Source organism: Pristiophorus japonicus, chromosome 12 (assembly GCF_044704955.1).
Source record: "Pristiophorus japonicus isolate sPriJap1 chromosome 12, sPriJap1.hap1, whole genome shotgun sequence".
Taxonomy (NCBI): domain Eukaryota; kingdom Metazoa; phylum Chordata; class Chondrichthyes; family Pristiophoridae; genus Pristiophorus; species Pristiophorus japonicus.
In genome coordinates, this window is record NC_091988.1 from 180,400,932 (window position 1) to 180,687,835 (window position 286,904).

General features: G+C 45.1%; 2 protein-coding genes, 1 long non-coding RNA gene and 1 pseudogene across 10 annotated transcripts in view; 2 read left to right on the forward strand and 2 right to left on the reverse strand.

The window, feature by feature from the left end:
• Positions 1-9,570: 9,570 nt before the first annotated feature.
• LOC139277891 (U2 spliceosomal RNA) lies at positions 9,571-9,740 on the forward strand (annotated as a pseudogene).
• A 25,029-nt stretch (positions 9,741-34,769) lies between these two features.
• On the forward strand, positions 34,770-48,885 carry LOC139277575 (uncharacterized). The gene is made up of 3 exons (XR_011596111.1): positions 34,770-42,996; positions 43,255-43,412; positions 44,471-48,885. It is a non-coding gene; the product is annotated as an uncharacterized lncRNA (long non-coding RNA).
• A 19,545-nt stretch (positions 48,886-68,430) lies between these two features.
• On the reverse strand, positions 68,431-243,326 carry LOC139277576 (rho GTPase-activating protein 18-like). 8 transcript variants are annotated; one of them, XM_070896223.1, is made up of 16 exons: positions 243,259-243,326; positions 208,339-208,406; positions 106,444-106,637; positions 100,875-101,080; positions 98,262-98,343; positions 95,083-95,246; positions 94,266-94,431; positions 93,626-93,717; positions 88,158-88,235; positions 87,874-88,033; positions 85,614-85,696; positions 81,769-81,975; positions 80,895-81,020; positions 79,813-79,976; positions 76,847-76,905; positions 68,431-69,530 (listed from the first exon to the last, which is right to left on the reverse strand). In XM_070896223.1, the coding sequence occupies exons 3-16, from the start codon at positions 106,613-106,615 to the stop codon at positions 69,424-69,426; spliced, it is 1,866 nt and encodes a 621-aa protein (XP_070752324.1). In that variant the 5' UTR covers positions 106,616-106,637; positions 208,339-208,406; positions 243,259-243,326; the 3' UTR covers positions 68,431-69,423. The 8 variants fall into 8 exon arrangements, with proteins under 8 accessions (XP_070752324.1, XP_070752320.1, XP_070752323.1 ...); XM_070896219.1 differs by lacking the exon at positions 243,259-243,326 and adding an exon at positions 230,816-230,977; XM_070896222.1 differs by lacking the exons at positions 208,339-208,406; positions 243,259-243,326 and adding an exon at positions 230,816-230,901.
• An 18,678-nt stretch (positions 243,327-262,004) lies between these two features.
• The window catches only part of LOC139276893 (lethal(3)malignant brain tumor-like protein 1), a 77,768-nt gene continuing 52,868 nt past the window's right edge, over positions 262,005-286,904 (reverse strand). Inside the window, exons 10-16 of the mRNA XM_070894888.1 lie at positions 285,787-285,901; positions 280,960-281,062; positions 275,038-275,235; positions 273,415-273,476; positions 267,661-267,830; positions 262,475-262,537; positions 262,005-262,139 (exon numbers count right to left, since the gene is read on the reverse strand). Coding sequence (XP_070750989.1) covers positions 262,005-262,139; positions 262,475-262,537; positions 267,661-267,830; positions 273,415-273,476; positions 275,038-275,235; positions 280,960-281,062; positions 285,787-285,901 — 846 coding nt within the window. The remainder of the gene's footprint in view (positions 262,140-262,474; positions 262,538-267,660; positions 267,831-273,414; positions 273,477-275,037; positions 275,236-280,959; positions 281,063-285,786; positions 285,902-286,904) is intronic.

Consider the following 286,904-nt stretch of genomic DNA (forward strand, 5'->3'; position numbering starts at 1 on the left):
GCAGAGAGGCAGTGAGGTTTAGTGAGGAAATGCCAGAGCTTAGGGCCTAGACAGCTGAAAGCACAGCCACCAAAGGTTGAGCGATTAAAATCAGGAATGAGCAAGAGACCAGAATTAGAGAAGCGCAGATATCTCGGGGGGTGGGTGGTGGAGGAGGGGTGGCCATTGTGGGGCTGGAGGAGATTATAGAGATAGGGAGGGGCGAGGCCATGGAGCATTTTGAAAACAAGGATGAGACTTTTAAAGTTGCATCACCAGGAGCCAATGTTGGTCAGCAAGCACAGGGGTGATGGGTGAGCGGGACTTGGTGCAAGTTAGGACATGGGCAGCCGAGTTTTGGATTACCTCAAGTTTACGTAGGGTGGAGCGTGCGAGGCCAGCCAAGAGTGCGTTGGAATAGCCAAGTCTAGAGGTAACAAAGATTAAACAATCTAATTCACACAGTCCGGAAAAACAGCTAATGACACTTAATCTGCTTCCCTGGGACATAACTATTATTTTTCTTCAGCAATAAACTAGCGTGATTTGCACAATTTGTGACTATCTTCAGTGATTAAGCCCATCGGAAACTGTTCCTTCTAACATTGTTACTGTAAAACTGAGTAAGGCAGTCTAAATCAAATGATGCTTCCTTTGAACTTACTGGTAAGTATTCCTACAAAGACACACTTCTATTTTGCCCCACACGTACAGAAGGATATTTAGAGGGTGTGTAGTATAGCCTGCATTTTACTAAGTTATCTAGTCAGCCTCATGTGCAACCATTTCTTTCCCCATTGCCTCAGTTCCCAAAGTCGTTGCAATAGAGAACAAAGGCCATTCTTCATTTGAGTGCCTTAGAAGATATCTCATTTGAGCTTAATTTTTCCGATATCAACGCATTCACATGCAGGCTTTGCTCAATAACCATCAAGAGCAGGAACCAAGACTGATTTTTGCTCCCTTAGAGGCACTGAAGCCAATTGCAGAGTCATTGCTGCCACCCAGCTGAGGTCAACTAACTCAATACGGACCAGGGATTGAACCAGGAATCTCTTTTTATCTCTATGGCTCAGCTACTCACTTGACTCACTGAACCCTCAGGGAAATTTAGAAATAGATCTTTAATTGGCTCTTGCTTTGTCTGTGTATCCTGCTAAATGAGCATTTAACATTTTATTCTACATCAGTTCCTCATCCATAAAAGGACAGCTGAAAGAATTTGCAGTCTCCTAGGAGATGATGCTCATTCTTTTTCTCAGAGGCTAGTCTCAACATTTGTCTGCATTTTAAAATGCTTTATTTCTCACCATCAATTAAACACCAGCTGTGGCTCAGTGGATAGCACTCTCACCTCTGAGTCAGAGGTTGTGGGTTCAAAAGCACAAAGATCTAGGTTAACACTCCAGTGCAGTGCTGAGGCAGTGCTGCACTGCTGGAGATGTCGTCTTTCGATGAGATATTAAACCGAGACCCTGCCTGCTCTCTCAGGTGGACATAAAAGATCTCATGGCACTATTTTGAAGAAGAGCAGGCAGAGTTATCCTTGGTGTCCTGGCCAATTTTTATCTGTCAATCAACATCACCAAAACAGATAATCTGGTATTATCACATTGCTGTTTGTGGGAACTTGCTGTGTGCGAATTGGTTGCCACGTTTCCGACATAAAACAGCGACTACACTTCAAAAATTACTTCATTGACATCCTGAGGTTGTGAAAGGCACTATATAAATGTAAGTCTTTCTTCTTTCTTTCTCCCCCTTCAACAACTAACTAACTTAACTTCATATTAAGCAGGTTCATTGCTGCTAATAATTTTCAATATTGAAAACCTTGGGTGATCTGAATGCAGTAGTGACATTAACTGGGCAGGTAGGCCAGAATTTGAGGTGCATGGGGTCTCTGCCCTTTACTTGTCGGTTTGTCAGAAGTTGGAGTGAGCATTTTTATATCTGACCACTTCTATCACAGAAAGATGTGGCACTGACAGGATGATGTCATCCAGTAGAATTTCACCACTGCGATGTACACCTGCATGCAGGAGGTGTTCTATCTTGGGTGCTGTGATCACTAAAATGAACAAGGACTAGTTTCTCTTTGACAATCATCATTGGGAAAGTGACCAATTCAAAATGGATGTATTTAAATGTTTTTCTTTGATCTTTGACTAGCAGAGCAGCCCCACATACTCTGCGATAAGGTGGCTCATGACATCTCTCCCCCACATAAGGCACATGCCCCAGTTGTGCTGAAAACTGACATGGGAGTTCACTCAAAATGCACGAATACTCCTTGTTGTGTATCTGTAAAGCATGCACTCCCATGTTACGCCACCAGGGAACGCATCTCCTGAAGTCCCAAGGGATCCCAGCATCCCTTGGGAGCACTGTATATAAGCCGGCCCCTAAGGCCTGTTCCGCACTCTGGAGTGCCTTAATAAAGACTGAGGTCACTGTTACTTTAACCTCCCTGTGTGCAGTTTCATCTGTGTTAGGAACACAATAACTGGCGACGAGTATACGAATCCAACACAGCAACCTGTGGGCATCCTGGAGAAGTTCTCGGAGGGTGAGGACTGGGAAGCCTATGTTGAACGGCTAGGCCAGTACTTTGGAGCCAACGAGCTGGATGGAGAAGGAAGCGCTGCAAAAAGGAGAGCGGTCCTCCTCACCGTCTGCGGGTCACCGACCTGCAGCCTCATGAAGAATCTTCTGGCTCCAGTGAAACCCACAGATAAGTCGTATGAGGAGCTGTGTACACTGGTTCGGGAGCATCTTAACCCGAGGGAGAGCGTACTGATGGCGAGGTATCGGTTCTACACGCGCCAGCGATCTGAAGGTCAGGAAGTAGCGAGCTACGTCGCCGAGCTAAGGCGACTTGCAGGACAATGTGAGTTTGATGGCTACCTGGAGCAGATGCTCAGAGACTTTTTTGTACTGGGCATTGGCCATGAGACCATTCTACGAAAACTTTTGTCTGTAGAGACACCGACTCTCAGTAAGGCCATTGCGATAGCACAGGCGTTTATGTCCACCAGTGATAACACCAAACAAATCTCTCAGCACCCAAGTGCTAGCAATGTTCATATATTAACTGGAACTGTGTTTGGGAGCAGAAATGTACAAGGCAGAACCCACGAGTCTCCAATTGCCAGCAGGCCTCAGGTGACTCAGATGACTCAGAGTCCCCAACAAAGGATGAATGCAAGGTAATTCACACCTTGCTGGCGTTGTGGAGGCTTCCATTCAGCGTATTCATGCCGCTTCAAAGGGTATGTTTGCAAGAGCTGTGGAACAATGGGGCACCTCCAACGAACTTGCAGATGAGCTGCAAGCTCTGCAAAACCTGCTAACCACCACGTGGCAGAGGAAGATCGGTCCATGGTGGATCAAAGCAATTTCGAGCCTCAGAGAGTGGAGGCAGATGCTGAAGTACATGGGGTGCACACATTTTCAATGAAATGTCCACCTATAATGCTAAATGTAAAATTGAATGGCTTACCCGTAGCCATGGAACTGGACACTGGTGCTAGCCAATCTATCAGGAGTAAAAAGATGTTTGAGAGACTGTGGTGCAACAAGGCATTCAGACCAGCCCTGAGCCCCATCCACACGAAACTGAGAACGTACACCAAAGAGCTCATCACTGTCCTGGGCAGCGCCATGGTCAAGGTCACCTACGAGGGCACGGTGCATGAACTGCCACTCTAGATTGTCCCGGGCGATGGCCCCACACTGCTTGGAAGGAGCTGGCTGGGCAAAATCCGCTGGAACTGGGATGACATCCGAGCGCTATCACATGTCGATGAGGCCTCATGTACCCAGGTTCTTAACAAATTTCCTTCCCTTTTTGAGCCAGGCATTGGAAACTTTTCCAGGGCGAAGGTGCGGATCCACTTGGTCCCGGAGGTACGACCCATTCACCACAAGGCGCGAGCGGTACCTCACATGATGAGGGAGAGAGTGGAAATCGAGCTGGACAGACTGCAATGCAAGGGCATCATCTCCCCAGTGGAATTCAGCGAGCGGGCCAACCCGATTGTTCCAGTACTCAAAAGTGATTGCATGGTCAGGATTGTAAAGTAACTATTAATCATTTCTCGCTACAGGACCAATACCCGCGACCTAAGGCAGACGACCTATTTGCGACGCTGGCAGGAGGCAAGACAAGCTTGACATGACGCAGGAGCTGGAGGAGTCTTTGAAGGGCCTCACCTGCATCAACACGCACAAGGGACTGTTCATCTATAACAGATTCCCGTTTGGAATTCGGTCAGCTGCAGCGATCTTCCAGAGAAACATGGAGAGCCTACTCAAGTCGGTACTATGCACGATGGTTTTTCAGGATGACATATTGGTCACGGGTCGGGACACCGTCGAGCACCTACAAAACCTGGAGGAGGTCCTCCAGCGACTGGATCGCGTAGGGCTGCGACTGAAGAGGTCGAAATGCGTCTTCATGGCAACAGAAGTGGCGTTTTTGGGGCGAAAGATCACAGCGGACGGCATTCGGCCCACAGACACCAAGCCATTCGCCCAAGCCACAGAATGTCACGGAGCTGCAGTCGTTCCTGGGACTCCTCAACTATTTTGGTAACTTCCTACCGGGGTTAAGCATTCTCTTAGAGCCCCTACATGTGTTATTGCATAAAGGTGAGAACTGGGTATGGGGAAAAAAAACAAGTAATTGCTTTTCAGAAAGCCAGAAACATTTTATGCTCCAACAAGCTACTTGTTTTGTATAACCCGTGTAAAAGACTTGTGTTAGCATGTGATGCGTCGTCGTACGGCATCGGTTGTGTATTACAACAAGTCAACATTGCGGGGAAGTTGCAACCTGTCGCCTATGCCTCCAGGAGCTTGTCTAAGGCCGCGAGGGCCTACAGCATGATTGAGAAAGAGGCATTAGCGTGTGTGTTCAGGGTAAAGAAAATGCATCAGTACCTGTTTGGCCTCAAATTTGAGCTGCAAACCGATCACAAGCCCCTCGCTGAAAACAAGGGGATAAATACTAATGCCTCAGCCCGCATACAAAGATGGGCACTCGCACTATCAGCGTATAACTATACCATCCGCCACAGGCCAGGCACCGAGAACTATGCGGATGCTCTCAGTCGGCTACCATTGCCCACTACGGGGGTGGAAATGGTGCAGCCTGCAAACTTGTTGATGGTGGCGCAGCCCACAGACTTGTTGATGGTCATGGAAGTGTTTGAAAATGATAAATCACCTGTCATGGCCCGCCAGATTAAGACTTGGATCGGCCAAGATCCTCTGCTGTCCCAAGTAAAAAACTGTATACTGCATGGGAGCTAGGCCAGCATCCCCGTTGAAATGCAAGAGCTAGTTAAGCCATTCCAGCGGCGAAAGGACGAGCTGTCCATTCAGGCAGACTGCCTGTTGTGGTGTAACTATGTAGTGCTACCAAAAAAGGGCAGGGAGACGTTCATCTCGGATCTCCACAGCACACACCCGGGTATAGTAATGATGAAAGCGATAGCCAGATCCCATGTGTGGTGGCCCGGTATCGACTCTGACTTAGAGTCCTGAATACGGCAATGCAGCGTGTTTGCTCAGTTGAGCAACGTGCCCAGAGAGGCACCACTAAGTTTGTGGTCCTGGCCCTCCAGACCATAGTCGAGGATCCATGTTGACTATGTGGGTCCGTTTCTCGGTAAAATGTTCCTGGTGGTGATGGATGCTTTTTCAAAATGGATTGAATGCGAAATAATGTCGGGAAGCACCGCCACCGCCACCATTGAAAGCCTGAGGACCATGTTTGCCACCCACGGCCTGCCTGACATACTGGTCAGTGACAACAGGCCATGTTTCACCAGTGCCGAATTTAAAGAATTCATGACCTGCAATGGGATCAAACATGTCACCTAGACCCCGTTTAAACCAGCCTCCAATGGGCTGGCAGAGCGGGCAGTACAAACAATCAAACAGAGCCTTAAATGAGTCACAGAAGGCTCACTCCAAACCCGCCTGTCCCGAGTACTGCTCAGCTACCGCACGAGACCCCACCGCTCACAAGGGTGCCCCCGGCTGAGCTACTCATGAAAAGGGCACTTAAAACCAGACTCTCGTTGGTTCACCACAACCTGCATGATCAGGTAGAGAGCAGGCGGCAGTAACAAAATGTAAACCATGGTCGCGCCACTGTGTCACGGGAAATTGATCTGAATGACCCTGTGTATGTGCTAAACTATGGACATGGTCCCAAGTGGATTGCGGGCACAGTGATAGCTAAAGAAGGGAGTAGAGTGTTTGTAGTCAAACTAGACAATGGACAAATTTGCTGAAAGCACCTGGACCAAACGAGGCTGCAGTTCACAGACTGCCCTGAACAACCCACAGCAGACCCCACCTTTTTCGAGCCCACAACATGCACCCAAAGGATCAATGACACCACCCCGGACCAGGAAAACAAACCCATCACGCCCAACAGCTCAGCAAGGCCAGGGCTCACCCAGCAGCCCTGCAGGGCCAACAACACGCTAGCCCAGTGAGGGCACAGCCAACACACCAGAACAGACATTTGTACCGAGGCGGTCCACCAGGGAAAGAAAGGCTCCCGACCGCCTCACCTTGTAAATAGTTTTCACTCTGACTTTGGTGGGGAGTGATGTTGTGTATCTGTAAAGCATACACTCCCATGTTCCGCCACCAGGGAACGCATCTCCTGAAGTCCCAAGGGATCCCAGCATCCCTTGGGAGCACCGTATATAAGCCGGCCCCTAAGGCCTGTTCTTCACTTTGGAGTGTCTTAATAAAGACTGAGGTCACTGTTACTTTAACCTCCCTGTGTGCAGTCTCATCTGTGTTAGGAACACAATACTCCTGATCCCAGGAATTAGAATGGGTCAGGGGGCAGGTAGAAGTACCATCCCCTCTCAGATCCAGCTCTATAATCCCTCCAAAGGTATCTCAAGACCCCAATGTTTACTTCCTTGTTTGCAAGTTAATAGACAATAGCAACTAAAGGTAAATATAAAAGATCTATGATTAGTAGGAGGAGCAATAATCCATCGCCAATGGTCTGAATTACACAAAATTTGAACTTTAAGAACAATGAGTGATGTGATCCAATTTGGACCAGTTCTAATTCATAACCAAACTGAATCATCTCTCTGATCTCAAACTAAAGATGCCATAAAGCAGAGCAAAGAAAAATATCTTCTGGATTTGTCCCAAAAAGTTTTTGCAGTCATAGGCATGACAAGAGAAATAATATCCCTTTCAGATTATAATCTCACCGTGAGGTGCAGTGGGCAATCTGCATATCCCCAGGAGATGTGTTGTAGTCTTGTCTGATCAGTTTGCTGCCATTCCTTGAGGGTGTAATCATCACCTGTATCTACAGCCAGGCTGCACTGTGCTGTGGGGAGGGGATGGGTGGTGTGCACTAAAGTCCCCTTCGTGCAGAATTCTCCAGGTGATTAGTGGAGACTGTAGACTTTCGCTGATTGTTTTCTTTTGTGCCTCCTGAATCTGAAGTTATGTTCATTATTAAAGTTAAGCAATTCTCGATGACTGCAGTGAAAAGTGATAAATATATACCCTTCCTTGTACAATCAAATAGCAGGATCTGAAGATGCTTCGCTGGGCAGGCCACATAGCTCGCATGCCAGATACGAGACTCCCCAAGCAAATGCTTTATGTGGAGCTCCTTCATGGTAAACGAGCCAAAGGAGGACAGCGGAAACATTATAAGGACACCCTAAAAGCCTCCCTGGTAAAGTGCAACATCACCACTGACACCTGGGAGACCCTGGCCGCAGACCACCCGAGGTGGAGAAAGTGCATCAGGGAGGGCGTTGAGCTCTTCGAGTCTCATCGCGAAGAGCATGAAGAGGCCAAGCGCAGGCAGCGGATGGAGCACACGGCAAACCAGTCCCACCGACCCTTTCCCTCGCCGAATGTCTGTCCCACCTGTAACAGGGTCTGTGGCTCTCGTATCGGACTGTTCAGCCATCAAAGAACTCACTTTGGGAGTGGAAGCAAGTCTTCCTCGATTCCGAGGGACTGCCTATGATGATGATGACTTAAGGCAATAAATGCTTATTGCAAATTCATGCCACATCAGAATTTATTACAAACGTATACTGCCGTATACGTATGCAGGATCTTAATCTTCACTGTGATTTTTCATTTGAAGGTAGAATATTCATGTCAATGACGCAGGATAGGATTTAATGCATAGCAACAACTCTCGTTTTGAATAGGCGGATACTTGTATTCCTAGTTCTTCCGACTACAGCTTCTGATCCAATCTGTCAAAGCTAGCTGTTGTGTTCTGTAAAGTTTTGCTGTAAGTGATTCGCTAAGGCGAAAACTCTGCATTACTGAAATTGCATTTGACAGCAAATGGAAATGTGTGCAAAATGCTTGGAAAGATTTGAATTCCTATTAGCTTATGCTTCAGTAATGTAGAAAATGTTATTGCAGGGAATGCATGTTAATGCTGAACAGAAATACTTTGGAACGTTTAACAATAAAATTAATAATACTACAAACAATAATTTACAGCATAATTATTTAAATCATAGAAATCTGAAAAAAGCAGGGTGGATTTTATTTTAAAGATTCTGCTCTCGATTTTATTTCTGGATGAGTTATCATGCCCTTAAGGGTCAAGAAAGCATGCCAATATTTAAAGGTCTATGGCAATGGGAGTCAAGGATTAGTATAGTCAAAAAAAGATTGAAATGTGGTCAGGTGTCATTATAAAATTTTGCACATCTTTAATGCATCAATAACAATCTTGCATCTCGCATCTTCCTGTCACATATCGAAGAATCAAAGGCATTTTAAAAATAGAAAGATGTGTAAGGAGGTGATCGACAGAAACTTCCCACAACAATTAGGCACTAATTACTTTCTGGGTGTGCCCACTTAGATCGCTTTTCCACAGGGAGCATCTGAACAATGGCCTCGGAATTTGATCAGGTTAAATAGCTGCCTCTAAGTTGCTGAACAGCATTGTGCTCCAGACTACAGCAGATAAACGAATGAAACAAAAAGATTTTCAAGAGCCAATTTAAAATAGTGGAAAATTCAGTTTTAAAATACACACCCTATAATGTCTGCCATTAAAATTCAAATGTATACAAGACATGTATTTATTCTGAAAATATGAAGAAAAGATTAACCCAGTCTTCCCCACACCCCCCCCTCCCCCCAAAAAAAATATACCATACCTAATTATGTTACTCTGTAGATTGAGCAGACAAAAAAGACAAACAAAGAGAAAACCGAGTAGTGCCGATTTCAGTTAATAAATGGTACCATGATCGTGCCGCTGGGCAAAGACCTCAACCTGAGACCCAATTGAAATTCGGCCTCGACCTCATCTGCATGAAACTAACGAACTGCGTTTGCCAATCGGGTGTCTCGATGCAGCTCACCAGTCAGGGCTTAGAGATTTTATCTGTTCGAACGCCGAGCCAGCAGAGAGATGGGGAAGTCACATAGAGGAGTAGTGAGCCTGGGCCATCAGCGGTCTGCAGTATTTTTGTACTCTCCAGAACTGAAACCATTTAAAAAAGGTTTCGATACCTTTTTGTGGGAGGCCACTGGAAACCTAGAACAAGTTCTAGCTAAGATCAAGTGTAGTATCTGTTCTTATCAGTTTAATATCCCCTATAGGGACATGATATTGAATTGATTTTTGGACAGGGAGCTGGATCAGGGGCATGCCCCGTCCACTCCATGCACCGACCTGGTATTGCAATATTTCCAGGAACGGTGCAACTTCGCCTCTCGGCCTTTTGGCCTAAGATCAAACACATTGGCGCAAAGTGATCTTTGGCGTTAGGGTTGATCTGGATCGAAATTGGATAAAAAAATAAAAAAAAGAGTGGAGCACCATCCAATTGACGCTAAAATCAGTGTTAGAAGCCAAATTTGCATATTCAAGGCGTCTGTTTCAGGCGGGCACCCTGGTTTTGGCAGCCGGCGCATGCTGTCCAACTTTAAAAAATATATTAAATGCCAGAATTTCATCCTTAAAAGGACATTAGTGAACCAGTTGGGTTTTTACGACAATCTGAAAGCTTCAGGGTCACTTTTACTGATACCATGCTGGGATTTGAACATGTGTTCTCTGGATTATTAGTCTCGGCCTTTGGATGGTCAAGTAACATAAACAATACACCATCACCTTCTCAGGACAACTAGGAATGGACCATTAATGTGGTCTTGTCACTGTCACCCTCATCTAATGAACACAGTTTTGAAATTCTGTCAAGCTGCAGAAAATATCAGCCATGACAAGCTGAAATCATTAGCACAAAGATCAGGGATATTCAGAATTATCTAGTTCCTGGAAATGTTCATCATCTAGAAACTAGAAGATTATTTGATGTGACCCATGAGTACCTGTGCCATCATTTCACTCTAAAATTGGCTTTGTTTGGCTCAATTTAGGTTTTCTGCACAGAACCAAATATTCCTGAAACCATGGTGTAGAAATTGCCCCTCGCCCAAAACGAGATGCACGCACCCCATTTAGATGCTTTTTTTAAAGACAGCTGCAGTTCAGGTCGACTCTTTCTGCTCTTTGTTTTTTTTTGTTTTCATCCGGAAGTCGGTCATAATGGGGGCGGTAACTACACCTGAGGGGCAAAACGCAGCGGTGACAGCAACTGAGGGGCGGAAGTTGGGGGCGGTGCGTATTCACCGATGTGATCATCGCGGAGCCGCGTCACACGGCTTTCCACTCCACTTGAAGGGGAGAGCCTCTGCACTTTTTCAACTCCGGCCCACTGGGCCACCAGGGAGTGTTCTGGCCGGGCCTTTCAGAGAATCATAGCTTCAGTTCAAATCTTTACTAATAATTCTGAAGAGAAACCACATTTCCCACAAGATAGAAAAGCTTACTATTTGCACAATGACAAAAATAGCACTTTGACAGTAATAATAAATCAGAGGGAGATTTATTATTAACAGAGCAGAATTGGCACACAAATGTTGATCAAGATAGAATCAGATTAATATATATCTTTGATAGATATTACACAAATAATAAGTCAAAATAAAAACAATTAACTGCAGCACTTTTCATCCTCCTCCACACCATTTTGCTGGTAGATGGTAGCGCCTGTTTATGGAATTGTCGCTACAGTTTTTACGATTAGAGGGTAAGGCAAAACACTCAGATGCCAGAGTTTTCTGTGGTCGGTGCGGATGCGATTGGAGGTGGGTCGGGTGGGCAATTTGAAATAAGTTGGAGTGGGTCAGGAACCCGCCATCATCCCGCCCCCACGAGCCTTTCCCCCGGGCACGTTTGTCGGGGCGACAGCAACCCTAACGGCAGGGGAGGGCGACCTAATATAAATAATTAGCAGCTTGTTGTTAGACCCTTAAGCTCCTTTTTTTAGCCTACCTTTCAAATTACCCTGCATGACCATGGGATTCACACAGCTCGGGAACCACGCCTGTCAATCTGAGGCAGGAGTTGAGTGTCCATTGATCTAGCTGATTAGTTGACAGCATGAAATGTATTATAAAAGCTGCCATCTCACAGTGGATCACTTTCCTCAGGCAGAAGCTGTTGCTGACTGTATTCCCAGCACAGATTTAGCTTTCGAGAGGTTGCAAGTGTTTCCAGCAAAGTCCCCATCCAGTCTCACGTCATTTGTAGAACTTATCACACTACTGACAGATCGCTTCTCTCATCTTTACTTGACCTGCTATCTATTCCATCAGCATGGGTGCCATTTATAGCGTCTCACCTTGGTCCTCAGATTCAGACCATGATGAGCCCCAATGCCAGCAGCAGCAGGCACACCAGCAGCACCAACAACACCACCAACCTTCTCCTCAAACACCTGATGCTCCACAGGATGGAGAGCATCAGCACAGGGCTGCATCATGCCGGAGGCAATACCCACAACAACCGCCAGCACAGATGCGAGTCAGGAGGAAGAACTTCCTTCTGGCTCGGAAGTCGTTTCCTCAGAAACATCTTCCCCTCCACCACCCCCTGAGCCGATCCTGCCACCATCAGCCCCTCCCACCCCCCCCCCCCCACAGCAAGAAGTCTTGACGTCGCCCGCTGCACATCCGCCTCGTCCCGCTACCCGGGGATTCAAATGGGGGGCTATGACACGGGAGGGGGGGGGTGGAGGACCTGGAGGGAAATGTGGCTGCAGGTAGGGAGGGGGCTGTTTTATTATTGTTATTGTTGTCTTTTCTTATTGTTGTTGCTGTTTTATAAATTATTTGTTGGGTGATTGTTGGGGGTGGGGAGGATTGTTACAGTTGAAAAATATAGTTACATTGTTAACTTATTATAATTTTTAATTGAATTTTACAATTGTTGTGCAGTGTCTTCTAATAACGTAAGTTAAGGTAAAACGTGAATACAATTGTTGGAAAACAATGGCCAGACCAGGTAAGAATGAAACGTTACTCAACAACAAGTGTTGTCTTTCAATAACTGTAACTGTAACTGTCAGCAATGTAAGCTCATGCAAAGCATTCATTTATGAGCTGCTGACAAGAGTTTTGCAGCTGCGTAACTCCCACGGGGTTTTTCCAGTCTTACAGGCATGGGGGCATGGGTTCATCGCCAGGCTGATTGTCCTCCCCAAGGTCCTGATCATCCTCCTCCTCCTCCTCGTCTGCTTCTTCCGCCTCCGCGCTCTCCTGAGGTGGACCGGCAGCCCCATCTGGCAATTGTTGTCCTCTCCTTGAGCCCAAGTTTCCACATGATTTGCGCCTGATTTTTAGGAGCAACTGGTGGAGAACGGACTATCTTAGAAATCGCAATTCTCCACATTTTTTTTTCTGCAGTTCTAGTCAGGTAGAACAGTTCTACTTTGGAACAGAATTTTTTCTTCAAAAGGGGGCGTGTCCGGCCACTGACGCCTGATTTGAAAGTTTCCACAGTGAAAACGTACTCCAAACTAAAGTAGAATGGAGCAAGTGAAGATTTTTGTAGAACTGAAAAAACCTGTTCTACACATTAAAAAATCAGGCGCAGGTTACAAATTAGGCGTCCAGAACGAGGTGGGGGGGGGTGGGGAAGTCATTAAATTCTATAATAAATCCTTATTTATACTTATACAAATATTATACAAATAAATCCAACCTGAATAAACATTTATAAGCAAAGAAAAGATTAAATAAACCATCTTTCTACCTGTGTGAAAGTGCTTCAGGCAGGCCTTTCGGGATCGAAGGCTGAACGGGCTGGCCCGAGACTTCGGGCAGGGCCCGTCCCCAGCACCAGATTTACAGGTAGGTGGCGTCGGGTTGGGTCGGGTCGGGTCGGTTCGGGTCAGGTCGGGAGGGGGAGAGAGAGAGAGAGAGGGGGAGGGAGAGAGAGAGAGAGAGGGGGGGGAGGGAGAGAGAGAGAGAGAGGGGGAGGAGGTCAGGTCGGATCCAGTCCGGGAGCGGGAGTCGGGTCGGGTTGGGTCGGGTCCAGTGGGGGGGGGGGTCGGGTCGGGGGTCGGGAACGCAGGTCGGGTTGGGTCCAGTCGGGGGGGCGGGGATCGAGAACAGGAGCGCGGGTCGGGTCGGGTCCAGTCGAGGAGCAGAAACAGGAGCGCGGGTCGGGTCGGGTCCAGTCGGGGAGCGGGAACAGGAGCGCGGGTCGGGTCGGGTCCAGTCAGAGAGCGGGAACAGGAGCGCGGGTCGGGTCGGGTCCAGTCGGGGGGGGCGGAGCGGGAACAGGAGCGCGGGTCGGGTCAGGTCGGGTCCAGTGGGGGGGGGGGTCGGGTCGGGGGTCGGGAGCACGGGTCGGGTTGGGTCCAGTCGGGGGGGCGGGGAGCGGGAACAGGAGCGCGGGTCGGGTCAGGTCGGGTCCAGTGGGGTGGGGGGGGTCGGGTCGGGGGTCGGGAGCGCGGGTCGGGTTGGGTCCAGTCGGGGGGGCGGGGAGCGGGAACAGGAGCGCGGGTCGGGTCGGGTCCAGTCGGGGAGCGGGAACAGGAGCGCGGGTCGGGTCAGTCGGGGGGGGGGGGGGGGGGGGGGCGGGTGTCGGGTCGGGTCAGTCGGGGGGGGAGCGGGTGTCGGGTCTGGTCCAGAGGCAGGGGGGAGCGGGTGTCGGGTCTGGTCGGGGGGGGGGGGGGGGCGGGGAAGCAGGAGCTGGGCGTGGGAGGAGCCTTATTCACGCAGCCCCAGTGAGGCCATTCGGCCAGGGCTAGGGGCTGCGTGCTTCGGGCCCCTCCCACACAGTTCGGCGCCTGGAGCTACTGCACTTGCGTGCCCACTGTAGCGTGCATGTGCAGAGGTCCCGGCACTGTTTTCAGCGCAGGGACCTGGCTCCACCCCCCCCACAGCTAGTGCTGGCTGCGCCGAGGACCAGAGGACCTGCAGGTAGGTGGAGAATACCGAGGATTTTTTTAAACGCACTTTGTGGCGCGAAAAACGGGCGTCCAGGTCGGGACTGCGCCGTTCTAGGCGCGTGTGGAAACTTGGGCCCCTTATAGCTAGTTTATGCAACATGCAGCACACCACAGTAAACTCAGCGACCTGGTCAGTGCGGTATTGCAGGCTGCCTCCAGAGTGGTCCAGGCATCTGAAGCACTGCTTCAGCACTCCAATTGTCTTTTTGACGATATTGCGTGTAGCTATATGGCTTTCATTGTAACACTTCTCGACTTCCATCTGTGGATTACGCAGGGGAGTCATGAGCCAGCTGGCAAGGCCATATCCTTTATCCCCAGCATCCAACCGTGACCTTGTGGCTGACTGTTAAACAGGTCAGAGACAGTGCTCTCATGCAAGATGTGCGCATCATGGATGCTGCCTGGAAAATTAGCATTAACTGCCATCATTATTTGGTTGTCGTCAATAACGAGCTGCACATTCAGGGAGTGGAATCCCTTTTGGTTACGAAACACCTCCGCATCCTGTAAAGGTGCTCTCAGGGCGATGTGCATACAATCTATTGCTCCCTGCACCTTGGGGAAGTTTGCTATTCTCGAGAAACCCAAAGCTCTCTCAGTCTGTGCCTCCCTAATCATAGGGAAGCTTATAAAGTCCATCCTGAATATGTAAAGGACTTCAGTCACCTGTCGAATGGAGCAGTGTGTGGCATGCTGAGAGATACCACAGATGTCGCCAGCTGAAGCCTGAAAGGAGCCCGATGCGTAGAGGGAAAGTGCCGCAGTAACCTTTACCTCAACAGGCAGTGCAGTCCTGATGGTGCTGGTAGGCTGCAGATCTTCCTTAATTAGCTGGCATATCTCAGCGATGACCTCCTTTCGGAAGCGCAGCCCCCTAAGGCACATGTTATCAGACAAGTTCAGATATGATTGCTTTTCCCTGTAAGTTCGTCGAGTGTCGGGTCTCCTCCTCCGCATCAGTCTGTCACCTCATTGATTGGGCTCTTCACTAAACCCAACTTCAGTCTCCAGCATGTATTTACAAATAATGGTAGAGAAGTTGCAGACCCCATCACGAATGCTATAAATGCCCTTTATGGTCCTCAATAAATATAAATGTAAGCAGATCAGTCAGTAAGGCCCTTAAATAACTCACAAATTAAAATTATCCTGATAAGCCCCTTCTTCAAGCAGCCTCTCACTTTCTCCGATGTTCAAAATGGTGTCCATAGTACGGAGTCCTGTGAACAGTGCTAGGTAGGAGCAGCTTTTCTCCAGCGATCTTCTCGATGAACGATCAGCCCGGCAATGTGTGGGCGATGTGTCGAAAGTTGCGGTGGGCGATCATCTCGGCGATGTGAAATTCTTGTGCACCGAAAGTTGGGCCAGCGATCTTTGGATGATGTTCCGGCCCAACTTTCCATTTTTTTTTTTAAGTAAAATGGGCAACAGCCAGCCTATTTGGGTGATAGATGGGTGATAGTCTAACCCTAAAAGATTTACAACTCTCTGAGTGAAGAAATTCCTCATCATCTCTGTGTTAAATGGCCTACCCCTTATCCTGAGACTATGGCCCCTCGTTCTAGACACTCCAGCCTGGAAAAACAACCTCTCAGCATTTACCCTGTCAATTTCCTTCAGACTCTTGTATGTTTCAATGAGATCACCTCTCATTCTTCTAAACTCCAGAGAGTAGATGTCCATTCTTCATAATCTCTCCTCATAGGACAACCCTCTCATCCAGGGAACCAATCTAGTACCATTGGATCTCTATTTCAACTGGATGCCTCTGATAAAAGTTCCACTGGTGGCAAAACCAAAAAGGTTCTGCTGTTGGGTCCGCCAGTTTAGTTTTGACCAATGTTAAGGAAGGTCTAGCCAAAATCAGTAACATATATTCAATGTAAGCAGAGCAGACAACAACATAATTAGTTTAATTAGGCCAGTGATACAAAAACAGCAATAAATATTTTTGCTAGAAATTTGATGATGCACGCACTTCTTGTCATATAAGCATAAACATCAAAAGATGCGTCCAGAGCCCACTCCTGAGGCAGGCAATAATCTTTTACATATGCAAATAAGGGGTCTAAAGCCAGTTTGAGGTCCCTCCTGTAACATTTGTAAAAAACCGGGTCAGCTGCATTCAAGGGGCCCAATTTTGGCTATGACTTGCATCAATTTTTTTGGAGTAAGTTGTTTTTTTGGCATAAGTTAAAAAATGCTATTTTCCCCCCAAAATTTGCTCCAGAGTAAGTCAGTTAGGTACGATGTTTTTTTAGTTCCTTTTTTTTCCAAAAGGGGGCGTTCCCAGACACTTACACCAGTTTTGGCCATTTATGCCACTTTGGCCAGCTAAAACTTACTCCAAATCAACTTAGGTCAGTGTATGTAGCCAGCTCTGAAAAACATTGCGGGCAGTTAAGAATGCGGCGCAGGTTAGTATATTTAAAGCACCAAGACTTACAAAGCACTAAACAAAGCACAAAAATAAGCATTCAATAACAAATAAAAAATACAAGGAAGCTGAGAAGACCTGCACCAAGACTTACAAAGCATAAACAAACCACAAAAAGTAATAAGCAATCAATCAATAACAAATAAAAGTGCTACTTTTATGCCAGAATCAAGATTTTTTTTTTAAAAAGTCCCCCCCCACCCCCAATCAAAACACTCCTCCTCCACCCCCGCCCAAACCCGCCATCAAAACTCTCAAGCACAACCATCAATAAATAAAAAATAAAACTGAAGTCCTACCTCGGCCTGGGAACTCAGCAGGCCGGCCGGCCGGTGCGGGAGGCCACTTTGCCGGGGATAGGGTGCGGCGAAGATCGGGGCGTCCCTTCAGCCGGGGATAGGGGCTGCGAGCATCGGGTCATGCTCACAGTCCGCAGGAGCATGCACGCAGACTTCACTGCACATGCGCGCAGCTGCCGGCACTGCTTTCTGCACTGGTCTGTTGCTCCGCCCCCCCACTTCACAAGTTTACGCCACGCTGGGACATCGGAGAGTCGGCAGGGCGCCATTTCCAACGTGTAAAGTCGCCGCATTTAAGGTAAGTGCGCTGAAAAAAGGGGTTGGGGAAAATTGGGCCCAAGAAATCTTGGTCTACATGCGGCCTAATCAGCGGTCCTTAAAGGGTTTGCTTAAAGTGCTCCTCTCGGCTCTATATTAAATTCACGGGTGGCTGCCTGTCACCATTCGTTCCCCTTCCTGATTGTTGTTTCCTTCCCTCTCCTGGTTGCTGCCTCCACCTTCTCTTGTAGTCACTGCCTCCTCCCTCTCCTGATCGCCCCCCTCCCTCCCAGCCAATTCGCCCCTACTTCCAGTCACGCCCCCTCCCTCCCAGCCAATTTTCCCCTACTCCCAGACACGTCCCCTCCCTGCGCCTAATTCACGCCAGCCTGCTCATTTCTATAACAGGCTGTTGATCCACAAACTCTTTCCAATTGCCCTTTCCAATTCTGACTACCCTCACCTCTGGCCTGCCACTTGTGTAAATATTATTAATTTATTGACTTTTTCCATAACTGTCTCACTGCTTCATGGCCTTCTCAGATCCCGTAGGATCTGCCACATTCATTGCTCTCCACAGACCTCCGCAGACCCAAAGCAGCATGCCATAAAAGTACTTGGGGCTAGAAATTCCGTTGCGTCCCGTTTGGGGCGATTACTTTTGAAAACTGTGGAAAGTATCACCAGGCGATAATCCATTTTTACTCCTGGGAACTTCAGCTTTTGCGCTCCAAGAGGTAAGTGGAGTGCTAAATCAAGCGCTAACCACTTCTCTTAGGGCACTAAAGTATGTGAGACGGGCAGTGTCGGCAGAGAGCTAAAGTATGTGCAGTGCTGTGCTGCTAGCATCAGAGTCTCCTTCCCTCGCTAAAAGGGAAGGGCCAATGATGGCTTGCAACAATCTTGTGGTCAGTTCTGTGCTGCCAGGGGACCTGAGCGACTGCCATTACAGCCCCAGTCACTCTCAGAGAGTGGAGGGCTTGGACATCGCACAGCAGTGAGGTTTCAAGAACTTTCAGGAGGCACCAGACTGGTGCAGAGAATAAAGTTTGGCCTACCTGAACAACACTGACCAATTGGCAAGCCAAGGTGACAATGCCTCTTCTTGCTGTCGTTGTTAACGCCCAGCGATGCAGCTGGGGACACAAGTGAATAACACTTCCAGGGCGATAACGGGCCACTGTGCACTTGATGACATCATGATCTACGGGGCGCTAGAGACTGAGGTGGTGAGCACCAGCGCAATACCGGCAGGGAAGTTCACAGGCGTCACTGAATTCACCGTGCCCCGTTCCTGCCACGCACAGGCGCTAACAGGAGGTGCAAAGCAGCCGAATTTCTCCTCTTGGTGTTCATTCACCCTGTCTGACAACTGACAGCTCTGGCTAGACTACCTCAAGTTATGATCGTCACTTTCTCTCTCCATGGCTGACACTATTAACTATTGTTTGCAACTCCATGATCATCCCAGAGAATAGTTAACTCCAAACTTCCATCTCGATTCCTAACCTGGACTTCAGACCTCGACTACGTTCACCCAATATGCAAAGAAGCCCTGGACTTTTTGGGGTCGTAAATTCAAGAGGCCAACATCTTTGCATAAATGCTCCATTGGGGACACACGCACTATTAGGGGCACATCTTGGGTTCCTGTCTGTTGTAGGAGGCCAACAATCTTAGCAGCCAGTCTTGTCTTTATAAATCCCGCTTTATAAATAATGCTTGAAAATTGATTTAAAATTCTGCTGCTCTTCAGAGTGATCCCCAGTCCATATCATTCCTGACATGGAAGTGTTAAATACAGTTCTAACGCTCAGCATTGAGACATCGGATTTACTGCATTTCATCTTATTTTGAAGTAATTCTCCATTGAGGAGCAGACATTTCAGGCGCTGCTATATTGCCACAATGTTGATGGAACTTAAGGTCAAATCTAAAGGTCTAGAGATTGGGTAGCCCCCCTTTTGGGGGCTGTAACACTCGCGGAGCACGAGACTTTGCGCCAGGTGCAGAAGTCTCACATCTCCCGAGAAATTGGGGTTGCCGCCCCCGAAAGGAAGTGGAGCACGAAATCAAGCGCTCCACTTCCTTCCTAGGTCGGGAGTAGGGCACAGGGGTCAGCAGCACGGCGCACTGGGCCACGTAGCACCACCGATTACAAGGGTCTCTTCCCTGAATTAAAGGGAAGGGCCCAAGCTTTTTTTTAAATTTCAAAATATACTTTATTCATATAAAAATTTGTACAATACATTCAAAAGCAGTTCAGTACGTTTAGCTGTGGTCAGCAATCCCATACACTACATTTGGGTGCTGACGGCAGTTCCGTTCGATACATTTCCTTGCTTTTCAGTTCAAGTACAATTCGGTACAATACGGGATACATTGTAGTACATTCAACAAATTACATTACATGTCACTATACAGTACACGGTACATTTACATTTTTCTTTTCAACGTACATTACGAAACAGACCTTACATTGTACATGGCACTACAGATCATGGTGCTCCATGTACACAAAAAAGAAGTTGCAAGTACAGCCCGAGGGGAGTTTTTTTTACTGATTCCTGCCCCCGGGTTTACCGTGGCAGAAGGGCTTTAAACTGTGGCCCTTCCCCACCGTGCCTTTGCGGCGAATGCACCAATTTTAAGTGCATCCCTCAGCACGTAATCCTGGATCTTGGATTGCGCCAGTCTGCAACACGCAGACGTGGACATCTCCTTGCTCTGGAAGACCAGCAAGTTTCGGCAAGACCAAAGAGCGTCTTTGACCGAGTTGATGTTCCCCCAGCAGCAGATGATGTCTGTCTCGGTGTGTGTCCCTGGGAACAGCCCGTAGAGCACAGAGTCCTGTGTTACGGAGCTGCTCAGGATGAACCTCGACAGCAACCACTGCGTCTCTTTCCAAACCTGCCTTGCAAAGTCGCAATCCTGAAGGAGATGGGTGACAGTCTCGTCCACCCGGCAGCTGACTCGGGGGCACCGTGCCGTGCTGCTGAGATGTCGGCTGTGCATGAGCGCTCTGACAGGTAAGTCCCTCCTCACCGCCAACCAAGTTACGTCTTGGTGCTTGTGTGACAGCTCTGGCGATGAGACGTTCTGCCAAACGAGTTCGACAGTCCGCTCAGGGAACCACCCGACAAGGTCCAACCTCTCCTTTCGTAGGGCGTCCAGGACGTTACGTGCTGACCACTGTTTTATGGCCTTGTGGTCAAAGGGGTTTTTTGTGAAAAACTTTTCCACGAAGGACAGGTGGGCAGGCATGGTCCAGCTGGTGGGGGCATTTCGCGACAGCGTGGCCAGGCCCATCCTTCGCAAAAAAGGGGACAGGTAGAACCTCAGCACGTAGTGACACTTGGTGTTTGCGTACCGGGGGTCTGTGCACAGCTTGATGCAGCTGCACACAAAGGTGGCCATCAGGATGAGGGCCACATTCGGAACATCCTTTCCTCCACTGTCCAGAGATTTGTACATTGTGTCTCTGCGGACACGTTCCATTTTGGACCTCCAGACAAAGTGGAAGACGGTCCGGGTAACTGCCGCGGCACAGGAGCGAGAGATGGGCCAGATCTGTGCCACGTGTAGCAACCCCAAGAGCACCTCACTCCTGATGACCAGGTTCTTTCCTGCCATGGAGAGGAAGTGCAGCTTCCACCATCCCAGTTTTTGCTTCACTTTGGTGATAAGCTCTTCCCAGTTTTTGGCGCACCCCCCGTCCGCTCCGAACCATATTCCCAACACCTTCAGGAAATCTGGCTTGTCGGTGAAGGGAATGGAGGCTCGGTCGGTCCAGTTGCCAAAGAGCATGGCCTCGCTCTTGCTGCGATTGACCTTTGCTCCCGAGGCCAGTTCAAACTGGTCGCAGATTGCGAGCAATCTGTGGACTGACTGCATAATCTGCAGATACGCACCTACTTGGACACTCGGGAACGGGGGTGCCATGCAATCAAGCAGAGTGCCGGCTGAGTGATGGCGGCACCGACCCCGTGACCAAAGCGGCATCGGAACGGAAAGGAAAACAGGAGATTTTTTTCAGGAGCAGCCGGCAACCTCCCCTTTAAATTTTGCCCCGGTTGCAGCTGGCCTCCGGGTACGCGCCCCCTGAACCTGTCACTGTTGTCGGCCGGCACAGCTTCAGGGGGCGAAATCTAATTTAGGTGCCGGAGCACTAACGGGGTGATGCGCACGTTGATAACGTCACGATCTCTGGGCGCAGGAGATCAGGGCGCACGCCATAGCGCCACCGCTAAACTCTTGCCGAATTTAGCGGAAGTCATTAGCGGCGCCACGCCTGGTCGCAAAGTGATCCCCGGGAGTGCTAATGGGAGGCGTAAATGACCCCAATTTCTCCCCCAAAATCTCTGTTGCTTCACTTCCTTAAGCAATAACAAGTATATTGTAAACAGACATGGCTATGCTGACTGACTGAAGAGATTGAAACCTTCAGTCAATCTGATAAACCTCCATTTAATGCGACAGTACATTATTGGTATTTATTCACACCATCAAAATATTTGAAGAAAATGAGTCATCTGATGATGAAAGTGAATGCCTTTTTCCATTTAAAAAATAATGCTGTTTTCACCTCGGGCTAAGGACAATACAGTAGGAGGTCATTCTATCTCAGAAGTGCATCTTTAATCATGTTGAGATATTCTCAATCAGATATGACTGGATGGTCTGAAGTCAAATCAGGAGATGTGATTATGGGCAAGTACAGATGAATGTTAAATATTGGATTTTTACTACGAGGGATCCTAAGCGACAATGAGCCAAATGTAGCACAGCCTTCCGTCTCACCAATAGCTTTGCCAGAAGATGTTTGTTATACTATGTAGATTAAATTGTTTTATAGTAATAACTTGTAGAAAGGTAAACATAAAATATACATTTTCCATTTAAAAACCTGTCAGTAGCTGTTAAAAAGATATATTCAAATCCATAGCCCTCTAAGTTTTCTTAAAAGTATACATACAAGATAAAAATTAGACACTTTTCTGAAGAAGGACAGCATCTGATTTTCTCAAATTAAATATAACATATAATAAATAAAGTTCAAGGTCAAATCATGTGATTTTCCCATTGATGCATGATTTTGCTGAAATTACTACAAAATGGTTACTGTGGAAACCACAGTCTCTGCAGCCAACCGTTCAACATTATGAATCCAATAGAAATAAAATTACTGCTACGAGGGCTTGACCTGATAATGGTAGAGTGCAGGTGACAAGCTACAAATGTAGATAGTTGCTGTGGAAACAGAATGATTACTGAAAACCATAAATGTTAAAAGCCCAATCACCCATCAATTAGGGCACAAGTAGCCAAGATCAGTATGTGCAAAAGGATGATTGAAATGCAGAACGTTGTAGTGGCCTATAACAAAACAATTTCATTGTGTGTCTCTATGTGTCTTTGTATGTCTTCGAAAACCACATATGCAGGAAGTGCCACCAACTGTCTCGAGCTAGAGTTCAGAGCTTCAGAGCTTTGAGGGGCAGCTAGCATCAACAACAACTTGCATTTATATAGCGCCTTTAATTGAGTAAATTGTCCCAAGGCATTTCACAGGAGTGTTATCAGTCAAAATTTGACACCGAGCCAGATAAGGAGATGTTAGGGCAGATGACCAAAAGCTTGGTCAAAGAAGTAGGTTTTAAGGGGTGTCTAAAAGGAGAGAGAGGCAGAGAGGCTTAGGGAGGCAATTACACAGCGTAGGGCCTAGGCAGCTGAAGGCATGACCACAATGGTGGAGCGATGAAATTCAGGAATGAGCAAGTGGCCAGAATTGGAGGAGCACAGAGATCTCGGAGGGTTGTAAGACTTGAGAAGGTTACAGAGATAGGAAGGGGTGAAGTCATGGAGGGATTTGAAAACAAGGAAGATAATTTTTAAATCGAGGTGTTACCGGATCGGGAGCCAATGTAGGTTAGTGAGCACAGGGGAAATGGGTGAATGCAACTTAGTGCGAGTTAGGGTACGGGTAGTAGAGTTTTAGATGAGTTCAAGTTTATGGAGAGTGGAAGCTGGGAGGTCGGCAGGAGAGCATTGTCACAACAGTGCATATGGGAAGCTGAGAGTTTTGTGGATAGCACATTTCACGAGGTGGGACTGGGGAAAAAACAGTATTGAGGGCAAGGAAGATGAAGAATTTCTAAAATGTGTACAAGAGAACTTTCTTAATCAGCATGTTTCTTGCCCAACGAGGAAGGAAGCAGTGCTGGATCTAGTTTAGGGGAATGAAGTAGGTTGAGTGGAGTATGTTTCATTGTGAGAACATCTGGGTAACAGTGAACAGAATATACTTAGGTTTAAAATAGTTACAGAAGGGGACGAAGAAAAACCAAAGTTCAAAATACATAAAAGAAGAGGATGGTCAATGTTGCAGGAGAGGAGGAGGGAGTAGACAGGATAAAAATAGATAGAAAGTAGGTACTAAATAGGATGGTATTATTCAAAATTAACAAGTCACCCGGTCCAGATGTGATGCATCCAAGGTTGCTGAAGGAAACAAGTGTGGAGATAGAAAATGCTCTGACCACAATCTTAAAATCCTCCTTAGATATGAGAGTGGTGCCAGAGGACTAGAGGATTGCAAATGTTACACCCTGTTCAAAAAAAACAAGAGTGGGTTAAACTTGGTAACTACAGATCAGTCAGTATAAATTTAGTAGTGAGATAACTACCAGAGACCATCGACAAGAACAAAATTAATTCTCACTTGGAGAAGCATGTGTTAATACGGAACAGCCAGCACAAATTTTTTAAAGGCAAATCATGTCTGACCAACTTGATTGAGTTCTTTGATGAAGTAACAGAGGGTTGATGAAGGTAGTGTAGTAAATGTTGTATACATGAACTTTCGAAAGACATTTGATAAAATACCACATAGCAGACATTCAGAAAATAGAAGGAAATGGGATTAAAAAGATATTAGTAACTTGGGTACATAATTGGCTAAGGGATAGGAGGCAGAGAGTAGTGGTAAACAGATGTTTTTTTCTGAATGGAGAGAAGTATGCAGTGGTGTCCCCAGGGGTGGGTATTAGGACTATTGATCTTGTTATAGATATAAATGACCTGATACTTGGATATATGGAATACAATTTTGAAGCTTTGAAGTACAAAACTTGGCAACATAGTAAACAATGAGGAGGATAATAGTGGACTTCAGGGCTTAAATAGGTTGCTGAAATGGGCAGACAGATGGCAGATGCAATTTAATGCAGATATGTGTGAAGTGATGCACTTTGGGAAGAACAACATGGAAAGTCAGTATAATCTAAATGTACTATTTTGAGGGGGGGTGCAAGAGCAGAAGGACCTGGGAGCTACATATTCATAATTTTTTGGAGGTGCCAGAGCAATTTAATAAAGTGGTTAAGAAAGCATATGGGATACTTGGATTTGTAAATGGGGCAATAACAAGTAAATCATGCTAAAGCTTTACTAATCACTGGTTCAGCCTCAGCTGGAATACAATTTAGGCACCACATTGTAGGAAGTATGTCAAGCTCTTGGAGAAGGTGCAAAGGAGGTTTACCAGGATGATACCATGCATGAGGGACTTCAGTTATGTGGTGAGATTGGAGAAGCTGTGATTGTTTTCTTTGAGCAGAGGTAATGGGGAGATACAATAGGGTATGTAGGGCAGAGGAAACGTTACAAGGACATCCTCAAAGCCTTCCTGATAAAGTGCAACATCTCCACTGACACCTGGGAGTCCCTGGCCAAAGATCGCCCTAAGTGGAGGAAGTGCATCCGGGAGGGCGCTGAGCACCTCGGGTCTCATCAACGAGAGCATGCAGAAATCAAGCACAGGCAGCAGAAAGAGCATGCGGCAAACCAGTCCCACCCACCCTTTCCCTCAATGACTATCTGTCCCACCTGTGACAGAGACTGTGGATCTTGTATTGGAATGTTCAGCCACCCAAGGACTCATAGAAACATAGAAAATAGGTGCAGGAGTAGGCCATTCAGCCCTTCTAGCCTGCACCGCCATTCAATGAGTTCATGGCTGAACATGCAACTTCAGTACCCCATTCCTGCTTTCTCGCCATACCCCTTGATTCCCCGAGTAGTAAGGACTTCATCTAACTCCCTTTTGAATATATTTAGTGAATTGGCCTCAACTACTTTCTGTGGTAGAGAATTCCACAGGTTCACCACTCTCTGGGTGAAGAAGTTTCTCCTCATCTCTGTCCTAAATGGCTTACCCCTTATCCTTAGACTGTGACCCCTGGTTCTGGACTTCCCCAACATTGGGAACATTCTTCCTGCATCTAACCTGTCTAAACCCGTCAGAATTTTAAATGTTTCTATGAGGTCCCCTCTCATTCTTCTGAACTCCAGTGAATACAAGCCCAGTTGATCCAGTCTTTCTTGATAGGTCAGTCCCGCCATCCCGGGAATCAGTCTGGTGAATCTTCGCTGCACTCCCTCAATAGCAAGAATGTCCTTACTCAAGTTAGGAGACCAAAACTGTACACAATACTCCAGGTGTGGCCTCACCAAGGCCCTGTACAACTGTAGCAACACCTCCCTGCCCCTGTACTCAAATCCCCTCACTATGAAGGCTAACATGCCATTTGCTTTCTTAACCGCCTGCTGTACCTGCATGCCAACCTTCAATGACTGATGTACCATGACACCCAGGTCTCATTGCACCTCCCCTTTTCCTAATCTGTCACCATTCAGATAATAGTCTGTCTCTCTGTTTTTACCACCAAAGTGGATAACCTCACATTTATCCACATTATACTTCATCTGCCATGCATTTGCCCACTCACCTAACCTATCCAAGTCACTCTGCAGCCTCATAGCATCCTCCTCGCAGCTCACACTGCCACCCAACTTAGTGTCATCCGCAAATTTGGAGATACTACATTTAATCCCCTCGTCTAAATCATTAATGTACAATGTAAACAGCTGGGGCCCCAGCACAGAACCTTGCGGTACCCCACTAGTCACTGCATGCCATTCTGAAAAGTACCCATTTACTCCTACTCTTTGCTTCCTGTCTGACAACCAGTTCTCAATCCACGTCAGCACACTACCCCCAATCCCATGTGCTTTAACTTTGCACGTTAATCTCTTGTGTGAGACCTTGTCGAAAGCCTTCTGAAAGTCCAAATATACCACATCAACTGGTTCTCCCTTGTCCACTTTACTGGAAACATCCTCAAAAAATTCCAGAAGATTTGTCAAGCATGATTTCCCTTTCACAAATCCATGCTGACTTGGACCTATCATGTCACCATTTTCCAAATGCGCTGCTATGACATCCTTAATAATTGATTCCATCATTTTACCCACTACTGAGGTCAGGCTGACCGGTCTATAATTCCCTGTTTTCTCTCTCCCTCCTTTTTTAAAAAGTGGGGTTACATTGGCTACCCTCCACTCCATAGGAACTGATCCAGAGTCAATGGAATGTTGGAAAATGACTGTCAATGCATCCGCTATTTCCAAGGCCACCTCCTTAAGTACTCTGGGATGCAGTCCATCAGGCCCTGGAGATTTATCGGCCTTCAATCCCATCAATTTCCCCAACACAATTTCCCGACTAATAAAGATTTCCCTCAGTTCCTCCTCCTTACTAGACCCTCTGACCCCTTTTATATCCGGAAGGTTGTTGGTGTCCTCCTTAGTGAATACCGAACCAAAGTACTTGTTCAATTGGTCTGCCATTTCTTTGTTCCCCGTTATGACTTCCCCTGATTCTGACTGCAGGGGACCTACATTTGTCTATAGAAACTTTTGCAATCCGCCTTAAGAGTGGAAGCAAGTCCTCCTTGATTCCTCGATTCCGAGGGACTGTCTATGATAATGATGATGATTCAAAATTATGATTGGTTTTGAATGAGTACATATGAAGAAACTGTTTCTCTGGCAAATGGGTTGGTAACCAGAGGTCATCGATTGAAAATAATTGGCATAAGTGGAGGCGAATTGAGGAGACGTTTTTCCACATCATCATCATCATATCATCATAGGCAGTCCCTCGGAATCGATGAGGAATTGCTTTCACTCCCAATGTGAGTTACTTGATGGCTGAACAGTCTGATTCGAGAGCCACAGACCCTGTTACAGGTGGGACAGACATTCATCGGTGGAAGGGGTCGGTAGGGCTGGTTTGCCGCACGCTCCTTCCGCTACCTGCGCTTGGCCTCTTCATGCTCCTTGCGTCGAGACTCAAAGAGCTCAACGCCATCCCGGATAGACTTTCTCCACCTCGGGCGGTCAGTGGTGTTGTCGCACTTTATCAGGGAGGCTTTGAGAGTGTCCTTATAACGTTTCCGCTGTCCTCCTTTGGCTCGTTTACCATGAAGGAGCTCCACATAAAGCATTTGCTCAAGGAGTCTTGTATCTGGCATGTATACTATGTGGCCTGCCCAGTGAAGCTGATCGAGATGTTTTTCCAGAGAGAGGGTTGTTAAGATCTGGAACACACTGCCTGAAAGAGTGGTGGGAGCAGATTCCATAGGAACTTTCAAAGGGCAATTGGACATGTACTCGAAGAGGACTAATTTGCAAGGTTATGGGGAAAAAGCTATAGTGTGGGACTAAATTGGACAACTCTTTCAAAGAGCCAGCACAGGCACGACAGACTGAATGGCCTCCTTCTGTGTTGTGAGATTATATGATGCTATGAAATATTGAAATTTTATAAATATAAATCAGTTACAGGGTATTATTAAAATTGAATGAGAGTTAAGGAACAATATTGGCTGGCTGATCTGCCCTGCAAAACAAGCCTTTTGTCCAGCTGATATAATGCAGTTATGACAAAGGTTAGAAAAAGTTTGAAATATTGCAATGAAAATAGTTTTATTATCAGAGCATGCCTATATTGAGAATTGTTCAGATTTGAAGTCGCACGGGCAGTATAGAAACATAACATACTGGAATACCAATGCACCATGCAACAGAGCAAGGAGATGCAGGTTAAAAAACTTTAATCTCCAAATACCAAATTCTCAATCTCTACTCTGTGGGGAGATGCTGAGCAGACACACAGGACTTCTGCCTGAGGAGGAAGAGATAAGCAGATGGAGCTTCAGACCAGTAGGTGAGGGGCCATACATAAAAGATTAAATGCAAGAAACGTCTTTACCAGAGAGCTGTGAGTCTGTAGAATACACTTCTAGGGTTAATGGTTGAGGCATAAAGTTTGTCAATAGTCAAGATTAGATTAGATAGAAGGCTAAAGGAAAAGAGTTTGAAGGGATATGGGAACAGGGTGGGTAAATGTGATTAAAACTATTTGGTCATATGGAGTGTAAACACCGACACGGATTAGTTGGGGTTAATGTGCTGTTTCCATGTTGTAATTTCTATGTTTCTCTATTGTGAAGGAAGATTGTTGAAAAGAGATATGAAGAAAATAGAAAAGTACTTAAAATACACACACATACACAGTATTAGAAAATGAAGCTCACCGCCAAAGGTCTTATCCTTGCATCTATGATGCAATTATCTTCGAAGTAGTTGTTGGGGGATTTTGTATACATTTTAGATACAGAATGCAATCAATGCTCCAGATGATCTGCTTTTCAAGTAATTATGACTTCAGTTTTGTTCACATGCAATCATATTTTTGATCACTTCAATTCTAAGCTTATTGAGCGATTCAATTGGGTAAACATTTTTTTTTTAAATCAAGCTTGAAGATTTATGGATGAGAATGCTACCCAGTCTCTTGATGTTGAAGGAATATGCATTCCTTAATGATTGGGAAATGACTCAATTTCCACAGTAATATCCAATTTGACTAGGCTCTTAGGCAGTGAGATGAATTTGGGCAGTTGGGTCATAATCCAAAAATTGATTTAGCAGCTCATCGTGTGAGCACCCTTCTCAACCAAGAGAGAAATTATCCACAGGATACATCATACACACTCTTGCAGTCTCATTTTGTGGACTTTCATACCAACACTGATTGCTGAGGATGCCTTGACCGTCCAGACATCGTGTATCATATGCTGCGCTACAGTCCAAAGATCGCATCTTTGCTCACCATGGGCCCAAATTTGGCCAGTACAGATTTCTGGCGCACTCACCAGAGGTGCGCCGCGTTTGTAGAACTCCAAGAGCGGCAAAAATCTTCGGGCCGAGTTTGGCCGCTCCCCAGCCTCTCCTCCATGGTGGCGTAGCGTGGCAACCGGACTCGGGGGCAATCCTGGGACCTCTGCACTTGCGCGCGAGAGTATGCGCGCATTCACAGTAGCTCGTCGCCCCCAGCAGCTGAGAGGCTTTGTGGGAGGGGCTGACGCTCAGCGTCCCTATCCTGGGCCGAGTGGCCTGCCTCACAGGCCAGCCGCTGCCTTCCCGCGCTGAGGGCTACAAAAGACAGGTTGGTGGGAGGAAGAGTTTTGATCGGGGGGGGGGGGGTGGTAGAGAGGGGAAGAGTTTTGATCCAGGGGGATGGGATGGGATGGGTGGGGCTCACGCACCGGCCGGGCAGGCCCGCTGTGGATCTCTTCCCACCGCCCCCATTAAATTGCCGCGTTCACCACCCATCATCTCCAGCCTGCCGCATTGAGCCTTCTCCCTCTTTCCCCGCCCCGCTTCAGATGCCGCGTTCTCCCTCCCCTATCCCAGGCCGAAGGGACTCCCACCTGGCCAGCCACTGCCGAGTTTAGTTGAAGGTAGGATTTACTTCAGTTCTTTATTTTTTAATTTAATTATTTACTTCAGTTTTTTTTATTGAATGCTTATTACTTTTATGCTTTGTTTGGTGCTTTAAATGTAGTTACTTGCACCGATTCCTTAAATCTAGGTAAGCTTTTTCTGTGCGGACAGAATTGGCAATATACGCTGGCCTAAGTTAGTTTGGAGCAACTATTTACTGGCCAAATTCGCTTAAATGGCCAAAACAGTATAAGTGGCTGGGAATGGCATCTTTTGAAAAGAAATGAAACAAAAAAAAACCTAACTAACTCACTTACAATGGCACAAATTAAATGGCCAGAATTGCAACTAAAAAGATACTCCAGAAAAATCAAGTTGTTCGAAAAAAAAACGGAGCAACTCCTGGGGAAATTTGGGCCCCATATTTCTGCATATTTATTTTGCAACTCGATCAATTCATCACTAATCTACACTATTCTGTAATAATTGAAGCAATAATGGTAGCTTGTAGAGAACAAACTTTTGTTTATTTGTTAGGTATGCTTTTCAAATGAAGTGGCGAATGTTTGGGGGTGATGTATTGATGTGGATAGAGAACTGGTTGGCAGACAGGAAGCAGAGAGTCGGGATAAACGGGTCTTTTTCAGAATGGCAGGCAGTAACTAGTGGGGTACCGCAAGGTTCAGTGCTGGGCCCCCAGCTATTTACAATATACATTAATGATTTGGACGAAGGAATTGAATGTAATATCTCTAAGTTTGCTAAGCTGTGTGAGCTGTGAGGAGGATGCTAAGAGGCTGCAGGGTGACTTGGACAGGTAAGGTGAGTGGGAAAATGCATGGCAGATGCAGTATAATGGAGATAAATGTGAGGTTATCCACTTTGGTGGCAAAAACAGGAAGGCAGAATATTATCTGAATGGTGACAGATTAGGAAAAGAGGAGGTGCAATGAGACCTGGGTGTCAAGGTGCATCAGTCATTGAAAGTTGGCATGCAGGTACAGCAGGCGGTGAAGGAGGCAAATGGCATGTTGGGCTTCATAGCAAGAGGATTTGAATAGAGGAGCAGGGAGGTCTTACTGCAGTTGTACAGGGCCTTGGTGAGGCCACACCTTGAATATTGTGTACAGTTTTGGTCTCCTAATCTGAGGAAGGACATTTTTGCTATTGAGGGAGTGCAGCGAAGGTTCATCAGACTGATTCCCAGGATGGCAGGACTGACATATGAAGAAAGACTGGATCGACGAGGCATATATTCAATGGAATTTAGAAGAATGAGAGGGGATCTCATAGAAGCATATAAAATTCTGATGGGATTGGACAGGTTAAATGCAGGAAGAATGTTCCCGATGTTGGGGAAGTCCAGAAGCAGGGGGTCACAATCTAAGGATAAGAGGTAAGCCATATAGGACCGAAATGAGGAGAAACTTTTTCACCAGAGAATTGTGAACCTATGGAATTCTCTACCACAGAAAATTGTTGAGTCCAGTTCGTTGGATATATTCAAAAGGGAATGAGATGTGGCTCTTATGGCTAAAGGGATCAGGGGGTATGGAGAGAAAGCAGGAATGGGGTACTGAAGTTGCATGATCAGCCATGATCATATTGAATGGTGGCGCAGGCTCAAAGGGCCAAATGGTCTGCTCCTGCACCTATTTTCTATGTTTCTATGTTTCACCACCCACCATCCCCAGCCCCCCGCAACCTGCCGTGTTGAGCCTTCTCCCTCCCCCCCACCCCCCCATTCAGATGCCGCGTTCTCTCGCACCTATCTCTGGCCGAATGGCCAGCCGCTGCCGAGTTAGTTGAAGGTAGGATTTACTTCAGTTCTTTATTTGTTAATTTAACTTTTTACTTCAGTTCTTTATTTTTTATTGAATGCTTATTACTTTTTGTGCTTTGTTTGATGCTTGGTGGTGCTTTAAATGTAGTTACTTGCGCCGATTTCTTAACTCTAGGTAAGGTTTTTCTGTGCGGACAGAAGTGGCAACATACATTGGCCTAAGTTAGTTTGGAGAACTATTTGCTGGCCAAACTCGCATAAATGGCCAAAACAGGCCCCGTTTTTGAAAAAAAAACGAAACTAAAAAAAAAACTAACTATCTCACTTACACTGGTGCAAATTAAATGGCCAGAATTGCAACTAAAGATACTCCAGAAAAATCAAGTTGCTCCAAAAAAAATGGAGCAACTCCTGGGGAAATTTGGGTTTTTCGGCAAAAACGGTAGCAAAACATGAAACTTACCGTTTTCGCTGTGCTACCGTTTTTAGTCTGAACTTTCAGCCTTTATGTCTGTGCCACGGGCGCATCGGTAAGGGAGGCGTTACACAAGCATTCGCAGCGCAAACCGCGAGTTTCGGCAACTTTAATCTGAGGCCGGGAGTGCTGCGAGAGAGGCCTTGGGAGGGGGCAAAAAAGAAAAAAAAAACACTCCAAAAACATTTACAAGACCCTTAACTATGTAATCGCTGCAAAAAACTCAAAAAATTAAAACTTTAACTTTTTTTTGCAAGTTTTCGTACTTGCCGCTGCTGGCAGGGCTGCACCAATAGATTTGACCTGTTGCTATTCTGGGCACAGCGTATGGGTCGGAAGAGAGCTGAAACTCGGACGCAAATGCAATTGGCGTTGTTGCACGTCAGTGTACCTCTCCCCAGCGGCACTTGGAAGCGCCGCCACAAACGGGTAGCCGCGGAGGACCAAATCACGGCGAAAACCCGGTAATAGCAAGTCTGCAGCCTGTTTTACATCTCTCCCAAATTTTATTTTGATTGGCAATAAAAATTAGTAGAGATGTAAACCGGACTGCTGACTCACTATGGCCCATTTTACACTGTTGCACAATGTCAAAATCTACCCCAGTCACTTTCAACCTAGTGCAGGAAAATGTGTTATAAAGGATGTTGTGAACAGATACTTCACCAAGTTTTATTACCTGATGAGAGCAAATTATTAAATGTAATGGTATCATCCAATCTACAATTGTATAGGAAGAGGAGCAGTCCATCCAGCCCCTTAAACACTTGTTTTTGGTTAATAATGAACTTTTTTCCTTCCAACTATAAAGTTTTGAAATGACATGACGTCATTTCTGGAATCTCTCTGCAAGTACACAACATGATATGTTGCAAACAAATTGATTAAAAATCACCACATAAGCTGATTGCTCGTCAAAACATAACTGTGCAGCTCACAATCATTCAGTATGGGTAACAGAAGCACTTCCATGCTGCAAAGTTGCTGATCTCCAGTTGGGCTAAATAAGGTTTAAGCAGCTCAAGTCATTTCCAGTAGACTATGGGCTAAACTTTCCTTTAATTTTTGGCGGGTTCTCGGCGATTTTCTCGGCAGTACAGTTGTTTTTCCACCCGGCAAAAGTTTCCCCTTTTGTTTTTCAATAGTATCACCCAAATCTAAAAACACCCGCCGAGAAAATCGCCAGGGCGTAACTTTTGTCTCAACGGAAGCCCGTCCAGATCGCTGAGGGAACCGCCCACAGGAAGCAGCTTAAACAGGACGGTAGGTGAGTACTCTGCAAAGAAAGGTAAGTTAATGGTTCCTTATTTATTTATTAATTTTAAAATGCCGATTAGGTATAAAAGTGTCTTGGGAATGTTTTTTTTAACTTTTTATTTATTTTCAGTGAACATTTTTTTAAAAGTTTTCCCCCAGCCCATGCCCAACCGCAGCTTCGGACTAAAATTTTTTTTAAAACGCCCGTTTTACTTAGATTCCCCTTAACTGCCAAGAAAACCGCCGAGAATAATGATGCAAGACCCTTTTTCTCGCCAGATGATTAGTTTTAACTTAAAAGTAGACATTTTCGCCAGCATTACTTACCAAACGCTAGCGGTTTTTCTAGGCAGGCAATCGGGCGTTGAGGGGCTCTTGGGAAAGCCTAGCCCTTAGATTAATAATTTATAACTTACTTTTCCAGGTTTACTTTTGGCACAAGGGTCAATTGAACGTGGAATCTCCAAGCACAATCCTATTTTTCTCCTCTAACTGTATTGCATTGCGTGCTGAATTAAAGTACTGTATTTAAGGATGTTATCTCTATTAAAAAAAAATATATATATATATATATATTTATTCAACTGGAATGGCCAGCTGACTACAGTGAAAGGTCATTGGGTGCAAGCGGCTCTTGTCTGTTCAGGATTAAATGAAATTAAGGGTGGTGTTTCTGCTTTGGGTGCAATCGAGAAATTGGACCCAAAATGCACTAGTTAGGTTAGCATTGAAGTTTCCATTAAAATTCATTTACATAATCACAGATATAAAATCTTCCATGAACCAGCGCCATCGAGCAGCAAAGTAGAAGGTAACTGTTTCTTTTTAGTTTCTTTCCATTAAAAAGTACTCCTTGATATATTCAAGAGTGGTAATTTGGTGCAGTTTTATAAATACTGCTGAAAATGGGTATATCAGCAAAAATAAACAATTTTAATCAGAAAAAGATAGAAAGAGAGAACTTGCACTTATATAGCAACTTTTGTGACCTCAGGATGTCCCAAAGCGCTTTACAGTCAATGAAATACTTTTTGTTGCAATGTAGGAAACACAGCAGCCAATTTGTGCACAGCAAGTTCCACAAACAGCAATGTGATAATGAGCAAATAATCTGTTTTAGTGACGTTGATTGAGGGATAAATAGTCGCCAGGACACTGGGGATAGCTCCCCTGCTCTTCTCGAAAGAGTGTGATGGGAACTTTTATGTCCACCTGAAGGGACAGACCTTGGTTTAACGTCTCATCCGAAAGACGTCAACTCCGACAGTGCAGCACTCCCTCAGTACTGCACTGGAGTGCCAGCCTAGATTTTTGTGCTCAAGTCTCTGGACTGGGACTTGAACCCACAACCTTCTGACTCAGAGGCGAGAGTGCTACTCACTGAACCACGGTTGACGCAGTTGACAGGTGTCCAGTTGTCCACTTGCGAGTAACCTGATTTAAAATCACTGAAAATTAATTTTAAAAACTATACTGAACCATTTAATAGTTTCATTGGTGTACACTAGTTAGGTTCTTTGTAAATTAAATGTTTCATGTGAAAAAAACTATTAAAATGTGTCTACTAGTGCCTGTGCACCTACGAAAATGAGCGCAATTTGAAGAGCCTTCCTGAACCAGCGCTATTGTCGGAATCCTGCAATTTTGCCCTGTGGGTATGGCCAGTTCTGCGGGTGGGGCCTGATTCGGGTGAATTGAATCTTGAAAAATGGTGGAAAACACGAACGCAAGTGGTTTTCGCCGTAACTCACATGTTTAAAATTCTCCGATCTTTTGCGCTGGTTTGGCCAATTCCAACATGATTGCGCTGATATAACTAGAGGAAACAAGTGGGAACCCGACCCCCAGATGTGAATGCAATGATGTAAAACAAAATGATCCAATCACTACAATTACGTTACATGTTGTATTCTATCCTAATTGTGCCTTTGCATCGGTAATCTCAATTCAGTCATTTTAAGCCGCAAGTATAATTCCATCCATTAGGATCGCTCTGTGTCCTGAAAGTCAACAACATTTTACCATTTTGAGTTGTGCATTTGTCATCAGGTTTACATACATTAGCTGCAGAAAACAGTTCATCCGTCAGAGGAATCTCTGTCCTCTTTGAAACCAAGCATCATTTGATGCATTCGTCAACTCTATAAAAACATTTTTTAAGTATGTCTGCGACTGCTGTTGAAATTCCTTATATCTATTAATACAATTAATCATCTTTCTCAGTTTTGTAGGCATCTGTGCACATTTTCAATGTTGTAACCAGTACAGGAATAGCAATTCTGAAACGAGACCATTTGCAGCTTTCTATTTTCAAAACAATGATTTATACATCATAATTTATTACTTCTATAAGTTGATACATAACAACAACTCATTGCCAGCTTATACCATGTTGGAAACCGAGCATGGAGCTGAATAATGAGCAGTTTCCTGTCTATATGGGATTAATCACTATGTTGAATAGAATAGGTTTCCAACTGATTTTCTCTAAAATCAAAGATAATGTTAATACTTTTGCTAAAAAGTATTCCACTGAGGAAGATCAATTGTAAGGAGGAAGATCTGCACATTTGCACTGCTACAAAATTGAAAAGGCTGATTTTTTGGAGGCCTGTGATGTGGATTAATCTGCGTTGCTAGGTAACATAGGGACCTGCATGCTGCTGATAACACTTAAGGCATCATTTGCCCACCCGACTGCACTGAATCAGAACAAAGCTGAGTTAATGAAGCTTTCAGCCACTGCAGGCTCTTCCTTTGACAGCAAACCAAGGTTTTCACCATGTGTGACAGCCACAGCATTAATACCACAGCACTGAGTATCCCCTGCAACGATTGTACCTCAGGTTTATGCCCAGAATATTGCAATGAAATTTGACAGTCACACAGAATGTGACAGGCTGACGTTAGAGTCTTACAATTACAGCAAATAAAAATCAAAAAACAGGAACTGTAATCAGTTGTTAAATTCAAACCTAAACATGAGTTTTTCATTTAAGTAACAATATAAACACTTCAGATCGTCATTCTGCAGGAATGCACATTTATATTATAAATCTTTTGAAATTAAAAATATACAGGTTATTTTTACTTTACTGGTCAGAAAATATGAGCATCACTTGGCTGCAATAATCAACTAATTATACTCTATCTCTTAACATGATCATTATAGATGGAATACAGTGTAATTCATGAAATTCAACGTGGGATATATGTCAGCTCTAATGTGCAGGAAACCATTTACTTTTGAGACAACACTTACAAATTTGTATTGATATGCAAAGGATGAACATCTATTTACTTGTACATTTGCAAGAATCAGAATACTGTTTCACAAATATCTGAACTCTCACCCAAACAGGGCGTTACCAAATTTCGGCCCCCTGGTTTCTATGGAGAATAGATCACTGTCTATGGAGAATAGATGGCATAGGCCCATATATGTCCTCTCTAGGAGGGATGTCAATGTAGAAGTGGGTCCTCATTGCCTCACTGCTGTGCAGCAAGGTGCTCTCCAGATCCTTGCTCGCAGGGAAGTGCGGGTGGCCCATGACAGGAATGATGGTGAGAGGGGACGTGCAATTGTGGGCTCCTCTCAAAGCTTCTCCCCCATTGCCACCCCCCCACCATCCCCCTCAGTCAGACCCCAGGTGCCTCCTCGGATCACGATGGCCGTGTCTATCCCTGCACAGTCGCAGGAGGAGCAGACTTTGGGGGCCCATCACAGGCTCCAAAACCCACAGCACGTCCCCCAAAAGGGTCTTTGCAGTTGCAGCAGGGAAGTGAGCAGGCTGTCTCTACCTCTGCTGAAGCTACAGGGGTAGCAACTCACAGAAGCACACATTAAAAAAAATGAAACACAATTAGATTCACAAGGGCAGCTACAAGGGGGTTTTATTCAATGCTTCTGTAAAGTGTCCGTTACTGTGATGTCACAGATAAAAAATCTTTATTTTCACCACTTTGTGATCATGGTCAAATTTGTGTACACCTTTGTGAATGGCTTAGTGAGTTGGAATGAATGGTGAGACATAATGTTATCTCCAGCAATGGTGGTCAGTGTGAAAGGAATGGCTTGGTTATTGTAGTGTGCTTTATGGTGTTGCTGTGGGGTGGTGCCAACCTAGTGCATCATGTGGGTGTACAACGTAAAGTTAAGTAAATCTAGCCATGATGAGCCCATCCCTGGCCCCCCGGGCAGCAATGTGCTCGAGTGCTGGTGGGATCTGGACCGCAGGTTCCTCCAGCTCCTGCTCCGCCTCGTCTTCCAGCTGATGCTCATCTTCTTGCTCTTCCTCCTCCTCTGAAGAGGCTGTCCACTCAGTGTTTTGCTCCTCATGCAGCGCTAATCCTCGCTGCTGTGCTATGTTGTGCAGGGCACAGCAGACCACAATGATTCTGGAGACCCTGGCTGGTGCGTACTGAAGGGCTCCTCCAGATCTGTCAAGGCATCTGAAGCACATTTTCAGCATGCTTATTGCCTGCTCTATGACACATCTGGTGGAAATGTGTCTTTCATTATATCTCTCCTGGGCCTCAGTACTTGGCCTCCTCAAGGGTGTCAGGAGCCACGTCTTCAGTGGATAGGCCTTGTCTCCAAGCAACCAGCTAGAATGTCTGTTTGGAGGAGTGAAGAGCTGAGTGAGGGTGGACTGGCGCAGGACCAAAGAATCATGGCAGCTGCCAGGAAATTCTGCGCACACTTCATGATGATCTTCCTATGGTTGCAGACGAGCTGCACAGTGAGTGAGTGATGGCCTTTGCAGTTAACACAGACTCCTGGGTGATGATGAGGTGCCCTGATGGCCACATGTGTGCATCCGATAAAGCCCTGCACCTGTAGGAAGCCAGCCAGAGCGGCAAAGCCAAGCGCCCGCTCAGTAACACTGGCTTCATCAGTGGCAAAGTTGATATAATTGGCTGACTTGTTGGTGTGATGCATCTGTGAGCAACAGACTGCAAGAGGCCACAAATGTCTGTTGCAGATCCCTGGAAGGAGCCTGAAGCGAAGAGGTTGAGGGCGCTGGTGGCTTTGACGGGCACTGGTGGCTTTGACGGGCACTAGTGGCTTTGACAGCCACTCCTCTTGGCTGCAGATCTTCCTCCAGCAGTGTGCAAATGTCTGAGCCTCCTTTGGCATTGCTGCTCCATCATGTTGAGGAAGCTCATCCTCTGCCTGTATACCTTTGTTGCGGGTATCGCATCCGGCACTGTGCAGCCCTGCGCTAATGCCCTCTGTCCTGTGCAGCGTCATGTGGTTGAGGGGAATGATGGTGGTGGTGATGTTGGTCCTGCTGGTGTGCCTGGTGCTGCTGGTGTTGGAGCTCATCCTGGTCTGATTCTGAGGACCAAGGTGAGACACTATAAACGGCACCCATGCTGATGGAATACTTGACAGAGATTAGAGAAGCAATCTGTCAATGGTATGAACCTCTGGAAAGCTAAATCTGTGCTGACAATGCAGTCAGCAACAGCATCTGCCTTATAAAAGTGATTAGCTGTGAGGTGGGAGCTTTTATTGTACTTTTCATGCTGTGCACTAATGAGCTGGATCAATGGCCACTCAACTCCCACCTCAGGCTCACAGATGTGGTTCCAGAGCTGCATGATTCCCGTGCTCAGCATAAGGGTCTGACAAGTACCTCATGATTTAAATTCGCTTGCCCGCCTCTGCCATTCGGATTGCTGACATGCCAGCAAACGGGCCTGAGGAAAGGCGCATGGGGACGGGATGATGGCAGGTTCCTGACCTGCTGCAAGATATTTCAAATTTCCCAATGGGCCCACCTCCAATCGTGCCCACACGGACCCCAGAAAATTCCATCCGTTAACTCTGTTTCTCTCCACAGATACTGCCTGACCTGCTGAGTATTACCAGCAATTTTTAGTGTAAAGAAATGTTATTATAAAATGTGGTTTCAATTTCAGTATGTTAATCTATGACATGCTTGAGTCACGGGGTGAAATTGGTCTTGAGCATCAGCGCAAACTGGGTACTAATGAATCGTCTATCTGTTTCACACCATGCCCGATTTGCTTTTCCATCGACTTCAATTATGCGCCCAGAAGGTTGTAGTTTAAGCCCCACAATTGCGCACAATCTAAGCTGACACCTCAGTGCAGTACTGAGGAAGTGCTGCACTGTCTGATGTGCCATCTTTCAGATGATACATTTAACCAAACCCTGTTTGCCATCTCAGATGGGTGGAAAAGATCACATGGCTTCTCGAAGAACAGCAGGAGAGTTCTCCCAGTGTCCTGACCAATACTTATCCCTCAAACAATACCACCAAAAAGAAAATCAGGTCATTTATCTCATTGCTGTTTGTGGGAGCTTGCTGCACAGATTGGCTGCTGCATTTCCCTGGCTGTGAAGCTTAAGGTACTAAAGAAATTTTTCTACATGAAGAGCCAATAACTAAATGTTTTATGTCATTACATCTACACCCACAAGTTTTCAATCTGTCATCGCAGTACTTCTGTATCACATATTGAAATCAAAAGCACAGGGCTATAGTTATTGCAAAAGTAAAAGTTAATGGCAGATTGAATAGAAGTGTTCAAAATCATGAAAGCGTTTGAGAGGATAAATAATGAAAGATTATTTCCACTGGCTGGTGAATTGGTAACAAGGGGAGGTTAGAAGAATGATTTTTCTTTCAAGGTTTATTCGAATATAGAATGCATTACCACAAGTGGCTATTGAAACTGATTCAATCACGTTCAACTTCAATGGAAAGGAATATTGTGTGGCAAGTATGACAAGAAGGCTAATCCCCACCACCCACTTTATGCCCCAAAGTAGTTCTGCCCAATGTTTATCTAACTCCATCTTAAATACATTAAGAAAAATATTAAGACGGTTCTAGGAAAGAGTAGGAAAATGAGACTAGGAACTGGCCTTGTTTGGTGCTTTCTACAATTCTATGAATCTCTAGATGGTATAGATAAACACTGAATTCTGAAGACTGTGGTATATACAATATTGGACAAAACAGATTAGTTGGGCCGAATGGCCTGTTTCTGTGCTGTACATTCCATGTAATATTACCTGGCTGCAATGAAATTCTCAGAACAGGAGCACTGTGTATAGGCATACTAACACTGATTCACTGAGCCTTAAACCCAGTATTGGCCAGAGCATCCACATTCTCAAACTTATTTCAGTGCCAATCTGCGCAAGAATCCATGTGGAAGATAGTCTCAAGCCATTTGAACTTGCCAATCCGTCCAGTGTGAAGCTGGCATTTTAAACTGCTCAGCCAGTTAATATTCTTTGGCATTTTCTCACTTAGTATCGAGCCTTTTTATGATTATGAGAAAGCAGACTTAGCCACCTGTTCTCTCTAAATATTAAAAATATTTTTAAAGTAGTCTGCAGGGAAATGGACTCTGGATGTACAGTGCAAGTTACAGCTCATTCCCAACTCCCAACTTTGCAAACTGTGCATCACGATCCACAATCAACAGCCTCAGAGCAGTAGTGTAGTATTTTCTTTTCACTGCAGCCTCAAACAGCATTAAGAGACATAAAATGGTGCAGAATAACTGAAATGGGAAAAATCTATCTGTACTCGCATGTACCAGAGCAATTGTCTAAACAAGACTTGTCAAGCCCGAAATTGGTCGATTCATGAGGTCCGCCCATTTCTCGGCGGTATGCCGGCAGTGCATTGTTTCAAACCGCCGCCATACCACCGAGACCGAAGAGGACAAAATTGGTCGATTTTTTGGGGGGCGTTCTGTCGGAGATATGTCAGCGATATGTCAGCAGTCTGCAGCGGGGGTTATGTAACCTAGTAGTCGATCCAGATCGACTTTCTCTTCGATGGATGGTGCGACGAAGATAAAGGTATGCGGAGTCGGAGGAGATGTATTAGCATGGATAGAGAATTGGCTGGCTAACTGAAAGCAGAAAGTCGGGATAAATGGGTCCTTTTCGGGTTGGAAATCGGTGGTTAGTGGTGTGCCACAGGGATCGGTGCTGGGACCACAACTGTTTACAATATACATAAATGACCTGGAAGAGGGGACAGAGTATAGTGTAACAAAATTTGCAGATGACACAAAGGTTAGTGGGAAAGCGGGTTGTGTAGAGGACACAGAGGCTGCAAAGAGATTTAGATAGGTTAAGCGAATGGGCTAAGGTTTGGCAGATAGAATACAATGTTGGAAAGTGTGAGGTCATCCACCTTGGGGAAAAAACAACAGTAAAAGGGAATATTATTTGAATGGGGAGAAATTACAACATGCTGCGGTGCAGAGACCTGGGGGTCCTTGTGCATGAATCCCAAAAAGTTAGTTTGCAGGTGCAGCAGGTAATCAGGAAGGCGAATGGAATGTTGGCCTTCATTGCGAGAGGGATGGAGTACAAAAGTAGGGAGGTCCTGCTGCAACTGTACAAGGTATTGGTGAGGCCGCACCTGGAGTACTGCGTGCAGTTTTGGTCACCTTTCTTAAGGAAGGATATACTAGCTTTGGAGGGGGTACAGAGACGATTCACTAGGCTGATTCCGGAGATGAGGGGGTTACCTTATGATGATAGATTGAGTAGACTGGGTCTTTAATCGTTGGAGTTCAGAAGGATGAGAGGTGATCTTATAGAAACATTTAAAATAATGAAAGGGATAGACAAGATAGAGGCAGAGAGGTTGTTTCCACTGGTCGGGGAGACTAGAACTAACGGGCACAGCCTTTTTAAAACCGAGTTGAGAAGGAATTTCTTCTCCCAGAGGGTTGTGAAAGTGTGGAATTCTCTGCCCAAGGAAGCAGTTGAGGCTAGCTCATTGAATGCATTCAAATCACAGATAGATAGATTTTTAACTAATAAGGGAATTAAGGGTTACGGGGAGCGGGCGGGTAAGTGGAGCTGAGTCCACGGCCAGATCAGCCATGATCTTGTTGAATGGCGGAGCAGGCTCAAGGGGCTAGATGGCCTACTCCTGTTCCTAATTCTTATGTTCTTATGACACTGAACTGCGCATGCACGATATTTTTTCCCCCGATTCTTTTACAGAAGCGTTTTACCCACGATTTCGGGGGTCAGGGGTCACCCGCGCATACGCAGTGAGTTGAAGAGGAGGGAGAGAGAGTGAGAAGGAGCAGCAAGCTAGTCGATGGGCAACTACTTTAAAAACACATTGCAGAGTTAAAAAATATTCATAACAACTAAGAATTCTGCAATTTGAAGAATAAGAAGGCATATTTTACAAAGCAAAAATAATAACAACAAAACTATTATGGAAATATTTTTTTAAAAATCCTAGTGCAGGAACATCGAAAAGGACGGGAAGTTGAGGACGCTCGCCTTCGGCGAGACGGAGTTACCTGCCCTTCTTGAGAATATCACAGAGAAGTACTCCGAGCTAACGAAGGATGGTCGTGGAAAGCCCACCTCACCAAAGGAGTACACCAGGATACGGGACGAGATCAGGGAGGTTGTGTCCTCCACAAGTACCATGGTACACACCGGGGAACGGTGCCGTTAGAGCTGGAACGACCCGGTGAGGGTCGCAAGAGTAAGTTATGATTTTATTTATGCACCCCCTACGTGCCATGTACCATGTAAGTGTAGGTTCAGTGTCACACGGATGATATTTATCTTAAGGTTACGACGATGCATTCGTGCTTTCAGGCAATGACAAGAGGATCAACGCAGTGTTTTTAATTGTGTGTGTGTGTGTGAGACCCTGTGTGTGTGTGTGTGTGAGACCCTGTGTGTGTCTGATGTTAAATGGATTGAAGATTTTTATTTTCATTTACTTTACTTTCTGCAGAAGAAGACATCTGCAATAGCAGCGGATCAGCGGCGTATGAGGGGGAGGACCCACAACCCAAGAGCCTCTGACTGACATCGAGATCCGTGCCCTGTCCCTAGTTGGGGATAGCCACCGTGCCACCACCGGCATTGGAGCTGACCCACCCACACAAGATGGTAAGTTGAATACAATCCAGTCTGTGTTGCGGTCCTGTCATGTCATGTAATGTAACTAACTGTAATATTGGCCTGATGTTATGTAATGTAAGTGTAAGGGGATAAAAAATGGTCACTAGAGTGGAGACAGACTGATGGTCATGCTGATTGTAATATTGACCGGTTATGTATAACCAACTTATGTATGTAAAGCATGCTTATACACTTACTTGCATTGGGCTAGTAGGAAGGGAATAGCGAAGCCTGATGAGTAATGAACCATTTGTTATTAACCTTAGAACAGATTCATGGAAGCGTACATATTCAGGTCAGAACAAGGACACAAATGTTTGCGAACATAGATTATAGCAGCAGGGGAATTGGTATTGCTGGTAGTTTTGACTAGAGTTCTTGGAAGAGGATAAGGAGGCACCACCCTGGAAAACAAAGTTAATCAACACGTCATGAGAAACTGAGGCAAAGTTGACACCACTCAATAACACATTCCAGAAGGTGACATGTGACGGGAGATGGACAGGTGGGGGAGAACCACTCAGAGTTAGTCTGATAAGAGTCAACAAATCAATGTAACTTCGCTGAGAGCAGTAGGCCAATCGGTGGTTTTGTAGGAGTGTTGCACAAATCGTAAAATCATATATCTGTGCTTGTAGAACTCTTGTACTTGGAAGTGGTCGTCTGGAACACTGCCCGAGCATGTTCGAATAATAAACCGGTGAACTGAACGTTTTGTTGGTTTAATTCTGTGGTCGTTAAACTGAGGGCGAGGGCAGGTGTCGACCCCTTATATCAGGGAGTCCACCTCAAGGAAGAGAAGTCTTCCTTTTACCCCAACAGTAAGTTTATTGCACTGTAGTGTTGGCCTCATGTGATGTACTGCAATGGTGGGGGCATGTGACGCAATGCATAGATGTATTGTCTGTCTGCGATATTTAAAGCAGTACTGCAGCAGTTGGTGGACATTTAAGTAAGACTGCGATAAGTCACTGTACTATGTATTCATGTAACCCTGACCCCTCTCCTGGTGTCGAGCATTTTTAAATGTTGTTTTGTACTTCCAGGCTCAGGCGATTCAGACCACATCGACACAGACGACAGACGTGCTGCCTCCACCTCTGGCACCACCCAGCCCTCTCCCGACTTCACCACTGGCAGACATGATGAAGACGAAGAGAAGAGGAAGAGGAAGAGCCTCTGATCCTGGAGCCAGTGGGGGTGGAGATGAAGGACGATACACCAGCTCCATGTGGGCCAGCTGGAACATTCTCCACCACGGAGTATGTATTCAGGGAATTCCCCCATGGCTCCTCTGATTCTGTGGGACCAAGTGGTGTGCAGCAACACACCCCCAGCACTGCAGCGCCTTTGCCGCAGCGACGGAGGTTGCTGCAGAAAGGTTTACTAGGACATGGTGCGTCTGTCGCAGGCCAGCTTCGACATAGGGCGAGAGCTGCTCAAGTTGTCGTGGTGCATATAGGTACCAACGATATAGGTAAAAAGCGGGATGAAGTCCGACAAGCTGAATTTAGGGAGCTAGGAGTTAAATTTAAAAAGTAGGACCTCAAAGGTAGTCATCTTAGGATTTCTACCAGTGCCATGTGCTAGTCAGAGTAAGAATTGCAGGATAGCTAAGATGAATACGTGGCTTGAGGAGTGGTGCAAGACGGAGGGATTCAAATTCCTGGGACATTGGAACCGGTTCTGGGGGAGGTGGGACCAGTACAAACCAGACGGTCTCCACCTGGGCAGGACCGGAACCAATGTCTTAGGGGGAGTGTTTGCTAGTGCTGTTGGGGAGGGGTTAAACTAATATGGCAGGGGGATGGGAACCTATTCAGGGAGACAGAGGGAAATAAAATGGGGGCAGAAGCAAAAGATAGAAAGGAGAATAGTAAAAGTGAAGTGCAGAGAAACCCAAGGCAAAAATCAAAAAGGGCCACGTTACAGTAAAATTCTAAAGGGACAAAGAGTGCTAAAAAGACTAGCCTGAAGGCTCTGTGCCTCAATGAGAGGAGTATTCATAATAAGGTGGATGAATTAACTGCGCAGGCAGCTATTAATGATTATGATATAATTGGGATTACAGAGCCATGGCTCCAGGGTGACCAAGGCTGGGAACTCAACATCCAGGGGTATTCAACATTCAGGAAGGATAGACAGAAAGGAAAAGGAGGTGGGTTAGCGTTGCTGGTTAAAGAGGAAATTAACACAATAGTAAGAAAGGACATTAGCTTGGATGATGTGGAATCTGTATGGGTAGAGCTGCGGAATACCAAAGGGCAGAAAACACTAGTGGGAGTTGTGTCCAGATCACCAAACTAGTAGTGAGGTTGGGGATGGCATCAAACAGGAAATTAGGGATGCGTGCAATAAAGGTACAGCAGTTATCATGGGAGACTTTAATCTATATATAAATTGGGCTAACCAAGCTGGTAGCAATGCAGTGGAAGAGGATTTCCTGGAGTGTATTAGGGATGGCTTTCGAGACCAATATGTCGAGGAACCAACTAGAGAGCTGGCCATCCTAAAATGGGTGTTGTGTAATGAGAGAGGACTAATTGGCAATCTTATTGTGCGAGGCCCCCTGGGGAAGAGTGACCACAATGTGGTAGAATTCTTTATTAAGATGGAGAGTGGCAGTGTTAATTCAGAGACTAGGATCCTGAACTTAAGGAAACATAACTTCGATGGTATGAGACGTGAATTGGCTAGGATAGACTGGCAAATGATACTTAAAGGGTTGACAGTGGATAGGCAATGGCAGATATTTATCGATTTCATGGATGAACTTCAACAATTGCATCCCTGCCTGGCGTAAAAATAAAATGGGGAAGCTAGCTCAACCGTGGCTAACAACGGATATTAGGGATAGTATTAAATCCAAGGAAGAGGCATATAAATTGGCCAGAAAAATTAGCAAACCTGAGGACTGGGAGAAATTTAGAATTCAGCAGAGGAGGACAAAGGGTTTAATTAGGAGGGGGAAAATAGAATATGAGAGGAAGCTGCAGGGAACATAAAAACTGACTGCAAAAGCTTCTATAGATATGTGAAGAGAAAAAGATTAGTGAAGAGCAACGTAGGTCCTATGCAGTCAGAATCAGGTGAATTTATAATGGGGAACAAAGAAATGGCAGACCAATTGAACAATTACTTTGGATCTGTCTTCACTAAGGAAGACACAAATAACCTTCCAGAAATACTAGGGGTTCGAGGGTCTAGAGAAAAGGAGGAACTGAAGGAAATCTTTATTAGTCAGGAAATGGTGTTAGAGAAATTGATAAGATTGAAGGCCGATAAATCCCCAGGGCCTGATAGGCTGCATCCCAGAGTACTTAAGGAAGTGGCCCTAGAAATAGTGGATGCATTGGTGATCATTTTCCAACAGTCTATCGACTCTGGATCAGTTCCTATGGACTGGAGGGTAGCTGATGTAACACCATTTTTTTTAAAAGGAGTGAGAGAAAACAGGGAATTACAGACCAGTTAGCCTGACATCGGTAGTGGGGAAAATGTTGGAATCAATTATTAAAGATGAAATAGCAGCGCATTTGGAAAGCAGTGACAGGATCGGTCCTAGTCAGCATGGATTTATGAAAGGGAAATTATGCTTGACAAATCTAGAATTTTTTGAGTATGTAACTAGTAGAGTGGACAAGGGAGAACCAGTGGATGAGGTGTATTTGGACTTTAAAAAGGCTTTTGACAAGGTCCCACACAAGAGATTGGTGTGCAAAATTAAATCACATGGTATTGATGGTAATGTACTGATGTGGATAGAGAACTGGTTGGCAGAAAGGAAGCAGAGAGTCTGAATAAATGGGTCCTTTTCAGAATGGCAGGCAGTGACCAGTGGGGTGCCGCAGGGCTCTGCGCTGGGACCCCAGCTTCTTATAATATACATCAATGATTTAGATGAAGGAATTGAATGTAATATCTCCAAGTTTGCAGATGACACTAAGCTGGGTGACGGTGTGAGCTGTGAAGAGGATGGTAAGAGACTGCAGAGTGACTTGGACAGGTTAGGTGAGTGGGCAAATGCATGGCAGATGCAGTATAATGTGGATAAATGTGAGGTTATCCACTTTGGTGGCAAAAACAGGAAGACAGAATATTATCTGAATGGTGACAGATTAGGAAAAGGGGAGGTGCAATGGTACATCAGTCATTGAAGTTTGGCATACAGGTACAGCAGGCGGTGAAGAAGGCAAATGGTATGTTGGCCTTCATAGCTAGGGGATTTGAGTATAGAAGCAGGAAGGTCTTACTGCAGTTGTACAGGGCCTTGATGAGGCCACACCTGGAATATTATGATCAGTTTTGGACTCCTAGTTTGAGGAAGGACGTTCTTGCTATTGAGGGAGTACATTGAAGGTTCACCAGATTGATTCCCGGGATTGCAGGACCGACATATGAGGAGAGGCTGGATCAACTGGTCTTATATCCACTGGAGTTTAGAAGAATGAGAGGGGATCTCATAGAAACATATAAAATTCTGACGGGATTGGACAGGTTAGAGGCAGGAAGAATGTTCCCGTTGCTGGGGAGTTCCAGAACCAGGGATCATAGTCTAAGGATAAGAGGTAAGCAATTTAGGACCGCGATGAGGAGAAACTTCTTCACTCAGAGAGTGGTTAACCTGTGGAATTCTCTACCACAGAGAGTTGTTGAGGCCAGTTCATTAGATATATTCAAAAGGGAGTTAGATATGGCCCTTACGGCCAAAGGGATCAAGGGGTATGGAGAGAAAGCAGGAAAAGGGTACTGAGGTTGAATGATGAGCCGGTGCAGGCTCGAAGGGCCAAATGGCCTGCTCCTGCACCTAATTTCTACGTTTTTATGTTTCTAAGGCCATGGCTACGATAGCCGCAAACATCGCGGCTCTATCAGAGTGGCAGTCGGAGGACATGTCGCGTATGATCATCGCGATGGAGCGGACCGCCGATGCCGTCGAAGCCATGTGGCAATCGACTGGATTGGGACATGGTGCGGAACCCCCCCCCGGTGCCATAGTAGTCAGGTCGACAGCACCTGAGGGTAGGGAGCTGACATCATCCTCCACATCATGAACTTCGCCTGAGGCCCATTTATTGCGCCTGCAATGTCTGACCCCCCATGACAGCAACAGCACTCGGGGTGTGGTCCTGCACGCCGGCTTGGTGCCACCACAGTGAGGTTCAGGCTTAGCAGTAGTGGGAAAGGGAAGGGTGGGAGTAAGAAAGGTTGGAATATTCCCAAGAGTGTTGTAGCACGCGGTCGAGGACAGGGTTGAGGTCCTGGTCGAGGACAGTAAAGGGTCTTTTGTTGCGCTTGTTCATTGAATAATTGAAGTTTGCTTTGTAAAAGTTTATTAAAGTTGTTAAAGTTTTGTTAAAGTTGTTATTAAAGTTGTTATATTTGTTTTATAGTTATAAGTTTTACAAAGTTTTTAAATTGTTGTATATTTTTGGCATTTTTACATAAACGTTTGAATTGAATTTAAGCACTCTTGTACAGTGTCAAATTTTTGGAGTAACAGTCATCAGGGTCCCAAAATGCAGCTCTCCACATTCAAGCAAAGCATTCATTTATAAACCTTCTCACATCTGGTTCCTCCATTAGACAGGTCAGCAATACAGGCTGAGATAGTACAGGCCCCATTCTTTTTAAATCTCCACAATATTTTTCAATGAAAAAAATATAACTAAAATGCCTTTTACCTTAATAAGTTAGTCAGTACCAATAAAAATACATTTCCACTCTAAATCGCACTGTAAAGTCACTGCTCACCTCTGAAATACAGAGGTGCTGATTTAGCTGACAGTTCCCGATTTCCAAAATGGCGACTCCGTGTACTCCGCCCATTCCCACCCACTTAACATCACGTAAAACCACCTTTTCCAGGACGGTATGCAGCTCCGGTGGTGTATCGGCAGTATGCGATCAAAATCGGACTTTTTGGGCGGTATGCGGGCGGTCCTGCATGGTGGACAGTGCATACCGCTCGGCGGTATGTCAATGATGAATATTCCGCCGAGCAGTATGTTGGCGGTATGTAGGTGGTTTTTTTAACAAAATCACATTTTTGGGTGGTACGCGGGCGGTAGTGGGCAGTATGCCAACCAATTTCGGGCTCAAGAGTTTTTTGCTTTTTGCCTCCAGGCTTTATATTTTTCCACTGAGGCCTTCAAGTCACCTTCAGTGCCGGCTCACTTAATCCAAACAGTATATTACGCCTTTGGTGTTCATCTAACACAGTCTATGTCAAGGGTGCCTGATTCGGCTGCACATCTGAAAAAATTTCTCATTTCAAGAAAACCAGGTCATGTTCAGCCAAAGTCTCAATCCACAAACACATGTCATCACAAATTATTTTTGTCTCCTTCCTATGGTAACAAAACCAAAAATAAACATGGTACATCTTTTATTTTCAGGTTCACGCCTATTATTATCCCTTGCATTATATAAGGCACACAAATATTTAATCGAATGTGATGGCAGGCATTTTTGTTACTATTTCAAAAATCACAAAGTTAGAATTTTTCAGAAAAAAATTATAACACTAAGCTGATTTCATCATTTTTCTAATACTGAAGATCATATACTGAATCAGAACATCGATGTCATGAATAAATCATGTTACCATGTGTCAATTGGGAGAAAAATGTTCCACTCTAATTATTGGCTTTGCACTGTACTTAAACATCAAAGACAATGAGGGTAATTTTGTCTTTGACTTCGATGGGAATGAAAATTGTGAGAGACGTAAACTGGGTTTGCGATTCGCTAGCATGCCTTTTACAATATCGCACAAAGTCAAAATTGCCCCCAATGCCTGTTGGTAACTTCAAAATAAGTGTGACTTTGAGGAAATATGACAATAAGGAGGATAGCAATGTCACCACTAACTGCTCTATAGCCTTAAATAATTACAATCAATAAACCTCTGCCAATTGTAAATTCCTCATTTTGTTGCACAAGTTAACCTGCACTGACTGTTCATATGAGATTGTAGTCCTGCTCTTTAATATGTTAAATTCAACTTTGGATTATTGAGTTATTAACATGTGTATTTACATATACCAATATTGCTGATTCTTTGTTTGAAGCAGTCAGTGAACTAGGCTGTATTAAGCCGCCAGATAATTATTCACAATTACTCTCTCTGTTAACACCATGGTTACTAACAGGATACTACAAGTTTAGAAGCAAGGAGTGCGGAAGTATCCAGGTAAACAAAAACCTGGTCCAAGTCTCAAATTCCAGGTCGCAGATCCCTTGCCATTCCTTCCTATTACACAGAATTTCCGGTTCAAACATGACATTTAAACACAGAACTCTTAATCCAAGCATAAAATGTTAGCCAATTATCTGGCTTTGAATGTTCAGCACTCTAAATATAGTTAATCCACTGCTAAATTTTACCTAGAGATAGCAAACAGTACATTTTAGAAATCTAATTGTTCTTTGTTTAGACTGTATTGCTGAGCAATTAAATAGCATGTGTTATGAAAATTGGGAAATTGGTCAGCTCTATCCCCGTTTTGTAGAAATCCTGCCCAGCATAACATCTCATGACAAACTACTCATGCATATTAGTTTATAGCTGTATGAATATCCCTGACCTGTAATGAAGGCACGACAGAATGAACATTTACAAGTGTAGAAACTCTTTTACTGCAGAAAACTTGCCAATCAAACACACATGAAAAACTGCCCCATTAATAAGCACCCCCACTCCCCTCTTCAAGCTACACAATTATACAAGTGGAAGAGGAAGCATCTACACCATTGATTAAACAAAGAGAGAGTGCTGTGCACGTCAATATGATTAGCCATACTCTTTGAGTTAAGCTTATTTGGCCATAATTTGCTGTCAAAATAATGGTACAGCAACTTTAGGTGAGGGGCAGATGCACAGCTAAACTCTAATACCCTAAAGTTGCTGTCCGAGTTGTGCCACTCCGCCATTAGCTTTGCAAAATCGGCATCTCTCTGTCTGCCTCACCATTAAATTACTTTGAATGGTGTGACGTTCCTGTATTTATGTGATGGATACGAATTAAACTCGCCACAGAAAGCTAAGTCTTTTCTTTTTCAGTTTAAGTACACTTTTAACAATGTGATAAGTGTTTATCTTTAATTTCTCTTTCTGTCTCTTTTTCTCTGTCTCTTCATCCAATCTTTCCTTCCCTCTCTTTATTTCTCTTTCTGTACCTGATTTGACATTGAATTCACCCACTCTAATTTACACTTCTCAGTCCTGGCACTATTAATTTCACAAACCTTCAATCTGATTGGTTAAGGAGATACACAGTTGCTTTCCCTGTTCACTCAGGTCCCAAATGCCCAGCTTCCCTCGCTTCGCACTTTCAGCAACTTGGCACACAAAAAGTGTAAAAACCTAAATGTGCAAGTGCGAGTCTGACTATAATGGCAGACACTGTTCAATAACCTTAGAATTATGGCCTATTATGTAACCTCAAGAGGAAATCATTGATCATTGTTATTCAGTCATCCAGTTCTTGCAATATGTCAAGTGAGGGTTCATGCTTTAATTTTCTTCTCACATTCCTCCTCTCCCAAAAGATAGCAATTTGCACACAGTTGGCAGTCACCATCCACTACCTCACCCAAGTGTGCATCCTTCACATGAGAACCTGCACAGATTATTGCTAAATCAACTTGACTGTGGGACCGAAGCACAATTCTGTCACAACCTGATGTTAATACATGGGCACCTCCATAGAAATCAGAAGGAATTGACCCAATTTATCCTCTTTAAGCCTGGAGCATTCAAGGCTGTTATCGGTTAACCTCCTAATTGACTGAATTGAATTGCATATATTTCTAAACAAGAATTCTGTCAGACTTTATCATGTTTTTATTTCGACCACTTTAAAATCCCAAGCAATCATATTAAAATTACAAATGAGGTGGGCCATTCAGCCCATCTTAGTTCATACATCCAGAAAGACCATGAAGTTCCTCCATTGCAGCATGCAAGTGGTTCTTAATTGATTCCAGGGTTTTTAATTCCACCACTCTATCTGCGAGTTCATTCCATGTATTTATCACTCTGTGTGAAGAAGAGCTTCTGACAGTCAGTTTGATAGTTTGAATCTGTGTCCCACTTGTCCTACTATCACACATTAATTTAATCTTCCAGATTTGCCTTTTCCATACCATTTACTAGCTTATATACCTCTATAAATCATCATCATCATAGGCATTACCTTTGAGTCGAGGATGACTTGCTTCCACTCTAAAAGTGAGTTCTCAGGTGACTGAGGAGTCTAATGCGGGACCTACAATCTCTGTCGCAGGTGGGGCAGACAGTGGTTAAAGCAACAGATGGTCGGGGAGCCTGGGTTGTCTCATGCTCCTTCCGTTGTTGACGCTTGGTTTCTGCTTGCTCTCGGCGATGAGACTCGAGGTGCTCAGCGCCCTTCCAGATGCTCTTCCTCCACTTTGGGCGGTCATGGGCCAGGGATTCCCAGGTGTCGGTGGGGATGTTGCACTTTATCAAAGAGGCTTTGAGGATATCCTTGAAATGTTTCCTCTGCCCACCTGGGGCTCGCTTGCCATGTCAAAGCTCCGCATAAAGCGCTTGCTTGCTATATCATCATCATAGGCAGTCCCTCGGAATCGAGGAAGACTTGCTTCTACTCTAAAAATGAGTCCTTAGGTGGCTGAACAGTCCAATACGAGAACCACAGTCCCTCTCACAGGTGGAACAGATAGTCGTTGAGGGAAAGGGTGGGTGGGACTGGTTTGCCGCACGCTCTTTCCGCTGCCTGCGCTTGTTTTCTGCATGCTCTCGGCAATGTGACTCGAGGTGCTTAGCGCCCTCCCGGATGCACTTCCTCAACCTAGGGCGATCTTTGGTCAGGGACTCCCAGGTGTCAGTGGGGATGTTGCACTTTATCAGGGAGGCTTTGATGATGTCCTTGTAACGATTCCTCTGCCTACCTTTGGCTCATTTACCTCTTTGATATCCCCTTTCAAGGCCAAAAAGCTCAAGTTTCTCCAGAATTTCCTCATAACTCAGACAGAAAACATTGGGGATTATCCTCATGGCTTTGCTCTGCACCGCTTTAAATACTTGAATGTCTTTCCTGTGTCTCAGTAACTAGAAATGAACACAGTACTCGGGGTGTGGCCTGAATATAGTACTTTACGAATGACTTCTTGACCTTCATTCTCCACTTCCAACCTTTTACTCAATTACTTCTAATCTCATCCGACAAATAATACTACTCCATCTCTTTTCCTGCCCTCTCTTTTTCCGAGAGCTGCTTCTATATTGCACGCGATCTCCAGCTACAAATAAATGCATATGTGAAACTACAACAATCCAGGAGTCAAAAATTATTCTGTTTATTTAAATCGGTAGTCTTGGATAAAAATGAAGGCAACTATCTATTCCTTTGGCTGCACATGGTTCATATGGAGGCTTTCAGTTTTAATTTTTAAATTGAACGGTTGGGATAAACAAATTGCTGTTGGAACCTGGAAGAACACTGATAGCAGCCATGACAATTGATCACTTCTACATCAATTTGTATGGGACCAGTGACACAGTGGTTGTAACTGACAATAGCACACTAATTATCAGTGCTGGCATGGAAGATAGACTCCAAAGAAAAGCAGCACAATCTACAGTCAATGTTTCAAATAGCAATATACAAGCCAGAAATAACAGTACAATTGTAAAACATGTCTAGTTACTGAATATCCAATATCTATAGAATGCGGTAATTTTCTGGGAACTAAAATCTCAGTTTAGCATTCAAGTGTACCCCTATTTATAATAGCTTTAAAATGAAATTGTACGATTTTAACTTTCAAACACTTGTTTAATTATTCTTCAGTCTAGTCTCATGCCATCACTTTTGCTCAGCTTTTAGCTGTTGTCAAAATGATAACTAGTAATTGCTTGAATCAGCTTGCCTGGTCTCAGTGTAGTTATTCCTTACATGCACAGAATCAAATTGTACATGTGCAGAGCTCCTAGGAAAGTCAGTTAAAGTTTCAGCCAGACAGCAACCCGAACTACAGCCACCAGCAGTGTAAAAGCACCTCTAAATGTTTTGGTTTAAGATTTATTTGTGACTGAGGCACTAGCACTAAGAACAGCCTCTTCCTATCCCCCAGGACTACAAACTTTGAACTGGACAAATTAGCAATTAAGTAATACAAGCACAAATAGAACAGAGTTTCCTGAGCTTCATATGCCATGTGTCCAGGGCTTGAGGGTTGGAAACAGATCATGGGCTGTGGCTTGGGTTCTGTTGGTCTAGACCACCCAGTAAAATATAGGTCCACCTGTCCTTTATGGGTCCAATTTGTCCATACTGTAGTGGTTCAAATCTTTGTAAAGGATTGATTTTAATTTGGGAACTCAGGTGTAGGAGGTCAAGCCTGTTTAAGGTGATAACCCTGGTTATTCCATGCTTTCCACATATAACCGAATCAAATTTACAACATGGAGCAAGAAAGGTAGAGGAAGGTACAGTACGCTTTGGACTTATAAGGGTCAGAAATTGATTCTGTTGATACTAACCTGGGAAACAGGCTTTGAAATAAAGCAAACAGTTTGCAATAATTTTTGCAAAAAATCACTAATACCCATGTAATACTATTATAGTGTATAGTTCATTTCCTGATAATGCACTACCAAAACCCTTCACAATACCATATTCTGAAACATATAAGATTATAAGGGGGATTGACAGAGTAGGTGCTAAGTGGTTGTTTCCCCTACCTGGAGTGTCTATAACCAGGGGTCATTGGGCTAGAATTTCCATAAAATCCGCCACTGCCGGATTGCCGCCCAAAAGATCGCTAAGCTTCTTAAATTAACGCTGGCGAAAAATTGCACAACCAAAGGAAAATATATCGCCCGGCGAGAAAAATGGGTTTTATATGAAGATTCCTGGTGGAAAACGTGATCCTGGGCACATTCGACGGTTTTTAATCAAAATGGGTGGTAATTACTCAAATTTAGATCAAAGCTACGGGTTGGGCCTTGGAGGGGTGAAAATACAAAAAATATTTTTTCCAAAAAACATAAAATAAAAAATCAGAAAACATTCTCAGGATCCTTTTCAACTTAATCGCTGTAAAAGAATTAAAAAATAACTATAAAAAACACTTTAACTTAAATTTTTTTGCAGGGCTGCTTACCTACCGCTGATTTTCGTCGGTGTTTTTGTTCATTCTTACCTACGGGTCACCGCTGAGCCCAAACTTGGGCGGCAGCGCTTCTTTCGGCGGTGCACCCCGTTCCCCAGAGGTATTTCGAAACCGCCGGCGGAACTCTTTGTGAAATGGAGTGGAAATTTTCACCAGGTGGTTTTCTGCCGAAAACGAGCAGTACTGCCGAGAAAACCGGCGGAAATGGAGTGGAAATTCTAGCCCTATAGTCTCAGGATAAGGGGTCGGCCATTTAAGACTGAAATGAGGAGGAATTTCTTCAAGCAGAGAGTTGTGAATCTTTGGAATTCTCTGCCCCAAAGAACTGTCAATGCTGAATCGTTGCATGTATTCAAGGCTGAGGTAGTTAGATTTTTGGACTCAAGGGTAATCAACGGATATGAGGATTGGGTGCTAAAGTGGAGTTGAGATTGAAGATCAGCCATGATCTTATTGAATGGTGGAGCAGGCTCGATGGGCTGTATGGCCTACTCCTGCTCCTAATTCTTATTTTCTTACAAGAGCTGAAGGTGTTGGTTATCAAATTATGTTACATACATTCAACCCCTACATCACGAAGATCTTCATTACTTTTCATATACATCACACTAGCTCAGACTACCAAAGTAATTTAGAAAAAAATCTCAAACCAATATAAACAGAACTGATATTAATTACAGTGCAGTAACAGAATCTAATATAAAAACAGAAAACGCTGGAAATCTCAGCGGGTCAGGCAGCATCTGTGGAGAGAAAAACAGAGTTAATGTTTCAGCTCGATGACCGTCAGAACTGGCAAATGTTTGAAAAGAACACATTCTTAAGAAACACTGAAAGGGGAGGGGAAGGACAAAAGGGAAGGTCTGTGATAGGTTGGAAGGCAGGAGAGATTAGAGAGACAAAAGGCTGAATTGAAGTGGTAATGGCTAGAGTTAGAAAAAGTTAGTCTAGATAGGGTGTGAATGGCGGTATAATGACCAGCTGCCATTAGACACAAAGAGAAAAAAAACATAAGATCGCGGGGTGGGTGGAGTCAGCCAAAAATAGGCAGATGTTGAGGCCAGAAGGCTGTAAAGTGCCTAAACTAAAGATGAGGGTGCTGTTCCTCGAGCTTGCGTTCAGCTTCATTGGAACAATGTAGGAGGCTGAGGACAGAGATGTCGGCGTGGGAGTGGAGTGGGGAATTAAAGTGACAGGTGACCGGATGCTCAGGGTCATGCTTACAGACAGAACGGAGGTGCTCCGCAAAACAGTCACTCAATCTATGTTTGGTCTCTCCAATGTAGAGGAGACCACATCGTGAGCGGCGAATACAGTATACTAAATTGAAAGAAGTACAAGTAAATCACTGTTTCACCTGGAAGTAGCATTTGGGGCCCTGGATTGTGAGAAGGGAGGAGGTAAAAGGGCAGGTGTTGCATCTCCTACGCTTACACAGAACGGTGTCGTGGGAAAGGGAGGGGGTGTTAGGGGTGACTGCGGAATGGACCAGGGTGTCACGGAGTCAATTCAGTTACAAATATGAAAATTAAAAATGGCAAATGAAATGCTTATCTTCTTGCTTTTACATTATGGTTTTGAGTTTCCAAGAGCCAAACATTTTCAGCGAGAAATTGCTTTTGCTTCAGGAATACAGCTGAACTCATCTTTGCGACCTACTTGTGCAGTGTGTACCCTATCTCTGTGTAATTTTATTGCCTTTTGTCCTGAAACTTTTAAGTTCAATGCTGTCCTTACCCATAGGCAGAGACCACTGGATAGTAGCGATCAGGAGCTTGAATCCGAGCTAATTTGTCTCTCACCCCAGACTAGGAGAAGTTATGGTCAATTGTCATCATCATAGGTGGTCCCTCGAACGAGGATGACTTGCTTCCACAGGTATTTCGATGAAGGACCCGATGTTCCAGTCCTGATCTCCAAATGAGGGGGTGGAAGATGCCTGTGCATGAATTTATTTAACGTGTGGCGACCGTTGCACATCAGCCACCACACGGCCTTGGTCCAGTGGTAAGGGTTAACCAGGACGACTGGAGACCAGCTCTGTTGCACAGTCACATATCGCCGTGTGGGCTGGCCCGTGCTGCACCTGGGTCCTCAGCTCTTCTGGGCCCCGTACCCTCATTCGCTGAATCTCTGCCACGATCTCTCGCCGCTTTTCCGCCACAAACTCTCGTCACTCATCCACCCCGACCTTCCCACTCCCACAAGCATGATCTTATTGAATAGTGGAGCAGGCTCGAGGGGCCAAATCGCTACGCTCGCTATGACTATCCTCCCCCACCATCAGGAGAGAGTGAGAGACCCCTGGGGAGAGAGTGAGAGACCCTTGGAGAGAGAGAGAGAGAGAGAGAGAGAGAGAGAGATGGTGATGGCTTGGGAAGTGTCAATGTACAGAGGGACCTGGGTGTCCTTGTACACTAGTCATTGAAACTAAACATGCAGGTGCAGCAAGCAGTCAGGAAGGCAAATGGTATGTTGGCCTTCATTGCGAGAGGGTTTGAGCACAGGAGCAAAGATGTCCTACTACAGCTATACAGGGCCTTGGTGAGACCACACCTGGAGCATTGCGTGCAGTCTTGGTCACCCTACCCAAGAAAGGATATACTTGCCATAGAGGGAGTGCAGTGAAGGTTCACCAGACTGATTCCTGAGATGACAGGACTGTCATATGAGGAGAGATTGGGTCGACTAGGCCTGTGCTCACTAGAGTTCAGAAGAACGAGAGGGGATCTCATTGAAACGTATAAAATCCTGACGGGGTTGGACAAACTGGATACGGGGAGAATGTCTCCCCTGGCCAGGAAGTCTAGAACAAGAGGTCATACAGTCTCAGAATATGGGGTAGGAAATTTAGGATCGCGATGAGGAGAAACTTCTTCACTCAGATGGTGGTGAATCTGTGGAATTCTCGACACAGAAGGCTGTGGAGGCCAAGTCACTAAATATATTTAAGAGGGAGATAGACAGATTTTAGACACAAAAGTCATCAAGAGGTATGGGGAGAAAGCGGGAATATGGTGTTGAGATAGAAGATCAGCCATGATCCTATTGAATGGCGGTGCAGACTCGAGGGGCCGAATGGCCTACTACTGCTCCTATTTTCTATGTTTCCATGACCCCGAAAGAGAGAGGAGGACCCCTGGAGAGAGTGAGAGACCACTGGAACATAAGAATATAAGAAATAGGAGCAGCCATACGTGTACTATTGTTTCAACTGAGATTAGCTTAGTCAATACAGATGGGAGATAAAGCCTGGAACTATTCTAGTGTGTACACCGCAATACCACAATTACCATCAGGATGCTTCAGATAGTCCCTGTTATATAACGTAAAAATATTGCATCTTTCATAAATCACTTTAAATACAGATTCAAATATCACTATTTTGTGGTTATAACATATTCAAATTAAAATCAAGCACAATTAATAACATTAGTGTATACATACAAATTTTCTCAAACTGATAGATAATTTAATTGATTCTGGATTATTTTTTGTAGTTTCGGCACATTCTGAGCTGATTGATCATTTATGTGACGTGCTTGTGTTTGTACATTCTACCACAGGAGGGAGTCAGCAGTCCAGTGAATGGAGGTGATCATTCCAAGAAACTGCTCCTTTGCAGTTAATATTGAAGTATATCCACTGGATGCTGCCAGCCGGCGTTCTAGTGCGTTCCAGCACATCGAAGTAGAATATTCTCTCTGTTAGCGTTGGTTGTTGGCAGTGATTTGTCAATAAATCAGATGATTTTCAATCCAAATATGTATGCATTGTTTCATATTTTGTTATCGCAGTGATATCATTGGGAATACTTTTACCAGATTAATTACTTGTTCATCGTTTGGAATTTTTGATTATTTCCTTCAAAAAATGTTGGTATTGGGTTATGTTTAAGGGTTGTATTTGAAAACAAAGTGAATTCACAGTTTTAAAGAGCAAGGACACGGGCTGAAGACATCTAAGATATATATTAAAGTCAGACAAGCTAGTTTTTGGGATATCACAATTCAGTCTATTTGAAATTGATGCAATAAGGGTCTATTGTCACAATCCAGGCCCGTTAGCTGGGACAACCAGGAATTTTAAATAATTCATTATTTTATCTCTGATGGCCAAAAAATATTCACATGCATTGCTTCTAGGAGTCAGAATAATCAAAATGGAGGGAAAGATTGGGGGTGATGGGGGGGATTTTAACCCAAAAAATGGTTGAGCTGGGGGGGCTTGTGGGTAGTTAAAGGGTTTTAAAAATCTGAATCCCGACCTGAACCTGCCTCCAACCTGCCCACTTCTGGTTTTAACGGCGGAGGGAAGGACTGCAGGCAGCCAATCCTCTGCCAGGAGGCAGTTCGTCTATTTAAATATTATAATGAGGCTGGAACCTTCTTTATTAATCTCCATTTCGTATTTAACTTTAGCTGGTCGGGTTTTGCAGGCCTAATGAAACCCGGCAACTAATGCAGGGCGAGAACTGTTGGATCCATGAGGTAAATGCTTTTACACTAACCTCCTGGATCCAGAGTCCCTGCCTAACCCACCCCCCGCAATTGGACAACCCTCTACGAGGCCTCCAGTCCCCTCCCCACGGCAACCAATTCCACCTCCCCCTCCCGCCGCCCAAGGCCCTGATCCCCACCATGAGGCCTTCCACCCTGCCGCTTCTCCGGCCGCCGATCTTTCCTGACAGCCCCACCCCGTGTTCCTCTCTGCCCGCGATCTCTACACCCATATCCCTCATGCTCCTTCCGGCCAGTGATTTCTAATGGACCACCGCCACCAGCCCCCCACCTCCCGGCCCGCAATCTCTACACGAGCCCCCCACCCTTGTGCTCCTACCGGCCGACGATCACTACACCCCTTACTCCTGTTCTCCTCAGCTCGTGATGCTCCCCCCCATTGCCCCAGGCCACTCCCCAATCCCTTACCTTCTTCTGAACCCGTCCCCCCATCCCGTGCACCTCCGGCCACCCACCCCGCCTTCCGGTCCCCAAGTGATCCCTCCCTCCCTCCTCTGTGCGGCCTAGTGCTGCAGGCCTACCTGCCCGAAGCCAGCCAGCCTCTCAATTTGGCTGGCTGCAGGTGGGAAACAGATGCAAATCAGGCTCTTCCATTAAATTCAGCAGGGCCTATGGGAAACCTGTTCTCCCAACTGCTTTGGAGCTCCCCTGTCCTCAGCCCGCCTTCCCCATTAAATTCAGCCCCTACATTCAGGGGTTAGAATGATATTTTAGGATTAACACATGTAAGTGTGTATGCAGTAGTTAACAACACAGTACAAGAACCGAATTACCCATTTCTGTGCTGGGTAGAGGGCATGATCGCCATGCTTTATTCCTCTGATTCGCAGTATTGCCAATCCCACCGCCTCATAAATCAGAAGACAAACTCTTACAAATCATGAGATTTGGTATAAAATAATGAGTTGCTATTTTATTCCTGACCCGATACCTCGCTGACCATTACTCCCCGACAGGAAGCTTGTCCCGTCACCTTTGCTCCCGGACAGGAAGCACATTCGGCCGTCACTAACCGATTACTGACATAAGAACATAAAGAATAAGAGCAGGAGTAGGTGGATCGTTGGCTTCGCTGTCACGTAACTCGCAGGCTGGCCCCGCTCTGCTTTTAACCTTACTCTTTCTGGAATATAACCTTCTCCAGCCCGACGACCCTCTGTGATCTCTGCGCTCCCCCAATTCAGGCCTCTTGCTTATTTCCGATTTTAATGGCTCCAACATTGATGGCCGTACCTTCAGCTGCAACGGCTCTAAGCTCTGGAATTCCTTCCCCAAACCTCTCCATCTCTCTTTCCTTCTTTAAGACGCTCCTTAAAACCTGCCTCTTTGACTAAACTTATGCTAAAAGTTGTTGTTTTTGTTGTTATGCTGCCCACTGATTGAAGCACATGGCTAGCCTACTCTCAGATATCACCAGTTATAAACTAGTTGCTACACTCCTGGTTCCTCTCATTCCTTGAAAATATCAGTCAATGGTAAAGTTTCCACCAGACAGCTTTAATGTATGAGCCTTAAAAATCTCAGTTATATTGTTAACTTTTTTTTTTTAATACCAATCGCCGTATTTTTTCTCTCATGTGCAAATCACGTATTTTTTCGTGCATGTTCAATTCGACTTATTTTTTTTCCCAAATAAAAATGCTGGGTTTTAGGTGTTCCATCGCAAGATCGCAAGTGATGTTTTATTTCCCTCCAAAATCGTGTCGAGTTGGCAATACTGGATTCAGCTCCACTACCGGTCCTTGGCCATGCGTCTCCTATCCAGATTTCCTCTCTGCAACCGGTCCGCTCAATCTCGTCTTTTTTTACACAGACGTTTGCAATACACACAACAGCAGTTCCTGCCAAATATACACAAGTTTCGCCACTCCTCTAATCTGCCCAATCAATGTGTGTCGCTGGTACTCAGCACAGTGCCTGGGTTCCAAGTCACAGACTTTAGCCTCGGCTGGTTTCACAAATGACTGAGTCAGTCAATCATCCCAAAAAGCAAAAATACTTTGCGGATAATACAAAGGCAAAAAGACAGGTTTCGCCACCTCCCTGTTCCACAATGTTTGGTTACAACTCTTGCTCAGTAGCAACTGTCAGTACAACAGAATTAACCCTTTCACCCTTGTGTGTCAACACAGACACTACATACAGTAAAAAGAAAAGCAGTGCAGGATGTAAGACTGCACCGGACTACTTGCGGGAGTGACCAGCACTGCTGTACCCAAGAGAATATCTAAGGTAGACCTGAAACTTGTAACACCACGCCAAATATTTGTGAATACTTTGGGCCAGAATTTACTGTAGCCGGTGAACGAATAGCACTCACCCTTCATTGGACTTACCTTTGCCCAGTTAATGTCTGTGACCTGTTGCACTGGAAGTTGCAGTAAATTAGGGATCCAAATGGCACCCTCTACAGGGCTTCTGGGACCTGTGTGACCAGGTCAAGCAACTGTGTGTCTACTTAACCAATCAGGCTGTAGAATCATAAATGAACAGTGCAGAGTCTGAACCATGAAGTGTAAGTCTAGAATAATGAATTCAATGGCCCAGAAATTGCAGTCGGAGGCTTCCCGCGAGCGGATGCCTCCGACCTGAAAAATATCTACGAACATACCTGATGGTCCTGGAGGTTCGGAGACCAATGCTCTGTCCTGGGAATCCCTAGTGCAATAGTGCTGTCATGTCAACAAGCAGTCTAGCAGTCAATAACATCGCAGAATACTCACAGACAGATAACCAGGAAATGAGAAGTTGCTTTTATCCGGGCTTTTAAAAAATGTTACAGCGAGCAAAATAAAGATTGGGACTTTCACATTGGGTATAAGGTCGAAGCTTAAATATCATGAACAAACATTAAGGGCTAGAAAGTCAACTAAGTTGTGCCTCCCATTAGCACTAATGGAGCGCAAATGAGTTAGTGACTGGGCACGGCATTGTTAACGACTCGCTCCATATTGGGCAGGCTACAGCGGTGGAGCTACGGCTTTGAGCCCCGATCTCCTGCGCCCGGAGATCATGACATCATCCAGCCCGAATTTGACTTTCGCACACGGGCGAAAACACCAGCAGCTGCAGGAGGCACATCTCGGGCGGCCGGCAGCTGCCGGGGCAAAAATTAAAGGGGAGGTGATCAAGCCAAAAAAAAGCTTAGCTGCATTTTCCCACTCCTGATCCAGTTTCTCCGCGGGGTCCTGGCCATGATCACTCAGCCCGGCACTGCTTGAGTGCTGGGCTGATTGCATGGCACCCCCGCTCACTGGTGATCCAGGCAGGACCCTTTTTCTTGAGTCGGCAGCGTGGGCTCTCCCCTTTAAGTAAGGGAAAAGCTCCTCAACGCGGCAACGCTTTGTGGCCCAGTGCACAGCGCTGCTGAGGCGTCCGTCCCGTTAGCACCCCGGGAATTCTCGAGCCTCCTGCCTGTTACCGCCCCCAAATAGGCCGACACTGAATATTTTCCCTTAAGTTTTTATTAATTTGTAATTTTTATCATAATGGAGAAATTTGATATTCCACAAATATATAAATTAGTTTTTCAGAGCCAGAATGTTTGTTTATGCTGTTAAAAACCGGTTACAGCTATTGACTCTGTATGTGCGCAGATGCAGGCGTCGTCCGTGTACTGTAGCTCGATGACAGAGATTGGGGTGGACAACAGAGGACGACACTTGCATCTCCAGGACATAACTGACGAAAGCATGGGCCTTACATCCGAAAACATCCGTAAGACAAAGGTCGTCCACCAGCCTGCCCTTGCCACACAGCACTGCACCCCCAGTCATCAAGATCCACGGCGTGGCCCTGGACACTGTGGACCACTTCCCCTATCTCGGGAGCCTCCTATCAACAAGAGCAGGTATTGATGACGAGATCCAACACCGCCTCCAGTGCGCCAGTGCAGCCTTCGGCCGCCTGAGGAACAGAGTATTTGAAGACCATGCCCTCAAAACTGCCACCAAGCTTATGGTCTACAGGGCTGTCGTAATACCTGCCCTCCTGTATGGCTCAGAGACATGGACTATGTGCAGTAGACACCTCAAGTCACTGGAACAATATCACCAACGATGTCTCTGCAAGATCCTACAAATCCCCTGGAAGGACAGACGCACCAACATCAGCGTCCTCGTCCAGGCCAACATCCCCAGCATTGAAGCACTGACCACACTCGATCAGCTCCGCTGGGCAGGCCACATAGTTCGCATGTCAGACACGAGACTCCCAAAGCAAGTGCTCTACTCGGAGCTCCTTCATGGCAAACGAGCCAAAGGTGGGCAGCAGAAACGTTAGAAGGACACCCTCAAAGTCTCCCTGATAAAGAGCGACATTCCCACTGACACCTGGGAGACCCTGGCCAAAGACTGCCCTAAGTGGAGGAAGTGCATCCGGGGGGGCGCTGAGCATCTCGAGTCTCAACGCCGAGAGCATGCAGAAACCAAGCGCAGACAGCGGAAAGAGCGTGCTGCAAACCAGTCCCACCCACCCTTTCCCTCAATGACTATCTGAACCACCTGTGACGAAGTCTGTGGCTCTCTTATTGGACTGTTCAGCCACCAAAGAACTCACTTCAGGAGTGGAAGCAAGTCTTCCTCGATTATGAGGGACTGCCTATGATGATGATGACAGCTATTGCAACAAGGCCTAACATTTAATGGGGTATTTAACAATGATATTACCGCAGCAAAGCCCTAGTTTTGTCAGTTTCACTGATTGACGGCGAAGAGCGAGACATGGGGACATGCTGGGGGGGGTGCTGGCCACAGCGCAGCAGTGAATAATGGACCGCAACCACGATTTCCGTGTTTAGATGTACGAGCTAAATCCAGAGATTGCAGTCAGTTTCAGAGGGGTAATGAGATGAATGGTGTTAGTTTGCCGTTATTACCCTCCGCAAATTCCAGGCCGATCTATTTCAGAGTGGTAACCTGCTGCAAGTTTTGTTAAAAACAGCTGTAAATGGGTTTATCACAAAAAATAAATATTTTTAATAAGAGTGTCTAGTGCTCCACCTGTCAGTTACCTCATTTTAAAATCATTTAAAATTACTTAAAAAAAAACTCACTGAGCCATTTACTAGTTTCATTGGTGTACACAAATATTTTTTAGTATATAAAAACTTTTAAAACATGCCCCCTAGATACCGTGTGATTAAAAACAGCTCAATTTGAAGTTTACAGCACAGAAGGATGCCATTTTGGCCCCTTGTGTCCATGCCAGCCAACAAGAGGCTGCCCAGCCTAATCCCACTTTCCAGTTCTAGGTCCGTAACCCTGCAGGTTACGACACTTCAGGTACACATCCAAGTACTTTTTAAATGTGGTTGAGGGTTTCTGCCTCTTTCACTCTTTCAGGCAGTGAGTTCCAGACCCCCACAACCCTTGCATGAAGAAATTTCACCTCAAATCCCTGCTAAACCTTCTACCAATGGCCGCAACATGCAGAAACGCTATGTTCGTTATGTCGATTTGGGGGTGTGGACAGTTTTGTGGGCGGGGCCAGCTTACAGTGCAATATTTTTTAAACTAGCATTAAAGATAGCTGACATTCAATTTATGCTTAACATAACTTGCAGTTCATTTCCACGATCTTTTGCATTGTTTTGGCTGATTTCTGCTGGATTGCGCTGATAAAACTAGTGCAAACTAGTGGAAACTTCAGGCCATGACAGGGGTACAGTATTTTCATTGTTCTTTACTTGCTGTGCAATGACATTCAGTGCAACTTTAAATATTGTTTGTAGTTTCATCTCTAGTGTTATGTAAAAAAAAAACTTCCTCTTGTTTCAGAATTTACAATCTGTACCTTCAATTGTTTGTAGCTCTTCAATTCAATAGTGTTGGGCAAACTTGAGTAATAGGCATTCTTGGAACTCAATTTTGTGACCATCTCTTAAAATTAAAAAAAGTTTACAGCACAGGAGGATGCCATTTTGGCCCATCATGTCCATGCCAGCCAACAAGAGGCTATCCAGCCGAATCCCACTTTCCAGTTCTAGGTCCGTAACCCTGCAGGATACGGCATTTCAGGTACACATCCAAGTACTTTTTAAATGTGGTTGAGGGTTTCTACCTCTATCACTCTTTCAGGCAGTGAGTTCCAGACCCCCACAACCCTTGCATGAAGAAATTTAACCTCAAATCCCCGCTAACCTTCTGCCAATTATTTTAAATATATGCCCCCTGGTTGTTGAACCCTCTGCTAAGGGAAATAGATCTTTTCTATCCACTATATCTAGGCCCCTCATAATTTTATACACCTCAATGAGATCTCCCCTCAGCCTCCTCTGTTCCAATGAAAGCGAATCCAGCCTATCCAATCTGTCCTCATAGCTTATATTCTCCACGCCCGGCAACATCCTCGTAAATTTCCTCTGTACCCTCTCCAGTGCAATCACATCCTTCCTGTAATGCGGTGACCAGAACTGCATGCAGTACTCCAGTTGTAGCCTAACCAGTGTTTTATACAGTTCAAGCATAACCTCTCTGCTCTTGTATTCTATGCCTCGGCTAATAAAGGCAAGCATTCCGTATGCCTTCTTAACCACCTTATCTACCTGGCCTGCTACTTTCAGAGATCTGTGGACATGCACTCCAACGTCCCTTTGTTCCTCTACACTTCTCAGTTTCCTACCATTTAATGTGTATTCCCTTTCCTTGTTAACCCTCCCGAAATGCATTACCTGACACTTCTCTGGATTAAATTCCATTTACCACTGTTCTGCCCCCTGACCAGTTGATTGATATCTTCCTGCAGTCCGCAGCTTTCTTCTTCATTATCAACCACACAGCCGATTTTAGTGTCATTTGCAAACTTCTTAATCATAACACATATATTCAAGTCTAGATCATTGATGAATATCACAAAAAGCAAGGGACCCAGTACTGAGCCCTACGGAACCCCAATCGAAATCTCCTTCCAGTCGCAAAAACACCCATCAACCATTACCCTTTGCTTCCTGCCTCTGAGCCAATTTTGGATGCAACTTGCCACTTTGCCCTGGATCCCACGGGCTTTTATTTTTGTGACCAGTCTGCCATGTGGGACCTTATCAAAAGCTTTGCTAAATCCATAAACACTACATTATACGCTTTGCCTTCATCGACCCTCCTGGTTATGTCCTTGAAAAATTCAATCAAGTTTGTCAGACATGACCTTCCCTTGACAAATCTGTACTGACTTTCCTTCATTAATCCGTGTCTTTCTAAGCGAAGATTTATCCTGTCCTTCAGGATTTTTTCCAATAATTTTCCCACCACTGGGGTTAGGCTGACTGGCCTGTAATTACTCGGTCGATCACTTTCTCCCTTCTTAAACAAAGGTACCATAATAGCAGTTCTCCAGTCCTCTGGCATCACACCTGAAGTTAGAGAGGATTGGAAAATGATCGTCAAAGCCTCTGCTATTTCCTCTTTTGCTTTGCTTAACAGCCTGGGATACATTTCATCTGGGCCTGGGGACTTATCCACTTTCAAAGCTGCTAAACCCCTTAATACCTCCTCTCTCACTATGTTTATTTCATACTTCTCCTCGAGAGTAGTGTCTACATCGCCTCTCTCTTTTGTAAAAACAGACGCAAAGTATTCATTAAGAACCATACCCACATCTTCCGCCTCCACACACAGATTACCCTCATGGTCTCTAATAGGCCCTTTCTTTAGTTATCCTCTTGCTCTCAATATATTTATAAAACATCTTTGGGTTTTCCTTGATTTTACTTGCCAAGAATTTTTCATGTTCTCTTTGCTTTCCCAATATCCTTTTTAATTTCACCCCTGGACTTTCTATACTCCTCTCGAGATTCTGCAGTATTTAGCCCTCGGTATCTGTCATAAGCCTCCATTTTTTTCTTTAAACTACCCTGTATGTCCTTCGACATCCAGGGGGCTCTAGATTTGTTAGACACACCCTTTTTCTTTAAGGCCACATATTTGGCCTGAATCATCCGGATCTCCTTCTTGAATGCCTCCCACTGCTCTGACACTGATTTACCTTCAAGTAGCTGTTTCCAGTCCACTATGGCCAAATCACCTCTCAGCTTAGCAAATTTGACTTTTCCCCAATTTAGAAATGTTATTCCTGGTCTATCCTTGTCCTCTTCTATAACTACCTTAAATCTAACTGAATTATGGTCACTAACACCGAAATGCATTCCCACTGATACCCCTTCCACCTGCCCAGCTTCATTCCCTAGATCCGAAAGTGCCCTAATCTGAACAGTACAAAACTGGTACAGTGCAGTAATTTCTCAATATTTGTAAATAAATTGTTGCAATTAGAAACATCAGGAATAATGTAAAGATCACATTCTTTAATCTTCTTAAAAATAACCACCAATTCACAGAGACACAAACAACAGATTGAGATGGTTGTTTAAACAAACTGTTAGAATATTAAAAAATTCTAATTGTAACCATATGTAGAAAAAAAATTCCAAATGTAAATCTATTAACATTATACAACAGTAAAAGCTAATCAGGAACTACAAGGAGGCTGATGCCTCAAAGAAAATAGAATACACAGCACGCAGGTTTCGAATAATATTGTCTACAATAATTCCTGTGAGCTACTGCATTTTTACACTACTTGTATTTTTGCTTTGGGTTATGCCTCATTCTCTGTACCCAAGCCCTAAAGTGCTAGGCACAATCATGGTTCTTCGCCCTTGCTGAAGATCCAGTTACTCTTGGGGAGTTTGATATATGCAATCGAATATGGCTTCATGACAAATAAACTGGAGACACAGATTCATACTCATTCTTTCTTCTGCTGTGGTCCTTCAATAAATAATTGACTGTGTGTACGTTTTGGCACAAGCCAAGACTTTCCCACTCCATTTTGTTGCATTTTCTTAACTTTACACATTGCTTTTCTCCAAACAGTTCCAAGGTGGTATGCAAAAGAAGTTAAAAAATATTCCAAGAAAATATATTATATACATTGATAAAAGAGACTTGTGTCTCTCTTCCATAACATTACCTTTTCTTTGCAATATTTGGCAGTGCTTACTGAACATGTCTCAATAAAATAATCACGGTTAAATATAAATGTTGTATAAAATTCAAGTTCTCAAATTCACATGCCAATAGACCAGCAGATTAAAGCTAATCTGATTTTATCTTCAATTAGTGGTAAATGTCCCTTGTTTAATGAAAGTGCTGTACTTAGCTGGACAAATTGCTTCTTGTATGTGCCTTGAAAAAGTACTTTAGCTGCTTACTCTTCTTCTTCACTTTCGTGAGGTCACAAACTTTTAACAATAATCCAAAGTACAGATATTATTCAACCTGCAAATTCTGAGCATTCAGGTGATGAATATTCACAAAAAGTTAGCTTTCTTTTGACAATGTTCCACTTTGTTTTATAACCCACTCAGCCTGAGGGTTAATCCTGTACAACTCCAAAATACGTGTGTCTGGATCAAGACAGTGTTCACCTAGTAAAATAAAGCAAAAGTTAAATGATTTCAAAATGATGAAAGAGGCACAGGATTATTTTTTAAATATAGAAATTTTAAGGTTCCCAAAATGGCTCAGTGCACTTTTACAGTATTGAACACAGAAACATAGAAAATAGGAGCAGTAGTAGGCCATTCGGCCCTTTGAGCCTGCACCGTCATTCATGGCTGAACTCCAGAGACATGGAAGATTCCAGCTATACTCTGTACATCTCAGCCAGGCCACTGGTGAGGGTGTAATAATTGGCTTCAGTCTTTCAAGATGCGAGAAACAATTCGCATTCCTGATCACTAACTAGTCATACCCAATTTCAGATAAGGACAGCATTAGCTTAAGTGTGATGCGTTCTCACAGACAGATCAATAGTGATACGCCAACTCACACAAACACAGACATGAAGAATAGGCCAAAAAACTAACAATTAAAGAATTACTAATCCAAAAGTTATTAAAATCATTATTAGACTGATCCTATATATTACTGGCCAAAGTGCACATCCTGGAGTTTTTAAAGAGGTAGCTAACATAAAAATAATTGATAAGGTGACCACATCAGAGTGTGGAATTACATTTTAGTAGGATCACTAGAGCAAAAATGTCAGAGGCAATGACATTTCTAGGATTTGTGTAATCAGATTAAAGTACAAAATTAAATTGACCGTAAGATTTGTACTGAAACCACTGGATATCCTGAATTTTTTAAATAAGTAATCAATTGTATGAACTGCTTTGATATGGTTCATTGACAAGTTATGGTATTATGTAAATACACATATTTATTTCTATAATGAAGGATTTTGGTGCAGAATCTTCATTTCAGCACTGCAGCCATAGTTGTTGTATTACATCGGCATTAGTTTATTAGTTGTGTTTTGTCTTGTATACCAATACAGTCAAGAGGAGATTTACGAGGATGCTGCCTTGAATGGAGAATCTTAGCTATGAGGATAGATTGGATATGCTGGGTTTGTTCTCCTTGGAACAGAGGAGGCTAAGGGGAGACCTCATTGAGGTGTATAACATTTTGAGGGGCCTGGTTATAGTGGATAGCAAGGGCCAATTTCCCTTGGTGGAAGGGTCAATTATGAGGGGGCATAGGTTTAAGGTGGTTGGTGGAAGGTTTAGAGGGGATTTGAGGGGAACTTCTTCACTCAGAGGGTTGTGGGGGTCTGGAACTCACTGCCTGGAAGGGTGGTGGAGGCAGAAAACCTCACCACATTTAAAAGGTGCTTGGATGGGCACTTAGAGTGCCGTAAGTGTCATGTTTGTAACTACAATGTAACACCACTGTATTACTGTATACACTCAATTTAGATGCACACCGTGACCACAGGGGGTGAACTTGTGGGAGACACTCCTTACCTGATCACACAGGTATATAAAGGGAGGTCCCACACAGGGTCATCACTTCTGGAGTCCTGTAATAAAGAGTTAAGGTCACAGAGTGGCCTTGTCCCTGGAATGTGCCTCGTCCCTGGAATGTGCCTCGTGTGGTTTCAAGCTGTCGAGTAAGGACTTTACATTGGCGACGAGAAACGGGAATTCACGACCCACGAGAATGGCCACCGGTAGCACAGAGGAACGGTACTGTGTTGTGGAAGACTGGGACGATTTTGTCGAGAGGCTTCAGCAAAGCTTCGTTACGAAAGACTGGCTGGGGGTTGCAGCGGCCGACAAGCAAAGGGCTCATCTCCTGACCAGCTGCGGGCCAAAGACTTACGCGCTCATGAAGGACTTACTGGCACCCGAAAAGCCGTCGGACAAAACGTTTGAAGAGCTTAGCAAATTAATCGGGGAGCACCTCAAACCGGCGAGCAGCATACACATGGCTCGACACAGATTCTACACCCACCGACGTCGTGAAGGACAGGGCATATCGGACTTTGAAATGGACTTCCGGCGTTTGGCCAGCCTCTGTAAGTTCACAGATGCCTGCAGTGGGGAGATGCTAAGGGACTTCTTTATCGAGGGTATCGGTCAAGCGGGAATTTTTCGCAAGTTAATTGAGACCAAGGACTTGACCTTGGAAGCGGCGGCGTTGTTAGCTCAAACTTTCATGGCAGGGGAGGAAGAGATGAAAATGATTTACGCGCGCAATTCTGCCTCTAACGCGGCGATGGATCAGGGAGTCAACATCATTAATGCTACTCAGAGCCCCACAGGCAGGCAGGGACAGTCCGACATTTACCAGGCAGCAATAGACCCCAGAGCAGGACCTCAACAGAGACAATGGCAGGCTGAACGGACGTACACGCCATTACAGTGGACAATGCGGCCCGGGATGGGGCCATTGACACCCACTAATAGGGTCCTTAAAAGCAGTCAAAGGGACAGTCAGCGTGGAATTCCTGGCCATAGTCCCTTTGTCCCCAACAATGGGAACTTTACTCCTGCTGGAGGTGTGGGGGAAAACACTCAGCCAGATCTTGCAGATTCCAGCAGTTTGTCTGCAGAAACTGCAATCTCAGTGGCCATTTGGCTCGAATGTGCAGAAAACCTGCAATCAGACTAATATATGAGGCAGATGGACCAGAAGAGGGTTCTGTGAGGCAGGATGACTTTTGGGGCAAATCGATGGAAGCCGAGGTTCAGCGGGTCCATGTGGCGAATATTCACAGTTCATACACCAAAACGCCACCAATGATGATGAAGGTTTTGTTAAACAGTATCCCAGTACTGCAATGATGGCTGTTACACACAATGGGTTAGTGAACTGGCTGCCACTCTGGATTGTCCCAGGCAATGGTCCCGCACTGCTGGGGAGGAGCTGGTTAGCCGAGATGAACTGGAAATGGGGGGGATGTTCACGCAATGTCCTCGGCGGAGCGAAGTTCGTGCTCACAAGTCCTACAACAATTCGAGTCACTATTCCAACCGAGCGTCAGGGCGTTCAAAGGCACCAAAGTAGTGATACACATCACCCCGAACGCCAGGCCAGTGCACCACAAAGCCAGAGTGGTGCCGTATGTGATGCGGGAAAAGATCGAGAGCGAACTGGACCGGCTGTTGTGAGAGGGCATCATCTCGCCTGTAGAATTCAGCGACTGGGCGAGCCCCATCGTTTCCGTTCTAAAAGCGGATGGCTCTATCAGGATCTGTGGCGACTACAAGGCCACCATCAATCGGGTGTCCCTACAAGATCAATACTCGCTCCCAAGAGCGGAGGACCTCTTCGCCACGCTAGCAGGCGGCAAGCTGTTCACCAAGTTGGACCTCACTTCAGCCTATATGACCCAGGAACTGGCCGACGAATCTAAACTACTGACCACCATCACCACGTACAAGGGACTGTTTGCGTATAACAGGTGCCCGTTTGGCATTCAATCAACGGCCGCGATTTTTCAACGTAACATGGAAAGCCTGCTTAAATTCATTCCGGGAACGATCGTATTCTAGGACGACATCCTCATCACGGGTCGAGACACCGAGGAACACCTCCACAACCTGGAGGAGGTGCTACGCTGCCTGGACCGGGTAGGCCTGCGACTCAAGAAGTCTAAATGTATGTTCTTAGCTCCTGAGGTTGAGTTTCTGGGTAGGAGGGTTGCTGCAGATGGGATTCGGCCCACCGAATCCAAAACAGAGGCAATTTGACGAGCACCCAGACCCTGTAACACATCGGAGTTGCGTTCATTCCTGGAACTGTTGAACTATTTCGGGAACTTTCTGCCGAACTTGAGCACGTTGTTGGAGCCGCTAGACGTGCCCCTGCATAAGGGTTGTGATTGGTTTTGGGGGGACTGTCAGGAACGGGCTTTTGATCGGGCGCGAAACCTACTTTGTTCAAACAAGTTATTGACCCTGTACGACCCCAGTAAACGTTTAGTTCTGACATGTGATGCATCGTCCTATGGGGTTGGGTGCATGTTGCAGCAGGGTAATGCTGAGGGTCAGCTACAACCTGTGGCTTATGCCTCCAGGTCACTCTCTCAAGCAGAACGGGGCTATGGGATGTTCGAGAAAGAAGCGCTTGCATGTGACTATGGTGTAAAAAAAATGCATCAGTACCTCTTCGGTAGGAAGTTTGAATTAGAGACAGACCACAAGCCACTCACATCCCTGTTGTCAGACAGCAAGGCTATCAATGCCAACGAATCAGCTCGCAAACAGCGGTGGGCTCTCACGCTAGCTGCTTATGACTACTCCATCCGGCACCGGCCCGGCACTGAAAACTGCGCTGACGCACTCAGCAGGCTCCCACTGGCCACCACCGAGGGGGCAGCTGAGCAAAGCGCTGAGATGGTCATGGCTGTCAATGCCTTTGACAGTGCAGGCTCCCCCATCACAGCACGCCAGATCAAAATCTGGACAAACAGAGATCCCTCCTATCCCTGATTAAGAAATGTGTCCTGACTGGGGATTGGGCGCCCGCACATGGAGCATGCCCTGAGGAGGTCAGACCATTCCACAGGCGGATGGATGAGCTCTCCATCCAAGCCAACTGTCTACTATGGGGCAGCCGGGTAGTCATGCCCCAGAAGGGCAGGGAGGCTTTCATCAGGGAACAACACAGCGAGCACCCAGGCATTGTGATGATGAAGGCCATTGCCCGGTCTCACGTTTGGTGGCCTGGAATTGATTCAGACCTGGAACACTGTGTTCGCAGGTGCACGACCTGTGCCCAGCTAGGTAATGCTTCCAGGGAGGCCCCGCTCAGCCCGTGGCCCTGGCCCACAAGCCATGGTCACGCATTCACGTTGATTACGCGGGCCCATTCATGGGGAAGATGTTCCTCATTGTAGTAGATGCGTACTCGAAATGGATCGAGTGCATCATCCTGAATTCATGCACGTCATCCACCACCATGGAAAGCCTACGTGCGATCTTTGCAACCCTTGGCTTGCCAGACATCCTGGTTAGTGATAATGGCCCGTGTTTTACGAGCTATGAATTCCGGGAGTTTATGTCGGGCAATGGCATCAAACACGTTATCAAGCCGGCCTCCAATGGCCAGGCAGAACCGGCAGTCCAAATCATTAAGCAAGGGATGCTCAGGATTCAAGGACCCTCCCTACAATGCCGTCTATCGCGCCTCCTGCTGGCCTATAGATCCCGACTGCACTCACTCACGGGGGTCCCGCCCGCAGAGCTACTCATGAAACGGACACTCAAAACTCGGTTGTCCCTCATCCACCCAGTCCTGACCGACATAGTTGAGGGCAATCGCAAGTCAAAAAACGAGTACCATGACCGTAATTCAAGGGGGAGATGTATAGAAATAAATGATCCTGTATTCATCCTCAATCACGCCATGGGGCTTGAGGATACTGTAATTGACAAAGTGGGGAATAGGGTCATTGTGGTAAAATTCAACAATGGCCAGATATGCCGTAAGCATCTGGACCAAGTTAAAAAAAGGTTCAACATGGACACGGAGGAACCTGAAGAAGACCATGAGATGGAGCTCACATTACCGCCAGCGAACGTGCAACAAGAGCAATCAGAAGAATGCACAGTCCCTGAGGTCAGCCCAGACAGGCCGGAATCACCACAGGTAACAGACACTCACGTCAGTGTCCAACAGCCAGAGCCCCAACTGCGGCGCTCCACGAGGGAGCGTAGACCATCTGAAAGACTGAACCTATGATCCCAGTAAGACTTTGGCGGGGGGGCGGGGAAGGTGATGTCATGTTTGTAACTACAATGTAACACCACTGTGTTACTGTATACACTCAACTTAGATGCACACCGTGACCACAGGGGGTGAACTTGTGGGAGACACTCCTTACCTGATCACACAGGTATATAAAGGGAGATCCCACGCAGGGTCATCACTTCTAGAATCCTGTAATAAAGAGCTAAGGTCACAGAGTGGCCTTGTCCCTGGAATGTGCCTCGTGTGGTTTCATGCTGTAGAGTAAGGACTTTACAGTAACCTGCAGGGTTACGGACCTAGAGCTGGTAAGTAGGATTAGATTGGATAACCTCTTGTTGGCTGGCACAGAAAAGATGGTAAGTACTTCAGGGAATCTAATACGGGCAGAATGATTTCCTGGACTAGTTTCGATCACCTGGATGGGTTGGAGAGGAATTTTCCAAGATTTTTTTCCCCAATTGGCCTGGGTTTTTATCTGTTTTTTTGCCTCTCCCAGGAGATCGCATGGCTCGGGGTGGGGTGGAGAGTAAAATATTGCGATACATAGGGTATCACAGTTGTGTGGGGCGGACAGGTTGGGCCGGATGCTCTTTACCTGTCCGCCATTGTTCATTGCTCATAGGTTTATATGAAACCTTCAAGGCTGCTGACCGAGGGCCGTGTGGCTCTTTGTCGGCCAGCACGGACACGATGGGCCGAAATGGCCTCCTTCTGCGCTGTAAATTTCTATGTTTCTATATTACCAAAAATCCTCATCTAAAAAAGAATCCCACAGTGCTAACTGCAATGTTGTAGCATTTTCTGAAATCAATTTGTTAGTTTCCACTAGACTACATTTATATTTGTATTGAGCAAAACTAAAAGCAAACTGACAAGTCAGAAGAACAACAGGCAGGTGAAAGAAAACAAAAAAGTTTTCATTTTATTGCAGAACTTCACTAAATAGGTGAAAATAATACAGGGAGTTGTTGAACCCAAAACTGTACAACTTGGAAATTATGCTGTGATATTAATATTGTGCACACATTTTGCATATTTGTACCAAATGCTTTTTTTAACAGGAGGTGGAGAGTGTAACCTATTCGAAATAGATCAGTTAATGCCTCTGTTAAAATAGTGGCCATAGGAATATGATTATTGTATTTAGCATTTGCATGATAGAAATATAGAACCATAGAAAATAGGTGAAGCAGTGCGCTATTCGGCCCTTCGAGCCTGCACCACCATTCAATAAGATCATGGCCAATGATATTGTTCGTCATAATTACCAGGATTTTAATTTTGTTTTTAAATTATCTGTGACGTGCATAATAAAACATTTTCCTACGGAAATAATTCCACATTTAGAATGTCACAAAATCTCTATGATCACTCACGAAACATTTTTTAAAACGATGTTTGGGTAATGGATTACACATGTAAACCAATTTTTTTTCCAAGATATAAACCCCAGCATTTATCTCTCTCTCTACTGTGGTTGTCGTTAGAAATAATTTGCATTGTTGGCAACAGAAATAGAGCAGAATTGCCATACAAAACATGTTTCTGTTGCTTGGGTTGCCTACACCATAGTAATTCTAAATATTATGGTAGAATCAAATTTGTCCATCACCACTTAATTATAGTGACTTCATACATTTGGACCCAAGAATGCCATAAAAATGTTGATGTTTAAAATAACATTTGGTGCATTACCCACCTATATTACCACCCACTTCATACAAGCAGAACTCTGGACAATCTGTGGAACCATTGCTTCTGAAAAGAAAAAATAGAATGTTCAGTAATGTTGGATTATCATCTCAAAAATAATGATTAATGATTTAAAATAAAATCTACTTCTGACTATACAATGATTTCTATGCTGAAGTTACATTCCTGGCAGTATGAATATAGAATGAAAGTCGGTATATTGAGCTGCTGGATCACACTTCTATGCCACTGTGCCACCTTTACTGAGTAATAGCCCATGCGATGGTCCAACAAATGCTGTTTTGGTTCTTGTAGAATGGCTAAAAATGACAGTGACCGAAAGCTCGTTGCCAGTCATGACATCTCAATGGCTTGACTTTTACTGAAACTGCCTCATAGCTACCCTGTACTTACTGGCACAAGTCTAACCTCTGGGGCTGGTTGATTCAGACTGGATATTTATGTAGCCATGTTATGCTCTTGTATACATCTGCTGCTCTGGTTCCCTCTTAAATTCAAAGCACCATCAACCCTATGTGATGGCAAGCATATAAAAAATAATTAAACAGTGGTGCTCTAATTTGCAGAGGAAGCTGGAACACATATTGAGTACTAATCGTTGACCGTGCCAATATGAGTGCGGCTGTGTTATTGCAATTAGCATCATTTGTGCTGACCAGGTGGGTAGAGCAGCAACATGTGTTAGCCTTTGACTAGATTGATATCATCATCATAGGCAGTCCCTCGGAATCGAGGAAGACTTGCTTCCACTCTTAGAATGAGTCCTTAGGTGGCTGAACAGTCCAATTCGAGAGCCGCAGTCCCTGCCACAGGTGGGACAGACAGCCGTTGAGGGTAAGGGAGGGTGGGACAGATTTGCCGCACGTTCTTTCCGTTGCCTGCGTTTGTCTTCTGCATGCAGTCGGCGATGAGACTCGAGGCGATCAGCGCCCTCCCAGATGCACTTCCTCCACTTAGGGCGGTCTTTGGCCAGGGACTCCCAGGTGTCGGTGGGGATGTTGCACTTTATCGGGGAAGCTTTGAGGGTGTCCTTGTAACGTTTCCTCTGTCCACCTTTGGCTCATTTGCCATGAAGGAGTTCCAAGTAGAGCACTTGCTCTGGGAGTCTCGTGTCTGGCATGCAGACAATGTGGCCTGCTCAGCAGAGCTGATCAAGTGTGGTCAGTGCTTCAATGCTGGGGATGTTAGCCTGGACGAGTACACTGATGTTGGTGCGCCTGTCCTCCCAGGGGATTTGTAGGATCTTGCTGAGGCATCGTTGGTGGTATTTCTCCAGTGACTTTGAGGTGTCTACTGTACATGGTCCATGTCTCTGAGCCATACAGGAGGGTGGGTATTACTATAGCCCTGTAGACCATGAGCTTGGTGGCAGTTTTGAGGGCCTGGTCTTCAAACACTCTTTTCCTCAGGCGGCCGAAGGCTGCGCTGGTGCACTGGAGGCGGTGTTGAATCTCCTCATCAATGTCTGCTTTTGTTGATAAAAGGCTCCCGAGGTATGGGAAATGGTCCACGTTGTCCACGGCTGTGCCGTGGATCTTGATGCGCGGGGGGCAGTGCTGTGCAGCGAGGACAGGTTGGTGGAGGACCTTTGTCTTACGGATGTTTAGCGTAAGGCCCACGCTTTCGTACGCCTCAGTAAATACGTCGACTATGTCTGGAATTCAGCCTCTGAATGTGCGCAGACGCAGGCAGAGGTTGGGGTGGTCTTGGACCTGGCCCGGAGGTGGCGAAGGCTGAACAGCTTCCCACTGGTTCTGTAGTTTAGTTCCACTCCAGTGGGGAGCTTGTTGACTGTGAGGTGGAGCATGGCAGCGAGGAAGATTGAGAAGAGGGTTGGGGTGTTGAGGCAGCCCTGTTTGACTCCAGTCCGGACATGAATTGGGTCTGTAATGGATCCGTTCGTAAGCATCAATGCCTGCATATCGCCGTGGAGCAGGCGGAGGATGTTGTTGAACTTTTGGGGGCATCCGAATTGGAGGAGGATGCTCCATAGACCCTCGTGGTTGACAGTGTCAAAGACCTTTGTAAGGTTGCAGAAGGCCATGTATAAGGGCTGGTGCTGCTCCCTGCAGCTGTCGCGCTGCAAAGATCATGTCCGTTGTGCCCCGTAGGGGACGAAATCCGCACTGTGACTCCAGGAGGAGCTCCTCGGCCATGGGGAGAAGACGGTTGAGGAGGACTCTAGCGATAACCTTCCCTGTGGCAGATAACAGGGAGATTCCTCTGCAGTTGCGCAGTCGGATTTGTCCCCTTTTTTTTTTTAAAGAGATGGTCATGATCACTGCCTCTCTGAGATCTCCTGGCATGCTCTCCTCCCTCCAGATGAGGGAGATGAGGTCATGTATCCGTGCCAACAGCGCCTCGCCGCCATATGTTAGTGCCTTAGCAGGGATTCCTTTCTCTCCCGTAGCCTTGTTTCTGAGATGTCTTATGACTAGATTGATAAGAGGTGTGATAACTACCATATAGATTACACGGTATTTCAAAAGATTAGTTAACTTACAACAGACCCATCTATTTATCAAACGTATCCCCCCACCGCCAGCCGCTCCCAACTCCCTCCCCCACCTCCCCCCCCCCCGCGTGCACCCCCCCGCCCGATTTTCAATAGCTGACTGCTCATTTTCAGGTGAGAAGCATGGCTAGCAGTCGAAAATTGCTACCAAGAAGTTTGGACACTTTATATAGCTGGACGAATCGATCTAAATTGCTCCTCTGTTGCCATGGTAATTGTTTAGTTGTACTATATATAAATAAATTGGATTTTTTAAGGTTCTTTGGTCATGTAACATAGCAGTGACTACATTATTTTTGCTCAGATTTTGCATTGATAACAACGGTGAGGCTAACAGTGCACACTATTATGTAGTAAATCAGACAGCTGTCAATATTACATTCCACTTCAACTCAACACAATGCAGAAAACTAATGCAATGAGGAAAAGCTAATTACCTTTTTGTAAAGTCATCACTTGTGGCATCCCAATTACTGCACTTTAATTGCTTCTGAAACTGAGCCACAAGATCCCGAACTGTAATCTTAGAATTCAGTTGAATATCCATTGTATCCTTCAATAACTGGGGGGCTTGGATTTTTATCGTCTTGCTGAATTGATGCTAAGGTAAAAAGATGATTCATTTCATTTAATTGTCTAAGAAAATGTAGTGACTATTTTGTTGTTGCTGGTGACTTCTTCATTACACAAACATACAAGCAAAAAAAAAAAAAATTAATGTATAAATATATATAAAAAGTGATAATACCCAGTACAAACACAGTTTACAAATGTAACCAGGAACTTTACTGAGCCATCAAAACACTACAATACTTTGAGACTGCAATACAGGATTGAGAAATGCATCAATCCATATTCTCACAATGCCAGTTGCCCAAGAATCGATTTGTTAATCATATCAAGAGTTGATCTCTTCCAACTGAGAAACCCAAGTCAACATGGCCAAAAACCATTGGTCTTTCTACCACACACTTGCAATAACTGGAAGAAGGGCTGCAAATTAAGCCGTTTCCTTAATTTGTCAAGTTCAAGCCTTCCCCAGCAATTTCCATAGGTTTTTGTTGAGGCCAGAGCCTTCACTCACACCGAACAGAGGCAGTAGTGCAAGAGTGTGTGTGGCCATAGATGTAGGCACTCCTAGCTTTAGTGTTTCCTTGGTTCCAGCCAGAGATGTGCTGGGCGGTGCATGAGTGATCAGGAAAAATAAGAAATTTGGATAAACTATGAAGGAGCACACTCAGCGGGAAGCATTTCTTCTTCAGTGCTGTTTCCTTGTTAACTACTATTTTGCTCAAAAAGCAACAGTTGTTTTATTGCACATTTTTCATGCAGAAAATGAGTAATTTTGGCAGCGATGGGGTATTAAATGGGATTAGACATAGACACGCTAGTCTCAGTATTTAATAACCTCATACACTTGAAAATATGAACAATCTAATTGTATTGGCTCCACTACATTCAAGTAATTGTTGGGAAGAAAATGTAACCTGGAATGCAAATTTGAGCTGGAATTACGCACTTCTACATGTTGCTTGTCATGCTTGTCCGTGTGAATCTTCTTCAGCAGATTTTTTAGACGCTTATCATACTTCTTAGTGCTGTTTTCGTTCAGTTTTCTCACCTGTGCCACAAGGAAACACGGAATCTACAGCACAAAGAAAATTGGGGAAAAAACTTTTCTCAGTCTTTGATTTAACACTGGGGGTATAGGCAAAAATATATTGAGAACACCCATAACAAAGTTGATTCATTCTTTTGTTCAATCACAAGTTTTAATCTGAATGTATTTAATTCTGAAAATAATCAGTTCACAACAAATTAAATTTGCAGTGTTTCCATTTATCTAGAAAATAATGTTGATCTGTGGTCTTTAAGCTGCACTTATACTTGTAGCTAATCATCTGAGATTGATTTGCAGCCAGCAATACTTTATTTGTACTGCCTAGTTCAGGAGAGAGCTGTATGCGTGTGCCCTAACACTCCTGTGCAGAGGTCAGCGGTTGGGTGGTAAGTTTCAAATATATATGCAGGTTATGCTTCAATTTATGTAGAGTTCAGGGGATTCTATGAAATTCCAAACTATTATTTGAGCTAGGTTTGACACAGCACTGAAGTTGTTCCCCATGCAGTGTCAAGGTGACATGGAACGAGACAGCTTGCTCCAGAGAGGCTTGAGCACTTTGAAACCACTGTGTAGTGACACAAAAGTAGCAGCGTGAATATGGTCTTGTATGCATAATCACAGTTTTACTTTTTTTTACAACTTTAAACAGAAATCATTCTTACCAAAATAGAACATTGTCAAAATAAGCAAACAAATAGCAATTCTTTTGGAATTAATATGTTAGAAGTTACATTCTTTTTTCATTTTAGTGTCAAAAAAGTTAACATACAGTCCAGAGAAGGTCCTGGTAGTGGATGAGCATCCGAACAACATTTGCAGCTTTTTCTGCCTGCTGCTTCTCATTCCCATCAGGAATTTTGTTTGGAATTCCTTTGTGCAAGAATAGGTTAGGAGCAATTATAGTGGAAACGTTCCAGAGATTCATCTTGTTTTTCTTCTCTTTATCAATCACTTTGCGAAGAAACTCCAATAGAAACTGCAGAAAGCAGAAAATTTGGTTATATATAGAACACTAATCATCAGTTCAGTAACTGTTGCAGATAAACACCATAAATAGACATGATGGTGTAGATATTACAACCAGCACTTTTCTTATGCAAGTCAACAGCTGTGTTAAATCAGAGAGGAATTTGATGTGAGCATTTGTAGGACACATCAGCTTATAATTTTGACCCTGCAATCTTTGCATAGTAAAAATTAAACACTCAAAAAAGGCACTATTTAACCATGTTGATATTTAATATAATTAAGTTTGCTCAGTGACCAATATGAATATCTGAGCTGTTGTGCTCAACTCTTGAGAAGAATTTGAAAAGTTGAAAGTCAAACTCAGCAATTCAAATAACGTCAGCCTCACTGAAAGTGCAGCCAAAGGGCCAAAAGATGAAAAGATAGCAGCATTTGCAGATTTGAGAACAGCTAGCACAAAATATTAGAAAGGTCAATTATAAAGGGATATTTGTGGATAATAGCCTTCTGTAGTACAGACAGATTTCAGCTCAATCACCTGGACATTCCTGCCAGGTACCTCCCTCCTGTCTCCCTTCGTCCATCATTGGTGATGAGTCTTCACCATGGAAGAGTTCCTAATCCCTACATTTGCTGCTTCTCTCCGCAACTTCAAATGCCTCGTCAAAACCCATCCATTTCAACAAGCCTTTGGTCATTGCTATAAATTCTTCTACTACTGCTTGCCATTTAGTTCTCCTCTGTGAAGCACTTTGGGACATTTACTATGTTCAAGGTGATACATAAATGCAAGTAGTTATTGTTGATGATGATACGACTGCTAATGATGCTCATTGTCACTCCAAACTGACCTTAGTATTGGAACGTAAACCGTTAAAACACAAATTAAGCCAATTTTTAAGGCTGGATTTATTTAAAACGAAACTTTAAAGTAGGATTTATTGAATTACATACATAGAAAATTTAGATTAAGTGTATAATTTCAGTCCACCTGTGATTCAATATCTGATGAAGTTAACATTGCTACATTAGCTTTTTCATATCAAATAATGTGCAAGAAAAAAATTCCAAATTATGAATGGGTGATGCAGTGGGTTTTAACCTGAGCCCATTTGAGGTTTATGAAAATCTCTTCTGCTAGCTGTAAATGTTCTATGTAAAATGAGTTAGAGCACTTCAATCCAGTTTCTAGTTGGCATCTTATAGAAAAGCGTAAATCTGACCATAATTGGCACTAACTTTGACAATTTCCATCAGAGAAGTTATGTGAAAATGGAAAATGTGTGACATTTATCCTAGTGCAGTAAGGGGCACTCTTCTGAGGTTCTGGCTGAGATATTTTGTGCGGGCAGAGTAAACGGAGGTTTATTCTGCATCTAACTATAATGTACTGGGTGTTCTTGATGCTGACACTGTGCCCTCGGCTTTTCAACCTGCCCCCACTAAGGTGGAGACAGAAAGCTATTTGGGTCACACTCCACTCCATTCCATCCTCTGTTTCCTGTGAATCTACCCCATCATTTTAAGGTAGCTAAGGGAAACATGACCTTTACTATGGTTCCTGTATTTACCCAGTAACGAATGCTGGATGCAGCGGCTGCCTTTTAGGCCCCAGCACTCAAGGTTCAAGAGAAAGACTTTGAAGCATCAAAATAAAAAGGGCCTGTCAAGTGTTCTTAGAGTCCAACACCAGAATTAAAGATGATCAAAAAGAAAAATTCAGGCAGTGCTTCCTCCCACTGTGACAGGCCCTCGAGGCCTAGCACAACAACTCTCTATACCCAGACTGGTGCGACTCCCTGGTGAAGGCCTGGAAAACGAGATAAAGATCAGAAAATTTGTTGTGATGGTGTTGGTTAGGGGATAAATAAACCTAAAGAGTTCCCTGCTCTACTTTGAACAGTGCCATGGGATCTTTAATGTCCATCTGAACAGGCAGCTCAGGCCTCAGTTTAATACTTCATCTGAAAGATGGCACCTCCAACAATACAGCATTCCCTCGGTGTTAGACTGAAAGGTCAGCCTAGATTATGTGCTGGGATAGTAGAGTGGGGCTTGAACCCAAAACCTTCTCTCGCAGAGGCGAGTGCTACCACTGAGCCACGATGACATTATATAGCAAATAAAACTCTGATTTGCCCCAGAGTTTAAGCAAATAAAATTGATTCATGAAAGCAAAGAATCTATTATTAAAAATCTTGATGGAAGATTTCCTCTGGTCGTTATAAGTTAACAAAATCACAAAATTAACAAGGAGATTCTTGTCACCATTTACATCTGTTTGACATTGTGCTGCAATATTGTATACTCTTGGGTCTTGCTGATTAATACTCCTAGCCCAACTTTAGGGCCAGACTTCCCCTTCCTTCAGTTCCCTGGTGCCCGCTCGTAACCAAACCCCTGTGCCCACACTGAACCCAGCTTCAGATACAGTTTTCCAGCTTGGCCTCCTGCTCGATCTCTGCCTCCAGCATTTCCCTCCAATGCTTTGGCTCTGTTTCTGGTCTAGTTGTCTCTCCTCCTCCACCCAGAGGGCCTGCAGCAGTGAAGTGGTGGGGAGTTCAGACTGAGTAAGCCAGAGGCTGAAGCTCGATCTGGAGTGGGCACTGACTGGGCTGGAGGTTGATCAATGAGTGAGTAGGCCTGTTGGAGAAGGGGATGAGTGAGCCTGAAAACCCATGAGTAGTACCACAGGAAATGCACTAGAATTAAAATTCCAGGATCTAAACTACGAATGGACATTATCAAATTCCTAATGGAGTTCGTAGAACTTTCTGTTCTTGAAGGTAGCAGATGAGAGAGGACAGGATGTGCCCAATCTGTAAAATGGTCTTGGAGGATACAGATGACCACTCTTAGAATATTTACTTTAAGCAAAACTTAGATGAAAATGGCTTGATGCTATTCTGGCTTTGATCCAGGAAATCTCATTAAAGATTAACATTCCTGCCCTGTAGGTTCGGAGAATTACAAACAGCCGTTACCAGTGTTGCATTCCTGGCTGCCAATTTAATTCAAAGCTTATGAAAGTAGAAAAGAAACTGAAATGGAATAAGGAACATTTGAAATAAAGATATATTACTCATCACCTCCCCTATTATGCTTCAAATTTGTTGATGATGCAGAGTGCTCAGGAATATTATGTATAAATATAAATATTATTATTTGAATGATTTGTTTTCACAAAATAAACCCAGATGGTATGCATCTGGGAAACCATTTGGCAAATCTTCGGTTTCCATGTAGAATGATCCTGCAGTCTCTATATCTTAAATGATATGGAGACTGCAGAATCAGTTTCTTAAATGATTCTCGGGTCTTTGCCTCTACTACCAAGCCAAGAAATCAATTCCACATGTTGATCCATATTTGAGTGAAGAACTTCCTGACCATAGTCCTAAGTTGCCTCATCCGACTGATCTGGTTGTGTTTAAAGTAAAGTTCTGAATTTACTTTTCTTGCACCATTTACTATCTATTAGATGTCCATAAAGTCACCTCTCAGTCACTTCCTTTCAAGCTTGGAAAGTGTAGATTTTATTAGTTTTTTCTCGTATGTTTTCAAATTATACCGAATACTAAATTGTAGAGGCCAAATAGGTGATTTTGTGGTATGGGAAACTTTCATTTATTTAATAAATCCTACCTTTAGTGTAGCTCTATATGCCTCTGGAAGGATCACCACAAGAAGATTCAGGGCATGTATCATCTGTGTTTGATCAGAGATATCTGAAATAAATGGAAAAGTTATTGCAATGTAAATAAGAAGTCATTTTTATTAATTAAAGGTTTGGAACAATATACGAGACCATGCAATACAGATAAAACAAACCACTGCGGTGCTCTTTTATTTAATAACAATGTAAATATAAATGTAAATCATACAGCACAGAAGAAGGCCATTCAGCCTATCGTGCCTGTGCTGGCTCTTTGTTAGAGCTATCCAATTAGTCCCACTCCCCTACCCTTCTCCCATAGCCCTGTAAATGTTTTCCCTTCAAGTATTTATCCAATTCCCAATTGAAAGTTACGATTGAATCTGCTTCCATCTGGACTAGTGTGTTCAATTCTGGGCACCATACTTTATAAGGATGTCAAGGCCTTAGAGAGGGTGCATTCCAGATGGTAAGTAATCACTGCATAATTATTTTTCCTCATGTCGCCTCTGGTTCTTTTGACAATCATCTTAAATCTGTGTCCTCTGGTTATTCTGCCACTGGAAACAGTTTCTCATTATTTACTCTATCAGCACCTATATTCCTCTATCAAATCTTCCCTTAATCTTCTCTGCTCTAAGGAGAACAACCCCAGCATCTCCAGTCCCTCATCCCTGGTCATCATCATCATAGGCGGTCCCTCGAATGAGGATGACTTGCTTCCACATGAGTTCACCAATGTTTCAATAAAGAACCCGATATTCCAATTCTGAACTTCAGTTGAAAGGGTGGAAGATGCCTGTGCGTGGATTTCTTTTTTACGTCTGGTGACCGTTGCACATCAGCCATCACACGGGCTTGACAGAGCTAAGCCTTTACCCAGTGGCAAGGGTTAACCAGGACGACTGGAGACCTGCTCTGCTGCACGGACCTGGTGTGCACACATATCACAGTGTGGACTGGCCCGTGTTGCTCGTGGACCCTCGGCTCTTCTGGGCCCCGTACCCTCATTTTCCGCATCTCCGCCACGATTTCTTGCCACTCCTCCGCCACAAACATTCGCCGCCCCTCCGCCATGATCTCTCACCGCTCCTCCGCCACAACACACTCACCGCACCTCCGCCACGATCGCCCACCGCACCAAACATTCGCTGAACCTCCGCCACGGTCACCCACCGAATCTCAGCCATGATCCCTCAATGCTCCTCCGTCTCGATCGCTCACCGCACCTATGCCAAGACCTTCCCACTCCTCTGCTTTACCAGGGCCCCGCCAATTCTCCTGCCCACACTCCAAACAGCGACCTGGGTCCTGATGATGTCACCTAGTCGCCCACCTTGAAGCCACCGCACAGCTGGAGCAGCTCGCGCTGGAAGTTGTTGTGGTATGCCGCTCCAGCTCTTTTGTAGCCGACACGTGGAGCTGTTCTCTCACAGGACGAGGGGCCACTTCTAAAGTATGGTGCCCAGAATTGAACACAATAGTCCAGATGAGGCTTAACCACTGTTTTGTAAATGTTTAGCATAACTTCCTTGTTTTTGTACTCTTTGCCTCTATTAATAAAGCCAAGTATTATATATGCTTTTTTTAATAACCTTCTCAACTTGTATTGCCACCCTTCAGAGATTTGTGTACATACAGCCCCAGGTCCCTCTGTTCCTGCACCTCCTTTAAAATTGTATCATTTAGTTTATATTGCCTCTCCTGATTCCTCCTACCAAAAGATATCACTTCACAGTTCTCTGTGTTAAATTTGTTCTGACCATTTCACATGTCTATCTACATCCTCCTGAAGTCTATTGCTATCCTACTCGTTGTTTACTACATTTCTGAGTCATCTGCAAATTTTGAAATTATGCCCTGTTTACCCAAGTCCAGATCACTAATATACATCAAAAAGAGCAGTGGTCCTAACATGAAACGCTGACGAACACAGCTGTATATTTCCCTCCAATCTGAAAAACAACTCTGCTTTCTGTCCCTAAGCCAATTTTGTATCCACGCTGAAAATGCCCCCTTAATCCCATGGATTTTAATTTTGCTAACAACTCTATTATATGGGACTTTTATCAAACACTTTTTTAAAATCTATATACACACAGCATCATTTGCACTACCATCAACCTTCTCCGTTATTTCATCAAAGTTAGTCAAACACAATTTGCCTTTAACAAATCCGTGCTGACTTTCATTTATTAGCCCATATGAATAAACTATTTAAGTAGGGTGAGAACAACAAAAAGGACATACGTTTGACTGCAGCAAAAGCAGTCACATATTCTGTTGTTAACAAGGGACATGGCAATTCACGGATAAACATCTTTAATAAGCCTGCTACATCATTTTGGTGCACTTTCTCCCAGTCAAAATTCTTTTGGTAAAAATTTGCATCAAGCTCCTGCTGCAAATTCTGTAGGCAAGACAAAAAATACATTTATTTCAAAATAAAGTGCTGAATGTTACAATTGCAAAAGAATCAGTTAATAAATGTAAGTTTGCTTTACTTCATTTTCTGTTTATTTAGTTAGCAGTACCTTTATTCTAGCAACAGAACCTGAAATGCGGAGAATCCCTTCTGTTTCCAAACCCTTATCTTCGAGACAGCAGAGCAACTGTGGGGACAATGGAATTAGCTTTGCATTGTAACAAGCTACATGTATGCATAACGTACTTATTTAAAATTCCTTTCTCACTATTTTGACTGAAGAAGTAACCTACCTATTTTAAGCAGCTTAATGTTCTGCTAATTTTGCACAGAGAAAATTCAGACAAATGTGTTAACCTTTTGTAATCTAGTATTACACAGCATATCATCATCATCATAGGCAGTCCCTCAGAATCGAGGAAGACTTGCTTCCACTCCCAAAGTGAGTTCTTTGATGGCTGAACAGTCCAATACGAGAGCCACAGACCCTGTTACAGGGGGACAGACATTCGTCGAGGGAAGGGGTCTGTGGGGCTGGTTTGCCGTGTGCTCCTTCCACTGCCTGCGCTTGGTCTCTTCATGCTCTTTGCGTTAAGACTCGAAGAGCTCAACGCGCTCCCTGATGTACTTTCTCCACCTCGGGCGGTCTGCGGCCAGGGTCTCCCAGGTGTCAGTGGTGATGTCGCACTTTACCAGGGAGGCTTTGAGGGTGCCCTTATAATGTTTCCGCTGTCCTCCTTTGGCTCGTTTACCATGAAGGAGCTCCACATAAAGCATTTGCTCAGGGAGTCTCGTATCTGGCATGCGAACTCTGTGGCCTGCCCAACGAAGCTGATCGAGTGTGGTCAGTGCTTCAATACTGGGGATGTTAGCCTGGTCGAGGACACTGATGTTGGTGCACCTGTCCTCCCAGGGGATTTGCAGGATCCTGCGGAGATATCATTGGTGATATATCTCCAGCGACACAGCATAAGTGGAGCGGGAGCAGGAGATCGAGGCCCAGATAAAAGGGCCCAAGAGTCGGAAGGAGCACAGGAGCGGGAGATCGCGGCCCAGATAAAATGGCCCGAAAGTCGGGAGGAGCCACAGGAGCGGGAGCGGTATTTCCAGGCTCAGATAAAAGGGCTCGAGAGTCGGGAGGAGCCAGCTGGTGCAGGGACAAAAAGTTAAAAAAATCAAAATCGAAGTGTGACGTCACAGCCACTTGGGTAAGTGATTGGCTGGTGGATTGGTAAGTATTTTTCTTTTTCTTTTCAGTAGGAAACCTTTGGCATTGTTGTAAGTAGGATCTACAAGTAAATATATGTGATCTTTATCATCTAAGGAAAGCCAGTTAATTAAATCGGCTGTTTGCTGAGTAGCGGTTGGGTGTGTTGTGCTAAGGTTTAGAGTTTAGTTCTACTTGATAGTTGCGAGTGTAACTAGAGGGATAACAGGGCAGCTCAGTCCCGTGGATTGCGCATCCTGGGGCATGTGGGACGTCCCGGATGCTTCGCGCAACCGGGTCGACCATGTGTGCAGGAGGGTCTCCAACTGCACCAACTCGAGCTCCGTGTTTTGGAGCTTGAGCGGCAGCTGGCCGGTGCATCCATGAGACTGAGAGCTAGGTGGGTAGCACGTTTCTAGAGGCTGTCACACCACAGCTTAAGAGTGTGCAGGCAGATAGGGTTTGGGTGACCCCTGGACAGAAGAGGAGGACTAGGCAGGTAGTGCAGCAGTCCCCTGGGTCCATCTCGCTCTCCAACCGGGACTCTGTTCTGAGTACCAGTGAGGGTGATGGTGGCTCTGGAGAGTGCAGCCAGAGCCAAGTTCACGGCACCACGGGTGGCTCAGCTGTACAGGGGGGGTGGGGAAGGAAAAAGAGTGGAAGAGCTTTAGTGGTAGGGGATTCGTTAGTCAGGGGAGCAGACAGGCATTTCTGTGGCCACAGACGTGACTCCAGGATGGTATGTTGCCTCCCTAGTGCCAGAGTCAAGGATGTCACTGAGCGGCTGCAGGGTATTCTGGGGGGGAGAGGGTGAACAACCAGAGGTCATGGTCCACATCGATACCAATCACATAGGTAGGAAGAGGGATGAGGTCCTGCAGGCAGAGTTTAGGGAGCTAGGAGAGAGATTAAAAAGCAGGACCTCAAAAGTAGTAATCTCCTGATTACCCCCAGTGCCACGAGCTAGTGAGTACAGAAACAGGAGGATAGAGCAGATGAATAGGTGGCTGGAGAGATGGTGGAGGCAGGAGGGCTTTAGTTTTCTGAGGCATTGGGACCGCTTCTGGGGGAGGTGGGACCTGTACAAGCCGGACGGGTTGCACCTCAACAGAGCTGGGACCAATATCCTCGCGGGGGATTTGCTAGTGCTATTGGGGAGGGTTTAAACTAGCTTGGCAGGGGGATGGGAACCTGAAAATAGATTCAGTAGGGAGGGGAGTAAAGCTGGAATTAGAAAGCAAAAATAAAGAAAGTGAGTTTGAAGGAGAGAGGAAACAAGCAGAAAAAAAGGATAAAAAAACAAACTGAAAGGCACTTTGTCTAAATGCACGTAGCATTTGTAACAAAAATAGATGAGCTGACGGCCAAATTGAGACAAATGGGGATGATCTGATAGCCATTACAGAGACGTGGTTGCAGGACTGGGAATTAAATATTCAGAGGTACTTGACAATCCGGAAGGAGAGACAGAAAGGAAAAGGAGGTGGGGTAGTTCTATTGATAAAGTATGGAATCACTGCATTAGTAAGAAACGATATTGGCTCAAATGATAAAGATGTTGAAACAGTTTGGGTGGAGATAAGGAACACTAAGGGGAAAAAGTCACTGGTGGGCATAGTCTATAGGCCCCCTAACAGTAGCAACTCTGTTGGTCGGAGCATAAACCAGGAAATAGTGGGGGCGTGTAAAAAGAGAACAATAATCATGGGTGATTTTAACCTCCATATTGATTGGACAAATCAAATTGGTCAGGGTAGCCTTGAGGAGGAGTTCATAGAGTGCATAAGGGAAGGATTCCTTGAGCAGTATATAACGGAAACAACCAGGGGGCAGGCTATCTTAGATCTGGTCCTGTGTGATGCGACAGGATTAATAAACAATCTCCTAATAAAGGATCCCCTCGGAATGAGAGAACATAGTATGATTGAATTTCAAATTCAGATAGAGGGTGAGAAAGTTGGATCTCTAACCAGCATACTAAGCTTAAATAAAGGAGACTAAGGTATGAGGGCAGAGTTGGCTAAAGTGGACTGAGAAAATAGATTAAAGTGTAGGACGGTTGATGAATAGTGGTGTACATTTAAGGAGATATTTCACAGCTCTCAAGAAAAATATATTCCAGTGAGGAGAAAGTATGTAAGAGAAAAGATAGCCATCCGTGGCTAAGTAAAGAAATAAAGGACAGTATCCCATTAAAAACAAGGGCATACAAAGTGGCCAAAACTAGTGGGAGGACAGAAGACTGGGAAGCTTTTAAAAGCCAACAAAGAATGACTAAAAAAATGATTAAGAAAGGGAAGATAGACTATGAAAGTAAACTAGCACAAAATACAAAAACAGATAGCAAGAGTTTCTGTAGGTAAGTAAAAAGGAAAAGAGTGGCGAAAGTAAATGTTGGTCTCTTAGAGGACGAGACCGGGAAATTAGTAATGGAGAATATGGAGATGGCAGAAATCCTGAACAAATATTTTGTATCAGTCTTTACGGTAGAGGACACTATCAATATTCCAACAGTGGATAGTCAAGGGGCTATGGGGGGGTGGGGGGGGAGAGGAACTTAACACAATCACAATCACTCAGTAAGATAATGGGACTAAAGGCAGATAAATCCCATGGATCTAATGGCTTGCATCCTAGGATCTTATGAGAAGTAGCGGCAGGGATTGTGGATGCATTGGTTGTAATTTATCAAAATTCCCTGGATTCTGGGGAGGTCCCAGCAGATTGGAAAACTGCAAATGTAACACCCCTATTTAAAAAAGGAGGCAGACAAAAAGCAGGAAACTATAGACCAGTTAGCTTAACATCTGTGGTTGGGAAAATGTTGGAGTCCATTATTAAAGAAGCAGCAGCAGGACATTTGGTAAAGCAAAATTTGGTCAGACAGAGTCAGCATGGATTTAAGGGGAAGTCATATTTGCCAAATTTGCTGAAATTCTTTGAGGATGTATTGAACAGGGTGGATAAAGGGGAACCAGTGGATGTGCTGTATTTGGACTTCCAGAAGGCACTTGACAAGGTGCCACATAAAAGGTTACCGCACAAGATAAAAGTTCACAGGGTTGAGGGTAATATATTAGCATGGATCGAGGATTGGCTCACTAACAGAAATCAGAGAGTCAGGATAAATGGTTCATTCTCTGGTTGGCAACCAGTAACTATGGGGGGGTTGGGGGGGAGGAGCAGCCACAGGGATCAGTGCTGGGACCCTAACTATTTACAATCTATATTAACGACTTGGAAGATGGGACTGAGTGTAACGTAGCCAAGTTTGCTGACGATACAAAGATGGGAGGAAAAGGAATGTGTGAGGAGGACACAAAAAATCTGCAAAAGGATAAAGACAGGCTAAGTGAGTGGGCAAAAATTTGGCAGATGGAGTATAATGTTGGAAAGTGTGAGGTCATGTACTTTGGCAGAAAAAGTCAAAGAGCAAGTTATTATTTAAATGGAGAAAGATTGCAAAGTGCCGCAGTACAGCGGGACCTCGGGGTACTTGTGCATGAATCACAAAAGGATAGTATGCAGGTACAGCAAGTGATCAGGAAGGCCAGTGGAATCTTGGCGTTTATTGCAAAGTGGATGGAGTATAAAAGCAGGGAAGTCTTGCTACAGCTATACAAGGTATTGGTGAGGCCACACCTGGAATACTGCATGCAGTTTTGGTTTCCATATTTACGAAAGGATATACTTGCTTTGGAGGCAATTCAGAGAAGGTTCACTAGGTTGAATCCAAGGATGAGGGGATTGACTAATGAGGAAAGGTTGAGTAGGTTGGGTCTCTACTCATTGGAATTCAGAAGAATGAGAGGTGATCTTATCGAAACGTATAAGATTATGAGGGGGCTTGACAAGGTGGATGCAGAGAGGATGTTCCACTGATGGGGGAATCTAGAACTAGAGGGCATGATCTTAGATTAAGTGGCTGCCGATTTAAAACAGAGATGAAGAGAAATTTCTTCTCTCAGAGGGTTGTAAATCTGTGGAATTCACTGCCTCAGAGAGCTGTGGAAGCTGGGACATTGAATAAGTTTAAGACAGAAATAGACAGTTTCTTAAACGATATGGGGATAAGGGGTTATGGGGAGTGGGCAGGGAAGTGGAGCTGAGACCATGATCAGATCAGCCATGATTTTATTGAATGGCGGAGCAGGCTCGAGGGGCCATATGGCCTACTCCTGTTCCTATTTTTTATGTTCTTCTAATCTTAGGGCCTTGCAGTTCCTTGTACGTCTGGATGCAATCTTTAATATGTCAAGTATTGCACTTAAGCTTGTCTGAGGCATTTTTAAATGCTTGGAACTTTTATATTCTATACTTACACGTGTCTATTTTTTCCTGAAATGTATATTACAATAAAAAGGACTCACCTGTTTAAGAAACAGTGGAACTTTGGTGTTGGGCACTATCTTCTGATCATTTTCAATCAGGTGTGTGAGTGGGACGCCAAAAAGTTTGTTGTCTGCACAGAAACAAAAGTTGCATAGGTACCATGAGTAATCGTGCCGTGACGATTAGAATTTGTGATGATTCTACCATTCCACATGTTGTAAATGTTTATCTACATTGTTATGTTGGGATGTAATTTTTTTTTTTGAGTGTCAGGCACTAGTTGTACCTGCAATCCTTCATACAGTGAGCTCTAATCTCTACCGAGCAGAAGGTCAGGGGGAAGGAAGAACCTCAAGAAGACTCACCCTGGACTGCTCTTTGTGGCCGGCTTCACAGCAGCACTGGAAAAGGTTGCTTACCCACTCAACCGCAGACTGCAAAGAGAAGCAACTTCAGAACAAACATCACACCCTCCCAAGTATTAAACAGGGCTCTTGTTCAGGAAGGATAAAAATAATTTGCCAAACTTTTTTCTAACCAGCCCAATTTCTGCCTGATGAACTCCACATCACAGTTGACTGTTCACATGATAAGCAGTTTTGTTGTAAACATACATCTTAACACCCTTACTTTTACTTCAGTTTAGTAATGTTGAAGGAGTGTGCATTCAACACGTACCTTGTATTTTCACTTTTATTGCTTTGGGTCTCTTCACCTCCAAATCCAAGACATCAAAAAGAGCTGTAAGCTCAATTACTGCCAAAGTGTGAACTTTTTTCATGTCCTGTGCTGAGAGATCACCTATTCTGGTTGTTCCTAGTTTATTCTTGCGCATTCCGTATCGCTATTAAATTAAGCAAAATAGAGTACTTTGATTAACCTGAGAGGCAGGGCTTTTTTTATTTGTTCATGGGATGTGGGCATGGCTAGTAAGGCCAGCATTTATTGCCCATCCCTAATTGCCCTGGAGTAGGTAGTGGTGAGCTGCCTTCTTGAACAGCTGCAGTCCATGATAGTTCTTTGTAGCGGTTTGTTACAACTAAATGGCTTGCTAGGCCATTTCAGAAGGCAGTTAAGAGTCCACCACATTGCTGTGGGTGTGGAGTTACATATCGACCAGACCAGTTAAGGATATTAGTGAACCAGATGGGTTTTTGCAACAATCTAATCGTTTTGGGAAGAAAATGTTTTAATAAATATTCTTTCTTGGCTCCTAACTATAAATGAGAAAATGTTGATTATCTCCAGAGCATGGCAATTTTAAATTAATAAAATGTATTTGAAACATGGTATGATTATGAAAAATAAACTAACAATAATTAATCTTACCTGACCAGTCAAAAGTGTCCACAATATAGTGACAATACAGTGTGACTGGTGCAAAGTGGAAGCATTTATTTTGTCTGATTATTCCCTTATCTAAGCTTTAGGTCATAAAGTCCATGTTCTGGCTGATTTCAGCAGGACAAAAAGATAAATAACAAAGATTACTTACAGGAAACGTCATATCATCCTTCCTTTTTCTAGTCTCATTTTTACATTGTATTCTGTTTCGCAAAATTGATGCTTGTTCAGAATAAGAAACATCAAAAGATATAATTTCTTTCTCCGAAAGGCCACATTGTGTTGGTGATGAAGTCTCGTCTTCACCAGAACAGGCTACAGGAAAAGTAAACATTCACTCAGAAATGTGTGTGAAAGCAGCAGTTTATTTACTGTAAAGTAATTCTGTAAGCAAAGTCAGATGTGTAGTAGCAAAAATGCTGGATGCGATCGAGTATATTTTCCAACCAGAATTTACTTGTTTAAGGTACAGGGGTTCACACCAGCATTAAACTGATGATACAGGTACAGTGTCGCGAACCCGGAAGCCTCGGGACCAACGCCACTCCGGATTCTGTGTATTTCCGGACTTCAGAACGTCTTTCCGACGTCCCAAGTCCGGAAACACCTGGGAAAAGGTAGGAGAGGGGAGGGGGGCCTCGGGCGGCAGGGGTCGGACCGAGGCGGGGGCGAGGTCGGCGGCGGCCTGGGGCGAGGGAGAGGTCAGCGGCAGCACGAGGCGGGTAAGAGATTGGCGGGTGAGAGGTTGGCAGCAGTCCGAGGCAGGGGTCCAAATACTGGAACATTTTCCAGATTCCGGATGACTTCGCCACAGATCGTCCCAATGTTGGGATTCTGGAACAGTACGGATTCCGGAACTCCGGATTCTCGACGCTGTACCTTTATACCCTAAATCTCTTATAACCGGAATCTCAATTTCTAATATATTTAATGCATTCTCATTTCAGAAAATATTTAGTTTTATGTTTACTTTTAATATTGGCGATCCATTCACCATTAGAAGTTTTTAACAAAGTTGGTTTTGCAGTTACACGGAAAAAAGGAAGTTCACCACAACTCTCATTTTAAATCAGGGATTCCAACACTATACGATGCCACAGCTGTGCACAAGACTCCAAATTTAGCAAAAGCAGCCAATGTGCTCTCTCCCACCTCAAACAGCAATCTAAAATTCCACCCTTTTAAGATATTGTAGCCTGAGACTTAAGGGGCCGAATTTTCGGCTTTCAGGGTTCTTCGGCGAAAACGGTAGCGTTACGTGAAACTTACCATTTTCACTGTGCTACTGTATTTAGCCCGAACTTTCGGCCTTTACCTCTGTGCCAGGAGTGCATCGGTAAGGGGGGCGTTGCACAAGCATTCGCAGCGCAAAAACGCGAGTTTGGCCAAATTTAGTCCGGGGCCGGGAGCGCTGCGAGAGAGGCCTTGGGAGGAGGGGGGAAAAAAATTTAAATTCCAAAAAACATTCCAAAAACATTACAAGACCCTTACCTATCGAATCACTGAAAAAAAAGTAAAAAATAAAAAATGTAACTTACCTTTTTTGCAGGTTTTCCTCCTGGCAGGGCTGCACCGACAGGCGGCTGTTGGAATTCTGGGTGCGGTGTACGGGTTGGGAGAAAGCCGAACATCTGGCGCTGTGAATGCTTGTGCAACGTCCCCCTTACCGATGCGCTCCTGGCACAGACGTAAAGGCCGAAAGTCCGTCGTTGCACGTCGGCACACCTCTCCCATGCGGTACTTGGAAGCGCCGCCACAAAGAGGAACCCAAGAATCCCGCCCAGGCTTTGCAACCGGAGTTTCGCCGCGGAGGGTCAAATTGGGGCGAAAACCCGGCTGCATACTTCTTGAAAATCCGGCCCATAATGTATACATTTTCAGACCTGAGGATTTTCAGCACTCCAAGGGTTAACCAAGTGGAAGATGAATTGGAATATATTTCATTCTCTACATCCGTAATAACATCTCGAATAATTCTGCCGCACCAACAGTTAGCAGAGCTACAAAGGATAGGAGTGTATTTCAGGAATTAATTTTCACAGCAAAAAATTATGTCGAGTGTTCTGGCTTCCGTGTTTGAATTTCCAATATGCATTCCTGTTGTGTAAATGTGAAAAGTCGTAAAATCTATTCTTACATTTAAATGAAAGAAGAAAATATACAATCACCAACAAAAATAGAAACGCATAAGACAAGGTAAGCTTGGAACAGAACACTCACCATGAATTAAAAATAAATATATACATAATAATGGACTGAATCCAGCCAAACACCAATATCTAGATGCAGAAATAATCAGTATACAGCAGACCAGACAAATGGGAAAACAGATTAGTGCAGCCAGCTTTTCAACTACTCAAAGGCCACACAAAATCTTGTGAACATCATGCTGACAGAAACAGAAATCAAATAGATCCTCTTTTGATAGACTGAATTATTCTGAGCAACATAATGTCATGCCAAAGATGCACCAAAGGTTTCTCCCCAGATGTTAATCAAAATGACGAAAAAGAAAGTGTAAAATAAAAAGCCAAAGGAATGATAATTTGTAACAGTTCAAATTTCAGCCCTAAATCACTCAAAAAAGCCTTAAATTTCATGGGCAGTCAACACACGAATGAGAGCACACTGCACAAATAATGCCATGTGCTTTTTACAACATACAGTTCCAGCTGAATAGTATGACCACTGAAGCATTTGAAATGACACAAGATCAAATCCGTTAATCAATAGTCCCAGTTAGCATTAGCGATCGCCTTTTATACAAAAATAACCACCACCCCACCTTCTTTAGAGGGTATGGATAGTAAAAGTCAAACAGAGACTGCGAGCAAATGTTTTAGTGATTGGAAAGTATAGATTACTAGCTTGTAGCGAAGTGGATTAGAAGAACATAATTTCAATTCCCCACTCTGCTTAATTCCTGATTCCACTACCCTATGCAGAGTGAAAGCATTTGTATATTTTCCCCCCACTCTTCTTGAATGGAGAGATGGGAATAAAAGCAGAGAAACCGATGAGGGATCTCGAGCAGGTTTCTGTTAGCCATCTTTTATTGGCCAAGCAATACTCACATTGGTGACAGCCTGGGATCGCAGAAATTACAACATCTGTTCAGCTGCAGTGAGGCCCGAATGTGTCCAAAGGTAGAAGCTGGGGTAAACTACAATGCACCTCGCATAAAAGTGTACTTTCCTTCACAATAACTTGTTTTCATTGGCCAATGTGGAAGAAAAATGCTATGCAATTTTAAAGTTAATCAAAATTTTTCTTGCTTACAACATCCCTCCCATAAAGTCAAACCTCTGATTAAATGAAGATGAGATGTACCTTCTCTTTTATCTTCTTCTGGTTGCAGTACGTCAATAACTGAACATTGGGTATCTTGCTGCTTTGTGTGCCTGTTCTGTGCCTGTAATTCCAGAAAGATATTGGAGTTTTTGATGTAAATGGACAGAACTGCTAATGCATTGAGTATTGTGTTTTATACATGAACTGTACTGCCATTAAAGTATGCACCAAATATTTAAACAGCTGTAAAAGTGCATATGAGTCTACCTATCATTGAACAACATTTATAAGGCAGGAACTTCATCTGCTGATTTTCTTGGAATTTATTCTGTTCAAAAGTTTTCTTACAGTAAATACAGCCCCTTGCCATCTTTCTTACACAAACTAGTTTTGCAGTATTAGCGTACAATAACTATCAACCACAATGACATGGCTATTTAACACACCAGTTGACACAATAGGGAAACAGGTATCGGATCCAACTTCCTATTCAGGATAACCACAAATGATTCTGCTGCCAGAAATGAAGTTTATGGGTCACCAATCACTATAAACATTGTCAACTATAGCAGCAAATTCCCTTTTAAAATAATTTAAAGCCAATGGCTCAGTTCGTTAAGGCAATCAGCAGCTGAGCTATACAGAATGGTATGACCTCCAGGTTTCATACCCAGTCTGTGCAAAGTTCACTATCACAGCCAGGGTGCTGCTGGAATGCTAAAATTTGTCTAAGCGTCTCTTGTTTAGGGATTTCTGTATCTGATTATCATCCAGGGACCACAGATTGAGTGTGTGTGTGGATATCAGGTGAGAAGCAGGCTCAATTGATGTGCCTGCCCTTCCGTGAGAGGTGGGCACCGGAGGGACTGGAGTGCATCATCACCCCTGGCAACCAAATTTAAATTTAATTTAAGTTCCCGTTAAAGTTTTATTTCAAAGTTTGTGGGTTCTAGTGCCCTTGCCAAAAGGGGGCACTTGATTTAAATGTTCTACTTAAAATAGTTGTGTCTGACCAATAACCTGTTGGCACTGATTCTCTTGGCTCACATGTGAAGCATGCACACTTGGATAAGGTCTTCGAGGACCACAAGTGGATATAAAACAATAGTCCAGTATGGAGTCAATGAACAGTAAAAGGAGGAGGGGAGGCTAGAACATCTGCAGGAAGATAAACTAATGTCAAATTATGCTTCAACCCCTGGCAGGTACCAATAGTCAGGTATATCTACAGAGACAATAGCTTTTTTTTCTACTTCCCTTCAAACATAGACATAGGTATATGTAATTGTTGCTTCCTACAGATTCCTATAAATCTATTTCAGTCAATTGTCTTCCTCCTTTGCTGAAGGCAATACTTGGGATACTGTTACAGAGCTAGCAGTCCACAAGCAGCTCCCCAAATAACCATTCTTCATCTGATAACCTAGATAGTAAAGGGCAAATTTTGCGAGGTTTCATTTTTGCTGCAGAACCTCACTAAATAGCAGCATAGTACCTGCCTCATCTTCGACCCAAACTCCTGTCTTGTGATGGTCTGTGACAGGAGCTGAACTTTGCAAAATCTAACCATTAGTGTTACCCATATGTGACCTTGAAGAGCATCAGAGCCAAGTTTGTCCTATCCTCACCCACAGTCAACTCACTTTTTAACAGAGATCAACGATACGGAGCAGGAGCATGAGGTAACCTTTTACACTCCAGCCTGGAAGCAGCGATTGTAATTGTAATTTTCCAATTATAGTTCCAGTTCAGATCAGCTAACAGAGTGTAAACTGGGAATCAAACCATTACGGACCATTATTGACTGATCCACAGGTGGTGCTTGTACTGTAGAAACAGTGCAGCAATTGTGTCAAATTTGTCCTATTTATACTGGAATGCATATTCTGCAACAATGAAGAATTGTACATGTAACAGTGTTGCTGTGGCTTCTGGTTCTGAAAATCTGCTGGGGTTCTCCTGATCTTCTTTTGTAACTCCAGCAGAACCACTCCCCACCCCCGCCCCGCCACCCACCATCAAGAAAAAATGGTGGAAACCTGTTGTTACTGGGTTATGTGAGAGAGACCACAATTAACTCTAAACGCCCCGGCAAACTCTCAACTCTAAAAGCCCCGATTTTAACTTGGGATGATAGTTCATTGTGAGGACGGCAGGCTCACTCTGACTCGCCTACAGTCAGGTAATTGGGAGGGTGGGGTCTGCAGGTGAGTGCCGTCAGGAGAGTGAGGAAAAGCCCAGGGCAGGGAAGTCTCAAAGTTTCCTTGTGGGTCCCAGAGGAGACAATTAAAATGTAATTTACTGACTGTCTCGGACAGTACCTGCAAGACACCAGGTTTCCGAGGAGAGGCCAGCGCCAGACATCAAACATGCAAACATGCATTAAACTTGTGTAGGGTCCAAACAACGTCAATGGCTCCCAACTTATGCATTTTAGTGAGGTTCTCGGCTGCCTGGGGAGAAGGCCTCCGATGCTGCCCAAAACAAGCCTTTTAAAGTGTGCGTGCGTCATTGCCGATATTTTAACCCCCCCATACGCCCTGCCCTCATGGGGCACAGGGGGTTACAATCAGGCGTTGAAAGCTTTTAAAACAGGTTTGCAGACCAATTAAGATTCATATTCTTTAGTAATAACAAACTGTTTACACTTACTGAAAAAACATCCCTGACATCTCGTACAGGTTGCTTACTCTTCACTCGCATAGATAGAGTATAGTTGTCCACTCTGCGCTGAACAGCTGCAGACTGAGTGCGGGTTAGAGTAGAGAGCAAGACCATATCATCATCATCTCGACTGCCTTCATTGATAAGAGTGGAGAGCCCAGCATCCTGAAGCCAGTCAGCCTCCACTTCTCCATCTACAAACAAAAAACAAAGTAACATTTAGCTTTAACATTTGAGCGCACTTTTCTTGACTACATTGGTTACTTCCAGTATTAAGTCATGGGAATCTACCATTTCCTACACAATTTTATGGCCATTGTGTTGATTATCATCAAAGTCAACCACTTGATTAGCCTTCAACGAAACCCTAGAATAATCACTTTGAAACTGGTCACATTATTCAAAATGTAGCTTCTGTATTGTTAAAATTGGAACATAGGAATAGGAGTAAGCCCTCCAGCCTGTTCCACAATTCTATTAGATCATTGCTGATCTGTTCCTCAACTCCCGTTTACCTGCAATTGTTCCACATCCCTTGACACATGTACCAAACAAATTCTATCAATCTCAATCTTGAAAATGTCACCACCCTCAAGCCATCTGGGGAAGCGAGTTCCAGATTTCCACTACTCTTTCTGTGAAAAAATGTGTCCTGGTTTCACATCTATATAGCCAAGCTCTAAAGTTAAGATAATGTCCACTTGTTCTAGATTCCCTCATCAAAGGGAATTGTTTATCTATCTATCCCATTGAATCCCTTTATCATTCTAGATCACCCTTATAGCAACAAAGCAACTAGAGGGTGGAAAATATGATCCACAATCTAACATGGACAGGCCAATCTTAAACTTGATAAAATTAGTTCCATTTTCAGAAATCATTGTCTCATATAAGGCTATGTAAGGCCTGCAGCATAAAGGATTTATCATTGCTATTCCCAGCAATCAATATCACTGCTGCACGTCACTAAATTCAGATCTGTATCACAAGCAATTTTGATTACAATTTGTTTATATACATCATCATCATCATAGGCAGTCCCTCAGAATCAAGGAAGACTTGCTTCCACTCTTAAAATGAGTACTTAGGTGGCTGAACAGTCCAATATGGGAATTACGGTCTCTGTCACGGGTGGGACAGATAGTTGTTGAGGGAAAGGGAAGGTGGGACAGGTTTGCCGCACGCTCTTTCCGCTGCCTATGCTTGATTTCTGAATGCTCTCGGCGATGAGACTTGAGGTGCTCAGTGCCCTCCCGGATGCACTTCCTCCACTTAGGGCGGTCTTTGGCCAGGGACTCCCAGGTGTCAGTGGTGAAGTTGCACTTTATCAGGGAGGCTTTGAGGATGTCCTTGCAACATTTCCTCTGCCCGCCTTTGGCTCGTTTGCCGTGAAGGAGTTCCAAGTAGAGCACTTGCTTTGGGAGTCTCATGTCTGGCATGCGAACAATGTGGCCTGCCAAGCGGAGCTGATCAAGTGTGGTCAGTGTTTCAATGCTGGGGATGTTGGCCTGGTCGAGGACACTAATGTTGGTGCATCTGTCCTCCCAGGGGATTTGTAGGATCTTGCGGAGATATCGCTGGTGGTATTTCTCCAGCGACTTGAGGTGTTTACTGTACATGGTCCATGTCTGTGAGCCATTAGGAGGGTGGGTATTACTACAGCCCTGTAGACCATGAGCTTGGTGGCAGATTTGAGGGCCTCGTCTTCGAACACTCTTTTCCTCAAGCGGCCAAAGGCTGCACTTACACACTGAAGGCGGTGTTGAATCTCGTCATTAATGTCTGCTCTTGTTGATAAGAGGCTCCTGAGGTATGGGAAATGGTCCATGTTATCCAGGGCCGTGCCGTGGATCTTGATGACATAAGATGAATATTTTAACATAAGATTTGACTTGAATATATTATGTCACAGATCCTAAGGATACATTTAAACCATGAGTTTAGCTTTGGTACAAAGTGATTTGCACCAATCATAAGCTTGTGTGTATAAACTTGAAGTTAAGGCCTGACCAGAGCAAAACAAGGTAAGACTCACTTCTTGCTCTGCTTCATCTCAGTGTCAGGTTGGCCCCTGACTCTGATGTTAACTTGCATTTACATTATAATCGTAGCCCGGAGCAAAGTGAAACCACTTCACACTGACACTACAACAGCAGTGTAAATATCACGGTTTAGGACATTATCACATTTGCTTTGAGATAGTTTGTGCAGCACAACCTAAAATTTCAGAAACCCAGGCCGATATTATCAAGGCAGATAAATAGATTATTTTTGCACCTGTAAAACATTACAAATTTCCATTAGTGATATATTTTCAGTGGTGACAGCACATTAGCCTGTACGCTGCGCTACGGATCAGACGTGATCCAAAAATCAAGCACTCTCACAACCAGGGGCGTTGCACACCGGCTCGCCTCTCATGGGCGGTACTGGTCCACACCCCGTCAATACTGTCACCCAATGTCCTTGCGGGGCCCTGGAAGCTGGCCGGCCGTGCACAACTGCTTTCCACTGCCATTGCTGCCCCTCCGGGGTGCCTAAAGCGGTGGCAGAAAACAGAATTTCCACCCCCTTATCTTTAAATGAAGCCTCCCCGCCTGGCTATACCTTCCGTCACCCAGACCGCCGTGGTGGCGGTTTGGCTCTCATCACCAAATCACAACTTGGTCTGTCCCCCTACTCCACCGGCACTTTCTCCTCCTTTGAACATCTCACCTTATTCCACCCTCTCACCTCTCATTTAAAATTCTCCTTCTCTACCGCCCACGCAAGTACAATAAAAAATTTATCACCGAGATATCTTCACTGCTTTCCTCCCTCAGCCTCTCCACCGAGCGACTTCTCATCCTCTGCGATTTCAACTCCATCTCAATTCATCATGCTCTCTCTCCTCTGAGTTCACTACCCTACTTTCCTCCGTTAATCTCTACCTCCATATGACCTCCCAACCCATGTTCACATCCACCCCCTTGATCTTGCCATCTTTCGTGGCCTCGCTATTCCAACCGTATCAATTGCAAATAAGGCCATCTCTGACCAATTCCTTGTATCGCTATCCACCCACATCCCCCTTCCCTCACCCAACCCTACTTCCTTCTGCATCCGCCCCTCTCCCAACTCTCTTACAACTGCACTTATCAACTCCAAACTGTCCAGCCTTTGACCCTCCATTCACTATGACATTTCTGTAGCCAGCGATCTGCTCAATCACACCCTCACCACCACCTTTGATGCCCTAGTTCCTATTAAAACAATTACTCTCTCTCACCCTCGCTGTTCCCCCCGGTACGACCCTCATCATCACTCCCTCAAGTGGCGCAGACTTGAACGGATGTGGCGGACAACTGGTTTAGCCATTCAATGCCAGGTCTGGCTGGACCACATAAAGCATAATCAGGTGCTACTCTTGTCTGCCAAAACTGCTCACTATTCCGGGATCATTCTGGAATGCAAAGAGAACCCCGGCCACTATTTTCTACTGCTAACTGTCTTCTTAAACCCCTCTCTCCTGTCTCTACAACATTCATCTCTAACAACATCCGATCAGCTGCCTCTGTCAGTTCCCTTCCTTCCCCTAGCCCACCGGGCCAAACTTCCTCTGAGGTTTGCCCTTGCCCTAAACTCGCATCTTTCTCCAGTTTCTCTCTGATCTCCCCTCTTGACCACTCCACGCTCATATTGTCCATAAGACTCACTTGACCTTATTCCCACTAAACTGCTGACCGCCTAACTTCCTTCTCTGACTCATAAATTAGCTAACATTGTTAACGGTCCTCTCTCCTCAGGTACGGTCTCCCTCTCCTTCAAATCTGCCGTCATTACCCCTCTCCTCAAAAAAAATCCCTTGACCCCACTGTGATTGCAAGCTACCGCCCCATCTCCAACCTCCCTTTCCTCTCCAAAGTCCTTGAACATGTTGTCGCCTCCAAAATCCTTGCCCATCTTTCCCAGAACTCCATGTTTGAATCCCTCCAATCTGGTTTCCGTGCCTGCCACAGTACCGAAACGGCTCTCATCAAGTCACAAATTATATCCTTTGTGAGTGTGACAAAGGTAAACTATCCTTCTCGACCTCTCTGCAGCCTTTGACATGGTTGACCACTCCACCCTCCTCCAATGCCTCTCCACTATCGTCCAGCTGGGTGGGACTGCACTTGCCTGGTTCCATTCTTATCTATCTAATCATAGCCAGAGAATCACCTGCAATGGCTTTTCTTCCCACTCCCACATTGTTATCTCTGGTGTCTCCCAAGAATCTATCCTTGGCCCCTCCTATTTCTCATCTATATGTTGCCCCTTGGCGACATCATCCGAAAACACGGTGTCAGTTTCCACATGTACGCTGATGACACTCCGCTCTACCTCAATACCACTTCTCTCAACCCCTCCACGGTCTCTAAATTGTCAGACTGCTTGTCCGACATCCAGTTCTGGATGAGAAGAAATTTTCTCCAATTAAATATTGGGAAGACCGAAGCCATTGTCTTTGGTCCCCGCCACAAACTGCGTTCCCTAGACACTGACTCCATCCCTCTCCCTTGCATTTGTCTGAGGCTGAACCAGACTGTTCGCAACCTAGGTGTCATATTTGACCCTGAAATGGCTTCCGGCCACATATTCGCAGCATAACTAAACCGCCTATTTCCACCTCCACAATTTTGCCCATCTCTGCCCCTGCCTCAGCTCATTGGCTGCTGAAACCCTCATTCATGCCTTTGTTACCTCTAGACTTGACTACTCCAACGCACTCCTGGCTGGCCTCCCACATTCTACCCTACGTAAATTTGAGGTCATCCAAAATTCGGCAGCCCTAACTCGCAGCAAGACCCGCTCACCCATCACCCCTGTGCTCGCTGACCTACACTGGCTCCTGGTTAAACAGGGCCTCAATTTCAAAATGATCATCCTGGTTTACAAATCCCTCATGGCCTCGCCCCTCTCTATCTCTGTAATCTCCTTCAACCTCACAACACCCCAAGATATCTGCGCTCCTGAAATTCTGCCCTCTTAAGCATCCCTGCTTATAACTGCTCAACCATCAGTGGCCGTGCCTTCAGCTGCCTGAGCCCTAAGTTCTGGACCTCCCTCCCTAAACCTCTCTGCCTCTCTACTTTTTTTTCCTCCTTCAAGATGCTCCTTAAAACCTACCTCTTTGACCAAGCTTTTGTTTATCTGTCATTATTTCTTCTTATCTGGCTCGCTGTCAAATATTTTTTTTATCTTATAACTCCTGTGAAGCACCTTGGGATGTTGTATTACGTTAAAGGCGCTATATAAATACAAGTTGTAGTTGTTGTTGTTGAATCACACTTTCTGCAAGTATGTCACAGACATCAAGTGTAAAAAGGGGTGTTATTGGATGGATTTGTGACACTTGGCTATTGGACAAGTCAATGCCAGTTTGTCCATGCCATGTTGCAAGTAACATTCCCATTACACATAGAATTGCACTGCAACAGTTTGAACTTAGCCATATATTTCATTTGTAAAACAGTATGTCTTATCTGCTTCACTCTACAGTATGTATCTTTTGTTGCCTAACTTTCCTATGGCTCACCATCTGGTGCTTTCACATCCATGTTTTCATCTGTCTCAGTCCCTCGGCTCTCCTTGATGTTCTCGACTTCAGTCCAGAAGTCGTCCATTGACATGTTGTCCAGTGAATCCTGAGAGCTGGAGCAATCAGAAGACAGCTGCTCCTGGAAAAGCGGTGACTGCATCCGGCTCATGATTGAAGGAATTGACTCACTCCTGGTGTGCACATAAAAATAAAAACTTGCCTTAGACAACAGTAAAGTACTTACATTGACATAATGTGGACCCTTCTTTTCATACTGAGGCACAAATAGTAAATCACTTATCCATGCTTCTGATTCTATTTGTATGAAATAGAATTCTAATTACCATTATCGCCATTTAAATTTGGGCTCAATTTTCCCCAGTGATTTGAGTAGCTTTTTTGGAGCAGGCTGCTTTTTTTGGCCTTAGTTAAAAAGCCACAGTTTCCCCGATCAATTTGTTCCAGTGTAACTCAGTTAGTTACAAATTTTTTAGGTTACTTTTTTTTCAGTCAAAGGGGGCGGAACATGCCACCCGCGCTAATTCTGGCCATTTAGGCAAGTTTGACCAGCTGAGAGTTATTCCAGTTCTGCTTCAGCCAGCGTATGTGGTCTCTGCAGAAAAACCTTCTGGAGAGTTAAAGAAATTGGTGCAGGTAAGGAAATCGGTGCAGATAAGTGCCGCAGATGCCCAGAGAGAGAGAGAGTGAGAGAGAGAGAGAGAGAGAGTGAGAGAGAGAGAGAGACCGGGACCGGGACACCATTTTTTGGGATGGTGGGTGGGGGAGCGGACCAGCAGGTAAGTTGCTGCAATATATTTTAATGTGTTTTTAAATTGTTGCAATGTGTTGCGAGCTGGCTGTATGTTTCATTTTGCAGCCTCAACCCGCATTATGTCCCTAGTTACCATGGCAGCCCAATCTTTTTGGCGCAGATCAAGGCTCCACCCCCAAAACTAAAGGACAGGTTAGGCCACGCCAAAATGAAGAAATCCAATGGGGAAACTTAGAACTTTTGTTTGGCGTACTTAGGCCCCCCAAAAATGAGCGTAACTCTTCAAGTACGCCAAAAAAAAAGCTTTGGGGAAAATTGAGCCCAAAGAGTGGCCAACCATATCTAAAAGCAATGGATTGTTTTGGAAATAAATGTGTCTAATGAAACATAATGTTAACATGCACTGACCAAGATGTTAAGGTGAACTGAATTTTGGCTAATTTATGTGATTCAACTTAGTTTACTTTGTGCATGATTCTGTACAGTTACCCCTTCCATTTACATTTGTTCTATTGGATCAGATAAGGAAATTACAGATCATTTAATCCTCAAATTCTTCATCAGCTAATGTATCCCAACATGCCAACATTCTGTTATTGTTAGTCTCTCCTACCACCACAGAATAACAGTTCCCTTCTCATTCTTTATTCTAATCGAATATTGTTCGACAGCAACCTTGGTGTCACACTTAACCCTGAAATGAGCTTTCGGCCACATATCCGCAGAATAACGAAGACTGCCTATTTCCACCTCCGTAACATCGCCTGTCTCTGCCTTGCCTCAGCTCATCCACTGCTGAAGCCCTCATCCTTGCCTTTGTTACCTCTAGACTTGACTATTCCGACGCACTCCTGGCTGCCCCCCCACATTCTACCCTACGTAAACTAGAAGTGATCCAAAACTCGGCTGCCCGTGTCCTAGCTCGCAACAAGTCCAGACACAAAAGTTACAAAATCAAAATCGAAGTTTGACATCACAGCCAAGCAGGTAAATGACTGGCTGGTGGATTGGTGAGTATTTTTCTTTTTCTTTTTCTTTTCAGTAGGAAACCTTTGGCATTGTTGTAAGTAGGAACAACCAGTAAATATATATGATCTTTATTATCTAAGGAGAGCCGGTTAATTAAATCGGCTGTTTGCTGAGTAGCGGTTGGTGTGTTGTGCTAAGGTTTAGAGTTTAGTTCTATTCGATAGTTGCGAGTGTAACCAGAGGGACGGCAGGGCAGCTCAGTCCTGTGGATTGCGCATCCTGTGGCATGTGGGAAATCCTGGATGCTTCGCGCAGCCGGGTCGACCATGTGTGCAGGAGGTGTCTCCAACTGCACCAACTCGAGCTCCGTGATTTGGAGCTTGAGCGGCAGCTGGGGTCACTGCGGTGCATCTGCGAGATGGAGAGCTATGTGGATAGCACATTTCTAGAGGCGGTCACACCACAGCTTAAGAGTGTGCAGGCCGATAGGGTTTGGGTGACCCCTGGACAGAAGAGGAGGACTAGGCAGGTAGTGCAGCAGTCCCCTGGGTCCATCTCGCTCTCCAACCGGGACTCTGTTCTGAGTACCGGTGGGGGCGATGGTGGCTCTGGAGAGTGCAGCCAGAGCCAAGTTCACGCCACGGGTGGCTCAGCTGCACGGGGGGGGGGGGGGGAGGAAAAAGAATGGAAGAGCTATAGTGGTAGGGATTCTCTAGTCAGGGGAGCAGACAGGCGTTTCTGCAGCCGCAGACGTGACTCCAGGATGATATGTTGCCTCCCTGGTGCCAGGGTCAAGGATGTCACTGAGCGGCTGCAGGGTATTCTGGGGGGAGAGGGTGAATAGCCAGAGGTCAAGGTCCACATCGATACCAATGACATAGGTAGGAAGAGGAATGAGGTCTTGCAGGCAGAGTTTCGGGAACTAGGAGAGAGATTAAAAAGCAGGATCTCAAAGGTTGTAATCTCCAGATTAATCTCAGTGCCATGAGCTAGTGAGTACAGAAATAAGAGGATAGAGCAGATGAGTATGTGGCTGGAGAGATGGTACAGGCAGGAGGGCTTTAGTTTCCTGAGGCATTGGGACCACTTCTGGGGGAGGTGGGACCTGTACAAGCCGGACGGGTTGCACCGCAACAGAGCTGGGACCAATATCCTCAAGGGGGGGGTTGCTCGTGATGTTGGGGAGGGTTTAAACTAGCTTGGCAGGGGGATGGGAACCTGAAAATAGATTCAGTAGGGAGGGGAGTAAAGCTGGAATTAGATAGCAAAAATAAAGAAAGTGAATTTGAAGGAGGAAACAAGCAGGAAAAAAAGGTTAAATAAAACAAACTTAAAGGCTAAATGCACGTTGCATTTGTAGCAAAATAAATGAATTCACGGCACAAATTGAGACAAATGGGTATGATCTGATAGCCATTACAGAGACGTGGTTGCAAGGTGACCAGGACTGGGAATTAAATATTCAGGGGTATTTGACAATCCGGAAGGACAGACAGAAAGGAAAAGGAGGTGGGGTAGCTCTATTGATAAAGGATGGAATCACTGCAATAGTAAGAATCAATATTGGTTCAAATGATAAAGATGTTGGGGCCAAGTTTCGGCCTGAGTTGCTCCTGTTTTTTTGGAGCAACTGGTTTAAAATGGAGTATCTTAGAAATTTGAATTCTCGGTATTTAGTTTGCTCCAGTTCTGGTCAGTTAGAACAGTTTCAATTTGGAACAGAATTTTTTTTTCAAAAGGGGGCGTGTCTGGCCACTTACGCCTGTTTTGAAAGTTTAGGCAGTGAAAACTTACTCCAAACTAACTTAGAATGGAGTAAGTGAAGATTTTTGTACGTTCGAAAAAACCTTGTCTACACTTTAGAAAATCAGGCGTAGGTTACAAATTAGGCTTAGAGAATGTGGGGGGGGGGGGTTAAAGGGAAGTTTACAAACATTAAACACTTCAGTTTTACAAATAAAGAGCCATCATCAATAATAAATGATAAATACATCAATAAATCAACCAATAAATCAATCAAAAAAAATTAATTAAACATTTTTTTTTAAAACAATAAATAAAACATTTTCTACTTACCGACTGCAGCACCGGGAGTCCTCCAACAGCGTGCTGGGACAACCCCCCCCCCCCAGTGTGTCTCTGTCAGTGTCTCTATCGCTCTGTCTGTCTGCATGTGTGTCTCTCACTCTCTGTCTGTCAGTGTCTGTGTTTCTGACAGCGAGGGGAGGGGGAGAAGGGGGGTGGGAAGGGGAGGGGGAGAAGGGGAGGGGGAGAAGGGAAGGAAGGAGGAGGGAGGTAGAGGGAGGTGGGGGTGGCGGGGGGGAGGAGGAGGTGGTGGGGAGGAGGAGGAGGAGGAGGTGGGGGGTAGGAGGAGGAGAGGAGGGGTGAGGAGAAGGGGGGGGAGGAGAAGGGGGGAGGAGGAGAGGGGGAGAAGGGAGCGAGGATGGAGGGAGGGAAGGAGAGAGGAGGGAGAGAAGGAGAGAGGAGGGAGGGTAGGGAGGAGAGAGGACGGAGGGAGAGAAGGAGGGAGGGAGGGAAGTAGAGAGGAGGAGTGGGGGAGGGGGGGTAAGGCCCAAGACTTCGGGCTGGATTTACAGGTAGGTGGCGCGGGTCTCGGGGGGGAGTCGCGGAGGTCCGGGGGCGAGGGGTGGGAGCGGGGGTCGGGTCGCCAGGGTGGGGTGCGGGGGTCGGGTCGCCGAAGGGGGGGGGGTGCGGAGGGAAGCAGAGGTCGAGTCGCGGCGGTCCGGGGGGGGGGGGGGGGGGGGGGGAAAGAGAGCGGGGGTTGGGTCGGGTCCTGTCGGGTGGGAGGAGCCTCATCGACGCAACCCCAGTGAGGCCATTCGGTCAGGGCTAGGGGCTGCGTGCTTCGGGCCCCTCCCACAGTTTTGGGCGCCTGGAGCTACTGCACATGTGCACCCACTGGAGCGCGCATGTGCAGAGGTCCCGGCACTGTTTTCAGCGCAGGGATCTGGCTCCGCCCCCCACAGCTCGTGCTGCGCCGCGCCCAGCTCCAGAGGACCTGCAGGGAGCCGGAGAATAGGTACCTTTTTTTTAGGCGCACTTTCTGGCGCGAAAAACGTGTTCAGGTCAGGGCTGCGCCGGTTTAGGCGCGGCCCGAAACTTGGGCCCGTTGAAACAGTTTGGGTGGAGATAAGGAACAATAAAGGGAAAACGTCACTGGTGGGCATAGTCTATAGGCCCCCTAACAGTAGCAACTCTGTTGGTCGGAGCCCCCAGGAAATAATGGGAGCATGTAAAAAGGGAACAGCAATAATCATGGGTGATTTTAATCTCCATATTGATTGGACAAATCAAATTGGTCTGGGTAGCCTTGAGGAGGAGTTCATAGAGTGCATAAGGGACGGGTTCCTTGAGCAGTATGTAACGGAACCAACCAGGAGCAGGCTATCTTAGATCTGGTCATGTGTAATGAGACAGGATTAATAAACAATCTCCTAGTAAAGGATCCCCTTGGAATGAGTGATCATAGCATGGTTGAATTTCAAATTCAGATGGAGGGTGAGAAAGTTGGATCTCTAACCAGCGTTCTAAACTTAAATAAAGGAGACTATGAAGGTATGAGGGCAGAGATGGGTAAAGTGGTCTCGGAAAATAGATTAAAGTGTAAGACGGTTGATGAACAGTGGTGTACATTTAAGGAAATATTTCACAACTCTCAAGAAAAATATATTCCAGTGAGGAGGAAAGGGTCTAAGAGAAAAGACAGCCATCCGTGACTAACTAAAGAAATAAAGAACGGTATCCAATTAAAAACAAGGGCATACAAAGTGGCCAAAACTAACGGGAGGACAGAACATTAGAACATAACAACATAAGAAATAGGAACAGGAGTAGGCCATACGGCCACTCGAGCCTGCTCCGCCATTCAATAAGATCATGGCTGATCTGATCATGGACTCAGCTCCACTTCCCCGCCTGCTCCCCATAACCCCTTATTCCCTTATCGTTTAAGAAACTGTCTATTTCTGTCTTAAATTTATTCAATGTCCCAGCTTCCACAGCTCTCCGAGGCAGTGAATTCCACAGATTTACAACCCTCTGTTTTAAATGGGCGGCCCCTTATTCTAAGATCATGCCCTCTAGTTCCAGTCTCCCCTATCAGTGGAAACATTCGCTCTGTATCCACTTTGTCAAGCCCCCTCATAATCTTATACGTTTTGATAAGATCATCTCTCATTCTTCTGAATTCCAATGAGTAGCGGCACAACCTACTCAACCTTTCCTCATAAGTCAACCCCCTCATCCTCGGAATCAACCTAGTGAACCTTCTCTGAATTGCCTCCAAAACAAATATATCCTTTCGTAAATATGGAAACCAAAACTGCACGCAGTATTCCAGGTGTGGCATCACCAATACCCTATATAGCTGTAGCAAGACTTCCCTACTTTTATACTCCATCCCCTTTGCAATAAAGGCCAAGGTACCATTGGCCTTCCTGATCACTTGCTGTACCTGCATACTATTCTTTTGTGTTTCATGCTCAAATATATCCAGGTCCCGCTGTACTGCGGCACTTTGTAATCTTTCACCATTTAAATAATAACTTGCTCTTTGATTTTTTTCTGCCAAAGTGCATGATCTCACACTTTCTGACATTATACTCCATCTGCCAAATAGACACTCACTTAGCCTGTCTATGTCCTTTTGCAGATTTTTTATGTCCTCCTCACACATTGCTTTTCCTCCCACCTTTGTATCGTCAGCAAACTTGGCTACGTAACACTCAGTCCCTTCTTCCAAGTCGTTAATATAGATTGTAAATAATTGGGGTCCCAGCACTGATCCCTGCAGCACCCCACTAGTTACTGGTTGCCAACCAGAGAATTAACCATTTATCCCGACTCTCTGTTCTCTGTTAGTTAGCCAATTCTCTATCCATGCTAATATATTACCCCCAACCCCGTGAACTTTTATCTTGTGCAGTAACCTTTTATGTGGCATATGCCTTCTGGAAGTCCAAATACACCACATCCACTGGTTCCCCTTTATCCACCCTGTTCATTACATCCTCAAAGAATTCCAGCAAATTTATCAAACATGACTTCCCCTTCATACATCCATGTTGACTCTGCCTGACCGAATTTTGCTTTTCCAAATGTCCTGCTACTGCTTCTTTAATATTGGACTCCAACATTTTCCCAATCACAGATATTTCTCCAGTGACTTGAGGTGTCTACTGTAAATGGTCCATGTCTCTGAGCCATACAGGAGGGCAAGTATTACTAGAGCCCTGTCCTTATCCACTCTGCTCGTTACATCCTCAAAGAACTCCAGCAAATTTGTCAAACATGATTTCGCTTTCATAAAACCATGCTGACTCTGCTTGACTGCATTATGATTTTCTAAATATCCTGCTCTTACTTCCTTAATGATGGACTCCAGCATTTTCCCAATGACAGATGTTAGGCTGACTGGTCTATAGTTTCCTACTTTCTGTCTCCCTCCTTTCATAAATAGGGGTGTTACATTTGCAGTTACATTAGGTCAAACATGTTATTAGTTCACAACATTTCACAACACCTCATCACAACAGGCTACAAGAAAAAAAATGGCAATTTATTGTCATTTAAATTTGCAAGAGAACAACAAGAGAAGAGGACAAAGCAAAATACTACAAATGCTGGAAATTTGAAATAAAAACAGGAAATGCTGGAAATTCTCAGCAGGTCAGGCAACACCTGTAGAGGGAGAAGTAGAGTTAACATTTCAGATCGATTACCTTTCATCAGAGGTAAGAGGAAGTAGTCTTCCAACTCACATAGCAATCATTGTACACAATGAAGTTTGGCCTCAGGGATAGGCGTAGGTACTGTTTGGCAATAGTCTGTTTAAGCTGTATTTACTGCATTGAAACAAAGACGGAAATGCTGTCAACATTTCAATAAAGGAAGGCCTTGATACCATTCCGGGCAGGGTTCTTGCTTCAGTACAGTAAATAATGCTTTCTTCTTCTTCTTCATAAGCAGTCCCCCGGAATTGATGATGATTTGCTTCCACACTAAAATTAGTTCTAATGTGATTGATGAGACCAATACGGGAGGGATCTACAGTCTGTCACAGGTGGGGCAGAGGGTGGTTGGAGGGACGGGTGGGTGGGGTGCTTGGGTTGTTGTATGCTCCTTCCGCTGTTTGTACTTGGCTTCTGTGTGCTCCCGGCAAAGAGACTCGAAGTGTTCGGTGACTTCTCAGATGCTTCTCCTCCACTTTGAGCAGTCTTGGGCCAGGCATTGCCAAGAGTCGGTGGGGATGTTGTATTTTTTTAAGGAGGCTTTCAGGATGTCCTTGAAGCATTTTCTCTGCCCTCCTGGGACTCGCATGCCATGACGTAGCTCGGTGTAGAGAGCTTGTTTCAGGAGTCTAGTATCGGGCATGCGGACAATTTGGCACGTTCATCGGAGCTGGTCAAGCATGGTCAATGCCTTGATGTTGTCCCGAGAGAGAACGCTGACAATGAATTTGCAGGATTTTGTGGAGGTAGTGTTGGTGATACTTCTCCAGTGCTTCGAGGTGCCTATGGTACATAGTCCATATCTCTGAAGCATATAGGAGGGCGGTTATCACTACTGCTCTGTACACCATGAGCTTGGTTCCAGGTTTGAGATCCTGGTCTTCGAACACTCTTTCCCTCAGGTGGCCGAAGGCTACACTGGTACACTGAAGGCGGTGTTGGACTTTGTCATCGATGTCTGTCCTTGCTGATGGTAGGCTTCCAAGGTATTGGAAGTTGTCCAAATTGTCCAAAGTCTTATCGTGGATCTTGATAATTGGGGAGCAGTACTCTGTGGCGAGGACATGTTGTTAGAGAACCTTTGTCTTACTGATGTTTAATGGAAGGCCCAGACTCTCGTACGTTTCAGTGAAGGTGTCAACGATGGTTTGGTGTTCGGACTCCGAGTGTGCACAACTGCAAGCGTCATCTGTATATTGTAATTCAATGACAAAGGTTGGAACAACCTTGGATCTGGACTGGAAGCGTCGGAGGTTGAACAATTTCCCACTTGTCCTGTAGATTAACTTCACTCCAGTGGGGAGCTTGTTAAAGGTGAGGTGAAGCATTGCAGCTAGGAAGATTGAGAAGAGCGTTGGTGCGATGACACAATGTTGCTTGATCCCAGTCTGCATTTGTATTGGGTCTATGGTGGATCCGTTGGTAAGAATCACGGCTTGCATGTCATCGTGAAGCAGGCGAAGGATGGTGACAAATTTTTGAGGGCAGCCAAATTTGAGAAGAACACTCCATAATCCCTCATGGTTAACAGAGTCGAAGGCCTTTGTGTGGTCAAAGAAAGCCATGTACAGAGGTTGATGCTGCTCCCTACATTTTTCTTGGATTGTCGTGCGGTGAACATCATGTCCGTTGTGGGCAGAATCCGCATTGCGACTCTGGGAGGAGCTCTTCAGCCACTGGGAGGAGACGACTGAGGAGCATTCTTGCGATGATTTACCCTATGGCAAACAATAGGGAAACTCCTCTGTAATTACCGCAATCGGTCTTGTCACCTTTCTTGAAGATGGTCACGATTACAAAATAATCTTTAACAAAGTAATGTCAACCACTATTTTCATTGTCTTTACTACTTTCCTGAGGCAAAATTCATTTGATGTGTGTGTAAAGCCTACTTACTTTCACTGCCGGCTTGTTGTCTACTAATTTTTGTTTTGTTGGCTCGTAAATTTAAATGACAATAGAGATACAACATCCTGGATCCAGCAACCTCGAGGCCGAGGCCGTGTCGGTTTTCATATTTTTCCGGATTTTGGGTCGGACATTAAAACAGCGCGTGAGTCAGGTCGGGTCGTGTCAGGTCAGGTTGCACGTGGGTCGGGATCGAGGTCATTTGGCAAGGCTCGGACTGATCGCACGCTGGACTACTTAATCTGAAATGCGCTTTTGTAAAATATGTCTGGTTTTCAGACAATGATTCCGGATTCCGGACTGCTCGATCTAAAATGCGCTTTTGCAAAACATGTCCGGTTTTCAGACAATTCCGGTTTCCGGAATTCCAGATTCGGGCATTGTACCTGTATTGCCATTCCTAAATATATAAATTATATAACTGACATGATTGTATTTTACTTCCTCCTTCCTCTTCCTGTTACCTCTGTCACCTGGTACAGTATAATGAAATATTTGATCCAAAATGGTAACCTGCCTTTTCTCTTTATAGATGCTCATTGACCTGTTGCGTATTGCCAGTGTTTTCGGTTTTTGTTTCAAATTTCCAACATTTGTAGTTTCTAGCTTTTTATTTGCTAAATTGGTCTAAGATGCATTGAGCTCAATAATAAATGATATGCAAGATGCATATACACACAGAAAACAGAACTAATGAGGAAACGGCGAAAAGCTACAGTGATGTCAATTGTTCTGTTATAATAACTGGATAGTAAAAGGGGATTATCATTACAATGGCACAAAAGAGGCTGGGTATGGTAGCCTCGTGATTATGGTACTGGACTAGTAAATATTTTAATTGGTGGCCCAGCATAACTGGATTGCCGGATTGTTATAAAAGTCTAACTGGTTCTTTAATGTACTTTAGGGAAGGGAACTGCCATCCCTACCTGGTTTGGCCTACATGTGACTCTAATCCCATACTATGTGGTTGATATTTAATGCCCTCATGACAACTAGTGATAACACAACAAATCTTCTGTGCAACACCTGAACTGTAGTTTGCCTACAAATAACAAAAGAACATGCACCTGACAGTTATGTTATAAATATTATTCTAATAAATGTCTATGCTAAAATAGCAATGAGAAGAATTTGATAAAAACATGTTAACATCTCTCGCAGAAATATCCAGGCTTGGAAAAATTTTAGGAATGCAGTTAATAAGAGATATTATTAAATATAGTCATCATCACCATCACAGGCAGTCCCTCGGAGTCGAGGATGACTTGCTTCCACACTAGAAATTAGTTCTCAGGTGACTGAAGAGTTCAATGCAGGACCTACAGTCTATGTCACAGATGGGACAAACGGTGGTTGAAGGAACGGGTGGGTGGGGAGCCTGGGTTGCCATGCGCTCCTTCCGCTGTCGACGCTTGGCTTCAGCTTGCTCTCGTCGAAGAGACTTGAGGTGTTCAGCACCTTCCTGGATGCTTTTCCTCCTTGTTGGGCGGTCTTGGGCCAGGGATTCCCAGGTGTCAGTGGGGATGTTACATTTTTTCCAGGAGGCTTTGAGGGTGTCCTTGAAGCATTTCCTCTGTTCACCTGGGACTCGCTTGCCATGTTGGAGCTCTGAGTAGAGCGCTTGTTTTGGGGGTCTTGTGTCAGGCATGTGGACGATGTGGCCCGTCCATCGGAGATGATCAAGCATAGTCAGTGCTTCGATGCTGGGGATGTTGGACTGAGCTAGGACATTTACGTTGGTGCCCCTATCCTGCCAATGTATTTGCAGGATCTTGCAGAGGCAGCATTGGTGGTACTTCTCCAGTGTTTTGAGGTGCCTGCTGTACATAGTCCATGTCTCTGAGCCATATAGGAGGGCGGGTATCACTACTGCTCTGTAGACCATGAGCTTGGTGCCGGGTTTGAGGTTCTGGTCTTCAAACACTCTTTTCCTCAGGCGACTGAAGGCTGCACTGGCACACTGAAGGCGGTGCTGGACCTCGTTGAACAGGAGCGGAGCAGGAGCATAAAGAGAGGAGAGTCCCAGGTCCCAGTGTGGCATCGGCAAGAGCTGACCTGAGGGGAAACAGCAGCAGAACAGGAGCGGAGCAGGAGCCAGCCACCGCAACGAGCAGCGCAAGCCAGCTCGATTAAATATAATAACACACACTTAAGTATAATCATGAAATAAAAAATTGTTGTATCATGTTCAGGGAATCTATTGCGTGATGAGAACCAAAATTATCTCACATTCTTGATCAAATCAATAATCTTCCATCTAAAGCGAAAACATGTGTTCAAAAAATGAGCTGGAGGTAGCTTACAAATCAAGCTTCAATTTTAAAAAGTTATATTAAAAAGATAGCCAACTTCCATTTTAATTTTTTTTTTAAAACTACAACGCTCAGATGAGGTGACTCAACATTACCCCAAGACAGCCACTCTAACAAGGTGCAATCATGGGTGGGAAAGGTGGGTATGCCTCTCCAATAGCTGGAGACGAATAACTTGCAAATCGCTTTTAATTTACAGAGCTACGACACCATATAGTCTAATCCATTCACATTGAAGAGATGCATACCTATACGAAAAGCATTCTACAAAAATGGTAAAGATTTTGTTTTATAACCTTCCAGTTATTTCTCCCCAGCTCAAATCCCAGTGCTTCGAACTAATTATCTGAACTGGCTGAATACAGTCTGCATAATAAGTACTAATACCTGTATTTGAAATAACAACAGAAAGTGCTGGGAATGCACAGCAAATCAGCAAGCATCTGAAAGAGAAAGGCGGGTTAACAAACTGGACGGAACTAATTTCTCAATGGGGTCCTTCAACAGGACCTTATTTACATATTTATGGGATGTAATATCTGTTGTCGGCACCTGCCTCTGACAAATAAAAAAGGGCCAATGAATTTAGAAGTGGGAACAACAATTGCACAGATTGGATGCAGACTGTCCCACTGCTAAATCGGTATGCTTTGTGCCTCATTTATGCCCAAAAATGGGCGCAACGCATCCCAAATTCCACCCCCTTGTGGCTACAAAACCTCAGAATTGCAAGGGCTCAGCACATCAATTTTAAAATACTCAATAATAATACACTGGTTTACTCCAATAGAAATGTTATAATATTGCTATAAAACATAGAAACATGTTTCAACCAACTTGACAACTACAAGGGCCACACTGATATTATGGGCTGAGACACTCCCCGAGAATCTCTTAAAACAAAATTAGAAAAAAATTATATATATAGATATACCTGTATTTAAAAGACTGTAGTCGGCTCACAAAATTCCATGCGGTGTCCCTTATGCCTGTTGGTTGATGCTGTGACAAGTAACATCTGGGACATATACCAAAAAATATGTAGCTGATGTACCATTTCCCATGGAGATTGAATCTTTAAGGTGATTTCTAAGTCTTTAGTGAATTTACTAATTTTTTTCTCCAGAAATAAGTGGTAATAAGGTATGTGTAATGTAAGCACAGTTTCTTTGCTCCTTGACTGTTTCTTAAACCCGTGGACCTTTTTGACGCTCCAGTGTAATGTATCCAGACTGGGCTGAGTTGAACCCAGTGGTGTTGTGGAAGGTCCACAGACCTAGCTCTGTCAAGCCCGTGTGGTGGCTGGTGTGCAACGGCCACTGCACGTTAAAAAAATCCAAGCATAGGCATCTTCCACCCTCCAAGATGTAGTTTGGGATCTGGAATATTAGGTCCTTCATTGAAACACCTGTGAACTTATTCCTTTTTGGCATGGAAACAGGTCATCCTCGCTTCGAGAGACTGCCTATGATGATGATGACATAGATGAAATAGCCCTTGCTGCCACATTGCTATTTGCATGCCCCTCCCCCTGGAACCTCTCCTTCCCCTCAAGCCAGGGACATCAGCGTGGCTCATCCCTCATGGTGGTATGTCAGACTTGACTCTCAACACTCTTTCAGAAGCTCGTGGGTTCAAGCCCCACTCCAGGCCTTGAATACACAATATAGGTTGCACTTCAGTGCAGTACTATGGGGATGTATTGCACTATTGGATTTGCCTTCTTTTGGATGAGACTTTAACCGAGGTCCCGGCTGCTCACTGAGGTGGATGGAAAAGTCCCATGGGACTATTCAAAGAAGAGCTGGAAGTTCTGCCAGCGTATTGGCCAATATCCCTCAACCAACATCATCAAAACAGATTATCTGCTCATTAGTCAAACTGACATTTGTGCGACACTGTTGTGTGCAAATTTGCTACCACATTTTCCCTGTGTTATAACAGTGACTACACTTCAAAGAGACTTAATTGGCTGTAAAGCACTTTGAGACATCCTGAGGTCATGAAAGGTGCTGTATAATAAACCAGCAATTCCACAAATGCCACTCTGGGATTTCCTCATGGGGCAGGTAAAAAAAAGCTAGCAACCCCCCAATTAGCTCAATTTGCCAGTAGCGACTGAGGTGGATATGTGGCTCTGACAAAGGAATTAGGACCCTCTACACTGAGAAGAAAAGCAAGGATACAGAGAGGGAGAAGTGTAGCTCACCTCAACACCCAACACCTTCCCTCACCATCTCGAGATTTAACTTAAAGGTCTGCAGAAGAATCAGTAGTTCAATACAAAACCCAATGAAATGAAAATGCATAAATATATCCTTCCTCCCCCTAGCTTGCCAGCCAGCTGCACCACTCTGTGATTGTTTTCTGGATTTCCAACTGCCCCCTCACTGAGGTAGTTTTTCTGCCTCCGTTTCTCTTCCTACAGTTTCCCCTCTCCATGCCCCATTGCCATCCACATTCTCCTCTCTTCATTCCTCCACCTCTCTCCCCTCTATCCTTCCTGCTCCTATCTGCCTCCTCAACCTTGCTTAAGTCCAATGTATGCCCTCATTCTCTAACCCTATTTTAGAAACATAGAAACATAGAAAAGGAGCAGGAGTAGACCATTCAACTCTTCGAGTCTGCACCGCTATTCAATATGCTCATGGCTGATCCTCTATCTCAACACCATGTTCCTGCTTTTTCCCCATACCCCTTGATGTCTTTTGTGTCTAGAAATCTATCTATCTCCCTCTTAAATATATTCAGTTACTTGACCTCCACAGCCTTCGAAGGTAGAGAATTCCACAGGTTCATCACCCGCTGAGTGAAAAAATTTCTCCTCATCTCGGTCCTAACTTTCCTACCTAGTACCCTAAGACTGTGACCCCTTGTTCTAGACTTCCCAGCCAAATGTAGAATTTACCAATATCTCGCAAAGATTCTAGGTACTTTTCCCCTGCAGAGGAGAAGAATCCCTTTCTGGGCTTTTAAAATGAGTTTAAAGGGGCAGACAAAGTCTGCGGGGGATAAAAGGGGATGCATTCATGGAGACCACCCCCCCCCCCCACCCCGCAATGTTTGGACTCATAGGAAAGGGAATTCAAAATGGACCTAAATTACAGAAGCTTGAGATCCCCTAAACATCTATGGGAAGGAGCATATCAATTTTAAGATTCTACAACATTTTGGCTGCGAAAAAGAGTTACCAAATACAGGATGTGGAGCCAACGTCTGAAGCAAATTCGTGTATTAAGGATCCCAGGCTGTCTGGGGGAACTATTCACCCCCTAAGAGATAATCGAATTACCCAATCAAGCACAATGGAAATCATGGTCAGAAAAACTGGACAATCCTAAAACAATGCAAAACCAGTGATAGCACATTCTCACACCCTAATCGAGTTACTGCTGACAAAGGAGACATTTGAAAATCAATGGACAGAACAGTTTAAACAGAGCCCAAGAGATTTGATTGAAGATAACAGAGCCCTTTTTTGGGGGAATATATCTATCCCCAGTTTTACAAGGAAAGACTAGCAGAACACAGGAAAACTAGCAGAACTCAAAGCTAGCAGAACACAGAGACTGGAACTCGCACAGACTCGAAAGGAACACAGACAGACACAAGCAGCCTGCTTGCTCTACAGTGAAGAAATGGAATAGTGAAGGAAACTACCAGAAACTATCAGGAATCGACTGAGCACGAGGCCCACGAAACGGAAGGTTTTCAGCAACCAAATTGACAACCTGGGCCACCACAACCAGCGAAACGACCAACTGAAACCAACTCAGCAAAAACCAAAGAATCGACCTTTATTTCCACTCTACAATCTACTTCTGAATGACCCAACGGGTGAGAAATTACCAAAAGGGACTAGCTAAAACTATTCCTAACCAAAGAAAGTGGTTACTTACCCCAAACATCTAAAACGCAACTTAGCGCATCAACGGACGCACCCCAACCGAAGACTACGCAGTCCAAAGTCCTCTCCTCCGTCCGGGGTGCGACTCGCCTAGAAGGCCAAGTGCAGTGAACCCCGAAACTGTGATTCACCAGCAACTGTCTAAAGGGATTGGTGAGCATAGTCCCTGAACCCCCAGAGCTATAACTTAGTTAGTTAGGGGAATTGGGAGGGGGGAGGCTGGGATAACTTGTGTAAATGTATCTGCATTCTCCTCTTTACCCCATTTAGAGCTTAAGCTGTATTCTTTTCCCCACAGGCTGTAATTTGACATTTTATTCAATGCGTTGTACCCTTCAGTGTGTATTGGTCTGTGTGTGTTATTAAAGGTGTGCCTTTTACTTATTTTTAAACACAATAAAGCCATACCTGCTTCCTACCTTGAAACCGATTGTCTGTCCAAGTCTGTCACAGTCCCTTCATAATTCCCGTGTCTAGAACCAAGAGTGTGGGAGCGATTCGGAACCGCTCATATAAGGTCAGAAGGGAAAGCTGACCCCCTGCAAACCACCCCTTACACTCTTGATGTCTTTTGTGTCTAGAAATCTATCTATCTCCCTCTTAAATATATTCAGTGACTTGACCTCCACAGCCTTCGAAGGTAGAGAATTCCACAGGTTCATTACCCTCTGAGTGAAAGAATTTCTCCTCATCTCGGTCCTAAATTACCTACCTAGTACCCTAAGACTGTGACCCCTTGTTCTAGACTTCCCAGCCAGGGGAAACATCCTCCTCGCATCCAGTCTATCCAACCCAGTCAGAATTTCATACATTTCAATGAGATCCCCTCTCATTCTTCTAAACTCTAGTGAATACAGGCCTAGTCGACCCAATCTCTCCTCATACGACAGTACTGCCATCCCAGGAATTAGTCTGATGAACCTTCGCTGCACTCCTTCTAAGGCAAGTATATCCTTTCTTAGGTAAGGCGACCAAAACTGCACACAATACTCCAAGTGCGGTCTCACCAAGACCCTGTATAACTGTAGTAAGACATCCTTGCTCCTGTACTCAAAACCTCTTGCAATGAAGGCCAACATACCATTTGCCTTCCTAACTGCTTGCTGCACCTGCATGTTTGCTTTCAATGACTGGTATACAAGGACACCGAGGTCCCTCTGCACATCGACATTTCCCAAGCCGTCACCATTTAAATAATACTTTGTCCTTATATTTTTACTTCACTTTTATCCACGTTAAACTGAACTGCCATGTGTTTGCCCACTCACTCAACCTATCTAAATCGCCTTGCAACTCACAATCCCACCTAGGTTTGTGTCGTCAGCAAACTTGGAAATATTACATTTGGTTCCCTCATCCAAATCATTTATATATATTGTGAATAGCTGGGGCCCAAGCACTGATCCCTGTGGTACCCCACTAGTCATTACCCCGAGAAAAACTCATTTATTCCTACTCTCTGTTTCCTGTCAATTAACCAATTTTCAATCCATGCCAGTACATTACCCCCAATCCTATGTGCTTTAATTTTGCACACTGCACTTGGTTCTAACTCTTCCTGTGCAATGCTGTGAGAGATTGATTAGCTATTAATAGTGTCATAAATTTGAAGAATTCATCTAATTGAAAAGGTCTTCCCAGCCATGTGAGGTTGTAATGACAATGCCCGTTAATTATATCTGCAAGTCTTAAATCTCGCATAGTAGCGGGTGGATTAAAAATAATTAATATCAAACCAGATTTATTTAAAGAATAAGTTCCTGAATATACTTTGTCCCACCATGCCCACATGTTTGTGCAAATATACTAACTTCTGTCCTGTTAGATACCTGAGTGGTTTGTGATTCCAATAGTGGGGGGTTAAATATCTTATTAAAAAGGTACTGGGAAGATAGGTGGAAACTTGATCTTAACCATTATAATATCCACCATCTGACTATGATTGAGATTTACAACTTACAACATGGAATACCCACTGCAGTGAATAGTACAGTAATACATATGTGTGCACAAGATATATTTTAGGACCCATTTGAATATTATGATAAATAAATAACAAAACACAATTAACAATTTGATCAGCAAAGATGGAAGAAGTCAGGGCACTCATAGGCTCTGAATATCTTTGTCCACCCAATAATGAATTCAAGTTTAGTTTGGTTTGGTCCAAACATCCACTGATTCAGATATGTGGATCAATTTACTTTTGTCTGCCTGCTTTGGGTTGAAACTGACAGACTGGCTTCTTCCAGAAGTAATAAGAAGGCAGGATTAGGGGACAGAATGCAAGGAGAAGGGCCAATAGATTACTGGCAGTTTGGGTTAAAATGGGTTTAATAACAAGTTAAAATTTTCCCCCCAAAATTAATGAGTTCACTACAGTTTAATATCAAAATTCCCTTTATAGTTGGCAAAAGCTTCAATTTATAGTCTTGTTTAAATCTCTAAGATGATCAAGAAGTTTGGAGGTCACGTCACCAACTTAAAACAGATGGGAGCCCCTGAAATTAGCATGGGAAAATATCTGTTTGACAACGACACACTGGGAGAGAGTGATTGACTGACTAAAAGACTATTCTAAATTGCAACCAACCTGTATATTGAGTGATTATTTAAACAATATGGCATACGAGAATTTGGGTGGGTTCTACAATGCATTACTATCAAGAACTGAGATCCAAGGTGATTGACTTGTATTTATAAAGCATAGTGGTAGCTTTCACTGCAGCTCAAAATGACTGAAGAACCCTGCCTCTCTTGGCTCATTCCTATTCTCACCCACTATCTGTAGTAGCATAGTGAGCAAATGCACTGCGGGGAATTGTACCGAGCCAAACAGACCAGGAAGGTCCCAGGTTAAACCTTAGTCTACACTGAGTTAACAAGTTTCTGACAGGATCATCATCAGCAGGTTACTTTAGTTGGGGAGGGAAGGAAAAAACTGTGAGAGGAATAAAAAAACTTTAATCATTAAAAAATCTCTTGTCAATTAATGCTGACACCATTGTAAAAGACAGTGTCGGAAACTGATTCTATACCAAAAACATACATATCAGGATAGATATTTCTGATTGCCACTCAACAGGCATTAGGCATGCAGTACATTATCACCTGCCCAGTCATTTACTTAATGTGAACAAGCACCCGGCCCCAATTAGACCTGACACTGACAGCTCACTAGAAGGGACTGGGAAATCGCTTGTAAGCAGCTCTTAAACTCACTCACAACTGTCCTGGCTAAGATCATAGTTCAAACATGGGGCCTTCCTTAAAGGTCTGCTTACAAGAGATGAAGGGTACATTTAATGGGAATGCTTTTTTTATTGTTCTCAGAGTGTGGTGGGACTGGCAAAACTGCATTAATTGCCCATCCTTAATTTCCCTCAGAAGGCGGTGGACCTTCCTTTTGAACTGCTGCAGGACCTGTGATGATGATGGCTACTTGATGGTGTTTGTAGAGTGATGATGAAGAGATTTGACCACCTAAAGGTAAATGATTGCAAATGGAAGTTAAAGTGTAGCCTTCCTTAATGTACCCAGTGACTGGCACAAGAAATATCGAGATAGGATACCAAGGCTGTGGCCAAATGGTGAGGCAGCATAACACTCAACACTCCTGTCTGATGGCCAGTAAAGTGGAGGTGATGCAGAATACTACTCCCGGGTACTCTCCTCATAGAGCAGTACAGCATTGCAGAATTCCTGGAAGGAGGCAAAGAAACATAGAAACATAGAAAATAGGTGCAGGAGTAGGCCATTCGGCCCTTCGAGCCTGCACCGCCATTGAATGCATTCATGGCTGAACATGCAACCTCAGTACCCCATTCCTGCTTTCTCGCCATACCCCTTGATCCCCCTAGTAGTAAGGACTATATCTAACTCCTTTTTGAATATATTTAGTGAATTGGCCTCAACAACTTTTTGTGGTAGAGAATTCCACAAGTTCACCACTCTCTAGGTGAAGAAGTTTCTCCTCATCTCAGTCCTAAATGGCTTAACACCTTATCCTTAGACTGTGACCCCTGGTTCTGGAAGTAGACTTGAGGACAGAACAGCTGCAATGCCAGCCTTAAGGTATGTGTTAGCTTCAGCTGTCCTTGAACGAGATGACAAGAGCTCTGCAGCTGATGGCTGTCTACTGATCTGATGCTTATGCATTTTACGCCATGATCGGAAAATATATCTCAATTACTTGCAAATTTGGCAAAATATGTGAACCCTAGAGTACATCTGAATTAAGATACAAGATCTAGAGAATTCTGATGTGGTGGGAATAACATAAACATTGCTACATTGAAGGGAAGGAAATTAATGCCCCATACAAGGGTCTTCTTCTGAGGCAGTCCCTCGGAGTCGATGACTTGCCTGCACACTATATGAGTTCTCAGGTGACTGATGAGACCAAAGCGGGACCTACAGAGACTGTCAGAGGTGGGGCAGATGGTGGTTGGAGGGACGGGTGGGTGGGGTGCTTGGGTTGTTGTGCGCTCCTTCCGCTGCTGCGCTTGGCTTCACGTGCTCCTGGCTACAAGGGTAAAGAATGCTTAGAAACTACATAGTGGACAAAAAAGGAGGTGGTGTAGCCCTGTATCTTGGCAACAAATGGGAGGGTTGCAATTGTGGATGCTTCATCAACATTTAAAGGTCTGTAACAGCTTAAAGGGGAAGTGGCAGCAGAAAGAGCACAGGAGACGAAGTGCAAAGTGATGGCAGCGTGAAGACCAGCAGGAAAGGCAACTTCAAAGTTCAGCATCACTGAGATGGAGGTCCTGTTGCAAGTAATGAGGACAAGGCAGGAGTTATTTACAAAATAACCATGTCGTGGCACAGTAAAGGGATGTGGTTGAACAGTTAGTAACAATTCCACAACTCAGTGCCAGAAAAAAATAACTTAACCAGAATGGACAAGGTAAATGCATCACCCACCCGATTAAAGTTCAGCATCATCTTATATGTTGGCACCTTCTCGCGATCAATATATTTTTGTGTTTAATGTGATGCCAGTATGGACATTGTAGAACCTGCCTAATTTTCATCCCATGCGAAAAAAACAAGATAGTTTTGCATAGACACACCTAGTGACTGGAAACAATGGCTGTTTTACAGCTTTGCATATCAAAATAAAATTAAAACCTCGTATTAAACACCTACAAAAATAAAAATACATTGCACGAGGAGTTTTGCATTCACAAAACAGGAAGCAGGAGACAAAGGTGTTTCTCTTACATTCTCAGAATAATTTTGCATTTTAGAATTCAAGATCAGTAATCTCATGCAACTTCATACACACTGTTCAGCGAGACACTGCTCAGATACAGGAAATGCTGAACGTGACTTAAAATAACTTGGTATATATAAATCCACTCAGTAGCATGTGCAGTCCAGCATAAATGGTAACTTTTTTGACGGCATCGCATTCACTTATTAAGATGACATTGAGTGAAGTATCGGCAATTTGTTTTGAGGACCAAATACTCAATAATCAACAGCAAGGGTTTAAAATTCACTCTTCTGCCTGGAAAAGGGCTTCTTGTCACAAAACATATTCTAAGAATAATCATTTTAAGTCGAAGGTTGCAGCAAGACAAGAAAAAGAGGCCTATTCTGTTTGACTGGAAAAGATTCACGACGCCATGACTCATCAAATTAGTCTAAGCTCTGTTTCCCGATTTTGTGATGCCCTCTGGATGTCCTAGGACTCTTCCCCAGCAGCCAAAGCAGCATCCCTAATGGCACTGTCAAGCAGACGTGGACAGATGGGCAGATAGGATCAGTGCATCCAAGACCTGGGTTCAATGCAGAAAGACCTCCAATGACCTCACAAGAGTAGTAAGGATGAGTATAATACCTCTTTACCTCCCTACTTGTCTGAACAGCACCTCACAACATTCCTTTCATTCTCTCCCCCACCACTCAACTATTCCCATCAATGTCCTTCAACATATAATCACAAGGGTAACTACAACAGCTCTCTTTTTCATTCCAAGTACACGTACTTCTTCCTTTGCTCTATTCATACGACACACTAACGCCATTCTCTTTTCACATCCTAGCATTTGCACAACCATCAACTCCTCCCAGCACTCCTTGTTCAGTTGGCATTACACAGACTTATTCTTACATTCAGCATCTCGTCATCCTCTTTCCATGTTGCTTTTTCTGCACCTTGCAACACATGCACTATAGGCACAAGCCCCATATATTTTCACTTACCTTTTTAATAGAGACACACTAACTTTCATACTCTTTTTCTGCAGGACAAGATATTACATCATATCTGGGAGAGGCAAGAAGCCCCGTGCTGGGAGAGGCAAGAAGATCAGTGGCTCAGGCAGAGGTATGCGTATCAGAGGCGAGGCTGGCGGCTTATCTCAACAGGGTGCCTGTGTATTACCTGTATCGCTTTATTCAGCTCAGCAATTTGCAGCAAGCTTCACAACTTCAAGTTACATTCTCAAGGCTGTCATCCTAAAATTTCAACTTCTATCTGCCATCCTTACTCCAAGACGCCATGGCAGAAGAAACCTCGGAGGAGGACAATGTTCCTGAGGATACAAGGTCCTCTCCTAGTTCTGCTGAGTGATAAGGACTTCAAGGGCCCAGCCATGAAAAGAAAGGTACTGGAAGGCCTGCCAAGAAAGTGTGAAGCTGCCATTTTAGTCTGTGTGGTGTCATCTCACATGGCATCAGCACTCTGCAGTCTACCTTGGACCTCCAGGAACACTTCAACCAGGAATAATGTTCACATGCTTTGCAGCTTTGGTGGAAGCTAAAATTGTTGCCATGCGGGCTCTGGGCTCCAACTTGGAGAGATAGGTAGACCGAATACATAGGGGCTATCAAGTTGCAATCTACTCTCGCACAGATCAGTGGAAGTGCTGACCCCCAGGCGCACAGTAGTGGCATTGGCACAAATGGAGCCATATGGATTTCCCTCTATCAGACTGTCATCACATCTGCATCTTCTCCACCCAGAAGAAACCAGTAATAATAGCGCCCGTGCAAAGCTTTCTGAGGGTGATAACGCAAAAAAACGTAAGAATTGATCTGGAAACTCTCCTGGAAAACCAAATAGCAAAAAGATCCTATGATCTGAATGCCTTTTTAAATATAGCTTCAGTAGCTCTGGCACACCAATCCAGCAAGGTTTTACTGTCTGGTTGACCACTGGGTGCCGCGATTATAAGTTAAAAATAGCATCTGGGTCCAAATGACTTCAGCAGTGCGGCTTTTACATTGTAATGAGATCCATGCCTGCCTTGGAGGGCACCATTCCCACAAACAAAAACAGCGCAGCTAAAATGGTAGGAGGCAGAAGTGCATTGCGAACACAATGGGTAACGCTTAACCGCCATTTCAACCACCCGCTGCCCCATTCCGCTGGGCAGACAGAGTTAGGATCACCTGAGTTTTCCCCCATACTTCCAGAAAAGTAATGCTAGTGGAGCAGGAGCAGCTCCTATGAATTTCTCAGTCTTTGTCCCCATGAATGCCAAATATTAAAAGAATATTTTACAAAGTTAAACTCCTGGCACAGAGCCTCACTGCTGGGACTCCGAGTTGGGACTTTGGGTATGGGCATAATTAATTGGACATAAAATTTTCAATAATCACACCTGGCAGGACTCTGTGATGGGAACATTATTTTGTAACATTACCCCTTAGAGTTTTCTCCAAAAATCATCAACGAGAGAGCAGGAGCACTGTATTTATCCTGATATACGAGTACGAGTGTGATAAATTGTAGGGACAGAGCACAGATTCTCAGACTCCAAATTCCTAGGCTCCGGGAAGCCAGAAAGGATTTTTATCTGGACCGTCAGGAATTCAGGGCAGCACCTAGTTACGTCTGGATTCTGCCCCGCTTACACTGGCTCTTTAAATGTAAATGAGGGAGAGGCCATGGGTGGATTTTCTGTGAATACCCACCCACCCATGCCAAATGTGCATATTTGGGTGGAGTTACTGTGCACCCCAAGAAATTCAGCTCCTTTATAAAGCCTTAAGGATATGCTGTTGAGAGCTGGCATAAGTCCCACTGAAGCACCATGTGCATCTCTCCCGAAAATTCCCCTCCAATCTAGCTTTCACCCTTCTCACAGCACTGAAATGACCCTAGCTAAAGTCAGAAACAACATCCTATTTCACCGTGGTGTATTATTCCACCTCAACCTTTCCACAATGATCGACATTGTTGGCCACACGATCGTCCTCAAACAACTATCCTCCTTCATCCAGCTCTACTCTTAATTTTCTCTTTGCTAACCCACTAGCTTCCCCCTTCATAATCTCGAATTTGTCCAAAGCTCTGCTGTCTACATTAAACTCCACTCGCCCAGCTTCCTGTTTTCACTGAATATCAAATCCCTGGATGGTTAAAAAGAATAAACCTACTGAGGACCTTCTGCTGGAGTATTCCTTTAAGGAATGCAAAGTTGCAAGACAGTTGCAGAAGCAGTATCACTAGAATCATTACCCAGACACCACAAGAAAATCCTTACTACAACAGACTCTTTGCATAAAAACATAAGAAATAGGAGCAGGAGTAGGCCATTCGGCCCCTTGAGCCTGCTCCGCCATTCAATACGATCGTGGCTGATCCTCTACGTCAACTCCACTTTCCTGCACTATCCCCATATCCCTTGATTCCCTTAATATCCAAAAATCTATTGATCTTTGTCTTGAATATACTCAACGATTGAAGCTCCACAGCCCTCTGGGATAGAGAATTCCAAAGATTCACCACATTCTGAGTGGATAAATTTCTCCTCATCTCAGTCCTTATTCTGAGACTGTGACTCCTGGTTCTAGACTCCCCAGCCAGGGGAAACATCCTCCCTGCATCTAATCTGTCAAGCCCTGTAACAATTTTATATGTTTCAATGAGATCACCGCTCATTCTTCTAAACTCTAGAGAATATAGGCCTAGTATATTTATAATATAATATAGCCTAATATATATATATAGGGAACTGTATGGTAGTAGCCCAAGAACTGATCACATTTTCCTCACATAAGTTTAGAAACTATGGGGCTGAAATTCAGGCCCGCCAGAAATCTGGTGCACCTATGATTTTTTAACTGATCTTACCGCCGTATGGGTAGAGGTCGACTCTTGATCAATATTCAGGTCTTTGTCATTTTTTTCGACCAGATCGGAAGTCGGTTATAATAGGGGGAAAGTGCGGCGGTAAGTGCTTGTGAGGGGCGGAAGTTGGGGCAGGCCCGAGTCTCCGCCACTGTCACTCAGCGATGGAGCGGTGGTGACGTCAGTACGCGTGTGCATCATTTAAAGGAGAGAGAAGCAGTGGTTTTGTAGGTTCGGCTACTGGGCCACCAGGGAGGGTTTTGGCCGGGTCAGAAGCCTAGCACCCAAGAGAGGGTGGACAATTATGGCCATGGGTTCGGCTGATCGGGAAATCGGCCGGCAAAAAAAAACATGGCGGCCACGGCAGTGCACCCACCCCTTGAAGGGCCGCCATGATGCCGTGGCTCACACACACAAAACAAGGTGCACAGACAGAAAAAGTTGTCAGGAGCAGCACACGGCAGATCAAGGATTTTGACAGGTAAATTTCACGTGGATTGGGATGTAGGTGCGGGAGATCGGCGGTGTGCATTTTGATGACGCGCTTGTGGCGGTTGGCAGCAGCGGAGCGGAAGTGGGGACAGGCCGAAAAATCCCCACGGTGAATTTGGGTCGTGGCAGCCAATTTGACTGCAAAGCGGCAGCCACTCAATTCCGCCGCATGGCCGCCGCAAAATGGCAGTAATGGGCCTTATCCGGACCCTGAATTTCGGCCCCTGCATCACTGAGATTCATGATTTCAAATCACAATGATATGCAAGTAATCTATATCATATAGAAAGTTTTGTATCTAGAGAATTTTATATGTCCTGATGCATCAGCATCACCCGGGTAACTCATGGACATTTCTATGCCACACTGCTTTTCCAGATTTGTTTTTTTTTTAAAACAGAGTTCAAATGCTCAAACTGCCATGGTAGGGTTGCTAACCCTCCAGGACTACCCTGGAGTTTCCATGAATTAAAGATTAATCTCCGAACAACCCTGGAGAAAAATCATTGGGCATTAAAAAAGTGTTTTTTTCCATGTTCTTTTTACACTTCTGTTTATTAGTTAGAGTTGGGGGAAAAGACTGTTTGACTGACAGCTCCAATCAGGTAACAAACTTTCCAAAGTTGTGGGTTCAAGTCCCACGCCTAATAAATCTCGGCTGACACTCCAGTGCAGTGCTAAGGGAGTGCAGCTGCACTGTTGGAAATGGCCTCTTTCAGATGAGACGTTAAACCGAGGTCTCGTCTGCTCTCTCAGGTGGACGTAAAAGATCCCATGCCACTATTTCGAAGAAGTGCAGGGGAGTCATCTCTGGTGTACTGGCCAATATTTATCCCTCAATCAACATAACAAAAACAGATTGTCTGGTCATTATCACATTGCTGTTTGTGGGAGTTTGTTGTGCGCAAGTTGGCTGCCGCGTTTCCCACATTACAACAGTGACTACACTCCAATAGTACTTCATTGGCTGTAAAGCGCTTTGAGACGTCCGGTGGTTTTGAAAGGCGCTATATAAATCCAAGTCTTTCTTTCGTAGTCTACTTAATCTCTCCTCATAGAACAATCCCCTCATCCCAGGTATCAGTCTGGTGAACCTTCCTTGCACTCCCTCTATTGCAAGTATATCCTTCTTTAGGTAACAAGACCAAAACTGTGCACAATACTCCAGGTGTGGTCTCACCAGGGTCCTATATAATTGCAGTAAGACATCTTTACACTTATACTCAAATCCTCTTGTAATAAAGGACAACATACCATTTGCTTTCCTAATTGCTTACTGTACTTGCATATTACCTTTCAGTGATTGGTATATAAGGACACCCAGGTCTTTCTGAACACCAACATTTCCCAGTCTCTCACCATTTAAAAAATATTTTTCCTACCAAAATGGATAATTTCATGTTTCTCCACATAATGGGCCCAAGTTGAGAGTCGCGCCTAGAACGGCGCAGTCCCGACCTGGACGCCCGTTTTTTGCGCCACAAAGTGCGCCTAAAAAAACCCCTCCAGATTCTCCACCTCCCTGCAGGTCCTCTGGCCCTCGGCGCAGCGCAGCACGAGCTGTAGGGGGCGGAGCCAGGTCCCTGCGCTGAAAACAGTGCCGGGATCTCTGCACATGCGCACTACAGTGGGCGCGCATGTGCAGTAGCTCCAGGCGCCAAAAACTGTGTGGGAGGGGCCGAAGCACGCAGCTCCTAGCCCTGGCCGAATGGCCTCACTGGGGCTGCGTGAATAAGGCTCCTCCCACGGCCAGCTCCTGCTTCCTCTCAACCCGACTCGACTCCCGCTTCCCGCCTCCGGACTGGACCCAACACCGACCTGAATCCCGCTTCCCCCCCGCCCCGCCCCCGACCCGACTCCCGCACCCCCCCCCCCTCGCCCCGGACCGGACCCAACACCGACACCGACCAGACTCCCGCTCCCCCACCCCCCCAGCCTCCAGACCGGACCTGACACCGACCCGACTCCCGCTTCTTCCCCCCCCCCCCCCCACCACGCCCCCCGCCCCCGCCTCCGGACTGGACCCAACACCGACCCGACTCCCGCTCCCCCCCCCCACCCCCCGCCCCCGGACTGGATCCGACCTGACCTCCCTCCCCCCGACCTGACCTCCCTCTCCCTCCCTTCCCCCGACCCGAACCGAACCGACCTCCCTCCCACCACCCCACCGACCCGCGCTCCCACCGACCCGACCCAACGCCACCTATCTGTAAATCTGGTGCTGGGGACGGGCCCTGCCTGAAGTCTCGGGCCCGGCCCGTTCAGCCTCCCTCCCCCTTCTCCTTCCCCCCCCCAATCTCCTTCCCCCCTCCCACCCAATCTCCTTCCCCCCCCAATCTCCTTCCCCCTTTCCCCCCCCACAATCTCCTTCCCCCCCAATCTCCTTCCCCCCACCCATCTCCCCTTTATCCCCTTCTCCCCCTCCCCCTTCTCCCCCATCCCTCCCCCTGCTCCCCCCCCTCTCCCTCTAACCCCCTCCTCCCCCTCCCCTCGCTGTCAGAAACACAGACACTGACAGACAGAGAATGAGAGACACACACAGACAGACAGAGAGATAGAGACACTGATAGAGACACACTTGGGGGGGGGGCATCCCAGCACGCTGTTGGAGGGCTCCCGGTGCTGCAGTCGGTAAGTAGAAAATGTTTTATTTATTGATTTAAAAAAAAATATTTCTTATTAATTTTTTTGATTGATTTATTGGTTGATTTATTGATGTATTTATCATTTATTATTGAAGATGGCTCTTTATTTGTAAAACTGAAGTGTTTAATGTTCGTAAACTTCCCTTTAAACCCCCCCCCCCCATTCCCTACGTCTGATTTGTAACCTACGCCTGATTTTCTAAAGTGTAGACAAGGTTTTTTCGAGCGTACAAAAATCTTCACTTACTCCATTCTAAGTTAGTTTGGAGTAAGTTTTCACTCCCGAAACTTTGAAATCAGGCGTAAATGGCCGGACACGCCCCCTTTTGGAAAAAAAAATTCTGTTCCAAAGTGAAACTGTTCTAACTGACTAGAACTGGAGCAAACTAAATGACGAGAATTCCGATTTCTAAGATACTCCGTTCTACACCAGTTGCTCCTAAAAATCAGGAGCAAATCATGTGGAAACTTGGGGCCTATATTCCATTTGCCATGTTCTTGCCCACTCATTTAGCCTGTCTATATCCCTTTTGCATCCTCCTCACAACTGACATTCTCACCTAGCTTTGTAGAATCAGCAAACTTGGATATATTACACTTTGTCCCCTCTGATCCTTGCAGTTCCCCACTAGTTACAGCCTGCCAACCCGAAAATGACCCATTTATTATTCTTCTGTCCAGTAACCAATCCTCAATCGATACTAATATATTACTTACCCTCAATCCCATGAGCCCTAATTTTGTTTAATAACTTCTTGTTTGGCACCTTATTGAATGCCTTCCGAACCTGCACCACGTCCACTAGTTCCCCTTTATCTATTCTGCTAGTTACAACCTCAAAATACTCTAACATATTTGTCAAACATGATTTCCCTTTCATAGATCTGTGTTGTCTCTGCCCAATCCTATTATTATTTTTTAAGTGCTCTGTTACAGGTTGTACCTCTCCAGTCCGGGACTCTTTAGTCCGGAAACATCCCTGGTCCAGCATCATTCACGGCATGGGTGGCGTCCATTGAAAAAAAAATTTTGGCTCCACGTTTTAAACTTATGCATGATGCATTTTGGATGACAAATCTTTAGACAGAATTGCCCTGGCCAGCTGGAGGTTTTACACAATGGTTGGTGCTGTGGTTTGACACGTGCTCCTCGCTGCCAAGGACGCCTCTCCTTGCCTGATTGGCAGCGGGTGCGCATGCTCTGATGGCTGCAGCGCAGGCAGAACCAACATTTTCCAGCCCCCCCCCCCCCTCCCCCGGTCTCGGGGGTTGTTGTGTGTGTGTGTGTGTGTGTGTTTGTGTGTGTGTATCTCGGTGCGAGGAGACTGCCGCTTCCACTAGTCAGGCTCTGCTCGCGCTTTATACACGGACTAACGCCGGGAGTAGGATCGTGAGTAAGGGTCGGCATCTCTCCTTGACTTTATCCTCTACTTTATCTCCGATCTTTGTGTGTATGTATGTGGTTTTTTGAGGTGTTGGTTTTGGTGTTCATTGAGGTAAGCGGGCCGGGCAAGGAAAGGGAAGGGCAGGCGGCTGACTGAGGCGCCAAAGCTGGGCCTGAGGATTTTTTTTTAAACAGAGTAATTCTGGACGACTAAACGCTGCACAGTAAGCTTGTGCACAGCGCTTGTGCAGAACACATCTAGGTCGTTGTCAGCAGCGTTGTCACCAATTGACCTCCCGTGGTTCGGAAAATTCTCTGGTCTGGCACCGGTCAGGTCCCAAGGAAACCAGACCACAGACTGTACCATAACCTTAACAAGAGATTCTAGCATTTTCCCTGCACTGATGTCAGGCTAACTGGTCTGTAGTTCCCATTCTCTTTCTCCCTCCTTTCTTAAATAGTGGGGTTACATTTGCTACCTTCCAATCTGTGGGAACCATTCTAAAATCTATGGAATTTTGGAAGATGACAACCAATGCATCCACTATCTCGATCTCTATACCATCTCTTTGAAACTCCCAGGATGTAGGCCATCAGGTTCTCGGGATGTATCCACTTTCAGTCCCATTAATTTCTCCAGGACTATTTTTTTTACTAGTACTAATTTCTTTCACTTCCTCATTCTTGCCAGATCCTTGGTTCTCCGTTATTTAAGGGAAGTTTTTTGTGTCTTCTTCCGTGAAGAGAGACACAAAGGATTTGTTTAATTTCTTTGCCATTTCCTGATTTCCCATTATAATTTCTCCGAATGCTCTGTGGCCTAAATATTTCAAGATTATCTAGTACGACACTATCCGATGAACAGTATCTTTGCAACAAGTGATAAATCAAACAATGTGAGCTCTTTTTACTAACTATCAAAATAGCTTTAAAAAAATATTCAATTTTAGTTTAAAAATACATTGGGTCTGAAAATATATTTTAGGCTCACAGATCATGAATGGCAAACTGAATGAGATGATGAAAAGCTGCCAACTCCATTTAGCCTTCAAGATAGGAAGGAAAACAACTATAATCAATAAAGACTTACATTTATATAGTGCCTTTCACGACCACCAGACATTGCAAAGCGCTTTACAGCCAATGAAGTACTTTTGGTGTGTAGTCACTGTTGTAATGTGAGAAACACGACTGCCAATTTGCACACAGCAACTCCCACAAGCATCAATGTGATAATGACAAGATCAACTGTTTTTGTTATGTTGATTGAGGGATAAATATTGGCCAGGTCACTGGGGATAACTCCCCTGCTCTTTTTTGAAATACCTGAGAGGACAGATGGAGCCTTGGTTTAATGTCTCAACAACAACAACAACAACTTTTATTTATATAGCGCTGTTAACGCAGTGAAACATCCCAAGGTGCTTCACAGGAGTATTATGAGATAAAAATTTGACACCGAGCAGCATAAGTAGAAATTAGCGCAGGTGACCAAAAGCTTGATCAAAGAGGTATGTTTTAAGGAGCGTCTTGAAGGAGGAAAGAGAGGTAGAGAGGCAGAGAGGTTTAGGGAGGGAGTTCCAGAGCATGGGGCCGAGGCAACAGAAGGCACCGCCACCAATGGTTGAGCGATTATAATCAGGGACGCTCAGGAGGGCAGAATTAGAGGAACGCAGGCATCTTGGGGAATTGTGGAGCTGGAGGAGATTACAGAGACAGGGAGGGGCGAGGCCCTGGAGGGATTTGAAAATAAAGATGAGAATTTTGAAATCAAGGCATTGCTTAACCGGAAGCCAATGTAGGTCAGCGAGCACAGGGGTAATGGGTGAGCGGGACTTGGTGCGCGTTAGGACACGAGCAGCTGTGGATCACCTCTAGTTTACATAGGCCAGGCATGCATTGCAATAGTCAAGTCTAGAGGTCATCATAGGCAGTCCCTCAGAATCGAGGAAGACTTGCTTCCACTCCCTAACTGAGTTCTTTGATGGCTGAACAGTCCGAGAGCCACAGACCCTGTTATAGGTAGGACAGACATTCGTCGAGGGAAGGGATTGGTGGGGCTGGTTTGCCACGTGCTCCTTCCGCTGCCTGCGCTTGGTCTCTTCATGCTCTTTGAGTTGAGACTCAAAGAGCTCAACGCCCTCCCGGATGCACTTTCTCCACCTCGGGCGGTCTTCGGCCAGGGTCTCCTAGGTGTCAGTGGTGATGTCGCACTTTACCAGGGAGGCTTTGAGGGTGTCCTTATAACCTTTCCACTGTCCTCCTTTGGCTCGTTTACCACGAAGGAGCTCCGCATAAAGCCTTTGCTTAGGGAGTCTCGTATGTGGCATGTGAACTATGTGGCCTGCCCAGCGAAGCTGATCGAGTGTGGTCAGTGCTTCAATACTGGGGATGTTGGCCTGGTCGAGGACACTGATGTTGGTCCGCCTGTCCTCCCAGGGGGTTTGCAGGATCTTGCGGAGACATCGTTGGTGATATATCTCCAGCGACTTGAGGTGCCTTCTAAACATCGTCCATGTCTCAGATCCATACAGGAGGGCGGGTATTACTACAGCCCTGTAGACCATGAGCTTGGTGGTAGATTTGAGGGCCTGGTCTTCAAACACTCTTTTCCTCAGACGGCCGAAGGCAGAACTGGCACACTGGAAGCGATGTTGAATCTCCGTATCAATGTCTGCCTTTGTTGATAAGAGGCTCCCGAGATATGGGAAATGGTCCACGTTGTTGAGAGCCACCGTGAATCTTGATGATTGGAGGGCAGTGCTGTGCGGCGGTGACAGGCTGGTGGAGGACCTTTATGGATGTTAAGCGTAAGGCCCATGCTTTCAAATGCCTCAGTGAATACATTGACTATATCCTGGAGTTCAGCCTCTGAATGTGCGCAGACGCAGTCGTCGTCCGCATACTGCAGCTCAACGACAGAGGTTGAGGTGATCTTGGACCTGGCCTGAAGGCAGCATAGGTTAAACAGTTTCCCACTGGTCTAGAGGTATCAAAGGCATGGATGAGGGCTTCAGCAGCGGATGAGCTGAGGCAAGGGCGAAGACGGGCACTGTTACGGAGATGGAAATAGGCGATCTTAGTTATGCTGCGGATATGTGGTTGAAAGCTCATTTCAGGGTCAAATATGACACCAAAGTTGTGAACAGTCTGGTTCAGCCTCAGATAGAAGTTGGGGAGAGAGACGGAATCAGTGGCTAGGAAACGGAGCTTGTGGCAGGGACCAAAAACAATGGCTTCGGTCTTCCCAATATTCAATTGGTGTAAATTTCTGATCATCCAGAACTGGACAATTTAGAGACCGTCTCATCCGAAAGACGGCAGCTCCAACAGTGCAACACTCTCTCAGCACTGCACTGTAGTAATCAGTACCTGTAAATAAGCTAGAAAAATTCTGAATTTGCTGACAACAAATTCAGCTTCTTTTGTAGTTTCAAGTACAGAACCACAATGTAAAATCAAAATGAAAAAAATAGACTTCATTGATCAAAAATGGATTCAACATCATCTTAATGTATTTATACACTTTAAATACTTTGGCCTAGAAATTCGGCCATGCAGCAACTGTTGTTCAGACGCTAAACACTTCCTAAGCCTCCAATATGGTGGGCAAGAAGCGCACGCTCATTATGAGCCAGATGTGCATCGCCTCGCATATTGGCAAAAAAATCGTCTTGAAGTGTCTACACGTGAAACAGGGACTGGACCCTTTGCATATGAAAATATGGGGCCTAACACCTGTTTGAGCACCCCTCACCTGCGCCCCCCCCCCCCCCCGCCCACTGCAAGACTGGTTCACCCTGAGGCAGCCAGCACCAAGCCTAAATGTGTGCCGCAACCTTTCAGGCAAGGTTTGAAAATATACCGACCTGAATGTGGAACCGGAGGAGCACCACATTTAAAGAATGCAGGCCACTGATGGGTACTGATCCTGTAGCCCTCCCCCAACCCCATCAATTGCCACCGCTCCTTGACAATTTATATAAAATCACCTCTCCGATCACGCAGAGGCCACCTCGACCTCCCAAACCAATTGCCCTGCCACGCACCCACCCACCCTCCTGCCTCCTCCTCCGCCTCCCCCCACCCTGCTGCCCAACAGTGTCAGCAGTGGCTTGTTGCTCTTCTCAGCTCATCGGCTCTATGGAAACAAGGCTTGAGGCCCAATATCGGGGGCACCTCAGATCTCGCCATTTAGGGGCAAAGCCGAATTCCTGTACCTCCTCCCCCCACCTCCATGCAGCCAAATTTATGTACCACTGCACGTATTCAGTTCCATAAGTACACGACAGTATTTTTCACCTGTATTCTATGCAAATCAGTGACGCAGTTTAGTTATCGTATGATCACTTTGCTAGAAAATGATATGAAAATAATCAAATAACCAATGCAAATATGTAAAAATAAACTGAATTTGGCACACAACTGCACACACACTACAACAGAAGCATCAGCATGGCTTTCACAATGACCCAGCAGTTTATGAAACCGTGTACCCGAGCAGGAGGGTTCCAGGTTCAATACCCAGTCTGCATTGATCGCAGGAAGGGCACCACAATTAGAATCAGTCTGTCTGGGCTAGGTATGGTGAAAAAAGTCAGCTGAGGTCGCTGCTCCTAAGCCTCACTGGAAGTGAGCATTTGTGGATATCAGGCAAGAACAGGGTCAGGTTTCACTTTCATGCCCCTGTGGTTAACAATCCTACCAATACTCATTGTCAAGGCTCAAACCTCAAACATGTCCAGGTACTGTGCACGCTGCAAAAAGGAATCAAAATAATATTTTCTGCTATTAACTCAAGGTATGCTGAGCCTGTCAGCAAAGAGGATCTTAGGACTTTTAAATGACCGAGGTGCAACAATTAATTTTTATATATACACCTTTAACATAATAAAACATCCCAAGCGCTTCACAGGAGTGTTATCAAAAAAAGGAGAGTGTTATCCACATAAGGAGATGTTAGGGCAGATAACCAAAAGCTTGGTCGAAGAGGTAGGTTTTAAGGAGAGTCTTTAAGGAGGAAAGGCGGAGAGATTTAGGGAGGTAATTCCAGAGCTTAGGACCTAAGCAATTGAAGTAGGCATGACCGCTAATGAGGAGCTTTTAAAATCGTGGATGTTTAAAAATCCAGAATAGGTGGAGCGCTGAGATCTGGGGGGATTACGAAAGTAAACTTGCACAAAACATAAAAACAGATAGTAAAAACTTTTACCGATATATAAAACGGAAGAGAGTGACTAAAGTAAATGTTGGTCCCTTAGAAGATGAGAAGGGGAATTTAATAATTGGAAATGTAGAAATGGCTGAGACCTTAAACAATTATTTTGCTTCGGTCTTCACAGTGGAAGACACAAAAATCATGCCAAAAATTGCTGGTCACGGGAATGTGGGAAGGGAGGACCTTGAGATAATCACTATCACTAGGGGGGTAGTGCTGGACAGGCTAATGGGACTCAAGGTAGACAAGTCCCCTGGTCCTGATGAAATGCATCCCAGGGTATTAAAAGAGATGGCGGAAGTTATAGCAGATGCATTCGTTATAATCTACCAAAATTTTCTGGACTCTGGGGAGGTACCAGCGGATTGGAAAGCAGCTAATGTAACGCCTCTGTTTAAAAAAGGGGGCAAACAAAAGGCAGGTAACTATAGGCCGGTTAGTTTAACATCTGAAGTGGGGAAAATGCTTGAAGCTATCATTAAGGAAGAAATAGCGGGACATCTAGATAGGAATAGTGCAATCAAGCAGATGCAACATGGATTCATGAAGGGGAAATCATGTTTAACTAATTTACTGGAATTCTTTGAGGATATAACGAGCATGGTGGATAGAGGTGTACCGATGGATGTGGTGTATTTAGATTTCCAAAAGGCATTCGATAAGGTGCCACATAAAAGGTTACTGCAGAAGATAAAGGTACGCGGAGTCAGAGGAAATGTATTAGCATGGATAGAGAATTCGCTAGTTAACAGAAAGCAGAGAGTCGGGATAAATGGGTCCTTTTCGGGTTGGAAATCGGTGGTTCGTGGTGTGCCACAGGGATCGGTGCTGGGACCACAACTGTTTACAATATACATAGATGACCTGGAAGAGGGGACAGAATGTAGTGTAACAAAATTTGCAGATGACACAAAGATTAGTGGGAAAGCGGGTTGTGTAGAGGACACAGAGAGGCTGCAAAGAGATTTAGATAGGTTAAGTGAATGGGCTAAGATTTGGCAGATGGAATACAATGTCGGAAAATGTAAGGTCATCCACCTTGGGGAAAAAAAACAGTAAAAGGGAATATTATTTGAATGGGGAGAAATTACAACATGCTGCGGTGCAGAGGGACCTGGGGGTCCTTGTGCATGAATCCCAAAAAGTTAGTTTGCAGGTGCAGCAGGTAATCAGGAAGGCAAATGGAATGTTGGCCTTCATTGTGAGAGGGATGGAGTACCAAAGCAGGGAGGTCCTGCTACAACTGTATAGGGTATTGGTGAGGCCGCACCTAGAGTACTGCGTGCAGTTTTGGTCACCTTTCTTAAGGAAGGATATATTAGCTTTGGAGGGGGTACAGAGACGATTCACTATGCTGATTCTGGAGATGAGGGGGTTACCTTATGATGGTAGACTGAGTAGACTGGGTCTTTACTCGTTGGAGTTAGAAGGATGAGGGGTGATCTTATAGAAACATTTAAAATAATGAAAGGAATAGACAAGATAGAGGCAGAGAGGTTGTTTCCACTGATCGGGGAGACTAGAACTAGGGGGCACAGCCTCAAAATACGAGGGAGCCAATTTAAAACCGAGTTGAGAAGGAATTTCTTCTCCCAGAGGGTTGTGAATCTGTTGAATTCTCTGCCCAAGAAAGCAGTTGAGGCTAGCTCATTGAATGTATTCAAATCACAGATAGATAGATTTTTAACCAATAAGGGAATTAAGAGTTACGGGGAGCGGGCAGGTAAGTGGAGCTGAGTCCACAGCCAGATCAGCCATGATCTTGTTGAATGGCGGAGCAGGCTCGAGGGGCAAATGGCCTACTTCTGTTCCTAATTCTTATGTTCTTATGATTATAGGGCTGGAGGAGATTACAGAGATAAGGAGGGGCGAGGCCATGGAAGGATTTGAAAACAAGGATGTGAATTTTCAAATCGCAGCATTGCTTAACTGGGAGCCAATGTAGGTCAGCAAGCACAGGGGAAATGGGTGAGTGGGACTTGGAGTGAGTTAGCAGAGTTTTGGATGACCTTAAGTTTATGGAGGGTAGAACTCGTGAGGTCGGCCAGGAGTCCATTTGAATGGTCAAGTTTAGAGGTGATAAGGGCATGGATGAGGATTTCAACAGCAGATAAGTTGAGAGGAGCGGATATTACGAAGGTGGAAATGGGCGATGTTAGTGATAGAATGCCTCTGAGGTCGGAAGCTCAATTTGTGATCAAATATGACACCAAGGTTGCGAACAGACTTGGTCAGCCTTAGACAATTGCCTAATCAGTGGAAAGGGAATGGAGTTTATGGCGTGAGCGAAGACAATGGCTTTGGTCTTCCCGATATTTAATTGGAGGAAATTTCTACTCATCCAGTGCTGGATGTCAGATAAGCAGTCTGATAGTATAAAGATGGTGGAGGGTTTGAGAGTGGTGGAGGTGAAGTAGAGATGGGTATCATCAGCTGTACATGTGAAAACACACGTTGTGTCACCAGATGTTGTCACTGAGGAGCAGTAGGTAGATGAGAAATAGGAGAGGGCCAAGGATAGACCTTTGGGGGATACCAGAGGTGACAGTGCGGGATCAAGATGAGAAGCCATTGCAGGTGATTCTATGGTTAAATTTGGAAAGATAAGAACTAAACCAAGTGAATGCAGTCCCATCCGGCCACCTGAGGAAGGGAGTGTTCGAAGATCAGGCCCTCAAATCTGGCACCAAGCTTATGGTCTACAGGGCTGTATGATACCCGCCCTCCTGTATGGCACAGAGATGTGGACCATATACAGAAGACACCTCAAATCGCTGGAGAAGTACTACCAACGATATCTCTGCAAGATCCTGCAAGTCCCCTGGGAGGACAGACACACCAACGTTAGTGTTCTCGATCAGGCCAACATCCCCAGCATCGAAGCACTGACCACACTCGACCAGTTCCGTTGGGAGGGCCACATTGTTCGCATGCCTGACACAAGACTCCCAAAGCAAGCGCTCTACTCGGAACTCCTACACGGCAAACGAGCCAAAGGTGGGCAGAGGAAACACTTCACGGAGACCTTCAAATCCTCCTTGATAAAATGCAACAGCCCCACCGACACCTGGGAGTCCCTGACCAAAGACCACTCTAAGTGAAGGAATAGCATTCGGGAGGGCACTGAGCACCTCGAGTCTCATCGCTGAGAGCATGCAGAAAGCAAGCGCATGTAGCGGAAGAAGCTTGCGGCAAAACAGACTTCCCACCCACCCTTTCCTTCAACGACTGCCTGTCCCACCTGTGACAGAGACTGTAATTCCCATATTGGACTGTTCAGTCACCTAAGAACTCACTTTTAGAGTAGAAGTAAGTCTTCCTCGATTTCGAGGGACTGCCCATGATGAATGAAGGCAGAGAGGCGTTGGAGCAGAATTTTGTGGTCAACCATGTCAAAGACTGCAGACAGGTCCAGAAGGCGGAGAAGGAATAGATTACTTTTGTCACAGTCAATTAGGATGTCATTTGTGACCTTGGTAAGACCAGTTTCAGTACTGTGGCAGGAGCGGAAGCCTGATTGGAAGGATTTAAACAAGGAGTTCTTGGAAAGATGGGCACGGATTTGTGAGGCAACAACACGTTCAAGAACTTTGGAAAGGAAAAGGAGGTTGGAGATGGGCTGATAGATTGCCAGGATGGAGGGCTCAAAGTTTTTTTTTGAGGAGAGGTTGTGATAACGGCAGATTAGAAGGAAAGGGGGACAATACTGGAGGAGAGAGAACCGTTAACAATATTCGCTAATATGGGAGCCAGGAAGGAAAGTTGGGTTGTCAGCAATTTAGTCGGAATAGGGTCGAGAGAGCAGGAAGTCGGTCTCATTGACAAGATGAGCTCCTGGTTAAGCAACACTTTGATTTCAAAATTCTCATCCTTGATTTCAAATCCCCCCCGTGGCCTCGTCCCTCCCTACCTCTGTAATCTCATCCAGCCCCATAATCTCGCAAGATCTCTGCACTCCTCTAATTCTGCCCTCTTGAGCATCCCTGATTATAATCGCTCAACCATTGGTTCCTGTTCCTTCTGTTGCCTAGGCCCTAAGCTCTGGAATTCCCTGCCTAAACCTCTCCGCCTGTCTACCTCTCTTTCCTCCTTTAAGAAGCTCCTTAAAACCTACCTCTTTGACCAAGCTTTTGGTCACCTACCCTAATTTCTCTTTATGCAGCTCGGTGTCAATTTTTTTAGCTCATAATGCTCCTGTGAAGCACTTTGGGACGTTTCACTATGTTAAAGGCGCTATAGAAATACAAGTTGTTGTTGTATTATCTAAAATTCAGCATAAGCAACTATATAAATGGTGACTGATGGCAGCCCCACATAGCAATGCAGAGAACACAAAACTCAATACAGCTTTCCCCTGTACATTACAGGTCGGTTGCAATGTGGAGTTATGAAATTGGGAAAGTAACATTGTCCCTTTGCAGGCTTAGCACGGCTACAATATCACTCTGCAGCACTGTATGGTTCTGTTAAGAAGTTTGGTAATGAATAGCAATAAAAGCATAAGGATAAGTATAGACAGGTGTGGTCAAATACTACATAGAACACTTGATTATCTTGCGGCCAGGGACAAATTTTGCAGAGGATCACACTCCGCAACTCAACAACATTAACATTTTTGACCAATCTAGTCCTCTTCAGCTGCCCAAGGCCTTCGCTTCCATTATTACAACTCCTCCCCCTCCAAGAGTCAGCCTCCCAAGCACGTCTGGGAATTTTGCCGAGTGTCTAACAAAATTGTGTTTGTTAGGCTGACCCCAGAAAACTCGCTAGGGTCAGCAGCAGAGAGGTCAGGTGGGCACAAAGTTCACTATTCCAGATTTCCGCCAAATCAGAGAATAGCCTACTCTTTCTATCTGAATATTTGATTAAATGGAACAAGCAGCAAGTTGAAATTCAGTTGGCTGTGAACCTTTTGACAAAGTACAGATATAACCATGTACAACCTTTCGATGATATAATGCTTTCTGTGGCTGGACTGGAATGCTTTTCAAAAATGTAATTAAGTGATTCAGTCAAAGTACTGACAGGCTAAATCCATTATGAGAGAAGACACTAGGCTCCATTGATCAGAAAGGTATATTCTGTTGATCTTTAAGGTAAAAGGTTGGGCTTGAATTTTAATTTCATGTGGAAGGTAGTAATTTCACAGAAGGGTTATTCCATCCAATTAAGTAACAAAAAAACTGGAACAGTGCAATATTTTCATTGTTCGTGGGTTCCACTATATCATATTTACATCATACTAATATTAGGACCTTTCATTACAGCTACTACTTGACAATTATGGACATAAGGCAACATTTATTAATATAAGAGTGCTACCACATTGGTTAGCATGCAAATAATTTGGCCAATGCCTCATCATCCTTTGCAAGTCCACAACCTGAGGCAACACTCCTACACAAACAAAAGATACATCACGTGCATAAACATACTGGGGAGAACTGCTCTGGTCTTTGCATGTACCAACATCATTGGTGCATTCACAAAGTTTTGACAAACTCAAGACAATATAAAATCAATGTTTTAACTCATTAAAAATTAAACCTGGGCCCCCATAAATCAGTAACCTGTTGGGCAACATTTGATTCCCCTTAAAAAAACACTTTTTATAATGGGTATCAAAATAATGCATTTTACAACAAGCAGTCTTCATCACTTTTCAAAGTTACTTCACAATTACCTCATCAATGCAACAGAATTGCTTTCAATTTTGTTTGCTTAATTTTACTCATGTAGGGAGTTGGTTACCATTACCTTCAATCGTAAATGAGTGACAGAAATATTTGCCAAGCCGGGCAAGATCAGTATTCTGCTGGATTGTTTAGTCAGACCAGAAAATGAAAATGTGTAATAAGTAATATACATAAGTTAATGAACAAAACTTCTGAAAAGTACAGACTTTCAATACCCATTTTAACTCCAAAAGCTGAGTATTCAGGTATTTTTCAAGCACAGCTCTTGCATTTCTGCCACATTGCATACTGTTGTCCAGAAAGAACAGGGAGGATGCATTCTTACAGGTTAAAAGGATCGACTCAACTTTGCTCTACAATAGATTGCGAACAAAATGAGTTCTCGTTACAGCATCTCTTTCTTGGAATTTGAGAAAAAAAGTATTAACATTCTTCTTACAAGATCAGAGTATCAAATAAACAAACATTTCTCAAAACAGGACTGGTTGCCCATTCTCAAAAGTGATTTAAAAAATGAATGTGATACAACAATTCAATAGCAATAAACTATAAACATCATATATCATGACACACCTGAATTAATGAGGATTTCACATACTCAGTCAACTAATTGCCTGTTAATTAGCCGAATGGATGAACAGTTCATGCCGTCATCTGTACAATAATGGTTGAACAAAAATGGAGAATAATCCAATGTATTTACAATGCCCTGCAATATGAGACCAGTGGTAATACAGAAAATAAGTCAATTTCAATTTTTGCTCACAGCAACTGCAGATGAGGAAGGCCATTCAACCCTTCTAAATCAACCTTCCATTGAATCCTACAATCCCCTATCATAGTAGCTAACTGCCTCTGAAATGGCTTTTGCCTCTATTAGTCTACCCAGAAGACTATTATAGATATTAATCACACTTTAAATAAAAAGGGGCTTCCTGACATCAGTCCTGGAATTGCCATTTATCAATGCGTCTCTATGTCCCTTTGTCCTGCAGTTATGGTTTAACGTGAAATATGTTGAGAATGAACCTTTTCTATTTGATTTTGTATTTTATATACCTCAGTACGTCTCATAATTTGTCTCCTTCTAAGGCTGAAGAACCCAAGTTTTTCTAATGTTTCATCATAATTCATTCTAACCTTTTCTTATAACTCAGTTTTCTGATACCAGACTTGTGGGCCTTCCTTGCGACCCCTTCAAAGGCTCGGATCTTTTCCTTGTGCCTCAGTAACCAGTGACTGAAATCAATAATCAAGGTCAGCCTTACCAAAGCATGGTACAGCATCATGGGCTCACACTTAACCTCTTCCATTTACTTGTCCTTTGGCAATACACCTCAGCATGTAGCTCATCAATTTAGTCACATCTGCTTTTTCATTACTGTTAATATCCCTGACCAAAATAAGCATAAATGTCTCCTTATAATGAAGAAGAATAGCTGATCCTACTTGAACAGACTATGGTATCTTGTATCACATTCAGAAGTATGGAGAAAACCAGTTAGGCAATCTGAATGTATGCTCCAAAGAGCTGCTGATTTCTGCAAAATGATCAGCTTAGTCAGGTAATTTTTAAAGTTCAACTATGGATTAAATCTGCTTATGAAGTAACATGCAGAAATTGCTGTCAGCATTAGTAACTTTCAGTCTTGGTATCCTTAACCTTTAAAAATCTAAGTTATAGCCTTGTTTAAATCAGCTTCATTCAGAAAATAAGTAAAAATATTAATGGCCCACATTTTCTCAAAATAACAGTGGTGCTCGCTGTTTATTTAGGCACAGATGGTACAGCAGCTTCAGGCATAGGACAGAGGTGCGGTTTACTTAAAAGTCCAAAAGTTGCTGTCCAAGTTACACCGCTCTGCCATTAGCTTAGCGAAAATGGCATTTCGCTGTCTGCCTTTGAAATGTATTGATTGGGATGAAGTTGCTGTATTTGCATGGTAGATACGAACTAAACTTACCACAGAAAGTTGTCTTATCCATTTAAAAGTACCCTTTCAATGACATGGTAAATATTAATTCCTGTCAATCAACCTCTCTGCCACTGAAAATTAACTATTACAAGTGTGGAGTCTCATTCCTTCAGGTTTTAATTGTTGTTGGAGATTTAAAAAATGTCACATTTGAACATTTTAAAAATATTTTTACTTTTCCTTTGTGTCTCTTTTCTCTCTCTTACTTGAATCTTTCTTTCCCTCTCTTTATTTCTCTTTCTGTATCTGATTCAACATTTAATTTACCCATTCTAAATTACACTTCCTTTTCGGTCCTTGTGCTGTTAATTCACAATCTTTCGATCTGATTGGTTAAGGAGGTGCGCAGTTGCTTGTCCTGTTCACTCAGGTCCCAGATACCCGGTTTCCCTCGCTCTGCCATTATCAGTTCGCACTTTCAGCAACGTGCCACGCAAAAAATGTAAAAACCTAACTGGGCAGGGACAAGTTTGATTAACGGCAGATGCTGTTAAATGACCTTCTACTGCAAAATCTGGCCCAATTTACTCGTTGAATACAGCAGAAAAGGCTTCAGCACTGAACAGACAACTCTGTAAATACATTTTCGTTTTGTATGGAAGTACTTGGAAAGCTATAGGAATGTAAAGTGTATAAACATGATATATTTGTGTGTATGATTGTTCTAAATATTTCTCCACAAAAAATCTCCATATGATGGCCAAACAGACCCTCAGATACAAGCATCCTTATACACTTAAACATGACTAAAATTATCTTGAAATGTGTCGGCTTTATCCACTTTTACATAATAAATATATATATATATTGTTTACATTGTTTGAACAATGATGCTATCATCTGTACTAAAAACAATGAATGGCAAAAAGCAGTTCTAAGTTTCTGGTTTCACTTTACCCAAGTTATATTAAATATAAATTTGTGATTAAAAAGTTACATTTTCAAATACCGAAAAAAATGATACCTTTGGCCAAGTTTCGAATGCGGGTAATTGCGTACAGACGCTGGCATCGAATTCACATACAATTTTGGTCTCGGGATACGGGAATAAGTTTTTGAAATGACGTTGGTTTTCTTGTTCTCCATCTCCAACTGGCGAATTCTCCCTTAGTGTCGAAACACGTTACACGCAACCTGAAGGGAAGCTTCAATAAAGGAAAATATCGCACACAACAGCTCCTCTTCTACGGACTAATTCAACTTATTAGGAATGTAAAGCCCAACCTACCAGAGTGACAGCAGCATACGTCTGGGCAAGAGTCAGCAACTCCACCCCCTTCTCTCATGCACGCACATCAACACAAATACAATAAACCATTTCACCATCTGCTTAACTGTGCTGCATACTTCTGCACGTTCCTTTTTAAAAAATCACTCTCATTTCACTTCATTATCTTCCGGTCTTTACCCACTCAGCTTAATTTTTCGCACTGAGATACAATTTTAATTTTAAAAAGTAAGGAAATGCTCCTTCGAAAAAAAGAGTATTAGATCAATGTATGGAACTTTGAAGTATGGGTTGAACAGGTTTTGCTTCATTCTTTTCAGGATTTAATCACGAAGTAGATAGTTGGCACGCCAAAGTGAAATGTTTGTTAGCGGTCCAATAGTTTCAGAGCCCGAATCTTGTAAATGATCCAATGAAGTTGTGAAGGGAAAAAAAATGTGACGTTTAGCTTTTTTTCCCACAATATCTCAAATTCTTAGACAATGTGGGGGAAAACATCTTCCCATCTGAAGATGCATAATTAGAAAGACAATCAATATACTGTATGCTGTACTGATTCAGCTCACCCTCAATATAAAATTTGTGTAAAATATAAAGTGAACTGCAGCACTGGACGTATGATAGGTACCATATGCAGACCATTACTCCAGAAAAAATCCAGTGATTCCTCTGGAATTACAAGCTGTCTGCATTGTGACAACAGAAAATTTGAAGCAGCATTTAATTATTTGAGAACCAAATTTATGTGCCAGTTTATCAAATTCGATTATTACTGTTTTTCTCCTTTTTTCCACCAATTTTCTCTCCCACCCTGCCACCTACCAGCCTCCGCTCCCTGCAATCCATTCCTCCTTCTCAGGGTATTGACTCATTGCTGGAGTACAATTTTTATTTTTTATTCGTAGCCAATCTTTCCAATTCTTTGTCAAATCACAAACGTCAGAGGTCACCTTGCACACATCAAGGATCACTCTGCGCCAATGCTCTTAGCCAAAAGGCCGAGAGCCATTGCACCGTTCCTGGAAGTACTGCAATACCAGGTTCGTGCCATGGAGGTGGATGGGTCAGCAACCCCACACACCTCCGTGGAGGTAGATGGGTCAATCCACCCCACCCACCTTTCCAAAGATGCCGGGCACAATCTGGTATCTCACTTGCGTGGCTATTATTCAAATGTCAGCCTAGAAATGAAGTGTCAGTCAAATATTCTACTGCAGGGAGTCTTGCAACAGAGCCCCATCCTCGACTTTAGGGTGGAAGTGTAAAATCGGCTCCGGGTGTCTGAATTGTGAGGACGTGAAGTGCACACAGAGGCCCAGCCGCCTAGCCGAAGCCAGTAGTGCGGTGTGTTCCTGACAAAATGTTCTGTCCACTATCTCAAGTGGATACAAAAGAAGTGCACTGAAGTGGCTATGTGCTCCAGTCTCTGAAGTGGGGCTTAGAAGATTCTGAAAGCAGCATTCTGCAAAATAAAAGCAAAATACTGCAGATGCTGGAATCTGGAATAAAAACAGAAAATGCTGGAAATCTCAGCGGGTCAGGCAGCATCTGTGGCGAGAAACAGAGTTAACGTTTCGGATCGATGACCTTCGTTAGAACTGGAGAGGGTTCAGAAAGAACACATTCTTAAGATGCACTGAAAGGGGGAGGGGAAGAAAGAACAAAAGGGAAGGTCTGTGATAGGGTGGAAGAAAGGAGAGATTAGAGAGACAAAAGGGATGATGGGCCAAATTGAAATGATAATGCCAGGAGTTGGAAAAACATTAGTCAAGATAGGTTGTGAATGGCGGGATAATGACCAGCTGTCATTAGAGACAAGGAGAAAAAAATAAACAAGCTGGGGTGGGGGGGGAAGGGAGCCAAAGATTGGTAGCGGTTACACTCTGAAGTTGTTGAACTCGATGTTGAGTCTAGAAGACTGTAAAGTGTCTAAACAAAACATGAGGTGCTGTTTCTCGAGCCTGCGTTGAGCTTCATTGGAACAGTGCAGGAGACCGAGGACGGAGAGGTCAGAGTGGGAATGGAGTAGAGAATTAAAGTAACAGGCGACCGGAAGCTCAGGGTCCCATTTGCGGACTGAATGGAGATGCTCCACAAAGCGGTCACCCAATCTACACTTGGTCTCCCCAATGTAGAACAGACCACATCATGAGCAGCGAATACAGTATACTAAATTGAAAGAAGTACAAGTAAATCGCTGTTTCGCCTCGAAGGAGCATTTGGGGCACTGGATAGTGGGAAGGGAGGAAGTAAAAGGGCAGGTGTTGCATCTCATGTGCTTGCACAGAACGGTGCCGTGGGAAGGGGAGGGGGTGCTGGAGGTGACTGCGGAATGGACGAGTGTGTCGCGGACGGAGCAGTCCCTTCGGAATGCTGAGAGGGGAAGGGAGGGGAAGATGTGATTGGCGGTGGGATCACGCTGGAAGTGGTGAAAATGGTGGAGGATGATCCATTGAACGTGGAGGAAGTTGGGGTGAAAGGTGAGGACAAGATCATGATTCTGAGAGAGAGGGGAAGGGGTGAGGGCAGAGGTGTGGGAAATAGAATGGACATGGTCGAGGACCGTTAACCACGATGGAGGGGAATCCTCTGCTGAGGAAAAAGGAAGACATGTCAAAGGCACTAGTGTGAAAGGTGGCATTGTCAGAGCAGAGAAACTGGGAGAATGGAATGGAGTCCTTACAGGATGCGGGGTGGGAGGAAGTGTAGGTCAGGTAGCTGTGGGAGTTAGTGGGCTCATAGTGGATACTGGTCGAAAGCCTATCCCCAGAGATGGAGATGGAGAAGTAAAGGAAGGGAAGGGAAGAGTCGGCGATGGACAAAGTGAAGGTGAGGGAAGGGTGGAAATTGGATGCGAAGTGAATGACATTTTCACGTTTAGGGCGAGAGCAGGAAATGGCACCAATACAGTCATCAATGTACTGGAAAAAAAGAGGGAGGGGACTCGAGTAGGACTGGAACAAAGAATTTTCCACATATCCCACGAAAAGGCAGGCATAGCTAGCACCCATGCGGGTTCCTATAGCAACACCTTTAATTTGGAGGAAGTGAGTGGAGCTAAAGGAGAAGTTGTTCAATGTGAGAACAAGTTCATCCAGGCGGAGGAGGGTGGTGGTGGCTGGGGATTGGTTGGACCCCTCTCTGCTCCCCTCACTCACTCCAAACTACCTTCTTCAGAACTTGCAGCACTCTGCTCACTCAGGTCCAACCCCAACCTTGTCATCAAACCTGCTGACAAGGCTGGCACTGTTGTTGTTTGGCGAACCGACCTCTACCTTGCAGAGGCTAATCGCCAACTCTCTGACAGCTCCTCCTACCTCCCCCTGGGCCATGACTCCACTACTGAACATCAAGTCATCATTTCCCAGACCGTCACTATCCTCATCTCCTCTAGAGATCTTCCCTCCACAGCCACAAACCTCATAGTTCCCCAACTGCGCACAGCCCGCTTCTACCTCCTTCCCTGTTTATTTTTTTTCTCCTCGTCTCCAATGGCGGCTGGTTATTATCCCACCATTCACACCCTATCTTGACTAATGTTTTTCTAACTCCTGGCATTACCATTTCAATTTGGGCCATCATCTCTTTTGTCTCTCTAATCTCTCCTGTCTTCCAACCTGTCACAAACCTTCCCTTTTGTTCTTTCTTCCCCTCCCCCTTTCAATGCATCTTAAGAATATGTTCTTTCCGAACACTCTCCAGTTCTGACGTAGGGTCATCGACCCGAACGTTAACTCTGTTTTCTCTCTAAAGATGCTGCTTGTCCCATTGAGATTTCCAGCATTTTCTGTTTTTATTCCACAAAATAAGGATTTTTTACTAATACTGGTGATTTAAACTAATTTCTGCTTTTAAGACAACAAAGTGTATTAATTAAATTGGGAAGTGAACACATCACATTGGCAGGTGAACATACTGTGCCAAGAAGTAGTGCAATAAAATTCTCCACATTGAGAATTTGGGGTTATGGCTATGCCATCCACTGGAGGTGAGAGACTTAAGGGGAAAACTGGAAGACAGATAACGGTCAAGTTGCTGTCATACATCTCAACAACAACAACAACTTGTATTTATATAGCACCTTTAATGTAATAAAATGACCCAAGCCGCTTCACAGGAGTACCTCCACGATTTGAGAGCAGATTAGCACCAATCTGGAATGGGCAGTTTTCCAGTGAATACTGTGGAGAGGAGACCGAGGGAGGAGGAAGCAAGAAAAGTTTGTTAAATTAAATGTGATTATTTTTATTATTTCTCTTCCTTTATCATGCCCTTCCCCACATTTCTTACTTACTTTTCTCCTTCCCTTTTTGCTGCCCCTGCTCTATTCTCTGATCAGGTGTGAGAGGGAAGATAGGCAATCTATTCTCAGGATTGAATACTCTGCCTCAACAATATGCCTCAGCCCCAACCTTAGAACAAAAGCCCCTACTTTACCAATGTGATATTTTTTCTATTTCCCACCCCTGTACAGAGAGAATGCATGCAGTGATGTCGTACGAACACATCAAGTGTCCATATGTGAACTTCACCAATCACAAGTTCTACCCTCATACTGCATTTGGCCTCTTTACAATGTTGCTCTTTCCCATTCATTTGGATTTTGGAACTAGCCATTTCAGTCATCAGTTCAGCTCCAAGATAAGTGCATTTTGGTTGGTTCTGATTAAATTGAATGGCTGACTAGACGCCAAGTCAGTCATTCCCAGATTCAAATATTTTACCCTTTAAAAGTTAAGCATTGATGATCCCTAACTATAAGGATGTCGGCACAGTCATGGACTGTTGAGCTTTAGTGTGCTTTTAAATGGCTGCTCATTTGAAGCTTGCTGAACCAAGTCTGTGCCTGGGAGTAAAAGATAACAATTCCCACCAATGTATGCCACAGATTATTTGGTGATTGTAGCTCCTAAATATTGCCCAAGGCTTGTAGGAGTGAGCGTGTTACCATGCTCACATCAAGGCTGAAGAAAACTTTGCAATCTATGTGTGAATACCACATCAATAGAACCTTCAGTTTTGGTGACTGTTTTGAACAATGTGACACTACAGGACAAAGGTCTATCTTGAGAAATTACTCATCACAACAGTTTCTATTTTATTTCAAGAGCAAACAAGTATGAATTTGGAATACTACTGAATGACTGAATACATTTCACAATTTAGCAGAGGTGTACAGGTTTCAGCATAGCTTTAGTTTCAGAAAGAATCATGTAACTAAAATATAAATAAAGAGGAATATAAATGCCAGTTTATTTATTAACCACTAGCTATATTGAGAGAAGTCGCAATATAAAAAAGCTACAGTAAAATTTTTGTCAATCAATCTTCATCCATCCAGAGAATAATCATAAACAAAATAATACAACAATAAAATCATGACAAAAATCTTTTAACATCTTTGTGACCAAAGGAAATAAATGTTCTAGGAATAAATTATTAACAGCTCCCTGGATGACGAAGGAGTTAGAGAGTAGGATGAAGCAGATGTCAGTTTGATAATACAAGAGAGAATCATGCTGAATATGTAAAGTCAAGAGGAGAAGCGAAGAAGAAAATATAGGGGCAAAGAAACAATATGAGAATAGTTTGATGGCTAACGTAAAAGGGAATCCAAAGGTCTTCTATAAGGCATATTAATGTAAAAGAGTTGTCTGCCGAGCAGTGGGGCTGATTAGGGATTACAATGGAGAACTATTGGTGGAGGCAGAGGGGATGGCTGAGGTACTAAGTGAGGACTTTGTATCAGTGTTTACCAAGGAAGAGGACTTTGTCAAAGCAGCGTTAAACAAGGAGATTGTTGGGATACAAGATGAGATAAAAATAGATAAAGAGGAGGCACTATAAAGGTTGGGAGTGCTTAAAGTGTATATGTCACCCAGTCCAATTGGGATGCCTCCTAGGCTGCTGAGGAAAGTAAGGGTAGCAATTCATCATCATCATCATAGGCAGTCCCTCGGAATCGAGGAAGACTTGCTTCCACTCTTAACATGAGTTCTCAGGTGACTGAACAGTCCAATATGAGAACAACAGTCTCTGTCACAGATGGGACAAATAGTCATTGAGGGAAAGGGTGGGTGGGACTGGTTTGCCGCACGCTCTTTCCGCTGCCTGCGCTTGATTTCTGCATGCTCTCGGCGACGAGATTCGAGGAGTTCAGCGCCCCCCCCCCGGATGCACTTCCTCCAATTAGGGCGGTCTTTGGCCAGGGACTCACAGGTGTCGGTGGGGATGTTGCACTTTATCAGGGAGGCTTTGAGGGTGATCTTGTAACGTTTCCGCTGCCCACCTTTGGCTCGTTTGCCATGAAAGAGTTCTGAGTAGAGCGCTTCCTTTGGGAGTCTCGTGTCTGGCATGCAGACTATGTGGCTTGTCCAGCGGAGCTGATCAAGTGTGGTCAGTGCCTCAATGCTGGGGATGTTGGCCTGGACGAGGACGCTAACATTGATGCGTCTGTCCTCCGGTAGCAATTGCGAAGGTGCTGACCACAATTTTCCAATCCTCCTTAGATATAGGCTTGGTGCCAGAGGACTGGAGGATTGAAATTGTTACATCTTTGTTCAAAAAAGGTGACAATTACAGGCCAGTCACTCCAACTGGTGGCCAGGGCCATCGGAGGGAGCAGCACGCTAAGGCCCGGCCCGGATATCGGTGCGGTCCCGGCCTGCAAGACCATCAGCAGGCCGGGGCCATTGGAGGGAGCAGCGTGTGGCAGCAGGAGGGCGACGGCTATGAAGCCAGATGGCTGATTGCAGTGCGGGCAGGCACAGCAGGAGGGGTGAAGGAGCAGCAAAAGTCCGGAGAGGGAAGTGACCGGGGCCCAGGAGAGGTGTGAATCTGGGGCCCAGAAGAGGCGAGGGTCCAGGGGCAGCACAGGCCAGCCCACACTGCGATATGTGTGCACGCTCGGTCTGTGCAGCAGAGCTGGTCTCCAGTTAGTCTTGGGTAATCCTTGCCACTGGACCAAGTCCTAGCGCTGTCAAGCCCGTGTGGTGGCTGGTGTGCAATGGCCACCATGCGTAAAAAAATCCAAGTACAGGCATCTTCCACCCTTCACGATGTAGTTTGGGATCTGGAATATTAGGTCCTTCATTGAAACAACTGTGAACTCATCCGTTTTTGGCGTGGAAGCAAGTCATCCTCGCTTCGAGGGACTGCCAATGATGATGGATGAGTCACTTTAACATTGGTGGTGGGGAAACTTTTAGAAACAATAATCTGAGAGAACATTAACACCCACTTGGACAAGCATGGACTAATAATGGAGAGCCAGCATGGATTTGTTAAGGGCAAATTGTGTTTGACTAACTTGATCAAGTTTTTTGACAAGGTACAGAGAGGGTGGATGAGGGCAGTACATCTGAAGTTGTGTATATGGATTTTCAAAAGGAGTAGCACATATTATGCTTGTTAGCAAAACTGAAACTCATTGGATAAATGTGGCAGTAGTAGCATGGATACAAAACTGGCCAAGAGATAGAAAACAGAGAGCTATGGTGAATGGCTATTTTTCGGTCTGGAGGGCAGTATACAGTGGAGTTCCCCAAGGTTCAGCACTAGAACCGCTGTTGTCTTTGATATACATTAATGACTTAGACTAGGGAGTACAGGACACAATATCAAAATTTGCAGATGACACAAAACTTGGAAGTGTAGCAAACAGCGACAAAGTTAGTAATAGACTTCAAAAGGACATAGGCAGGCTAGTGGAATGGGCAGTCACATGGTAGATGAAATTCAATGTAGAAAAGTGAGGTGAAACATTTTGGTAGGCAGAATGAGGAGAGAAAATACGAGTTCAATGGTACAATTTTAAAGAGTTTGCAAGAACAGAAAGACAAAAAAACAAAAGGGCGTTTGCGCACAAATCTTTGAAGATAGTAGATCAGATTACATAAGAACATACGAATATAAGAATTAGGAACAGGAGTAGGCCATCTAGCCCCTTGAGCCTGCTCCGCCACTCAACAAGATCATGGCTGATCTGGCCGTGGACTCAGCTCCACTTACCCGCCCGCTCCCCATAACCCTTATTTCCCTTATTGGTTAAAAATCTATCTATCTGTGATTTGAATATATTCAATGAGCTAGCCTCAACTGCTTCCCTGGGCAGAGAATTCCACAGATTCACAACCCTCTGGAAGAAGAAATTCCGTCTCAACTCGGTTTTAAATTGGCTCCCCCGTATTTTGAGGCTGTGCCCCCTAGTTCTAGTCTCCCCTACCAGTGGAAACAACCTCTCTGCCTCTATCTTGTCTATCCCTTTCATGATTTTAAATGTTTCTATAAGATCACCCCTCATCCTTCTGAACTCCAACGAGTAAAGACCCAGTCTGCTCAATCTATCATCATAAGGTAACCCTCTCATCTCCGGAATCAGCCGAGTGAATCGTCTCTGAACCCCCTCCAAAGCTAGTATATCCTTCCTTAAGTAAGGTGACCAAAACTGCATGCAGTACTCCAGGTGCAGCCTAACCAATACCCTGTACAGTTGCAGCAGGACCTCCCTGCTTTTGTACGCCTTCCTGATTACCTGCTGCACCTGCAAACTAACTTTTTGGGATTCATGCACAAGGACCCCCAGGTCCCTCTGCACCGCAGCATGTTGTAATTTCTCCCCATTCAAATAATATTCCCTTTTACTGTTTTTTTTTCCTAAGGTGGAAGACCTCATATTTTCCGACATTGTATTCCATCTGCCAAACCTTAGCCCATTCGCTTAACCTATCTAAATCTCTTTGCAGCCTCTCTGTGTCCTCTACACAACCCACTTTCCCACTAATCTTTGTGTCATCTGCAAATTTTGTTACACTACACTCTGTCCCCTCTTCCAGGTCATCTATGTATATTGTAAACAGTTGTGGTCCCAGCACCGATCCCTGTGGCACACCACTAACCACCGATTTCCAACCCGAAAATGACCCATTTATCCCGACTCTCTGCTTTCTGTTGGCCAGCCAATTCTCTATCCATGCTAATACATTTCCTCTGACTCCACGTACCTTTATCTTCTGCAGTAACCTTTTGTGTGACACCTTATCGAATGCCTTTTGGAAATCTAAATACACCACATCCATCGGTACACCTCTATCCACCATGCTCGTTATATCCTCAAAGAATTCCAGTAAATTAGTTAAACATGATTTCCCCTTCATGAATCCATGTTGCGTCTGCTTGATTGCACTATTTCTATCTAGATGTCCTGCTATTTCTTCCTTAATCATAGCTTCAAGCATTTTCCCCACTACAGATGTTAAACTAACCGGCCTATAGTTACATGCCTTTTGTCTGCCGCCTTTTTTAAACAGAGGCGTTACATTAGCTGCTTTCCAATCCGATGGTACCTCCCCAGAGTCCAGAGAATTTTGGTAGATTATAACGAATGCATCTGCTAAAACTTCCGCCATCTCTTTTAATACCCTGGGATGCATTTCATCAGGACCAGGGGACTTGTCTACCTTGAGATCCATTAGCCTGTCCAGCACTACCCCCCTCGTGATAGTGATTGTCTCAAGGTCCTCCCTTCCCACATTCTCGTGACCATCAGTTTTTGGCATGGTTTTTGTGTCTTCCACTGTGAAGACCGAAGCAAAATAATTGTTTAAGGTCTCAGCCATTTCCACATTTCTCATTATTAAATCCCCCTTCTCATCTTCTAAGAGACCAACATTTACTTTAGTCACTCTTTTCCATTTTATATATCAGGAAAAGCTTTTACTATCTGTTTTTATGTTTTGCGTAAGTTTACTTTCGTAATCTATCTTTCCTTTCTTTATTGCTTTCTTAGTCATTCTTTGCTGTTGTTTAAAATTTTCCCAATCTTCTAGTTTCCCACTAACCTTGGCCACCTTATATGCATTGGTTTTTAATTTGATACTCTCCTTTATTTCCTTGGTTATCCACGGCTGGTTATCCCTTCTCTTCCAGCCCTTCTTTTTCACTGGAATATATTTTTGTTGAGCACTATGAAAGAGCTCCTTAAAAGTCCTCCACTGTTCCTCAATTGTGCTACCGTTTAGTCTGTGTTTCCAGTCTACTTTAGCTAACTCTGCCCTCATCCCACTGTAGTCCCCTTTGTTTAAGCATAGTATACTCGTTTGAGACACTACTTCCTCACCCTCAATCTGTATTACAAATTTAACCATACTGTGATCACTCATTCCGAGAGGATCTTTTACTCGGAGATTGTTTATTATTCCTGTCTCATTACGCAGGACCAGATCTAAGATAGCTTGCTCCCTTTGTAGGTTCTGTAACATACTGTTCTAAGAAACAATCCCGTATGCATTCTATGAATTCCTCCTCAAGGCTACCCCATGCGATTTGATTTGACCAATCGATATGTAGGTTAAAATCCCCCATAATTACTGCTGTTCCTTTTTCACATGCCTCCATTATTCCCTTGATTATTGTCCGCCCCACCGTGAAGTTATTATTTGGGGGCCTATAAACTACACCCACCAGTGACTTTTTCCCCTTACTATCTCTAATCTCCACCCACAATGATTCAACATTATGTTCATTAGAGCCAATATCGTCTCTCACAACTGCCCTGATATCATCCTTTATTAACAGAGATACCCCACCTCCTTTCCCTTCTTGTCTATCTTTCTGAATTGTCAGATACCCCTGTATGTTTAATTCCCAGTCTTGGCCACCCTGCAACCACGTTTCTGTAATGGCCACCAAATTATACCCATTTGTAATGATTTGTGCTGTCAACTCATTTACTTTGTTTCGAATGCTGCGTGCGTTTAGGTAAAGTGTTTTAATACTAGTTTTTAAACCATGATTTTTAGTTTTGACCCCTCCTGCAGCCCTTTTATATTCATACATATTGTCCCTTCCTATCACCTTATGGTTTACACTTACCCCAGTGCTACTCTGCTCTGTTGCCTCCTGCCTTTTGCATCCTTTCTTGGGGTTCTGTTCATCTGAGCTCTCACCCACTCTAACTAGCTCAGAGCCCTCTCCTGGGTTCCCATCCCCCTGCCAAGCTAGTTTAAAGCCCTCCCAACCGCACTATCAAAACCACCCGCGAGAACATTGGTCCCGTCTCTGTTGAGGTGTAACCTGTCCGACTTGTACTGGTCCCACATACCCCAGAAGCGGTCCCAATTGTTCAGGAAGCTAAAGCCCTCCCTCCTACACCAATGCCCCAGCCACATATTTATCTGACTAGCCTGTCTATTTCTACCCTCACTAGTACGTGGCACTGGCAGTAATCCCGAGATTACCACCTTTGAGGTCCTGGCTTTCAATCTTACTCCTAGCTCCCTAAACTCAGCTTTCAGGACCTCACCCCTCTTTCTACCTGTGTCGTTGGTACCAATGTGGACCACAACCACTGGCTGTTCCCCTTCCCTCCCCAGAATGCCCTGCAGTCGCTCAGTGACATCATTGACCCTTGCACCAGGGAGGTAACACACCATCCTGATGTCACTTTTGCTGCCGCAGAAGCGCCTATCTGCTCCCCTAACTATTGAATCTCCTATCACTATAGCCCATCCCGTCTTCTTCCTTCCCCCCTGTGCAGCTGAGCCACCCACGGTGCTGTGGACTTGGCCCTGGCTGCACTCCCCAGAGGCATCACCGCCCTCGCCAGTAGTCAGAATAGAGTATCGGTTGGACAGTGGGATAACCTCAGGGGACTCCTGCACTACCTGCCTCGCCATACTCTTGTGTGCGACGGTCACCCATTCCCTATCCTCCTGTACCCTTTTAATCTGTGGGGTGACCAACGCCTGAAATGAGCTATCCACGTACCTCTTGTTCTCTCGGATGCTCCTTAGTGCCTCCAGTCCTCGCTCAAGCTCCGAGACTTAACAAAGCAGTTAGTAAAGCATATGGGATCCTCGACTTTATAAATAGAGTCCTGGAGTACAAAAGCCAGTAAGTTATGCTAAACCTATATAAATCACTAGTTTAGCCCTAGCTGGAATATTGAATTCAATTCTGGGCACCACACTTTTGGAAGGACCTGAAGGCTTTGGAGAGGGTACAGAATAAATTTACTGAAATACTTCCAGGGGTTACAGTTATATGGCTGGACTGGAGAAGCTAGGATTGTTCTCCTTAGTGCAGAGAAGGCTAAGGGGAGATTTGATAGAGGTATTTAAAATCATAACGGGTTTAGGGAGACTAAATAAAGAGAAACTGGTTCCAATGGCTGAAAGATCGACATGAAAAAACCTTTTTACTCAACGAGTGGTTAGGATCTGGAATACACTGCCTGATGGGGTGGTGGATACAGATTCAATAATCGCCTTCAAAAGGAAATTGGATAAATACTTGAAGAAGAAAAAATTGCAGAGATATGGGATAAGAATGGGGAAAAAGGGTCGAACTGATTGCTCTTCGAAAGAGCCGGCACAGACTCAATGGGCTGAATGGCCACCTTCTGTGCTGTACTAGTCTATGGTTCTATGATTTCTTAATGGTGCTTGATGTTACCCACATCTTTCACTATAGATGAAGTAACTCCAAGATTTGTAGAGTTGTTTCAGCTGTATCAAAAGGGATGCGTAAGAACTCTTGCCATTTTGGCCGCAGAGTCTCTTTCCCACATGTACATTGGGGCAGGTACAATTCAATTTGTCACGTCAATCAGATTTATTTGCTTCTAGGCATAGAACGAATAGGTACTGCAATTGCAAACAACTGTTATCTGCAGCAATACAGTCAAACATAAATGTTATCACTACTACTGCCAGACCATGTGCATACAATAATCCGTGCCCAACATTATTAAGTTGCCTGAATATGTACAAGTACTGCAAACACTCTTCAGCCAAGGCAATTACGATAGTATATAATTTAGGAAAAGACAAGCCAGAGGAATTAATGAGCAACATTTTTTTCCACAGTTGACAGCACACAATTATTAGCTAAAAGATAACAGTTGATTCAAACAGTGAATGGTTCTAAGTGAAATACTGCTTCTGATTTTTGTATTTTTTAAATAAAATGGTATCTTACAGACTCCTGTCCCTCACCGGACAGAAATACTAAACAGCTTTTGTACAGTGCTAATTTTTTCTTAATGCTCGTGTAATGTTTTGCCGTATCAACGCTATTGCCCCCTAAGACTCCTGGAATGGGTATGGGAATTTCTCCTGCCACTAAGTAATTCAATGGTTGCAGTGCAAAATTTTGCTCAAAATATATTTAAACTAAGATTTGCATCTCTGTCCCATTACCTTTTCTAGATTCTGCCATTTGAAATACAAACAGAAAATGCTGGAAATACTCAGCAGGTCAGGCAGCATTTGTGGTTTCTCTCTGCACAGACGCTGCCTGACTGCTGAGTATTTCCAGCATTTTCTGTTTTTATTTCAAATTTCCAGCATCTGCAGTGTTTTGCTTCTGCCATTTGAAAATTGGCCTTTAGAGCAATGCTGGACAACATTGTTTTTAGCATCAGTACCAGATCTGATATAAGTAATTAATTAATTGTGGTAGGTGACCTTCCAGAACAATACTCTTTGTACTGCTTTGATCCCATATTAGCTTTCTGATTTCAGGGATAAACTCAATTAAACCTAATCATTTCCTGAAAATGGTGAATTTTCAAATCAGAGTCAAACCTAATAAAACCCAGAAACATCAGCATCGCGTACTGCTGTACTGGGGCAATGAGTGTAACCACTTCCCTTGCTTGGCACAGAGAGTACCTCATCTTCTTTCCATGCTGATGAGCACAATCAACAGAGAGTGCGCCTTCAATTACCTGTTTCATGTCCATTAGATGAGGGAGGAGACATTGATGATGTGGCTCATGACGCATGTGAATTCCTTTTAGTTGTAAACGTATTTTATTTGCTTTTATTATGTTATTTTGTTGCTTCCAGAATTGTTTTGCTAATTAAAACTGAAGTTTCATTTTTGACTCAAAAATGCATATATTTACTCACAGCTGGTCATACCACTTTTTGACCCGAATTTAGGAAAACAATGAAAGCTGCTACTCAAACTGAAGCAATAAGATGAAAACATTTCCTCAATGTGCTATGAAACAAACTCTTTGGCACATTTACAATTGTACTGCACACAACTCAGAGGAAATTGTCCCCAAATATGGTGCAAGATTTGTCTAAAATACTGCCATCTAGTGGTTACTGGTGAAAGGCACACTTGTATTATTCTGTGAAGTTGACCTGATGGTGATACCCTCAGTGAAAGGAATAAGACTCAAATAAAGAAAAGGGAATGTTTGTAACATTAGAAATATGGTTGTGTTACTTTTAGACAATCTATTGATGGATGTAGCTGTTCAAAAATGTAATTTTTTGTTCATGATAATAGTTTCATAGTATGATTCTCTAATTAGGTTGCTATAATAGTTATTGTGTAAGGACTGAAAACTGATCATCATTGTTATACTGGACACGAATTAAATGTATTATAGTTTTATGTATATTACTTATTATTCACAAGATAAATACAAATCAGGAAGGACATTCATCCAGTCCTCACTTTATGGCATCCTATTGTTTCTTAAACAATTCTAAGTTTTTTGCCTCCACTACTCACCATTCCATTTATTGATCGATCTTTGTATAAAGAACTTCCTGATACCATTCCTAAATTTCGTTTTACTAGTTTGAATTATGTCCCCTTGTAGATTGTAGATTTTGCACGTGTATAAATAATTCCACTTGAGAAAAATACAGTATGACATTCAAACAGGTTAACAGACAGAAATAGTACAGTTTATGTGGAACAAGGGACAAATGGTACAGAGAGCGTAATGCTTAGACTTAATGTGTCACTATGTTTCAGTTGGAAGCTACCTGCACCTGCCCATATTGCCAACAGAAATGTGCACCGCGTACAAGTGGGGCAGAGATCTGGTATAGTGAGTCTCTGTCCCTTTTACTGTCCCCATTTGCCCTTGCTTACCAGTTTATAACTGACACAAAAACTGGCAACCTATTTTTCCAGGGAATAGGGGTAACAATACCTCTCATTGTTGAGTCTAGCTATGTCTGTTGACAATAATTGTACTAGTGATGATTTCCTCTGTTCAGTATTTCTAGTGAAACACCAAATCAGGAGAATCCTTGCTGCCAAAAATGTGAAATGTGTGGCAATGCATTGCTTACTGAAATACCCTGACAATTAGGAGGATTTTTTAGTGGGATATGAAGTGCAGCAGTTCTTTTAAAACTGAATAGCACGATGTATGTCAGTGCACTGTGCAGAGATAGTACTTAGGGAACAATGGCCACATGCTGCTAGGGTTCATAGGTAAAACAATTTGACTATAACTTGGCCCCAAACTGGTTATATGACATCTATTGTTATGCAATCACAAAAGTGAGTTTCTATTTAAAAATCATCTTGTCCAAAATTCAATCCCCCAAGGATCTATTACTTGTACTACCCAAACTGAATCAGTGACACGGAATTTCCCATTGTCACATAATGATTGCAACAGAAGTTAAAGGTATTCAGATTAGAATCACACATTTTTCACAGTCCTTTCGACTTGCTTTTCTTGAAAAGTAGATCTTGATTTTATACTTCATTTGATGTTTTTAATATGTCATATGTAATATGTCAGCCAGTGGCTCAGTGGGTAGCACACTCGCCTCTGAGTCAGAAGGTTGTGTGTTCAAGTTCCACTCCAGAGAATTGAGCACATAAATCTAGGCTGACATTCCAATGCAGTACTGAGGGAGTGCTGCACTGTCGGAGGCGCCATCTTTTGGATGAGATGTTAAACTGAGGCCCTGTCTTCTCTCTCAGATGGATGTCAAAGATCCCACGGCACTATTTTGAAGAAGAGCATGGGAGTTATCCCCGGTGTCCTGACCAATATTTATCCCTCATTCAACATAACAAAAACAGATTATTTGGTCATTATCACATTGTTGTATGTGAGAGCTTGCTTTGTGCTAATTGACTGATGTGTTTTCTACATTACAACAGTGACTACAGTCCAAAAAGTACTTTATTGGCTGTAAAGCACTTTGAGACGTTCTGGTGGTCATGAAAGGTCATATAAAGGCAAGTCTTTCTTTCTAAAAATAATTCATTTTCATGATTTTACTATTTTTCCCACTTTAGTCACTATTCCTTCAGGTATTTTTCACTTAATAAGTTAAACACTCAAATTTATTTCTTCAGAGGATTCTAACTAGAATCAGAAGGTGCTCTTTGTGATCCTGAAGAATTCTGCATGTGTAACTTTGATAAACTTAATCAAATCCTGCAGTAGCAAGTTATCCCCACTTCCTGAGCAGATAAACTACAGGTTTCTTTCTGTTTTAAGAAGATGGCATCAGTGTCTGAATTGCGTCAAATGAAAGAGAAAGGTTACCCTGCACACTGTACCATTTGCTGTGGATTCGAGAGAGGGAGAAAAATGGAGGAAGTCAACATTTAAATTTGTTGGGCTGTACTAGTCCTCCATTTCCACTAGAGGGAAACAAATATCTCTGTTACCAATTATCGCAGCAAACATGTAGCCATTTCCCTTGGCTCAGTCAGTTATTGCATTCATAAGATTTGTGTGCTCCAGATCACAGTACACCAAATGCTTGTTATCACACAAACGTTTAATTTTATAACCTCACTAGAGCTGTCTTCCCATGATTCATTTTAAGAATAATTGAATCAGTTCACACTCATTCTCGTCATCAATAGCCGTAACCATAGCAACTGCCTTGTTGTAACTGCCTGAATGAATTCTGAAGCATCAACAAAATCTGGCCGTAATTTAAAGAGAGCCTCTGAGCAAGTGCAATTGCAAAGATCTTGTGTACAAGGCTCTGTAACTTGTGGGAGGGTTCATTATTATTGGTGGAGATACATTCGGGCGTAGGGATCAATAGACGATTGCAAAAGATCGAGGAGCTATGGGCATATTACACTTACGTGCGTAACTCACTTACGCCCAAAATTCCGTGATGCTTTAGCCTGCGTATTTGATTTGGCCCAGATTGCGCGTGTATCTGGGTGCAAATACACAGGAAATTCCAGACCTACGTAATTAACTATTGTGGAAACTGCTCCCAGTGATTTTTGTCTTCCCCAGGAAATTCTTCTGGCCCTGGATTGTACAGGAACTGGGAAGGACATTCAAAAGCCAGAAAGCATATTTCCAGACCCAGCGCGCTGGCCCAGCATTTTCCAGTCACCAAAGTGACAAATAAATGTACTCCCATCACAAAATGGTTAAAAGGGACCACTACCAACAGCACGGTTAAAATTTCTTCCAGCCACTTCTTTCACATTTTCACAGCACATTAAAATACAACTTACTCAATATATGTTGGGGGAGAGCGAAATCTGAGAAGCCGCCAACTAATGACAAACAATTATACTTGCAATGAAAACGGAAAATGCTGGAGATACTCCGCTGAGGTCATCGACCTGAAACGTTAAGTCTGTTTCTCTCGCCACAGATGCTGCCTGACTTGCTGAGTATCTCCAGCATTTTCTGTTATTATTTCAGATTTCGAGCATCTGCAGTATTTTGCTTTTGTTGGAGTTTTACTTGTATTTGCTGAACAATCAGGTCCCAGCCAGACAATACCATATTTACAGTGTTTGGCTCCAATGTTGCAAAATGGGCGTGACATTGGGTGCATCTTTGGCTCTAACTTCCAGGTTGTACCTATGGAAGAAACTCCAGACCTAAATGTTTAGAGAGTTTAGAAAAGTGAGTCTCTGCTCTCTAAGTATATAAATTAATGTTGGTTAAGGTTAAAATGTGCCTTGGGTGTCCACTGGATCCCTTGTGCACTTTGTAAACCAGTTTTACATTCTTTGCAGTGTCAAACCAAAGCATGTGAAACCCTCTTCTGGCCAGACCTTGACTCCGGATTTGCACTGCAAGTTTCACAGCAGTGGGGAGCTGAAATCACTTCATACCAATGCTAAACCTGTATTGTAAATGCATCCTTAGACAACTTTCCTTGACTGTATTCTCTACATAATATTGAAACAGATGTAGTTTGTGAACCAAATTCACAACGGAAAGGGTAGCTTCCAGCAAAAGAATTAGAACAAGCTAGTTAGATTCATATTACAGTATATGCTTTTCAAGTTGAAAAAACCCTGCTGAAAAAGCATTTATATGCCATTATCCTGATAAATGCAAATTACTTCTTCTTTGGCGGTCCTTCATATCGAGGATGACTTGCTTCCACACCATAAAGGGATGAGTTCACAGGTGTTTCAATGAAGGACCTAATATTCCAGGTCCCGAACTGCATATTGAAGGGTGGAAGATGCCTGTGTGTGGATTTTTTTAACATGTGGTGACCGTTGCACACCAGCCACCACACGGGCTTGACAGAGCTAGGTCTTGGTCCAGTGGCAAGGATTAACTAAGACGACTGGAGACCAGCTCTGCTGCACGGAACTAGTGCGCACACATATCGCAGTGTGGGCTGGCCCATGCTGCCCCTGGGCCCTCGTCTCTCCTGGGCCCCGATCTCGCTCCGTTCCTCTGTTACGGTCATTCGCCGCACCTCTGCTGTACCTGGGCCCCGCTGAAGTTCCTGCCCACACTCCAATCGACAACCTGGGTTTTGTCACAATTACGAACCGGGTCCTCGATTACCTTGTATAGTGTGAAATAGTACATCATCATAGGCAGTCCCTCGAAAACGAGGAAGACTTGCTTCCACTCTATAAGTGACTTCTCAGATGACTGTACAGTCCAATACAGGAATTACAGTCTCTGTAACAGGTGGGGCAGACAGTGGTTGATGGAAAGGGTGGGTGGGAAGTCTGGTTTGCCGTACATTCCTTCTGTGCCTGCGCTTGTTTTCTGCATGCTCTCGGCGATGAGACTCGAGGCGCTCAGCGCCCTCCCGGATGCACTTCCTCCACTTAGGGCGGTCTTTGGCCAAGAATTCCCAGGTGTCGGTGGGGATGCTGCACCTTATCAAGGAGGCTTTGAGGGTGTTCTTGAAGCGTTTCCTCTGCCCACCTGGGGCTCGCTTGCCGTGTAGGAGTTCCAAGTAGAGCACTTGCTTAAGGAGTCTTGTGTTGGGCATGCGGATGATGTTGCCCGCCCAATGAACTGGTCAAGTGTGGTCAGTGCTTCGACGCTGGGGATGTTGGCCTGATCGAGAACACTGACGTTGGTGTGTCTATCCTCCCAGTGGATTTGCAGGATCTTGTGGAGACAGCGCTGATGGTACTTTTCCAGTGCTTTGAGGTGTCTGCTGTACATAGACCACATCTCTGAGCCATATAGTGTGAAAAAGTAGAGTTATATTGTGACAAATAACTTCTTTCTCCATCACGCTTCCCTACGCTGCTATCATAATTCCAGTAGGAGTGGGGCAGAACAGCCACAAAGTAGTCCATGACCCAGATATGCTCCTGGCCTAGACAGGAGTTATCAATGGCCTGGTATGGTAACTGGCCTGGAAGGGTTGTGGCCAAGGTGGGGACTCCCTGGGAGTTGTCACATCCCAGGCAACTATTCGGCCTGGCTAATTTTCAGAGGCCGATTCACTAAGACGAAACAAGTATACCAATCTCTTCAATGACATTTTTGGGGCTGGATATGAAAGACTTGCATATGCGAAAAGTTGATAGGCAAAAGTGGGTTGAGGAGGCCATCATGTAATTTTTATAGAGACTGGACACCCCTTCAGACCAGCAGAAGACAGACAATTTTCTGGCCTGTTAAAGGCAGACAGGCACCTGAGACGTGGCCATTATGGCATGAGTGCCCACTAGGTGTGTGTAAATGTCAGCAGTGGAAATCCCCAGTAGGCACAAGCCTGACACAGTTGACAGGATTGCACCCAAGAATTTTCAAGGCTATTTGCGTTTTTATATTTCAGATCGCGGAATTCGGCGTGTTAAGCATATAGCTGTACTGCCAGCATTTTACACCGAGCTCCCACTATATTGTCTAGTATAAAATATAGTACGATATATGTCATGTTGCTCAATGGATTCTGGACCATTCTGTCAGTGTCTCGTGTTAAATTCTGTCAGATGTTCATATTACATTACAGCCTCGAGTAGCTCACAGTGAATGTTATGCCAATAGGAACAGCAAAGAACGAGTGGCTCCGAGACATTTGCATAGCTAAAATTTACAATTTAAACAGCATGAGAATCTCTAATATAATGAGGCCAATATGAATGTAAACATTGTTGAGGTTAATGCTAGTATGCCACAATTTCACATGCTCTGTTGAACACAAAATCTAAGTTTATAAAGAACATCAGAGGTTAAACTTCTTTTCTCTCCTTAGCGTGAGAAGGGAGGCTAAGTGCTCATCTGTGAATGAGGTGGGCGATATCTGGCAACTCCACAGTGCAGAAATGTGACAACCAACTACAGTTAACTATCACTGCACGTCAGACAAGTTCCAAAATACATAATGTTTAATAAATAGTACATATCTTCTCTCACTGTGGTTAGTTAAGTGGTATAATTATCAATATTTGGTAGACTCACTTCTCCCACATTTGTTGGATGACTATAAATTACCCCTTTATTTCTTTTTAAGAAATCCCTCTGACACATAAAAACCAACAGTGGCAACAGATCTGTGGAAAAATGTTGGGCTCAAGAATTCAGAAACCACTGCACAAAAACACGTGAGCATTTGTGGGAGCAGCACGCAGGGAACAAATGCTTTTAACTTCTGTTGCAGTCTGGTGAGCCTGCGAATGATAAGTATCTCCTCGACACAATGCTGTGCAGATGTTGAACCACAGCAAGAAGCACAGCACTGACAGCAATTCAGTACAAAGTAGCTCCAGCCGCAAGTTAAAATGAATTTTAAAGTTTTCTTTTCCATAATGAAGTCTGTGTTGGCTGTAGCATGCAATAATCTTATACTCCTTATCTTAAATTGCACCTGCCATTTCTCTGACCACTGTTTGAGCTTGTCAAGATCCCTTTGGATTTGTGCACATTGATAATCATTTGCCACTACTCCCAATTTGGTATCGTCTGTAAACTTGGGACACTTTGCACACAATTCCTTCCTCTATATCATTTATATAAATTATAGCCAACAGCGTCTCCAACACTGTGACTTTCTGACTGACACGCCAATGATAACTGGCTGCCAACCAGATCTGCCCATGCACTATTGCTCTTTGTTGCCTACGAACCAAATACTTGTCACTAAGATTTTTTTTAAACCAAGCTACATCACAGTCAATCCATAATGAGGTCACACACAAATGCACCCTCTCTGCTCCTACACCAACTCTCCCTTCATCATCTTAAATTGTAACATCCCATTCCAACTGAATAATGAGCATAAACCTAACACAACCAAACATCTATAAGAAATAGATGGTGTCACTCAGCTTTTGAATTTTTCTCTCACATCTCTAAAAATACATTAATGGTAGACCAAACTATTCATGTAGGGAACTCCAGGAAGTTGTAAACCAACTCTACAAAAGATAACATCTTAGTTATTGTTGTAAAAGAGAAATTGTAATTCAGAGAATTGGGGAAGGATCGTCTTAATGATATAATCTACAATACCTATCATACTGCACCACAACAAAATAGAGTCAGATTTTGCTCATTGGGCTGCAGCTGTTCAGAGAAGCACACCTTCGCATTCATATAATCTTTTACAACTGCTTTCCTGGAATTCTGAGTAATAGAAGTAATGGACTGCAATACCATGACAGGAAATACATAATAAATAAATAAATAATACTTTGGTTTTAAAGTCAGTCTTAGAAAATTATGTCCAGTGCTTCAGTGTCTATCCGGAGGAGACTTGCTCCACTGATTTTAAATCTAGCGGTCCTGAAAATCCACTCTGCAACACCAAATATTAGTTGCAAATATCCAATTGTTTATGTAAATATAACTTGTATGCCCACAAGCTAATTTCACGCAATAGTTTTACATTCATTCTGGTACTTGAGCACAAGAAATCTAGGCTGACACCCCAGTGCAGTACTGAGCAAATACTGCCCTGTCGGAGGTGCTGTCTTTCGGATGAGACGTTAAACCAAGGCCCCGTTCGCTCTCCCAGGTGGACGTAAAAGATCCCATGGCACTATTTTTAAGAAGAGCAGGAGTGTTATCCTGGTGTCCTGGCCAATATTTACCCCTCAATCAACATCACAAACAAAAACAGGTTGTCTGGTCGTTATCACATTGCTGATGTGGAAGCTTTTGTGCGCAATTTGGCTGTCACGTTTTTTACATTACAACAGTGACTACACTCCAAAGTTCTTCATGTAAAGCATTTTGGGACATCCTGAGGTCATGAAAGGCACTCCATAAATGCAAGTCCTTCTTCTTTTTCTTCTTGATGTTCAGGTGAAATATCACTGCAATAGCAAAGATATAAATTGCTTGAAGAACCTCTGTAACATGACTGTATGCCGTAACTTTCGCAGAAGAAGCATGAAAATCGCTGAAAAATTGGTAATGGTAGTGAGCATCGAGGTTAGCACAGAGCCACTTGTAATTCTGGGTTCTATGCTGTAAAGACACATACAGCCAACAAGTACCATTGAGATGTCATTGTTGGTGATATTCAAGATCACCTCCTCCCTCAAAGATTTCTGCCAGGCATGCTGCACTGGTGTCCTCTGGGGAGGAGGCTCTGGCATGCCAAACAGAGCAACCCTCTTTGCACTCATCCCCTGCAATAGCACATCCACTTCACAAGACTTTTAACAGGTGGTTTTGAAGCTGCACTAATCTAAATATTGTGGCGTAGAAAGCTCAGGAACCATCATACAGCTGTAAAGTCAGATGCTGCACAACTATCATCTCCTGAGGAGTTCATTGAGTCAGTTGATCAGCCTGTCCACAATGTCTGTGTCAGCACTGTTCATCCATCACATTAGAGCGGTTAGGGCCTAGTATTTATGCCCCTGCCCTCCCCACCCGGTTGGGGTGCATGTCCGGGGGAGCAGAATTTTCATCTGCCATTGAGATGCCACCCTCCACCCCAGTTTTAGCCAATTTTAACCTCAGGGTATCATATTGGAGGTCAGCTCCCTGACTGCACTCAACACGTAGGCAACTATGCTTCTCATTGTGGTCTTGTCGAAGACCAGCACTATGGTGCAACTCCAGTCTAAGATGTATGGTATGAGCATTATACAAGAAACCGCACTGTTCCAATTATTTTCACCATAAGTGGAATAGGATAGAACTAGAAAGATTACTTGAATTGAAAAGCATGTACCATTATATGACCTACGTCAGCAGCCTGGAGATATTGGCTGCCTTACAAAAAATTTTGGATAGAGACTTTACAACATATTTGTATTCATTATGTGGCATGTAATGTGGGAGTTCACATTTATTGGAAGGCTTGTGTTGTCACAGACTTTGGTAGTCAAAAATTGGTAATTATTTCACATGAATTTTAGTAAACAGGGAGAGGGAGGTTTCACTATTGTCTGATAAATATTACCTGCCAAGCAATGTGACTGTGCATGGGATCAGTATTACAGATTTATAAATCGCCTTTATTATACCACACCTATTGCATCAAAATTTACTTCCACACTGATAATGTTCAGTGTGAAAAGTCATAGTACAGAACAAAAGAATATCACAACAATTTAACTGACCCAAATATATACTTTGGTAGTTAAGTTGTGTTGTGTTGGCTTTACCAAAACATCTGGAGCCGCCAATGTTTTAGAATCTAATATGCCCCGCATACGTCCTGCTCAGGAGCATGAACGTTGGGCTGCAGATTCAGGCTGGTAAGTAGTTATAAATTGCGTATGACTGGGGTGTACAAACACACACACACTTACTCACACTACCATTATTGCTTTCTGCAAAATACAAGTACTACTCCACATGCTCAGGCATGTATGTGAGGAAGCATGAACATGCTTGTAGTACAAAAAGTTCTAAAGAAAAAGGAACAATCACTGTAGATGGCAACAGCAGTACCTCGCTCACTCCAGTCAGGAATGGTAGACATATTGTTTGAATTCACCTTTGCACAATAGGTGTGTAACAAAATGGTAGTTCAGTAAAAAGTCACAACAGTATTGACAAATTTTAAAAGGGATTAGAACATATAAAGCTAACTGAACTGTAACAATTAAGTTATGAATCATTCTAAACAATTTATTCAGCTTTTGTAAAGTCTTTCCTTCTAAAGCAGGACACAAATGCAAACCACATGTGTGGAAATAAATAATTTTATCCTCCAACGTCTGAATAATTCTCTTACATTAGGTCACTTCTGCAACTATAATTAACGCTAATTCGGTCTCACAGTGTTGTTAAACTTCAGCCATACTCAAGCAGTGCCGTCTCTATAAATATTACCGTTTGCATTCCTAAGCCATTCCATTTAATTGGGACACTGTCATGTTGCAACATTTTTCTTTTTTTTTGCTCCACAAAAAAGTATTTGGAAAAAGAGTAAAAAGGGTCGAGTTTTAAAGAAAAGTCTATTCAGACAAGATTTTTTAAAAGAAGCACCAAGAAGACAGGTGGTTAAAAAGCTGATGAGTTAGACTTTCTGATCAGAAGTGGGCAGTCAGTAGAAATATCGAGACTCCATGCACTTTTGTCTGTCAGCCAGTGGTTCAGTTGGTAGTACCTTTGCTTCTGAGTCAGAAGGTTATTGTAATGTATTTGCTTCATGGGTTCTTTGCTTAAGAATTCATAGCAACACATTGCTATCATAGAAACATAGAAACATAGAAAATAGGTGCAGGAGTAGACCATTCGGCCCTTCGAGCCTGTACCACCATTCAATAAAATCATGGCTGATCATTCACCTCAGTACCCCTTTCCTGCTTTCTCTCCATGCCCCTTGATCCCTTTAGCCATGAGGACCATATCTAACTCCCTCTTGAATATATCCAATGAACTGGCATCAATAACTCTCTGCGGTAGGGAATTCCACAGGTTAACAACTCTGAGTGAAGAAGTTTCTCCTCAACTCAGTCCTAAAGGGTTTACCCCTTATCCTTAGACTATGCATGGCAGATGAAGTATAATGTGGATAAATGTGAGGTTATCCACTTTGGTGGTAAAAACAGAGAAACAGACTATTATCTGAATGGTGACAGATTAGGAAAAGGGGAGGTGCAAAGAGACCTGGGTGTCATGGTACATCAGTCATTGAAGGTTGGCATGCAGGTGCAGCAGGCGGTTAAGAAAGCAAATGGCATGTTGGCCTTCATAGCAAGGGGATTTGAGTACAGGGGCAGGGAGGTGTTACTACAATTGTACAGGGCCTTGGTGAGGCCACACCTGGAGTATTGTGCACAGTTTTGGTCTCCTAACCTGAGGAAGGACATTCTTGCTATTGAGGGAGTGCAGCGAAGGTTCACCAGACTGATTCCCGGGATGGCGGGACTGACCTATCAAGAAAGACTGGATCAACTGGGCTTGTATTCACTGGAGTTCAGAAGAATGAGAGGGGACCTCATAGAAACATAAAATTCTGACGGGGTTAGACAGGTTAGATGCAGGAAGAATGTTCCCAATGTTGGGGAAGTCCAGAACCAGGGGTCACAGTCTAAGGATAAGGGGTAAGCCATTTAGGACCGAGATGCGGAGGAACTTCTTCACCCAGAGAGTGGTGAACCTGTGGAATTCTCTACCACAGAAAGTTGTTGAGGCCAATTCACTAAATATATTCAAAAAGGAGTTAGATGAGGTCCTTACTGCTAGGGGGATCAAGGGGTATGGCGAGAAAGCAGGAATGGGGTACTGAAGTTGAATGTTCAGCCATGAACTCATTGAATGGCGGTGCAGGCTAGAAGGGCCGAATGGCCTACTCCTGCACCTATTTTCTATGTTTCTATGTTTCTATGTCCCCTGGTTCTGGGCTTCCCCAACATCGGGAACATTCTTCCTGCATCTAACTTGTCCAGTCCTGTCAGAATTTTATATGTTTCTATGAGATCCCCTCTCATTCTTTTGTACTCCAGTGAATACAGGCCCAGTCGATCCAGTCTCTCCCCATATGACAGTCCTACCATCCCGGGAATCAGTCTGGTGAACCTTCGCTGCACTCCCTCAATAGCAAGAACGTCCTTCCTCAGATTAGGAGACCAAAACTGAACACAATATTCCAGGTGAGGCCTCACTAAGGCCCTGTACAACTGCAGTAAGACCTCCCTGCTCCTATACTCAAATCCCCTTGCTATGAAGGCCAACATACCATTTGCCTTCTTCACCACCTGCTGTACCCGCATGCCAACTTTCAATGACTGATGTACCATGACACCCAGGTCTCGTTGCAGCTCCCCTTTTCCTAATCTGCCGCCATTCAGATAATATTCTGCCCTCATGTTTTTTGCCACCAAAGTGGATAACCTCACATTTATCCACATTATACTGCATCTGCCACTCGTTTGCCTACTCACCTAACCTGTCCAAGTCACCCTGCAGCCTCTTAGCATTCTACTCACAGCTCACACCGCCACCCAGTTTAGTGTCATCTGCAAACTTGGAGATATTACACTCAATTCCCTCATCCAAATCATTGATGTATATTGTAAATAGCTGAGGTCCCAGCACTGAGCCCTGCGGCACCCCACTAGTCACTGCCTGCCAATCTGAAAAGGACCCATTTATCTCTGCTTCCTGTCTGCCAACCAGTTCTCTATACACATCAGTACATTACCCCCAATACCACGTGCTTTAATTTTGCACACCAATCTCTTGTGTGGGACCTTGTCAAAAGCCTTTTGAAAGTCCAAATATACCACATCCACCGGTTCTCCCTTGTCCACTCTACCAGTTACATCCTCAAAAAATTCAAGAAGATTTGTCAAGCAGGATTTCCCTTTCATAAATCCATGCTGACTTGGACCAATCCCGTCACTGCTTTCCAAATGTGCTGCTATTTCATCTTTAATAATTGATTCCAACATTTTCCCCACTACTGATGTCAGGCTAACCGGTCTATAATTACTCGCCTTCTCGCTCCCTCCCTTCTTAAAATGTGGTGTTATATTAGCTGTCCTCCAATCCATAGGAACCGATCCAGAATCGATAGACTGTTGGAAAATGATCACCAATGCATCCACTATTTCTAGGGCCACTTTCTTAAGTGCTCTGGGATGCAGACTATCAGGCCACGGGGATTTATCGGCCTTCAATCCCATCAATTTCCCTAACACAATTTCCGCCTAATAAGGATTTCCTTCAGTTCCTCCTTCTCACTAGACCCTCGGTCCCTTATTATTTCCAGAAGGTTATTTGTGCCTTCCTTCGTGAAGACAGAACCAAAGTATTTGTTTAACTGGTCCGCCATTTCTTTGTTCCCCATTATAAATTCACCTGAATCTGACTGCAAGGGACCTATGTTTGTCTTCACTAATCTTTTTCTCTTCACATATCTAGAGAAGCTTTTGCAGTCAGTTTTTATGTTCCCAGCAAGCTTCCACTCATACTCTATTTCCCCCCCGCTAATTAAAACCTTTGTCCTCCTCTGCTGTATTATAAAATTCTCCCAGTCCTCAGGTTTGCTGCTTTTTCTGGCCAATTTAAATGCCTCTTCCTTGGATTTAACACTATCCTTAATTTCCCTTGTTAGCCACGGTTGAGCCACCTTCCCCGTTTTAGTTTTACTCCAGACAGGGATGTACAATTGTTGAAGTTCATTCATCCATGTGATCTTTAAATGTTTGCCATTGCCTATCCACCATCAACCCTTTAAGTATCACTCGCCAGTCTATTCTTGCCAATTCACGTGTCATACCATCGAAGTTACCTTTCCTTAAGTTCAGGACCCTAGTTTCTGAATTAACTGTGTCACGCTCCATCTTAATAAAGAATTCTACCATATTATGGTCACTCTTCCCCAAGGGGCCTCACACAACAAGATTGCTAATTAGTCCTTTCTCATTACATATCACCCAGTCTAGGATGGCCAGCCCTCTAGATGGCTCCTCGACATAAAACCATCCCTAATACACTGCAGGAAATCCTCCTCCACCGCATTGCTACCAGTTTGGTTAGCCCAATCAATATGTAGATTAAAGTCGCCCATTATAACTGCTGTACCTTTATTGCACGCATCCCTAATTTCTTGTTTGATGCTGTCCCCAACCTCACTACTACTGTTTGGTGGTCTGTACACAACTCCCACTAGCGTTTTCTGCCCTTTGGTATTCCGTAGCTCCACCCATACCGATTCCACATCATCCAAGCTAACGTCCTTCCTTACTGTTGCATTAATTACCGCTTTAACCAGCAACGCCACCCCACCTCCTTTTCCTTTCTGTCTATCCTTCCTAAATGTTGAATACCTCTGGATGTTGAGTTCCCAGCCTTGATCACCCTGGAGCCATGTCTCCGTGTTGCCAATTACATCATATCAGTTAACTGCTATCTGCGCAGTTAATTTGCCCACCTTATTCCAAATACTCCTCGCATTGAGGCACAGGGCCTTCAGGCTTATTTTTTTTACACCCTTTGCCCCTTTAGAATTTTGCTGTAATATGGCCCTTTTTGCTTTTTGCCTTGGATTTCTCTGCCCTCCACTTTTATTTTTCTTCTTTTTATCTTTTGCTTCTGCCCCCATTCTACTTTCCTCTGTCTCCCTGCATAGGTTCCCATCCCCCTGCCATATTAGTTTAACCCACCCCCAACAGCACTAGCAAACACTCTCCCGAGGACATTGGTTCTGGTCCTGCCCAGGTGCAGACCGTCCGGTTTGTACTGGTCCCACCTCCCCCAGAACCGGTTCCAATGTCCCAGGAATTTGAATCCCTCCCTTCTGCACCACTCCTCAAGCCACGCATTCATCTGAGCTATCCTGCAATTCCTACTCTGACTAGCAGGTGGCATTTGTAGCAATCCTGAGATTACTACTTTTGAGGTCCTACTTTTTAATTTAGCTCCCAGCTCCTTAAATTTGTCTTGTAGGACCTCATCCTGTTTTTTACCTATATCATTGGTACCTATATGCACCATGACAACTGGCTGTTTAACCTGCCCCTTCAAAAGGTCCTGCACCTGCTTCAAGACATCATCCTTGATCCTTGCACCAGGGAGGCAACATACCATCCTGGAGTCTCGGTTGCAGCCGCAGAAACGTCTATCTATTCCCCTTACAATAGAATCCCATATCACTATAGCTCTCCCACTCTTTTTCCTGCCCTCCTGTGCAGTAGAGCCACCCATGGTGCCATGAACTTGGCTGCTGCTGCCCTCCCCTGAAGAGTCATCCCCCTCAACAGTAGCCAAAGCAGTGTATCTGTTTTGCAGGGGGATGACCGCAGGGGACCCCTGCACTACCTTCCTTCCACTGCTCTTCCTGTTGGTCACCCATCCCCTCTCTGGCTGTGTAACATTTACCTGCGGTAAGACCAACTCACTAAGCGTGCTATTCATGTCGTTCTCCAGAGTGAATCCACCCACAGCTCCAGTGCCGCAATGCAGTCTGTCAGGAGCTGCAGCCAGATACACTTCCCGCATATGTAGTCATCAGGGGCACTGGAAGCATCCCTGACTTCCCACATAGTACAAGAGGAGCATGAACTAGTTGGTTTATTAGCAAAAGGTTTAACAACACACTATATATTATCAGTTCTTCCACTAGGCTCAAAACCACCTGCCTCATCGCGGATTCCCCCAAACCCAACTGGCTGGGGTTTTATTAAGTCTTGTGAACATCACGTGACTGGCTAAGCCACTCCCAATTCAACAGCTCCACAAACCTGTGAGCATCCTCACAAGTTATGGGTTCAAATCCCACTCCAGGACTTGAGCACAAAATAGGCTGACACTCCCAGTGCAGTACAGAGGGAATACTGCACTGTCAGAGGTGCTGTCTTTCAGATGAGACATTAAACCGAGGCCCCGTCTGCTCTCTCAAGTGGACGTAAACAATCTCATGGCACTATTTTGAAGAAGAGCAGGGGAGTTATCCCCGGTGTCCTGGCCAATTTTTATCCTTCAATCAACGAAACAAAAACAGATTATCTGGTCATTATCACAATGCTGTTGGTGGGAGCTTGCTGTGCATAAATTGACTGCCGTGTTTTCTACATTACAACAGTGACTACACTCCAAAAAAATACTTCATCGGCTGTAAAGCGCTTTGAGGTGTTCGGTGGTCGTGAAAGGCGTTATATAAATGCAAGTCTTTATTTTTTGGGTTGATTTCTCCCCCCTCTAATACCGCTACTAACCATTGGGGGGCACAAATCTCTTCTCACTCATGTAACAGTGGCACAACTAACCATGCAGAAATTTACCCCCATGAACCAAAAATACAGTGAATGCAGAGTTGAAGAAATAAGCCAGCTATTCAGAAAAGGACAAATGAGCCATTAAACGACAGCTTAGTAAGCACATAAATATGGAATATCTTATAAACTATACGCATCATGAAAGTCAACAATGCAATGCAATAACGTGTGCATGACAGGAGGACAAAGCTTCTTACATTAGTACCATGTTAAAAGAACAGTGATGTGCTGGAGACTTGAATACTAAAAAGACTATCTGATAAAAACTGAACATAAATAAAAATACAAGGTGCTGTAAATACACAGCAGGTCCATCAGTATCAGAAAAGTTATGTTCTTCATTCTTTTCCTTGTAATACAGTAATTTGTATTGTACAACTCTGAAAATTGCTAATGGCAGTGTTTTTACATCGAATGTTGCAGATCAGGAAATGTAGCCGGCTGTCAACTTAATGATATTTTCCTGTATTCCAGAAGTACAGATCAATAGGGAAAAAAGCTTTCAAGCTATCCAAACACAATACGACGACAGTACTTCCTCGGGAAGGTGTGCCTGTTAAGAAACCCTTCGATTTTTATGTTTGTTGCAAAATGAAATTTTTTTAACATTAATTCATGGGATGTGGGTGCCAGCATTTATTGCCCATCCCTAACTGCCCTTGAGAAGGTGTGATGAACCGCCTTCTTGAAACGCTGTAGTCCATGAGGTGAAGGTACTCCCAGTGTTGTTAGGGATATTTACCTGCAGGCTGCAAGTGACAACGTGTCACTGAAAACTAAACTGGAACAATGTTCTCTCACAACAAAATCCTACAGAAAGCCAGGGGCCAATAGTAAACATATCCCATCAGCTCTTCACTTCAGTCCACTTGTTTGATCATCACCCTTCAGCACAATAAAAATCCAATCAGAATCACACAAGCTTTGATGCATCAACTATCTGTACTGCTCTTTCATCTTCCAGTTTCTTTTATCCAAGTTGATCAAAGAAAGAGTATTCTATTTTGAAATATTATTAAAGGTTCTCCAAAATATTTAATTCATTAAAATAATTGTTGTTCAAAGGTGAAGCGATCAATCCGATTAAGATTTCTGGCTGTATTGGGCGACTGGTAATAAAGGACATAATTTCATAAGAACATAAGAAATAGGAGCAGGAGTAGGCCATACAGCCCCTCGAGCCTGCTCCGCCATTTAATACGATCATGGCTGATCCAATCATGGACGCAGCTCCACTTCCCTGCCCGCTCGCCATAACCCCTTATTCCCTTATCGGTTAAGAACTGTCTATCTCTGTCTTACATTTATTCAATGACCCAACTTCCACAGCTCTCTAAGGCAGCGAATTCCACAGATTTACAACCTCTGAGAGAAGAAATTCCTCCTCAGGGGCGGACCCTTATTCTAAGATTATGCCCCCTAGTTCTAGTCTCCCCTATCAGTGGAAACATCCTCTCTGCATCCACCTTGTCAAGCCCCCTCATAATCTTATACGTTTCGATAAGATCACCTCTCATTCTTCTGAATTCCTTTGGGTAGAGGCCCAACCTACTCAACCTTTCCTCATGTCAACCCCCTCATTTCCGGAATCCTTCCCTCCGGCTGGATTTGCTGCCACCGATCCCCCCTCCCCCCCGCTCGACCACCTCCCCCCAACCCCCACCCACCCCACGCTGGACCCGCTGCCACCAATCACCCCCGGTTGGATCTGCTAACACTGCTTCCCCCCCACTACCGCCCAGCCCCGGCTGGATCTGCTGACACCGCTCCCGCTCCCCGACACCCCTCCCCCCAGGCTGGACCTGCTGCAGTCCCGGGCCGAAAGGACTGCTCCCCACCAGCTGGACCCGCTACAATCCCAGGCCAAATGGCCCTCCCGCTCCAGAACCTCAACTCGCAGGGGGAGCGGGACTGAGCGGGGGGCTATTCAGCCTGGGATTGCAGCAGCTCCAGTGTGGGGGAGCAGTCCGATTGCCCGGGATTGCAGCAGGGGGAGCAGTCCTTTTGGCCCTGAAATCTTCTTCCCTTGCTCCAAAAAGAGTTTCCTGTGAAAAAAATCGTGGACGGCCAAAATCGATTAAGTCCAGAAAATCGGTGCCCGATCCCGTTTTGCGGCAAAAAAATTTTAAACTTGCACACATGGTCGGCGCTGGCGTCCAAACATTGGCGAGGGTTGGAAAGTGAGTATTTCACGCCAAAAAGCATTTGGACACCAAAAAACAGCGCACAATCATGGCGAAAATAGAGGCCCATGCTACTGCAAGAATAAAAGAGTTATGCTCAATGCTGAGTGGTGCTAATTAGTCTGTTAGAACTGACCCAAAAGAGAACAGATGTTATTCCTTAATATAATGCCCTCCTTCCTATAGGTACCGAGCTATATAGACTAGTCAGCCCTTGCTGTTAAGTGTGTGCACATAGATATCGAGTGGATCTACCAACATGGGTCACTTGGTAGATATAATAGTTTACATTACTCAAATAGATTATCTATATATGTTAAAAATCTTATCTGCTTGCGCTACCCATCAACATTTTGCATTATAAATAACTATGTCCACATTTACAATAGAAGCTGCCTATGTCAGTTGTGGCTCTGAGAAGGTTGTGGGTTCAAGTCCTACTCCAGAGACTTGAGCACAAAAAAATCTAGGCTGACACTCCAGTGCTGTGCTGAGGGAGCACTGCACTGTCAGAGGTGCCGTCTTTTGGATGAGAAGGTAAATCGAGGCCCCGTCTGCTCTCGCGTGGAGGTAAAGATTCCATGGCACTATTTCAAAGAAAAGAAGGGTGCCCTGGCCAATATTTATCCCTCAATCAACATAACAAAACAACAGATTATTTGGTCATTATCACATTGCTGTTTGTGGGAGCTTGCTGTGTGCAAATTGACTGCTGCGTTTCTTACATTACAACAGTGACAAGACCGCAAAGTAATTACTTGGCTGTAAAGCGCTTTGTGAGAGGTCCGGTGGTCATGAAAGGCACTAGATAAATCCAAGTCTTTCTTTCTTTTTTCTTTCAATGTAAACTTGAAACACTGGATTTGCACTATCCCATTTATAGAGGTGCTGCTATGCCAACACTGGCAGGAGGGTCTATAAGAAGCGTAACAATTTAACAAAGACAGTTTCCAATATAAATTGGGATGCAGGAATTTATATAAAATGGAAACATAAACATAATGGGCTCAATTTTTCCCAGTGATTTGCACCGTTTTTTTGGAGCAGGCTACTTTTTTTGGCCTAAGTTAAAAATCCACAGTTTCCCCAATCAATTTGCACCAGCGTAACTCAGTTAAGTTACAATTTTTTTAGGTAAGTTTTTTTTTCAGCCAAAGGGGGCGTAATCAGCCACCCGTGCCAATTCTGGCCATTTAGGCAAGTTTGGCCAGCTGAGAATGACTCCAGTTTTGCTTAGGCCAGCGTATGTGGCCTCTGCAGAAAAACCTTATGGAGAGTTAAAGAAATCGGCGCAGGTAAGTGCAGCAGATGCCTGGACTGCAGCAGCAGGAAAGGTAAGAGAGAGGAGGAGAGAGAGAGATGGAGGGGGTGGAAGGGGGCGTGGGGGGAAGCCCTTTGGGTGTAGTTAGCTGCGGGAACTGGGAGGGAGGAGGCCATTTGGCCTGGGATAGGGGTGGGGTAGCGGACCGGCAAGCCCTTCGGCCTGGGAAAGGGGCGGGGAACGGGATTGGCTTTAATAATTGGAGGTAAGTTGGCTGCAATATATTTTAATGTGTTTTTAAGTTGATGCAGTATATTTGAATGTGTTGGGAGCTGGCTGTATGTTTCACTTTGCAGCCTCAACTCGCATTGTGTCCCTGGTTACTGTGGTAACCCGATCTTTTTGGCGCAGATCAAGGTTTCACCCCCCGAGGAGACTGGATACGCTGTACGGCGCCAAATGCGAATTATACATCGGGAAAAGTTTGGCAAAATATTTCTGGCACATTTCTGGCCTAGAAAATCCGGCCCAACTCTGGCAATATGCCAGAAAACGTGGAAAATTAAGCCTCAAGACAGGATATATGACTTTAAAATGGAGATTGAATTCTGGCTGCTGCTCTGGTCCAATTATCACCTGTGCTCTGCTCTTGCTTCACTGGAAGTTCCCATGCGACAATTTTTGGCACCGAACCATTCCCACCCCATTCTTATTTAAAGATTGAATGAAAACTCAGGAAAAGATGCACATCATTCAGCACCAGGGAAACGGCACGATACTTGAGCAGCAATCGAGCAGTTGAACACAGACCAACGCCTCCAGTGTGACAGTGCTCAGCTAATGAAATTCGAGGAGGGGGGGAGGGTGGCAATGAGTATGGGGACAGAACATAAATTGCAGAGCTGGGAAGTTGAGGATCCAGGGTCCAGCCTCAGAGAGTTAAATCAAAATGTCAACAAGGGAAGGAATGAACTGGGGAGAGTCTGGAGGGCTTGTCGATCTAGTTATCCTTGTAGGAGACTGTCATTTTCATGCTGAAGCAGGATACAGTACAGCACACAGTGTATGTGCATTGTCAATGAAATCAAGGTGTGGCACAGAACTTTGAACAGCTTCAAATACCTTTCCACTTGCTCAGACTCTGCCAGAGTTGCAAAGGCGCAGGCTGTCTGGTTTTCTGACTGACGTTCCCACCCGGTGTGGGACTGATCCACATGGGGCAGGAAGGGCCCATGTTCGGAAAAGGTAGGGGCTAGAATTGGCCTCAGTGCCCTTAAGACATGGTGTGGGTGAATTAGCTCGGGGCCATAATTGGCCTCGGTGCCCTAGAGATAGGGAGTGGGTGAATTAGCTAGGGGCTATAATTGGCCTCAGTGCCCTTGAGATAGGGAGTGGGTGAATTAGCTAGGGCTATAATTGGCCTCAGTGCCCTCAAGATAGGGAGTGGGTGAATTAGCTCAGGCTCCTGCTTCTGAACACTGTCCAGTGACTCCTGTTGGAGTATGTGAGGGTGTTGGAGGAGGACAGGATCAGGGCTTGTTAGCGATTTTTTCTCCTAGGATCGAACATTCACCAGACACCCACTGCCTGGACTGGAAGATGGAAAATGGGGCCTATTGGATGAGGTACTGGAAAGATATGCTGGGGTAGAACAGGGGAACAAAGTTGGAGCTGCCTGGTTATTTCAGACAAGTGTCCTCTGCTTCAGGGTTGTTCCATCATTGGTTCTTACTTACTCTCGAGGACATGGAGTCAGAATTGACAAGTACAAGATATTGGCCCCAAGTTTCCACATGATTTGCTCCTGATTTTTTAGGAGCAACTGGTGTAGAACGGAGTATCTTAGAAATTGGAATTCTCGGCATTTAGTTTGCTCCAGTTCTAGTCAGTTAGAACAGTTTCACTTTGGAACAGAATTTTTTTTTCAAAAGGGGGCGTGTCCTGCAACTTACGCCCGTTTTCAAAGTTTCGCCAGTGAAAACTTAGTCCAAACTAACTTAGAATGGAGTAAGTGAAGATTTTAGTACGCTCGAAAAAACCTTGTCTACACTTTAGAAAATCAGGCGTAGGTTACAAATCAGGCGTAGGGAATGGGGGGGTGGTTTAAAGGGAAGTTTACAAACATTAAACACTTCAGTTTTACAAATAAAGAGCCATCATCAATAATAAATGATAAATACATCAATAAATCAACCAATAAATCAATCAAAAAAAATTAATAAGAAATAATTTTTTCTTTTTTAAATCAATAAATAAAACATTTTCTACTTACCGACTGCAGCACCGGGAGCCCTCCAACAGCGTGCTGGGATGCCCCTCCCAGTATGTCTCTGTCAGTGTCTCTATCTCTCTGTCTGTCTGTGTGTGTGTGTCTCTCATTCTCTGTCTGTCAGTGTCTGTGTTTCTGGCAGCGAGGGGAGGGGGAGAAGGGGGAGGGATGGGGGAGAAGGGGGAGGGATGGGGGAGAAGGGGATAAAGGGGAGAAGGGGGAGAAAGGAGATGGGGGAAAGGAGATGGGGAAGAAAGGAGAAGGGGGGAAGGAGATGGGGGGGGGAAAGGAGATGGGGGGAAGGAGGTGAGGGGGGAAGGAGATGGGGGGGGAAGGAGATGGGGGGGCGAAGGAGATGGGGGGGCGAAGGAGATGGGGGGGCGAAGGAGATGGGGGGGCGAAGGAGATGGGGGGGGCGAAGGAGATGGGGTGGGGGAAGGAGATCGGGGGGGGGAAAGGAGAAGGGGGAGGGAGGCTGAATGGGCCGGGCCCGAGACTTCGGGCAGGGCCTTTACAGGTAGGTGGCGTTGGGTCAGGTCGGGGGGAGCGTGGGTCGGGGGAAGGGAGGGAGAGGGAGGTCAGGTCGGGGGGAGGGAGGTCAGGTCGGATCCAGTCCGGGCGGTGGGGGGGGGGGGAAAGCGGGAGTCGGGTCTGGTCCGGGGCGGGGGGGCTGGGGAGTGGGAGTCGGGTCGGGTTGGGTCCGGAGGCGGGGGGGGGGAAGCGGGAGTCGGGTCCGGTCCGGGGGTGGGGGGGGAGCGGGAGTCGAGTCGGGTCGGGAGGAAGCAGGAGCTGGGCGAGGGAAGAGCCTTATTCACGCAGCCCCAGTGAGGCCATTCGGCCAGGACTAGGGGCTGCGTGCTTCGGGCCCCTCCCACACAGTTTCGGGCGCCTGGAGCTACTGCACTTGCGTGCCCACTGTAGCGCGCATGTGCAGAGGTCCCGGCACTGTTTTCAGTGCAGGGACCTGGCTCTGCCCCCTACAGCTCGTGCTGCGTTGCGCAGAGAGCCAGAGGACCTGCAGGGAGGTGGAGAATCTGGAGGGTTTTTTTAGGCGCACTTTGTGGCGCAAAAAACGGGCGTCCAGGTCGGGACTGCGCCGTTCTAGGCGCGGCTTGAAACTTGGGCCCATTGATACTATCTTGGGTTCTAGAAGATATGGAGATCAGACATGTAATCAGAGCTCCAGGAATATGTCCAAGCAGAGTTGCCAACCCTAAATATAACTGAGAAAGCAGATTGATATATCCTTCCTATACAGTATAAATGCACACGAGGCCCATACTTGAGAGAAGGTCACTCTGTGACCAGTTACCTTTATTACCAAGACCTCAAGTGATGAAGGTGGGTGGAGCTTCCCCTTTTATACCTGAAAGTCCAGGTTAGGAGTGTCTCCCACAAGTTCACCCTTTGTGGTCAATGTTCTCAAGGTGTACAACTTAGGTCAGCTTATACATGGGTTACAATGATAGGTGAATATATGACACAGATCAGCTGTCAGAGTCCGTCATCCATTTTGATTCAAGGTGAAACCACCTCCACTTTTACCCCCCTCTTGCTTTGCTGCAGGTGTAACCTAAATTGGTTCTGATGCAAAGGCAATTAAAAAAAATATCTCCGGATGATGCATTGGATAGCCTGAGACACTTTACTTACTGCAGAGTTCTTTTAATGTTGTGAGAAAATGGACACCCCTATCTGCACTCTTAACACAGTCATAATTTACTGGCTAATAATTTTAAAACCAGATAAAATATATAAACCAAAGTAGGAAGCTATGCTATTGTTCGGGAGTACTGTGTTCCCGGGCCTTTTTACAAGTCTTACCCTTTAGTGCAGAATTCACTTCTGGCTGACCTCAGTATGAGATTCAGTAACACATGCCACCCCAGTACAACTCTGGTCTACAAGATGCACATTACAAAGATGCCTCGGTTTCAGGCCAGTTGGTGTACTGCAACAGAAGCCTACATAAGTGATCAGACCTTGGCATAAATATTCTTAGAATAAAAGCAACATTTGCACAAATGAAAATCTGAAACAATCTGTTGAAAAGGTGCATGGTTATACTTGTTCTGAACAGTTGCAAAAGATCTACTTGATTTTTAACTACCTGTACTCTCTTACGCAACTTTGGATGTTGGGGAGGGGAGAAATAAGGATTGAGTGACAACAGCAAAGATTACAACAATAATCCATTAAGCAGATGTGCCACTTATGTAGATAAATTGAGAACTCTTGAAAACGCTCAAACACACTATATCATCTGAAAAAGTAGACAAGAAATGTCTATGGGAAATAAATTACAAGGAATTAGACTGCACCAAAACAATTCCTTATTGTATACAATCTGTATGAGCATTTCATTTCTCGGGCACCAATAAGCATCTTTTCTCTGTCATAATTAATTTAAGCAAAAGAACAAACAAAATGCAAATTATAAACAAATCTGGCCCTGTCAGGTATCACTTATTAACTGCTGCAGCATTAACTACTTTGCAAAAATCTATATTGAAAAAAGGATGTAAAAAGATGGGGGAAAGCCCACACAGCACCCGCCACCCCACCCCCACCCCCACCCCCACCCCCACCCCCCTGCCACCACCATTTTCAGAAGATCACAAGATAGATATGAATGAGGAAGGTATTTGGCCCATCGTTTCTTATCCATCCAGGAAGACCCAATCGTTCTCTATCAAAGTATCTCTTTCTTAAGATACTTTGCACTGCAGCCCAGGTTTTGGGAGAGTGTGCTAGCTGAGACCTTCTCCCATACTTTGTTTTCCAATGCAGAACCAGTCTTCCAGTAAACTTGGAACATTGGGGAGGTCCCAACATTCTGTATGTGCACAGAGTGACTGTGACACTTTAGCTGATGCCCCCGTACAGAGTATCGGCATCACGATGCTGCATCATCACAAAGGTAATGGAAATGTTTGTGCATAATGAGATCATGACACAAGATATTACTAGCTCCACTAAAACTGATGGCAGCCAGGGAGACCCAGGGAAACACGAGCTGGTTTAAAACAATCTCGCAGGTATCTGCTGATATGGCAGCTGGTTGTGGGAGACCTGTGCCATCGGATCCAATGGTCAAAGAACAATATAAAATCAGCTTTTAATAATTCCACAGTTTTTGCTTCCACTACCTGGCCTAGAAGTCCATTCCATATGTTAAGCAATGTGAATCAAATGTCCTGATTTATCACAAGCTCTTCAAATCGTTCATGTATATGTATGAATTTTCTCTCAAGTAATCATTGCAAATTTAATTACAGTTGTTCTATCAATAGTTTGATTGCCTTTTAAATCCCTCAGATAACTAATAAATCTTGGTGTCCTTAGTTATAAAATGTTATGCACTGAGGTGTGGCAATCTCTATCATTTCCAGACAGGAATAAAATAATTAGATTTTCCCAGAGTTGCTCAATCTTTCATAATTATTCCGACTCTGCCAACAGACAGATTAGAAAAACAAGTTGTTCAGCAAAACCAGCTTCCAGACATTGAACATGTCAAAGAGCAAAAATTCCTATCAGCGTCCAACAATTTTAGCACAAATAGGAAGAGTTTTCTTGGTTAAGCATCCAAGGGGCACCTGACTGGGGAGGTATACTACCCCGGAAATATGGGCAGAAACCCACAGCGCCAGGTCTCCACTCCCATCATGCTGGCCATATACTTCCTGAAGGATGTTTTGCAAGGCCCGTATTGCAGCACCTAAGAGTGCACAGCTACTATAATCAGTTGAATTTGTCTCATTTATGATGTCACAGCAATTTGTGATCTGATTTCTAGGTTTTTAAATGGTTGGATTCGTGTGCAAGCTGCCCACATAAAAAGAGGGCACTGTGAAAGGAGATGGAGCGCGATGAGTGTTGCAAGGCCTGAGACAGCAACAATTGTAAGTTGGAAGAAATTTACAGGTAGATACAAGCACCTTACACTTTTGAGAATCTAACAATTAGAGGGATTGTGTCTTCTGCATGGGGGTCCCCTCAACATGCTATATTTGGAGGACGATTACAGGAGGCTCGTTGGAAGCCAGAGTAATAAGACAGTACCAGAGGAGGAGGGCACCGATTTAGCACCAAGCTGTGCAGGTTTACTGACCGTGATGGATATTCCTAGTCCTTAGTGATGAGCAATGTTTCCGGGGGCCTTGGTTTAGCAGGGAGTTCATCAAAGAGCTTTGTCACCTACTGGGAGAAGTCCTGAATCACAATCCAGAGCGGCCACCTCAGTGCCAATGAAGATTATCAAGCACTCAATTTCTGTGACTGTGGAGTGCTTCAGAAGACCAACAGGGATTGTAGATTGCATAAACAAATTGGCAGTGCAAAAGTGCATCCACCATGTGATGGATAACTTAATTGCCAAGACAAATCAGTACGTAGCCCCAGCTGGAGTATTGTGTGCAATTCTGGGCACCACACTTTAGGAAAGATGTGGAGGCTTTGGAGAGGGCACAGAAGAGCTTTACTAGAATATTTCCAGAGATGAGGGATTACAGTTACATGGTTAGACTAGGGAAGCTGGGCTTATTCTCCTTAGAGCAGAGAAGCCTAAGAAGAGATTTGATAGGGGTGTTTAAAATTATGAAGCATTTAAATAAGTAATAAAGAGAAACTGTTTCCAATGGCTGAAGGGTCGATAATGAGAGGGCTCAGATTTAAGATGATTAGCAAAAGAACTAGAGGCGACATGAGGAAAATCGTTTTTATGCAACAAGGGGTTAGGATTTGGAATGCACTGCCTGATAGGGTGGTAGATACAGATTCAATAGTAGCCTTCAAAAGAGAATTGGATAAATACTTGAAGGAGAATCAAGTATTGAAAGAGCCAGCACAGACTCGATGGGCCGACTGACCTCCTTCTGTGCTGTGCCAGTTTGTGATTCACTATGATTCTTCCTCATAGATGCCAGGAAGCAGCAAGCACATTCCTTTCGCTTTAACCAACTCGCTGGTTAACCCAGTGTTGAGTGACAGGACCAAAGTGGGCCTGGAAGCTCCTGTGGAGAGGAGTTTCCCTTACCTCAATTATAAGGCATATTATTCCCTTCATTTCCATACTGTGTACGATCACCTGCACAAAATAATACAGGTCAATGCCAGGTTCCGTGAAGTCTTGCATGATACCTTCATCCTATCACAATTTAGCATTCTCTCCATCTTGTTCAAAGGATAAAAGGGCTTGCTGCTCAGGGACCTCATCTACCTTACTGTTAACATGGCAAATGACACCCCTGTGGGCTCCATCTACTATGCAGAACATATAGTGAGACTTATGGAGAACATGATCGGCACTTTGAAACAGAGATTCCATTGCCTGGATCAGTTGGGGAGCGACCTGTGTAAAACCTGGCTAGCGTCTCAAGATCATTGTGGCCTGCTGTGTGCTTCACAACCTAGCTATTGACAGGGACATGCACCGAGAGGAGTAAGAAGTGAAGCAGGCAAAGGAGATGCAGGAGAATTTGCCAGATGAAGAACCAGAGAGACCAGATGGCAGTCAGACACCTACTGGGAGAAGTAGCTGGTGAAACCGCATTACTGAAACTTTCTCCTGACCATCTCATGTAGTCTAACCCTGACATTCATACCCTCCCTCTTGAACTTCCTCTGCAATAGAACCATAACTGGAAACCAACACAGATTAATCCCCAGACCCTGTTACCATTATTCCACCTGTTACAAAACCTCCTCTTAAAGGTTCTCTGGTCCCTCTTAACTTTTCTTAAAGCATCATCTTTAGCCAACACATTAGTTGCATACATATTTAATGTATCACTCTCAAACTAATTCTTTTCTGTCCTGTGATTGCTCTTTTCGAACAGTAGATGCCTTTTCTGAAAAACGAACTAGTCTGGTGCATCCTCTCGGTGGTTCGCCTGAGGCAGAAACTGGACAGAAAGATGGCAAGTGTTTATCTGCGTTATGCTCTTGGACCCAAGATGGCTCTTGGTCTCTGTGAGCTCACACTCCAGATAAGCCCCCTTCTGACTACATCTTATCTGCTGCTACATGGGAAGCCTAAACCTGATTGTTTTTAACTCCCCTGCGCAGTCAACGAAAGTGGAGCCATCTGAAGAGAGGAATTTCCCTTACATCAATCAAAATGGATATTATTCCATTCATTTTCATATTGTGTACAATCACCTGCACAAAATAATGCAGGTCAATGCCAGATTGTGAGGCACACAGCAGGCCACATTGATCTTGAGACCTAAGCCAGATTTCACACAGGACACTCCCCGATTGATCCAGGCAATAGAACCTCTGCTTCAAAGTGACGATCGTGTTCTCCAAAGTCTCATTGAAACATAGAAAATAGGTGCAGGTGTAGGCCATTCGGCCCTTCGAGCATGCACCAGCATTCAATAAGATCATGGCTGATCATTCACCTCAGTACCTCTTTCCTGCTTTCTCTCCATACCCCTTGATCCCTTTAGCCGTAAGGGCCATATCTAACTCCCTCTTGAATATATCCAACGAACTGGCATCAACAACTCTCTACGGTAGAGAATTCCACAGGCTAACAGCTCTCTCTCTCTCTGAGTGAAGACGTTTCTCCTCATCTCAGTCCTAAATGGCTTACCCCTTATCCTTAGACTGTGTCCCCTGGTTCTGGACTTCCCCAATATCGGGAACATTCTTCCTGCATCTAACCTGTCCCGCCCCGTCAGAATTTTATTTGTTTCTAACCATGGCGAGACCGGAACAGCCGGGGTAGGTGGTGGCTGGCGAAGCCGCTCCTCACTCCAGCCCGCACTGTATGAACAATCTTCTGTTGATGGGGCTTGTTAAACCCGCCCTGCGAGGTTCCCGGCCAATTAAAAGGAAGCCGATCTGATGACATCATCTGATGACACGCCATCAGCCGATTTCCTTAAAGGTGCCATGTTTGCATTCATTTTTGGTAGTTGTGCCATCAGTGTTCTAATGCACTGAGGTGCTGCAAACACTGACACACTGCACAAAGGTGCACGGCTGCACCCAGTCTCTCCCATGACTTCCTCCATATGCTTATGGACGGAGTCACAGCATGCAGGGAGGTCCTTGTCCCTTCCAATGGGCAGAAGAGACCTCCCCAGAAGATTAACACTGCCTGGTCGCAGATTGCACAGGAGGGCACAAGCAGGGATGTTGTCAGGAGAACATGGCTGCTGTGACATAATGATTAGAGTAGATCACAAAACATTACTGCAAAGCCACACTCCACCTCATCCTGCTGTGTCACTCATCACATCCCCATCACTCTGCCTTCCCTACCCTACCCCTGCACATCCATACTCGCACCAACTTAACTTACACCTCCACCCATCCCTCTCTAACTACATCAGTTCTGCATCAGTAGATGGAGCCCACACGGGTGTCATTGGCCATGTTAACAGTAAGGCAGGTGAGATCCCTTACAAGCAAGCCCTTTGATCCTTTGAACAAGGCAGAGAGAATGCTGAATTGTGATAGGATGATGGTATCGTGAAGAGAGAGCACGAACATCCATTGCCTGTTCTGTACTGTTCCTTCTCTTTGCCTCCTTGCCACTCTGCCTGACAATCAGAGGGTTAGCAGACCCCATGACAGGATAAGCATTGCACAATGCAGACACTATTTCCCTCCTGGTTTGTGAAACCTCTTCTGTAAGCTTGCCCATTGAGGAAGCCACAGTACTGCAGAAAGCCTGTACTTCAGCAGAATGATTATTTACAAGGTAAGCAAAGATTGGCAACATGTCACAGTTGTGAAGGGCTGCCCTGTAGATGGCCCTGCAATTGCCAGCAGCTCCAAGGATGTCTGCATGTTTTCAAGTCCATACCTCACCCCATCACCCATGTGGGTCATGGACTGCTCCACAGCTGTCACCATGGTGCAGCAGTTGCTGGCCACATTACTGTAATAGTCTATCATGCTCTGAAAGCATTCTTCTTTTGAATGTATGGCCACAAAGACATGGTTCTGTTGCCCTTGCAGCTGCTGAAGAAGGCACTCTTCTCCTCTGACAAGGGGTCTCTTCTTCCTCCTGCTTCAACATTGCCTGCCTCCTCTCTCAAGTTCTGTTTTTGCATCTCTATTGTCCTTTCCTGCAACAGGGTCACTTCCTGTACTTCTCCAGCAGTAGTAGCCTGCCTTCTGTTAAAAGCTAGCTACTCCTTTAGTAATTAACTGCAGCATCAGGACATGCTACAACACTGGCTGTGCCATTTCCCAGTGCATTAAGGAGTGGCAGAGAAGTGCTGCTGCTTTAATGTTCTTTCATGCATTAGATTCTTGCTGGTACTTGTATGGAGTGTCTGCAACTTGTGACCATCTAGTGGTTCTTAAATGAGAACGAGACTCCAGCATGGTTGGTTACATTATGCAATTTGAATGAACATAAACATTGAGTGATAAGAAATACTTTCCAAAAGGCTTACAACAACAAAAACTTGTAATTATATAACACCTTTAACGTAGTGAAACGTCCCAAGACGCTTCACAGGAGTATTATGAAATAAAGGGCTAGAAATTCGGCAACTTTGCGACCAGGTTTTTGCCGATATTTCACCCTTTGCGGCGAAAACCCGATCGGTGGGAACTTCGGTGACCTTTAGGCAACGGCACTTTCCACGTGCAACACTCAAAATAGCATTTTCGGCCGAAATTTGGTTCTTTCCGCCCGTCTTCTGCGTCCGGAATACCGACAGGGAAAAACCTGCATGGCAGCCCTGCCAGCAGCAGTATGAAGACCAGCAAAAAAGATAAGTTAAAGTTTTTATTTTTTAATTCTTTTTAGTAGGTAAGGATTTTGTGAATGTTTTGTGAATTTTACTTTTTTTCAATTTTCTTTTTGTTGTTTTCCCCCTCCCAAGGCCTCTCTCGCAGCGCTAGTGGTTCCGGACTAAAGTTGCCAAAATTCACGGTTTGCGCCACGAATTATCGTGCAACGCTGATTTTTACCGCTGCACAAATTAAAGGCCGAAATTCGGTCCTACTAATGGTAGCGAATCGAAAATGGTAATTTTGGCATAAAAATACCGTTTTCGAAAACCAAATTTCTAGCCCAAAATATTTCACCGAGCCGCATAAGCAGAAATTAGTGCAGGTGACCAAAGTTTTAAGGAGCATCTTGAAGGAAGAAAGAGAGGTAGAGAGTTGGAGAGACTTAGGCAGCGAGTTCCAGAGCTTTGAGCCTAGGCAACTGAAGGCACGCCCACCAATGGTTGAGCAATTATAATCAGATATGCTCAAGAGGCAGAATTAGAGGATGCAGACATCTCAAGGGATTGTGGGGATGGAGGAGATTACAGGGATAGGGAAGGGCAAGGCCATGGAGGGATTTTAAAATAAGGATGAGAATTTTGAAATTGAGACGTTGCTTAACTGGAAGCCAATGTAGATCAGCGAGCACAGGGGTGATGGGTGAGCGGGACTTGGTGTGAGTTAGGACATGGGCAGCCGAGTTTTAGATCACCTCTAGCTTATGTAGGGTAGAATGTGGAAGGCCAGTCAGGAGTGCGTTGGAAGAGTCAAGTTTAGAGGTAACAAAGGCATGGATGAGGGCTTCAGCAGCTGAGGCAAGGGTGGAGACGGTGATGTTATGAAGGTGGAAATAGGCAGTCTTAGTTATGCTGCAGATATGTGGTCAAAAGCTCATTTCATTTCACTTAATTTTCCCTTCCTGGTATGGTCATCAAGCTATTTTTCGTATTTATTCAAGTCTTTGGCATGGTGCTGCTGCTGTTGATGGCTTCAGCCACTTCTTGTCATGCTCTAGGTATTGTCATGATCTTCCTTCCATGGCAGAGAAACAAGGCAGCCCTCCTTTGCTCTTCTTCCTGCAACAGTCTCAACATCAAAACATGGTGTCCTTCTGCAACCAGCCCTTCTTACAGACATGATGATGGACTGCAGTGTTTCTTTTTTAACCACCCCCACAAAATCTTCCTTCTTGACACGGTCACTTTAAAAATGATTTGCTGACAGAAATTACTTCTCAGAAGCCCTTCAGGATATTTGGCTGTAAGTTGTAGGCTTTTGAAATGCTCACCTAGGCTCGTGCAATGTGTCTCTTCCACAGGCTCTCCCAAGGCCCCAAGATGTGCCAATCTCTCGAAGCAGCTATAGGACTTTAAAGCCTGCACAAATGGTTTAATTTCCAATACCCTCATGACTGCTCAATAGGAGGCCTTGGTGCTCACCCATGGAACATTCACGATATGGTGATTAGCACCGATAGAAAATCCGGGTGCAGAGAAGTGACATCAGGTGCTATTTCAGTGCTCACTGTCATGAACCCCAGGTAAATCAACCCGAATCTGTGCTAAGGGAGCTGGAAGTTTAATTGTGGACATCCGTCAAGTATAGGATCAAGCTCGGCTGTGATGCCCCTGCAAGTGAACAGTCTGCCAACAGTCATTATCTAGACTCAAAACATGAAGACTGGTCACATAAATAAAGTACTGGAAGGCAGCAGGTTCTCATGAAATCAAGCACTAGTAAGGAATGAGCACTTTCAAGAAAAGAGGTGGAAATAGAAAATTGGGGAAAGAAAGAAAAAAAATTGAAGATTAAAAAGTTCTTGGGTGGAGGTTCTGTACCAGTTGCAATTATACTACATCTCATTCATGATGAAAGATTACTTCCTCAAAATGGTCTCACATCTTTTATTAAAATACAAAGGCTCCTCAGATCAGAAACTTCAAATTTGTCTTAAATTACATATTTTGCTTTAATGTAAAATTAGAACCAGGTCACTTTGGCACACAATGTAGGGTACAAAACTAGCCTACAAATCTTGCTAAGCATTCAGGATCTTTTAACATGTGCTCTTTAGAGACTAAGGGTACACTAAGTATGTCTAAAAGTATTCATAAGGCAAATACAAATAACTTGTTGTTTGTTTTTGTAGCTGTGCACATAACAGATGATTAAATACAAGTAGAACAAATAAAGAACGCCAGTAAAGTCAACTACTCTAAAATACTTCTTGTAGAAATAGAATGAAAAACAATCTTAACAAAGTCCACAGTGAGTAGAGGCCCATTTGTCGTGATAACACTTGCTTGCTACTTGAAAGCTACACAAAAGGGAACATCATTGCAGTGGCTGGCTGTAAGTTAGCCTGCAGAACTTACTATTTGATAATGGTCAGAGAGGACCATTTTTGATGCGATGGATGACATTTTGCATTTTGCGCCTGAACTCACCAAAATTACACCATCAAGTTTCAAGTATGTGCAATTAGGGGTGCCAGTATGAAGTGATTGTTGTAGGTGGAAAATAATTCCCACATCACCAGCATTAATCAATGCTTACAAATTTAGACTAGCCATGTGTAGATTTTTTTGTCTTATATGGGGCATAGTAGTTTCACAAGTAGTGCTTTAACTGGAATTACTCCAATCATGCTCATCCAAGATGCTCAATAGTTAGCAATGCTTGTTTGCATTGTTTGCTCCGATACCTTATATCCTAGTAAGTCTAGAAGTTAAGCATCTGAAGACACCAGGTTATACAAATCTTACTACCTGTAATAAAATGTGATATTATACTTGATTAGTCTATACAGACAGGTTGGTAAAAAAATGTATTTGTTTATCCCACCTTGAGCTGAGCCTGGAACTCACCGTCCCAACTCCTGAAACCATGTCAGCTACCCAGAGGAAAATGGTGGTTTTGTTGCAGAAAATATTTTTTTTTATCAGTATACAGCAACAGAAATAACAGAAAAAGAAGTTGTTCAGCCCATCGAGCCTCCTCTATCATTTTGTTAGCTACAGCGGCTCTATCTTTTCAATCCAGTTCCTGTTTTCTTCCTCGATCTCTTATAATCCTTACTCCCAAATAAGTATGTGCTACCCTTTCATATACTAGTAAGTCAACAAATACAGAAACATACAGAGGTTGATGACAAACAGATGGACAGAATCTGACTGCAGTAACCCCCTGGGCTCTCATTGTAGACCCCATCTAAAAAAAACAGTGTGTTACATCACTGTTTCTAAAAAGTTAAAACCTGCTTATCAATAGGCAGCCCTATCACATGAAGAATAACATGAATTTTATGCATAGTCAGGTTGAACATTCTTGTGGCCCAAGAACCGAAATGCAACCTGAAAGCCCAGGCAGCTCGGTGCTATTCTTATTTACGGTTTGTGCTGCTTGTATTTTGTGGGCCTGGAAATTTGCATAGTTGCCCGATTGGTGGACAAATATCAAATTAGAGCACCAATATAGAAACATAGTAAATAGGTGCAGGAGTAGGCCATTCGGCCCCTCGAGCCTGCACCACCATTCAATAAGATCATGGCTGATCATTCACCTCAATACCCCTTTCCTGCTTTCTCTCTATACCCCTTGATCCCTTTAGCCGTGAGGGCCGTATCTAACTCCCTCTTGAATATATCCAACGAACTGGCATCAACAACTCTCTGCGGTTAGAGAATTCCACAGGTTAACAACTCTCTGAGTGAAGAAGTTTCTCCTTATCTTGATCCTAAATGGCTTACTACTTATCCTTAGACTGTGACCCCTGGTTCTGGACTTCCCCAACATCGGGAACATTCTTCCTGCATCTAACCTGTCCAGTCCCATCAGAATTTTATATGTTTCTATGAGATCCTTGGAGATATTACACTCAATTCCTTCATCTAAATCATTGATGTATATTGTAAAGAGCTGGGGTCCCAGCACTGAGTCCTATGGCACCCACTAGTCACTGCCTGCCATTCTGAAAAGGACCCGTTTATCCTGACTCTCTGCTTCCTATCTGCCAACCAGTTCTCTATCCATGTCAATACATTACCCCCAATACCATGTGCTCTAATTTTGCATACCAATCTCTTGTGTGGGACCTTGTCAAAAGCCTTTTGAAAGTCCAAATACACCACATCCACTGGTTCTCCCTTGTCCACTCTACTAGTTACATCCTCAAAAAATTCGAGAAGATTTGTCAAGCATGATTTCCCTTTCATAAATCCATGCTGACTTGGACTGATCCTGTCACTGCTTTCCAAATGTGCTGCTATTTCATCTTTAATAATTGATTCCAACATTTTTCCCACCACTGATGTCAGACTAACCGGTCTATAATTCCCCATTTTCTCTCTCCCTCCTTTTTTAAAGAGTGGTGTTACATTAGCTACCCTCCAGTCCATAGGAACTGATCCAGAGTCGATAGACTGTTGGAAAATGATCACCAATGCATCCACTATTCCTAGGGCCACTTCCTTAAGTACTCTGGGATGCAGACTATCAGGCCCCAGGGATTTATCGGCCTTCAATCCCATCAATTTCCCAAACACAATTTCCTGACTAATAAGGATTTCCTTCAGTTCCTCCTTCTCGCTTGACCCTCGGTCCCCTAGTATTTCCAGAAGGTTATTTGTGTCTTCCCGAGTGAAGACAGAACCAAAGTATTTGTTCAATTGGTCTGCCATTTCTTTGTTCCCCATTATAAATTCACCTGATTCTGGACTGCAAGGGACCTACATTTGTCTTCACTAATCTTTTTCTCTTCACATATCTATCGAAGCTTTTGCAGTCAGTTTTTATGTTCCCAGCAAGCTTCCTCACATATTCTATTTTCCCCCTCCTAATTAAACCCTTTGTCCTCCTCTGCTGAATTCTAAATTTCTCCCAGTCCTCAGGTTTGCTGCTTTTTATGGCCAATTTATATGTCTCTTCCTTCGATTTAACACTATCCTTAATTTCCCTTGTTAACCACGGTTGAGCCACCTTCCCCGTTTTATTTTTACTCCAGACAACGATGTACAATTGTTGAAGTTCATCCATGTGATCGTTAAATATTTGCCATTGCCTATCCACCGTCAACCCTTTAAGTATCATTCGTCAATCTGTTAGTATCTACAACTTGAGATATATGCAAATTTATGGGAACATTGTTTTAAACTTAGCGCTGGATTTTACGGTCTTCTGTGCGCCTTTTTTTAGCCCCGGAGCAGCGGCAATGGTGGAGGTGAGGTCTTCTGCACCCTGCAGCAATCCCTGGGTCCGGTTTTGCAGCCGCGCGGAGCAGCACCGCCCAGAAGAGATGCGCTGGTGTGCAACAGCCCTGGTTGCGACACTGGCGCGAGTTTGAGCTCCTGCCCAACCCGTCCGTCCGGAAGTGCGTCCCGAAATGGCTGCCTGGGAAATCACGTCAGTCCTACCATCCCATCGGCAAAGAGGTGAGTAATGGACCTCTAAGGTACATGTGATTGTTTTTTCTTTTAATTTTTTTTAGCTATTTTTGTCGTGATGGCATGAGCAACGTTTTGGGAATGTTTTTGTGTTTTTTAAAAATGTTTTCCCACCTCCCCCACACCCGCCACCGCCCCCCCCCCCCCCCCACCTGCCCTCCACCCCGCCACTCGAAGCGCTCCTGGCTCGGCTCCTTAGCTCAGCAGTTTCCTACCCTTGCGCCAAGAGATGTGTACAATGCCTCCCTTAGTGCTGTGCCCCCTGACGCAGGACCCGGATGCCCAAACTAAACTATTAAAGCGCAAATTATTCCGGCTGCTAACTTTCCCGCCCAGTCGCTATTATCACCCTAAAAACATAAAACGCCTAAAATCCAGCCCGAGGTGCAGATTTTCGGTTTCTATGGTATATGGATACAAAACATTTGGACAATCCTATACTAAACTGTTATATATGTGGACTTGTATTTACTCTGTACAGCCACAAGAGGGCTCTTCCCCTGGAGTCTCTAGGGATCCCTTGGGAGCACAGGTATTTAAGGAGGCTTCACAGGTTGAAGAGGCACTCTGGAGACCTGCAATAAAAGACTAAGGTAACACTTTACTTTGAGCTCACGGTGTTCAGTCTGGCTCTTTCTCCATACACAACAACTGGCGATGAGATACACTTAGCGAACCCAAAGATGCAGAGAACAGTGGGCATCCTGGAGAAATTTTCGGAGGAGATGATTGGGAAACTTTTGTGGAGCGACTCGACCAATACTTCGTGGCCAACAAGCTAGATGGGGAAGAGAACGCTGCCAAACGAAGGGCGATCCTCCTCACCGTCTGTGGGGCACCAACACATGGCCTCATGAAAAATCTGCTCACTCCAGCGAAACCCACGGAGAAATCGTACGACGATTTGTGCACACTGGTCCGAGAGCATTTGAACCCGAAGGATGGCGAGATACCAGTTCTACACCTACAAAAGGTCTGAAGGCCAGGAAGTGGCGCGTTATGTCATCGAGCTAAGACACCTTGCAGGACATTGCGAATTTGAAGGACATTTGGAGCACATGCTCAGAAACGTTTTCGTACTTGGCATTGGCCACGAAACCATACTTCGCCAACTTTTAACTGTAGAGACCCCAACCTTGAGTAAGGCCATAGCGATAGCCCAGGCGTTCATTGCCACCAGTGACAATATGAAGCAAATCTCTCAGCACACAAGTGCTGCTACAAGTACTGTGAACAAAGTGATGTTGTTTTTGAATCGTAAAGTACAGGGCAGGTCACACATACCTGCAGCTGCACGTCTGCAGATGACTCAGAGTCCACCATCAAGGGTGATGAATGCAAGGCCATTAACACCTTGTTGGTGCTTCGGGGCTGATCATCATTTCCATTCATGCCGATTCAAAGAGTACATTTGCAAGGGCTGTGGAACAATGGGACACCTTCAACGAGTGTGCAGGCGAGCTGAAAAGCCTGTTCAACCTGCAAAGCACCATGTTGCAGAGGAGGACAGATCCACGGAGGATCACGATGAACCACAGCCTCGGATCGAGGAGGCAGAAGTACATGGGGTGCACAAATTCACCACGATTTGTCCCCCGATCATGCTGAATGTTAAACTAAATGGACTCCCAGTGTCAATGGAGCTGGACACGGGCGCGAGCCAGTCCATCATCGGCAAAAAGACTTTCGAAAGATTGTGGTGCAACAAGGCCTCAAGGCCAGTCTTAACTCCAGTTCACACGAAACTAAGAACTTACACAAAAGAACTGATTCCTGTAATCAGCAGTGCTACTGTAAAGGTCTCGTACGATGGAGCGGTGCACAAACTACCACTCTGGGTGGTCCCGGGCGATGGACCCACTCTGCTCGGCAGGAGCTGGCTGGGAAAGATACGCTGGAACTGGGACGATGTCCGAGCGCTTCGTGTGCCGAGGTCTTAAACAAATATCCTTCGCTGTTTGAACCAGGCATCGGGAAATTCCAAGGAGCAAAAGTGCAGATCCACCTAATTCCGGGGGTGCGACCCTTCCATCACAAGGCGAGAGCAGTACCGTACATGATGAAAGGGTAGAGATCGAGCTAGACCGGCTGCAAAGAGAGGGCATCATTTCACCGATCGAGTTCAGTGAGTGGGCCAGTCCTATCGTCCCAGTCCTCAAGGGAGACAGCACCGTCAGAATCTGTGGCGATTACAAAGTAACTATCAATCGTTTCTCTCTGCAGGACCAATACCCACTACCAGAGGCCAATGACCTCTTTGCAACGCTGGCAGGAGGAAAGACATTCACAAAGCTGGATCCGACTTCAGCCTACATGACGCAGGAACTGGAGGAATCATCGAAGGCCCTCACCTGCATCAACATGCACAAAGGTCTTTTTGTTTATAACAGATGCCCATTTGGAATCCGATCAGCGGCGGCGATATTCCAGAGAAACATGGAAAGTTTACTGAAGTTGGTCCCACACACCGTGGTCTTCCAGGACGACATCTTGGTCCCAGGTCGGAACACAGTCGGGCAACTGCAGAACCTGGAGGAGGTTCTTAGTCAACTCAACCACGTGGGGCTCAGGTTAAAACGCTCGAAGTGTGTTTTCCTGGCACCTGAAGTGGAGTTCTTGGGAAGGAGGAATGCGGCAGATGGCATCAGGCCCACCAATGCGAAGACGGCGGCAATCGAGAACGCACCGAGGCCACAGAATGTGACGGAGCTGTGGTTGTTTCTGGGACTCTTGAACTATTTTGATAACTTCTTATCGGGTCTCAGCATACTGTTAGAACCACTGCATGTCTTACTGTGAAAAGGGGATGAATGGGCATGGGGCAAAAGCCAAGAAAATGCCTTTGTTAAAGCGAAAAAATTGTTATGCTCAAACAAATTGCTTGTGTTGTATGGTACATGTAAGCGTTTGGTACTAGCATGTGATGTGTCGTCATATGGCGTCGGTTGTGTATTGCAACAAGCTAATGATTTCAGGAAACTGAAACCGGTTGCTTATGCATCCAGGAGTGTGTCTAAAGCTGAGAGAGCCTACAGCATGATTGAAAAAGAAGCGTTAGCATTTGTCTATGGGATAAAGAAAATGCATCAATACCTGTTTGGGCTAAAATTTGAATTCGAATTGGAAACTGATGCTCTCAGTAGGCTGCCATTGCCCACTACGGGGGTGGAAATAGCGCAGCCCGCATAGCCATGGCTATGGAAGTATTTGAGAGTGAGCAATCACCTGTCACTGCCCGGCAGATCAAAACCTGGACAAGCCAGGACCCATTATTATCTCTAGTCAAAAGCTGTGTGCTTCACGGCAGCTGGTCCAGTGTCGCAGTGGAAATGCAGGAAGAAATAAAGCCGTTCCAGCAGTGCAAAGATGAAATGTCTATACAGACAGACTGCCTTCTGTGGGGCAATCGAGTACTGGTCCCCAAGAAGGGCCGAGACACCTTCATCAATGACCTCCACAATACCCACCCAGGTATCGTGATGATGAAAGCGATAGCCAGATCCCACGTGTGGTGGCCCGGTATCAATGCAGACTTAAGAGTTCTGCATTCACAGATGTAATATATTCTCGCAGTTAAGCAATGTACCCAGGGAGGCGCCGCTAAGTTTATGGTCTTGGCCCTCCAAACCATGGCCTAGGGTACATGTCGACTATGCAGGTCCGTTCTTGGATAAAATGTTCCTTGTGGTTGTTGACGCGTACTCCAAGTGGATTGAATGCGAGATCATGTCGGCTAGCACGTCCATTCCCACTACTGAAAGCCTGTGGGCCATATTTGCCATTCACGGCTTACCCGATGTCCTGGTGAGCAACAACGGGCCATGTTTTACCAGTGCTGAGTTCAAAAAATTCATGACCCGTAATGGAATGAAACATGTCACATTTGCCCAGTTTAAACCAGCGTCCAATGGTCAGGCAGAGAGAGCAGTGCAAACCATCAAGCAAGGCTTGAAGAGGGTAACTGAAGGCTCACTGCAGACTCGCCTATCCCGAGTCCTGCTTAGCTATTGCACGAGACCCCACTTACTCACTGGGATCCCACCTGCTGAACTGCTCATGAAAAAAGCACTTAAGATAAGGCTCTTGTTAGTTCACCCTGATCTACATGAACAGGTAGCGAGCAGGCGGCTTCAACAAAGTGCATACCATGATAGCGCTAATGTGTCACACGAGATTGAAATCAATGATCTTGTATTTCTATTAAATTATGGATAAGGTCCTAAGTGGCTTCACGGCACTGTCATGGCCAAAGAGGGGAGCAGGGTGTTTCGGGTCAAACTTTCAAATGTACTCATTCACCGGAAACACTTGGACCAAATCAAACTCAGATTCACGGACTATCCTGAGCAACCCACCTTGGACCCTACCTTTTTTGATTCCCCAACATACACACCAGTGGCAACCGGCACCACGATTGACCACGAAGCAGAACCCATCATCCACAGCAGCCCAATAGGGCCCAACACACCAGGCAGCCCAGCAAGACAAGCTGCGCAGCAGCCCAGCGAAGGCCCAACAAATGCTTCAACAACACCAGCTTTCACACCGAGACGATCAATCAGGGCAAGAAGGGCCCGAGATCAACTCACATTGTAAATAGTTACACTATTGACTTTGAGGAGTGGGGGGGGCGGTGTTGTTATATATGTGGACTTGTATTTACTCTGTACAGCCACCAGAGGGCTCTTCCCCTGGCGTCCCAAGAGAAGGAGGCTTCACAAGTTGGAGAGGCACTCTGGAGACCTGCAATAAAAGACTAAGGTCACACTTTGTTCAGTCTGACTCCTTCTCCATACACAACATAAACCATGCTACCACCAGAGCATGCACTGGATACATTTATCCATTGAAGAAAAAGACAACCAAAGAAAAGGTAGACTGGCATAACTGAAGTAACCTAACAAATCATGCACACACTAAACAAAACTGTCAGACAATTAGAATCAAAATAGATTCAAATACAAACTTCAGTATGTTTTAATTTGTTTTGAATTGATGTTATCCACAGGTCCAATCAGTTGCTTTAACAAGAGTTGCACAAATGAAAAGTTTGAAAAATGTTGGTACATCCACCTTTTTGAACTCACCCAGTGCATTGAAACAAAAAGTTATAAATCACATGTCCCTGGGAAACTTTAATTTCACCTCTCCCATTATAATTAAAGTAATATAGGTTTACTGAAACCTATTGACCATTGTGGTTGGTTTATGTCTGCAAAAGCTGTTAGTACTAGGATCTGTGTTAGAGATCAGATTGCACCTCGTGTGCAGATGTGATGAGATCATGAACATGAATTTCCTTCAGTAAGCATTTTCTTAAGAATTTTGGTTTAGTGTTCACCATTAGAGGAAGTATTTGCAGTAAGAAAACTGCTATCCATATTTTTTGACAACATCTGAAGAGTCGAGTAGGAAGATGGCTGACTCAGAACTTTGAACCAACATCCCACAGTCAAAACAAAGATACAAATACATTAATAGGAGCAATCCTCGTGTAAAATTGAAAACACAGATTGCAAGTGTTGGAAATCAGATTCAAGACCTGGAAATACACAGCAGGGCCATTAGCAGCTGTAGAAGCAAATTACAAATTAATGTTTTAATCATGTTGAAAACATTAATCTATCTGTCTTCTCCGTTATAGATGCTTACTTACCTGTTGTGTATTTCCAATTTTTGTTGTTGTTCCTCATATGTAAGTCACAGTCATTGTTCAGTATGAATTACCTTTTAATCTACCTTCACACAAATAAGAGTTGTTAAAATAAATGACAGTCAGTAAAGCACTTTTGTGCTGCAGATATTGCAGTTACTGATCTGAGGCAGTAGCTGCATTAATGCGTACATTTCTGGTCACCATATTACAAGATGTGAGGGTACATAGGAGACTTACGAGACTGTTGCCAGGACAGGAGAATTTTAGCTATAAGGAAAGATTGGATCGGCTGGGGTTGTTTTCTTTGGAATAGTGGAGGCTGAAGGGAGATTTATTTGAGATGTATAAAATTATGAGAGGCCCAGATAGAGTGGGGGATAGGAAGGACCTATTTCCCTTAGCAGAGGGGTCAATAACCAGGGGGCATAGATTTAAAGTAATTGGTAGAATGATTAGAGGGGAGTTGAGGAGAATTCTTTTCTCCCAGAGAATGGTGGGGGTCCGAAATGCATTGCCTGAAAGAGTGGTAGAGGCAGAAACCCTCATCATATTTAAAAAGTACTTGGATATGCACTTGAAGTGCCGTAACCTGCAAGGCTACGGACCGAGAGCTGGGAAGTGGGATTAAGATGTTTAGCTCATTTTCAGCCAGCAGACACAATGGCCTCCGTCTGTGCCATAAATTGCTATGATTCTATGATGGTTCCAGTCAGGCGGTACCCAGTTGGAACTCCAGCTCTCGAGGTCAGGAAAGAACCCCTCACCCTGGGGGGCCGAAATTCAGCCCTGCCGGAATCCTGGCACACCTACCTTTTTCAAAGAGTTTTTACTGCTGTTTCAGATGAGGTCGCCTCTTTCGCGAAATTCAGCTCTGTCGTTTTTTTTAAGCGGCCAGGAAGTCGGTCATAATAGAGGCGGAAGTGCGGCAGTAAGTGCTGGTGAGGGGCGGAAGTGGAGGCGGGATGGATTCTCCGTTGCTGTCACTCAGCAGCGTAGCAGTGATTACGTCAGTACACGTGTGCATCTCCACGTAACTCCCCCCCTTTAAAGGGGAGAGAATCGCTGATTATTTAGGATCAACCACTGGGCCACCAGGGAGGGTTCCGGTCTAGCCAGCAGCCTGGCACCCAAGAGGGGGCGCTAGGCTGCCTGTTGGTGGCCCGGCCGAACCAGGGGGCATAACTGTCCGGCCGATCGGGAAGTCGGCTGGCAAAAAAAAATGTCGGCCGCGGCATTGGGCCCTTGCCTTTAATGGCCGCCACACTACCAGGGCTCACAGAGGGAATGAAAGGTGCACGGATGGAGAAAGCTGTCGGGGGACATTTGATTTTTTGGGCTAAATTTCGAGGTAGGTGGGGGGACTCAGCGGTGTGCGCACTGATGCCACACTCACGGCCGCTCGGCAGCGGTGGGGCAGAAGTGGAAGCTGCCAGAAACACCCTCCGCCCCGCCCCCCCCGCTGAATTTAGTTTGCTGCGGCCATTTGACCAGAAATCGGCAGCTGCACAACACCGCCACATGGCCACCTCAATCCGGCGGTAAAGGGCCTTATTTGGGAGCTTAATTTCAGCCCCTGCTTCTCTCTCAGCAGTTAAAATGTAAATATTTAGACAATGCAAGTGGAAGAGTTGCCACTCTTAAACATTTAAATTAACAGGAGGTAGATTTATTTTTTTAAGTTCTTTAAGGTCCAACAGACCCCTGGGCACTTTTTAAACTCAATTTGGCACTGCACTAAGGTCACAGTGCCTGTGATGTCAAACCCCAGTGTTGAGACAATCTTCTCACTATAGTTTCACACCACTGGACCCCAAAAGCCTAGTCCAAATTTATGCTGCAACTTTAGCATCAACATTACAATTGTTGTGTAAATACAATTTTAAATATCAATTGATCAAAACTTCAAATAAATCTGCCAGTAAAAGGTTAAGATGAATGATTATTGCATATCTACGTCAGTTACACAAGGGTAGAGCAATCCTGCAACTGCTAAAGGAACAGACAGAATTGAATTCGCTCACGTGTTGAGCTCACATTACAGGAAGCTTGTCTGAAACCAGACACTTTATTTGATCCCTATGGAACGTTTATCTCATCTAAAACCAGCTATAAACCAGTGATTGGTGTTTGCTATTATAGAAAACAAAGAACATGAAACATTTATCATTGAGTGTCTGTTTTGAATTAAACGAGAGATTGCAAAGTAATTTCAAACTTATAAAATTTTGATCAGTTGCTAAAAACGGTATACTGTGCTAAGAGAAAATACAGAACAAATGAGAAAGTCAGCAGAATACAGGCATATTAATAAAGTCTTTAGTCAGAGTGATAGAGTGCTTATAGCAGAATGAGGCCATTTGGTCCATCAGGCCCGTACTGGTTCTCTGCAAGAGCACTTCAGTTATAAGTATCAGCCTTTGCATCGTAGACCCCCTGCAAAATACTTATGGCGCAATCTTCCTCAGCCAATGAATCATCCTTGGTTGTCAAACTAATGCAAACGGACCAACATTTTTAACACTTATTGAAGCATCTTGAGCCAATCGTTCTTATTGTGATGCTTATTATATTTCTCATTTAAAAGAAGTGCAGTAACACTATATTTCTCAAGGCAAGTAGACGACATAGAATTTTTAACACTTTGGGCTAGATTTTCGCCGACTTTGCGACAGGGTTTTCGCCGCGCTTTGACCCTCCGTAGCGAAAACCCTGTCGGCGGGATCTTCGGGCACCTTTTTGCGGCAGCGCTTCCACATACCGCTGGGGAGAGGTGTGCCAACGTGAAACAACATGCAACACCGCAGACTGCGTTACCGTCGTACTTTCGGCTCTCTCCGCCACGCCCAGAATACGGATAGGCAGCCCTGCCGGCAGCGATAAGTATGAAGACCTGCAAAAAAGGTAAGTTAAAGTTTTTTATTTTTTAATTCTTTTTCAGCAATTTAGTAGGTAAGTGTTTTGTGAATGTTTTGTGAATGTTTTTTGCAATTTTTTTTCTCCCTCTCCCAAGGCCTCTCTCACAGCGTTACCGGTCTCGGACTAAAGTTGCCGAAACTCACGGTTTGCACCACGAATCATCATGCAATGCCGACTTTACCAGACGTAAAGGCTAAAATTTAGGCCTAAAAACGGTAGCGCAGCAAAAATGGTAATTTTGGCGTAAAAACTACCGTTTGACGATAACCGAAAATCTAGCCCTTTGAACTTGAATCACTGTAGACCCCTTGACAAAGCACTTGAGAAACAATGAATTACTTTGAATGAATTGCTATTGTTATACCTGTGAATGCAACGACCATTTTGCCCACAAACAACAATGAGAAAAATGATCACTTCATTTGATTTTGCCGGTATTGTTTGAGGGAGGAATCGTGGTCAAAACACTGGAGGAACTCCCAGCTCTTATTCAGAAAGTAGCATGAGGCATCAAACATCAGGCAGACGAGGCCTCAGTATACTGAGTTGGCTAAAAGAAGGCACATTGAACAATACAGCTATCCAATGAAATGTCACCAGAGGTTATGTTCAAGTTTTGAAGTGAGTGTGTGAGTTGCAGAGGCCAAGAATGCGATCATTTGACCTAAGCTGACATAACCGTTTCCTTATATCTCTGATTTTTTTTCTCCCTGGCTTCCCAAAAGTTACTGATTCTTGCAGCTCAATGGGTGATGCCAACTTTCTGGTACCTCACCCTGATGGCCATGAGATTGGGAATGAAACATTCTCATTATAGCCAATGAATCTTGGCAAACTTTTCAACTGTAGTTGACGTTTAATTCGAGCCTCATCTTGTGCTAACTTAATATCCACACATGCATCACTGGTGAGCAAACAGGAGGGGGAACATTGATTGATTTTTCACCTCTCCCTAGCCCAAGGGCATTGAGACCAATTATAGCACTCTATTACTCAAAGCTTTCTATTGGTTGAGATCAGTAAATTCAACACAGACTGGAAATCGAACCTGGGTACCTCCTACACTGGATAGTTTATTTACCCATTAAGTCATAATGTGAGCTGAAACTGTTTATTAATAATTTGGCACTGTTGATTAATTTGAATTTCATAACAGACACAGTTGGGACAGATTAAATTTTTTCAGCAACATTCTTCTTTATAAATGGGAATTGCTGATTAGAGTTTTGCTGTGCTTCCACTGAGGGCTAAAAATGTGGTTGCTTAGCACCACACGGATCACTAAACGTTTACCGCCAGAGCGCCGCGCTGTCAGCACGTTCCGGGCACTTCAGAGGAGGTTCAACGACAGCGCTAGCAGTTAGTGCTGCACACTCTAGCGCCACCCACTTGTTGACGTCAATGTGTGTGCATTGCACCGTTAGCACCGCGCCACTAACTTCAGTTGGTTCCCCTGCCTTTGCGCCTGGCGTTAATCGTGACAGGGAAAGCAGGCGTTCCCAAACCTCCCGGGGCGATAAGGAAACAGCTCAGCAGGTGGGTAGTTATAAAGGTGCTTTTTTTATTTACATTCAGTTATTTCACATTTATTTAACTTTGTTTACTGTTTACGAGTGTTGAAATAACCTCCCTTGCATTTATTTTCACTCTTCAGGTGGTCCAGGCCTCCCCTTTAGGTGCTAGGATGCTGGTTTCCTAGAAACTGAACTTCAGCAGCGCTCCTGCGATAGCGCCCCAAGAATCAGGGTTAGCGCCAACTCCCCTCTTGGGGCACTAAAAGTGAATATCCCGGTTTGAGGTGGCGAACATCGCCTGGCACTGAAGTTAGCGACCAGACTTTTAGCCCTTAGTGTTTAACATTGTTAGATTTGGTGATAGATGTGTCAATATTCATCCCTTAATCAACATCACTAAAACAGATTATCTGGTCTTTGTCACATAGCTGTTTGTGGTAGCTTGCTGTGAGCAACTTGCTGCATTTCTTACATTCCAAGTGGCTACTTAATTGGCTGTAAAGTGCTTTGGGGCATCCTGAGCTCGTGAAAGGCTCTATATAAATGCAAATGTTTCATTTTTTTTCCTTTTCAGTTAAACTTTGTACTGTTTGGTATGACTTAGAAATACCAGGGAAGATTTACTCTCTGCACTATGTGCAATGATATTATCAACTAGTGCTTTATAAACAGGTTTACGATTCCAATACATATCCTGCACAGAAGAAATCTTCTTCTACTGTTACTTAATGGCTAGAAAGCAACATTTGAACTAAATTTCACTTGTACCACTAACAAATTATTAGCACTGAAATGCTCGAAAAATGTTCTCATAACATTGTTCCATGCTTGAACTACTTCTGGAGGTAGATCTACCTGTATAGATCTTTCCACTTGTTTCCTGCACTGTACTGTGTTTGTCAATTGCTCCTGTCCAGACACCCACCTTAAGCAACCTTAATAAATTGCGATATCCTATAAAAAAATTATTTTGTCGCATAATTTTGTTTTTTTTAAAACCACAAAAAAAAGAAGTGTAATTTCATTAGATATGATAAGACCCAGTGGATCTCCCAATCCTCGCAGCGAGTTTGAATTCTGGAACATGGTTGTGCTGTGTAGCTGCTAACCTAGCCTTCAGCTGTCGGAATTCCATCATAAAGCTCTCTGCCTCTGTACTTCTCTTTCCTCCTTTAAGATGCTCCTTAAAATCTACCTCTTTGACCAAGCTTTTGGTCATCTGCCCGAATATCTCCTTATGTGACTCGGTGTCAAATTTTGTGAAGCACCTTGGGGCGTTTTACTATGTTAAAAGTGTTATATAAAAGCAGCTTTTTGTTGTTGTTACGGTCAAGTACATCATCTGGGTGGAAATTTTTATTTGGTTTCAGAGGGCCCAAGTTTCGGCCTCAGTTGCTCCTGATTTTTTGGAGCAACTGGTGTAGAACGGAGTATCTCAGAAATTCAAATTCTCGGCATTTAGTTTGCTCCAGTTCTAGTCAGTTAGAACAGTTTCACTTTGGAACAGAGTTTTTTTTTCAAAAGGGGGCGTGTCCGGCCACTTACGCCTGTTTTCAAAGTTTCGGCAGTGAAAACTTACTCCAAACTAAATTACAATGGAGTAAGTGAAGATTTTTGTACGCTCGAAAAAACCTTGTCTACACTTTAGAAAATCAGGCGTAGGTTACAAATCAGGCGTAGAGAATGGGGGGGGGGGGGGGGTGGGTTTAAAGGGAAGTTTACAAACATTAAACACTTCAGTTTTATAAATAAAGAGCCATCATCAATAATAAATGATAAATACATCAATAAATCAACCAATAAATCAATCAAAAAAATTAATAAGAAATAATTTTTTTTTAAATCAAAAAATCAATAAATAAAATATTTTCTACTTACCGACAGCAGCACCGGGAGCCCTCCAACAGCGTGCTGGGATGCCCCCCCGCCCCCCGCAGTGTGTCTCTGTCAGTGTCTCTATCTCTCTGTCTGTGTGTGTCTCTCACTCTCTGTCTGTCAGTGTCTGTGTTTCTGACAGCGAGGGGAGGGGGAGGAGAGGGGTAGAGGGAGAGAGGGGGGTAGAGGGAGACAGGGGGGGTAGAGGGAGAGGGGGGGGACAGGGGGGGAGGGGGGAGAAGGGGGAGGGAAGGGGGGAAGAAGGGGAGGGGGGAGAGAAGGGGGGGAGAAGGGGAAGGGGGGAGGAGGAGAAGGGGAAGGGAGGAGGAGGAGGAGAAGGGGAAGGGGGAGGAGGAGAAGGGGAAGGGGTTGAGGAGGAGAAGGGGAAGGGGTTGAGGAGGAGAAGGGGAAGGGGGGAAGAGGAGAAGAAGGGGGGAGGAGAAGGGGGTGGAGGGGGAGGAGAAGGGGGGGAAGGAGAAGGGGGGGAAAGGAGAGGGGGGAAAGGAGAGGGGGGGAAAGGAGAGGGGGGGAAAGGAGAAAGAGTGGAAAGGAGAAGGGGAGGGAAAGGAGAAGGGTGGGGAAAGGAGACGGGGGGGAAAGGAGAAGGGGAGGGAAAGGAGAAGGGGGGAGGAAAGGAGAAGCGGGAGTCGAGTCGGGTCGGGAGGAAGCAGGAGTTGGGCGTGGGAGGCAGCCTTATGCACGCAGCCCCAGTGAGGCCATTAGGCCAGGGCTAGGGACTGCGTGCTTCGGGCCCCTCCCACACAGTTTTGGGCGCCTGGAGCTACTGCACATGCGCGCCCACTGTAGCGCGCATGTGCAGAGGTCCTGGCACTGTTTTCAGTGCAGGGACCTAGCTCCGCCCCCAACTGCTCGTGCTGCGCCGCGCCAGGCTCAAGAGGACCTGCAGGGAGCCCGAGAATCTGGAAGTTTTTTTTAGGCGCACTTTGTGGCGCGAAAAATGGGCGTCCAGTTCGGGGCCGCGCCTAAACTTGGGCCCAGAATGTGGAAAATGCTGGCAAGGCTTATTTATTGTCCATTCCTATTTGACCTGAGAAGGTGATGGTAAGGTTTTACTTGAATTACTGCAGTCCTTGCAGTGATGGTGCTCCCACAATGATGTTAGAATTCCAGAATATTCATCTAGCAATAATGGAGGAATGGCAATATTATGTTCAAGTCAGGGTGGTGTGTGATTTAGAAGGGATTTCCGAGTGGTCTACATAGGCTTGTAACTTTCTGGCTCCAGCCCTGAAGATCCCAGAAATCCATGACTGGCTAGCCTTCTCTTATTGTGAGGCTTTTCTTTTTTAAAGTTGTTTTTCATTTATAATAAAGTGTGAGACATTGAAGTGTGAGATTTGAGTGGGATCTCTGCTGTGTGATGAACACAGGAGGGGCCCCGTGATTTGCGGTCAGCAGCGATGTGACGACGATCGTCACTGACCTTAAAGAAAGCTGCCGATCTCTGTGGCGAAAACATTAGATTTCTCGACATAATTGCAGTTGATTGTAGCGCTGTCAAGAGGAGATTCCTAGCAGTGACGTCATCATGCTGTCTAAGCAGCCTATCACAATTATAGCACTCCATTACTCAAACTTTTCCATTGGTTAAGATCAGCAAATTCAACATAGACTGGAAATCGAACCTGGGTGCCTCCTGTGCCAGATAGTTTCTTTACCCATTACCCATTCTCACAGACAGCAAACCAGGAAATGAAAAGCACTGATTATCTGCACTTTAAAAAAAATGTTACAGAGAGCAAAATAAAGATTGGGGCATACGCATTAAGCTAGAAGCTGAAATATAATGAACAAACTTTTAAAAATATATAATTTTTCATAATGGAGAAATTTGACATTCCACAAACATAAAAATTAGCTTTATCCTGGCCAGAATGATTGTTTTGCTAATTATTAACTCATGGGATGTGGATATCGCTTGCAAGGCCAGAAGTTATTTCCCATTCCTAATTGCCCTTGATAAGGTGCGTGATGCAGAAGGCATTTGATAAGGTGCCACATAAAAGGTTACTGCATAAGATAAAAGCTCACGGGGTTGGGGGGTAATATATTAGCATAGAGGATTGGCTAACTAACAGAAAACAGAGAGTCGGGATAAATGGGAAATTTTCCGGTTGGCAAACAGTAACGGGTGCCTCAACTATTTACAATCTATATTAATGATTTAGATGAAGTGATCGAGTGTAATGTAGCCAAGTTTGTTGATGATACAAAGATGGGTGGGAAAGCAAATTGTGAGAAGGACACAAAAAATCTGCAAAGGGATATAGACAGACTAAGTGAGTGGGCAAAAATTTGGCAGAGAATGGTGGCAGACAGATCCATTACAGACTCAATCCACATCTGGACTGGGGTCAAGCATGGCTGTGTCATCGCACCAACCCTCTTCTCAATCTTCCTCGCTGCAATGCTCCACCTCACACTCAACAAGCTCTCCACAGAACCAGTGGGAACCTGTTCAAACTACATCGCCTCCAGGCCAGATTCAAGACCGTCCCAACCTCTGTCGTCGAACTGCATTATGCAGACGATGCACGCGTCTGCGCACATTCAGAGTCTGAACTGCAAGTCATAGTCAACATCTTCACTAAGGCGTACGAAAGCATGGGCCTTATACCAGCCTGAGCCCACTACACAACACTGCCACCCAGTCATCAAGATCCACGGCGCGGCCCTGGACAACGTGGATCACTTTCCATACCTCGGGAGCCAATTATCAACAAGGGAAGACTTCGACGACAAGATTCAACACCACCTCCAATGCGCCAGCGTAGCCTTCGGCCGCCTGAGGAAAAGAGTGTTCGAAGATCTGCCACCAAGCTCATGGTCTACAGGGCTGTTGTGATACCTGCCCTCCTGTATGGCTCAGAGACGTGAACCACATACAGTAGACACCTCAAATCGCTGGAAAAATACCACCAACGATGTTTCCGCAAGATCCTGTAAATCCCCTGGGAGGACAGATGCACCAATGTTGGTGTCCTCGATCGAGCCAACATCCCTAGCATCGAGGCACTGACCACACTCAACCAGCTCCGCTGGGCGGGCCACATTGTTCGCATGCCTGACACAAGATTCCCAAAGCAGTTCCGGAACTGCTACACGGCAAGCGAGCCCAAGGTGGGCAGAGGAAACGTTTCAATGTCACCCTCAAAGCCTCCTTGATAAAATGCAACATCCCCACCGACACCTGGGAGTCCCTGGCCAAAGACCGCCCTAAGTGGAGGAAGTGCATCCGGGAGGGCGCTGAGCACCTCGAGTCTCATCGCCGAGAGCATGCAGAAACCAACTGCAGGTAGCGGAAGGAGCTTGTGGCAAACCAATCCCACCCACCCTTTCCTTCAACGAATATCTGTCCCACCTGTGACAGAGACTGTAATTCCTGTATTGGACTGTTCAGTCACCTAACAACTCATTTTTAGAGTGGAAGCAAGTCTTCCTCGATTTCGAGGGACTGCCTATGATGATGAATCCTCTATCCATGCTAATATATTACCCCCAACCCCGTGAACTTTTATCTTGTGCAGTAACCTTTTATGTGGCACCTTATCGAATGCCTTCTGGAAATCCAAATACACCACATCCACTGGTTCCCCCTTATCCACCCTGCTCGTTAAAACCTCAAAGAACTCCAGTAAATTTGTCAAACATGATTTCCCTTTCATAAAACCATGTTGACTCTGCTTGATTGAATTATGCTTTTCCAAATGTCCAGCTACTGCTTCCTTAATAATGGACTCCAGCATTTTCCAAATGACAGATGTTAGGCTAACTGGTCTATAGTTCCCTGCTTTCTGTCTGCCTCCTTTTTTAAATAGGGGCATTACATTTGCGGTTTTCCAATCTGCTGGGACCTCCCCAGAATCTAGGGAATTTTGATAGATTACAACCAATGCATCCAATATCTCTGCAGCCACTTCTTTTAAGACCCTAGGACATAAGCCATCAGGTCCAGGGGACTTGTCCACCTTCAGTCCCATTATTTTACCGAGTACTACTTCTTTAGTGATAGTGATTGTATTAAGTTCCTCCCCCCGATAGCCCCTTGATTATCCACTGTTGGATGGTTTTAGCGTCTTCTATTGTGAAGACCGATACAAAATATTTGTTCAACGTCACTGCCATTTCCGTTATTAATTCCCCAGTCTCATCCTCTAGGAAACCAACATTTACTTTAGCCACTCTTTTCCTTTTTATGTACCTGTAGAAACTCTTAGTATCTGTTTTTATATTTCGTGCTTGTTTACTTTCATAATCTATCGTCCCTCACTTTATTTTTTTTTAGTCGTTTTTTTGCTGGCTTTTTAAAGCTTCCCAATTCTCTGGCCTCCCATTAGTCTTGGCCACATTGTATGCCCTTGTTTTCAATTTGAGACCATCCCTTGGGCCCGAGTTTGGAAGACTCACTGCCGACTGAGAGAGAAAACCATTGGCATGTGCTGGCGTGCAACGCGCACAATGGTCCTCCCGCCCACTGAGTTACCAGTTTGGTCCGGGCGGTCCTCTGCTCCAGCAGGAGACGAGGCCATCGTGTGAAGGCAGGTCTTACCTGAATGATAAGTATAAAGACCTGCAAAAAAAAATTAGTGCACTTCTTTTCTTTATTTCTTTTGCATGGATTTACGTGGATGGGGTCCCCTGCAGAATTTCTGGTGTTTTATTTATTGTTTTGAAAATGTTTTATTTTATCCATTTCCCCCTCCCTGGGCCCGACACTATCCTGAGTGGTACTTTGCCAAGGATCGCATTTCCTGCCTAGAATCGGCATGCAAGGCCCATTTTTGCCGCCGGGCAGTCTTTCCCATATTTTATCACCAAACTTCTGCCCAAAGTACCGTCAAGAACTTAGGTTTCACCAAACTCGGGCCCCTTATTTCCTTAGTTAGCCATGGATGGTTATCCCTTCTCTTACAGTCTTTCTTTCTCATTGGGATATATTTTTGTTGCAAGTTATGAAATATCTCCTTAAATGTCTGCCACCGCTCATCAACCGTCCCACACTGTAATCTATTTTCCCAGTCCACTTTAGCCAACTCTGCCTTCATACCTTTGTAGTCTCCTTTATTTAAGCTTAGGACACTGGTTTGAGATCCAACTTTTTCACCCTCCAACTGAATTTGAAATTCAATCATGTTATGGTCACTCATTCCTAGAGGATCCTTTGCTGGGAGATCATTTATTAATCCTGTCTCATTACACAGTACCAGATCTAAGATAGCCTGCTCCCTGGTTGATTCTGCAATGTACTGTTCAAGGAAACTATCTCAGATATACTCTATGAACTCTTCCTCAAGGCTACCCTGGCCAATTTGCTTTGTCCAATCAATATGAAGGTTAAAATCGCCCATGATTATTGCTGTTCCTTTTTTACAAGCCTCCATTATTTCTTGATTTATACTCCTGCCTACAGTGTAGCTACTGTTAAGGGACCTATAGACTATGCCCACCAGCGATTTTTTCACCTTATTGTTCCTTATCTCCACGCAAACTGATTCAACATCCTGATCCTCTGAGCCAATATCGTTTCTTACTAACGCACTGATCCCATCCTTTATTAACAGTGCTACCCCACCTCCATTTCCTTTCTGTCTGTTCTTCCAACTTGTCAAATACCCCTGAATATTTAGTTCCCAGCTTTGGTCACCTTGCAACCACGTCTCTGTAATGGCTATCAGATCAGACCCATTTGTATCTATTTGTGCCGTCAACTCATCTATTTTGTTACGAATGCTGCGTGCATTCAGATAAAGAGCTTTTAAATTTGTTTTTTTTAACCATTTTTTCCTGCTTTGACCCCACTTTCTGAATCATCTTTATGTTTATACATTCTGTCCCTTCCTGGCATGCTCTGTCTTTCATTTACCCCAGTGCTACCCTGCTCTATTGCGTTCTCCTTATTCTTTGACTTTTTACATTTTCGCTCACCTGAACCCTCCCCCCCACTAATCAGTTTAAAGCCCTCTCCACAGCCCTAGTTATTTGATTCGCCAGGACCCTAGTACCAGCACGGTATAAGTGGAGTCCGTCCCAAGGGAACAGCTCCCTCTTACCCCAGTACTGGTGCCAGTGTCCCATGAACCAAAACTAATTTCTCCCACACCAGTTTTTGAGCCGTGTTTAACTCTCTGATCTTATTGACCCTATGCAAATTTGCTCGTGGCTCAGATAGTAATCCAGAGATTATTACCTTTGTAGTTCTGCTTTTTAATTTGGCCCCTAGCTGCTCATAATCTCTCAGCAGAATCTCTTTGTTTGTCCTACCTATGTCCTTGGTACCCACGACAACTGGATCTTCCCCCTCCCACTCCAAGTTCCTCTCCAGCCCAGAGGAGATGTCCTTAACCCTGACACCGGATAGGCAACACAGCCTTCGATACTCACGCTCTTGGCTGCAGGGAACAGTATCTATCCCCCTAATGATACTGTCCCCTACCACGACAACATTTCTTTTTACTCCCCCCCTGTACCACGGTGCTGTGATCAGTTTGCTCATCCTCCCTGCAGTCTCTGTTCTCATCCACACAGGGAGTAAGAGCCTCGAACTTGTTGGACAAGAGCAAGGGGCAAGGCTCCTCCATCACTCCATCCCGAATCCCCATACCTTCCTTACTTGTAGTCACACCCTCCTGTCCCTGACCACGGATTTAATTTGAATTAATTACTCTAATTGGTGTGAGTAGCTCCTGGATCATGGCGTCCAGGTAACTGTCCTCCTCCCTGATGTGTCGCAGTGTCTGCAGCTCGGACTCCAGCTCATCAACACGGAGCCAAAGTTCCTCGAGCTGCAGCCACTTGCTGCAGATGTGGTCGCCGTGGACCTCAATGGTGTCCACCATTTCCACTTGCAGCAGTGACACATTGCCTGCCTTGCCATCTATAATGTATTTAATTATTTAGATTTTAATCCCAGCCCCTAATTTACAGCCCTTAAATTAAGCAAGAATAGAGAGAAAAACTCGCCATTCGGTGATGGTAATCCCATTGAATGTCAAAGGAAGATGGCTAGACTCTCTCTTGTTGGAGATGGTCATTTCCCCTGGCACTTCTGTTTAGCAGTCAATGTGCTGTTAAAACCTCAGTTACACCTATTCTAACAAGGCTTAATATTTAATGGGGTGTTTAACAGCGATATGACGCGTAAAAGCCCACGTTTTCATTGGTTCCACTGATTTCATTGATTGCCACCAAAGGGTGCGGGGGGGGGTTGGGGGCAGTCCACAACGCAGCCAGTGTTGCAGCAGTGAATGACTGACCGCAACTTCAGGATTTCCATGTTTAAATGCGCATCCATTACATCCTGAAGCTGCGGTATGTTTCAGAGAGGTAATGGCGGCGATACAAACAGTGCGTCGTCATTGCCCACCACAAAATCCAGTCATTGAATGCAACAGATTGATAAATGCAGTTAAAACACTGATTCTTTGAAATAAAAACAGAAAATGCTGGAAATCTCAGCGGGTCAGGCAGCATCTGTGGAGAGAGAAACAGAGTTAACGTTTCAGGTCGATGACCCTTCGTCAGAAGTACAGAGTTCTGGCAAAGGGTCATCGACCTGAAACGTTAAACCTGTTTCTCTCTCCACAGATGCTGCCTGACCTGCTGAGATTTCCAGCATTTCCTGTTTTTATTTCAGGTTCCAGCATCTGTAGTATTTTGCTTTTGTACTGATTCGCTAAACGTTGATAATTGTGCTATTCCATGTACACATTTGTCATGTGTATAAATTACACAAAAACATTTTTACATAGTAATTTTGAATAGCTAGATTTCAAGATAAGCTAAATGCTGAAGCTTTTTTTTTGTAGTGAGTTGCGTGTAGCCAGTATTATCATACTCTTCCATTTTTTGTCTCTCTGTGAGCCAGTATCTCCCTCCCAATAACATGACAACTAGGAACTCACCCTATGGGGAGAAAAGGGTGCATTCATTACCATTTAATATTTGTATACACATTAGTATAAAAACACCCCACTCATCTACCTGCACACCTACAGTTTTACACCAGTGGTGCCTCGTCAAACTAATAAAGTATAATATTAAAACTTGATATGTCCTTACTATACAGTATAAATGCACGAGGCCCATACTTGAAAGAAGGTCACTCTGTGACCAGTTACCTTTATTACCAAGGCCTCAAGAGACAGACGGTGGGTGGAGCTTCCCCTTTTATACCGGAAAGTCCAGGTTAGGAGTGTCTCCCACAAGTTAGCCCCCTGTGGTCAGTGTTCTCAAGGTGTACAACTTAGGTCAGCTTATATATGGGTTACAATGATAGTTGAATACATGACATCACCTCCCCCCCAAAGTCTTATTGGGATCACAGGTTAAGTCTCTCTGGTAGTTTACGTTCCCTTGTAGAGCGCCTGAGTTGGGGCTCCGGTTGTTGGGCGCTGGCCTGAGTGTCTGCTGTTTGCGGTGCCTCAGGCCTGTCCGGACTGCTCACAGTGACTGGGCTCTCCACCACTTGGTTCCGGTGTTCGGTCACCTGTGGTGGAGTAAACTCTACGTCGTGTTCTTCCTCTGCTTCTTCTATGGGGTTGCTGGACCTCCTTTTAGTTTGATCCACGTGTTTGCGGCAGAATTGTCTATTGGCAAGTTTAACTACCAAAACCCTATTCCCCTTTTTGGCAATCACAGTGTCTGCAAGCCATTTGGGCCCTGCAGCATAATTAAGGTCAATTAATGGCCTGCTCTCAACAATTTCTTTCATAGTAGGGTGTATAAGAAATAACCTGGTTTTGAGCGTCCTTTACATGAGCAGCTCTGCGGGTGGAACCCCTGTGAGCGAGTGTGGTCGGGATCTATTGGCCAACAGGAGGCATGATAAGCGACTCTGTAGGGAATCCCCTTGGATTCTGAGCATCCCCTGTTTGATTATCTGTACTGCTCATTCCGCCTGGCAGTTTGAGGCCGGCTTGAACGATGCCGTTCTGACATGGTTGATTCCATTGCCTGTCATGAAGTCCTGGAATTCAGTGCTTGTGAAGCACGGGCCATTGTCACTGACAAAGACGTCCGGTAGACCATGGGTGGCGAACATTGCCCGTAGACTTTTTACCATGGCAGAGGATGTGCTTAAATTTAAAATGGCACACTCAATCCATTTGGAGTAGGCGTCTACTACAACCAAAAACATTTTTCCCATGAAAGGACCTGCGTAGTCCACATGGATGCGTGACCATGGTTTGGTGGGCCAAGACCAGGGGCTCAGAGGGGCTTCCCTGGGTGCGTTGCCCAGCTGAGCACGTGTTGCACCTGCGAACACAAAGTTCCACGACTGCATCTATCCCTGGCCACCAAACATGTGACCTGGCAATTGCCTTCATCATGACAATGCCCGGGTGCTCATTGTGAAGTTCTCTGATAAACACCTCTCTGCCCTTCTGGGGCATGACTACTTGGTTTCCCCACAGTAGGCAATCGGCCTGAATCAAGAGTTCATCCTTGCGCCTATGAAATGGTTTAAACTCCTCAGGGCATGCCCCGTTCATGGCTGCCCAGTCCCCATTCAGGACACATTTCTTAACTAAAGACAGTAACGGGTCTTTATTTGTCCAGGCTTTAATCTGACAGGCTGTCACGGGTGAGCCTTCACTTTCGAAAGCTTCAACAGCCATGACCATCTCAGCATCATGCTCAGCTGCCCCCTCAGTGGTGGCTAGTGGGAGCCTGCCGAGTTCATCGGCACAGTTTGCAGTGCCCGGAATTGTGTAGTCACAGGCGGCTAACGTGAGTGCCCACCTCTGTATGCGGGCCGATGCGTTTGCATTTATGGTCTTGTTGTCGGCCAAAAGGGACATTAGAGGTTTGTGATCTGTCTCCAGCTCAAATTTCCTGCCAAACAGGTACTGGTGCATTTTTTTTACCGCATATACACATGCCAGCGCTTCCTTTTCTATCATCCCTTCGCCCCTTTCTGCCTAGGACAGACTTCTGGAGGCATGAGCTACCGGCTGTAACTGACCATTGGCATTCACATGCTGCAACACACTCCCAACCCCATAGGACGACGCATCACACGTTAAAACTAGTTTCTTACACGGGTCATATAACGTTAACAGTTTGTTGGAGCATAACAAATTGTGTGCTCTATCAAAAGCCTTTTCCTGGCTGTCCCCCCAGACCCAATCGCGACCTTTGCGTAGGAGCACGTGTAGCGGCTCTAACAGCGTGCTCAATTTGGGAAGAAAGTTACCAAAATAGTTCAGGAGCCCCAGAAACGAACGTAGCTCCGTCGTGTTACGGGGTCTGGGTGCTCTCTGGATCGCTTCCGGTTTGTATGCAGTAGGTCTGATCCCGTCTGCTGCTACCCTCATCCCCAGGAATTCTACCTCTGGAGCTAAGAAGACCCACTTCGCCTTTTTCAGTCCCAGCCCTACCCGGTCCAGTCTGCGTAGCACCTCCTCCAGGTTGTGGAGGTGTTCTTCAGTATCGCGACCCGTGATGAGGATGTCGTCTTGGAAAACCACCGTCCTTGGAATCAACTTGAGGAGGCTTTCCATATTTCGCTGAAAGATCGCGGCGGGCGAACAAATCCCGAACGGACATCGGTTATACTCAAACAACCCTTGTGTATCGTGATGGTGGTCAGTTTCTTCGACTCACTCGTCAGCTCCTGGGTCATGTAAGCTGAGGTCAGGTCCAATTTTGAAAAAAGTTTGCCACCGGATAGCGTCGCACAGAGGTCCTCCGCTCTTGGTAGCGGGTACTGGTCTTGGAGTGACACCCGATTGATGGTGGCCTTGTAATCGCCACATATCCTGACCGACCCATCCACCTTGAGCACCGGCACGATCGGGCTCGCCCAGTCACTGAACTCGACTTGCGAGATGATGCCTTCCCTCAGCAGGCGGTCTAATTCACATTCTATCTTTTCCCGCATCACGTACGGCACCGCTCTGGCCTTGTGGCATACTGGCCTGGCATCCGGGTTTATGTGAATCACTACCTTGGTCCCCATGAAAGTGCCGATGCCGGGTTGAAATAATGAGTCAAATTTGTCCAGGACCTGTGAGCATGATACTCGCCCCACAGAAGAAATTGCATTGACATAGCCCCATTTCCAGTTCATGACAGCAAGCCAACTCCTCCCCAGTAGTGCGGGACCATCCCCCGTGACAATCCAGAGTGGCAACCTGTTCTCCGAATCTTTGTGGGTCACGACTACCATGGCGCTGCCTCGCACCGGAATGATCTCCTTTGTATATGCCCGTAGCAATGCGTCAATTGGCAATAATTTTGGCCTCCTGGCCTTGGACACCCACAACTTATCAAACTGTTTGATCCTCATCAGGTACAGGCTGGCCCCCGTGTCTAGCTCCATTAATACTGGGATGCCATTGAGGAGCACTTTCATCATTATCGGTGGTGTCCTGGTCTATGAACTGTATATGTGCTCCATATGAACTCACTGAACTTCAGCTTCCAGCGCTTTCCCCCAATATTCATTTGGCCTCATAGGGCTTACATCGGGCCCGTCCACCTCGTACATCAACCTGGCTGCAGGCTTCCTGCACATACGCGCCAAGTGACCGCTGACGTTGCAGTTTCTGCAGGTATATTGCTGATACCTGCAAGCTCTGGCTGGGTGTTTGCCTCCACACCTCCAGCATGAGCTGGAGGCCCCATTGTTTGAAACAAAAGGTCCATTACCAGTCGATCGTCTCGGTCTCTGTAACTGTCCTTAAGCGCACAATTAACAGGTGTTGATGGCCCCATTACTGGCCGCATTGTCCCTTGTGATGGCATGAATCGCCGTTCAGCTAGCCATTGTCTCTGTTGAATTCCCACTTTGGGTTCGACTACATGCTGGGACATGTCCGATTGCCCTTGTCTGCCTAGAGAACTGTGTGCCGTGTTAACAATGTTGATCGACTCCCTGGTCGTTTGCCACATTTGAGCCAAGACTTTTGCCATAAATCATTTTGGTCTCTTCCTCCCCTGAGATAATTGTCTGGGCTATCAGAGCCGCCGCTTCCAAGGTCAAGTCTTTGGTCTCAATTAGTTTCCTGAAAATCCCAGCGTGCCCAATGCCCTCAATAAAAAAGTCTCGCAGCATCTCCGCTCTGCATGCATCTGGGAACTTACATAGGCTCGCCAGTCACCGGAGATCTGCCACTAAGTCTGGAACGCTTTGCCTTTCTCGCCGCCGGTAGGTGTAAAACCGGTGTCTCACCATGTGCATGCTGCTCGCCGGTTTAAGGTGTTCCCCAATCAACTTACTGAGCTCTTCGAACGTCTTGCCAGCCGGCTTCTCTGGCACTAGAAGGTCCTTTATCAGGGAGTACGTTCTGGATCCACAAACTGTCGGCCGAATCCTGTCCCAACCATTCCTTAGTGACAAAACTTTGCTGCAGTCTCTCAATAAAGTCGTACCAATCATCACCAACACAGTACCTCTCTTCTGTGCTGCTAGTGGCCATGCTCGCGTGGTTCAAATCCCAGTTTCTCATCGCTAATGATATGTCCTTACTATACAGTATAAATGCACACGAGGCCCATACTTGAGAGAAGGTCACTCTGTGACCAGTTACTTTTATTACCAAGGCCTCAAGAGACAGACGGTGGATGGAGCTTCCCCTTTTATACCAGAAAGTCCAGGTTAGGAGTGTCTCCCACAAGTTCGCCCCCTGTGGTCAATGTTCTCAAAGTGTACAACTTAGGTCAGCTTATACATGGGTTACAATGACAGTTGAATACATGACAAAACTGAATATAAGTAACTTTTCAATTTCAAAATCTTTTCTTCAAAAAGCAAAATGTATGTGGAGTTGATTAAATTTAGATATTCAGACTTATTTCCATCTTTTACAGTAAACATTAAAGTATATTTCTATTATTGTTTAATATTTCATTGGTAAGGCTTTCACCAATAAATTATAAAAACATTTATTTAACATTGACGTTGAAAAATCTTGTGCATTTAGATGTACGTTACCAAAATACCAACATAAAATGAACAGCTGTATTTGCTGCCGACGAACAATAAAGGAACAGTATTCCAATCGAGTAATCAATTATGTTTAAAATGCTACAAACCATCTGTAAAGAATAACAGAGATAATGGATAGTTGGAAGGGTGCTGGAAGGTTGTAACTCAATTGCAGCAGCCTGATTGTATCATAAAGCCAAGCAGGAAGTCAAGCTGTTCACTGTTTTTAATAACGATCAGTTTTCTGAATTGTAACCTTAAATCCAGAAATTTATTTCATATAATGATTTAGGAATATAAACATATTTATGTAGTCTAAATAAATCAATCCCCCCACCAAAAAAAAAATCTATTGCCATATAATCATCTACTCATAACAGACAAATGTTCTCTTATCTCAGGCATTTTTTTCTCCTGAGGACTCTTGAATCCCTTCCCAAGGCAAAAACAACACCAGATTCTATCCTCAATTCCTCTAGTGCCTTTTTGAAGGTTATGGATTCAAGTCCCACTCTTGCGACTTGAGCACAAAAACCTAGGCTGACACTCCAGTGCAGTGCTGAGAGAGTGCTGCACTGCTGGAGGTGCCGTCTTTCGGATGAGACATTAAACTGAGGCCCATCTGCTCTCTCAAGTGGATGTAAAAGATCCCACGGCACTATTTTGAAGAAGAAGCAGGCGAGTTATCCCCGGTGTCCTAGCTAATATTTATCCCTCAATTAACATAACAAAAACAGATTATCTGGTCATTATTACATTGCTGTTTGCGGGAGCTTATGCACAAATTTCCTACATTACAACAGCGACTACACTCCAAAAGTACTTAATTGGCTGTAAAGCAATTTGAGATGTCAGGTAGTCGTGAAAGACACTATATAAATCCAAGTCTTTCTTTTTTTCTTTCAATGTAGAAAAAGTGAGAAGAATATATTAGAAAGATAAAAGAATCTGCCATACTGGAACTCTGGCACTGGTCCATTTTCCTCACCAATTAAGAACCCCTGACACAACCGAACCATCTGCAGTGTCCACCATGAGTTTAACTGTGACTGTATCTTTTTGGCATGAGCACATCTTCTGCTATGTAGAGGTCAGCTCACTCCCAAATAGGTTAAACACAAAAATGTGAGAATTCTAAATAAAATAGTTTGTGACCTTATGATTTATGTTTCTACTTATGAAGTTAACTCACAAATCACTTTATCATTCATGAGAATGCCTAACTTGGAAAATTAAAAATCTTATGTCATGACTAGACAGAGAACATTCTCCGAACAGAAAACATCCAGGCTTGGACTGAAAAGTGGCAAGTTACATGCATACCACACAAATGCCAGACAATGACCATCTCCAACAAGAGATAATCTAACCATCTCCCGTTGACATTCAATGGCATTACCACAATTGAAACCCCCACCATAAACATCCTGTGGCTCACCATTGACCAGAATCTTAACTGGAGCAGCCACATAAATACTATGGCTACAAGAGCAGGTCAGAGGCTGTGCATTCTGTGGCGAGTGACTCACCTCCTGACTCCCCAAAGACTTTCCACCATCTATGAGGCACAAGTCAGGAGTGTGATGAAATACTCTCCACTTGCCTGGATGAGTGCAGCTCCAACAACACTCAAGAAGCTCGACAGCTTTCAGGACAAAGCAGCCCACTTGATTGCCACCTTATCCACCACCTTAAACTTTCTCCACACCGTGGCTGCAGTGTGTACCATCTACAAGATGCACTGCAGGAACTCGCCAAGGCTTCTTCGACAGCGCTCCAAAACCCGCGACCTCTACCACCTAAAAGGACAAGGGCAGCAGGCACCATCACCTCCCAAGTTCTCCTTCCAAGTCACACACCACCCTGATTTGGAAATATATCGCCGTTCTTTCATAGACGCTGGGTCAAAATCCTGGAACTCCTTCCCTAACAGCACTGTGGAAGTACTTTCACCACATGGACTGCAGCGGTTTAAGAAAGCGGCTCACCACCACCTTCTCAAGGGCAATTAGGAATGGGCAATAAATGTTGACCTTGCCAGCGACGCCCACATCCCATGAATGAATTTTAAAAATTTAAAATTCATACATCATGAATGAGAATATTGGGCTCAATTTTCCCCAATGCCATTTTTTGGCGTATTTGAAGAGTTACGCCCGTTTTTTTGCGGCCTGACTACGCCAAAAAAGAAAGTTGAAAGTTTCCCCGTTTTAACTTGTGAATGTGCCCCGGCGCACATTGTCAAGCTCTGTGAGTGGAGCCTAAGATGTGCACCAAAAAGTTCAGGTTGCCAGGGTAACGAGGGATACACTGCAGGCTGAGGCTGGAAAGTGAAACATACAAGACATTCTGGCCAGCTCACAGCAAACTGCACAAGCATCTTGCACATTGCAGCTATATAAGGCAGCAGCTTACCAACATGAAAATATTAAAGAGTCTTTGTGCCAAAAGTCTATCCTATAAACTGAATTGGAAAGGCCCCCCCACCCCCATGCCAGTGCCACTCCTAGCCCAGGCTGAAAGGCCACCCTCCACCCCCCATCCCCCCCCCGGAGCCGATGTGCCACTCCTAGACCTGGCTGAATGCCTCCCTGCCTCCTCTCTCTCCCTCTCTGCCACTGCTGTCCCGGCCGTGGAACTGGATCTTCTGTGCTGATTCTCTTACCTGCACTGATTTTGTTAATTGCCCAGAAGGTTTTTCAGAGCGGCCACATACACCGCCTTAAGAAAAATCGTAGTTGGCCATACTTGCTTAAATGGCCAGAATTGGCGCGGGTGGCAATGAGGTAAAAAAAAATTGTAGCCGAAAAAAACGGTACCTAAATGAATTACGCTGGCGCAGAAACTTTGGGGAAACTTGGAGATTTTAATTTACTCAAAAAAAAACTGCATGCCAAAAAAAGCGCAGATAATTGGGGAAAATTGAGCCTATAAAGTTTGTTCTTCACACTTGTTTGTATAATGTGTAGAGATTTGTATAATGTGTATTTAGGTGCAAAACTGATACTGTTTTACAGATACTCGTGATTAACAATTTCTGAGCTAAGATGTAAAATTTGCCATTTTAGATGCTGAATATAAAATTTATCCTGCATAGGCCCACATCAATGGCTTTAGAGGCAGAAACTACACATTATTTAAACATGAATTGGATTAGTATTCAAAAGGAAAAATATAAAAGGACACTGGGAAAGTGCATGGAAATAGGATTATAACAGACAGCGCCAGATAAAGAACTAGCATTGTCACAGGTGCAATGGACTGAAAGACCTCTTTGTTTACTGCAATTTCTATGGTTCAATGGTTATAGATATCCTACATAACAACAAGGTTGACGGAATCCATACTATAATGATGCATCACTGATACAATTATGTCACCAGCAACTTATTGCAGATCTGCACACTTACCAATGCTATAGCACCGTGGGCTGCCCCGACCTGTATGAGAACACCACCGTAGGTCAGGGCTATAAATAGAGCTGGAGCACCGGGCCCTGGAACATCATGGACGAAGGTGCAGTGAATGAGCGTATGGGGCCCAGAAGAGCCGAGGGCCCAGGGACAGCACGGGCCAGCCCACACTGCGATGCGTGCACGCACTAGGTCCGTGCAGCAGAGCAGGTCTCCAGTCGTCCTGGTTAACCCTTGCCACTAGATAAAGCCCTAGCTCTGTCAAGCACATGTGGTGGCTAATGTGCAATGGTCACCACATGTTAAAAAAATCCACACACAGGCATCGTCCACCCCCTCAACTGGAGTTCAGGACTGGAATATCGGGTCTTTCATTGAAACATCTGTGAACTCTCGTGGAAGCAAGTCATCCTCGTTCGAGGGACTGCCTATGATGATGAGCATGCTGTTGTCCTGTAGCTGGACATATTTGATAAAAATAGAAATTTCTGGAAAGCACACAGAAATATATCCCTATGCTTGTTTTGCCTATCTATACTTAAATTGTGAATGTCCAATGCGCTCACTAGGAAAGTTCTCTCAATTAATTTTAGTGAATGTTGCTTCATTTTAATAAGGTCAAAATAGAAACTTACTGTCACATGGTTTGGTGTGTAGGGCTGTGGTAAGAAATTGGCACCATGACATCAGGGGAACGTGAAAAGTTAGCTCCACTAAACTTTTAGATCTCTGAGCACAAGGAGCTGACACCTATGATGCTGTGCATAGTTTGGTACCCCCTCATGATAAATTGCACAACAATAATGGAACAATAACCAGTAAATACAGTCAGAAAGCCAGCAAAATATCAACAAATATAACAAAGATGACTGGAGGAGCTGCAGGCATCAATAAAGTTGGAGATTTTGGTAAAAGTAAGAGGTTACTAAGAACTGTGGATCCATGTAAATGAATAATGCCACATAGTGGTGGAACATGGATTTGCACTAACAGTAATCCACTCACTGGGTTGCCAATGTCTGCTACAACACTGTGGGGAAATATCAAGTTCAAACTAGTCATTAAAGGATAGAGAAATAATCACATACATTAAACCTGACGGTAATTACTATCACAACAGAAGTTACTGTGGTACAGTCAAATTACAAAATATATAAAAAATGTTCTACATCTGCAAAATAAATTAGCTATTGCTCCCCCTCAATATAAAATGAGATCAATAAAACACTTTTCTCAAAGACAATGTCCTTTTACATGTCAACAGTGCAAAACCCATTTAATGGGTTAAAAATTGCGGTCGGAAGTGTAGCTCCGGAGTACGCCAGCAACTTGCCAAAAGAATACGTGATGATGGCCCTCCTGCGAAAACTTGCAGACGACGCTGCAAATAGGAGGGCAGCGTAATGGCCCACGGATCCCAGGGATGTAGCCTGTGCGGAAGCATTGCTGGGATCACGTGGGCCTAGTCCTCCAATCAGAAAACAGTATTAGACTTTAATTATTTCAGAAGGGAATCCCATAATCATATTTAATGGAATTCCATAGTCAGATTGAATGACAATTTACAGGATCGGAACATAATTCCTAATTAGTTTAATTCCACAAACTTCACTAAACATTTAATTTTGCTGATAACTTTTGACATCATTAAAACTGTAATATTTGCAGAAAGAAGAAAAACTAATTTGATACAGTTAGACGATATGATTTCCGAGATGAAAATGTTTAAAACATGCCTGAGGTATCCCCTTGCGCTGATGCAAACAGGCCCTTCCCCTGCTTGCATCTACCGTAATATTTCCATACACAATTGCTGCCCAGTCGGTGCCCACCACTGCACCAGCAATTGGTTTTTCGTGGGCTCTGCAGATGGTTCACAGACTCCCAAGTTTGGGGTTTGGCAAATTTCAAAGCAGGTATGGTGGCGTAGTCCGAGGGTACGCCGCCATACCCACTGCAAAATCCGGGACAATATATCAAAATGATTTGATAAATCAATTGACAATTGGCATGATGCAAGCTGCCCAATCGATAATTTAAGAGGTGGTGGGGGAAAACTCACTCATCCTTGAGTTACTTTCCCCAACAGTTTATTTTTCGCCAAAACTACAGAGTCCCTTCTACATTCGGCCATCAAAAAGTCAGCTTTGTGCCAAGCCCTTTGCAACTGGGGGAGAAAAAAGGTGTGTTCGATTAGATAAATGCCAAAAATAATCAGCGTGGGCCCGAAGTAAACAAGGAACTAAAGCTGGAAACCCTATCTTGCAGCCGATTCCTGTCCGTGCAGTTTGCTGCTTCTCGGTTGCACTTAATGGGGAATAAAAAAAAAAGCAGAACTGAAAGTGCAGCCTGCACAAAGTCATTTGTTTTTATAATTACCTGTTTCTTCAAAGAGACAACCCCCCCACCACCCAATTATTTGCCCCAACACTTCAAGCCCTGAAAGGTAAGCGAAGCCAGGCTTCTCCATGGCAACCAGCTCCAGCTGCCATGAGCAACCAGATCGAGCTCAGCAGCTGTCCTTCGGCAGAAGTCCACAAATAAACCTCTCGGGCTCTCCGACTTCGCAAGCCGCAGAGCGGACGCAACTTGCCCTCAGAAATGAATGCAGATGGGATAAAACACGTACCTTCGGAGTCAGCGAGAGGAGGAGGGAGAGAAAGAAAGCGCACGGTGCAGTTGTTTTCCTCGATCGACTTGGAAGTGGGGCGATCATTGAAATGAAAAAAAAAAGGGAAGGGCAAGCGGCAAGCAAAGCGACTCCAGCCCGGCGATCCCCGCAACAAGTGAGCAGGAGCAGCGAGAGGAACAATCCGAGCCTGACGTCAGCTGCCTGTTGCAACCCGGGGCGGGAGGGTGGGTGCGCCTCACTGAATGGGCACCAGTCAACCCTTCTCCTATTGACTCCCAGTGCGTTTGGACAATGTGCATGTTTATTCATGTGTGTGCCTCGCATATATATCCGGGAGCTATTTTGGGACTGGTAATTCCCATTAGCTGCTCCCAAACTTGCTCAGATGTTGCCCCGTTTTTCTTTTCTAAAAATATATAGCGCTCCTGACCTTTGGGCGCACCCACCGGCGGAGTTGGGGGCGGCGAAACGGGCAAGTCGGTGGACCTCCCCGTAGGGCCGCTCCTGGGCCTGGCCAAAGGTGGCCGTTAACAGGGGTCCAGGCGACGAGTGGTCGAGGGGGACGTTCGGCCCGACTGCCTGCCTCTCTTCCGCGGCTACGTTCGCGCCACAGCGTCCCTGGGGATGAAGCACGCTTGAGGCCTTCTGCGACCGGTGGGCACCGGAGGGCACCGGAGGGACTGCAGTGCGTCATCACCCCCGGAAACCATGTTTTAATTTTATTTATTTAAATAGTGTTTAAGTTAACAGTTTTATGGCACATGTTATCTCTTAATTGGTGAAGGCACCGGCCATCAATTACTGCAATTAAACAAAAAGAGGTTGCATTTATATAGTGCCTTTCACAACCTCAGCACTTTACAGCCAATGAAGTATTTTCTAAGTGCAGTCACTGTTATAATTTAGGAAATGTATAGTTTGGAGTTACTGTCTATCTTACTTTCACTATTTTAATTAAAAGTATGTTCTTTTTTCCCCAAAACAGCTAATTTGAAAAAAAAACATTCTTTTGTTAAAATATATTTGTTTGCCTTTGGAGACAGGTGGGTCTGGAATCTCAGATTCCAATCTGACAGCAGCCCATGCCCCTGGGACAAGTGACAGGTGTCAGTCAACCACGTCGATGAGGCCGAATTTACCTGATGGCTCAAAATTAGAGCCCGAGCTCCGATGTTCTTTTCGTATTGGCTGAGAGCTCCATAAGTAAACAATAACATAAACATAACAGGGCTGTGGATGCTCAGTCGTTGAGCATATTCAAGACTGAAATCGATAGATTTTTGGATACTCAGGGAATTAAGGGATATGGGGATACGGCAGGAAAATAGAGTTGATGTAGAAGATCAGCCATGATCTTATTAAATGGTGCAGCAGGCTCTTGGGGACGGGGGGGGGGGGGGGGGTTATGGACTACTCCTAATTCTTATGTTCCAAACAAAAGTGGTGATTTATTATGCATCTGAGAGCTGATAAACTGTTACAGTTTGAAGTGAAACAAAAATGTGATTACATAATAATGTTTTAATTGTAAGAAATGAAACACTGCAGATGCTGGAAATCTGAAACAAAAACAAAAAATGCTAGCAACACTCAGCAGGGCAGGCAACATCTGTGGTGAAAGAAAAAAAGTGAACTTTTCAGGTATAATCCTTTGTCAGTTCTGCCGAAGGTTTATACCTGAAATGATAACGTTTTGTCCTTTCTGCACAGATGCTGCCTAGCCTGCTGAGTGTTTTCAGCATTTTCTGTTTTATTTCAGTGTTGTAAGTATATTTACCATAAAATCACACAAGGTAAATGTGTTGTGTATCTGTAAAGCATGCATTCCCATGTTCTGCCACCAGGGAGCGCATCCCCTGAAGTCCCAAGGGATCCCAGCATCCTTTGGGAGCACTGTAGATAAGGCGGCCCCTAAGGCCTGTTACTCACTCTGGAGTGTCTCAATAAAGTTTGAGGTCACTGTTATTTTAACCTCCCTGTGTGCAGTCTCATCTGTGTTAGGAACACAATAACTGCCGACAAGTACACGAATCCAATGCAAAGATGCAGCAAACTGTGGGCATCCTGGAGAAGTTCGCGGAGGGTGAGGACTGGGATGCCTATGTCGAATGGCTAGACCAGTACTTTGTAGCCAACGAGCTGGACGGAGAAGGAAGCGCTCAAAAAGGTCTGCGGGACACCGACCTACAGCCTCATGAAGAATCTTCTGGCTCCGGTGAAACCCACAGATATGTCGTATGAGGAGCTGTGTACACTGGTTCGGGAGCATCTTAACCAGAGGGAGAGCGTGCTGATGGCGAGGTATTGGTTCTATACGTACCAGCGATCTGAAGGTCAGGAAGTGGCGAGCTACGTCGCCGAGCTAAGGCGACTTGTAGGACAATGCGAGTTTCATGGCTACCTGGAGCAAATGCTCAGAGACTTTTTTGTATTGGGCATTGGCCACGAGACCATCCTATGAAAACTTTTGACTGTAGAGACACCAACCCTCAGTAAGGCCATTGCGATAGCACAGGTGTTTATGTCCACCAGTGATAACACCAAACAAATCTCTCAGCACACAAGTGCTAGCAATGTTCATAAATTAACTGGAACTGTGTTTGTGAGCAGAAATGTACAGGGCAGAACCCATGAATCTGCAACTGCCAGCAGGCCTCAGGTGACCCAGATGACTCAGAGTCCGCAACAAAGGATAAATGCAAGGCAATTCACACCTTGTTGGTGTTGTGGAGGCTTTCATTCAGCCTATTTATGCCGCTTCAAAGGGTATGTTTGCAAGAGCTGTGGAACAATGGGTCACCTCCAGCGAGCTTGCAGACGAGCTGCAAGCTCTGCAAAACCTGCTAACCACCACGTGGCAGAGGAAGATCGGTCCATGGTGGATCAAAGCAATTTTGAGCCTCAGAGAGAGAAGGCAGATGCTGAAGTACAGGTTTTCACACATTTTCGATGAAATGTCCACCTATAATGCTAAATGTAAAATTGAATGTCTTACCCGTAGCCATGGAACTGGACACTGGCGCTAGCCAATCCATCATGAGTAAAAAGATGTTTGAGAGACTGTGGTGCAACAAGGCACTCAGACCAGCCCTGAGCCCCATCCACACGAAACTGAGAACGTACACCAAAGAGCTTATCACTGTCCTGGGCAGCGCCATGGTCAAGGTCACCTACGAGGGCACGATGCATGAACTGCCATTCTGGATTGTCCCGGGCGATGGCCCCACACTGCTTGGAAGGAGCTGGCTGAGCAAAGTTTGCTGGAACTGGGATGACATCCGAGCACTATCACATGTCGATGAGGCCTCATGTACCCAGGTTCTTAACAAATTTCCTTCCCTTTTTGAGCCAGGCATTGGAAACTTTTCCGAGGTGAAGGTGCGGATCCACTTGGTCCCAGAGGCACGACCCATTCACCACAAGGTGCAAGCGGTACCTCACATGAGGGAGAGAGTGGAAATCCAGCTGGACAGGCTACAATGCGAGGGCATCATCTCCCCAGTGGAATTCAGCAAGTGGGCTAGCCCGATTGTTCCAGTACTCAAAAGTGATGGCACGGTCAGGATTTGTGGCGATTATAAAGTAACTATTAATCGTTTCTCGCTACAGGACCAATACCCGCTACCTAAGGCAGATGATCTATTTGCGACGCTGGCAGGAGGCAAGACGTTCACCAAGCTCGACCTGACTTCGGCCTACATGACGCAGGAGCTGTAGGAGTCTTCGAAGGGCCTCACCTGCATCAACACGCACAAGGGACTGTTCATCTACAACAGATGCCCGTTTGGAATTCGGACGGCTGCAGCGGTCTTCCAGAGAAACATGGAGAGCCTACTCAAGTCGGTACCACCCACGGTGGTTTTTCAGGACGCTATATTGGTCACGGGTCGGGACACTGTCGAGCACCTACAAAACCTGGAGAAGGTCCTCCAGCAACTGGATTGCGTAGGGCTGCGGCTGAAGAGGTCGAAATGCGTCTTCATGGCAACAGAAGTGGAGTTTTTGGGGAGAAAGAACGCGGTGGATGGCATTCGGCCCACAGATGCCAAGACAGAGGCTATCAGGAACGCGCCCAGGCCACAGAACGTCACGGAGCTGCAGTCATTCCTGGGACTTCTCAACTATTTTGGTAACTTCCTACTGGGATTAAACACCCTCTTAGAGCCCCTACATGTGTTATTGCCAAAGGTGAGAACTTGGTATGGGGAAAAAACTAAGTAATTGCTTTTGAGAAAGCCAGAAACATTTTATGCTCCAACAAGCTGCTTGTATTTTATAACCCGTGTAAAAGACTTGTGCTAGCATGTGATGCGTCGTCATTCGGAGTCGGGTGTGTATTACAACAAGCTAACGTTGCGGGGAAGTTGCAACCTGTCGCCTATGCTTCCAGGAGCTTGTCTAAGGCCGAAAGGGCCTCCAGCATGATTGAGAAAGAGGCATTAGCGTGTGTGTTCGGGGTAAAGAAAATATATCAGTACCTGTTTGGCCTCAAATTTGAGCTGGAAACCGATCACAAGCCCCTCATATCCCTGATCGCTGAAAACAAGGGGATAAATACTAATGCCTCAGCCCGCATACAAAGATGGGCACTCGCGCTATCAGCGTATAACTATACCATCCGCCACAGGCTAGGCACCGAGAACTGTGCGGATGCTCTCAGTCGGCTACCATTGCCCACCACAGGGGTGGAAATGGCGCAGCCTGCAAACTTGTTGATGGTGGCGCAGCCCGCAGACTTGTTGATGGTCATGGAAGCATTTGAAAATGATAAATCACCTGTCACGGCCCGCCAGATTAGGACTTGGACTAGCCAAGATCCTCTTATGTCCCTAGTAAAAAACTGTATCCTGCATAGGAGCTGGGCCAGCATCCCCGTTGAAATGCAAGAGCTAATCAAGCCTTTCCAGCAGCGAAAAGATGAGCTGTCCATTCAGGCAGACTGCCTGTTGTGCGGTAATCGCATAGTGCTAACCAAAAAGGGCAGGGAGACGTTCATCTCGGATCTGCACAGCACACACCCGGGCATAGTAATGATGAAAGCGATAGCCAGATCCCATGTGTGGTGGCCCGGTATCGACTCTGACTTAGAGTCCTATGTACGGCAATGCAGCGTGTGTGCTCAGTTGAGCAATGCGCCCAGAGAGGCACCACTAAGTTTGTGGTCCTGGCCCTCCAGACCATGGTCGAGGATTCATGTCGACTATGCGGGCCCGTTTCTCGGTAAAATATTCCTGGTGGTGGTGGATGCCCTTTCAAAATGGATTGAATGTGAAATAATGTCGGGAAGCACCGCCACTGCCACCATTGAAAGCCTGAGGGCCATGTTTGCCACCCACGGCCTGCCTGACATACTGGTCAGTGACAACGGGCCATGTTTCACCAGTGCCGATTTTAAAGAATTCATGACCCGCAATGGAATCAAACATGTCACCTCGGCTCCGTTTAAACCAGCCTCCAATGGGCAGGCAGAGCGGGCAGTACAAACCATCAAACAGAGTCTTAAACGAGTCACAGAAGACTCACTCCAAACCCGCCTGTCCCTAGTACTGCTCAGCTACCGCTCGAGATCCCAATCGCTCACAGGGGTGCCCCCAGCTGAGCTACTCATAAAAAGAACACTTAAAACCAGATTCTCGCTGGTTCACCCCAACCTGCATGATCAGATAGAGAGCAGGCGGCAGCAACAAAATGTAAATGATGGTCGTGCCACTGTGTCATGGGAAATTGATCTGAATGACCCTGTGTATGTGCTAAACTATGGACATGGTCCCAAGTGGATCGCGGGCACGGTCATAGCTAAAGAAGGGAGTAGGGTGTTTGTAGTCAAACTTGACAATGGACAAATTTACAGAAAGCACCTGGACCAAAAAAGGCTGCAGTTCACAGACTGCCCTGAACAACCCACAGCAGACACCACCTTTTTCGAGCCCATAACACACACCCAAAGGATCAACGACACCACGCCGGACCAGGAAATCGAACCCATCACGCCCAACAGCCCAGCAAGGCCAGGCTCACCCAGCAGCCCTGCAGGGCCAACAACACACCAGCCCAGCGAGGGCACAGCCAACACACCAGAACAGACATTTGTACCGAGGCGGTCCAACAGGGAAAGAAAGGCTCCTGACCGCCTCACCTTGTAAATAGTTTTCACTTTGACTTTCGGAGGGAGTGATGTTGTGTATCTGTAAAGCATGCACTCCCATGTTCCACCACCAGGGAGCACATCCCCTGAAGTCCCAAGGGATCCCAGCATCCCTTGGGAGCACTGTATATAAGCTGGCCCCCAAGGCCTGTTACTCACTCTACAGTGTCTCAATGAAGACTGAGGTCACTGTTACTTTAACACCTCTGTGTGCAGTCTCATTTGTGTTAGGAACACAATAAAATGATTCCAGGGTTTTTGGCTCTGCTACCCGACCTGGAAATTCATTACCCATGTAGCTCGCAAATCATCATCATCATAGGCAGTCCCTCGAAACGAGGATGACTTGCTTCCACACCGAAAAGGGATGAGTTCGCAGATGTCTCAATGAAGGACCTTGTATTCTGGATCACGAACTACATCCTGAAGGGTGGAAGACGCCTGTGGGTTTTTTTTAACGTGTAGTGGCCGTTGCACCCCAGCCATCACACGAGCTCGACAGAGCTAGGTCTTGGTCCAGTTGCAAGGATTAACCAAGACGACCAGAGACCTGCTCTGCTGGACCTAGTGCGCACACATATCACAGTGTGGGCTGGTCCGTGCTACCCCTGGTCCCTGGAATAATGTAAGGACAGATGGCATGAAGATGCCCATTTACACAACTTAAATTGTTTCAGGATGAAACAGCAAAGGGTGTAATAAAACTTGTAACCAAAACAGATAGCGTGGAACTTTCAACTTCAGCAGGAGCTTGAAACAGGCGATACCTATCGGCCACCCATTGTGCAGCCCGCTCAATTTATTAGGTGGGTATATAACAGTCGGACGATCTGCTAGCACTCATTTTCTGCTCTGCTGAAGTAGAAAGTTTCGCACATAATATACCATGCATTTAATATTTTAGACTAGATCTATTATTTTAGTATTTGAGCCCCTCGAGTCTTATCGCCGAGAGCATGCAGAAATCAAGAGCAGGCAGCGGAAAGAGCGTGCGGCAAACCTGTCCCACCCACCCTTTCCCTCAAAGACTATCTGTTCCACCTGTGACAGAGACTGTGGTTCTCGTATTGGACTGTTCAGCCACCTAAGGATTCATTTTAAGAGTGGAAGCAAGTCTTCCTCGACTCCGAGGGACTGTCTCTGATGATGATGATTTAAATCAACAATTAGATCCATAGAATGGTTATAATTTCCAAAGGCAAAATCCTTTCAGTAACAAAGTGACTGAGTCCTCTGTCCAGCATTCGTTTATTTGTCACATCTTAAAAATTACCACAGCAAAAAATAAAATTAAGTACAGGGACAAACACTGGCCAAAACATATGTCTCATTGAAATTTCAGGCTTTTTAACCGACTTGAATTTAAACTATTTTGTAGAAATAACCACTAGTAGTAACACTTGCACCAGTTCATGAAGTGCAGTGACCTTCCTGATCTATTGTATACAGAACTGGCATTAATCTCCTCCAGCCCCTCCTCCCCCAGATATCTGCACTCCTCTAATTCTGGCCTCTTGAGCATCCCTGATTTTAATCACTCAGCCATTGGTGGCCGTGCCTTCAGCTGCCTAGGCCCTAAGCTCTGGAATTCCCTCCCTAAACCTCTCTGTCTCTCTACCTCTCATTCCTCCTTGAAGACGCTTCTTAAAACCTACCTCTTTGACCAAGCTTTTGGTCATCTGTCCTAATTTCTCATTATGTGACTTGGTGTCAAAATGCGCTATATAAATACAAGTTGTTGTTGTTATCTCTCAGCTCTGCTCACACATAATTTGTTAGTTCCAGTTTCAATTATGCCAAATAAAATAATGAATTATATAAATTAGTGCTTTGGGAAGAACACTATTGAACATTGTTGTTTTTCATGTTGAACAATGTTTTTTCATTCATCACTGAAACTTACTCATGGTTCTGTGACTTATAAGTAATTCCAGTTAACCTCAATTAAAGCCACAAGAGTTTCCATAAAACCTACAATCCTCCACAGAGCTGAACCTCTTTATCAATTAATATTTTATTGAGACAGAAATAGAATGTTTACCATGAGATATGAAAATAATAATGAAGACGAAGAGTCAGCTTGGCTCAGCTGATGGTACTCTTGCCCGTGAGTCAGAAAGTTGTAGAGTCCAAAACCTGAGTCTATGGACTCAATTTTACACAAAGCTTTTTTGTGGCGTTCTTGAAGAGTTACACCCGTTTTTTGGGGGCCCAAGTACGCCCCAAAAAAATGTTCCAAGTTTCCCAGTTGGATTTCTTCATTTTGGCGCAGCCTAACCTGTCCTTTAGTTTTGGGGGTGGAGCCTTGATCTGCGCCAAAAAGATCAGGTTGTCACGGTAACGAGGGACACAATGCGGGCTGAGGTTGCAAAGTGAAACATCCGGCCAGCTCGCAACACATTAAAATACATTGCAGCAACTTAAAAACACATTAAAATACATTGCAACAACTTACCTCCAATTATTACAATCCCTCCACACCCTGCCCCCCCCCCCCAACCCCCCGCCCCCCCTCCCAATGCCAGTGCCAATCTCTGCCCCATCCCAGACCAAAGGGCTTGCCGGTCCTGCACCCCTGCCCATCCCTAGCCCCAAGTGGTTTGATGGTCCTGCTCCCCCGACCCTAGCCCCAAGTGCCTTGTCAGTCCCGCTCCCCCACACCTAGCCCTGCCCGAAGAGTTTGCTGGTCTGCTTCCCTAACCCGTCCCTGGCCCCCGAGTGGCTTCCGGTCCGCTCCCCCGCACCGAGCCCAGGCCGAGTGGCCTACCAATCTTCTGCCCGCCCCTATCCTAGGCCGAATTGCCTCCTCCCTCCCGGTCCCCACACCTAACTACATCCGAAAGGCTCCCCCCCCCCCCACCCTCTCCCTCTCTCTTACCTCTCCTGCTGCTGTGTCCGGGCATCTGCTGCACTTACCTGCGCCGATTTCCTTACCTGCGCCGATTTCCTTACCTGCGGCGATTTCCTTAACTCTCCAGAAGGTTTTTCTGCAGAGGCCACATACGCTGGCCTAATCAGAACTGGAGTAACTCTCAGCTGGTCAAACTTGCCTAACAGGCCAGAATTGGCACGGGTGACAGGTTATGCCCCCTTTGGCTGAAAAAAAAACGTACCTAAAAAAATCGTAACTGAGTTACGCTGGTGCAAATTGATCGTCGAAACTGTGGTTCTTTTTTTAAACATAGGCCAAAAAAAGCAGCCTGCTCAAAAAAAAATGGCGCAAATCATTGGGGAAAATTGAGCCCCATCACGTCAGTGTAGGATTGAAAGAATACTGTATTATAAAAAAGTGATGCCTTTTGGAGGAGATGTTAAACTGAGGCAACGTCACTGTGATCTAAAAAGATTGCATGAAACTGAAGAGCAGTGAAATTTGGCTATCCAAAACACACTAGCTGATTATTTATCTCATTTAGTGTTTGTGGGACCTTGGGAGTTGCAAATTGCCTATCTCTTTACAGCACAGCATTTTGTGATCACCATCAAGACAGGCGATCGATCAATCCTAGTTCAATGTGGAGTGTAGAAAAGCATGCCTGAAGCAGCACCATGCATACCTTGGAATGTGTTGCAAACCCAGTGAAGCTACTACATAGTGATACCTGCATGCTAAACACCAAAATCAGCAGCAATATACAGAGCTAAGAGATCCCATAGTCAATAGATCAGAGCAAAGTTCTGTAGCCTTATTACGTCCAGTTGTCAATGTGATGGACAATGGAGGAGGAGGCTTCATGAACATCCCTATCCCCAACCAGAGTGGAGCCGAGCATGAATTCAAGAGACAGGGCTGAAGTGGCTACAAGCATCTTCAGCCAAAATTACTGAGTGGATGCTCCTATTTGGCCTCCTCCCTAAGGCCCCACCATCATAGATATTAGTATCCAGCCAATTTGATTCATTCCACATGACATTAACAATCTAATGAGTGAAAACAAAGGCTTTGAGCCCTATTAATTTCCCCGCTGCAGTACTGAAGACCTGAACACCAGAGTTAGCTGCTCCCCTAGCCAGGCTATTCCAGTACAGCTATGACATTGGCATCGACCCGAAAATGTCAAAGATTAACCAGGTATGTCTTATCCAAAAAAAGAACAAATCTAATCCAACCAATTATTACCATATCAGCCACCTCCCAATCATCAGTAAAATTATGGAAGGAGTCATCAATTGCGTTATCAAGCAACACCTACTCATCAATGACTTGCTCACCGATGCTCTTTTCAAGTTCTGCCAGAACCACTCAGATTCAGACCTCATCATAACCTTGATCCAGACATGGGCACAAGAACCAAATAACAGTGGAGAGGTGAGAGTAGCTATCCTCAACATCAAGGTACCATTCAACTAAGTATGGCACCGAGCCATATCAAAATTGAAGTCAATGGGAATTAAAGGAAAGCCCCTCCAATGGCTGGAGTCATATCTGCTGCAAAGGAAGATGTTAGTGGATGTTGGAAACCAGTTATCATAGCCCCAGGACATCACTGTTGGAGTTCCGCAGGGAAGCATTCTCAACCCAACCATCTTCAGCTGCTTCATTAATTACCTTTCCTCCATCATAATATCAGGAGTGGGGTTGTTTGCTGATGATTCCACTGTGTTCAGCTCTTCTGATAATAAAAAGTCTGTGCCAGTCTACAAGAGGAACTAGATAACATACAGAGTTGGGCTGTCAACTTTCAGGTTACATTCGTACCACATAAGTGCCAAGTAATGACCACCTCGAACAAGAAAATGTCCAGCAACCTTGCTTTGACCTCCAATAGTACCACCATCGCAAAGTTCCTCCACCATCAACATCTTGGATAGTCACCAAAAGCTGAACTGGACAAGCCGTATCAATACCATGGCTACAAGAGCAGGGCAGGAGCTGGGTGGATGCTGCTGCAAAACCATTTAAGAAGCATTCAGGACAGCTTGCTTGAATAGTGCCCCTGCCATTGTAGCTGCAGTATGTACGATGCACTGCAGTAACTCACCAAGTTCACTTCGACAGACTCTCTCCCCTGAAACCTTTACTACGAAGAAGAACAAGAGCAGCAATGTTGTAGAAATACCATTTTCTCTAAGTTCCATTATAAGTTACACAAAATCCTGACTTGGGCATATATCACAGTTTTTTCATTATCGATTTAGCAGAATCATGTCCTACCTAACACCATTGCAGGAGCATCATTGCCAGTAATTCAAGGAGAAGGCTCAGGACAACGAGGGATGGGCAATAAATGTGGCCTTTTCCATATCACCCACGTTCCAAGAACAAATAATAATAAATTGTTTGCCTCCATCAAAACAGTGACTGCACTTCACAAATTAATTGTGAATTGTTTTGGACATCCTAAGGATATGATAAGGCGCTATATAAATGCAAGTTTGTTTCATATAATAAAATAACCAATTCATGGAAATCAATCGAAGTACTACACAAAGTATATTGCCATGTTCCCAAGAGTAACTCTCCTGGAAGGGAAGATGTATTGGGATCTGCGGAGATAACCTCAGAGGTTCCACATCAATGTTTCTCAGAGAGGACTGGCTATCATTTAAATGAATAAAAAATATCAAATTCATGGGTTCTGAATATTTGCAATATTTCATTTTCAGTGATTAATGTAGCCAATAGACATTTGTAGCTCCATGAAACAGTTAAGAAAGAATTCTACGTTTTGAACTTCCTCAAAGGAAATACAACTTTTTCATATTTAATTTGTGTCTTACACTAGGCCACAAATGCAGTTTTATTGTTGCACTCACAGGCGGTTAATACAGTAAATCTACAGAATACTATAATTAGCATCTGATTCATGGAATTAAAGAAACATTATCAAATCTGGTGCATGAGTCACATAATTGCCCAGGTATCTGTGACCTGCAAATAAGAAGCACACCTTATTCACTCAATGCAAGGGATGTTTTGCCAATCGGCCATACATGACATTAAAGTCATGGGGCTAGATTTTACATTATTTTTGCATGCATACCGCCCACTTAACGTCCATTTTAGTGCTGATCTGAGGTGTAACGCCCATATATCGCCCATTTAGGCACAAAATGGAAAGTAACGCCCATTTCTCGGTCACTTATCGCCGAGCATTACTTTCAGCACGTAATTAACGCTGAGATTTAATAATATCGCCCGGCCACTGTTTTTTGTCATAAAGATCACATTTGCCGAAACGAACGCCCAGAAAATCGGCCATCCTTACTTTCAGCACCTCGCACACATCTCGCCAACAATATCGCTCGCCGAAAAAACCGCAGTGAAAAAGATGAACTGACCAGAACTACTCACAGCGGTATGGACGCCATTTTCTCCGGTCGCATCATTTAAAAGGCTGCTCTGCTTCAACTTCGGGGGAGTTTGGATGTACTCTGGAAGTGTTTTGAGGTGATGTGAACATCTTATCATACTGTGGACAATTGGAACTTACATTAGATATCTTAGTGGGGACATTCATTGTTTGTGAACAATCAGTGTAATACAGATAGCTATTGGAATTGAGCCTGTCTTTTCTCAGCCTCTTTTGATGACCACACACATGCTGCAGACTCGAGATGGCAGAAGATACATTCGACAGCATCATGTGCCCAATGTAAGACATGCCAGACTGATGAGGAGGACCAAACGTTACACCCCCTGCACTTACAGGGAGAAGCAGTCTGACCTCAACTTGTGCGACAACACCTACCTTTGGAGACTGCGCTTCCACAAAGAGGTTATCAGTGAGATATGCCAGCTCATCAGGGGAGATCTGCAGCTTGCCAGCACCATCAGGACCGCACTGTCCGTCGAGGTCAAGGTGACCACGGCACTTTCCTTCTACGTGTCAGGTTCCTTTCAGGCCTCAGCTGGTGACATTTGTGGTATATCTCAGCATGCCACACATTGCTGCATTAGACAGGTCATTGAAGCCCTGTATGCACACAGGATGGACTTTATCAGCTTCCCTATGACCAGGGAGGCTCAGACTGTGAGGGCTTTAAGATTCTACCGAATTGCTAACTTCCCCAAGGTGCAGAGAGCAATAGACTGTATGCACATCGCGGGCACCTTTTCAGGATGCAGAGGTTTTTAGGAACCGCAAGAGATTCCACTCCCTGAATGTGCAACTCATTGTTGACCACCATCAAATTATTATGGTAGTAAATGCTAAATTTCCAGGCAGCATCCATGATGCTCACATCCTGCGTGAGAGCACTGTATCTGACATGTTTACGAATCAGCCACAAGGTCAATGCTGGATGCTTGATGACAAAGGATATGGCCTCGCCACCTGGCTGATAACCCCCCTGCGTGACACCCACACCGAAGCCGAGAAGCGATACAATGAGAGCCACAGATCCACTCGCAATATCGTCGAGAAAACCATTGGAGTGCTTAAGCAGCACTTTAGATGCCTGGACCGCTCAGGAGGCGAGCTACAATACCACCCTGAACAGGTTAGCTCAATTCGTGGTGGTGTGCTCCATGCGGCACAACTTGACTATCAGGAGGGGACAAGAATTGCCAGAAGGGTCTGACGGTCCACCTCAGGAGAGAGAGGAAGAGGAGGACGAGGAGGTGGACGCTGTCATAGGGCCAGACTATCAGGCTGATGCCCCCACCCCCCTCTAGACTGCCGGAAAGGGCCCGTGGTGCCTACATAGCTTCAAGACTCTTACATCAGCAGTTCATAAATGAGCGCTTTGCCTGAAAGAACGTTGGTGTTATTTACAAAGCTGCAACACTGCTGGGTATGCAGATCATACGTCAATGGTGGGCATCACCTTGGTAACAGGTAAAGTTTAAGTTGATTCAAGTTAAGTGCAATTATACCCTTTCATGTTAAGGAATCACCAGTGTGTAATGGTGCATCTGTCGGAGACAATGCACAACAAGGTATGTTAAATAAAAACCATTTAATCGGACCATTTGTCTGAAATCATAATTATAACTGTAAAAAACACCCCACGCCACAACAAAATTATCACATTTATATCATTACAATGGTCCCCATTTCCAGCAAAACAGAACACAAATGCACACCAACAAGGTCGCCCCCCTCTCCCACCAAAATAGCAGCAGCAACCTAAAAATATGCCCCAGACAACACCTGCGGCCATGCACCTCACTGTCCTTCCCCCCCACTTCTCCTCCCCACCTCTCATCATCATCATCATCATCATAGGCAGTCCCTCGGAATCGAGGAAGACTTGCTTCCACTCCTGAAGCGAGTTCTTTGGTGGCTGAACAGTCCAATACGAGAGCCACAGACCCTGTCACAGATGAGACAGACATTTGTCGAGGTAACGGGTGGGTGGGACTGGTTTGCCGCTCCTTCCGCTGCCTGCGCTTGATCTCTTCACGCTCTCGGTGTTGAGCTTCAAAGAGCTCGACGCCGTCCCGCATGCACTTTCTCCAACTAGGGCGGTCTTCGGCCAGGGACTCCCAGGTGTCAGTGATGATGTCGCACTTTATCAGGGAGGCTTTGAGGGTGTCCTTGTAACATTTCCGCTGCCCCAACTTTGGCTCGTTTGCCGTGAAGGAGCTCCGCATAGAGCATTTGCTGAGGGAGTCTCGTGTCTGTCATCAAGGCACGCCAGATTAGCTGAGAGACGCTGGCTGTATAGGGCGCTCTTAGCTGGTCTTTAAGTGTCCCTGCTGTTATGTATTTAAACCCTTGTAACCGCATCACACCTGTCCACCAGAGGGCCTACCTGTTGGAGTCCCAAGTGATCCCAGCATCCCTTGGGAGCACAGTATATAAGCAGGCCACCCATGAGGTACTTGCACTCTGGAACTACAATAAAGGAGCGAAGGTCACACTTGCTCATTACACACAGTACTCGGTCTGACCATTTATTATGAGTATAACAATTGGCGACGAGGTAACGAACAACCGCGCAAAAATACAAAGAACAGTCAGCGTCCTGGAGAAGTTCTCAGAGGGGGATGATTGGGAGGCCTTCGTGGAGTAACTCGACCAATATTTAATAGCCAACGAGCTGGAAGGGGACGAGAACGCTAACAAAGGAAGGGCAATCCTCCTAACTGTCTGTGGGGCAACAACCTATGGCCTCATGAAGAATCTCCTGGCCCCGGCTAAACTAACAGAGAAATCCTGCGAAGAACTGTGTACGCTGGTCCGGGAGCACCTAAATCCTAAGGAAAGTGTTTTGATGGCGAGATATCGGTTCTACATGTGTCAGCGGTCGGAGGGCCAGGAAGTGGTGAGCTACAGCGCTGAACTAAGGCACCTTACAAGATATTGTGAGTTTGAGGGATTGCTAGAACAAATGCTCAGAGACTTTTTTGTACTAGACAGCGGACATGAGACACTCCTTCGTAAACTGTTGACTGTAGAAACTCTGAATCTGAGTAAAGCCATAACGATAGCCCAGGCATTTATGTCCACCAGCGACACCACCAAGCAGATTTCGCAGAGTAAAGAAGTTTCGGCCAGTACTGTGCAAAAGTAATGTCAGTTTTGAGTAGAAATGTACTGGGCAGAATGTGCATGTCAGCTGCTGTGGCCCGACCTCAATTGACCCAGAGTCCGCCGTCATCTGTTAATGCGGGGCAGTTAACACCCTGTTGGCGCTGCAGTGGTGATCATCGGCCCCATCAATGCCGCTTTAAGCACTATGTATGCAATGGCTGCAAAACAATGGGACACCTCCAACGAATGTGCAGGCGAGCTGCAAACCACCAAGTTGCAGAGGAAGATCGATTCACAGTGGATCAAACGGAATTGGAAACTCATACGGAGGAGGCAGAGGTGTACGGGTACACACGTTCACGACGAAATGCCCACCAATAATGTTGAAAGTTGCACTGAACGGTATTCCAGTGTCTATGGAGCGGGATACGGGGGCAAGTCAGTCCATAATGAGTAAAATGGCCTTCGACAGGCTGTGGGGGAAGAAGGCACACAGGCCCAAGCTCAGCCCCATTCACACCAAACTAAGGACTTACCACAAAGGAACTAATCCCTGTAATTGGCAGTGCTGAAGTCAAAGTCTCCTATGATGGAGCAATACACGAACTCCCGCTGTGGATTGTGCCAGGGGATGGCCCCATGTTGTTTGGCAGAAGCTGGCTGGGGAAAATCCACTGGAACTGGGATGACATCCGAGCGCTCTCGTCCGTCGACGATACCGCATGTACCCAGGTTCTAAGCAAATTCCCTTTATTATTTGAACCAGGCATTGGAAGCTTCTCGGGGGCAAAAGTGCAAATCCATTTGGTTCGCGGTACGCGACCCATCCACCACAAGCTTCGGGCCATACCATACATGATGCGTGAAAAAGTGGAAATCGAGCTGGACAGGCTGCAACGTGAAAGCATCATCGCGCCGGTGGAATTCAATGACTGGGCCAATCCAATTGTTCCGGTACTCAAGGAGGACGGTACAGTTAGAATTTGCGGGGACTATAAAGTAACAATTAACCGTTTTTAGCTGCAGGACCAGTACCCGCTACCCAAGGCAGACGACCTATTTGCGACCCTGGCTGGAGGGAAGATGTTCACCAAGCTGGACCTGACCTCGGCCTACATGATGCAGGAGCTGGAGGAGTCTTCAAAAGGCCTCACCTGCATCAACACGTACAAAGATCTGTTTATCCACAACCGGTGCCCATTCGGGATTCGGCCGGCCGCAGCGATCTTCCAGCGGAACATGGAAAGCCTGCTAAAGTCGGTTCCTTGCACAGTGGTCATCCAGGACGATATATTGGTTACAGGTCGTGACACTACGGAGTCCCTGAAGAATTTGGAGGAGGTTCTTAGTCAGTTGGATCGCGTGGGGCTCTGGTTGAAACGCCCGGTTTGTTTTCCTGGCACAGGACATCGAATTTTTAGGAAGGAGAATAGCAGCATACGGCATCAGACCCACTGACGCCAAGACGGAGGCCATCAAGAACGTGCCGCGACCACAGAAAGTGACAGAGCTGCGGTCATTCCTGGGACTCCTTAACTACTTCGGTAATTTCCTACTTGGGTTAAGCACCCTGCTAAGAACCCAGCATGCGCTACTGCACAAGGGAGATGACTGGGTATGGGGGGAATTCACAAGAGGCTATCTTTAAGTAAGCCAGAAATTTACTGTGTCGACAAACTGCTTGTCCTGTATAACCCATGTAAACGATTGGTGTTAGCTTGCGATGCATCGTCATACCGGGTCGGGTGTGTGTTACAACAGGCTAATGAATCGGGAATTTTGCAACCAATTGCGTATACATCCAGGAGTTTGTCCAAGGCCGAAAGGGCCTACAGCATGGTTGAAAAAGAGGTTCTGGCGTGCGTTTACGGGGTAAAAAAAATGCACCAGTACTTGTTTGGCCTCAAGTTCGAACTTGAAACTGACCACAAGCCGCTCATAGCGCTATTCTCAGAGATTAGGGATTAATACCAATGCCTCTGCCCGCATCCAAAGATGGGCGCTCATGCTGTCGGCATACAACTATGTAATCTGCCACAGGCCGGGCACAGAGAACTGCGCAGATGCTCTCAGTCGGCTACCATTGCCCACCACCGGGGTGGAAATGGCACAGCCAGCGGACTTGTTCATGGTCATGAAGACATTTGAGAACGAGAAATCCCCCGTTACGGCCCGCCAGATCAGGACCTGGACCTGGACCAGCCAGGATCCTTTACTGTCCTTGGTAAAAAAAAACTGTGTCCTCCATGGGAGCTGGTCCAATGTCCCAGTGGAGATGCAGGAAGCAATTAAGTAATTCCACAGACGCAAAGATGAGCTATCCCTGCAGGCGGACTGTCTTTTGTGGGGCAATGGCATAGTTTTGCCCAAGAAAGGTAGAGACACATTCATTTGTGAACTGCACAGCATCCACTCAGGCATCGTGATGATGAAAGCCATAGCCAGATCGCTCGTGTGGTGGCCTGCCATCGACTCAGATTTAGAATCGTGTGCGCGCCAGTGCAACACTTGCTCTCAGTTGAGCAATGCACCCAGAGAGGCACCGTTAACTTTGTGGTCTTGGCCATCCAAACCGTGGTCGAGGATCCATGTAGACTATGCGGGCCCATTCCTCGGCAAAATGTTTTTCGTTGTCGTGGATGCTTACTCAAAGTGGATTGAATGTGCAATTATGTCTGTAAGTACATCCACCGCCACCATTGAAAGTCTATGTTTGCCAAGCACGGCCTTCCTGATGTCCTAGTCAGCGTCAATGGGCCGTGCTTCACCAGTGCCGAATTCAAAGAATTCTTGTCCCGCAACGGGATCAAAAATGTCACATCTGTGTCGTTCAAGCCCGCATCCAATGGTCCGGCAGAACGGGCAGTTCAGACCATCAAGCAAAGCTTAAAACGCGTGTCGGAAGGCTCCCTGAAGACCCGGTTGCCCTGAGTAATGCTCAGCTACCGCACCAGACCCCACTCAGTCACCGGGATTCCCCCAGCCGAGTTGCTCATGAAGGGGGCGCTTAAAAGAAGGTTCTCTCTGGTCCACCCTGATCTACACAATCACGTGGAGGACAAGCGGCATCAACAAAATGTGTACCATGACCACGCAAACTTGTCACGCGATATTGAGATCAATGATCATGTGTTTCTGCTCAATTATGGACATGGTTCCAAATGGCTCACTGGCACGGTCACAGCCAAAGAGGGGAGTAGGTTATTTCAGGTGAAACTGACCAATGGACAAACGCACAGAAAACACTTGGGTCAAATTAAACTGCGGTTCACCAACAGCTACGTACAACCTGAAGAGGACACCACCAACTTTGATCTCCCAACACACACACAAGTGGAAACTGACATCACAGTTGACCACGAAACAAAACTCATCATCCCCAGCAGCCCGGCTGCCCAACAGCCCAATGAAGAACTGACCAATCCAACCATACCATCATTTGTACCGAGACAATCGACAAGGGAGCGCAAAGCCCCAGATCGTCTCACCTTGTAAATAAGTGTATTGTTGACTTCACGGGAGAGTGATGTTATGTATTTAATCTCTTGTAACCTGCATCATACTTGTCCACCAGAGGGCCTACCTGTTGGAGTCCCAAGGGATCCCAGCATCCCTTGGGAGCACAGCATATAAGCAGGCCACCCACGAGGTTCCTGCACTCTGGAACTACAATAAAGGAGCTAAGGTCACACTTGTTCATTACACGCAGTCCTCGGTCTGACCATTTATTATCAGTATAACACCAGCATTAACTATTTTGAGGCACTGCTTCTGCTGTCCCCTCTGCTTTGGGCTATGGTAATGTCGATGATGGATCAGATTAGGCGGTGGTCCGTCCAGCAGTCATCAGCTCCTGTCATGGCATGGGTATTGCGCACATCCTTGCGATCCCTGGCTTGGATGATGACTAGTCGAACAGGTTTGGAGTGAGGGTGTTGTCACGATGCCTTGTATTTGTCCCTCTGGCGGAACAGGGTGTTGGTGATGAGGAGTTCATGTTCTAGACATTTTGTCAGGAGTAGGGTACCGCTGGAGTTGGCTTTCCGTACCCCCTCCCTGCCAATCACGCCATCCCAGAGGGCTGTGTCTTTGCCGACCCTGGCATTAAAGTCACGGAGGAGGATTAATTTGTCGCCTGTGCGGATGCGGGACAGGGATGTCTCGAGGTTGGAATAAAAACCCTCTTTAGCCTCATCCGTTGCATCGAGTGTTGGGCAATACGCACTGATGACTGTGGCGCATTGATTCTGGGATAGGGTAAGACGAAGAGTCATGAGGTGTTTGTTAACCCCGCAGGGGGAGTCTTTGAGGCGGTCGACCAGCTCATTTTTGACGGCGAAGCCAAATCCATAAAGGCGGCGTTCTTCCTCTGGTTTTCCTTTCCAGAAAAAGGTATAACCTCCAGCATGTTCCTTGAGCTGGCCAACCCCTACCCGCCGGGTCTCACTTAGGGCAGCAATGTCGATGTCAAAACGTCTAAGTTCCCGGGCAACTATGGCGGTGCGGCGTTCCGGCCTGCTGCTGTTGGAGTTGTCCATGAGGGTCCTGACGTTCCAGGTCCCGAACTTCATATTAACGAAGTGGAAGGTGCCTGTGAGTGAGTTCTTTTAACGTGGAATGGCCGTTGCTCACCGGCAACCACACGGGCTTAGCTGAGCAAAGTCTTGGTCCAGTGGCAAGGGGTCCAAGACGACTGGAGACCAGGCATTGCCTACGACAAGGTGTTGGTCGCAAGCTCGGCGCCGTGTAGCGCCATTGATGGTAACTGGCCCGAGGCTCAGTTCGGGGGCAGGCATTAGGAAGGTCAGCTGTCCGCTGGGGTTCCGAAGGATGTTTTAAAAAGTTTCTTCCAAGGTTTCCAAAGTTATTTAAAAGTTTTTCCAAAGGTTTCCAAGTTGTTTAAAAGTATTTCCAAATTGTTTAAAAAGTTGCTCAGGCTGATTAAAAGTTTAAAAAATAGATTAAGAGTTGAGTAACCTCTACCCCTTCTCCTTCCCCTCCTGACTACAAGCCACCTGGCCGAAGAACCCCTCAGGCGATGCTTCATTGGGGGGGGAATGACGGCAGAATCGCTGCTTGGACGGCTACGGGAGAGGACGGTCCCGAGGTGGGAACATGCTCCGAGCCAGAAGAAAGATCTTCCTCCTGGCTCTCATGTGTGGTTGGCAATGGGGGTGCGGCACCTTGGGGTGCAGTGCTGCGCTCTGGGTCCACTGGGAGCCCTCTGCCACCTGTGTTTCTGGCTACCAGCTCCAGGGCCTCCTCCATCCCTTCCAAGTTATATATTATTTGTTGGACAAAAACTCAGTGCCAACTTCGTTCTTGGTGCTTAGTAGGCTTTTTGCTGCTGGTGAATCTCCCTCATGCCTCCCATAACAGCCAAACAAGCACACACCACACCCACACACGCTTTCAGTCCCTCTCTGCTCCTTCTTTCTCTGTCTCCTCTTCTGTGCATGTAATGATGACCCTTGACCTCCTGAATCGTGGGATACGAGCGTTGCCATGCCGTTTCTAAGGACGGCGACACTTTACAGCAGAAGGTCAGAGAGATTTAACACTAATGTCCATTTCAGATCGCTGGCGGTAACGTCCATTTTTAAAAATGGAAACTAGGGGGTTTGAAAATGGGCATAATCTGGCGATCTGAAAACCCATATTTACCACCCACGCCCAAAATAACGCCCATTTTTGGGCGATCTACCCAAAAGTGGAAAAACTAGCCCATGGGTACATTTATACTAATTAATGTATATGCCAATTTTTAAAGTAAATCTGAATTTTATTCTCATACATCAACCTATGAATTGTTCTATGTATTCATGATAACTCAATGAGATTAAAAATCATTTGTTTTGTGACTCACTGATTTAAGAAGTTAATTTTGAGGTTGCCAGGAGGATACACAGAGAGGGCTGCAAGAAATAGGATAATAGCTGGAAGTATTTGTAGTTCTTGGTGCTGAAGATATGTAATCCATGAAGTGTCGTAATGTACAAAAATATTTCCACGGTCCGTCTTTACACTTGTGATATAAAATCTAAAACATTACTCATGCAAGTTGTTTAATTAGTAAGAGTACGCTTAGTTACCATGCTAAATAACAGAACAAAAGCACCTTTTAGCATCTTAAAACAGTACCCAAATGGTCATCTGAGGTATCCATGAGGACTATATCTTCAGTCCCCTCCTATATATTATCTACGTACTCTTCCTCAATGATCCACAAATTCAACAGTGCAGTGACATTTGGCAACTGTATCATGCTCTTGTTGCTAAGCCAAGGAGAAGGAACGGAAAGTGCTGGCCCTGCACAACAATACATCAGTCACTTGTTTGAGACAATGGTTGGGTAGATAATGCAGATGATCTCTTTGCTAGCCAGGAAAGAGACACAGACAGAAAATCTGAAGGAGTTGACCTTGATCATATTGACAATGTGGTCCTTATGGTGGAGGTTGTTTGCATGTCTCCTTGCAGCAGACAGCACAACAGTAAAACTTGCTCCATGCTGACATTGGGGGATGCAGAGGATATTACATGGAATATACAGCACAGAAACAGGCCATTTGGCCCAACTAGTCTGTGCTGGTGTTTATATTCCACACAAGCATCCTCCCATTCCATCGACCTCATCTCAGCCTTTCAGCATATCTTTCTGTTCCCCTTTTCTCTCATGTATTTGTCTAGTTTCCTTTCGAAAGCATCTAAGACTCAATCACTTCCTATGGTCGTGAGTTCCACCTTCTAGCCACGCTGAGTAAATACATTTCTCTTTATTTCCCTCTTGGATTTATTAGTAACTACCTTGTGTTTATGGCCACTAGTTTTGAATTCTCCCACAAGTAGAAACATCACATCCACATCTACCCTGTCTAACACATTCATAATTTTAAAGACCTTTATCAAGATCTCATCTTTTCTAAAAAAAAAAGCCCCAATCTGTTCAATTTTCCTGATAGAAACATAGAAAATAGATGCAGGAGTAGGCCATTCAGCCCTTCAAGCCTGCACCACCATTCAATAAGATCATGGCTGATCATTCACCTCAGTACCCCTTTCCTGCTTTCTCTCCATACCCCTTGATCTCTTTAGCCATAAGGGCCATATCTAACTCCTACTTGAATATATCCAATGAACTGGCATCAACAACTTTCTGCAGTAGAGAATTCCAGAGGTTAACAACTCTCTGAGTGAAGAAATTTCTCCTCATCTCAGTCCTAAATGGCTTACCCCTTACCCTTAGACTATGTCCCCTGGTTCTGGACTTCCCCAACATCGGGAACATTCTTCCTGCATCTAACCTGTCCAGTCCTGTCAGAATTTTATATGTTTCTATGAGATCCCCTCTCATCCTTCTAAACTCCATTGAATACAGGCCCAGTCGATCTAGTCTCTCCTCATATGTCAGTCCTGCCATCCCGGGAATCAGTCTGGTGAACCTTCGCTGCACTCCCTCAATAGCAAGAACGTCCTTCCTCAGATTAGGAGACCAAAACTGAACACAATATTCCAGGTGAGGCCTCAGCAAGGCCCTGTATAACTGCAGTAAAATCTCCCTGCTCCTATATGCAAATCCCCTAGCTATGAAGGCCAACATACCATTTGCCTTCTTCACCACCTGCTGTACCTGCATGCCAACTTTCAATGACTGATGTACCATGACACCCAGGTCTCGTTGCACCTCCCCTTTTCCTAATCTGCCACCATTCAGATATTCTGTCCTCGTGTTTTTGCCACCAAAGTGGATAACCTCACATTTATCCAAATTATACTGCATCTGCCACTTGTTTGCCCACTCACATAACCTGTCCAAGTCACCCTGCAGCCTTTTAGCATCCTCCTCACAGCTCACACCGCCACCCAGCTTAGTGTCATCTGCAAACTTGGAGATATTACACTCAATTCCCTCATCCAAATCATTAATGTATATTGTAAATAGCTGGGGTCTCAGCACTGAGCTCTGCAGCACTCCACTAGTCACTGCCTGCCATTCTGAAAAGGACCCGTTTATCCCGACTCTCTGCTTCCTGTCTGCCAACCAGTTCTCTATCCATATCAGTACATTACCCCCAATACCACGTGCTTTAATTTTGCACACCAATCTCGTGTGGGACCTTGTCAAAAGCCATTTGAAAGTCCAAATACACCACATCAACCAGTTCTCCCTTGTCCACTCTACCAGATATCTGTAGTCTCTCATTTCTTGTACCATCCTTGTAAATCTTTTTTGCACTCAGTACGGTATTTTTATGTCCTTTTTATAGTAAAAGACCAGGGGCTCGAAATTCAGCTCTATAGTGCCCATTTTTTCAATGCTACTGGTGCCGTTTCGTGTCCAAAATGGTGTCCACTGCACGCGCTCACATATCTGATGCAGGCTGCGTCGGATGCCATCCTGGTAAAGCACAAACATGATGAATTCTTTATCCATGTCTGAAACAAGCGTTAAGCTGTTTTCATATGAAAACAGGAGGCCTTAAGGCTGATTTCTGATACCTACTACAACTTTGGTTTGCATCTGAGACAGCCAGCACCAGTGCTGAATGTCTCCGGGAAGACCAATGTTAAACACCTCATAAGTAAATAAAAAAGGTAAGTACTTACCATAATCACCGCCACTCCCAAGATCTCTGACCTCACTTCTGACTCCGATCTCACTCCCAACTCCAACCTCCAGAACCCCCCCCGGTCCCAGCCACGACCTCCAAGTCACCGCCCCCTGACAGCACTCCTGGTTCTTCAACGATACACTCGAGGCCTACAATCTTTCTACCCGACCCCCGACAACACGCCGATCATGGACTCCGAGGCCCACCCTTTCTTCCTCCAGACCCCTGCGATCCAACCCAATCACTCTGTTTTCACATAGAAACTGACTCTGTGGAATGTCTCCTTGGAGACTCTCAACATTCCTAAAAAATTGACCTCGAGCAGATGCTCCAATTGCAAACAGCAGGTCGCGGCCAACTGCAGAAACTTCAGTGTTTGAAACTTTAGAAGAGACCGGTCTCAAAGAAATATGGACTCGGATGGATTCAAAGCACAATAAGGAATGGCAGAGATTATCGCAACAGCACAAAAAAAAGCAATGGAGATATTGTAAATAAACCCATTGCCAGACAAGTCCCAGCTCAAAACGTCCAAGAGGAACAAAACTAATTTGAAAAAGTACACAGAAATAAAAGGGACAAACAATTCTATCAATCTTACTCATTGCAAGGAGACAGACTTTTACTTCTTGGATTGCCATAACCAATTTATAAAGCTGGTTTACCCAGTTCATGTGTTAAATGTGCTATTTACGCACTTATCCCTGGAAACTAACCTATGCAGGCTCCTAACTCAGCTCCATCTACATTATAATGAAAGAAAAAAAGACTGATATTTATATAACATTTACATGACCACCGCACATCTCAAAGCACTTTACAATCAATGAAGTACTTTTTGAAATGTAGTCACTGTTGTAATGTGGAAAACGCAGCAGCCAATTTGCACACAGCAAGCTCCCACAAACAGCAATGTGATAACAACCAGATATCTGTTTTTGTTATGTTGACTGAGGGATAAACATTGGCCAGGACGCCGGGTATAGCTCCCCTGCTCTTCCAAATAATGCCATGGAATTTTTTACATCCACCTGAGAGAGCAGACGTGGCCTCGGTTTAATGTATCATCTGAAAGATGGCATCTTCGCCAGTGCGGCACTCCCTCAGCACTACACTGGAGTGTCAATCTACATTTATGGTGCTTCAATCCCTGGAGTGAGACTTGAACCGACAACCTTCTGACTCAGATGCGAGTGTGTTACCCACTGAGCCACCGCTGACACTTGAGGTCCGAGGTCTAAAATCCGGGGCTCCTCAAACCTGTTTGCACTCTATGGGTAAGGCGCCCAAAAATGGATGCTTCAGAACTGTGCACAGTACTTCAAGTGCAGCAAATTGTCATTGATCATTGCCCGGTTACAGAGCAGATGGAATTGGTGCCATAATGGTGGATGCAGTCACTCCAGTTCTGGTGCCAACTGATTTCCCAGTCATGCCTTTTCTCATCCTGTAACACTTCAAGCAGTAAATCGGGGCCTTTAAAGTAACTCCCACCCTCAATATTAAATTGCCTTGCCAATGGCATTAAACGCTGAAGTTTGCACTGAGACATTCTAACATTTCCTGAAAGGGAGTGAAAGTCGATTCCTGGACCCACTTTGCAAGTCTCCTCTTCTTTTAGGATCTTCCTGTTCTGCTGAACTCTCATAAATACTTTATTTACTGTCAGCTTTCATTTGATTCACAAAGTACTAACCATACTAATTGATTCAAAAGGCTAAAACCATGCAACTTACCAGCACACAGAGAAACAATAAGCTTTTCCCTGCTTATCCATCCATTCGGCACTGGATTGCAGGGTTATCTGACACTGAAGAATCCCAACCTCCAACAGGTCTACCCCTCCCAGGTTCCATTAATGAGCAGGTTGGTAGGTCAATTGTCAGTGGTGTCGTGGTGTCCTGTGGGCCTGCCTGGCTGAGGTATCGGATTACTGAGTCAGTCATCGAGGCTTGACTGCTTTCAATTGTTCATCAACCAGCGTGACCTCTTGGAGTCAAGTTCTCCTGAAATAGACCCCACTTACCTCCACTAAAAGGAGGGTGGATACTGGTTGGTCAAGAGGAGCAGCTACAATGAAACATGTGTTTGGTGTACTCAACTGTATAAATAATAAGTCTGTGATTCAGATGCTTGTATGATTTAAAACTTAAAATCCAGTCAACTGATTGATGCAACTTTGAGCTTATGTCAATCTCTAAGCAAAAAAAATCAAAATAATCACATAAGCTTACATGAGCTTACCTTCTCTAAAACAATGTAAAAGGCAGCAAAGAATAGCATTTTACATAACAGGAAAATAAAGAAGTAGTTTCAACCAAACTGTGTTTCAGTTAGTTGCATGATTCAGCTAGGGATATTAGTGTTTAGAAATGACTGTACTTCCATGGAAACTAGATTTAAAACTGTATGCCTAGTTACACTATAAATATTTACACACCTGGTTTTATTTTATAGGGTTTGACCTATTATCTTATCATTTCGGAAGAATAATTGCAGTTCACAGCCTTTATGTACATTTCCACGCAGACTATCCAAAAAGGATAAAGTGATATATCACGTAAACAAGATTTGTTTGTCTCGTTAGTAATGAGGTGATACATTTTTGATTCTGGATATTTCTATTTTATTGGGAATTTACTCAGTCTTAATGCAATCAAACTGAGGAAAGGACATTAAAATTACATAGCTAAAATAATATTTACATGATAATTTTTCTTACATTTTAAAACTTGTTTTATTTTTACGTTTATATGAAACAAGCACAATTTGTTCTGCAGTATTGCTTTGTAATTTTATTTCTCTATTGAGAAGATCTCTCAAACACTGATACTGAGCTCAGCAAAATGTGCTGACAATTTGCATAAATAAAGTGCAAATAAAGCAAAACAAAGTGCCAGGCGCTTTGATACGTGCTATATTCTAAAGATTCAAAGCAGCCCTTAAATTATTCAATGTCGAGAAACAAGCAGCCCAAACACAGCAACACAGCAACACTAGTTTTTGTATTACAATTTTGTTCCAGAGCAAACATGCCACATCATTAACGCTTAAATGGGAACAGAAAATAATACTGAGTCATTGAGCGAATTATCAAGGAATTAAAGCCTGTGGTGCAATTTGTTACTTTTAAGTGCTCTTTAGTTTAGCCAGTACTAGAGTTGAGCACTCTGCTGCTAAGAGTGGAGTACAATGAAATAGATGTGTCCATCACATGCGTTAAATGAGAGCCAACATGATTTTAAAAATTTAAAAGCATTACATTCCATAACCTTCATTCCACTGATAACACTTGTTTAGTGGCAAACTCACAAAGGCATTGTGCCAGCATATTTCAGTTATAAGTTTTATAGTCCAGGGAGGGACTTTTCATTCCAAGCAGAATGTGACGCATTTGTGTAATCCTTTATATATTTATCGAACTCCCACAAAATCAAAATTTCAAAGTGAATGCTCGAATCTTAAACGCATTCATTCCAAAATATGGGAATAAGCATACCAGAAGGTGATTCATAATACAATTTGTTTTTAAATGCTGCCATTGTGTTTCTTCACAGACTGAAAAATAGAATGGTTTCTGACTGGAGCACAAATGCACACTGTTAGAATCACACTATAGATGCTAAAAGCAATAAAATTCAGTCCACATTCTTATATTTCATTAAAGGAAAATGTGAGTCAGCAACAGTGGTGCACACCATTTAAGATGTATTTCCTCCTCCATAATTTAAATTCGCTCTTTTCCCACCAATCTTCCAAACAATGCTGTTAACGTATATTGTTATAAAGATCATTGCAATCAAGTAAAATCTGGAACACAAAACTCTTTTACACGTACCTATATATAAGCATTCCTTAAGGTTGATTTCTTCACTAGAAGAGGCATTTATCTCTTAATTGCCAAGAGATGTGAAACTTTCAGAAATTAGTATGGCTTTTTCTTTGTCACTTGAGTTCTAATTTAGTGGAAGTATATTAATATTTTCAGTCTAAAGAAACTGGTGAGCCCATCTATGGCTCTTTGGTTTTAAGGATTGCCTTTTAGGCTGCAGGTCTGGCACCAGCTGCCTCAGAGAAAATCAGTCGTGAACTGCAGGCCTCAAACTGGCATTATTCCCCTTAATTGCATATGCTATTTCACACGTGGGCACTGCACACTGATTTTATGACCTTTATCAATCTGGTGGGTGGTGCACTTTCTGTTAAAACTGAGCGTGCATTTCCTGCCCATTATATTGGACTTAGGAGGCCGCTTAGCGCCTGAATATGGCTGCTGCATAGCCGAATTTCCAGGCCCGTATTTCAATTTCACTGTGTTATGGCTTTTAAATGAGAAAAAGAAAATAAAGTATGAGCAGGTGCACATTTGTCACCTTTATTAAGAAAACAGAGTAACATGGTTTGTGGAAATGTTCACTGACTTTTGGGTCCCTCCTACAACAAAAAGGAAATAAAATGGCATCCAAGATCATTTTATTTATAGAACATCATATTTAATCTCGGAACTGCTTCTAAATGTTTCATTTATTGATTACATGAGCAATAGAGAAAAAAAATATTGGGTCATGGCCTACTGAATTACATAGGAAAGCTAAGTATTTGAAGTTCTCCCCACATAGCGCTGGAGTTGGAAAAGGGGTAAGGAGAATTATCAACCTAACTGAAACCTATAAAGGGCCAGTATAAAGGAATACTTTATGGATTTGCTTAAAGTACTTCATTTAATCCAGGTAAAATTGCCAAGTAAGAGTGATTAAAAATTACATAACTTAATTGGTAATAATTTGACCCTGTCATTGCTGGCACTGTTCTCTGACTATATCGCCACAATTGTGCTACATAGCAGTAACACTTGAATTAAAGAAGCTTTGTACACAACCAAAAACGGGCACAAGCAGTAATATATTCAAGTCACAGCTCGTGATGGTGGGTGAAATGGTGAATGTGACAAAGCACAGTCCACATGGTGAAAAAGAAACAAACAGAAAATATTGACAACAGGAGCAGGAGTCTACATAAATGCGTGCCAATACACATGTGTGTACAATTAAATGTTTTACATTCCTTTGCATGTTTAAAAATGTATTTTTCATCTCCTACAATTAGACAAAAAAGGTTTTCCTGACATTTTGATGCTAACATGAATTTAAAAAATATATATGAATATTGTATTACCTAAAATTTCAGAAAACAAAAATACTTAATTCCAAATAGTTATATCATTTAAAACGACACATAAATGACGTAAGTGCATACAAAGACTGAAAGGTAATTGTAACAAGTCATGCCATAATAATTATACTTTTCAAATATAAAATATTACAAATTGTTGTGAACACCATAGTAGAGTAGAAAGCAAGGAGCTGGCCTTGTGTGTAAAATAAACAGCTATCTTATGTACAACGATAAGAAAACCGAGAGGGAAGATTTCCTCTCGCGATAGCATAATTATAAACACATTTATAAAAGGTGTATTTATAGTTTCACTACCCCTGTTAACGAGAGCAATACTTAACCCAATGGTGATTATTTTGTATTTCTGATTTATACAAGTGCCACTCACATTTTTCTTTAAATACATTTTGCTCTTTTAAATTGTAAAACAAATTATGGCAGATATTCCAAAGTGATGTTTAAAGCTTTAGGTAGCAACTATCAAACCAGGTTATCTAAGTAAGATCATTTATTCATAACCCGTTAACCCATGTGGGTTTTCTTTGCAGTAGTTAAGTAATAAAGTCAATAAAGATCCATTGTATACCTGTACTATTCAAACCAAACAAGCATGAATCAGTGCTATAGTCCAGGCTTTTACAGTGTATTCATAAAACTGATAAAAGGGTACTCCAAATGACTCCAATGGAAATACAAGCACTTGGCTCAGTGTGGGAATTATACAAGATCACCCACAGAAACTACAATATGGTTTACAAATACCTGTTGCCAATATTAGCAGGCAAATACTTGACATCATCATATGACATTTCTTTGTCCCCTGATTTAGCAGAGCATTAACCTATTTAACATAAATGGGTAAACACTTGTGCTAAAATAAAAGAAAGGGGCATATCATATGAAGTAATTGGGTGATTGCCCACTAATAGCCCCGACAGTAATCTTCAACTTTATATCTGTTAAAGAGTTAAACAAATCTGGAATATCTCCTTTATCACAACATAAGTAATGCTGCTGACAACACTTACAGGTAAAGAGGACTGAAATTTATGAGCACCGCATTATAGCGTGATTAAAAAAAAAACCTTTGCAACCATGGACTTTTTCAAGCTAGTTAGACAAGTATATGACAACAGGGGAAAAGTCCCATAATATTATGCAAATGGCAAACGTAAGGGATGAAGATTTTAAAAAGTAAAGCTGTCTCCAGCTGTCCACAGTGTCGCAACATGGCAAAATACTTTCAATCGACTGATACCAAACGTAAACTCAAACAATTAGAAAAGTTACAAACCGATTTTTTTCATGTAAGGCTTTGTATAACTGCCTATTAAACACGTACAAAATACATAGCAATTTTAGTTTGGTCTCCTGTCATGAAATTAATCAATAATTTGTTTAATGAATCAAAACGGTAATGCAACCAAATACAATTTGAATGCATTTTTATATCTGTACAGTAATAGTTCAACAACTTTTATTAAAAAAAATGATTAATAATCATTTCATTAAATTACACTTAAAATGTAAATTGTCACAGTAAAAACCAATATACTTTCGCATAATGTCTCACTGGGTTTCATAAATGGGAATATAATCTAAATATTCGATCACGGACCTAGAGATAAATCAAGCAATGTTTGTAACTTCACGTACATACTGTCAACTACTAATGCAACTTGTTTTGTTCAACTTTCTTGCCATTTAGCACACAACATTTATCAGTGCAAAAGAAACAAAAACATAAATTAACAAAACACATTTCTCTTTACTTCTGGAGTAGTTTCATTTTTTTTCTACAAGATTATGGTGCACTTAAAATCACAGGAATCTTATTTTGGAATATCATCTGCACTTTTGAACATAAGAATAGAATTATAAATCTTTAATGCTGGACCAAGTTTAATGCTCATGATCTTCACTATATCCACTTGCGTTAGAAGAAGAAAAGCCTCCCCATCAATCGACTGTAAGAAAAAAGTGCAGGAGTTCTTCAATACAGTTCAGGATACTATAATGAAAATGTCACAGCACGTGTCTTATTTCTAGAAATGTCCCGAAGAATAAGTTTGAACAGTGATTCATGTTTTCGGTACTTAAGAAAATAATGATCTTGAAATTATGCAAAAGGTTAGCACATTAACTTGAAATTCTAATAAAAACTGTTAAAATAGCAGAAAGGGGAATTTCAGCCAAACATGTTGAGCATTTATAGGCTGGTATCCAATGGTGCCACTTCAGGGCTTTAATAAAACTACACAATATGGTATGAAAACTGTTGGGATATAGGTAACTCATCTACCTCCTCTTTGAAGAGCTTTGCCTGTTGCTCACAACCAGTGAGTGTCTGGACAAAGTTTCCCACCTACAATAAATAAAATTACTGTTGCTGTGATATTAATATATTAAATGAACAAAATATGCACAATGAATTACTTTCATCTTTGACAGTAAATAATAATAATAACTTTTATTTATATAGCATCTTTAACGTAGTAAAATGCCCCAAGGCGCTTCACAGCAGTGTTACAAAACAAAACAGATAAATCTGACACTGAGCCACAAAGGATTACGGCAGATAATCAAAAGCTTGGTCAAAGAGGTCGGTTTTAAGGAGCGTCTTAAAGGAGGAAAGAGAGGTAGAGAGGCGGAGAGGTTTAGGGAGGGAGTTCCAGAGCTTTGTGCCCAAACAGCTGAAGGCACAGCCACTGATGATTGAGCAGTTATAATCAAGGATGTTCAAGAGGGCAGAATTAGAGGAGGGCAGAATTAGAGGAGCACAGACATCTTGCAGGGTAGTGAGGCTGAAAAAGATTACAGAGATAGGGAGGGGCAAGGCCATGGAGTGATTTGTAAACAAGGATGAGAATTCTGAAATCGAGGCGTTGTTTAACCGGGAGCCAATGTAGGCCAGAAAGCACAGGAGTGATGGGTTGGTGTGAGTTAGGACACGGGCTGCTGAGTTTTGGATGACATCAAGTTTATGTAGTGTAGAATGAAGAATAGAGCCAGCCAAGAGTGAGTTGGAGTCGTCAAGTCTAGAGATAACAAAGCATGAATGAGGGTTTCAGCAGCAGAAGAACTGAGGCAAGGGTGAAGGTGGGCAATGTAACGGAGGTGGAAAAAGACGCTTTTAGTTATGCCGCGGATATGTGGCTGGAAACTCCTTTCAGGGTCAAATATGACACCTAGGTTGTGAACAGTCTTATTCACCCTCAGATTGATGCTAGGGAGAGGGATGGAGTCAGTGGTTAGGGAACGCAGTTTGTGGCGGGGACCAAAGATAATGGCTTCGGTCTTCCCAATATTTAATTGGAGAAAATTTCTGCTCATCCAGTACATAGAAAAAAATAGGTGCAGGAGTAGGCCATTCGGCCCTTCAAGCCTGCGCCACCATTCAATAAGATCGTGGCTGATCATTCACCTCAGTACCCCTTTCCTGCTTTCTCTCCATTCCCCTTGATCCCTTTAGCTGAAAGGGCCATATCTAACACCCTCTTGAATATCTTCAATGAACTGGCATCAACAACTCTCTGTGGTAGAGAATTCCACAGGTTAACAACTCTCTGAGTGAAGGAGTTTCTCCTCATCTCAGTCCTAAATGGCTTACCTCTTATCCTTAGACTGTGTCCCCTGGCTCTGGACTTCCCCAACATCGGGAACATTCTTCCTGCATCTAACCTGTCCAGTCCCGTCAGAATGTTATATGTTTCGATGAGATCCCCTCTCATTCTTTTATACTCCAGTGAATACAGGCCCAGTCGATCCTGTCTCTCCTCATATGTCAGTCCTGCCATCCCGGGAATCAGTCTGGTGAACCTTCGCTGCACTCCCTCAATAGCAAGAACATCCTTCCTCAGATTAGGAGACCAAAACTGAACACAATATTCCAGGTGAGGCCTCACCAAGGCCCTGTACAACTGCAGTAAGACCTCCCTGTTCCTATACTCAAATCCCCTAGCTATGAAGGCCAACATACCATTTGCCTTCTTCACCCCCTGCTGTATCTGCATGTCAACTTTCAATGACCGATGTACCATGACACCCAGGTCTCGTTGCACCTCCCCTTTTCCTAATCTGCCGCCATTCAAATAATATTCTGCCTTCGTGTTTTTGCCCCGAAAGTGGATAACCTCACATTTATCCACATTATACTGCATCTGCCATGCATTTGCCCACTCACCTAACCTGTCCAAGTCACCTTGCAGCCTCTTAGCATCCTCCTCACAGCTAACACCTCCACCCAGCTTAGTGTCGTCTACAAACTTGGAGATATTACACTCAATTCCTTCATCTAAATCATTGATGTATATTGTAAATAGCTGGGGTCCCAGCACTGAGCCCTGCAGCACTCCACTAGTCACTGCCTGCCATTCTGAAAAGGTCCCGTTTATCCTGACTCTCTACTTCCTGTCTGCCAACCAGTTCTCTATCCACGTCATTATATTAACCCCAATACCATGTGCTTTGATTTTGCACACCAATCTCTTGTGTGGGACCTTGTCAAAAGCCTTTTGAAAGTCCAAATACACCACATCCACTGGTTCTCCCTTGTCCACTCTGCTAGTTACATCCTCAAAAAATTCAAGAAGATTTGTCAAGCATGATTTCCCTTTCATAAATCCATGCTGACTTGGACTGATCCTGTCACTGCTTTCCAAATGCGCTGCTATTTCATCTTTAATAAATGATTCCAACATTTTCCCCACTACTGATGTCAGGCTAACTTGTCTATAATTACCCGTTTTCTCTCTCCCTCCTTTTTTAAAAAGTGGTGTTACATTAGCTACCCTCCAGTCCATAGGAACTGATCCAGAGTCGACCAAGCAATCTGACAAGTTAGATACCAAGCAGGGGTCAAGGGAAGTGGTGGAGAGGTAGAGCTGGGTGTCGTCAGTGTACATGCGGAAACTGACTCTGTGTTTTCGGATGATATTGCCAAGGGGCAGCATATAGATGAGAAATAAGAGGGGACCAAGGACAGATCCTTGGGGGTCACCAGAGGTAATAATGTGGGAGTGGGAAGAGAAGCCATTGCAGGAGATTTTCTGGCTACGATTAGATAGATAAGAATGGAGCCAGGTGAGTGCAGTCCCACCCAGCTGGATGTTGGTGGAGAGGCAGTGGAGGAGGATGGAGTGGTCAACTGTGTCCAGTCGGACGAGGAGGGATAGTTTGCCTATGTCACACTCATAAAGGATGTCATTTGTGACTTTGAGAGCCGTTTCAGTACTGTGACAGGGGCAAAAACCAGATTGAAGGGATTCAAACATTGAATTCATGGAAAGATGGTCACGGCAACAACATGTTCAAGTACTTTGGACAGGAAAGGGAGATTGGCGATGGAACGATAGTTAGCAAGCAAAGTGGGGTCAAGGGTTGTTTTTTTGAGGAGAGGGGTGATGACAGCAGATTTGAAGGAGAGGGGAACAGTACCTGAGGAGAGAGAACTGTTAACAATGTCAGCTAACATGGGAGCCAAAAAAGGAAGTTGGGTGGTCAGCAGTTTAGTGGGAATAGAAGAAGATTGCTCATTTAACAGAAATCCGGAACTTTTTAGAATTTAGGTCACCGGATATTCTTAGCTTAGGAACATTCAATATGTTTACTGAGATGAACTATCTTTAACCTCACAACGTTCTTTAACTTTGTATGTTATTTTAAAATTCATAATACTGTTTAATGAAGTAGGCTTTTATGGACTATTCATATATACATGTGAATGTTTTACTTGGTTCAAGTGGACTGTAACTGGCATAACATGGCAAGGGTTTTATTCTTGAACTAGGATCAGAGTTAACAACTCCACCATTTAAACTGCAAATTTTGTGTCAAGAAATTGAAATTCCAGCTCTAGCATTTGCACAGTGTAACATTTTTTGGGCTGCTTGTACTGCTCTCTGAGTTTACCCATAGGAGTGCGCAACCATCTGGCAAAAAACACATGGTAATATGTCACTTCTCCCTTGGATGGAATGTTTCATTTGTGAACAGAGTGAGAACTAATGAACTTTACAGCACTCCTTCCAGTCCCTGCACAATTTTCTTCCCTTTTGTCCGTGTCTTTCACATAAAGATGCTGACTGGAGTATGGCCCCACAAACACCAGCAGCCATCTCGTACCTAGCCTAAAGGTACTAAATGTACCACCATCGAAAGGCCACGTTAGAGAATTGAAGAGGATTTACTGTGATTGAAAGGCTGCAATAGAGGGAGCAGCATGCGGCAGCCCGGCCTGGAAATCGGCGCGGTCCCGGCCTGATGAGGGAGCAGCTTGCGGCGGCCCGGCCTGGAAATCGGTGGCATACCACTGCAGGAGGGCGACGGCTGCGAAGTCAGGTCGCTGATTGCAGTGCGGGCAGGCACAGCAGCAGGGGGATGGAGTGCCAAGAGTTTGTAGAAGGAAGTGACCGGGGCCCAGGAGAGGCGTGAGTCTGGGGCCTAGAAGAGGCGAGGGCCCAGGGGCAACACTGCTATATGTGTACGCGCTCGGTCTGTGCAGCAGAGCTGGTCTCCAGTCGTCTAGGGTAATCCTTGCCACTGGACCAAGACCTAGCTCTGTCAAGCCCGTGCGGTGGCTGGTGTGCAACTGCCACCACACGTTAAAAAAATCCAAGCACAGGCATCTTCCACCCTCCAAGATGTAGTTCAGGATCTGGAATATTAGATCCTTCACTGAAACACCTGTGAACTCATTCCTTTTTGGCGTGGAAGCAAGTCATCCTCGCTTCGAGGGACTGCCTATGATGAGCCTAAAGGGCCATTTTTTACCTTTGAGCAGAGTCATGGGGAGTAATTTTAACTTTTGGAGACCGTGTCACTGGAACAACATCGGATTCGCCATTGATGGAAACAAAATTCGGGTGATCCATTATCACTCTATTTACACTATCTCCAAAAGTTAAAATTATCCCCATTGAGTTATTTTAGCTTGAGGAGCATCATAGCTGAGTCCAAACAGTCCTCATTTGATGTCCATGCATGTCTATTTTCTGGTATGAAAAGTGATCAGAAGTGGGAACACGAGCTGACTTCTTTCTCACTCCCTTCCGCTGAGTTTTCTGCTCTGGAACAACTTATCTTTTGTTTTAAAATAAATATTTGCTAATAATCAAGCTATGAGACAAGTGACTTCAAATTATTTGCAGGTCAACCTCTTATTTTAGTGCAAGAAGCAGTTTGTATTTTAAAATCACGAGGAAAAATTTTAATGAGAAACAAACCAACACAAAATCCCACAGCACCAAAACTGGTTTGTACATTTCGGACAAAGAATTCAAACAATGGCAAACTGCCCAGATTCGTTTTACCAGTGCAATTACTGAACCACAGTGAGTTCAATGATTGTGAATGGGACAGTAAATAATTGACAGCATGGTCACGCAGCTTTAATTGAGAACAATTCCAGCATTCAAATGGATTTGCTATATACATTTTTTTTTAAACTGCTACATTTCACCTGCTTTTCCTTCTCTTCTCTTCTCTTACCTCTTCAATGCTCCATTTGGCCACTTTGCTGGCACTGATTCCCACTACACCTGGAAGCAGCTTGCAATGTTGTTCCCAGCACACAGACAATGAACGAGCTGGATGTGGGGACATGGTAGACATAAAGACTGATTGATGCAAGACTTGTTGCATGCCATCGTTTGGAATGTCTAGAAATATAGCATCAGAAAAACACTAAGATTGTAATGATAAATTTGATCCCTTCTAAATATCTTTAACGTTTATTTACTCTTTTAATTAAGATTTTATGCCAAGGTTAATTTTTTTTAACCAATAATTTATATAACTTACATCTTAATGAAACGATTAATAAGAGCATTATTACAAATAAGCTGAAATATGTTAGTTGACTAAAAGACTCATTATTCTCTTTTCAAAAAGTATCACTGACCATGTTTTAAAAGGGAGTGAGATTCATCCTATTTATTTTAGCAAAAAAAAGGTATTTGTGAGTACAAGGGATTTCTTCATACTGACTTTTTTTTGCAAAATTCTTCAACAGAAAGAATTTCAGCCTATCATTGTGTTTCTTTCTGATGTTAACTGGACAACTGTAGTTGACTAAATCATTATGAACAATTTAATATCCCATTATCACCACACCAAAGAAAAGTTTGGAATTTCTGGCTTAGAAATTCGATCGCATCCAAAAAGGAGTGTGCAGGGGGTGAAGCACGCAGGGTGGGGGGCGAGTGTGCAGGGGGGGGCGGAAGTGTGCGGGGGGCGAGTGTGCAGGGGGGGGGCGGAAGTGTGCAGGGGGGGGGGGGGAAAGAGTGTAGGGGGGTGTGTGCAGGGGGGGGGTTGTGCAGGGGGGGGTTGTGCAGGGGGGGGTTGTGCAGGGGGGGGGGTTGTGCAGGGGGGGGTTGTGCAGGGGGGGGTTGTGCAGGGGGGGGTTGTGCAGGGGGGGGGTTGTGCAGGGGGGGGGTTGTGCAGGGGGGGGGTTGTGCAGGGGGGGGGTTGTGCAGGGGGGGGGTTGTGCAGGGGGGGGGTTGTGCAGGGGGGGGGGTTGTGCAGGGGGGGGGGTTGTGCAGGGGGGGGGTTGTGCAGGGGGGGGGTTGTGCAGGGGGGGGGTTGTGCAGGGGGGGGGTTGTGCAGGGGGGGGGTTGTGCAGGGGGGGGTTGTGCAGGGGGGGGTTGTGCAGGGGGGGGGTTGTGCAGGGGGGGGGTTGTGCAGGGGGGGTTGTGCAGGGGGGGTTGTGCAGGGGGGGTTGTGCAGGGGGGGGTTGTGCAGGGGGGGGTTGTGCAGGGGGGGGGTTGTGCAGGGGGGGGGGTTGTGCAGGGGGGGGGGTTGTGCAGGGGGGGGGTTGTGCAGGGGGGGGGTTGTGCAGGGGGGGGGGTTGTGCAGGGGGGGGGTTGTGCAGGGGGGGGGTTGTGCAGGGGGGGGGTTGTGCAGGGGGGGGCGTTGTGCAGGGGGGGGCGTTGTGCAGGGGGGGGCGTTGTGCAGGGGGGGGCGTTGTGCAGGGGGGGGCGTTGTGCAGGGGGGGGCGTTGTGCAGGGGGGGCGTTGTGCAGGGGGGGCGTTGTGCAGGGGGGGCGTTGTGCAGGGGGGGCGTTGTGCAGGGGGGGCGTTGTGCAGGGGGGGCGTTGTGCAGGGGGGGCGTTGTGCAGGGGGGGCGTTGTGCAGGGGGGGCGTTGTGCAGGGGGGGCGTTGTGCAGGGGGGGCGTTGTGCAGGGGGGGCGTTGTGCAGGGGGGGCGTTGTGCAGGGGGGGCGTTGTGCAGGGGGGGCGTTGTGCAGGGGGGGCGTTGTGCAGGGGGGGCGTTGTGCAGGGGGGGCGTTGTGCAGGGGGGGCGTTGTGCAGGGGGGGCGTTGTGCAGGGGGGGCGTTGTGCAGGGGGGGCGTTGTGCAGGGGGGGCGTTGTGCAGGGGGGGCGTTGTGCAGGGGGGGCGTTGTGCAGGGGGGGCGTTGTGCAGGGGGGGCGTTGTGCAGGGGGGGCGTTGTGCAGGGGGGGCGTTGTGCAGGGGGGGCGTTGTGCAGGGGGGGCGTTGTGCAGGGGGGGCGTTGTGCAGGGGGGGCGTTGTGCAGGGGGGGCGTTGTGCAGGGGGGGCGTTGTGCAGGGGGGGCGTTGTGCAGGGGGGGCGTTGTGCAGGGGGGGCGTTGTGCAGGGGGGGCGTTGTGCAGGGGGGGCGTTGTGCAGGGGGGGCGTTGTGCAGGGGGGGCGTTGTGCAGGGGGGGCGTTGTGCAGGGGGGGCGTTGTGCAGGGGGGGCGTTGTGCAGGGGGGGCGTTGTGCAGGGGGGGCGTTGTGCAGGGGGGGCGTTGTGCAGGGGGGGCGTTGTGCAGGGGGGGCGTTGTGCAGGGGGGGCGTTGTGCAGGGGGGGCGTTGTGCAGGGGGGGCGTTGTGCAGGGGGGGCGTTGTGCAGGGGGGGCGTTGTGCAGGGGGGGCGTTGTGCAGGGGGGGCGTTGTGCAGGGGGGGCGTTGTGCAGGGGGGGCGTTGTGCAGGGGGGGCGTTGTGCAGGGGGGGCGTTGTGCAGGGGGGGCGTTGTGCAGGGGGGGCGTTGTGCAGGGGGGGCGTTGTGCAGGGGGGGCGTTGTGCAGGGGGGGCGTTGTGCAGGGGGGGCGTTGTGCAGGGGGGGCGTTGTGCAGGGGGGGCGTTGTGCAGGGGGGGCGTTGTGCAGGGGGGGCGTTGTGCAGGGGGGGCGTTGTGCAGGGGGGGCGTTGTGCAGGGGGGGCGTTGTGCAGGGGGGGCGTTGTGCAGGGGGGGCGTTGTGCAGGGGGGGCGTTGTGCAGGGGGGGCGTTGTGCAGGGGGGGCGTTGTGCAGGGGGGGCGTTGTGCAGGGGGGGCGTTGTGCAGGGGGGGCGTTGTGCAGGGGGGGCGTTGTGCAGGGGGGGCGTTGTGCAGGGGGGGCGTTGTGCAGGGGGGGCGTTGTGCAGGGGGGGCGTTGTGCAGGGGGGGCGTTGTGCAGGGGGGGCGTTGTGCAGGGGGGGCGTTGTGCAGGGGGGGCGTTGTGCAGGGGGGGCGTTGTGCAGGGGGGGCGTTGTGCAGGGGGGGCGTTGTGCAGGGGGGGCGTTGTGCAGGGGGGGCGTTGTGCAGGGGGGGCGTTGTGCAGGGGGGGCGTTGTGCAGGGGGGGCGTTGTGCAGGGGGGGCGTTGTGCAGGGGGGGCGTTGTGCAGGGGGGGCGTTGTGCAGGGGGGGCGTTGTGCAGGGGGGGCGTTGTGCAGGGGGGGCGTTGTGCAGGGGGGGCGTTGTGCAGGGGGGGCGTTGTGCAGGGGGGGCGTTGTGCAGGGGGGGCGTTGTGCAGGGGGGGCGTTGTGCAGGGGGGGCGTTGTGCAGGGGGGGCGTTGTGCAGGGGGGGCGTTGTGCAGGGGGGGCGTTGTGCAGGGGGGGCGTTGTGCAGGGGGGGCGTTGTGCAGGGGGGGCGTTGTGCAGGGGGGGCGTTGTGCAGGGGGGGCGTTGTGCAGGGGGGGCGTTGTGCAGGGGGGGCGTTGTGCAGGGGGGGCGTTGTGCAGGGGGGGCGTTGTGCAGGGGGGGCGTTGTGCAGGGGGGGCGTTGTGCAGGGGGGGCGTTGTGCAGGGGGGGCGTTGTGCAGGGGGGGCGTTGTGCAGGGGGGGCGTTGTGCAGGGGGGGCGTTGTGCAGGGGGGGCGTTGTGCAGGGGGGGCGTTGTGCAGGGGGGGCGTTGTGCAGGGGGGGCGTTGTGCAGGGGGGGCGTTGTGCAGGGGGGGCGTTGTGCAGGGGGGGCGTTGTGCAGGGGGGGCGTTGTGCAGGGGGGGCGTTGTGCAGGGGGGGCGTTGTGCAGGGGGGGCGTTGTGCAGGGGGGGCGTTGTGCAGGGGGGGCGTTGTGCAGGGGGGGCGTTGTGCAGGGGGGGCGTTGTGCAGGGGGGGCGTTGTGCAGGGGGGGCGTTGTGCAGGGGGGGCGTTGTGCAGGGGGGGCGTTGTGCAGGGGGGGCGTTGTGCAGGGGGGGCGTTGTGCAGGGGGGGCGTTGTGCAGGGGGGGCGTTGTGCAGGGGGGGCGTTGTGCAGGGGGGGCGTTGTGCAGGGGGGGCGTTGTGCAGGGGGGGCGTTGTGCAGGGGGGGCGTTGTGCAGGGGGGGCGTTGTGCAGGGGGGGCGTTGTGCAGGGGGGGCGTTGTGCAGGGGGGGCGTTGTGCAGGGGGGGCGTTGTGCAGGGGGGGCGTTGTGCAGGGGGGGCGTTGTGCAGGGGGGGCGTTGTGCAGGGGGGGCGTTGTGCAGGGGGGGCGTTGTGCAGGGGGGGCGTTGTGCAGGGGGGGCGTTGTGCAGGGGGGGCGTTGTGCAGGGGGAGGTTGTGCAGGGGGAGGTTGTGCAGGGGGGGGGTTGTGCAGGGGGGGGTTGTGCAGGGGGGGGTTGTGCAGGGGGGGTTGTGCGGGGGGTGGGTTGTGCAGGGGGGGGGTTGTGCAGGGGGGGGGTTGTGCAGGGGGGGGGTTGTGCAGGGGGGGGGTTGTGCAGGGGGGGGGTTGTGCAGGGGGGGGGTTGTGCATGTGCTCTGGTGTCTGGCTGCAATTCCTGCTGCAACAGGTGAGGGGGTCAGTGACTGCCGGCCTGCTGAGGGGCAGCCTCCTCACACACTGCTCCTCTGTCATGCTGAGGTAAGACACCTTGCTGCAAAACCCCCTCATGCTGCAGGCCTCCTTCGCCATCATCTCTGAGCCTGCGCAGGTCTGTGCTGCCGTGCTTGCTTCTGCTGCTGCTATTGCCACTGCAGCGAAAGCCTCAATGGTAATCCCAGCAACATTCCCATTTTTTTCCTGTACTCCTGCAGCCAGTGAAGTGACAGATTACAGCTGCAGCCAAAAGTCAGCTATCCAACAGCTATTTTGTCTGAAAGACTTTCTGAACTCAGCCAAAAACTGGCTCCAAAGATCCCCAGCATGTTGGTATTGCGCCATCTGGTGGAAAGTGTATATTCTTATTCCCTGTCGATGGGCGTCCCAAGTGCTTCATACAACAGGTAAACAATACTTAGATGCAGGCTAAAAGTTTAATTTTAAATACAAAAATGGACGTGGGGATCACTTTAAATATCACTGCTGCAGCCTGCTTCCTGAGTGTTTTTTGAGGCGGGTGAGTGAATTAAGCACTCCCAGGCACCAATTTCCCAAAAGGGCCCTGTTACAAGCGCAGGGCTACTATTAAACTATTTAAACGAGACCGCGTTTTTTTCAAGCAGCCGCCAGAGACACATAAGGAATGCCTTAACCAATGTGGTGGCCATCGCAATTTGTGCATATTTCCGATGCGGAATTGGTAAGTGGAATGCCGATTTTGTGCCTGAAAACTGTGCAAAGCATAAATCAATTTCTACCCTGTGTGTGGGCATTAGGTAAGATAACTGGACACCGCTGTTTATTTTTCACCAGTAGACTCCAAAATGGAAGTTACATTATCTTACCTGTAGAGCATAAAGAAAGAAACTTCTAAAAGTGCCATTATAGTGTTCAGAAAACTATGGGGTTAAAATTCTAAATGGCAAACTTCACTTACAAATGTTTTATGCTCTCATACTGCATTGCTATGTATATTATCTTTACGCAAACATTAACCCATTTATTTAAATGGTGAATATCTGTGTACTAATAGTGTACATTGGATGTGGCACAAGCACATTAAGTACTTGTTTATGAAGTTTGCTGATTGGAGTTTCTACCTTTATGAATAGACTTCTGCTAAGATTTCAAATAGGAAACATTTAAACTTGTACTTAAATCAAATATTAAATATGTGAGACATCACAGCTGCCAGAAATAACTCATCCTGTAAAGAGCCCTTCATTTCAACTCACTCTGAAAGCTGACTTTTAATTCCTCTTGCTGAAGTTTATGATACTTAGGTGGACGACCAATCCTGCAAAAAAGAGAAACAGCAGAAAATTAAAGTAAGATATAAAATTGTTGATTAAGTTCTCACCAATGGCTGTTCATATTTCTGCTGCTGCATTATCATGCACACACAGCACACAGCCAATGCAATTTTTGTCAGCCCTATGTGTGCCTGTGTATTTATGTGTGTCTCTGTATGGTAATCAATGTTGCGATATGGGAAAATAGTCAACATCCTGTTCACTAGCAGAAAGAGAATATCCGAGGCTATGCTACCATGAGGTGAGGCACAAAAATGTGCAACATCAAAGAACTAGTGTTTATCAAAACAAAACCAGAAAAGGATCACAGTAAAGAGCAGTGTTTTCCTTTGGCACTCAAGAGGTATGATGTGCTGCTTTGCCAGCGTTACATTTTAAGTTCCTGTGTTGTTAAATTTGTATATAACCCAAGACGAAATTTGTATACTATTTTCAGTAAGATGGTTTGCTAATCTTGTTTATTTTATCCAATTCATTATGGACAAGAATCTTTCTCTCAATCACTTTATTTTTATGACACATTTTAATGTTTGTTATGTTATTTCCGAATTTGGCTATGGGCTGTGCTGAATAAGTTTCCTTTTATTTTTAAATAAACACCAAAATTTATCCTAATGCATCAGGGCACATAATTCATGTGTTGGCGATCCGTGAAAGTACAATAAACAGTGCAAAACAGACCAGGGACTTAAGCAGACTAAACAGAAATTCAAATACAAGAAATTTCGCACAACAGTCCAAATGAGCAAAAAGTTTTAAAATGTTTACTAAAGTCTAAAAATAAAATGTCTAAACTTTGATACTGCAGAAAATTTATTTATTTAGGTATAAATGGGTCTTTGATGAAGTAGCTGCTTTCTGTCAAAGGAAATTGACAGTGAGATAAGAATTCATCTCGTTACGATGTGCAATGACATGGGAAATGTCTGCACAGTCCATGTTAGGTACTTCTACTGAAATGATAAATATTTTATCAAATGATTTCACAATTTAGCTAGAATTATTAAATGGAGAAAATCTTCACAAATGTATTTATACTGTTGCTGCATGTAGCAACCAGAGGACTACTTAACCCAATATTTTATTAGAAAGAAACTTTCTCATACATTTTTATTGCTGATTGTTGCAAGAATAAAGCACATGGTCAGTCAAAGACTAGTGGTGAAATGGCATGGTAGCATCTTGTCTTATAACATGATGGATCATAGAGTTCAAGGATAAGACCTTTTATCCTGTCATTCCCCAACATGTCAAATTCCTGATTGCCATTCTGTTACCAAGTGAGGTTGCCAAGCAATGGCTGGGTATCTTCCTACAGCCAGTATAATATCAGAAGGCAAGGCAATGGCACCCTTAGACACCTCCTAAAAGCATTAATGGGAGCAAGTTACATTCTCATCTCTTAGCTAAGGAATTGTGATGGGCCCCAAAAGGATGGGAAAAAGAAAAATGTGGGGGGGAGAAATTATAACACCAGCCATTAAAAAACTTTGTTACGTTTAGTTGCTTATTTTAAATATGTTTTATGGCATTTACCATTATTACCTCCCATGATGTCTTGATTTCTTTCTTCGCCCAAATGACAAGAGATTTCTTTTTCGGGATGATCTTTCTGCATCTGACAGCTCTACCTTCATCTTTGCTTGGTTCCTTTCAGCTAGTGGACAGCCTGACAGCCGATGATGGGCAGTGAACTTGCCAGTAACGTGCCCTGAGCCATCACAACCAGGAGTTGGGCATTTCCTGAGGCAATCAGTGAGCACAAGACAAGACATTGAAATTCAGTCACTTCATTGCCTAAATCTAGTCCAGTAAGTCTCGCTGTGGGTAACATGGAAATTAAAATTCAAGAAGTATATGAGTATGCAACATGGAAAATGTAATGTAAGGTTGAGATGGATTCTGTGATTCAGAATGTTGATGATGTATCAATCATTTTTAATTATACCACAAGAATTTGCAATCCAAAGTAAAAGAAGTCAGGTGAAGGTGAATGAATATAAAACTGCAATTGTAAATTTAATACATCTTTTACTACTATAATAAACACACATTAAAGAAAATTCCAATCCAAAATCATAATTTCAAAAAATAAATCAACCAAACCAAGTATCTTTCCAATAGCCACCTACCGTTTTTGATGGAGATGGAGCCACTCACACCCATGAGGTGCGAGAACCCTTGCCGGATGTCAGCTCAGTTTTTAGAACTAGTGCAGTCTATGCTCGTGGGGCTATCTGGAGTGGGCCCTTTGGACTCAGAAATAGGAATAATACGACTGAGTCAGTGGTCACTCTGTCCAGATGCAAGTACCCTGCTGGATGTCAACCCAGTATTTAGAGACATATTTTAGTCTTCACTCACCAGGGCTGTCTGGAATGGGGCTCAAGCCCTTTACCTTCTGTTTCGGAGGCCAAAGGCTCACTCCACTGTTGACAATAATAGTGGACCAATTTTTTCTCTGCTACATTAGCAGAGGAGTAATATACGTCTATTAAAGTTGTGACTAAAGGTATGATCAGGTTAAGCATTCATCCTCTGGTAACTTCTAGCCTTGAATGTTACACTGTTAAATTATCATGTCTCAGACAGTTAAAATGGGAATCATCGTGGTGTTTTTTTTTGATCAGTTGTAAGATGATGTTGATATAAAATAATGCTGTGCCCAAATGCACTAATCCATTTCTTAATGTAAACCCAATCGGCAGGGCACTGGTATCCATGATGGTACTTTTGTACTTGATGCCCCTATTTACAAAATCTTGGACACATATGCTTTTTTTTTTTACAGCTTTATCAACTTGTTCTTCCACTTTGAAAAAAATATGTATCCAAGTCTCTCTACACTTTTACTTCTTTTAAAGTTTTAGTGAATCAAGTCAAATCTCAGTTTTTCTAAACTGTCAGCATACACTTGTTTTACTATGTTTTGGGACATTTTACTGTTAAAGGCACTATATCAATGCAAGTTGTTGTTCCTGTTAGTTCAGAAAGACAAGATGGATTCTGACGTAAACCTGAATAAAATTTAAATAGAACTGCTTTGCTCACAGCAGGTTCAAGAACTGTAAGTGACTTTGCAAATTTAAAATGACGACAGACGCTTGAACATTAAAAAAAAACAGCTGCTCCACCCATGCTTCCAAAACATTAACAATTTAGCGACGGGGTGGGGCAACTTTGCACGTGTGTGCAAGCACGGAGGAACAAAGCTGTCTCCTGCTATTCACAGGGTCTCACAAAGAGTCACACTCCAGGTGTCCTGAATTAAGATTCCGCCAGATGCAAGAACATTATTCTTTCTATTTGTGGAAAGAGAGTATAGGCATTTCCTCGTACTCCCTCATGCACATCAGTAGCAGAAGAGCTCCCAGGTGTTACAGGTTATATCTATCCTGCCACTTTTGAATTGGTGTGCGACAGTAATCTGAAACTCATTTGGGGAGGATGTTTCACACAGCTTGGGCTTGACACCATGTGGAATATAACTGCAATGTGGTTTCAAACTTGTGTCACTGATCCTCCTGCACTTTGTAAAATAGCTACAGAGTCTAACATGTGGAGAAAGTAGATGCTCCTGCCCATGTTCTCAAAAAATTAGAAATTCACCAATGTAATGTATTTGCTTCATCATGGGTTCTTTGCTTAAGAATTCATAGCAACACATTGGTATGAAGAACTAGTTGATTTATTAGCAAAGGTTTAACAATCACACTACACATTACCAGTTCATCTACCAGGCTCATAACCACCTGCCTCATCGTGGATCCCCTGAACCCAAATGGCTGGGGTTTTATTGAGTCTTGTGAACATTACGTGACTGGTTAAGCTCTTCTGGTAGGAAGAGTGTAGCATTATAGAGGTCTTAGATGTTGCTCCTTGCAGCTACCAGTCCCAATCGGTTCAATATAACTGCAGCTGTCAATTCTGTTTGTGTCAGTCTTTGCTTTTTAGAATTTGTTAAACAAATTTATAAAATTAAGCTGATAATTACATTCTTCATATCTGTCTTCACAAAACTAGGTCGCAGTTCTTGATTAAACTGCTTTGCACTTCTCTTCAAGGAACTATTTTTATCAAACTCCACTATTTTGGGGAATTACAAATTCAAAAGCCCCAATTTTTACCCGGAGCAGGAAGCAGGCGGATGGGAGTGAGGCGAGCACCAAATCGCCCTTGACCTCGTTCATCTAATAAATATGGCAATGTTACTTATTTCTAAGTATTGACTATTTGTACTTTTTCTGTCCGTCTGCGCATGCATGCTGTTGAGACTCCGCCTCCAATGCCTCCCACCCGAATCAGAAGTGGGACCCTGCAATCAGTGCGGCCACGTTCCGCGAGCCTCCGAGCAACCGCAAACCGGGCCTTCTGATCCTCCACGAGCCTCCGAGCAACCGAGGGAGAGAGAGAGCCTGGGGGGAGAGAGAGAGCCGGGGGGAGAGGCAGGTGCAAGAGCCTGGGGGAGAGGAAAGGGAGAGAGCCTGGGGGAGGGGAAAGGGAGAGAGCCTGGGAGAGAGAGAGAAAGAGAGAGAGAGAGAGAGAGAGAGAGAGAGAGAGAGAGAGAGAGAGAGAGAGCCTGGGGGGGGGGGGGGGGGGGGGAAGAGAGAGAGACTGGGGGAGGGGCAGGGGAGAGAGCCTGAGGGAGGGGAAAGGAGAGAGCCTGGGGGAAGGAGAGAGAGAGAGAGAGCCTGGGGGTGAGGGGGACGGAGAGAGAGAGCCTGGCCCGGGTGGGGGCGGGGGAGAGAGCCTGGTGGGGGGAGAGAGAGAGAGAGAGAGAGAGAGCCTGGAGTGGGGGGGAGGAGAGCCTGGGGGGGGCGGGGGGAGAGAGAGAGAGAGAGAAAGAACCTGGGGGGCTGGGGGCGGAGAATTGAAGCGGCTGGGTGGTCAGGGAGAGAGGTGGCCGGGTAGAGAGGCGGGCGGGTGGGCATGGAGAGAGGCGATGGGGGAGAGAGGCGGTCGGGGACATTTGCGGTTGGGGAGAGAGGCGGTCGGGGAGAGAGGCGGTTGGGGGACATTTGCGGTCGGGGAGGGAAAGAGAGCTGAGCCGCAAGCTGCGGCGGTCAACAGGGGAGAGAGAGTGAGCCTGCAGAGGAGAGAGACTGGGGGAGAGAGAGAGCTTGGCGGGGGAGGCGGGAGGAAGAGAGTTTGGCGGAGGGGGGAGTGGAGAGAGACATGGGGTGGGATCGAAGGGGGAAAGGTTCTGCCAATCCAGAAGTCATGACACTGTCACTATTCACTTCATACCCAATAACCCTGTTAACAATCCGCACACAATGTTCCATCTACAGCGGGGTAAGGGACTTTGGCTGGGGAAGGCAGCACTTGCGCTGGGGGGGGGGGGGGGGCGGGGGAGTCATGCACTTGCGCTGGGGTAAGGGACTTTGGCTGGGGAAGGTAGCACTTGCGCTGGGGGAGGGGAGTCATGAACTTGTGCTGGTGAAAGGGACTTCGGCTGGCACTTGGTGGCTTCTGGGGAGATCTATCCTCTGTGGCTTCTGGAAGTCAACGTGGATCGAGTTACAATTTGCGAAGTCAGTGAGAACTTAGGCTGGGCAGTTCCAGTTACACATTCCAGGGAAACTTCAGGGTGTGGCTTATCTTCCAAAGGGACCAATCAGAGACAAGGGCGGCCATTTTTACAGTACAAATAAATGCGTCCTTTTAAATAGAAACAGAAAATGCTGGAAATACTCAGGTCAGACAGAATGTTCTCCCCTCCTCCCCCAGCTTTTTGGACTTGACGGGTCGCCCACCGGTTTATCACTGTGGCTAGACCTCATCTGTGAAGCTGAGGAGGAGGTCAGTAGCCATTGATTCAGCTGATGAGTTGACAGTTTCAAATGTCAAGTCAAAGCTCCCAGCTGATTGAGATATGTCCCCTTAATCATAGCTTTTCGAAACTACATTTCCACTACAGATTCAGGATGCTGCAAGTCTTTATACAAGTCTCCATCCAGTCTGACCTTATTATCTCTCCCACCATTGACAGATCACTTCTGTCATTTCTACTTCACCTGCCATCTATTCCATCAGCATGGGTGCCCTTGAAATTCTCTTACCTTGGTCCTCAGAATCCCACCACAATCAACCCCAACACCAGCATCACCAGGCACACCAGTAGCACCAGGCACACCGGCAGCACCAGACACACCAGCAGTACCAACAACATCAACCTTCTCCACAATCAGCTGATGCTGCACAGGGCATCAGCACTCGAATACATTGTTGCCCGGGAGGCCAGGAATGGCCTCACCATGGCCAGATTTACTTCACTTGACACTGTATACACTGGCTGCCATATGATATGACAGGTTGGCACCACCCCACAGCAACACCAAAAAGCATCCCTATAATACCCAAGCCATTCCTTTCACACTGATCACCATTGTGGGGGGTACCGTTATGTCTCACCATTCACTGCAACTCATTAAGCCACTTCCAAAGGTGCACACAAATCTGTCCAAGAACGCAAAGTATTGAAAATAAAGGTTTCAATGTTTGACATCACATTAAAATAAACTTTATATGAACATTGCCTACCCTTGTTGCTTTGATTGCACTAGGATGAGGGCGAGTGTGAGGGGTTGCTAGTGAGATGGCGATGTGGTAATATAGATCGTGAGGGATGGGTGAAGGTCCAAGGTAAGTTTTTGTGAGTAAGGATGTGCAGGAGTAGGGTAGGGAAGGCAGGGTGATGGGGACGTGATGATAGGCACAGCAGGATGAGGTTGAGTGTGGCTTTGTACTAATGTTTCGTGATCTACTGAGATCATTGAAACATTTGCAGCACTGCCCCCAGGTCCTCCTGACCACATCCCTGCTTGTACCCTCCTGTGCAATGTGCAAGCAGGCTGTGTTGATCTTCTTGGAAGGTCTCTTCCATCCATGGGAAGGGAAGAGGACCTCCCTGTGTTCTGTGACTCCCTCCATAGGCATACAGGGGGAGTCATGGAAGAGCCTGGGTGCAGCCACATGCCTTTGTGCCGTGATTGTCAGTTATTGCAGCAGCTCAATGCTGCAGAACACTGACAGCACAAATGTCAAAATACAGTTTAAGGAAACCGGCCGATGACACCTCATCAAATGACGTCACCAGACCCGCTTCCTCTAACTGGCTGGGAAATGCGCTGAGCAAGTTTAACAAACCCAATCAAGGGACGTTCATTTCAGAAACCAGGATGGAGACAGCAGCAGGGTCGGGACCAGTCACCGACATTGCCCGCCACAGACCCACAGGGGTTTGTAAAATCACAGCCAATGTTTCAGGACTATGACCTTTCATCAGAATTAATGTTTAAACACTGTTCATACACATGCAGGTGGCTTTTAAAAAAGAAATTATAACTTTATCCCTCGCAAAACTTTTCACAGTGATTGAATTGTATTGTTCTGTTAATTGTTGTTGGGGATGTGGTAGGGTGCTGAAAGATAGTCGGGCTGTTCCTAAATTTAACAGGTACTCACCGATGATGGGTGGTGTACTTAGAACCTTTTGCATGACTAACAGCCTTCCACCCTGGAGTTGGACATCCTCTTTGCCCAGGATCAGCTGAAGAATCTGTAACTTCTGTAAAAGAAAAAGAAGCAACATATTTAATATATTGCTCCCTGTCAATATTTTCCTAAAATTCACTGTTGATTTTCAGGTACCTTACAGCAGTCTGAACATTATTCATTGAAAATGCATGCTCTCTGTCCAGGCATAACTTACAGAGGCCAAAATCTGTAGTCAGGGCGGGTGCGTGCAGGCGGTAAAGCGGGTAGTCAACTGTTTAACAGCGTGTTCTGCACTGCATGTTTAACTCAATTACATCAATTGAAACAGTCACGCGGGTTTCCTGGCCCAATTAAATGGAGCGGGTCCGCTGACATTACCGATGACTCGTTTTGCAGCACAGATATTTAAAGCAGCCATGCACACATCCCAGTTGAAGGTTGTCGTCGGACAGCTGAAGGTGTTTGGGAGAGGCAGAAACTGCTGCATATCACTGAGATTTGTGTGGGTCATGGAATCTCAGACAGAAGGCTGCACTGAGATTCCCTGATGCCTCCCTGGAGGTGTTGGTCCAGCCAATCGGAGCACCCAGGGAGGTCCTCCTCCCTGCAGATGGGTGTAAAAGACCAGCCAGAGACACCAAGCGAGCGTGGCTGGAGATCGCAGAAGAGGTCAGCAGCAGGGATGTCATGAGGCTATCCTGGATCCAGTGCCACAAAAGATGTAATGATCTCATGAGTTCAGGAAAGGTGAGTGCAATGTCACATTCAACTACATCCTGATGTGCGTGTCACCTCAACTCCATCACTCTGCCTTCCCAAGCCTGCTCCTGTACGTCACTCCTCAGACCGATCTACCTTGCAGGTGCACCCATCCCTCTCTGTCTATGCATTTACTCACATCCCCGTCTGACTAATTACCACTGACTCTCACCCTCATCCTAATGCAATCATAGCAAGTAACATCACAGAGGGAGGCCATTTGTCAATGTCACGTCTCATAGCCACGCTCTACAGATGCAGCCCATGCATTCCTTACACTCATTCCATCACTCTCACTCAAAGTTCTCTTATTCCCTTTAATATTCACCAACTTGACTCCAGCAGAGGAGGAGGCGCTTGAAATCTCTGGAGTTGCAGAACAGCTGGCAGTGGGAGACAGAGAGAGGGGGACCTCCCAGCAACCTGGTGACAGAATTACATCTCATAAAGCCACATGGCATACAACAGTCACTCGTGGTGACTTAATATCAGCAGCTCATGAAATGTCATCATGTACATAATGGTAACGTTATTCATTCTTATCATAAGACTTCTAATTCATCTCTTTACTCTTCCGCAGGTCCATCAAGTGCCCACCCTCTGCCTACTGCCCAGCCAGAGGAGGAAGATGACTCCTCAGAGAGGGTGCACCGTCACCAGACCCATGTGCACCCAGCACAAACGCAGATACGCGCACCTTGGTGAGTCCTGTGAGAGATAGTGTATTGTGGTCACCTGGTGTCTCACAGATCACAAGTGAGCAAGAGCAGATGGTGGAGATAGGGACAGCAGTGCGCAGTCCACAACGGAGGGTGGAGGGCGTTCCCAGCTCTGTTGATTTGCATGCAGATACTGAACCTTGGGGGCCAATGAGAAAGAGGGTGATATTGGAGGGGCAGCAACAACTGCATGAGGCTCTGGGAGCTTTTGCAGCCGCGATGTGAGCAAATGTACAGAGAATGGAGGAGTCCATGTCCAACAGGAGCACCACCATCTCGCAGGCGATGGTGAAGATGTGCTGTTCCGTGGAAAGGATGGTCACCTGCATGGAGCAGGCACCGCGCCAGTCCAACGAGAACATGCCTTCTGTGAACAACAGATTGCAGCCACTCATTGGCCTCATCTCGAGGAGGGATACCAATGTAGGCTTGCGCATTCATCGCCTCACAGATGTGCAGCAAGGTGCTCTTGCTCCTCCTTGCAAGCAGTGAAGTGCAGGTGTCCCATGAGAGGGATGATGGTGAGAGGTGACATGGCAGTGGGGGCTCTTCTCAGAGTGCTCCCACTTCTCCCCCATTGCCTCCCCCTCCGTCAGAGCCCCACTTGCTGCCTCGGATCGCGATGGCCGAGCCTGCCCCTGCACAGTTGCAGGAGGAGCAGTCTTTGATTGGACCCTAACAGGCTCCAAAACCCAGAGGATGTCTGCCAAAAGTGTCAAAGCAGTTGCAGCAGGGAAGTGAGCAGCCTGCCTCTACCTCTGCTGAAGCCACAGGGGTTGCACCTCTTGGATGCTTGAGCAAACGAGAAAAGACACAATCGCAGATGCACAAGGGTATGCACATGGGTGTTTAACAAAATGTTAATATTAAGTTTCAGTTATATTTCTGACGCACAGAAATTTATTTCTTTGCACCTGTCCATTTTTGCTTGCTACCTGGGAAGTGGCTTTGTCACTTGGAGACATTACTTAACCTCGAGCAGTGGGAGTTTGGGTGAGAGGAATGGCTCGGTCATTGTAAGACTGCTTTGTCATATTGTTGGGGGGAGGGGAGGTTGGTGCAGCCATTTGGCTGGACCAGTGCAAGTTAAGTAAATCGGGCCATTATGAGGACATCCCGGACCTCCCGGGCAGGAACGTGCGCCGCTGCTGGTGCCATCTCCACCTCAGGTTCCTCCTCCTCCTCATGTTCCATCTGTTCCTCCTCCTCCTCTTCTTCGTGTTCCACCTCCTCCTCCGATGAGACTGTGCACTCTGCGTCTTGTTTCTCCTGCGGCTCCAAACCTCGCTGCTGTGCGGTGTTGTGCAGCACGCAGCATACCACAATGATTCTGGAGACCCTGAAGGGCTTCTCCAGATCTGTTATAGGCATCTGAAGCACATTGTCATCATGCCAACTGTTTGCTCTATGACACATCTGGTGGACATGTCGATGTCATTATAGCGCTCCTTGGCGTCACTGCTCCGCCTTCTCAACAGTGTCATCATTCGCGTCTTCATTGGATAGCCCTCGTCTCCAAGCAGCCAGCCGGAAAGTCTGTTTGGAGGGGTGAAGAGTTGAGAGACGGTGCACTGGTGCAACAAGAGTCATGACAGATGCCAGGGAATCTGGCGCACATATCACAATGAACTTTTTATGGTTGCAGACGAGCTGCACGTTGAGGGAGTGGAAGCCCTTGCGGTTTACAAATACTCCTGAGTGATGTGGTGGTGCCTTGATGGCCACATGTGTGCAGTCGATGACGCCCTGCACCCGTGGGAAGCCAGCCTGTGACGCAAAGCCAAGCACCCGCTCAGTCATACTGGCTTCATCAGTGGCAAAGTTTACAGTCATCTGGGTGATGCATCTGTGGGCGGCCGACTGTGGGATCCTGCAAATATCTGCTGCAGATCCCTGGAAGGAGGCTAAGATGTTGAGGGCGGTGATGACTTTGACAGCTACTGGTAAGGTGTGTCCACCAGGTCCTCTGGGCAGCAGGTCTTGCTCCAGCAAGCTACAAATGTCTGCGACAGCCTGGTGCGATAGCCTGAGCCTGCTGAAGCACTGCTGTTCAGTCATGTCCAGGGAGCTCATCCTCTGCCTGTATACCCTATGTATGTTGGGGGTATCGCCTCTGGCGTGGTGTACCCCTGTGCTGACCCCCTCTCTCCTGTGGAGCATCAGGTCCCTGAGGAGAAGGCTGCTGCTGCTGCTGTTGTTGCTGCTGCTGGTGTGGTTAGTGCTAGCGCTCATCTTGGTCTGATCCTGAGGTCCAAGGCTAGACAGCATAAGCGGCACCCATGCTGATCTAATATATGCCAGGTAACATGGCGATCAGAGGCACAATCCTCCAATGTAGTGAGAGTGAATAACAATGTGGTGAGAGTGGCTCCCGTGGTTGCAGAAATGGCCTGCAAACTCCTGAAAGCTAAAGCTCGGCACAAAATGGTGTCAGCAAGAGCCTTTCCATTAGGCAAGAAAGCAGGTTTAAGGTGTGAGTATTTATGTTCATTTTCCAGCTGCCACTTAATAAACTCACACAATGGCCACTGAGCTTCACAGAGGAGGTTCCTGAGGTGTGCGAATCCCGTGCTCCACCAGTTAAATCCCAAACCTGGTGTTAAAAAGGCAGTTAAGAGTCTGTGAACAAGCGGTTAAGTACACGCCTCGAAACGCGCCCGAATTAAACTCAGCGGGATGACGGCAGGTTCCCGACGCGCTGTCAATCTCCGCTCTTTTAACTGCTGACCCACTTCCAAACCCGCATGCTCTCCAATGGGAAAATTCCATCCAGAATCACTGGGAAAGGTATGTGCCACACTGAAACTCCTGAAGCAGAATAAATGTAGAGCAATGGCACTACAAAGAAACAAACACTGATTTAATCTTTTCTTCTTCTTCGGCAGTCCCTCGTATTGAGGATGACTTGCTTCCACACTATGAAGGGTGTTTCAATGAAGCACCTAATATTCCACATGTTGAAGGGTGGAAGATGCCTGCGCGTGGATTTTTTTAACGTATGGTGGTCGTTGCACACCAGCCACCACACAGGCTTGACAGAGCTAGGCCTTTATCCAGTGGCAAGGATTAACCAAGGTGACTTAATCGTTTACAGATGCAGCAATGCTATAGTTCCCATTTTAAAGGGGTGCAGCCCAAGTTGCAGAGATAACTTGCAAATTATACACCTTGCCTGGACCTGCAATATTTCTCAACTTGCATACAAAGTGCTGCAGAATAAAAATCCTAAAACTACCTTTGTTAAACTATACCCTGAATCTAATATCGAGAATGCTGATAATGGGAGCAGTGAGGACGGAATGGTAACTGTACTCACTAATTGGTGGTTGGAGAAAATGGCCTGTTCTGGCGCACCACCCTGCAGGATGTATATCTGGATTATCAGTATCGACCCAGTAATTGTAGACATGGCTCCAACCATCGAAATAGATCTGTCAGAGAAAATAAATTAGCAAACTTTAAAAGGAAACTAAATTTTTATAAAATGTACATTTCAGTACTTGATACTGACAAATAAAATCCACCGTTACATTTTCAGAACCATACAGTGTGAAGATGGGTCCCAAGGTCCAGGCAAGGCACGCGGCACAAAGAGGATTTTAATTTTAATTCTTGGGTTGGTTTGAGGACTGCAGGAGGCCTGGGAGAGAGCTCACTTTCCACTCCACACAGGTGGGTGGACAGCCGGGTGCCGGAGGCCCTTCTCCCCATGAGCCCACACACTCTGGCTGCGATGAATCTTGGCGGGAGCAATCCCGGGGTAACCCGAAGACTTACACCCCCATGGCATTCTAGGGCACTCGGGTTTAGTAGAGCAGCGTTCTCCTCACATATGCTGCAATCGTTATTCTATGAGTTAAGATTTCCACATAGTTGTGGGGCTGGATCTTCGGTCTTCTGCCGCCCCTGTTGGCGCCTCGGAGGGGCAGCAATGGCGGTGCTATGCACTTCTGGGCGGGCGGCCCGCCGAGACATTCGATGCCGGTTTCGAGGGGGTGTAGAGCATTACTGCCCGGAAGTGGCGAGCCGGTGTGCCAACGCCCCCGGTTACGACACCGGCTCGATATTTGGATCGCGCCCGACCCCAGGCGCTCCGTAGTGCGCTCTGGTGGGAACGCCTGTGGAAGCTGGCAGTTGAAGCGGTAGCGACTGCAGTGAGGTAAGTAATGTCGACCTGAGGCAAGTATGATTGATTTTTTTAATTTTGATATTTACGTTGTGGCGGCATAAGTTATTTATTGGGAATGTTTTTGGTGTTTTTTTTCCAGATTTCCGCCTCCCCCCGCGAGGCCTTTCTCAGGGCACTCCAAGGCCAGCTGTTGAGCTCAGGATTTTTACTTGCTCAGCTATCCTAGCGCCCTAAGAGAGGTGTGCAACGCCTCCCTTAGCGCTCCACCCCACACTCAGGGCCCCGCTGATGAATTTTGCGGCGGC

Coding starts and splice junctions, on each gene's coding strand:
- LOC139277576 (XM_070896219.1), bottom strand. CDS start 230,902: ATGATCGCCCCACTTCCAAGTCGATCGAGGAAAACAACTGCACCGTGC. Junction 93,718..94,265: donor AATAAAAGTGAAAATACAAG/GTACGTGTTGAA, acceptor GTTTCTGTGCAG/ACAACAAACTTTTTGGCGTC. Junction 81,976..85,613: donor CATATAGAGCTACACTAAAG/GTAGGATTTATT, acceptor TGCTTTCTGCAG/TTTCTATTGGAGTTTCTTCG.